The sequence below is a fragment of the Lates calcarifer genome, linkage group LG10 (genome assembly GCF_001640805.2).
Source record: "Lates calcarifer isolate ASB-BC8 linkage group LG10, TLL_Latcal_v3, whole genome shotgun sequence".
NCBI classification, from domain to species: domain Eukaryota; kingdom Metazoa; phylum Chordata; class Actinopteri; family Centropomidae; genus Lates; species Lates calcarifer.
The window spans coordinates 7,780,544-8,028,440 of record NC_066842.1 but is presented as its reverse complement, the minus strand read 5'-3'; the positions used below and the strand labels follow the sequence as shown (position 1 = coordinate 8,028,440).

The 247,897-nt window shown below is 40.8% G+C and overlaps 8 protein-coding genes across 17 annotated transcripts; 4 read left to right on the top strand and 4 right to left on the bottom strand.

The window, feature by feature from the left end:
* Window positions 1-28,945: 28,945 nt before the first annotated feature.
* On the top strand, window positions 28,946-35,609 carry irak4 (interleukin-1 receptor-associated kinase 4). 2 transcript variants are annotated; one of them, XM_018684604.2, is made up of 11 exons: window positions 28,947-29,310; window positions 29,464-29,609; window positions 29,875-30,030; window positions 30,681-30,841; window positions 30,919-30,983; window positions 31,790-31,904; window positions 31,991-32,100; window positions 32,379-32,565; window positions 33,103-33,165; window positions 33,463-33,627; window positions 35,162-35,609. In XM_018684604.2, exons 1-11 carry the CDS (start codon window positions 29,150-29,152, stop codon window positions 35,207-35,209), a joined length of 1,377 nt encoding a protein of 458 aa, XP_018540120.1. In that variant the 5' UTR covers window positions 28,947-29,149; the 3' UTR covers window positions 35,210-35,609. The 2 variants fall into 2 exon arrangements, with proteins under 2 accessions (XP_018540121.1, XP_018540120.1); XM_018684605.2 differs by lacking the exon at window positions 35,162-35,609 and having other exon boundaries at window positions 28,946-29,310; window positions 33,463-33,636.
* Window positions 35,610-35,611: 2 nt separating this feature from the next.
* On the bottom strand, window positions 35,612-43,704 carry LOC108888552 (twinfilin-1). The gene is made up of 9 exons (XM_018684606.2): window positions 43,568-43,704; window positions 42,141-42,221; window positions 41,795-41,973; window positions 40,736-40,831; window positions 40,414-40,518; window positions 38,272-38,397; window positions 37,563-37,713; window positions 37,323-37,444; window positions 35,612-36,860 (listed from the first exon to the last, which is right to left on the bottom strand). The coding sequence occupies exons 1-9, from the start codon at window positions 43,590-43,592 to the stop codon at window positions 36,693-36,695; spliced, it is 1,053 nt and encodes a 350-aa protein (XP_018540122.1). The 5' UTR covers window positions 43,593-43,704; the 3' UTR covers window positions 35,612-36,692.
* Window positions 43,705-45,062: 1,358 nt separating this feature from the next.
* tmem117 (transmembrane protein 117) lies at window positions 45,063-90,220 on the top strand. 6 transcript variants are annotated; one of them, XM_051073224.1, is made up of 10 exons: window positions 45,065-45,487; window positions 45,990-46,115; window positions 46,324-46,441; window positions 47,042-47,349; window positions 63,778-63,910; window positions 74,320-74,419; window positions 77,262-77,359; window positions 79,265-79,424; window positions 82,202-82,331; window positions 83,315-86,606. In XM_051073224.1, the coding sequence occupies exons 4-10, from the start codon at window positions 47,070-47,072 to the stop codon at window positions 83,974-83,976; spliced, it is 1,563 nt and encodes a 520-aa protein (XP_050929181.1). In that variant the 5' UTR covers window positions 45,065-45,487; window positions 45,990-46,115; window positions 46,324-46,441; window positions 47,042-47,069; the 3' UTR covers window positions 83,977-86,606. The 6 variants fall into 6 exon arrangements, 5 of the variants coding, with proteins under 5 accessions (XP_050929182.1, XP_050929181.1, XP_018540113.1 ...); XR_001961841.2 differs by lacking the exons at window positions 45,990-46,115; window positions 46,324-46,441; window positions 83,315-86,606 and adding exons at window positions 89,143-89,215; window positions 89,326-90,220; XM_018684597.2 differs by lacking the exon at window positions 46,324-46,441.
* A 1,215-nt stretch (window positions 90,221-91,435) lies between these two features.
* Window positions 91,436-166,032, bottom strand: nell2a (neural EGFL like 2a). 2 transcript variants are annotated; one of them, XM_018684607.2, is made up of 20 exons: window positions 165,619-166,031; window positions 165,249-165,377; window positions 156,016-156,166; window positions 154,484-154,657; window positions 152,707-152,803; window positions 149,884-149,956; window positions 149,002-149,084; window positions 148,466-148,594; window positions 145,722-145,824; window positions 143,118-143,209; window positions 141,471-141,576; window positions 140,385-140,513; window positions 125,725-125,850; window positions 116,251-116,373; window positions 114,836-114,931; window positions 102,365-102,505; window positions 100,917-101,110; window positions 97,556-97,732; window positions 94,142-94,366; window positions 91,436-92,250 (listed from the first exon to the last, which is right to left on the bottom strand). In XM_018684607.2, exons 1-20 carry the CDS (start codon window positions 165,668-165,670, stop codon window positions 92,209-92,211), a joined length of 2,442 nt encoding a protein of 813 aa, XP_018540123.1. In that variant the 5' UTR covers window positions 165,671-166,031; the 3' UTR covers window positions 91,436-92,208. The 2 variants fall into 2 exon arrangements, with proteins under 2 accessions (XP_018540123.1, XP_050929179.1); XM_051073222.1 differs by lacking the exons at window positions 114,836-114,931; window positions 116,251-116,373; window positions 125,725-125,850 and having other exon boundaries at window positions 165,619-166,032.
* A 6,755-nt stretch (window positions 166,033-172,787) lies between these two features.
* Window positions 172,788-177,429, top strand: dbx2 (developing brain homeobox 2). Its single transcript, XM_018684475.2, has 4 exons — window positions 172,788-173,207; window positions 174,382-174,465; window positions 176,371-176,555; window positions 176,714-177,429. Exons 1-4 carry the CDS (start codon window positions 172,940-172,942, stop codon window positions 176,903-176,905), a joined length of 729 nt encoding a protein of 242 aa, XP_018539991.1. The 5' UTR covers window positions 172,788-172,939; the 3' UTR covers window positions 176,906-177,429.
* A 378-nt stretch (window positions 177,430-177,807) lies between these two features.
* Window positions 177,808-181,755, bottom strand: szl (sizzled). Its single transcript, XM_051073257.1, is given in 7 exon segments — window positions 177,808-178,017; window positions 178,178-178,363; window positions 178,488-178,589; window positions 178,713-178,840; window positions 181,183-181,309; window positions 181,311-181,335; window positions 181,478-181,755. Coding segments are annotated over 7 exon segments (1,032 nt in total). The 5' UTR covers window positions 181,732-181,755.
* Window positions 181,756-185,095: 3,340 nt separating this feature from the next.
* Window positions 185,096-195,705, bottom strand: mov10l1 (Mov10 like RISC complex RNA helicase 1). Of its 3 annotated transcripts, none has more exons than XM_018684613.2 (27): window positions 195,606-195,705; window positions 194,995-195,093; window positions 194,676-194,863; window positions 194,191-194,350; window positions 193,780-193,892; window positions 193,378-193,562; window positions 193,010-193,147; window positions 192,477-192,791; window positions 192,041-192,238; window positions 191,642-191,756; window positions 191,252-191,429; window positions 191,103-191,173; window positions 190,908-190,999; window positions 190,716-190,771; window positions 190,266-190,354; window positions 190,108-190,186; window positions 189,839-190,020; window positions 189,483-189,629; window positions 189,097-189,218; window positions 188,903-189,002; window positions 188,494-188,640; window positions 188,219-188,392; window positions 187,852-188,001; window positions 187,562-187,669; window positions 186,128-186,268; window positions 185,928-186,019; window positions 185,096-185,344 (listed from the first exon to the last, which is right to left on the bottom strand). In XM_018684613.2, the coding sequence occupies exons 2-27, from the start codon at window positions 195,089-195,091 to the stop codon at window positions 185,329-185,331; spliced, it is 3,453 nt and encodes a 1,150-aa protein (XP_018540129.1). In that variant the 5' UTR covers window positions 195,092-195,093; window positions 195,606-195,705; the 3' UTR covers window positions 185,096-185,328. The 3 variants fall into 3 exon arrangements, with proteins under 3 accessions (XP_018540129.1, XP_018540128.1, XP_018540132.1); XM_018684612.2 differs by having other exon boundaries at window positions 195,380-195,687; XM_018684616.2 differs by having other exon boundaries at window positions 190,281-190,354; window positions 195,380-195,687.
* A 5,192-nt stretch (window positions 195,706-200,897) lies between these two features.
* nuak1b (NUAK family, SNF1-like kinase, 1b) lies at window positions 200,898-220,000 on the top strand. The gene is made up of 7 exons (XM_018684608.2): window positions 200,898-202,258; window positions 206,680-206,800; window positions 211,131-211,282; window positions 212,466-212,531; window positions 212,662-212,781; window positions 214,475-214,607; window positions 215,444-220,000. Exons 1-7 carry the CDS (start codon window positions 201,959-201,961, stop codon window positions 216,535-216,537), a joined length of 1,986 nt encoding a protein of 661 aa, XP_018540124.1. The 5' UTR covers window positions 200,898-201,958; the 3' UTR covers window positions 216,538-220,000.
* Window positions 220,001-247,897: the final 27,897 nt, after the last annotated feature.

The window sequence follows — 247,897 nt, the reverse complement described above, 5'->3', positions numbered from 1 at the left end:
ATAAATTTAACCCTAAAAAGAGCATTCAAGTTTTCTATTTATCTTAATATTTCTGCCTTTGTTAGGCCTGTATTGCACATGCTGTGTATTATTTTGGCTTTTATAAATATATCCACAGCAGCACGTAATTATAACTCGTGGGAAAATATTGGGCACTCAAGGCACAAAATAATTAGCACAGAGGACATCATGAGCCATTCTTCACTGTCATCTATTGGAGGAAGTGGACTTCCTTGGCCATGATGTGGTCAGCTTCTCGTTAATCATTTGGGCACGTAAAGTCTTACACAAAGTTGATGGACGTGTGAAAGGAGTCTTGTTTTTCATGTCCTTTGAAGACTAATGTCACAGCATTGTGAGTAATTAGACTCGGTGGGCTCACCGGAAACACTTTTGGATCCTGTAAGCTCTTTCTTTGACACAAAGCATCTAGTCTCCAAGTCATGGCTATTACTTTTTAAAAGTCGCTCTCTCTGTCTCTTTCTCTCACTCCTCTCTTTGTCTCTCTCTCGTTCTCTCTCTGAACTTAGTGGTTTCATGGACACATTTCAGCTAAAATCACAGTGTGGTCAGTGGTAGACTAACCCAGCATCGAAATTCATTGTGTTTTTGCTGAGTATCAGATATGGTCCTGTCGTCATTGTAAATATATTGGAGTTCACAGCCACAATATATGAGATGAACCTACACATGTTTTGTTTCTTTTAATATTGTATGCATTATTTTAGCTAATGGATTAATTCTTATATTGCAATATCAATGCATCTCAGAATTTCCTCGCCATGATTGATCTAGGTTTCTCTATCAGCAGTAAATATGTAAACATCTGCTATGATGAACCCTACTGAAGTCAACTTGCACTGAGGCAACAAAGAGAAAAATGCAAAGCACATCTGGAAACAGTTCAAACTAATGAAACAACAAGATTCACACGTTCCATTTTCTTACAGTTGACAACATAAATATAAACGGGTGGATAGAACCAATTGAAATGCACCATCAGCTCAGTGTTCGAGTCACGCTGCTTAAGCTGCATCTGAATTTCAGAGCTCCTGAGATGAAGTTATTGTTATTTTGAGCAAAATCTCTCCACTGTAAGTCATCTGATGCCTCCCTGATGTGTTATTCATTCAATCTCCGAGCCTCCTGTGATGCTATTCACTCTACTAAACGACTGTCACTATTCTTTCATCATTAAGACCCAAGAGTCAAAATGTTCAAAAAGAGTTGAATTTGACAAACAGCAAGCCGTTATGACAGAAAGCCATATTTGCATATGCTGTAGCTCATAGAAAGTAGTGTCAGCCATAAGTATTGTGTGTAAAAAAAAAAAAAAAAAAAAAAAAAGAGAGAGAGAGAGATAAAAATACTGTTCTAAAAATGCTTGTGGTATAAAATGAATGTCTAAAAATGGAGTATACAGTTTTCCAATGTTTGATCTGACCAATAAATCTCTAGTCATAGTCACAAATTATAATGATTCATCCTGGAGCTAGAAATGATTTTAAATATATGTTTTTTCTGTTTTAATGACAGTGAGGGTTAGGGCAAAAGAATTCTGAAAAGCTTAAGGTAAACTTTGTTAGGTGAAAATAACAATGAACCCCAGATGTTCAGCTTTGTTAGGATGTAACAACCACTGCAGGGAGATTACCTTCTGGATCATGTGCTGCTTGGCAACCATGTGCCAAGGCCTCTAGCTATCACTTTAACTTCACTTCACCCACCCAGCCACTAACTAGCTTTTATCACCTACAGCACATTTTTACATTAGCAAAATAACAGCACTGGATAGCTTATTTAGGGTAAGTGCAGCTACCCACATACTCATTAATGTTCCACAGATGCCACGGTTAATGGATGAAACATCCCCAATTTCTGCCAGATGTACAGAGTTAGGCCTCTGCACACGAGTCAGTTTCTGCCTCAGGCCTCTATACATTGCGGAAGCCTTAAATTTGGAGCGTGCTCCCGCTGGAAAACAACTGATCTGTCTTGATCATAGGGATTAATGATTGTAAAGAGCACTAATATTCATCAGTCCCCATTAAGCCAGTGACACCTCCATTTCTTATATGTTCCAAAACAAAACTGCAGCAGGAAGTAATGCCCTCAGCAGACCCTAATTGTGCACATATTGAGGTCATTGTTTCACAGATCAAATGACAATGTCTTAATAACAAAGTGCTTGTCAGGGGTTTGTTAGTTTCCATATGTTAACTGTCTCATTGTCTTAAATAAGCAATGATATTTGGGACTGGCCCTTTTCCTTGCTTGCACAGTTGACCCTGTGGGGTCAGGGGAAAGGGGAGGCTGAGATTTGGTGAATGGACAACTAATGACTGAGGACCTGGCTCTTTCCCAGTACTAAGTAGTATAACCTAAGTAATTAACATATAAACACAACAGGATTTTAAGACGCCTTGTGGCATTGATATAAGCACTTTTTTTATCCTGCTTCATCTTAAATTTGTATCCTACTTTTGTATTTTGAATTTTACATTAATTTTGCACCAAAGTGCCAATCATTCTAAATCTAAGCATTGGCTACATGTCTAGATGTAAGCAGATGTCTATTTTACCTGCTTGCACATGTTTTTAGATTAACGACAGGCTAAAGGAAAAGAGTTGTACTTAGAGAACACTCCAAATATGTGTACATGTGAAAAACATGGCTAAGGGTTCGTCCCCTAATGGGAGAAATCAATTGTGGTGAATCAGACATCAGTGGAACTCATGCATCAAGTATGGTAGATTTGATTTTATTATTTTTGACGGTTTGCTGTGCAACACATAAAAGATATAATGACATTTCTAGCCTTATTAATATTTTTTATTACACAAAATGGCTCATTTTTCTCAATTCCTCCCTCCTTTTTTGTTTGTATGCCTTGGTGCAATTAAGTATTTGTTAGATTCTTTATTTCCCTTCAAGTGTTCCCTTTTTCAATTTCCCCATATTCAATCAATCATTTACTCAATGCTTTGTTTTGACACTGATTTATGCCATCAAGCAATATCACCAACTGTTAATTACCCCATTATTTAAAATGATCTTAATTTGCTATTTTAATTCAGTCTGGGAGGTACACGTAAGGAAATATACAGCAAACATAATGACATTATACTAACATATCATGTTACACTGAATCAACATTAGGGAAATCAATACCAGAGATTCTTGCCAGATATGTTTGGAGCTAGCCAGGAATTACTGTACAAAGCACCGCTCAGTTATTCCTACTGTACACTCTTACTGAAGACAGCAGTGGAAGCTCTTCCACTGACATGTCAGGTGATTTATCATCCAGAGTTTAAGAACCCCACCCCCACCCCACCCCCTCTGTTTTACCCTAAACTTGAGCACAGCACGGGCCTGAGAGCTCAAACAGCTCCAGAACCATTCTCCCTCTCACGGTTCAATGGGTTTGAACTCCCCAGTCATAACAGTGATCTATACCTCCTGATATACATCAGGGCCTTGTCTTTACCAGTCACTCCCTGCAGTGTCGCAACCTCTGCTTTCTTTGACGCATATTTGCACATGTAAAAGGTCTCCTGTGCACTGATTGTAACATGACCACAGAGAATGGTTCCTCACAGGAGGCTTTACCTAAAACTGCAACACATCACAGCATACTGTTGTTCTTGTGTTTTGACAACAAGTTCATCATGACATTACACAGAGCGTATGAAAATATGCAATAGCACTTACATAGCAGGTACTGTGTCGCAACAAGACAAATATTTGTATTTAACTCTTAATGTTGCAATACAATCTGCATGGTGCATTGAGTTTAAATCATCTCAGGGTAAATGAAAAAGTCACTGGGGTGTAGTTAGCAGGTTACTGTGTCACTGAAGGAGTTACCATAACATACTGGCCACATCTCTCCATTTCTGTCCTACCTCTGCTCCCACCCTCCCCCTTTCCTGACCGTTCAGGTGGTTGTCATGGTGCAATGATCAAGGAGCTCGGCCACCTGAGACTTGTGTTGGCTTGCACCACAGATTAACACCCCCCACCCCCCCACCAACAAAAATAAAAAAAGAGGCTTCCGCCCCCCCATTGCCACAACGAACCTTCATAAGCCGCTGAATTCCAAGTGCCCTTTAAACACAGTGGTCTGTCAACTTCTTTCCTGCTCCCATTGAGTGAGGCATTGTCTGTCTTAGCCCCACAGACAGCTGTAAAACAATGTCAAAGCAGCACTCTCTCACCACTCTCCTGAGTACTGTCTCATTGGTGAATAATCATATTATGGAAAAAATAACAAATAAAGATTGACAGAAAACAAAAAGATTCCTGTTTGCTGAAAGAAATGAGACAATGAGGTTTTCAATTTTACATTGTGATGACTGTGGTAAAGACAGTTGTGTAAATACATGATGAGATCTTGCTGCTTTCAAAAATATAGCTCCTGTATTTTGACATCCTCTTTTCAAGACAGTGTCACTGTTTATTTTTGTACTGTTGAGGTCATTACATTATAGGAAGAAGCATTAAGGCCTAACGTTGACGGTAACAGCTGTTTACTTACTGATGTAGGAAAGCACACTTTCTATAACAGACGTGTAAAACTACACCACAGCTTTAATTGGAGTGCCAAATGTTCCGCAAAAAACCTGATCTCTGACTTTACAAATTTAAATGTATGATAGTTTTGTGTCTCTCAGCAGCTGTTCCAGAGTCATTTTTAATGACATAGAGTTACTTTGAAACTATTAATCAATTATTAGTCAGTTCTGTTTGTGTACCATGTGATTAAGTGTTCAGACCATGTCAGTGCCAGACATTTTTGTTCACATCAGTTAGTGTTTTCGACCATTTGAAAATATCTCATGACCACAGAGGTGTTAAATGGCCTCATTTTTGTTCTCTGTTAAGTTTCTTTTTGCAGCCCAGATTTTTACCATATGTGAGCTCTAACAGTCAGTAAATAGGTTTAACCTTGGAAGCATCAGCTTGATTCAAAGTATGCAGAACATTACAAACTCCCTCATCTGTAGTTTGTGACCACTAAGCTGATCCCCTCAACACTTGCTTGGCTCTGTTTTCCATACCGGGAACTGTATACACTTTCACAGCTAATAAGAACCGTAGGGATACAGAGACGAGAGGAAAAGCAGGGCTGCGTGCGTGTGTTTTGGGATAGGTGGAGGGTGTGTAAAGGAAAGGACTGGTGTCATAAAGACCAAATTTAATGCATCACATGATGGTATCAATTACTCTAAAATGGGGAGACAAATCATACAGTCAAGCGAAGTGAGATCATGTTTAATGCTGAAAATGAGGGGGGTGGTCATAAACTGTAATAAGACATCACACTCATAAATGTTACACAGAGTGGACGATGATCTAAACAGAAGCTATGCAAGCGTTTCACGCCCGGGAAGCATCTACCGTGACTGCACTCACAACATGACGCCCGCTACACAAGTCACGTGACCGTCTCTCAGTGATTGGGTTTCACCAAGAAGTGTATTCCCTTTCTGCAGTTGTCTGCAGGCAATCGTGCATCCATCCCTGCGACAGAATTAGTGGGTGCTGATTTCTCCTGACGTTTTTCACACATTCCTCACCAGTAAGCATTGATTTTTTTTCTGAAAATCTTCTGAAAAATGCATTTGTCATACACCTCATGAGGGCAGACTTCAGCTTTTCAGTTTGCTCAGTCCTTGGCATCAGGCCAGTTGATAAGAGGAAACATTATGACATCAACTGCCATCACTTATTGCATGACAGACATAGATCTGCCACCTGATATGTCTCCATACTGTGATTGGATGCCATATGACTCCTCAGCACTCATCATGTTTTACTCAAACTATGAGCAGAAGGCAAAATGCTGACCATTTCACTTTGCAGGGCTTTGCATTTTCTTGTGTCACATAGTGGACTGATCCGGCAGTGATAAGTGGCACAGGCTATGCCAGAGACAGCTGCCTAGTATTTGGGATATTAACAGCTGTGAACTTTAAGCGGGCAGTGACTCATGAGATTTGATGACAGTCCAGTATGGGGTCCTTGGATCTTTCTTCTGCTCCACTTATAGTGTACACACAACATCCTGGAGACGTAGCCATGTGTGGATGGCTCCGGTCCGAATTCTTTTTTGTGTTTGTGTTATTACTGACCACTGCTGGGAATTAGCACATGCTTACTTTTGTTTTTAAAAAACGAGTAGTGCAAGGGGTTAGAAATTGAAATTCGGCCACTAATCCCTGTAATACTTTGCAACATTTTGGAGGCTGACATGTTTGCTCAGGAGTTTGATGGAGGGTTAATATCAATTTTGCCCATCTTCATTCAGTGGACAGCCCAGTTGAGACATGTTAGCTTGGTGCAGGGGCTGCAGGTGTGGGCAGGCAATCAGTTTCTACTGAAGGAGAAGAAATGCTGTCTCTGTAACTCTAAAGTTGCTTTTATATGCTGTACCTTCTAACAGGCTTACTAAAATAAGCCAGGGGTAAGCCTCCAAGATGTGTCGAGTTGAGAATTCAGAGTTGTTTACAGACACCCTTGACAGACTGAGTAATATGTAATGAGTAATTAAGTGCTCCAGCTCTGTACTTTATGCACAGTAATGAGAGGTATAGATCTCCTCATCTCTTAGACAGATAGTAAATACAATAAGTATGGTTCCTGACATTTAGGTTACTCTTGCCTTGCCCTTCCACTTTTCTCTCTTTTTGTCTCTCAATCTAAAACGTACTAGTTCCCCCTCTCGCTCCGCCATCATCTCATTTCAGCTTCCATAGGTCAGGGTTAACAGGTGATGTTTGGATATCCTAGAGCTCAGGGGGAAATTACTTTACTCCATTTGCTTCTCACTTGATGGCTTCACGCCTCGAGATGACATCCATTCTGTTTATATACACAAAACACACACATACACACACAGACACACATTCTCACAGATCCTTAAATTTCCTGTTCCCCTGTCCTATTAGCACTCACATGAGGCTTGGCAGCAACTATGGCAAGGGTCAGTTTTCACACCAGCACCAGAAGAAAATTAAGTTTCCATATACAGTATGCAAACACGTTTTAATACAATCAGTCTTTGCATTTGTCCATAAAGTTTATAGAAATGTTAATAGAAATTAATAATTGATGGATTATTTTCATGGTTTTGGAAAGAAGAGGAGAAATTTGAGGATAAAGTAATAAATCCCAGAGGACCACAGGCAGGACAACTGCTGCACTATTTGTGTGTAGCAACCAAAATAACAGTGAGGTCACATGGGATGGTATGATAATATCACCAAATGAGAGCTTGGCCTGAGGGTTTTTTCTGCTTCCATCACAGATGCCCAGAAGATGAGCTTCCCTGGAGAAAATCTGTAACTACTTTAGTAGACTTGAGTAGTCACTTGGAACACTGGGGTTCATATAAACAGCTCAGGCTCATTTTAGTCCTGCATTACACCGAATTTTAAATTGATGATGATGATTGTTCAAAAGGCACTTCACTCTGGGTGTGGTAACCCTGTCTCTGTATAATTGTTAAATTCCAAAACCTAGTGTTCTTCACCTTTTTACAAACCTTTCTACAGTTGGTGTTTACTTTATCTGGCACTGTAAAATCTCATAACAAGTTATAAAAAAGTGTTGTTGGTTCAAGTGATCTGGTACAAACTACATAAGGGTATGCCTGTATATTACTGGGCTAAAGGTGTACTGGGCTATCATGACACCAGGGTGGTTCTGATTTACACATTCAACTTTTAAAAAAAAGGTGGCTTCTAAGAAATGTGAAAATAAGGTGTGAAACTTTCAGGTGACATGCACCAGTGATGTTAACAAAAAGTCTGAGGGGCAGGCGTTCAAATCAAAACAAATAGCTGCATAGTCACTACACTCCCCAAACAGCTGAATTGAATCACATGTTTTACAGTAAATTAAACGCTAGCTAAGCTTTATTAAAAAATAAAATAAAAAAAATAAAAAAATCTCTAAATGATGATCAGGATTGATAGAGGTCACCAGTTGTACATGAGGCATGGCAGATCGTTTGTAGGCTTTAACAGTGTCAGTCTGTCTAAAGCACGGCTCATCCTTTTACACACCCACTGAGCTCACTGCTATTCCACAATCTCACAAAGGAGTACTACTTTTCGCCTCATTTCATTCCCTTACAGCAGGATTAGGGCCTTGTCTCACACTCTCACTCACACACACACACACACACACACACACACACACACACCTTTTTTGTCTTCTGTCTCAGTGAAGACCAGAAGCCTCAAAGCAATAATAATATTGTAGGAAATACACTTTCACAATTTCACTTTGTTGATGATTTACATGTTTGGTTGTTTTAACCTTACAAAAAGTGAAAAAGTTTCAATTATTATTTTTATTTTACTTCTATTCCCATTCTCCTCCTCTTATTTTGGTTGCAAGTATATTTGGTCCCTACAAAGACAGACACACACACAAAACCACACTGTGTTCACTCTCTGCTCAAGCTGACTCTGTCAAAGGAAGGGTTTCAGTGTGCCAAGGCGTCCCTTGATGAAGACCTGGTTCCCCCCAGAGTGAAAGATGGCAGCTGTCACAGGGCTCAGGGAACGTTCAGCCACAGATAACCTGGCTTCAGAGATACTAGGATGTCTAAAATTAGTGTTGTCAGAATGCTCCACGATAAGAAAGCCTGAGGTTTCACACTGCACAATGGTTGTCACTTTGTTCCAAGTGCCACTCCTAGTCTGGTGAGTACAGTATCAGAGAGACAGAAATACAAAGCCAAAATGTGTATGGGTGTGTTTGTAGTGTTTCTAATAGCATGTATAAACCACGGTACAGTAATTGTGCACATGAGTGTGTGAACAAGCAGGGTCATTTATGAGGGTACGAGGGACCGTATAATACATAATTCAAAATTTTGCTCTCATACACAAGTCTTAAATCTTCACTCACACTCATAAACACAAGCAGAAGATTTGCAGTGGAAAAGACTTAACTAGATCACAAAGTATGTCTAGTGAAACTGAAATGGGAAGATTAGTGGGTTTATTAGATGGGGTGCCATTGCAAGATGCTGCACCATTATCAGAGAACATCAAGGGTTTTCTTTTACCACTATCTGTGCCACAACAACAGCAATCAGTTCTCTACAACCTTTTGAATCAGAGGCTCAAAAGGTCTTTTCTGCTTTTTGTTTCCTCATTTTAATACTAAGACTACCTGCAGCCAAGAGGAAGTGGGTCCAACAATAGGTAACTGGCTGTCCACTTTTACCTTATCTTGAGACATATGTAGACAACCAGTCTCCTTAGCTTATTTAATCATGTTATCTGTTTTTTGTGCTTGTGTGTTCTGTCTCTTTGTAGTACAGATGTATGTGATTTATATTTGGTGCAACAAAGTCAAATTTGACGCCAGGTTATTGTTTGAGGCTACTATCTTATATGCAACTTCAAAAGATCCTGTATCCACAAATCTAATCTTGATTAAATACCACCACAACGAAGACCTCCATTCTCTACGTATTCATTTAGAGTTAAAATTGTATCAAGTAGTCCCGTGATTTGATAACAGATATGATTTGGCAAAAACCAAACAGATATGAACCTGAAACTCATGCAAATGTGCAAGAGAAAGTAGATGCACAGTTTGGTAATAAGAACCATTTGTTCCTTTTATTGAACAAACTCTCCAGATTACAAATACCTAATCTAAAACAGATGCAAGGAATTGAAAATTTGATGTAAGATGCCATGCACATCGCTCATAACAGCCCATGATAGGATGCACTGTCCTGCAGTATGCATGAGCCATGACCTTCACCTTCACTCACAAGATAAGGTTCAGGACCTCTTTCCTCCCTACCACCTCCATCCACTCTCTGGCCAAAAGGTAAAAAGGTTTCAAATCCAAGTCTCTGTAAATCCTGTGGCATAAGTCCATGAAGCAGCCCAGGAAGGAGGGAGGATAGTGTTTGGAGGATTAGCCCCAGTCCAGGTGGTCTTCATTTAGACCCCTACCCCCATCAGGGGCCTGTGAGCTGCTGCAAGAGCTCAGCACGTGGTCATCACAGCTTCCACTTGGTTCTGTTATGATTGGCCATCCATCTACCTTGGCTCTGTGTTTTTGTTTTTTTTGTTTTTTTTTACTCTTCAGCAGTATCCACCTCAGCTCTGCAGCCCATAAAACACTGTTGAATCTCTATTAAGCATGATATGGTCTGCACTGGACTGGATCTCTCAACATGTTACCTCTGTTTTGCAGCTTTGGTATCAGGTTATTACTGAAAAATTGGAATGACATAGAAAAGCAAAGCAGCAATGGAGGCATAGATAGTACAGTGACTTTGCATTGAAACTGTCATGCTTGTATCTTTAGCTAGAGGTTAATGTAAACAGACCAAATAAGTAAAAAAGAACTATAAGAGCAATTAGGAAAAGGAAGAACATGACAACAATCATGATGACAGCTATGATAATGACGAGCTGAAAACTGAACAAAAGGATAAACTCAGGCCAAACTTATTCAAATACGCCTTCTACTATACATCTCCCCCAGCTCCTCAAATGGGTGTCTCAGGTATTGTCTAGTTGAGTTGCTAGTTAGAGTTTGAAGTTGTGTAAACAGGTCTAAATAGCAGGGAAGCTGCTGAAGATCTGAGAGAAACTCTGATCAAAGGCACCTTTGCATGCAGTCGGTGTCAGTGGTGTGCATTTGTGTGTGTGTATGTGTATGTGTGTGTGTATGTGTATGTGTATGTGTGTGTGTGTGTGTGTGTGTGTCCCACAATGAGATGACAGACACAGATCTGTCTGGTGTGGTTCCTTCAGAGAGGCCCTGTTGCATTTCGACAGCCTCTGTTTGCACAACACCAGCCATGGAAAGCACGCTCACCTGCACTCAGCCTCACACAACACCTCACGTGGGACTGTCCTGCTCGACTCAAATGTGTTTTAAAAAGCCAATCCACAGTTGACATTTTAAAGAAACACTAGAAACAAATCAATAGGGATGTTGAAGGTACAAATTACTCTGCTTCAGCTAACTGGACAAGTGGCATGTGAGTGATAGGACAAATTCTCAGGTAAAAGCTTTGTGAGTTAAAGACACCTTTATCCTTGACACCTCTTGGGCAAACAAAGAAAAAGAGAGAAAAGAAAGGGGAAGGGTGAAAGAGAGAAAAGCCAAGAGGGTTGAGTTCAAGACAGCTTCCCTGCTCAGCAAGAGCTGCCTTTGAAAATCCCTTTAACAAAAAGAAACGGGGCAAAGTAAATGTCTTTGCAGGAAGTCCAAACTCTGGAGCGTTTTTGCTGATTATTGTTCGAGGTGACATTGCATGAGAGCTCTTTTGGCTGGGCTGCTTCCATGCAGTCCAATCTTGAGGTAAAGGGACCACCCATTAGCCTTGTCTGAAGAAATGCCCATTCAGTCTCTGCGCCTATTCACAGACCTGCCTGTCTCTCTGGGTCTTGCTCCTGCTAGCTGGGGAGTAGTGGTGGTGGAGGGGGTGGGGTGGGGGCAGGAGTGGCAGGGTTCCTAAAAGCAGAGATGTGGGGAATGAAGTCTGGTTGCCGTGGGCTGCTGAAGAGGCAAGAGCAAGCCGGAGTCGAGGGGCTCTCCTGCTGAGGGAGAGCAGGGCTTTGATTCACCACTCAGCTCCACGGCCGTGTCCCAGAACAATCAACAGCTAAAACCCCAGGGGCCAGGCTTGGTGAGAGGAAAGGTTAGCAGTAGGGTGGGCACATGTTGTGCATGGTGGTGACAGTGACATTGACAATGATGGGGGGACAATGTGGCGGCAAGCAGCTGTGTGGGAGGTGACAGCGGGGTGAGGAGAGAGGTTGAGTTTTGAGGGGCTCTGCTAACAGACTTCTTGGACTGGAGTGTTGGAGTGAAAAGGGCAGGCTTCATTTGTGCAGTTAAGAACTGGGTAACCATAGAAAGTGTGTGTTGAAGTTCTGGAACATTTATAGGGTTTAAGTTGTGTTTGTGCGCTTTGGTATAATGACTGATGACAGACTGTTTTTTGAGAAAAGAGGTGTACCACTTGTCAATTAGAAGAGAATGTTTATGTCTGACTTGGTCATTGTCTGTCATATAAGTGGGGTTGAAGGGCAGCCTTGACAGAGCCCTCATGGCTCTACCAGATGGGATCGGGCCCACCTGAGTTCAGCCTCACGTGTCTGCTTCATATTACTGTTCCCAGCATCTGACAATGTGGCTCACATTATGGGAAGCTGCACAGCACTGTGGTGAGATCGGAAATTGATTCAGATAGTGTGCATTGAAGGGAATGACCTAATTACTTGGCAATTCATCAGATGCAGCAACCTCCCCGAGAGCTACTCACAAATAGACCCCCCGACTGTTTTGGTGCATTTTATTGGGTGTCCCCAAAAATTGAATTTCCTTTGACAGATAAGAGAGCTTTGAGAGGTTTCCTTCCCTTCAATGCCTTGCATGAAGCCAAATTACCCTGTAGGTTTGTATTACAGCCCATGCAGCTGAGAGTGCAGGGGGCCAAACCCCTCTGTCAGGTCCCAGGTCCTAGGGTAGGAAAGCAAATGTCAGCTTAAAAAGACATGTAGTGGAGTATGGATTTATACTGACTTCCACCTGCAACAGCAACTGTCCAGCTACAAGAAATCTTGGAAGCAGACAGTACACATAACTTTGGAACACTTCTATATAGACCATAATTGTGTCTGACGGATAATTCAACAGAGATTTTTGTTTTTCCTTTTCTGTAGATTTTCTCTCTGCATTGCTCCAGAGCTTTTTATATTCTGCCATATGTTGCACTACAAATACACAGGTAAAGTTTTCAGTACTTCAGTATTGTAGCTAATATTGATGAGATTTTTAAATATCCTTTGAAAAGGTTTTTCTTCACAGGAAGTGGACAGAATGTGGATAGACAGGATGACTAAGACTGTATGTAGGACTAACCAACAAGAGGGAACAAACCCCCATGGGCAGTGTTATCATTTGCAAGGAGATTAAATCACGTACTGTAACAGATGTACAGCTGGTGCACACTAATACACACACACACAACCTATACAATACATGTGTGGAATACAGTCACAAAGTTCATAAAGAAAACTATATATGGAAGTTTCAGGAGAGAAGATTGTACACAGCAAGTCAGAGATTTGAGAATGACTTCACTGAGCTACAGGGTCAGCAAGTGCGTGTGAAATTAAGTCCTGTGTGGCGTCTTCAACGCCACATGCCAACACAGCAGAAATACTTTGTTTTAAAATAGCCAGTCTCATCCCAAAAGAGACTCCCAGCTCAGAACACCTCCCTTCTCCTTGAGCTTGATGGGGCCCAGAGAAGGAGCCCCCAGAATACTGATAACTCCCCCCCACACACACCATTCACCAGCACTCTGGTTCATATTTTTGTGGAGGTCCATTGACTTTCTCCTTTTCAGTCTCCCTTTAATCCCTGGGTCTGTGTCCTCAGTGGCTCTCTACAGAGGGGCTATTATTCAGAGCCTTATTACTGCGCCCCTCGCGGCTTATCTCCTTCCTGGTGACAGTCTTTTCAAGCCTCTCCCTAATGACCTGGGGAAGCTCACATGCTCAACTTCCCAGGGCTGCAGGGCCCCGCTGATGTCAGAGGGGGTGGCCCCCAAGCAGGGGCTCCTGGTCCTGCCAAAGAAAAAGAGAGAGGCACGGAAAGGTCCCGCCACAACCACAGACGCATCACATTCAAACTTTCCACACATCCAGGACCTCCTTCGTCTCCTGGTGCAGGTGATAAACCCAAGCCCAGCATGCAGGAGGAGTCCTCCACGGGGCCAGGACTCAGAGGAACATGGCCTATTCTGATTAAAATGAGCTCATAAGCTCTGCTCCTCAAATATGGTGTCAGAGTCCAAATAGACTCTGACACCATATTTGTCACCTTTGTGATTTTGCTTTCTGTGATTACAGAATGAAATCAGAGCTTATTGTGCCACATCAGGGTGACAACAGCAAACTTCAAGTGAAATGAAAAAAGTCAAGTGATTCAGTTTCATTAGTTAAAAGATCCAAACCTCATGCTGATATTTGAAAGTGGTCAGCTGGCTGTATTACATTCTGTATTCTTAAGCCTTGATTAAAAGTCTGCTATGGCCAGCCATTCATCTTTGTCAAGACAAGCGAGGGGTTTGAACTGCATTTGTATGAGTGAAAGCTTTTCACTCTGTTAACATGGAATTTCTTGTCCCAGTAAATCAAAAGAATGGATCCCCAGATGGGACCTCTGTTTCCTTTCAATTATTCTAGATTGCCTCCAACTCCCTTCAATGTGTCCAAAACACTGCAATACAATGTACAGCAATATGATGCATAGAAGCTACTGAGGCATAGAAACCTCCAGCTGTTTGCAACTCAGCTTGCTCATTCACATGCAATTTCAAATCACATGGATGCTATAGGAGTCAGTGAGGAGGAATGAATTCTCTTTTAGGTGATTGCGAGTGAACACGATGTCCTACTGGTGCACCTTCTAATTATCTTCTCCATCTCCCTGCTAAACCCTGTGGAGTCTTTGCAGAGGTTTGAAAAGGACATGGCTGTCTATTACGCTTTCATCATCTGAGATTGGACCCCTAGGAAACAATAAGCTGACAACAATTCGGTCATCAGAGCAGGCGTGCCGTTGTCAGCTGTATACGGAGATCATGGGAAATGTGACCCAGGTGTCTTTCTGCTTCCTCACATGGTATGCAGGCCTGTCGCCCTGAGGCCTGGAGGAAACGACAGTCCTTAGTGTTTGTGTCTCTGAATCATAAACTACTTAAGACTTTGGGAAAACATGTTGAACTGGCCCAATTAAGAAAGTAATAGCTTTAGAGAAGCTATTTACAGCACAAAAGGCTAGAGACATGCAGGGTAAGCCCTGGGGGAGATAATGCAATCTTCTGCTTGGTTTTGTCTGTGTCCCTCTCCTTTTTCTCTTCCTTCCTACATCCCCATCTGGTTCTTCTTCAGAGCTTTAGAGAAGAAAATACTGGCTTTATAAACCTGGGTCCTATTTTTGTTGTTTAGGCCATCATTCTAACAAGTCAAACAAGGGAGAAACATGAGCAGTCAGATGATTTTCACACAAATTCCTGGGGTTTATTTGGTGGAGAGAATCATTTCTAACTTTCAGTTTTACCAACAAATAAAGTGGTTGTGATAATCTGACAAACTAAACTAACTGCTGACTAACCTATCTTCTGACAGCTCCTGTTTCTTGCCCCACTGGTCCTCATTTTAGTAATGGTGCCAGATTCCCAGAGTTCAGTGGTTTGACAGCAGCAGAGTGCAACATTATCATAACCGATAAAAATGATGGTAAAAACTATGAAAATACACTGCAGTCAATAATTCATCATTATCTAATTACGGGTTATGTGCTTGATGTACAGTATGTATAGGAGATTTATAAGCATATGCAAGTTGTGTTTGCTCCATCCAAAATCTAAAATGCCCACCTTCCTTCAAATTAAGCTATCCCTTCACCCACTGAAAGGTTCCTGTCAGCAGAACTTATGGAATCTGCAAAGCCTTTTGGAGCGGAGCCACTGATGCCCTTTAACCCTTTGCTTTGAGTATTAGTTGGTGCTTTTAGCCACACCTAAACCCACTTTTAATTACCCAAAAACACTGACCCCACCTGCCTCTGTCAACAAGGTTACTGAAGGGACAGAAGAATGCACAGGCGCAGTGGTGAAGTAATGCAGTGAAAGAGCAACCCACAATCAACAGAAAAAACGTCAACAAAGCATCTCTGCACTGGTGAAAAGAGAAGGATTACGCTCAGAGTGCCAAAAGGGCCATCAAATTTGGTAGAAATCCATTTAGCGGTGAAGTCATTGTAGCAGCTTCCTTTTAGAGTCTAAGTGTCCCATTTGTAAATGATATTACTTCAGCCTTACGCATCATAGATTGCATTTATGAGTCATACAATAAGGTGCAGAGTCAGTGATTTATTTTCCTGTACCATTTTCCAGCATTTACAATGACAGTTAAACAGTGTCATTAATACCCTACATATAATATCCTTTTACAGAGAAAATGTTCAAAGCTCTACCTTAAGTTCTACCTCATTTAAGCAAAAACAAATGTTGGGTGCGTGTTGAAGTGTATTTTTTACATGTATATTTTTCATGCTGTAATATGATTCTTCAACTTTTATTTACTCAAACATCTGCAGCATCTTGTTCTCACTTTATTTATAACTTGTTTTGTTGATACGAAAAACCAGATCTCTTTTCTATAAGCAGGCACAACATCGTAAAACTGACCATAAATGAAAGTTAGACACAGTATTGTGTTGTCCTAATCCTGACAAGTCAGTAGTATATCCTGAGATCAGACACACAGTCGTTCTGTCCCCTGGGACAGACTCAACTCTTGTGGTTATGGATCCTGACAACTAAGTTGAGCTAAAAAAGACCCAGGGACTGTGTTCCTTCACAGTAACAACTGGCATCAAAGGAAAGGGGGGAAAGGGGGCTCTGATAATAATGGAAAGTGTTTTGACATCCAGGTTTAAGTAATTATTGGATTTAGATAAGAGGGGAATTCCATCCAATGTGAGGTAAAACAAACAAAACAGGAGATTGCAAACTATTCCACCAACAGCAGAAGTCCCACTGTAGCCTCGGGCTGGGTGCAGCACACTCACATTACATCATGGATGTAATAACACATGGGACAATGGAAAAATGCAAGTTGGTACAGTGCTGTAGAGCCATGTAGCCTCTCTGCAGGGTCAGCATCAGGGCACCAGGATTTTACAGCACAGAGAGAAAACATTATATATATATATATATATATATATATATAATATATATATATATAATATATATATATAAAAAAAAAAAAAAAAAAAAATATATATATAATATATATATATATATATATATATATGAATGAATATGAATATATATATATATAGTTGCTCTGCTCCTGACACCAATCTGACAATCTGTGACTCAACTTGTTCCACATCCTCTTCGTCTGTGTGTTCTCTAATTAGAAATGTTACAGCAAAATGTAACATGTAATCATGGCTTGGAAGGCACTGGTCTTTTTTCCAGATGCAGGTGGAGACAAATACAAATTCTGTTAAAGCAAACTCTGGGTTTGAACATTGCAGATGCAGAGACTGCATAACGCAACTTAGCAAAAGCAAATATTGCAAATTGTGTGAATTAATCTCCTAACTCCATTTTGTGTTTAGCTTTGCCTTTAACCTTCCCATCATTCTTCTCAAGCCTTCCTTGAGAATTACCTGTATTTTGGATCATTCTGCAGCACACAATCTATGTTGTTACAAGCTGTACACATAACACATTATCACCTTTTTAAGTTGACATAGCAAATGTCTCAGCAAATGGTTAGCTATTTACAAATCAAGCAGACACAGAACAACATTAGAAGTCATTTGGAGTTTTGTTTCTGGCCACATGGCTAATGTAAGTCTGATATTCTCTCTGTTTTTAGTTCTTTTTGTTCTCCACCTCTGCCCTTCAGCAGCTAAATGCTCCACTCAGTTTACTAGCTAATCTGTAACTTTCTTTGTTTGCAGTATAAGAACTCTTTTGGTGAAAGAGCTTGCTACAGCTGGAAATGATGCTGATGAGAGCGGGAAGAGTGAATCATAACAACAAAGTCCTGAGTCATTAAAACCAAAACGCTGAGCTGCTCTATAGAGCTGAGGGGAACTGCAGTGGTTAGCTTTGATAATGTGTTATGTTTACAACTTGCTCCACCCAAGTATCTCAGTCATTTAATCCATTGTTACTCAAAAACATTGACTGATCAACTGTATTAGTTGCCTGTAACCTTCACCATAGGTTTTGCAGAATTGTTGTGTCTGGTGATGGGATCTGTTTTTTGTTTTGTTTTTTGTTAGTTTTTTTTTTTTTGTTTGTTTGTTTGTTTGTTTTGTTTGTTTTTTGGTTGAGGTCAGGATGACCAAATACAGATCAACAAGTACTGTATATGTCAAGCTGATAAGGGAATCTAAGACAACTCAAAGCAAAGAGTCATTCCTTCCACCTTTTTTGTCTAACATTATTTTCTGTCCTTTTCTGCTTACACTGTGCAGACTGCTTTTGTCTTTTACCAGTCACTAAACTATCCTCCAGCAATAGATCAGTATGTACCTCCAGTCTAGCACAGAGGGAGACAAAGTGCACTCCCTGCCCTTTGACCCAGTGCTTACCATCTTAAAAGGACATTAGAGGTAATAACACCTCTTCAGACATCAGAAGAAATCACTGCTCTGTTGCACAGGCATTATTCCTTACATACCAAGCAGCCCTCAAACTCATTCCCCTCCATCCCACCTACTGAAACACGCTGTAAGCAAATGCGCTAACACCCTCCATCACACTTAAAATATATGACCCATAAAAGGCCCAGTGAGTATCTCTCGCTCCATCAGTCAACTTTGGCATCTGTCTGAAACACCTCAATTTGTCTTTCTTATCCCCGAGGACTTGTGTTGTGGTTTTGTGTTTGTGGAGAGAATATAGCTTTACAACTGCCAGTAAGCATTCCCAGGTTTAGTGATGCACATCAATCATTTCAGATTTATGGTGTGAGGCTGTTGATGTATCCTGACATAGCTCCAGATTAGAGATACAATGTACACCCTACAACAGCATTACATTTTTTTCCCATTTGGACATTTGATAATCCGGTCCCCGTCAAACTTTGGATTTCACCACATTCACAAGCGCTGTGCATGGGAGTCTAATAAGAGCAATACCTGAAGAATATGAATTAAACAGGCTGTGGTGCAGTTTATCTGTTCAACTGTAAGGTGCAAAAGTTAGCATGTCTAGCTGACTAGCTCACTACCTACAGTAGTAATGCTAATGTAATGTTGCTTCTAAGGCCAAGGATTTATCATCAGCAACATGACATTATTTGTGTGGTTATAGGTTTGGTTCAAAAACCCATTCAGGTCTGGAGCAGCCACTAGGAGCCAGTTCTGGATGCTACTGATGCTGTATGTGGTAATGTTAGCGCTCTGCCTGCTCTTTTGAACTTCAGCAAAATCAGCCAAACTTATCAGAAGTTACTTTGCAACATTTAATTCAGCTCTCTCTCCTAATGCTTTTCTTTGACAGTGAAACACAGATAATAACATGAATCTAATGTTGTTGGTTATGAACATGTATGTTTTTCTTGTAAGTTAAGCATCTAAACAGGAATACATAAGAACAAAGTCTCACATACGTTTCCTTTTCAAGATCCACTACACTAATGGCAAACTAGCTCTACAGTGCAATGCAACAATCTTCTAGATCAATCATCAAACACTGTGGATGCTGACTTCTCTCCTGAAACCTGCTGTTATGTTAACCTCAGTCCATCAGCATTACATCATGTTTGTAGCCATGAATTGTATATTTAAGACCGTTTTATTCAGATTGGAGCTGGAGACAACATTTTTAGACAACTGAACATTAATTTGCAACCTAGCTACAGCTGATGAAATCTGCTGGTTGCAATTGCCAGCAAAACTGTAGGTCATTAGCTTGAAAGGAGAAGCCTACCTCTGCATGAAATCAGAGACCCCTTATTAAGAAAATTATTTCAACTGATAAATCTGCCACAGTTATCACTGTAAACTGCATACATGCAATGCTACATTGGAAAGCTTGCTGGGTGTAACAACTGTAGTTAAGGGAGGCAAAGCTTAGCGAGCAGTCAATTGTCCTGGTGGTCCAAGAGGTCTACATGAAACACAAACTTATCTGGAGCCCAATCTGACCCTCCCTCTCTCTCCTGCTCCTCGTCTAGTTCTGAGAGATGCAGGGAAAAGTACGTGACCAATGCATTACAGAGAGCAAACAGTGTTATCCAGCCTCCTTCAGACCTGGCGGCATGCGTCCCTGATAGCATCTGAACTCTATCAATGAGAGACGGGGTGTGGCACGGTGGATTCAAGGGTTTGGGATGTATATGTGAGTGTTTGTACATGTGTGTCTGTTTTGATGGGTGCGGGGCAGCTGGTGGTGGGATGTAGGGGGACCTGCTGGACAAACACTCAAGGTTATCTGTCAGGAATGGAATGGAAATGACCAGCCATAACCTTAGTTCAACTATACTTAGGAATTTTTGTGAATGGGACCAGTGACACTCTCTTAGAAGTCTGAGAGGAAGTGTTGAAACAAACTGCAAAACCCCATACTATAACAATGCTTTCAAGAATTTCCGGTGTATTGCTAGCATTTAGAATACAAGTACTACATTAATAGGCTTTTAGGGATTACAGGGGAATTTTGTATGTATTTATGCAAACACATCCACACATGCAAATGGCAGTAATGTACACAGCAGTTTATGGCAGAAAACTTTTTAAATCGTAAGATTTGTTGAAACTACTTTTAGCCTTGATTACCAAATTATTATCAATATATCCCACAAAAACAGGGCTATTATATACAGTATTGTCCAATCTGTGTGTATTGTTTGCAGATCAATCAGCTCTGGGCAGGATTTGCTTCTCAACTGGTGACTGTCATAATGATAATCTTAGGCCTGTAATCTGTGGAACTTAGTTTCCCAACAGTGCCACAGTCTGTACACGCAGCTCTCTCCGTGGACTCGGCCTGACACTCGTCTTCAGCAAGCACTTCTGCCTCCGCTTTTGATCTACTCTTCAATTACACCATGTAGCAATCATCTCCACATCCCACAGATGGTGATTGAAGTTAAAAGGATTCACACCGATAATTTGCCAACGCACTCTGCTATGTTAGGCAGCCACATTTCAGAAAGCTGAGTTTTAAGGGAGTTTACAATTTTGTTACTTTTGATCCTTTAATCTATAATTGTAGATATTTATTTTCCGGATAATTTCCATGCCCTACAGTAGTAACTGCAGTGGAACACATACAAGCAGAGCTACAGACAGCACTGTGTGTTTTGGCTTAAGAAGACACCCTCAGATTTACATGACAGCTAAGTACGCGGAAATGGGGCCCCTGTTCTGAACATCTACAAGCCTTCCTTTATGTGACAGGTTTTTCCAAAAGGTGCAAAGGTAAAGCATGAGTGACTTGAAGCCTATTGAAAAACTCAATTTCTTGAAGGTTTAACATACAGAAACATATACAACACACCACAGGATTAGCATCTTTATAGGTATTGCATAAGTATTATGAAATATGCGATTGTACCGGAGGTTTCCATGTCCTTCATGTTGATTTATGCCAACAGTTTATTTGGAGTTCAGATATTTCTTAAACAAAATTATCTGAAGCACCTTTATAAAAGTAAAAAAGTTGGTGAACATGAGTTAGCACCTCACCGTCAGAATTTTCATTACAAGTTTGACTTAGTGCCCAACTTGCTTAGCTTAACAAAGTTAAACTATTTGTGTATTGATAAAAATATTAGGAAGAATAGACTCCCTATATGTCATACAATGGAGGAAAGCATCAACATGAGAGCAGTGATTGCCATATCTCGCACACACATAACCATCCTGTCCACTGCTATGCTGTTTAATCCATACAAGTCTGTGGTGGATGTGCTCAATCCTCCATATCATCCAAAGCCACTATTATTCTGAGCTGTTCTTATTTATAGTCCACTAAACATTGCCACCAACAGTTTTCAATATGGATAAAGGATAAATCCATGGGATTAACATGACTCAGCATATTAGGTGTACTTATAAGAGCTTGAGAGGCGTTAACCCCAAGTGTGATCAATGCACAAAACAAAGAGGGTTTGGTTTTGGACACTGGGAGGGATGAATCGCATGATAAACACTGACAATCTCCACTATGATGAATAGAACCTCATTATTTAAGCCTCTAAGGAGTGATTATAAGATTTATGGGTTGACCACAGAGAGAACACAACCTTGGGCTGCTGAGGAGCTGTGACTTGGATAATAATATTTTCTTTTGTATAGCTATTACTTATTACAGTGGATTAAGCAAGTTTTAACAGCGAATGGAATTGAAAGGGAGCATACAGGGTAATTCCATGATCACCAACTGATTTAACTATCAAGAATAAGCCTGAAAATACTAAAAACAGGTTTGTCGCTCTGCAACAGGAATTCTGTTATTTTTATTTGTTTGTGCTGATGCCAAGTGGACAGTGCTTCAAAATGAAGTGATGTTCTTGGATGAATCATTTAAGTATTCCACATTGTATGTGTGTTGTATATTATTCTAGCCACTAAAGAGCACACAGGCAAACCTTACCAAAATTTACAGTGAATGTCAATGTATCAAGCCCTTTCCTTCTGTGCAACCTCAGCCATAAATGTGACCTGACAGGTTTTCAAGAAAAAGTGAGGAATAAATAATGTAGGGAATTGTTATATAGTTTGAGGAATAAGCCACCTGTGGCATTTTTTTTGTCATTTTTTGTGGGAGCTGAGCATATTCTCAAGGCCTCAAAGCTTGAGGTCTAGACCTGCTTTGAAGTTTCAGAGAAGCTTATTGTGAGAGATTGAAGCAACCACTCTAATCTGCCTTGGGTTATTTATCCAACTAAAGACAGGTATTTTCAAGAGTATTACAGGATGACAATACAAGGGAAAACCCTAGAAAAGAGAGATCAGAAAACCTTAAACAAATTAGGAATTTGTAAACCATTTAAAAAATCTGCTTTTGTATGTAGAGACCTCAGCAGATTAGTGTCCCAGCCCACCTGGGGTTAAAACCCTTTTCACATCTTTAAACATCTCAAAGAAAAGTTCCTCCTAAGTGTTTTGGCATTCCTCATGGAAACTTGGCATTGCACAAGTAAGAATGAAAGGAGACCAACTCAGATGTCAGTGACTTGACCCTTGACTTTTCACTGGCCATGGTCAGCCAATCAGAGTCTGTCAATGTCAAAGCAAAAGCCTATCATTTTTCCTCTAGAATTGAGAGATTAATTAACTAACAAGTCTGTTTTTTTTTCTTCCACTCATATGTGTATTGACAGTCCTACTTGCTGGTTAATGTCAGCAATTGCAACACATGTGTTGCTGGTCTTTTTGTGGCTGTGAAGCTATGGATTAGCACTGACGAGCGTTGGATTACAGGGTCCCTGCTGGTATGTCAAAGGGCTACGCTGGCTCCTTTCACCTCTGCCCTTAGTGGAGCATAGCATCAGTGGCAGGGGTTACCTACCATCAATGATTTGCCTCAAGAAGATCAGAAGGCCTTTTCAGCATTCAGGGTCACTATTGACCTGCAGCAGCCCCCCATTCCCATGAATTACGCCCCAGTTATATCTTGGCGAGCCCACACAAAAGGATCCCCAATAGAAATCTGAATCTGAACAATTGAGGTTATAGGCTCAACGAGAACCACTGTGCACTCTTGAGCTCTGACCACAGGGAAGTGAGGCATTGTGTACATACAATACAAAGTGGCAGCTCTTATTATAAAACAGATCCAAGTTTGTGGCAGGAAGACTGAAAATGTATGAAGGATGGAGACTACAAACATTTTAAATGAGACTATTGAAAGTAAACCAAAAATTAACTTGGTTTGACATTGCAATAAATCTTCATCCATATCTATTATTCATTACATCTTCCTTTTTGACTAATGACTAGGCAGGCAGCAAGCCAGGAAAGCTCTGCTGAATTCCAGACTAGAGGTTTGATACAATCCAGAAAGATTCATCTCAACTTTGAAATGGGAATATTGATGAAAAAGCAGAGGAACATAACAATAGATATAGTCGATGAGGATTTGCAACAATCTAATGCTAGCCACTTTAACACAAGCCCCCAGAAGATAGTGGGACCGTGGCCAGCATGTAGAAATTAGTACTTGGCATGGAAGAGACAATCATCTCCAATACCTCAGACCAACTATCCACTGATGTAACATGATAGATCCACATGACCAAACAATTTAACAAACGTTAATGTTAATGGAATCCCCAACTACTATAAAGAAAGTGAAGCACTTAAACTAAATCCAGACAATTCAAAGAACAAGCTGAAATAAACTTGGTTGTACCAGGTCTTCCTGAGAAAGGCTGAAAACATGCTCCCACCATGTTTGTAGAAACATGATAGAAGATTTTATTTTTGAGGAACTTGCAAACACATAGTTAAATGTTCATACAAGTGCAGCATGTACCTAAAGGTTTGTGTCCGTGTGTTTCTTGCTGTGTTAAATTCAGGTGTTTGCGTGCATGGCTTTACATTGCATGACTTGTGGCTTTTTGCCAGATATCCCAGCGTACACCAGGGTAACAAGTAGCCCTCAAGCAGTGGAGATGCCAGGGGAGGCTGTTTTTTTTTCCTCATGCTGGTGCGCTCGGCTGGACAGATCATTTTGGGATTGCAGCCAGAGATTTTTGAGGAAATATGAGAGGGCAACCTCCCGCAATCAGGCAGTGTTGGTGACCACTCGAGTGCAACGCAACAGTGAGCTGCCACTCAAGATGCCGCCAGATCATTCCTCAGAAGTAGGACGCTGATGAGCTGTGGATTTGTGTGTGTTTTCATGTGTGTGTATAAGTGTGTGTGTGTGTGTGTGTGTGTGTGTGTGTGTGTGTGTTTCCTCAGCCTAGGAAAAAGACATAGCAAACAAACAGCTGCTTAAGATATTTTCCTGGATGTGCTACAACACACAGAAAAGAAAAAAGGAGGCAATTAGAACTTACTGTTCATAAGTTTGAATTTTTAAACACTAAAATGACCTTAATTTCTGATTGGCCAGAGTCATATTGCCTCACATTATATGAGCCTCAGCCATTTCTAAGCTCTGCACAAAATTACATTTGTTTTCCAGGAATCTTAGCATTTAATTTTTATGTGATTTCATGTTTGAGCCATATCCAGTTTTCTGCATGCTTAAGCATGTGTTAATATTAACCACACTGGTCAATAATGAGTAGTTGTAGGCCACTACTGCCCTCTGTGTGTTACATTGATAACTACAGTGCCCTCTTGGAATCTCATTTGACCAAAATTAGCATTATTAAACTATGCTGCTGTGTGGTAGGGCTCTTAAGTGCAGCCATAAATGTTTTGATATCTTAACAATAAAACACATTCCAATATAAAAGCTAATAAAGTGCTGTGCGCTCCCAGGGGGTTTTCTTTTAAAACCTACATTAAACTGGCTCAGCAGTGTTCTAGAGAGGAGACACCCTGCAGTGAGCTTTCAATGTCCATCAGTGGCACACTGCTAAAGCCTTGTATGGACAGGCAATGGGCATACAGACATACATTGAACCTCCTCTATTCGACCCCGATGCTGTGCCCATACCCCCTGTTGCTCCTCTCTGTCTCCCTAAGCGGGTCCTCCCATTCATTTAGCTCATTTGAATTCCAACATGGGAGACCTTTGATGAGCTGGGTGAACTGTTACACTACATGACAAGACTGCTAATTAATCACAGCAACTGTACACATTGTCTCTGTGGTGTTGACTTGTAAACAAAAATATGACAGCTTTTTAATGTAATGAGTTGGATGCACCTGTGAGTGGCCAGTAATTACTCAAAGCAACGCATGCAGAAACACATCAGTAGGTGATTTTGCTTTGCCATCTCATTGTAGGTGTACATCTAATTACATAAGCATTAAGTGTTCAGCCTGAAAAGCAGTATGCACAGGCAAGAACACAAGAAAAGTCTTTGAGGATTCTGGGAATAGCTTAACAACTGTATTAAGTGTTGTTAAATGACCTGGATTTTTGAAAGACTGCCAGAAAAACAGGCTTAGCTGTGTGACACAAATGTAATGGTGATAGATGAGAGGCACAAACTGGGGCTAACAACTTCCCCATCTCATCTACTACCAGCTCTCGTCTCATCTGTCCTTGTTTACCATGAAGGTTTCTCGGACATCATATGACTTCCTCTGATCATTTCCTCCACCTGCAGAGTTTCTCCCTGGCGATTTAAGCCACTCTGGCACTTCTCCCGCCTCTGCCCTTGTTCCTAAACAGCAGGGGACCTCCGTCTCTGCTCTCCCTCGCAACTTTTGTCCCTCTTTTGCTTCTTCCCTCACTTGCCTGATCTTTCGTCCCCTCTCATATTTGTTATGTGCCCTCTCTTCTGTGTCTTCTGTTGGTGTTCCTGTTTTTCACTTTTCTGTTTTTCTCCCTCATCTTTCTAACTGTCACGCTCTCTCTTGCTCTCCTCTCCCTCCCTCTCTCCTTCACATCAGCTCACTCCATCTCCCAGCTCACCACAGGAGAGCCCAGAGTTTGGCCTTGCTCCCTGTCTGTGCGTGTGAACTGTGTGTGCGGTGTTGGGATCCAGCCACCAAGGTTAGAGGAGGCATTCAGGAGATGATTAAGCACTTCAAAAGGTGCACAGGTGTGAGGGCTATCCCACACCAGCAGATGCAGTGACACAACACACACACCCACACACACATTGCATTAATCTGAGAGCTTAGCAGCTTGTGGTTGCAGGTCCAAGTCAGACATGGAGCCCCTTTGAAGGACCCTCAGGCACCAGGCAACATTTTTACATCACAAATATAACACCTAAATGTTCATCACCCCGGGCAGTGCAGCACACACAGAAACACACACTGCACACATAGGTACAGATACACTCCACCACTTACTAAGCACACACAATCACTCTCGTGGAGTCACACAGATGCACACAAATGCATTCACACCTATAATTACTCAACTGATTTTACACACCCGTACTCAAATGCACCCACATACAGAAACACACACACACACATAAAAAACATGCTTCATAACAAACAACTGCTGACAAGTACCCATTAAGCTTATAAATTCAGGATTATGTGTTTGTGAAAGCTGCTAACAAACATCAGGATTAAAAAAGAATACACACTCTTGGCCACCACAATTGCAGTAATGGCTCTCATTATGCTGTTCCATACAAAATAACTTAATTGCAGTTTGTTTACACATGTGGCAGAGTCTTCTTTTCATGTACTTCAGACCATGTGCATGTGTTGTCAGAAGATATAAAAAAAGTCTATTAAAGAGAAAAATGTAGTCCCTCACAGTTTATGACTCACTAGAGCATCACAAACAAGCTGTTATTATGAAGAGTATCATGCTTGCTGTCATCCACCTAGCCTAAAAACATAATAAACAGGCCTGCATGGGACAGTGGAATTTTTGCAGCTTAGGTCATCTCATGTGTATCGTTTTCATGGGCGTGAACTGAAATGATGCTCAGCTGTGAAAAAAAACATAAAAGTTGCTTGTCATCATCAAAATTGAATGCGACATTAAAATAGTGTTTTCGCGTGTGTTCTGGGTAATATCTATTGCTGCTACATTACTGAGGTCCATGTGCTTTAGGTCAATGCTTCCACAAGCTTCATTCTTAAGAAAAAAAAAAAGATCACACATACCAATACTTTAAAAAATTTCTCATCAGTTTTTGGTTAAATTTTGAAATTCTGTTTCCCTCTATGAGTAGCCTCGCATAGTTTCAGATGACTCTGGGTAGTTTTAACTGAGCTGCGTTTAAGTACAGTCGCCAGTGGCTATAGAGTTCTTGTCTGCTTTTGTGTGTTTGATTGGTTTTAGACTTTGATTTTAGTTGCAATTTCCCTAAAATAAAATGATTTCTTATGCTTAGCTTCAAAGTATAATATTCTTCACATACACACACACACCTCACAACTCATCACCACACCCATCCAGAGAGACAGCCAGGCCCTGCAGTCCACATGGAACTGATCACAATTCAACAAACACAGTGTAAATAGCAACTAACACGCCATAAACAGATCAAATATTGCTAGCACACATAGAGAAAAAATGGGCACTTTAGAGCAAATGCTTCGATTTATTTTCCAGTTTACTGTTGGTGTTTGACACGGGTTTGGCTTGATGAGGTTGTTTGCTTCATGCAGCCTTAAAGTTTGAAAGAGGAGAACATGTTGAAGATGGCTTTTTTCTCTCTGATGTGTTTGGTACACTTTGCCAGTGTGGCCGGTGGTTTTAGCAGAACCAAATGACCTGCACAATGAGTTCAGTGTTCAGTGTTTTCCAGTTCTTACCTGCGCCAATCAGCCAGCAGTACCACTTATCAAATCCAAATCCATGGGGTGTGAAAATAGATCTGGTACTGCCAACAGAAAGAGAGTCTGTGTCAGAAATCACTTCCCTACTATAAGATGCATTATACCCCACCCCCATCATTACATCTTAATGTCAGAGTTCTAAGTTTGAAATTCATCCACTATATACCATAGTACCCCTCAAAAATTCCATCAGTGCAATGGAAAAAGTAGTGCAAATGGTACCTATAAAGCTTTCAATCCCACAATGTGATGCATTGCATTTTCTTGATGCAAAGAACTCTACAACTCCAAACTTCTACATCTGTCAGCAATGATGCAAAATGGCAAGATAAATGGGAGCAAATCCCTGGAGCTAGGTTGTCTTGTGATAAGCTCTCCCAGAAGAGGGGAGGCTGATAAGGCAGCATATTAATGCCCACAGTCTTTGTATGGGATGTTAACAAGTACACATAGGCACAGTGTTCACAAACTCTTGTCTATGTGCAGCCATAAAATTGTATATTGGGTCTTTTAAGACTCCTTTTACCATAAGGCTTGATTTGTGTAATAAAGCTGTCACAAAAACATTCAGATTGGGATTTAAAAATAAAATAAAAACATAAATATTTATCTGCTAATATGCATGGAAAATGGTATTAGTCACACTGATTCACAATGCTAAATACACTACTTTCTGACTGGTTTCAGAGGGTGAAATCTCCTTATTGTCCACAAGAGGGCGTCGCAATATTATGAACCTACACTAAACAACCACAGGCTCTTTGTGTCTCTTTCTGTTTCAGCTCATCAGTCTCTTAACTAAAAAAATCTTCTGAACGCACAGGCAGTGTGGTTAAACTGTGTCCTTGTCGACTTTCAAATGTCCCACAGTAGAGACGACTGAACATATTCTACTCTCTCTGCCTTTTATTTCGGCTTTGTAGGTGGAGACTTTTAGTGGGGCCGACCTGCTGTATTACGTTTGGGGAAGTTGCACAATTTCGGAAATACACATTTTTACTGGTGTGTAAGCAGAAATATCAGTTTGCCAGTGTTCCTTATTTACGGGTTTAGTCAGTGGAGGATTATAAACATCCGTAACCGGTTCTGTAAGTTGTACAACATGTCGGTAACTGTCAGATAAACTCCGTACCCGGGTTTTCAGTATTTTCTCGTACAATGAATAATTCAGTAACTTCCGCTACTTACATTCGCAACCTCAGTTACACTTTACGTCGCAGGCTGTCCGACTTTTTGGACCCTCAAGACAGGTGGAAAGATGTTGTTGTCTCGATACGGAAGCCGGGTGGAGAGCTGAGGTACTCTCAGCACCATATGAGGTGGGTTTTTATAGGGGTGCAGGGGTGACATGGCAGACAAGCTAATCTGTTAATTGATTTGTTGTTTCAAAGTAGGCCTAGAATGACCTAACATGTTATCTATCTATCTATCTATCTATCTATCTATCTATCTATCTATCTATCTATCTACAGGAGATTTGAAGGCCTTGTTGCACAGGGGAGAAGTCCCACAGAGGAGCTGCTGAATGACTGGGGGACCACTAACAGTACAGTGGGTGAACTGGTGGACATTTTGAGGAGTCACAAGTTACTGGCTGCTGCCAGTGTTCTGCTGCCTGGTATGATTTATAAGACCATTTTACAGTAATCATCTGTATATAAGCCCATACCGGTTATCCAGAGTCAGTGGTAACAATTATTTTCCTTTATGTTAGTGTGTTGTCTACATAAGCTACAATACACAAATGTTTTTATTTCAGTCACATGGAGTAGGTTTTTAAAAAAGGTTGTTTATTATGAAAAATCTCTTTCTCAAACAATAAAGACCATGCTTTGATTTGTGCACCAAATTGAATTATTTTAATGTCTTTTCTTTTAAACCAGTGCAAGAGGCCTCCTTAGCAGAGAGACAGCCAGCCTGTCCAGTTGTAGCAATAGAGAGTGCGCTTCCAACCAGGCCACTACAAGAGAGAGAGACACAGCTGCCACCTGTCAGCCCCACTCTGCAGCCACTGATTCTACAGGAGAGCAGTGAACCAGGTGGTTGCATTTCAAAACCACATTTCAGAATGATTTTGTGGTTTGTCTTGGCGCAATTGCTTGTAGAGAGGCTGACTTCTGTTTTTGCATACATGATGGTCTGTACATGAGAGAAGGTTGTGACACATACAGCATTAATGAACTGTTATAGTCAGTTGAAAACCTCAACTTCAGTTTTGATTTGACTTTATTTGCATGTTTTAATTGAAACATCTCATTCTCTTTGTGTAGGGAGGTTCCACAATATAAACTACTCAAAGCTGCAATACCACAGTGTAAAAATACTCCATTACAAGTAAAAGTCCTGTTTTCAAAATCCACATATTTTATTTTTATCAGTTTATTTGTTAGCGATAATGCAAATTACTGAACATCAGTGTAAACATGTCAGAGTGTAGCGAGAATGCTAAGTTACATCTGTAGTCCCTAGGCAGGTAACATAAATCAGTGTATGTTGCATATCACCATATTGCAAGTAGTGAGCCACTCCAATATTTACCTCCCTTTACTGACAGCACAGTTTCTCTAGATGTCAAGCAAAAAATGACACATCACGACATTGTGATTTTATATAATTGACCAGGAGGTGGCAGCAGCGGGGCCTTAGCCACAAGAGTTAGTGTGATAGTTTTCTGTATGTCCCTCATTAGGTTTCTCCAGCTTTCTGTACAATGAGCTGATGGAGATTACTGGCAACTTTGATAACCGTCCCATGTCAGATGGTGGTAGCAGACTGGGAGAGGGAGGCTTTGGCACTGTATACAAAGGTGTCCTGAATGACAAACCTGTTGCAGTGAAAAAGCTCAATCCAGTAAGTGAAAATATTTTATACAAAGATCGTGCCTTTGTAGATTTGTAAATCACAGTGCAAAATATTATCTCATTTAGATGGATGACATTTCATCGGACGAGCTGCAAGTTCAGTTCCATCAAGAAATCCAAACTCTAAAAGTGTAAGTTTCATCCTCTGTCTATATCTTTGTTAATCAGTTTGCTTTAAAGTGACTCACAGACACCTCATAAACATTTTATTAGCTAGAACACACAAGCTATTTCTGAAGCAGGCATCTTAATCATAGTAATGGAACTTGAGAGTGAAAGGAGTATTGGAAAAAACTGCCTATAGTGAGTCAGACATCAAAATACACCTGTCTTTTATTTACTGGTTACTGACGTCCAATTATTTTAATTGTTAGAATTATTTGTTTAAGATTTTGGAAAACACTGTTATCTGTCCTTTTAAAGCAAGACTATGTAGCTATATAGCTTTCACAATTCAGTACACTTAGGTCTGGTATGATCGGTAGCTCACACTGGCATGGTGATATTGCTGTTATTGATTTTGTGACTCTTTTCCACTTGCATTACTGTTACAAGAGGTTGCAGAATTTAGCATTATCCCATGTCACTTATAGCCAGTATTGGTCACAGTTCAGCAAAACTCCAGGGGGAAACAGCCAGCCTGGCTCTGTCTGAAGGTAACAAAACCCACCTAGTAGCACAGCTAAAGCTTGTTTTTGTAAGGATAAAACAAAAGAGGTATAGCATGCTAATTGGTGAGACTGGTAGGCAGACAGGTTATACCAGGCTAGCTGTTTCCTCTTGTTTCCAGAGAGTGGTATCAATCTGCTTATCAAACTCTCAGCAAGAAAGGCAAAAGGCAAATTTTCCAGAAGTTAGAGCTATTTCCTTAAGCCCAGAACTGTATGCTAGTATAATGATCCATATATTTGTAAGTGCAGGCCTGTTTGTTTCACAGGTTGAAGCATGAGAACTTGGTAGACATGGTTGGATTTTCCTGTGATGGACAGCACCCATGTTTGGTGTATGCCTTTATGGCCAATGGTTCTTTACTAGACCGTCTAGCCTGCTTGGTAAGTGCCATCTACACTGCAGACTCTACCTTCTACTACGTGAGCTTCCACATGGATAGCTGAGTTTATGCTTTTTGTCCTTTCAGGATGACAGTCCTCCACTATCCTGGCAGCGGAGATGTTTGATAGCTGAAGGGACAGCCAGAGGCTTGGAGTATCTGCACTGCAACCATCATGTCCACAGAGATGTTAAAAGGTAAATAAAGTGATGTCTTTCCTTATTATCAATGCCGTTTAAATGAAATTTTCTTAAAGGAATAGTATTTTGGTAAATACTCATTCACTTTCTTGCAGAAATTTAGGGAAGAAGATTAATATCACTCTCACAACTGTTAAATATGAAGTTACAGCTAGTTAGGCTAGTTAGCCTTACTTAACATAAAGACTGAAAACGGTTTTGTTGCTGTTCATTGTTTTTACAGTTCTGCCTCTGTACAGAGTACAATGCGTTAATTAAATCTTTTTTCCTGTTAGTGCAAATATCCTATTGGATGAAAATTTAGTGGCAAAAATCTCAGACTTTGGGCTGACGAGAGCATCGGCCAGACGGACATCAACAACCATGATGACGGAGAGGATTGTGGGTACACGTGCATACATGGCACCTGAGGCCCTCAGAGGAGAGATCACACCAAAATCTGATGTCTTCAGCTTTGGAGTAGTAGGCTTCCTGCAGACACGCACGCTCCCAGACACATGCGCACACACACAGATGGGGATATTATGTCAGTAAAAGAGAAACTGCAAGTGTAATGTAAAATATAAAACACAGTTCAGCACTTTATTTGAATCCAAGGTTCTCACAAACCACTGACACATACATAATTGCAGAACATAAACATTATGGTATACATTTCTTCCCATTTGTGAAAATAGAGCTCTGTTTTGTGTATCATCTGGCATTATGTCATACTGAAAATTCAGAATCAGTCCAAGGGCACAGCTGTACTATGTTAGTAGCTATAAATGTAAAACATATTATCCATTGTATGATATTGGTTGATTGGTTTATAGGATCATTACTGTATAAAACTGCCTGACCTTCCATGTAGTACAGTATATACAGCTAATATGTCTTATTGGAACAGCTGTGGAAACACTGCAGTGTCTGTGGAGGTACTTGGCACATGGTGAGGGTAACAAAGCTTTTCTGTCGTCCAGAGCCATGTGATTAACCCTGTCTCTCTGCCATCTACAGGTGTTGCTAGAAATATTGTCTGGACTCCCGCCAGCCAGTGAAAACCAGGAGCCACAGTTCTTGGTAAGCAGCACAAAAGAGGCTTTCACTGTGCAGGTATCAAGCAACAGTTTGCGATTACATCTTATTAAAGACTTTGCTTTTAATTAGTGAGGGAACATTATCAGTTAGTAGTCATTAATTAGTTTCATCTTTGCTGATCATATGCTGAGGAAAGTGCTGTCCAGATGGTAATACATAAATCCATTTTGCACTGTATAACCACATCATGTATCTAGTGCGACAAAAGCAATGATCCTAACTTGACAACCAAGCAGTACTTTCCCCGTAGTGTGATTTTTCCCTCCCTTGCTCCCCCAGATGGAGTTTGTGTATGATATAGATGATGAAGACGAGGACCTGACACTGGAGGAATTTCTTGACAAAAAGATGACAGACTGGGAGCTGAGCCAAGTGGAGACTGTCTATTCTTTGGCTTCTAACTGCCTCCACGACAGGAAAAACAGACGGCCAGTCATCAAAGAGGTACAATGAGGAAAGACACAGGCAGACATGAAGATGTATTGTTATAGCTACTTTGTTGGCATCTACACCACTTCTTCTATGTCACCTTGAGCATGATTCCATTAAGCAATTAATTTTTAAAGTCTCTCTTAATGATGTACTCAAATGCTGATGTATACACTGGTGTTATAATTTCTCCTGTGCATAGTGGCCATTAATCAACCCTTGTCTTGCATAAATCTAATGTAAGAGATGGGGGACAGAATCCAAAGTTCCCATTCAGAGCAAAAATTATTCTAAAATTCAGATTAAGCTACTATGAGGCTTCAGCACTAGACAATTTAAGTGGGTATGTTTTCTGTCATAGAGAGGAACAAGACTCCGTAAGAGGAATAATGGCATACATTTTCAAAACTCCCTTTTCTCAAAGGTGTTAAAGGTGTCACACTTGTTTAGTCACACAAAAAGTGAAGTCAGGTTTCTTGTTTGATTATCCATTTGATTTGATTATCCAAAAGTTACGCAAATTGTCAAATACAGCCCTCTAGTTCAGATATCAGAATAGTGTAGTGGGAGGGGGTTGCAAACGGACCATCTGACAAGCACTTTATCTGAGGCATATGCAGACTCTTTTACAGTCACTGATAACTGTCAGTGTAAGCACTGTATCAAAACAGACCTGAGAAGATATCAACCTACCCTTTCAGGGATTCAGCAGCTGCATTGCTGAGTTTCAGAGAATATCACAGTGGTGGCACTTAAGTCAAAATGAAACACTAATGAAATACTAATATGCCCTTTGAAGGGGTCAAGAAAAAGACATTTGACCCACAAAGATCAATAGAGTGACATATGATTGCTATATTTAATTCATACTAATACAAGTTCAGCTCTGACTAGACTCAATGTCTGTGGTGAAGGTCTTTGTACATTTTCAGGACATAAAAAATAGTCACAAGACAAATTTACAGCCATGAAACTCTTTGAGGCTGTACTTAGTCACAACCATGCTTTGAGCATTTTAACATGCTCACAATGACAATTCCAACATGCTGATGAACAGTTAGAATGTTTACCATCTTACGTTATTTAGCAACAGACACACAAAGCATCACTGAGGTTGATGGGAATGTTATTAGTCTTACAATTATAAACCAAGGTATTGGACAAATTACAATTTTGATCTGCTGTTTGTGGTAGAAGAAGAAATTATTAGAATGCACCCTCTGGGGACCATTTGTATCTGAACACATTTTTATGGTACTCCATCCAATAGTTGTTCACATTCAGCTCAGACCAAAGTAGTGAACTGAGCACCAGAGTGACATTGCCATCCATGTAGCCATACCTTTAGTGTGGCTAAAAAAAAGTCCACCCTTTTAATTTGTTATGGAACAAACAGTGGAACAGTGAATGACCTGAGACATGTGAATATTACATAGGTTTTACTGAAGCCTTAATTAGATTAAATGATGTAAGTTTTAAAAAGTAAGTCAAATGTTTTTGCTTGTAGACTGTGCATTTTTGTTATTAATACTAATATCTGCCTTAACAGGTAGCGTCTGAGCTGAAAGGGGTTGTCAAAAGCCTATCACTGGCGTAATGTTCCAGAGAAGACACAAGATATCTCCACCTGCTCCAATCAGTGCACTATGATTTAATACATTTCCTTTTCAACGGTTTGCATAAATGTCTGTTGCTTGTTGACTGTGAATGACAAAAAGTATTGTTTTGCATCAGTTTCTTTTTTTTATAATAATAAATGTTTTTACCGTATTTTGAATAATTTTTTTTATTTTTGATAAGCACCATGTAGCATGTTTTTAATTGTTAATGAAGCACTGCAGTATACAGTAATAGCATTACGCATTTTGTTAGTTATGTCATAAAGATTTGATGTCTTAACATCTTGAAAAAGATAAAAACAAATTTTCTTGCCAGTGTTTTGCATCATTTATTTATTGTAAAAAGAGTAAAAGGAATAAAATAAATGAAACAGAAAATGTGTGATTTAAATATTTTTATTTTTCCTCTTTTAAAAGAAAGATTTGTAAGAAAACAAGTAAGACCAAACATGATTTTTGTTTCTATTATAATGACACTGTATGAATATAAAGGGATTTTCCCTTCAAACATGAGGTGAGCTTAGTAGTTTGCCTAATATTAATCAGTAGACCAGTGGATGTGGCAACATTTTGATCAAGGTACTTAATAGAATTCCCTTTCCTATCTGGTTGCTTGGCTTCCCCTGTTGTATGGGAACCAGCAAAGTTTGAGTAGCTTCCTCTTAGTGAAATTTGAGATGTATTGATGGAATATTTCTGGAAGCCCCTGTTCTTTCCACTGTGATCCTCACCAACACTGACAATCACCAGAACAGACCAGACTGTTTCTTAATCATAGAGCATCACACAGCTACAATATGTACATTTACAGCACTTGCATAGAAAAATAAGTTTCTCAGCAGATGATTTTTTTTCATGTAAACCACAGTTATATCAAAAAAGAAGTAAATTTTCCAATATAAAATGCACTGTTATAATGAATTGACAGACACAGGTGGGATAATTCTATCTTTTCTGCTTTGGAGCACCTCATTGTGCAGACAGTAGGAGACAAATGGAGGACACATTAAACATGGAGACATTAATTGACACAGACTTAAGGAATGCAAGTTAAGAATTCAAGCATGTGAACTCAAAATGGGGGAATTTCATCATATTGGCGGAAGTTCACATTAGTCACACTAACATTTTTTAAGTCTCAGAGCTGGCAACGTTGTAAAAACCTCAAGTTTGATTTGTTTGGGCCTCTTTGAATCATTGTAAATTTATTTTCTTTGTGAATGTACTAACATACATAAATATGCTTCCATTTGGCAAGCTACAAATGGAAATTCTGAAGTGTGTCATTGCTCAGTTGTCCTTGGCGTGCATAGTTGGGTCTCTGGGTGAACTATGTGGGAATTTGAGGTTGTTGTCTTATTCTTTTAAACAAGCGTGTCAAATATGATTTCCCCCATCACAGGAATGTTCCACTGTGGAACGTGCTCAGGGTGGAGGTGGTGGTCAGGTGCTGAGGTCTGTTTAATCTTCCTCCTCTCCCTCTGCGGGTGGTCGGGTGATGCGGCGGCCACCCCTCTTCCCTGCAGGGCCTTTGGGCTTGGCGAAGGCCTGCTTGTGTGCATGCTGCTTGGGATGCACCTCCTCATACAGGAAATCACTGGTCAGTTCATCCCCATTATCAATCTCCAGCTGGGAAACAAAGCAGAAAATGAGCAGACTGAACCAGACTGGAAAACTGGCTTCAACTCACACTCTTAAAGGAATCTATCTACTTTTTTCGGCAATTATGGGTTATTTTTGCAACGATAGTCACACTTCCCTGACAATCAAATCTGATCCAACTAGGGTTGCAACAAACGATTATTTTAATTATGAATTCTGAATTATTTGTGGTTTTATTACTTTTCTAATTATCCAATTGTTGTAACTCTAGATCAAACCACACCCACACAGTTGAAAGTTTGAAGTGTTAACCTCTTAATAAATGATACCTAATGATTTTGACTTTAACTTTGATTGTTGCTTATATATAAAAAAAATTTGGAGACATAGTCAAGATTTAAATCCAGGTTTTCTAAAGTTTCTGATAAAGATTATCCAGATTCTTACATTATTAACCCTAATCTGTTACCATGATAAGAAGCTGCTTACCTTTTTTTCAATCTCAATCTGAAGCTTGTTTTCCACCATGTCCACCAAAGGATTTTTGCAACTGGAATACAGCATCCTCTCTCGGATGCTACACTTGTACCCGGGCATAGAATAAATGAAGACTGCAAAAGCAAAATGGACAATGTGAGGAACAGACACAAAATAACACTCAGGGCAACATTAGAAAAAACTGTAGGAGGTGTGTCAGCTGTTGATAATCATGTGTGAGAATCTATTCACCTGTGGACTCTAAGTAGTCGCCTTCATGGGAATGTTTGTACAGGAAGAAGTGGTAACGTGCAGAATCTTTTGGGATTCTCATTGGCAGGTCTTTCACCTCTGTTGGCTCAGTGTTGCACAACCGAATCAGCTCCTGTTCAGCATCTACTACCTGTTGACCAAGGAAATAAAAAAGTTACTCTCAAGGTCGGTGCTGTGCGCTTGTGATCACAAAGTCCATGCTTTGAATTCCAGACCAATTAGGGAAATCTGGGTGTGGACAGTGAAGAACAAACTATTTACCCTCCATGTCAAGTGCATCTGAGTAAAACATTTACTCAGTAGTTGCTGGTGTGCTACTCAGTAGTCAGCAGTAAACCTTCAGCGGATAAATAGAACAAGACATAACTGCTTTCTTGAAAAGCTTTTTAGGCAAGCAAACAAAAAGGGAACTGAGACAAGGCCACGAGAGTAACAATTATTCCTTTGTATTTTGTACTGCTCTGATCTTGTGACATGAACCCTTTGAATTTCAATGAGAAGAATTGAAACAAAGGCTTTTTTTGGGCAAAATGAGTCATTGTGTCAGTCTGTAAACAACTCCTGACCAAAAAATTATCCATGTCTCCAAATAATATAAGATAAAAGGCAGAGAATTTATTTGCCTATTCAAAGTATTGACCTGGCAAAGGTTACTTAGCCATTAATGATTTTCTTTTTTGGAACTCACCAGTTGCACATAGTTAATTTTCTTCTCTCTAAAACGTTCGAGTGCTGCAACAGCATCTTTGTGAATAGGGAAAGCCACTCCCTGCAGTGTCTGCTGCTTGGTGTCCACACTGATGTCCGTCTGCACCTGAACAACCACAAAACAGACACACATGCACACACCAGAAAAACATGAGGCACTTTAACTTTCCATTGTCCCTCTGTGGTCACTATTATACACCAAATTAAACAGAAACAGTTATGGTAATGAGGTCATTAATTAGGCTGATCAGTGCATTAAAAAGAACACATGGGTAATATTAATATGTATATATATAAAAAATGCACAATGGAGAAACATACTCCAACACCTAAATTAATTACTGAATCTATAAAGAGAACCAATGCTATACATTGCAGTTTGCATACTACACAGTTTCTAACATATTGTTGACTTATTATATTCACAAGACTATGTCTATATATACACACATGTCCAGATACTACTATGACCACATCATGTGGACTATTTTAAGTAATAGGAAGAACAAATGTTGCTCTATTCGGCTCTAGTCTTTAAATTCAGTCATATGAGGCGACAAACCAATGTTCTTTTGAAGCGTTAACAGGTTTCCACTGATGATTTTGGCATCGTAATGACTTGTGAAACAGGATAAATATACTTTTATTTTAGTCATCAGAAAGTAAAAAGGTTTACAAGTGCAACAGGCAGCTTGAATGCTGGAGCATGATGATTAGAGATGAGGTGCTTGTATCAGAAGTGACAAGGCGCCTCCACGAAAATCACAGAAAACTGGAAATGCTATGGGGATTACGCTGATGGATTGCATCTATTTTTAGAGGTCTGTTCTCACAAAATGAAATGCCGTGCGAACATGATTGAGCCTCCGATGTAGCTACCTCGCATACCAAAAAGGATTGCGGGTCTTTTATCCATCTGCTTAGTAAAAGGCAGGAAGTCTCCAAGGCATGGCAACGATAAACATTTCAAAGCCTCTTTTTCATCCAGGCTGTACAGATTAATGGTATATTATCTTCCTTTAACAGCTGGTCAAATGGGATGAGCACAAACTTCACTTCCCGTTTGCTCTGCTGCTTCTAATTGACCGTACTTTGGAGGGGGACTGCACTACTCAAAGCACTTCCATATATGGTAAGAAAGACAGTTCTTGTTTATGTGGCAGACTTGGGAGGGCAATAATTAGAACAGGTTGTTTCTCACAAAAGAAGATGAGTTCATTTGGGTTAGTTTATAGGAAAAGTCCACCCAAGTCTGAAAAGTGAAACTTCACATGCTGCTTTCTTTTTTTCTTGTGGAGTCTATCTGGCACAGCCCTAAAGCCCTTCACATCAGCAGTGTAAATACTGCCAGCGACATTAGCAGCATGCACTGGATATCACATTACAGTATTTCTCCATCTTATCACTGCAACCCACAAAGGCACAGCACAATGATTCAGCTCACCTGTGCTCTGTGCAGAATCACTGCCAAGTAGTCAAAGATACAGAGCCCTCTCATTTGCATGCAGCTCTGTCAACATGGAAATATAAGACCTGAGCACTCATAAAGAGCTCTTCTTTAACCACTTTGTTGCCTGGGCTGAGTAGGGGTTTACAACTGTAAACAAGACTTTTTATGGTGCTATGAGGGTGAGGTGTGCAGGCCTAATAGATTCATCCTTGCCAACATCCTGCTGTTCTAATGCATCAGCATCTTTGCACTGTGTTGATTCTGCCAGGCAAGCATATGCACACTTGCACTGCTGCTGACCTTGTGCTGTTTGGAAGGATGCATCACTGGCCTTCATTGATACTCCACACTGTTTCTGGTGGGATTTACAGCTCACACCCGGGAGATGTGATTAGGAGGAATACTGCTGTGAGCTGAGGTAAGCTTTTTTTTTCACCCAGTGAAGCCTCAATGTGTGAGGATGACGTAGTGTCATCCCTTTTCAGAACTGAAACAGAGAACAAGACTAATCCACACCCACTTTAAAGCACCTAGAGCCATACAACCTGTCAAGAGGAGGTGGTATCTATGTACACAAGCACTGTGAAGCATATTATTTCCTCTAAGATTATCACAAATGGAAATGACAACCAAGATATAACATCTCAGTTACTCGTATGTGTGTATTTTTACCTCGTTTAGTTTAATCTGTCTCAGTTCCTCCTCTGCTGCAGTGAGGGGAAGGGGAGCCGCCTGCGAGGTCAGATATTTCTTATATCCACTAAGATTCAAATCATCCTGGGGGCAAAAAAAATAAAATAAAATAAAGAATTACAATCAAACATCATACATCAACACAGACTGAGACACCCAACACATATCAGATACCATAAATTTATGAGACTGAAGCTTAACTTGTTAAAGTAAGACCTCTGAGGGTTCCGAGTGATGCTCAAGTGCATAAATGAGCTTTTCACATCATTTAAACTGTTGTTGTATGATCAATCTGACCAACCTTTGTGGTGCCGAAAATCTCATCCTTGATGTGCCCGCCTCCAAACTCTTTCTTCAGTGTGGCTCTTGTAGCAGCATATAACATTTTATGTCGCACCTGGTAAGAATATGAAGAAAATACATATTATTTAGGAAACTTGAAAAAAGCCTTGAGAGATATTTTTTATTGGCCTATAGTTTTTTTTTATTCATATTTTCTTTTTTTCTTTTTGCTTTGTTTTAAGTCTTTGTTACAGTTTCTTATAGAACGCATAAAGAGTAATTAGGATATGGAAAAAAAGGTATTCATGTTATATGCCTGTATATAACTACACTAGCAAAAGGCAATGTGTGCATCCTAGTCTAACAAACATATTGAATGCACGTTGAATTCACTGCGGCATGCAGTGGTTGTGAAATGATTTTGCAACTTCCAGACAAGCCTCGACCTGAAGCACTGCATTTTGAGCTGAAGGGCAGGAATGTTAAGCTCAGCTGTGTCTTTCACAAAGTGAATTTGAGCTCACTTCCACCATGCAGTTAGAGTGCCACAATATCCTGCATGGCATTTTATTTTGGCACTGGCCTCTCCTTGCAACATTCCTCTTTCCACTGCTAGAGAAACAACATTTGTGTGTCTTTTTGTCATGGCTATTTTAAATTGCTGTGACTCTACACTAGAAGTGGTTCATCTAGTTTCAGTGGAACCATTTGACAATGACTTAGGGTGACATTGTGCGAGTCAAGAACACATCAAACACAAAACACACATTTGCATAACAAAGTACAACACAATGTGATGTTCTTATATCACCTATAAGCACTAAGAGGGTGAATTTAAAGTCAGAGGCAAGGTAAGCACTATGTTATTTGGAAAAACCACAATTTCCCCATATTTAGATTTCAAGAGGTCAGGTAGGAAATAATGAAAGCACTGTTGCCAACACTTCAGCTTTTCAATAAGCATACAAAGAATTGCTGCCTTGATGTGGTAAACCCCACCCATCTGATACTCAAAGCAGAGGAGGGCAAAAACCATGTGGTATGGACAGCTATTCATTAAAGCCAGTAGTTTTCTTACAGTAGAGTGGTCTGGTGACCACGCCAGGAAGATCCACTCGTAGCCCTGATTGTTAGTGGAGTCCAGGCGGTACAGAATGTAGCAGGGCACGTCATCCTCGAGGAGTGGCAGCACTAAGGAATCATACTCCTGGTCCCATTTCTTTGATGCTTTCCTGCTGGAGCCCAGAGTCAGCTGCTCTGGAAAGCATATGTGTGCAACAAAAATTTCAGCAGTGCAGGGATTTGTTAGTCATGTTGACATTCTAATGTCAGCCTTAGCAGAAGCTTGGGTAGAGGTACGAGTTAAGAGTTTTCTTGGCTGTGGAAGCTGTAAACAAACTCTAGGACTCTGGGACACTACTTACCGTCCTCAATGACAATCTTTAAGACTCGATAATCATCTCCGCTCCTGGCATTGGCAAAGATATCCTTCACATCATTACCCGCTGAAAAAGGACAGAAAAGGGGTCAGTCTCTAGTTGGAACAGATGCTTACTTGACAACAATGTGGCCATTTTAAGCCCTGTGTTCTATGTTTCTACCTAAAAGCTACATGAATCTGTATAAACTGTGCAACAACGTGCTGTTAGGTGTTATACAAAGAACATACAATTACCTTCTCATGTAATAACAGATAACAGTCCATTATCAAGCATTCTGTATATTTTGCCTCTAAACAGACTGTGCTTGGTTCCTCTATCTTTGCAATAACAACAAATACTGAATTCACTGCAAAATACTATCTTTATTAATTAATTATGATGACCAGAAGACAAAACAAGTACACCTTGTTGACTTTCAGTGTTTTACTTAGGGAACATTCACTAGTGCAGATGTGACTTAAGGCTGACCACCTCTGACCCAAAACCCAAGCATAATGAAACTTGTCCCCAATTCCAATTCCAATTTGTCTGAACAATTTAGGCTGCAGTAAATCTGCAGTCCCCCATTCTAACAACCCTGCCAAAGCTGGGGAACAAGTCCAAGCAACAATTGTATCTAAGACTACAATATGATTGCTATTTTTTTTTTTTTTTTTAGATAAATCATGCAGGAAATTTGAACTACAAAGCACTTTCCTGTAACACGATCAGAAAAGGAAATGATTAGAAATCATAATAGATACGTACAACGTGTATAAATGGAAACAATTTATTTAGACCAGTGCTGAACGGTGGCATGTGATTAGTTCAGACATTTACAATTGCTGCAGCTCCATGTCTATTATTAACTCAGCTAAATTGCAACTGTACCTCAGGCTAAACAAAATTGTGAACACAGACAGAGAACAATTCAGCGGTGCTGCTACCATATATAACAGGGCGTCCCGCCCTACTGGAATCCATTTTTATAATAACACAGTGCAGGTAATGCCAGTGCTATTCTCATATTTATGGGAACACAAGCCGGTCTGCCAGGCCAGCAGTTTGTTTAAATGAAGGCGTCGCCCATCCATTCAGAAGGCTAAACTAAGGTTACAGGATTTAAGCTCCATGTAGAGCATAAAAGGCTTTCGTATTGTAAAACAGACAGAGCAGCCGTGATTTAGGCGGCCCGCAAACTGTCTAAATACTCAAAGATTATGTTCCCTGGTCCTAAAGTGCCCAACCAGGGCACCGCTGGTCATACACACCACGGTAGCTCAGGGCTAGCTAGGAGTGGCTAGCTAACTTGACGCTAGCTTCTCGTTGCTATGAATTGTTGCAGGTTTTTAAAAGCTCGTCCGGGAATCACACACTCGCACGACAAGACACATAAAGACAAACACATAGAGCAGAAAAAAAGCAACTACCTTGAATGCCCGTTTGATGTGACATTGTGGCTTTCGTTGGATAAAGGGTTGATGCAGCTGATCAGGCGAAACCAGGGCAGAGAAGCAGGAAGTGGACTACATCCTCAAGACCCGCCCCAATCCGTCGTCATCAACATCTAAAATCACATGACGCATTTTTAAAATTAAAAAAAAAAAAAATCATACATTTATATTGGCATTTTTAAATAGTCAAACACAAATGTGGTACGCGTGATGAAAGAAGAATCCATATTTTTATTTAAGTATATCAACCAAATACTGCATTACAGGTAAAAGTCCTGTAATGGGGTAAAAGCACAGAAGCATTATCAGCAAAATGTACCCTAAGTATCAAAAGTCAAGCACTCATGATGCAGCAGGGTTGGCTCATGTTCGAACATTATTTATAAACTTATCATTTGTTTGCATATATTATTATATTATATTATATTATATTATATTATATTATAATTCTGTAAAGGGTATTGTTTATTATTGCCTATATAATTAAAAATTCGTACTGGTATTTGTATGATTAATCACTAAACAAAATAAATATATAGATATTTGGCTGTTTATTGTATATTATAGTTTCCCGGCTGGAACAAGATTTACGCAGGTAAATCAATTATTTTTTATTTCTCCATTTTGATTTAGGTCTCTGATCAGTGATAACAGGGAAATTTCCGCCTCTCATGGCAGCAGATCCTGTTTGGCGTGAAATCTTGCAACATCTGGAAGCCACCGGGCTTCCTGTCTCTGCTCTGTCCCTCCTCCCCCTCCGTTAAATAAATAAATAAACGAATGAATAGATTTTATAGCAGCAAAATCATCCTGTCACTAGAGGGAATCTCAGCTCTGCGTCAAGCACGACAGAGTCAGATAGAGTCATACTGGAAACAACACGAGCCTGTCTTCAAAATAAGGGTATGTATCGTACCGGTTAAATACTGGAAGAAGTGCAGTGCTAAAACTAGAATATTAAAGCTTTTACAACACAGTTCATCTACTTCAAATAATAGATTATATGCTCATAATGTGCATTATACACCGAGCCCTCTCAGAGTTACATTGTAAGTTATGTACTTTGATCATGTAAGTTATGTATTTTGATAGATGCCAAAATGGATGTACTCTGACATTAGTATATTATATATAATGTGAGGAAGAAAAGCGCTCTCATCACTGATTTGATGATCAATTTACATAGTCAGTCTTAAATGGTGTGTTGCCCACTCATTTATAGAGAAATTTCAACATTTCACCAATAATATACAGGCATTGTACTTATTATACAGGAAACAGTATCAACCTATGAAAGGGAAACTGTGAAATTAACATCCCATTAAATTGTTTATATTAGATAATTAAAAAGCACATGTGATAATTTTTCATGTATTGGAGATCCACCCCTCGATTCACATCTTGGATATCTACTGACAGAAACAGTCTCCAGAGTCATCAAATTTTATTTTGAAAGGTGTGGGCGGAAGTTGCTTATTTGTACTGGGTCTACCTTGGCGCTGGTGAGTCAACGTGTTGGCCACATTGCGTTGCACTGATGTTATGCGTGCTGTGTGGACCCAGATATCTCCAACCACTCCACAGCAGCAGCAGCAGCAGCATCCCGTCAGCAGCCCAGAAACTGTACCGTCGGGCGGGAACCCGCTAACGAAGCACCGCCCGGCTGAGCTAGCCCGCCCGGCGCATGGACGGTCCAGCACAATGGCAGAGGATTTGGGGGTACCTCTGTCGTGTACCAACAACAGGTCGCATGGATAATCCCTCGACAACCCTACCGTATCATCTCGTGTTTGGGATGATTAGAGCGCCGCTGTCGGCTTGATGTGGCAGGAGAGCCGTGCGGGAGCGGGACTCGTCGTCCTGGCTGTCGAGTGAGAGGAAAACGGCGTGGAGCAGGTGCGTTGATGGTTTAATTTACCGCACGTGCACAAATAACAACGAGGTGCGGGGCAGGTGGGATTAGCACGAATTTCGGCCGTCCCGGATCTCACAAATATAAGTTGTGTAATCAGTAATTCCGGTCAAGCTTGTTGTGTTATCCTCGAGATACGAAGAGGTCTGCGATGTGACATTTGGCGTCATCACTGTTGTGACATTAGAGCGGATATGAGTGATCACACACTTATGCTCTTTAACGCGATAGTCCATTCAGAAATTGCCAGAACTGGCACGAATAGTGGAGTCATTCAGTGTATGTATTTCTTACAGCTCTTAGAGACTGTACAAAAAACAGAGTTCAGAGGATGCTCCATTAACAGGATGATGAAGATGATAATCATATCACAGATCTTGTCAATTCATCTTACTGCATTTCCAGCACTGTTTAAGCTAAAGCCCACAGACCATAGGTCATACTGTATACCCCAGGTTGATGAGTCCTTTCTGTGTCCTTTGGAAGTTCCCACTCCACACATGATAGGGACTCTCCTGCCACAGGCACTGACCTCAAACTGGGAGCAGATCCCCCGTCACATGGAGGAAGGCTGCCCAATGTTGATGGTTAATGTGGGTTAAACAGAAAAAGGTAATTCTTTATTTCATTTAATTAATTTTATTAAGTGATTTATCTTCTATTAGAGGAATCACTAGCTTAGCTTCACCCAATGTGGCAGATAATGACAAGACAAACATGATGCCAGTGAAATTTAATAGCCACATGGGTGTTCCACTGTGGCAGCTCTATTTCTGAAGCCATTACATCATTCCAAATTCCCCACTGTGGCGTATTTTAGGAAACGGTGTCAAAACACAGGGAACTGGTTTTGGAAGTTCAGTCCAACAAAGTCAGACCAGCCACAGGGGGCCACAGCGAGGGAGTCCACAGCCGAGTTCATGGGTGAATAACGATGGGTGGGTATAAAAATACAGAAGGGGTGGACTGTCGAGAAGTTACTCAAGCGCTGCTTAGCAGGTGAGCAAAGCATCAGTGTAACGCCGCCACAACTTTTTGTGGGGAGCACGGAGGAGGCAGGATGAGAGAGGATAAGCCTTTTTAAAAGCCAGCGCTTTACAGCTAAGTGCTTCAAGAGTTCTACCTTATCCAGGTATGACACCTACACCTCATCTTGTTTCACTGACTGATGAAGAATTTAAAGCTTGAACTTCTGTCTTTTGAAGAGCTGAGCTCAATGATCTGACCAGTTTTCTTGTTGCTGATTCTTTGCTGTGTTGGCATCACTAACCAGTCAGATCAGGACCCATGTGTCATGTTTGTATGACAGTCTTAGCATCAGTTGGTAAGTCTGTAGGTGTGTTATTGGCACTGCCGCTGAACTGTGTGAGTTGTCTGAATTTAGCATAATCCCAATCTGTACCAAACCTCAGTGATATTCCTAACACTAATCTGCGTCTGAGGGATGTTTCCACTTTAATCTGCCCAGCTCATCTGAGTGTAATGTAATCTGACTGAAAAAAGCACTCTCTCTCTCTCTCTCTCTCTCTGACTCCCAGGTGTAGTGTGGCTGGGGGGCTCAGCAGGATGGAAATAGATGCCCGTTTTCGCTACTATTTCCAGCATCCATGGTCGCGCCTCATCGTGGCCTACCTCGTCACCTTCTTTAACTTCCTCATTTTTGCTGAGGACCCTGTCTCTCACAGCCAGACAGAAGCTCACATGATCGTGGTGGGCAACTGCTTCTCCTTCCTGTTCAACAAGTATCCTGGCCTCGGATGGAACATCCTGAAAGTAATGTGCTGGATACTGGCCATTATCACTGGCCTGTTAGCCGGGAAGTTTATATTCCACCGCCAGCTCTTTGGTAAGTCATGCGCACAATAATGCAGTGGAATGTGCAGAGTAATGGCTCTGCTGAGGGGAGGGAACCTTCCTCCTGAGTTGTTTTTGTTGTGGCTGTTCATCAGTGAGAAGCACATTCTATACTCATACTCCACTTTTTGTGAATAGTAATGTACTGAAAGAGATTGTTATATCTCCGCAATCAGCTCTCATCTTTATATCAAAGTTCCTGCACTCATGCTTTCTTGTTAATTCTTCCCTGCCTTTATTCTCACTTATCAGATCTGGGTCAAACAGTGTTTGAAACTCTCTTCTGTTTTTATTATACTCTGCTTGAAGTAGGGCTGCAGTTAATGATCATTTCATTGTTGATTAATCTCCTGATTATTTTCTTGATTATTTCTTTGTCTACATGGATTTGTAAAAAAAATTGCACCACAGTTTCTTGAAGCCCAAGCTGGTATAATTGAATTGCTTGTTTTTTGACCAACACTTGAAAACCTACAAAAATCTATCACAAAAGAGAAAGCACTACAGAAACTGGGTGAATATTTAGCACTTTAATTAAGAATCACTTAAAAAAATTACCTTAACCTGACGTAATTGATTAAGCAGCTCATTGTTTCAGCTCTGTAGATTGATGAGGCTACTGCAGAGATAAGACAATTATAAAATATTAGTCAGTCAATACTGTACAGTAGAGATTTATTAACTTCAATGTGATGTTGCTTGTTTTAATTCTCATTAGCCTTGGGACAGTTAGTTGGAACAGGGCCACCATTAACTATATTAGCTCCACCTGTGCTTTTCCTGCTATGATGGGTCAGGATGTCTGCATTGAAACTGGCCTGTCGGGAGTGGTCATGGTGAAAACAGTGTGAGCCAATAACACTAATGATGACTAAGTTCAGTTTAAGGCATGCCAGAGACCAATATGCAAAATGCAATATTAGGATCCTGGTACACCTAAATGGAATAGAGCCATCATTCAATAATAACTGTGATTTTCCAGCCATGACTTATTGTTATTATATGACAAGTTGAGTATCTCTGAGGACCAGCATCCATCATGCTACATATTTTAGTCACAACTCATGTTGCTCACTTCCTTCACCTCCCACACCTTGTCGGTACATTTCCTCTTCTTTTTCACCCACTTACCATCTTTCTCACTTCTTCTAACAACATCAACCTTTTCTCTCTTGTCCCTCTCTTGCCAGCCTGACTCTTTCCATTTCACCCTCCTCTCATAAGGCTGTGACTCTAATCTCATCAGCTCTTCATTTGCAGTGCTTCCTATTCAGCTCACACATTTCATTTCCTACTCACTTCACAACTCTCTTAGTACTGGATATTATTGGCCACCCTGGCTTATCTTCTTGGCTTGAACCATTAATGACTATAATTGGAGGGCAGAGAGAGAGAGAGAGAGAGAGAGCGAGACAGGGTGGTTGGGAGTGGTGGTGGGGGTAGTACTCTGTGAGTGATCATGGTCTCTGAGCATAAATAGAAAGCTAAGAGTGCATGATAACATGATACCTTCTGGAAATAGAGAATCCTCACTAATAGGGGTAATGGAAAATAGCTTTGAGGACTGTGTTTTCCTATGTTTTCCTGTATATGTTGGACAGTTGGTGAATCTGATAATACTAGCTGTTCTGCCTTCTCAAGTTGCAATCATTCAATTGAATTACCATTTCCCTGCTTAGGATCTGTGACAAAGTTTCCCTTCTTTTTAGTCAGGACCCCACATGAGGTTACTTGATATCTTATACATACAGGATCCTTGGAGATTTCTTGCGCTGAGATAGAAAAGTTACTTTGATATGTTTAAAAAAAATAGTTTTGAAATACAGTATATCATTATTTTTATATACACAGTGTTGAGTTGCCCCCCACCCTCTTGAAAACAGAGTACAGAGGAGTGTCATATATTGAAATTTACAAGACTTAAATTGCTGGTGTCATGAAGATTTTGGGACCTTAAAAAACAGCCAGATGAGGTTTAGACATCAGTGAATATAAACTCTGCACTTTAAAAAACAAAAAGTTTTTCGTATTCTAGTATTACCTATTCTTGCATATAGTTTTGGTTTGGTTTGACATTTTGGGAAATGAATCTTCTTGCTGAGAGTTAGACGAGAAAATCGATATCACTCTCGAAGCTGTCGGTTCCATATAAAGCTAAAACCAGGGGTCAAGACTAGGGCTAACCACCTGGATGACTGAGAACCTTCACAGACATACTGTGCCAACATTGCAGGAATGCTTAGATTAGCCCTGCTTATGCTAAGATAAGCTAATTGCCTGCTGGTTCTAGCTTCAGATTTTTACAACCATGAGTTTTATCAATCTTCTCATCTAACTCTTGGTGAGATAACAGTGTCTGTGTCTAAATAGAATGCGTTCAGGCAGAGTATTAAGTGTAGAGCACTTGTGTTTGGGCAGCCTTCAGAGCCAAACAATTTTCATAGGGATTACTTCTTCCATAGAAAGTAGTTGCAACAAAATCTTTTCATTGTGAGGTCTTTGGACTATCCAAAATGACCAGGACTCTGGATGTTTCTGGAAAGACAGATTATTGTACAGAAATCTCAGAGGCCAATAACCTAAACTTGGGAAAATAAAACCACAGCTGTCTGCACAACAATTTAGCAGTAGGACTACATGAAATACCGTTGTTGTCTGCATCATTTTATTGTCCCACTTGGCACACACAGAACACACTTTTTCAGTCAATACTGTACACGCTGTAGTGCCTCCGTGTATTGCTGTCACTTACTCTCTCATTTGCATGAGTCATAATAGTAAAGTAGGTGCTTCATCACATGAACTTTAGTCAGCTCTCAGTGAGGTTTTACACTAAGGCCCAGTGTATCTGGATCAGGGTCTGTACACGTACATTGGCTTGAGGGTATAGAGGACAGAGAGAGTGCAGCTCATCCTGCAGCCAGGTACAACTAATGCACTTCAACAGGCCTCCAAACAGATGGTTTTTGTTTCTGTGTGTGTATGCATGTGTGTGTGTGTGTGTGTGTGTGTGTGTAAGGAAGGACAGATGAAGAGAATCTGTGAGAGCAGGAGAAAGAGAGGCTGATGTTGAGAGTTGGAGAGGCGAATTGTGTCCTGTTATGTAATCACAACCCAGGTAGGACACAAGAGCTGTGTTATAGAAACAGGCCCACTGTAAAATTTATCATCTATTATAGATCTGTCACACAGGCCCACATGTCCCACCTACTGCACATCATGTCTCTACTGAAGCCCTGCAGATCTTTATCCAGTGTCTCCTCTGCTCTCATGTAGGCAGGCAGTGGGAACACTTCTGGATACAGTTCATGCAAAGGCTTGAGTACCTGAAAAAAATACTTTGGAATCGCAGTCAGTGGTTGCTGAAAGAATTTTCTGGAGTCACATTTTGAGAAGTTGTTTTGTGATGCTATTTTACACATGTAATGCATTGCATAACTGGAATAATTTTCGAGATAATGCTGTTTGCAGTTATGCTTAACTTCATATGAATTTGTCACAAATCTGGAAACAGACATTGTTTTTGAAAGCTGACATATCCCCTGAATCATTTATGATGGCCCCAGAAAATCTAAATATTTTACAGTGGATTGCACCTCCTTCTCCTCCCTCTAGTGATTAGTGTTTTCTTTTTCCTGCATGTGCTACAATATGTGATTTATTCCCTCAGAAACCCACACAGATATAAATCCTGTTGATGCAGAATCTTTGCCATCCTTCTTTTCAGTTATGTTTTTCAGCATGTTGCCATTTAGAGTAGGCAGAGGTACACAGTATTGTTCTCTGTTTGCCTCTGTTGGAGGAAAACAGAGAAGATGAATAGCTTGTGACAGATTATGCGATTTAAGACTACATTTGAGGTTCAAGGAACAACCTATGCTACTTCATTCAGCCACTCAAGGCTATGTGTGCTCTCTAATCGTGTAGGCGGCAGCCAATGACTTCTGGTCATTCAGAGGGAGACTGGCTGTCATTATGCATTTGTATTAAATCTTGGGTCACACTGGGTTTGTGAGCTGTCTATTTCAGTTTGAGTGTGGTTTTGTTTGCGTTCATCCATGGATCAGATGAAGCTACCGTTTTTAATTTTAAGACAGAGACTCCTTTGGGATGATCATGGTCAAGGTCTTTGCAGTGGTTTGCAGCAATTTTTCACTTACAAAAGACTGACTAACCAAGAAATAGAAGAAAAATGTGTTTTACTCTGTTGCTTTTAGTGGATGTGTGTGGAAGTGTATTGGAATCATAATTGTTTTTACTCAGACAGCATCTAAATGTAAAAGGCCTTCGGCTTCTCATTTAATAAAGATAAGTAGACTCAATCATTAGATTTCATTTGACAGAGTCTGAAAGTGAGGCTGCAAGACTAGTCAATAATTCACAAGTAAAAACACAAGCTTGGTCTCACATGGATGTACACACAGGAACACACAAACAGCACACAGGCTTACAGACTAAAAATGGTCATGGATTTTGTGACAAATCATGAAAAAGTCATTGATTTAAGATGGCAGATGGTGATCTGTTCCATAGTTAGGGGGCAATGGCAGCAAAGGAAGCTTAGGTCTTGACAACACAACATCCATAAGTGCCATGTCTAACAAAATAAGACAGCTACATGCCAAATGATGTGGAGATCCACTGACCCTCAAGACATTCAAAATTTAACATTTTGGCAAACACGTTTATTCACTTTTTCTTTCTAATCCACACACACACAAAACAAAGTAAAAAAAAACAAAAAACAAAAAAATAACTTGTTCAGAAAGTGCCTCCATAAAACCACAACTTGTCTTAAAATTGCTGTTATATATGTATGAAACAAACAAGATATGAGATATCAGTCAGTGAGCTTAGGAGGGACAGATAGTCATTTAACTCTCAGCAAGAAAGTGAATATAAGTTTGCATCCCAACATGTTGAACTGTTCCTTTAAATGTTTTATTTGGGTGACTTTTTTTGTGACGAGCAGATGTTTCTTGTGTGTGTTGTGTGAAGTTATATAATATTTATAACAAATGCTTCTCACAACTAGTTATTCTTTCTGCAGTGATGCAGCATCAGAGCACCACAGCTTTATGTCATGGGCCTACTTTTGCAGTAAATGACTATGGCACTGCCCATCCCCATAACGGGAGAAGTGAAACTGCTTCTCATTTCTTTCTCATACTGTGTCAGTCCCTAGATTAGCATAATATATTCACCTATCTCTCTCCAAGGCTTTCTGGATTCTAAAAGGTAAACTGAAGGGTAATTCTAAGTCATATGGAACACCATCCTAACCGGATTAGACCCTGCTTTGCATGTTATTACTGACATTTACATTCAATCAAATGCTAACCACTTGTCTCCACCTGGATTAGTCATTCGAGGCTCCAGAATAGTGTGAACAGCACAGGAAAAGGTGTCGGTAATGTGAAAATGCATTTCACTGAGCTGTTAAAACCACCGGACGTTTTGCTGAGCTCTGTGTGTGTTAGAGAGTGGGAGGCATGTCATTGGTTGCTCTGTTCTTGCAGTGCCTGTCGTCCCCTTTCCCTGATCTTGATGATTGTAGCCTGCAGGATGCCATCTGGGTTCTGTCATATGTTATTACTGTGCCATGCAAAGGCTGAGATGGATTATGTACGGTACTCTGTGGCTGCGGGTCAAAGTGGAGTGTGTGTCTGTGTGTGTGTAGGAGTGGATGGGTGGGTGGCAGAACTGAGCCTCTCTGCATGCTTTGTGTGTGTGTGTGTGTGTGTGTGTGTGTGTGTGTGGTGTGTGTGTGTGTGTGTGTGTGTGTGAGTGTGACTGCGGGATATTTTATTGTTCATGTTTGTGTCTCAGAGAATGTGTTGCTGCTAAGGGGGATACTTAATGCATCTGCAACTATTCATACTTGTCCTGAAATGATTAGTCTTTTAATTTATTATCAGGAAACAAGGATCATGATAATGGATTTATTGTTTAAGTCATGTGTCAATTAAAAATGATCAGCATCTCTGTTTTATATCACTGTTGATTGAATATCAGTTCTGTATTGATATCTGTTTAAGCTTGGTCAGACAAGTTCAATTCAGTTCAGTTTTATTTGTATATCACCAAATTACAACATGCATTATCTCAAGGGACAGAGTAAACTGTGTAAGACTGAGACTTTACAATACAAAATCCATCCATCCTTTAGCTATACCACTTAACCTTTGGGGGGCTGGAGCCAATCCTTAAAATATTATCCTTAATATATTATAAAGAACATAAAAATTGTGTGATGTGAAGTGAATTGTAACAATTTTCTGACATCTTATATATTAACTGGCTAATTGATCAAAATCAAATTAATTGATTGTAACAATAATGATGACTTGGACCTGGTATATATATATATATTATATATATATATATATATATATATATGTGTGTGTGTGTGTGTGTGTGTGTGTGTACACACACATTTTATCATGGCCATGCTCTCTGGATCTGTCTCTGATTTATATATATATATATATATATATATATATATATATATATGAAAATCCTCCATCTATGTCTGAATACTGAATGTGTCTGGCATCTGTTCAAGGTAATCCACAAATAGCACCATGACCCCAGACAATCAATAAGGCTGATCTGCACTTATCTGCATAATTATCAGCCCATAACTATTCAAACTTCAGCAAACGTATGGTGCCCTGCAGAGATGTATGTTACACACCCTCCTTCACTTCAGGCTCGTCTCTATTAGCCAGCTGCCCTCTTGCTCTGTAAATAATGTATGATGACTGCTGTGGTGTGAGTGCACTGCTGTGCCCCTTCATCCTGAATTTATTGCACCTCTATTTTACAGTTTGAAGCGTTGCATCTCTCAAAAGTTGATGCCTTTGATGAATTTTAGTAGAGCGTGCATTCATGTGAGATTGTTAAACACTCATACCATATAATGGTTGTGTTTGTTTTCTGTCGCTATCTGCACCAACAGCAGCATTAAGTTAAGAATTAAATTACATAATTGTGGGAAAAAATTACATGTAATATGAAAGGTGTTGCAGAGGTTTATCATCTGCATTTCCCCTTAGTTCTGCAGAGCAGTTTAGCAATCTTTCAGCTCAGTGTTTAGTTTTACATCCCACTTAGTATACCCACTTGCATCAACACTTTTGTTGCAGCAGCATGCACCTACTTTCAGCTAAAAAGAAAAAACAAACTCTGGTAAACCCACTGTGCACTGCCTGCTTAGCATCATGCAGCAACTAGATTGTGAACATAATGGAGCACTTAGAAACACATATTTTTTCCATAGGATTTGGTGGAGACCAAAACTAAGTGTAAATGGGAGCGAATATTAGACTTGAATTCTTAAGATGGCAAGACACTAGAATCCAAATGATGGCAATTGTTGCTCCATGCCTGCTAGATGAATGAAAAGGCAAAGCTTTGCCAACATGGTTAACTATAGTGTTGTGTTTACATCTTCTTGTGCTGCCCCCAAGTGGCCAAATAATGCGAGTTGAAATTTGGCTCTTATCTTGAATTATGAGCCCCCAATTCAACAAAAAAAGGTACAAAATGAAAACACTGACATTTTCCTTCCCAAAAATAAATTGCAACATTCTGTAAATCTGCAGATAATTTTTCATTGTCACAAAGACATTATTAATGTAACTTGCTGGTGGAATGAACTTCGTGTCCATGCTCTTGCCGCAAAGGATAAAGCACCAAGGCATTTGCACAGCAGACAGGGAGACAAAGACATAGAGCAATAATGACGAGAGCTGGCAAACAAAGGAAACCAGCCAAAAAGAAATTGCATATTTACCTGAAATGTATGACTCCTTTGGTCTGGAGCCAAGCCATAAATAACAGAATAAAATGATCTAACAGGCTGCTTACTGGAACAGGTAGAGTGGTACAGTGGCCTAGTAGCCAGCTCTCTGTGTTGTGGCTCTACTTGCTGCAGTCTCCCTGCAGAGGGAGTTCTGTTGTCACTTCCCGCCCCTGATTTATTATCCGGACACTTAGTTACAGAGTAGTTCAGCCCTAGGGATGCTAATGGCTGTAGTCATGGCTATTCCCAAATCCCCCAACCCCTCAACCCTCCCACCCCTGTGATGCTGTGGCCCAGCAAATGCGTGATGAATGGGGATGCAAGTGCAAGATGCACATGCTAAGATCCAGATAGTGCTATAGCTCAGGCCCTCTGCTCTCTGGGTTTGTTTTTAGGGGGTAGGGTGTTCACTAGGGTCCCTAAGGAGGGCAGGATGTTTGTTCTGATGATGGAAATAAAAACAGGATATAGTAGAGGTGTGTGCTGAAACCTAAAACAGATGAAAGTACACACGGGAGAAGAATGGGGCTGCCCTTACAGTTTGCACATAATGTGTGCAAATTGATGTGTTGAATACAGAGAGCAGTGATCAGGATCAGGAGCCTGCGCTACCTATAGCTCAGGAATCAATATTAGTATGATATATCGCTTACTATGTGGCCAAACATGAGCCGTGTTTTGGGTTTTCAAGGCCTGGTGTTTACTCCATTCATTGTTAATTTCAATAACATTTTCCATCTACAGCGTCTGGTTCACTGGACTACAGTCAAAATATTTGAACAGGAAGCGATGGTGGGTGTTTTTACAGCTTTGTTTTGTTAAGACTACAGCAGGAGTTAATCCCACCAGCATTGCCAATAAATAATAGGACAATGTATTCATACACCTGTACTCTCTGTTATGATGCAGGCACAGAGGTAGTCTGAAATCACCTAAACTGCATACTGTATACAGAGGGGTGACAAATTAAAGGAAAACCCAACATTAAGTGTATTATGAAGGTGCTGGGCCATCATATTTCCTCATTCAAATAATTAGGTCCACTTAGGTTTGTTGACACATTCATTATGTTTCTGCACCCATTTATTAAGATTTTCACTTTAATTTGTCACCTGTTTATACGTGATTGAGCAAATCAATACATTTAGTAACATTTTTTGGAAGACAAATTATACGTGTTTTTAGAGCTGAAATGATCAGTTGATTCCACAATAAATTACGATAATCATCATTCATCAAGTCAAAATGACAAACTGTCACAGATGTCAGCTTCTTAAATGTGAGGATTTTATGCTTTCCTCTGTTTTATATCTTTGTAGAAGGAATTGTTTTGGTTTTGGACTGTCGGTCAGATAAAACAGGCAATTTAAATATGTTACCATGGGCTATGGGAAATTATAATGGATTTTTCACAATTGACATTATCATAACATCATTATTACCTACCCTACATGGTTTTTGACAGTATCAAAAGTGACCAGTGCATTGATTTTACTGTGCACCACTGTATATAGTAAAATAATCACTGAGACCACTGCTGATTTACATTATTGTTCAGCAACAGAAAGTTTTATGGCAGCACATCAATGAGTCAAATATTTTTTTAATAAAATGTCTTTGTGATGCAAAACATTCTCATGATGTGATGTGATTTTGCAGTGATCACAATTCATCAGCCACAATAGTTTCTTTTTTCATTACAGTTCCACAATAGTGCAGTTTTTACACAACACACTTTAGGCTGAGATAATTGTACCATTAACATCTGTCACTGGCACCTGTGTAACAGTGATCCAGCCAAGGCAAATTAAGATAACTAGCCAAAAAAGTCAATCACTCAATTACTCCAATCCTCCTGCTAGCTCTGCAACACATCCTCCTGTATCGGTCTCTTTTCAAGGCCAGCAACTTCCTCTGGAACTGATCACTAGCCACAATATAAAGCACTGGGTCCAAGCAGCTGCTTACACTGCACATGGCCTCAAAGAATTCATAGGAGGCATAGAGAACGTTGGTGTTAGATGGTGTGACCTGATTATGGATTCTCATGCATACCAGAGTGATGACCATGATGTGGTAGGGCACGAAGGAGACCACAAAGACCAGTATGGCGGCAGTGATGAGCCGCAGAGGCTTCCCCCCTGCCCGCTGAGCTCCTCTGTGCCTTCCACCCCTCGGCAGGCGTCTCAGAACGCGAACTGCCATGATGTAAAAAACCAGCATGAAGCTGAACGGTAACAGGAAGCCTAATATTGTTCTGATAATTGTGATTGTCCTGACGTAGATAAAAGGGCCCTGGATGTGGTCCATGCACACAGTAACATTTTCTGGCCGCTGAATTGCAAAAGTTACAAATAAATCAGGGATGCAGCTCAAGACGAGCACAACCCATGTGCCAACTGAGCACAGCTTGGCTTTACCCACATCCCACCACCGGAGAGAGCTGATAGGGTGCACTGTCCCAACGTAGCGATCAAAACTGATCAGAGTGAGGAAGAGGATACTGCCGTATATGTTGATGTTGAAGGAGATCTTCTTGAACTGGCAGAAGATCTGTATGTCTTCGAGGTACGGCCTCTGGAAGGTGAAGTAGAGGGTGAAAGGGAGGGTGAGAATCCAGGCTGAGTCACACAGTGCCAGGTTCAACAGGAAAACATTGCTGGTGCTCGTTGTTTTCCTGAAGCAACTGTAGTTGACTATAGCTGCGACATTTCCCAGGATCCCCACGGGAAGGGCAAAAGTGAAGAGAACCAGCAGAATATAGCAATACCACTGGCCATTGACAAACTGGCTGCAGAATACTGTTGACTGGTTCAGAAACTCCAGCAGCACCTCTGGGATTTGAAGAACAAGAATTAGTCAGCTTTGCTGGTGAAATATGACCAATATTGAAGTCCCTAGAGCAATGCTGTTAGCATGGCTAAAAACAAAGCAGGCGTCTAATGACTGTGTTACGACTTTCACGACTTTTAGGTCCTAGTATGGGTCAAGCTCCAAAAACGTTTTTCACAGCCAATAACAGAGCTAGATAGTGACATTCTTAGATCACACCAGACTGGCAAATGCTCATTTTCATTTTTTCAAACTCCACACCCTCAGTTTGTAATGCAAGCTAGCAGGTTAAAAAAAAAAAAAAGAAAGAAAAAGTGGTCTCTGAGATTACTAAGTAGTAGTAGTACGTGTTTTGAAATTGATCTTGACTGGAATAACTGGTGGAGTCTTTCAGACAATTCCTAACATTTGATTTGTGATTGTCAAACTCAAGATAGAGCTGGTTTAAAAGGAATAAAACAATACAGAACTGCTAGGTAAGTTGCCAGTCACAGAAAATTATATATGACTCATGAATAATTTTCTTTAAATTGAACTTCCTGGCACTTAATGCATTATCCTGCTGGGTAAGCAACAGATTAAAACAAGCATAAAGAAATCATTGCTCCATGACCCAGCTCTTTTTCCACATAAAAGCTGATATTCTGTGGGATTGACTGCTACTACTAATACTGTATAAGCAAAGTTTTTAAACTGTATTGTTCTTATAGAATCTACTCTCTGGAATTGAAGCTCTATGAAACACTGAAACACAGTGACATACTTACTTTTTTAGTATATTTCTTTTTTTTCCCTTCAAGATTTAATAACTTCAATATCCTAATGTAAGCCGTTGTCTGTTTTATTGACACTGCCAGTAAGTCTTACTCTCAGAGAGTACTTTAAGTAAGATGTGTTCACCCACTCTCTCTCTCTGAGGGCCCTTTATATTTACTGTAGCTGTCTCCATAGTCTCTGAGCGTCACTGGTGTGTCCAGGAAGTGAATGCTTGGCTGTCTACTGTGAACAATGAAACCTCGGGGACTGTTGATCTATTGCCTCAACCATTTCAGCTCCTGTTTGCACTTAATCAGAGATAATACATTCATTTTGCTCAGGTGAGCGGATCTTAACAATTTCCTTTGAGTACATTTCAACCTAGATCATGCCTTTCTGTCTACCAGTCAGTACCCACTGAAATGTAGAAGAGTTTTTACATCTTATTTTGTGATGATGAAGTTAAGTATGTGTGATTTAAAACTCAAGAATTTTTTTCATATAGCTACATTGTAAGAAATAATTTTAAGAAGTGTCAGAATACTATATAATGTAGATGGAAGTGACAGTATTACTACAACATTTGTGTCAGGAAATTGACGTAATTTAATCAAATAAAAGTTTATTCATTAACATATCATTAATTATTGAAAAGTTGAATAAACTTTATGTGGAATATTTTAACTGTTTGATCCTAAAAAATGGTAAAATCAAAGTATTTCAGGCTAAGACTGTACTTACCTCCTTTAGTCGTGTCAGACTCATTGAATTGCGGTATCATGATGAATGAGGACAGTGATCACATCTCCGGTTGCCGTCACTCCTCCTCCACCAGCTGTGTGCTTGTCATCTGTCAGGAGCTGCCAGTGTGCTGCCTTACCTGTGAGACTGGTGTGTGTGTGTGTGTGTGTGTGTGTGTGTGAGAGAGAGAGAGAGAGAGAGAGAGAGAGAGATACAGTGAACAGAGGTTTAAGTAAAACAACTGTTAAAACAAAGATACATATTTGATACATGCATATTTGCTGTGCCAGTGTGTGTGTATAACTGATGGTTTTATTTATGTTTGTGTTTCTGGCTCCAAGGCTCTCTGAATGTCCTCTAAGTGGATTACTACAATAAATCTGGTGACTTTATAACCTGAGCACTTCCCAGAATTACTGCATATGATCTCATTATCAGATAGAAACTGATAACCATAACGTCAGCAGTTTGAATCCTTTGATCGCCTGAGACAGCCTGGACAGGATGGGATTTTGAAAAACTTTGTTATTTCATAGGAATTACTGTGAATTTGAACACATAAAAGACACTTATCCCCTAGTTTCTTCAGCTGAGATGCGTGTTCCACTGTTTCCTTGTCTGTGTTGTCCTGCTTTATCATGCCACATACTGTATACAAGATGTTCTGTATGCATTTACCACAGCTCAGCTTTACTGGATTAGTGGTTTATTCAGTCATGTTGGAGAAAACAGTACAACCTTGTGGATCAATTTCAAGGTTGAAATGTAGTTTGGACGTCAGCCCTGGCTGCTTTTCTGTCACATTCCTAAAACTGCAAATGTCGTCTGAAAACATACAACAATACACCATTTGACAGTTTATACTGAAAATGATGGTGCAATGCTCAGTGTGTTCACAAGCTGAGTTCAGAAAAATACAGTAAGATTTCACAGATGAAAACGGTCGTGACAACATGCACTAAGTTCAGACACAGACTTGGCATTTTGATGTGATTCAATACAAAGGACATGAGAGGACAGACAGCTTTCCTGATGAGGCTTAAAATGGTGCAACCATTGGACACCTACTATATGTAGATTTAGAGCAAGGTGATCCCGAAAATGAATTTCTCTCCTCCTAAAAGCATGGAAAAAGGCACTGTGCATTGACTGTAAGGCTCCAGTGGTTATCTGCATATTTCTTATCAGTGCACGTGCCAGGCAGCTCTCTAGTACGTTTCAATGTATTACCACTAGATGGAGACACAGCTATATGTTTCATTTTCATTTGGAAACAACTTGAGGAGAGGTGGATATGATCTCATCTCAAACACGGTGTTATAAATAGCACTGGAGGAATGATACTGCAAATTACTGTAAATACTGTGGATTGGTATTCAAAATGTAATTGCACTCCTTAGTGTGATACACCACCTCAGTCCATGTGACGAGGTGTATTTGCAGTGTGGGTGAGCGAGAGTGAGAAAGAGATATAACAAGTGTCTTCACTCTGTGTGTGTTTTTTATTGCCTGTGTTTGTATAGGTGGCTGCCTTGTCCATGTGTGTTGTTGTTGTTGTCCCCTGCTGGGCTGAGCCTCTCAGCAGGCAGCGCTCATGAATCACTCCTTATCAGGGTCCTTTACTGTCGGGAGGTGCAGTGACTCAAGCGGCTTGGCTGAGTAGTCTTGAATCACCCCCTAGTTAAAAGCCGCCCATACAGGCTGAGAGAGGGCGGCCGTGCTTGCCGGCGCAGCATGCTGCTTTAAAAGTCAGATCTGCCGATACACACTGTGCACCTACATCTAAGCCAGGGCTCATTGGCACTGGAGGCAATTAAGTTCACCCATGCAAGTCAATTCAATTATGCATCTGTGATGAGCCCTGAAATACCACAGAGCAAGACGTATGGTGTGGCCTCACACGAGGCCACTTTACTTTAGCCTCAGCCTCCCAAAATTTTGAGGTTGGATATTGTTATCAAGGGAGTATTCAAGTTTTTATTCTCTTCTACAATAACTGCATAAACAAAGTTAGACTAATACTGCAGATCTGCCGTTAACTAAGATGCATTTTCTGTATGATATATTAAAGATGAAAGATAAACTTTATTAAATCCATGGGGGGGAATTTGTATCCTTGCAGCAGCAGCAGGATATAGATGAGGTTAGGTATCAGGCGTAGTTAGAGAGAAAAAAATATTTACATTTGTTGAACCTACAACAGGAGGTGCTTTAATTATAACCACACTTTAAATCTTCATCTCCATAGGAATCTCACCATCTTTGTTTTTATGCACACAGCAGAAAAAACTAAAAGTGAGCAAGCTGAGATTGAACAGCATGTAAAACTATTGGAGAGTAAACCAGCCAGGCTGTAATAGGAAAATAAATGGAGCATTCTGCTTTGCTATCTTTCCGACTGTGTGTGTGTGTCTGTATGTGTGTGCGGACATAAACACAATGAGCTCTCCGAGGAGCTGTAACTCAAAGGGACGCTGACTGAGCTGGAGGAGAGAAAAACAAAGAGTTGTTCCTGGGAAGATGGCCGCTTCTGGCACTGGATCACAGCTCACACAGACAAAGCAGAGGGAGAGCCTTGGAATGTGTGTGTGAGCAATATGTAAAGTAGTGGAAATAGGGGTGTATAGCCAAGCTTTTTCATAGAGGATCTCTTAATTAGAAGTCAATTGAGTAACCTTGAAGTGGTTGATGGTTGGGTTCACCATGTGAGGACCTCATCATGGAGTCTGTAAAAAAATGGCTGGATAATGTTTTTTGTGGCTCCAGAGGGAGCTTTGTCAAGACTGACGCTGGGAGTAGTGAATGAGCGAACAAGTGGGATGATTTTGGACAAATAGCCCAGGTGATGTCATAGTGATGTCATCAGGGTTATCTCACCTTGTGGCATCACAAACAAAGAGCTTGGAGATTTAAAGATGTGCATTTCCTGGGCAGGAACTGTCAAATAAGGAGATTCTTGACAGACTGCTACGACCTTTCAGACGAGGACCATGTGACTGATGCGGGTAGCCAAGCTTTTTCTACAGCTAGCGAGCTAATCTCATAGCATGTTTACTGCCAGCTGACCACTACTGTCTGTTATTTTACAGACCACACTGGCTGTTGATTTGAAAATGTTTTTTTTTTTTTATAGTATATGAAAGAATCATGCTATGGCCGCATTTCAGAGCGAGTAGATTTTTGAAAATGAGTTGTTTCCTGTTAACTACAAAAGCATTGAGGTGTGTCCTCTTTATTATCTGATATTTCTTTGGACAGTGTGAACTTTATCAAAATGCAACTTGAAATTTCTGAAGTTCCCCTTTTCATTTGATTTCGTATTCAAATCCTATTTGACCCAGGTCTGAATGATGGTGGTAGTAACAGACTCCCAAAAACATACAAAGTAGATTTCTTTTGTCACACAAGCTGTGTTGGAGGTACATCAAGGACTCTGACAGCTGTTGTGCAATTACATTATGCATACCTAATTGCATCACACGTGTTATTTTTTTAGATCACTACCCAGTACTTTACACTTCACTTATGTAATCCTTTTTCATCCTACTCTCAACAGCAAAAAAAAAATGCGCCTTTGAATTAAAGATATAAATATTTTTCTGTTTGCCATTAGGAACAGCCAAATAAAAATTGGTCTGTCAGAGGCACTAAAAGCACCAACTGCAGTGTTTTAAAGGTACAACAACAAGCTAACAGAGGTATAATAAACCTTGTTGTCTTCATGAGTTCTGCTGAGCGCTGCCACCAAAGGACAAGCTTGTGTGATTATGTATTCTGTGCAGAAGGCTGCGTATCCGAATCAATCTCATGCTCTGCCAGAGAGATATTTCTCCATAATTTGATTCCAAGCCAGAACTGTAAAAAAAAAAAAAGAAAAAGAAAAACACCACAGGTCACAAATGTTTGAATAATTTCTCTAATCATGCAGAACTCGCATCATGAAACACAAGCAAGCATCAATTGCTGACTGACAGCACATCCACCAGATGCATGAAATGATGTGTATGTGGACTATTTTCTGTTGAAACTGATGATGACATAGTGACTGTTTGAAATTGGTCAGGAAAAGACAATTACTTCAGGCTTGTGGAAGTGACACCTCAAAGTGGTCTTTAATCTTAATTTCATTGCCTAAAGGGCATGCATCTGCCAGAGTAGAACAATATTGATCTGTGTGACTAATTTATTTACTTTCATCTTCATTTTCATGGGCATACATGTTAGCAGGTTGACATGCTGTTTGAACCACCACTGACAGCAGTGTCCTTGTCATGCTCCCTTTAGGTCGATACCTGCGCCTGAAAATGTTCCGTGAGGATCATGGCTCCTGGATGACTATGTTCTTCAGCACCATCCTCTTCCTCTTCATCTTCTCACACATCTACAACCTTTTCCTGCTGATGGCTGGAAGCATGGAGTAAGCCATTCAATCTCTCTCTCTCTCTCTGTCTCTGCCCCTTTTCCTTCATTCTCTGCTTCCCATTTGTTACACACTGTACGCTCCCCTTTGGCTGGCGTGATTGATCTAAACGTCTTGCCTGAACAGAGACCCGATACCAGCCTGATTAATCAGCCCAGACTTTAAATCACAGGTAGGAGCTAGGCAAGGGGAGGGTGGTTAATCCTGAAAGATCACCTTCAGCAACCCACACTTATTCTCCCATGATCCTGACTTATTTTTTGACACCTCTCTGGCTGAAAACCAAGAGGCTTTTGCCACATCTCTCTCAGTTTGTGCCTCGGTTTTTGCTCCTGTTGCTCCAGCTTACCTGCTGAGAGACCACTGTGCACAGCAGAGCTTGACACCCACACATCAAGCCGATGACAGGAATCCGTTTATGCATTTGCAATGTGTCCGTCTAGAGGAAGGAAAACATGCCCTTGAAGCCAGCCAGCCAGAGACGAGGTCACAGCGAGGTGATTTACCATTTTGTTTGTTTGGGCTGTTAAAAAAAAAACCCAGTGTGGCAGGTGTCTATTCAGGTACAAGCTGTCAAGAGGGAGGCCAGGGCTGTAATGGGATCTGTCTATACAACGCTGCTTTCCCATATTAACAACAAGCGTCAACTATCCATAAGATGCAGGCAGATGAAGGCTATTAGCTAGCAGGCAAGGTGCTGTGTTTTTCTGTGGCCAGAGGGATGAGTTTGTATAATCAGCCCATCTGTCACTCTGGCCGACGCAGTGACACCGGCATCCATCTTGTCCGCTCTCTCTGGTTGGCCGAGAAAAAGGAAGCGCGCGGCTGAGCAGGGGGGCAGGTCCACCGAGACGATGAATGTTGCTTGCTCAGGGAAAAGTTACATTTGCAGTCACACTGAGTGCATCTGTCACAAAAAGGATTCCTTTTTACTGCCTCTCATTTCAGCTTTGAAATGTCAAGAAAAGGGGCCCCTTTTTCAGTCTGTCAGTATATTTTTGTCCTGTATGTTTCACAAGATGACATCCGGATAATAGAGAAAAATAATGACTTACTCGTTTTTTGAGATGTAACATATAATTTATATCCATCTAACATCTCCAAGTCACACTGTCACCATTCATATTAGCTGCATCAGTTGTCCAGATATAAAAAGTAGCAACCATAACAGCTTATTAAACAATTACACTGGCTGACACAACACTAAAACCCATCCATAATTAATTGCTTTGGATGTGTGTTGTGCACTGACATCAGTTACTTGACGCTGCAAAGCTCTTCTCACAAAGACAGATGGTGCTGTTGTAAAGCGAGTGAACCTGACCCTGCTAAGACACCTGGTCGTTTTCTGCACTCACAGACAACCTCCACCCCCACCCCCACCCCCACACACACACACACACTCCCTCCCCTCCCCTCCCTTCCCTTCCCGTCCCTCTTTCCCGCTTGTTTTCTTTCTGCTCCAGCAGTATGTCCACCAAGGACCCGGGCCCTGCCAAAAACCATTAGTGTTCACATCTCTGCTCAAGACCGACATGTAAGAGCAGTGTTCACACTCTGCCAGGATGCCCCTCAGAAGACGGGCTCCAGGGCTGCGATAGCATGAATGCAGCAGAGTGAGGGAAAAGGTGGCAGAGAGAGGGAGGGAGTGAATCGGGGGGGTGGGGTGGGGGGTTTGTGGGAGAAGTGCTACAGCCCTGATGATGCGGTGAAAGTTAAGTCTTTTGATCTATGTCCAAACTCTATTTGCATGCACCCCCACCCCACCAATCCCTCCTCCAACCATTCCCTCACCCCGCAGCGAGGCTGTTGTAGTTTTCTCTTTTGCCACAGCACAAAGGCAAAGTACAATATCCCTTTGTGGCTGCAGCTGGCCCTCTGTGAGAATGAATGGTGTTTTTCCTTTTCATTTGTACTGAGAGAACAAGCCACTGTGAGGTATTGTTACTGCCAAGGGTTTTTAAAGGGTAGGTATTTTGGCATGGGTTAGCTGGCTTTGACATCTAGCCATGATGGTGCACTGCGGGGGATGCTCTTCTGGTGGCTACACAGGGTGTCCCACACACACACGCACACACACACACCAAACACATATTGTTCACGTCTTACACTTTGCTTGAGCTAGCCGTTGGGACATGTATGTGTGTGTGTGTGTGTGTGTGTGTGTGTGTGTGTGTTTGTGTGTTTGTGTGTTTGTGGTAAGATTGGGGGGTTGGCGTCTGTCTCCCTGCTGTCTCCCCGACCTGATGCTGTATGCTGCCTGTGCCCTTCGCTCATTAATATGCTTTAATTTTCTTTGACCTTTCAGTCAGTCTTGAGCTTGATTTAATTAAAACTAGCGATACACCCACAAGGAAAGAAGATAAACTGCGCCATTAGAACAGTAAACAATCACTGATAAGAGAGTGTATATCTTTTTGAATGAGAAGCTTTTATTCATGTTTAGTCATGTCAATCAGTTCATCAGAGCCATTATCTCACTAGCTCAAAGAGATTTCCAGACTGTGTAATCTTACACATGTCCAACAGTGTGTTAGCCAATATTTAAGCAGCCACTTCTAGGTCAACAGCTATCAACCTGTTACCTGGCTTATGTCATATCAGGGGGGAAAAAAGCCCTGTCCATTGTGGCTCCCTGGGAGCTTTAATTCACACTTGTTACCAAACCCTCACATCTGGGCTATTTGCATTTTAATGTAACTGTCAGATTAAGAGGAGGCTGTTTGTGTGAAACCAGGGGAGTGTGACCGCCCAGGGAGTTTGACAGGCTTCATGAATGTTCTGTCACGCCGCACAATCCCATTCAGCCATCTTATGGCGCCATTACCAGCCGAAATCAGCCCCTAATTAGATGGTGTTATTTAATTAAGACGGCCCAATGCGTGGCGTACACATTAATCATGACTAATTTAGAGAAAGGGGGTGGTAAAGAATGTGAAGGTGGAGGGTAGGAGGAGAGGTAGGGAGTATGTGGGGAAACTAATGAGGAACTGCAGTAGGATAGGGACAGTGAAGCTGTAAAATGATGTCTGTACTTCTTCTGTTTGTTACTCAGTAGAGGAATAAATTGATAGATGTCAGGACGAGGGGGAAAAGTGGCAACAACTGAGCCATGAGTGCATGAAGCAGAGTGAAGGGGTGGCATTCAGTTGGTGGATATCTTTGATGAGGAGCAGGGAGGGGTGGATTTGGCATTTGACTACAGCGATACCCTGAGTGGGATTAGACCCCATCGTGTAAGGGTATTTGTCTTTGTTTTCCGTGATCCTTTGTGCTGCGTGCATGCTAGTCCCCCTCGTCTGTCTGTTTGCTTGTCTGGCACTAAGCTTGGGTAATACCATGAACAAGTGGATTTAAAAGGCTGAATAAATAGTATGTTGTGGTATGTAGATGCCTCCTGTTGCATGCAAGCACACATGGGACTTGCTGCTGCCTTCACTATAGCAGCATTTTCTAACAATGGCCTCTATGATCTGGACTTTGAAATGTATGACTAACAAGCTGTCTGTCAGTTTTAGATGTAGATATTCATGCTGCAAAGACAGTTAACTGATATTGGTAGGTAATTACAAAGGTGATTAAACTACATTAGTTCACAAGGCTTAATGGTAGTGGCCAATCCATTGCTGACCAATAGTTTCCAAGTCCACAAGTTGCATTAAGTTGAAAAGTGTGCATGCTGTTAATTAACTCTCTCTCTCACTGTTCTAAAGTCAAAAAAGCCCCAAAAAAATACTTTAAAAAAAAAACTTAACCATCTCTTTATGCCCGGCTGTTGAGAAGTCATATGGCTTTTAAAACATGTCTAAACCAACTGCGTTGATATACTATCAACATGTTTGGTTTAGCTTAAAGAACACAAGCTTAATGACTGTGGGGTCATTGATAATCATACGTGCCTTTTTGAGGACTTCTTTCTTATTAAGCTGAACAAGATCTCTGTGTTTTGCTAAGAATTTTAGAGCAGTAAAAGGGACCTTGTATTCGACTCTTGACCTTTTGATATAAACTGGCAAATAAATGAAAAAGTTAAAATGTGGCAATGAAAGATATGTAAAATGTCAGGATTCTCCAGTCTAGTTAAAAGGAGTTTTATGCCATAGAGAGTGGAAGCACTGCTGAGTCTTTTTCATAATGCCATCTGTATCTTCACCTAATCTCCATCAAAGATGGTGGAGTTGTTGTGGAGGATTGTCTAGGAACTGTCTGCTCAGGTGATACTGTTCAGCAAATACTGTTGATTTTGATTTGTGGACATCTACAATTTCCTGTAGCTCTGTCTCCAATTTTACTGACATTGTCATTTTGGACAGGAAATTGTAAACACCCAGGCATTCTTAAGAGATACATCATGATATTTTACCCATGATAAGTTCTCTATCAGAGCACATTTTCCTTTTTTCAAACAAGATTTTTAGGCATAGGACAGTAAGATTAGAGTTAATGACATCTGTCGATGAGAAATTAATTGGCAGATAAATCTACAGTGAAAATAATCATTAGCTGCATCCCTAAAATAACTATTCAGAATATGTATGTTTAAATATGGCAATTTGCTTGTCAGTTTTGACCCTAACAATATTTGAGGCACCACCATAATGCCTTTATGAAGACGCTGTCAGAAACAGTTACTACTGGACCTTGATGTTGAAACCTGTTGCTGTTTGTAAATCACAGTAAATGTCTTGCAGTTTAGATAAATTGGTCTATCTTTGCCTTTCTCACTCTGCCGCTCTCATACATACACACACCCACACCTACTTTCTGAGCATATCTCCTGCTGTCTTTCACACTCCTACACATGCACATTACGTTGGTACCTCAAAAATGACTCATTACGTATTTACCAAATGTTTAGTCAGTGCAAAGCTTTCCTTCTTAAAGTCATTTTCTCTTCTCTCAGAATATCTCAGAAACAGACTGGGTGCTATATGAAACAGTGAGGTCAGTCATTTCCTCTCTGATTTTATTATCTTGCTGTTTTCTGGGACAGAGGGGAGGAGCATCAGCAGTGGCTGCGGCCCTTCACATACGTCACTGTCACATAAAGAAGAACAGTTGTAAACAATAAACATCATAACCTTGACAGCGGCGTGTGTCCGGTGGGAATATACAACGTGCATATTTGTGTTATAGATGTGTATAAGTGTGTATGTATGTGTTGTTGTGTTGCAGCGGGACAGATGGATTGTCCACGCATGTGTGAGTTTTTGTGTGTAGTACCACACAGCTACACTCCATTCAGTCTTGTCATCTCTTCATTATGTTTCACCATAACAATTAATATCTCTGATAACATTTCAGTTCCATCATTTGAAAGCTTAACATTTTGCATGTCATGTTCCCTTGTTACACTAATTTATTGCTGGTCCATAGCCAATTTCTCGAGAAAAAAAAAAATCATAAAGCATGTTCTGACATTTCTAAATACCACAGGTATTGCAGAACAAGTAATTTCAAGGCAGATAACCAAAAACAATACAAATGATTATGTTTATGAAGCAGTTAGTCTTCTTACTAGTTGTCTAAAATGATCCTTTCATGTCTGCTGTGCGTGTGCGTGTGTGTGTATGTGTATGTGTATGTATCTATGTTATCTTATTATCTGTGTTGAGTGTTGAGTTACCTCAGTTGAGGATAAACTCAGTTTGGTTTCTCACTTTTCTGGACTCAGCTTTATTTATCTTTTTTTTTTTTTTTTTTAAATCTACCTTCCTTTTACCTGTTGGTAATGTTGGTATATTTTAACCATGAACACGCCTGTTTCCTAACATTAACCAAGTGGTTATTTTTATAACCATGACCTCGAAAATCCCCTAACCTTAACAAAGTACTAATTTTAATACAAACCATGATATTTCCCTAAACCCAACCAAACCTTAGAGTTGTCGCAATGGTTTTGAGCATCACTGGCAAATGATGTCATCCTCTCGGACAACATCACAATGTGTAATTCTAAAACCATGTATTTTGTAGTTTAATTTGGAGGACCTCTTGGGGATACTAGTGTTCATATAAAGTTCCTCAATGTTAAGGTACAAGAAGACCTGGTTTTGGACCATTTTGTCGTCATGGAAAGCTTATAGTGGAAAAGGATGGTCTGATACAGCGCTGTCTGGGATATTGCCTGACGGTATTCGCTCCCATTCCTGAGAGGAAGGGAATGATAAGGACTAAAAGGACTCAATCTCCAGCCAGTTTAATACAATACGTGGTCTGATTCTGTGCTGAGTGATGAATAGAGATTGAGGGTTTAAGTTGCTTTGGGAGATTGTATAGTGATAGTGAAGAGAGTGTGTGTATTGACAGCTTTATGCTTCCTGGTAACTATTGCTGCTCAGCATTGTACACTGTAAATACAATGCTGGGTACTGTAGTGCACAGAGAGGAGACAGGCAATGCATTTCAATGTGGAGCCGGCCAAGGTCGAAATTTAATGTTCTGAATGAGTCCAGCCTTTACGGGGCAGAAGAGGTCACTCAGTTGCTACGGTCACTAAATCATTGGCTGTTTGACAGAGAAAACAAGTTAATTAAACCCAGCATGAAAGCATATATGTCCAAATGGACAGTGAAAACATTAATAGAAATCAGGGTATTTGATGACTCAGAGCAGTGAAAGCTCTCAGCATGCTGTTTTATAACCTTAATTATCAGGACTCCCATAGGCCTTGAAAATACTTGAGTTGGGACTTTGATAAAAAATAAAATTAAACCATAAATCCTTTATTTTAAATTGGTGAATATATGGACCTATAGAAGTGCTTGGTTTATGGCAAAGTATGACATTGCAAAAATGTTTTGGGCACTATGCCTCACTGTGGATTGTTGATGAAATTACTTTTATAGGTTTAGATGTAATTAAAAATTCCTTACAGGGCCAGTCCATTACTAACAGGCCTCCAGTATTTCCACAAAAAAGGAGCAATCTGATGGATTTTTATTGTAATACATTTGTGTAGGGCTGCGTCATATAGGTGAAATCAATACCATAATTTTAGTAATGCTTGTCTGATATTAATATCATTATATGGCAAGTGTACTGTCTGTATAATCACATATACAGGTAAAAAATTAAATTGATGTTCAATGTATTGAACCTTGTGTTATTTTGGACTGTATTATATTCCAGACTCTACAAGAAGCAGTGATTGAAAGTCAGTAACTAATTATATTGGGGTTTCATTACAGTGTGCTTGGAATGATTTCTTTTTTTGTAAAATGAAAACATGACATGGTCATATCTTCAGTGCTGAAATAATTAATTGATATGATGGTCAACCAACAAAAAATGAATTGCAACAGTTTTGATAATAATAGTTTCAGGTTCTTATTAAGTGAAAATGGCAAGCGTTTGCTGGTTTCAGCTTTCAAATATGAGGATTTGCAGCTTTTCTCTGCTTTATATCATTGTAAATTAAATTAAAGCTTGCACAATGAGTTGATTATTCAATCAGTAAATTGTCAATTAAATGTTAATTAGTTTCGTAATTACTAAGTAACATTAGACATTTATCGGTTTCAGCTTCTTAAATGTGAGGATTTGATATTATATGATATGATAGTAAACTGTATATTTGAAGGCTTGGGATTGCTACTAAGACTTAATTCATCTGTAAACTAATTGCTAATGAAAATAATCTTGTTGCAGCTCTGTTATGAATATCTTTGGGTTTTGTACTGTTGGTCAGTACAAATGACATTATCTCGGGCCTTGGGGAATTGTCTGTTTTTTTTTTTTTTTGTTTTTTTTTTTACCACTTAAGTGTTAGCTCTGGCCTTACATTGCTGCACCTTATCAAAAAGCTGAGTGTAACCCTGTGCACTAGACCTCATCACTGAAGATTCTGCAGCCAAATGTGTCATCACAACTACTTCTACTGAAAAGTCATACACAATAATGATGAGCTTCAAGTCTATCACAACTTGATATAAAACAATATTCAACCTATACATAAGTGCCAAATAGCTGAACAGACAAAGAAAATCTCAAGCTTCATCCAAAAAAATACAGTGACAGAGATATCATTGTTCCAACCACAGCATGTAAATGAGCTTTCTTAAAGAATCAAAGCCAAGCGCCAAAGATGTCACCAAAGTCAAAGAACAATGATCTTGCAGATTATCACTTTAGTGCAATAGATAAAATGGCCTTTTTCACTGGTTAATGTCAAACCAGGGTAACGTCCAAACTCATAACTCTATAACTTTATACCCTCTGTAGCACAAAATTGTAATTTCTTGCATGTGATGGAACAAGACTTTGAAAGGCATTGAAATGTCCTTGAATATTATGTCTGAACAAGTGTGGGAAACCTGATAACATTCCACAGAGGGTCAAAGCTGGCTGAGCTGGCCGGCTGGCACCGACACTGCCACTGGCTCTGCGATTAAGCCACGGGAGCCATTTTGGGGCTGATTATTCATGGTGCTACTGTACTGATGTTCCACCACACTGAATTCTCTCATTAGGTCACCCGGCTCTAAAGGCCATTAAATTTTCAGTCAGCATGAATAAGTCAGGGAGTTCTGCCTCTGATCATGCAGTGCGAAGAGTCCCCAAACTCATCATAGGTACTCTGCATTACAAAAAAAAAAAAAGAGAGACAGGAAAAAACCTCTCTTCAGGAGCGCAGGGGTAACATTTGCTCAATTAAATATGTGAGAAGGGCAGGGGTTGGCAGCGGGGTAGTTTTTTTAGATTTAAAACCTAGCATGTGGTGCCAGACAGCATTTCCAGAAGTATCGATTAGAATTTCGCTGCGGGTAAATGACTCCCAATGGGATCTCCTTGGTAACTGGAGCAGTGCCAAGCCACTGAATGTCTAACTGACTTAATGCAGATATAAATCGCCATTCCAATCAAGGCCGTTTTATTTGCGGGCTTGAGTGGGGCAATACGTCACCTGCGGTCATGCACGTTTTCGTCAATAAAATCCTGTCAGATCTGTTAAATGCGTGCTGCATTGATATCATATGATTTATAATGTTTCCTTCCAGGAAAGAATATGTGTTTCACAATTGCAGTAAACAGGTAGTTGGAAACTGTTGGCATTTTGGGTCACTGGCTTGCCGCAATTAGCAGTAGTGTGTAAAAGTGATTGTTCTGTATCACCTGTGAGCATTTATTATGCTATTCAGGTCTGAGCATATAATGTGAAAAGGCATGAGCAATTAGCATTAATTAAAAATGAACACCTATAAAAGCTTCTACATTAACTAATAGCTTAAAAGGATTACCCCCAGCTGCTTTTCAACTGATTATTTAGACTTGTGTGACAACGGCTCATTTACAAAGTGAATATCACACCAAATGGAACTCATAATGCAATCAACTAAAAGATGAAATGAAAATGAAACATATATAGAGGAAATCAACTATGCATGAGCAAGGTTGTAAGCAAAATTTTCCAGAGTCCTCTGTGCAATAGAAAACATTTTTATTGGTGTTTGCTGGCGGGCAGAAAATGACCGGGTAAAACAAAGACGAATGAAGCCATTGACTTCAAATACGACCTCTTGAAAGCACAGCCAGAGCCCTATCCATCGCCATCTATTATATTCATGAGTGTGACCTGTGGGGGGTGAGAGGCGCCCACCTGCTCCACTCAGCCTCTAAGACACTGGCTGCCAGGAGATCAAACAGGCCTCCTCGCTCCCCTCTGTTCTCCTCCTCTCTCCCCGGCACAAGTCCCATATAGGCGGCGACTGACCCACTTTTCCTCCCTCCTTGTGCTATTACCTGGAGAAAATGGAGTGATGTGAGTGTGTTGGGTGGGTGGGTTTGTGGGAATGAACAAAAGCTTCTCATCTTCACTTACTGTACAGAGATGAAGGCGTAACTAGGACTCCAAAGAAAGCACATCATTTCTTATCAGATACTATTGCATGTGAGATTGTTTCTCTAATGGTGTGTCTCGGGCCTAGTCTATGTTTCGCTTCTGTGCTGCTGCAGTTGATGTTAAGTGAGATCACTCAGATCCACTGCATTAACACTGGGGATCTCACTGGGTTGGCAGTGTTGATTCGAAATCAACTAGACACAAGACAAATTTGCCAAACAAATGGATAATTTGCCAAACACTGCAGGACCAAATGAAAGAGGTGATACTGCATAAATTCCATTGCACTGGGTTAAATTGTTTACAATCCCTGGGGCTTTATTGAAGGTAGAGCCATCGCTCATTGTTTTCATAGGATTAGATTGATATTGATTTACTCTGACAGCAAGCATCATGATACTTAGCGGCAGTGACCATTTTCGCTTTCGCCCTCCACTGACTCTCCCTCTGTTGGGTCTTTTTGTTAGTCCTCTTGCCTCCTTCCTTTTCTGCCTGCCTTTACTGCCCTCATAACATACACTACATTTTTTATGTCCTTATCACTCTTGGTCTTCTTCCATTGCAGACCTCACATGGTGACAGAATACATGGGCATCAGGAATGAGAGTTTTATGAAGATTGCTGCAGTGGGGACGTGGATGGGAGACTTTGTCACTGCTTGGATGGTGAGATTCCAACTCTTATGTATCCTCAACATTAGAGAGGTTTGCATTTATGAAAGGAACAATTTATTTTTTTTATCTCTGAAGTCAAACATTCAAATTTTAATCCTGTATTATTAAAAACACTTAAGCATAAAATAATATTTTTAACCACGCTGGCAGCATGGTTTGGTAACTTAAAAATATTTATATTCCGGAAGATGAATCTAAGTGGTTTTAGTGATCCCCAACTTTTAATGTAATGCCAACAGGTCAAAATTAACACTCGATTTCATGACAAAAAATAGCTCTAAATATCCAGTGGCTGAAATGAATGCCCATCAAGATGGGCTAAACATTTGTATGATATACCAACATGCTAAACTATTTTTGATATTGATATAGAAACAAATTTATTTTTCAATACCTTACCACAAGAAACATAGCAATGTTGTTTTTTTTTTTTATTTCATAGACCTCAGCTGTGATTGAGTGCAGCTTATGCAGTGCATGCGTCAAACTGGATTTACTATAATTACTAGTGTCCAACTTGGAAACCGCATTAACTTAAACATCCAAATTATAGCCATAATAAACACAAATTTATCTATAAGATCCAATATGGTGTTTAGTTATATGGAAGTGCCTTAAAAAACGAACAGACATGGATGCCTCACATATTCCAAAGTCTGCTTTTCATTGTAATGAAACCAAAATGCGCAGAATTTAAGCATTACATGATCAGCTGCAGTCACACAGCCATCTTCAGTTGTCTGGTGAGATGATGTTTGCATATCATAAACATGTCATCTCAAGTGACGTGGAGGCGGCATCAGGCTGATGAAAGTAAAGCCAGTTCTGACAGCACAGAGCCAAGTCTGAGAGGCTAAATTGGAGATAACCATAAGATACACCCATTTGAATTAGTTAGTTTGCAGCAAACACATTTCTCTAACATCATTTGCTCAGGCCAAACGTCCAATTCTTTGCCAAGTGGTGGTAAAGACAAGAATAGCATTTATACACCCACAGTTTTCTTTTCTTGTGTGAAATAAGCCTTGCAGGACTGCAAGTGTGGCTACTATAAGCTGAGTTTTTAGATCACAAGTCTTAGTTTAAGAATTATATAAAAATCATATTTATGACCTCATAAAATCAAGGTACGCTGTGAAACCATTCTTCACGCACTCAACTAATTTCTAGGTCAGGTGTATCCCCTCAACCATTATAAGGCACACAGTTACAGCCCTCTAACCAATCCAGTTCAATCTGCTACCAAATCCTTAGAGAAACATGCAGCTGTGATCTAAGGAGGGTCAAAGGGAACAATGGATGCACAGGGACGGACGGAGTATATTGGAGGAGAAATCTACCTCTGTTCATTTGTCAACATAAAGAGAGGAGGAGAGCTCCAGTGGGAGTGGACTACCTGTGGTGGGAGGAGTGGGGCTCTGACACCGGCATGCACACAGCTGAGACAACTTGACAAGCCCCTCACCGGTCACATTAGTATTCTACAGTACATACTGCAGAGAAAGAGAGAGGGAGGAAGGAGAGACAGGAGGAGTAAGAAACAGAGGTGAAGGGGAAAGGGAAATGTAAAAGTCTGATCGAAAGGGAGACGGGGGAAGCAGCGAGTGAGAAGGTGAATCGGGGAGACGGTGACGTCTGTGTGTGTTTGGGAGAGAAAGTTAGGCCATGGCAAACTGCTGATTCCAGAAATTACTCACAAGGTTTTTTACATTCGATTAATTCAACAAGGCACTTTGAAGATGACCTCTGTGTCTCCTACGCACAGCAGATTTACGGTGTGTCTTCACCAGATGAGCGGACAGGAAATGTCTGTTTTTGTAATGCTGCAATGCCAGAAACATCTCATAGATTGCCTGATTCAGATTCTTTTTCCAATACAAACTATATCTGCAGTGAGGCGCTTTATTGACAAATTGACCTTGCCTCTGCAGCTGCTTTACCCAAAGAATATAGTAGGAATTTTTAGTCTCGTGCAAAAAAGAAAATATGTTCTCTGACACAACCGTATATACAAACATCTACTTTAAATGACAAGTTGACAATGTGAAAAGATAATCGTTAACTGCTATAGCAAGTGGAAAGACAGGCACAACCACAACATTAATGAAACACTTATTGATGGTAATTATTGATGGTAATCACAGTCTCATTAGTATATAATCACAGACTAAGTGTTTTTCAATAGAGGTTATTCAATATTTGAATTTAAATAGCTACATTGTGTTTATAACTGCATCATTTAGCATTATTTATTATTTAGTAATTTGTTAGCATATATGTATTTACAAATGTGTGTAATTAAAATGTATTGGTTAACCAGAAGGTGGATAATCAATACCTGTTGGTGAAAACTGTCAACTTAACACTGTATCTAAAAACTGTTAATGATTTGTTGTTTCACTTGCACTGACTACAGTGTATGTGACACTGCCAAACGTATGTGGACACCCAAATTTACACCCATATGCGATTATTGAACATCTCATTCTAAAACCTTTAGGGCATTAATTTCCTTTTATGGCAAGTTCCCTTCTTCTAGGAAGGCTTTGCACAAGATTTCAATTACTAGAGCATTTGTTAGGTCAGACACTGATGCTGGGAGGTGAGACCTGGCTCACGGTCAGCAATCCTGTTCATCCTAAAGGTGTTGGATAGGTTTCCTAGGTTGCCTTTGAACAGAGCCAGAGTAGCTGTTTTTCTTGTTGCTAAGCTAAGACAAACTGTCTTAGCTAGGAAGGCTTTGTCTAAGCTAAGACAAACTGTCTTAGCTTAGTTAATCTCTTCTATATTCAGCTGCCACAATTAATAGTTACATGCACTTTAATTTCTTCAGGTGACAGATATGATGCTCCAGGATCAGCACTATCCAGACTGGGGCAAAGCAGCCAGGAGATTTTGGAAACAAGGCAACAACAGGATTGTACTCTTCTGGTATGTCGTCTACTTATAATGAGATGAAATGTCTATGTGTCTACATGTACATGATAAGATCTTTACTCCCTGCCAGTTCAGTAAATGAATGATATATTCCTACGAAGCTCTGTAGATATGTGTGTGTGTGCATGCATATGTGTGTGTGTTACATGGGCTCTCCAGTTCGTTGCAGGGTTACACGCAGTCAATAGCCATGTTAATCTTCCCTCACTCAGTGTCAGCACCTTTAATTAGAAGAACAGGGTGAAAATCAATGGACACAGCAAGGTCACGGGGCAAACCGCAGCCCTGCCTTTTACTTTGCGTACCACAAGCTGTGACCCTTAAATAACTGCGAAACAAATGCTGCAAACCATGTCTGATATGCCCATTACTAGAAAGCCAAGTAGAATTGTTCCCTGTTTAGATGATTTACACCACCAGCATGCAGTCCCAGCGGTGTTTCATTCACTGAAGCCGCTCAGTGCTGTCAGTCAAATACAACATGCGAACGCCTTCTCCAGTGGTTCATTCTAGGGTCACAGGGAGAAGTAAAGGACACGTGAAGAAGACGGATATGGTTGAAAGAGTCCGACATCTGTTTGATATGTACACAGAGAGCTCAAGACATAGACATCTCAAACTTCAAAGACAGTTTGGCCGCGGTGTTTAACATTTCCTTTCCCAGAATTGATTCACCTGCGATTAGAATGCAGGCGGATGAATTGTTCTGTGACTTTTTCTGCAGCCCTTCATTTTATTGATGGATGCCCCGACTCACACTGTCACAATCAATGCTGGATTTGACGAGCTATCATTTGATATTCAGTGCTTGAAATATGATTGATAAATGTGTTGCTGGATATATTTTGTCAATACACACTGAAGGGTCGTTGCAATTAGTAAAGGACAGCACCAGAAGTGCTGAGCAAAAGAATTCAACTGTGGAATAATAAAAACCCACAAAATTTTTCTCCCTAACAGTCGAAATGGGATAAGAGCTGTCATGCACTATCTGCAATGCAGCCAGCCGATGTGTGGTGTGAGAATGCACACAACACCACAGTAATCACTGAGTGACATTGAGACAAAACACACAGTGGAGAATAATACTAGCCTTTGTCACTGCGCCTCTCTTAAGATGGCTGAGAAATTTTCCAGTAAACAGTGAATGCAGAATTACTGCAATGTGACACCAACGAAACGTGAAAGAATGCAGAAATGAAAAGACGCAGCAATCACTCAGTGCAGGTAAATGAAATATTTTGGCTCATGTTAAATATGTAAATACATGGAAATATGTGTGCAGTAGCGATTTCGAATTACATTGTTTTTGCATCCACAAACAGACACAGTGTTCCTCTGTGCACATTCATCTTCCTGGAAGCTTTATCTATAGCCATTTTTCAAATCCAGTTAAAATTGTTGTTCAATACATTATTGAGTCAATGAAAAAGAGAAACTGAATGGTGCTTGATTTATCTTTTCTTGTAATTGACATTGGTGGGTTGTTTGTCTTCCAAGATATACAATATTAAGTGTGCACCTCCTCTAGATGTTTTGAAATTGCAAATATGTTTTTTCAAGGTCTTATACTTTTTAATGCACATCATTCATAGATTTTTTTCCCCTTTCCTTCTCTTCTCCTTCCATTTCTTGTCTTTGATTCCCTCTCTCTTTCCTCTCTACTCCTCCCTTTTCCTATTTTCTCCTCTCCTTTTTTCTTTCCTTCTGTCCTTAATCTTTCTTTTCTCTTCTTTCCTCTCTGCTCCTCTCCTTCCTTTTCTATCCTTCCTTTTTGTCTTCTCCTCTCTTCACGTCATCTCTCTCCAACCTCTCCTTACTTTCCTTCCTTCCTTGTCTTGCTTCTTTATCCTCTAATCTCCTCTCCTCTCCTCTCCTCTCCTCTCTTCACTCTTGCAGGACCGTGCTCATCTCTCTTACGTCAGTGGTGGTTCTGGTCATCAGTACCGATTGGATCAGCTGGGACAACCTAAACCGTGGCTTCCTGCCCAGCGATGAGGTCTCCAGAGCCTTCCTGGCCTCCTTCATCTTGGTCTTCGACCTTCTCATTGTCATGCAGGTATACCGCTCCCCTGTGGCCAATTAAAAAAAAAAAAAGGGGGGGGGGGGGGCTGGGACGTCTCTTGGCTTATTCCCCTACCCATCTTGCCAGTTCCCTATCCACCCTCCCCCCACTATTCATCAATGGGACACTGCGGCACAGAGCAGCGAGAGGGGTGTTTGATCACTCTCAGCTGGCATGGACACAGACACATGCACACACACACACATTCACCAGCACATATAGAGATAGACAAACTGTTGTTTACTCCTTTATATCTCCTCTCTTTCAGCCCCTCCATCCCTCTTTCCCAGACCTCCGCCATGAACTCACTCTTTCCGCCCCTACTCCCCCGTAAGCCTAGTTTATTTTCTTTAATGATGACTCACAAGATTGGAGTTTTTCTCACTTTCTCCCCCCTTCTTTTTTCCCACCCAGTATCCTCCCTCCCACAGGAGAGTGTACATCAATAAAGCCTGTGTCAGTGGCTCATGAATATGTAAATGTGTTTGTCTGGGCAAAAAAACACATAACTGTGTATTGAGGAGATAAACAGTGGGAAAAGGCTATTTTTTTCTCTCTCCCTCTCTCCCTCTCTCCCTATCTCTCTCTCATGCCCGTTAGCCAGGAGCCAGAACTGAAGGCCAATCATGTATGTGGTTTGACTGCAAGCCTAATTCAACATGGCTGGGCTCCTCCAAATGCTTAATGAACATATTTCACAAGGCCTTGTTGGTGGGTATTAGAGGACACGTTGCAAGACTAATATTTGGTATCCCCTAAATATACGTTTCTCCTCTGTTGATTATGCTAATTACTAAGAGCCTGCAATTGCAAGGGAGAATATCTTCTAGTGTTACAAATACACCACTCCACAGAGACCTAGCAAAAATGCTATTGTAATTCCCATGGTAATATGTATTAGAACAACTGTTGCACAAGTGATTTCTAGACTTATTTATTGAAACAGTTCATTATTTTAAGGAGGGCTTCTGGCTGCTCTTGGCAGTAATTACTTTACACTGTGGTGTTTTTCTCATTCATTTACCCAATTACTGTGATTATACAGATATATAGAAACCGCTAAGCCTACAGTTTGCAAACCTTTCCTCACCAGAGATGCTGGTGTCTTGCTGAGACTGGCCTTTTCAGCTTCCCGACCGGATCACCTCCCGTTTCCAGCCTCAGACCTGATGTAACTTGAAGCCCTTATTTTGACATCTCCGTTTGACTCCCCGGGCCACTCTGGACCTGCGACGCTCTCTCCCTTTAACTCGGCGGTATATCATTCCCCACTCGCATGGATTTGTTTACGATGGGCCCTTCTCATTTTCTGCACAGTGTACAGCAAGCACATTTACTACAGTTATTTATGACTTGAGTTAGCTTGTGCCGTTACAGGGCCCATCCACTGGCGGCCATCACTGCGTTCCACCAGTCAATAAAAAATTCCTCCCGACAGCTTCATTCACCTCCATCTTGGAGCACAGGGTGCCATAGTTAATCCCTTACCTCCATGAGAAAAGATGGGTGTTGTTGTTCTCAAACTAATTAGTGCCCCAATTAATGACCTGTCTGGATTTGCTTCCAAGCTGGGTTTTACTTTTTTGTACTATTTCTCTACATTTTCCCAACTGAATGTCAGATTCTTGTGTCCTTTGTGTATATGCATATACACATTTTCATATGTAGATGATTCGCTGATACTCTGCCAGTTTACCCTTCCTATATATGTTACATTGTTGTTGGAGGGAGGTCCATGGCTTAAATGCCATGCCTGTTAGTGCTATAGCAACAGATACTGCAGCTATGTTAATTAATATCCAGGGGGCCATCACCAAGCTGTTATGCTGTTCAAAGATATTGGCATGGGAGACTCTGGATCACATGAGGATATAGGGAATGCAGACATGTGGTAATTTCATGCAGCAAGACGCTCTGTGCAAATAACGGGAACCGAGAGGAAATGTGGCTAATGTCAAAAAAACTGTAATTGTGTGTGTGCCTTTTTTCATGAAAGAATCATCTCCAGCATCAGATGCTACAAAGTTAGCCCATAACATTTTTATATCAATTACAAATCAAAAAATGATTTTGAACCTGAAACTGGAGATCTTTTTTTCCTCTATCCAGAGCAACATTCAATTTTTTTCCAGATACATTCAATGATTCAACTTAAAAATACATTTTCATAAAGCTAGGTTTTCTTAGCCCATTAAGATGTGCCAATACGTGGTTTACACAGGACAGGTATTTTGGGAAACTTGCTCTTTAAAAATTTCCTGCAACCTGTAAAAAATTCATTTTTTTCATTTATGAATCATGTCTGTTTTTGCATGTTTAAAGAATAGTGAATGCTTTTAGCTGAAAATCACTTGCCACCAAATATAACCACACACTAGCAAAAAGAGCTAAGTGACACCACAGGGCACGGGCAGCTTCTAAATGTCAGTTTGGGGTGCCTGTTGATGTGTTTTGACGTGTTAAAATCCCAGTGCACATTAGCACACTCCACAAGCCTGTAAACACACAGTGTAGTCTAGAGTCTACAGCGGCTGGCACCATGTTTGACCTCTAGTCGGTGTATGAAGAGACTCCACAGAGACTTTGTATCAGCTAATATGAGAGAGTTCAGTGAAGTGTTCGACATCCAATAAAGCATAATACATGGCTGACATTGGTCATGTCAGCATGTTTATTTAAATGTGTTCCGTTTTCTTCAGCTGAGGCTATAGTATCACAGCTACAAGCTAAATTTATGTGACCGTGTGTGTGTGTGTGTGTGTTTTTTCCAGGATTGGGAGTTCCCTCACTTCATGGGTGACCTGGATATGAATCTACCAGGAATGTCAACAACGCACGTGAAGGTCAAGCTTCCTGTCTGCAAGCGTATCTTTAAAGAGGAGTACCACATTCATATCACAGGTACAGCTGCTGCATACAAAGAACAGGGTCATCTCATTGTTTCACAAGGAGTACATCTAGGTTTCCCAAACAGTTCTAAACACCCATATTCAGAAACTGATTAAGTAGCAGAAATCAAAGTGTCCACGAGGGAGACGTAACTTTGGCCTATTTCTGCATTGAATTGTGAATACTGAACATGCTGTGGCTGCTCCAGTTTTCCAGTTTCCTCTGTTGGGAAACAGTCTGATGGTGAAACCACAGCAACCATTTATAATACATGTGCAGCTGATGTGGCACACAGGTGCTTCCCTGTCGCGCGAGACGCGCCTCTCATCATCTTTCACATCTCTGCCTCTTGATGTTCTCGGTGAGCCAGTATATTTCCCATTTAAAACCATCCTCCCGGTTTCTCCATTTTGTTCTGCCACGTGCACACGGCAACTCACAACCATCAAGAGAAGGCAGAACCAATGTTCCTGTGCTAAATGTTAAGCTGTTCAAACGCTCAGTGATTCGCGAAAGGTTGTTAACCCTAATGCATTGCATATCCATTAAGCATTATGGAAATGACTCCGGTGCGACGTGATTGGTTTAACTAAAAGCTTATTAACAACATATCTCGGGGAGAGGAAGGGAGCGGTGTCACGTATACCCAGGGAGACATCTGCCTGCTATCAGTCAACCTGGGGAGATGGCTGTCTCATGGTAATGTAGTGATCTCGTTAGAAGATACTGTAGAGGAAGTAGCACCTGCAAATGGATCTATCTGTCTCCATGCATGAGCTATATGCAAAGAAAGAGGGACCACTGATAAATGAATGTGACAGCATATCTGTCTGTCTGACTCTGCCCTCTAAATCTTGTTTGGAGTGTGCTTGCATTGTACATCAATCTGCCTGCCTGTTAAATTATCTGTACAGTGCATGCATGTTTATTCCTTGCTTGTTTGTCAAAAGATAGCCCAGTTTGTAATCTAATGCACGCCACATGTCTCGTTACAGGTAAGTGGTTCAACTACGGAATCATCTTCCTCGTGCTCATTTTGGACCTTAACATGTGGAAGAACCAGATCTTCTACAAGCCCTATGAATATGGTCAGTACGTAGGGCCAGGTGAAAAGATCTACACAGTGGAGGAACCAGAAACACTCAGGAACTTCAACCACAGTACGCTCACCTACGAGTGGCGCTCCACCAACATCAACCCCGGCACCAACCAGAGCTACGTGGAGCGAGATATGTTCCTACACAGCCGCTACATCGGAGCCAGCCTGGACGTCAAGTGCCTGGCCTTCATCCCAAGTCTGGCAGCGTTCGTCCTCTTCGGGTTCTTCATCTGGCTGTTTGGGCGATTTCAGGACAGCGAGACCTTCACTGAAAATCAAGACAAGACGTACGAGAGGATAAAGAGGAAGTCGCCATCGGAGTACAGCAAGGACATGGGCGTGACGCCAGAAGAAATGCACGTGACCATGAGCGATAGTTTAAAACGGTCAGGAACGCCCATGCTTCTCTCAGTGGACGGGCCACATTTTGGTGCAACGCCCTCCACAAACTCAACTATTTCCATGGAAACCCAAGAGACGCATCCGAGCATTGTGATAGACAACATAGTGCAGGAGGAACCAGCAGTCTCTTTCGATGTCCACAAACTCTCTCCGTGACCTTATGGACTTCTGAGACTTTAGAACTACAGACAGATTGAAAAGGAGAGCCCTGGAATGATGGTGTAGTTCATCAAGATGTTGAATTGTTGCTTTTCTTCGGATAAGACCAAGATGCAACAGAAAGATGTTCAACACATCTTGTCATGAGACTCTAAAGAAGGACAAAGTGATATTCACCAAACTAATGCAGTGGCTGTTGCAATTGTATTAATATATTTTTCTAAACCAACCTTTTTACAAGCCCCAAAAACAGCACCAATTCCAATAACTAACACATCTTTTAAAAAAGAATGCAAACACTTAATTGACATGGTGCTCGCTCCAATTTTGCATTTTCATAATTCAATTTTGTCACAGTAAACTATTTTGGTGCCTATATCAGAGGAGCATTTCTACAGTCGTGACTGTATCACACCAGTGTTACAGCTACAGTAGTGCCTTGATATTTCATATGTTGAGATACAGACAGAAACATATTCTGACAGTCTATACTACTATAGGCAACAAGATGGAAGATGTCCTGGTTATAGTCTGCTATGTTAATGTTTTATATATGCTTTCATATCATACTGTATGGACAATTATTACCTCATTTGATCGTCAGACTTAATCATTTTAATTTATTTTTGTGACGTCTTCTCTCACTCAATTTTAAATGTGTCATCCTTGTTGAAATGATATGATTATGAACATCAATATATGTTGATGACCTATTCATATCCCCTCAGCTGATATTAGTTGCAGAGATAATAAATGCAATCAGCAGAGATCAAATAGCAAACCAACGAGCCACCTCATGATTGCTTATGCGGCTGCTGCACCTAGACTGAATACCAACAGAGTCAGAAAGGTGGTTTTGCCCTTGGCATAAACATGCCATTGAAGTGCAGGGGAGGCTTCTGCTCCAAAGCTCAGGGCTTCTTTATGTCTAGATAAACCTTGAAAGTTTTAGAAGCACTTTTGCAGTCATGGTAAATGCATGAAAAATATTTATTTGAAACATTCTCCTACTGTAAAAAAATAAATAAATAAAAAAATCATTGGTTTCAAACACAACTGCAACCTGCAACATTTATCTTTACACTGGCTTTGAAAGTGTTTACTTCCTCTGGTATGCAGTTTCTTTAAAATATACATATTTTGGTCCAGAAAAATGTATCATTGAAATTATTATTACATTACTAACTTCTTTCATGTAAGTTTATCATGTATAAAGGAGTACTATTAGTGACCAAAGATGCAAAATAATACAGTATTTTCAACAAACTATGCTGCATAACAAAATATGCTAATTTAAAAGGGGTATACATATTCATGACAGTCAGAGTAGAATGATATTATGTGCTCTTGCATCACTCTGTGTTGTAATACACAGTAATGTACTATAATATCCTGGAAAATTATTTCCCTAAAAAGAGGAAACTACTAAAAATAACTGCATCCTTAGCTCCCTAACAACCCAATGCTGACAAAATCTTGTTCAGCATTTTCCACTTTCAGTGTAACCTGCTTTGTTGCTTACATTCTCCCACAAAAGATACAGTAGTGCTCCTCCACACAGGAATTTGGAGCCTGGAGTGTGCCACCAGAACAGTACTACAGACTTGTGCAGCACTTAATTTTAATTTTTAAAGAAATATTTTAAATCATTAAATTTAATTACATTCACACATTTATATACTCAATAATGAAGCTTAATTTAATTTAATTTTTCTGTTAATGATTCAATGTTCTTATTCTGTCTTTGAAAGATAAATTAGCTAAAAATGGAATTGCAACATTAATTGAGAAGAGGCTTTTAAATGTGATTTTTTGATATTGGAGTTGCTTATGTGTTGGCCAGTCATTTCCCATCTAACAATTAATTTGTTTGCTGCTCCACTATTTACGGTTTTCATTTAATGAACAATTTATTTTAATGTGTCTTCACATTTAGACACATCTCATCCCTGCATACACATGACATTGAGACACAAAAGGGAAACTGTAAATGTGTAAATATTGCTCTTTTTAGTTTATAAATCCACCATTAAAATTTAGCTTTTGTAATGTATTAATTTATTAATTGATCATTGTTAAACACTGTTACTCTATAATTATTCTGGCGGCACACTCCACACTCCATACGCTGATGCTTTGTGCGTGCGTGTATTTGGCTGTTTATGTACAATGTTGGGGGCAGAGGCATCCATCTGTGTATGTAAAGGATGTTTTATACTTAACTGTGCATGTTGTGTGTGTGTGTGTGTGTCTGTGTGCATGTGTGCACTGGAGGCTTGTGAAGTGTTTACTACACTTGTTTTAGACAAAGGCCATTCTGTGAAGAGGTCAGTTTATTTAGCATAATTGGTTTCCAGCTCTCAGTTCTGTAATTATCCTTTTATACATTACAGCTCTATGAAGACATTAGATATTAGTGTTTCACCAAAGGGCAGAACCTCTTTGGACTTGAAGGGCGTTCAGTATGTTTGTAATGTACTGTGTTTAGTTTAAAAGTGAGGCGTTTCCCCTTTGTCGCTCATGCTATTTTCATTGTGTTGCGAAATTGACACCTCCTTCAGTTCCTGTGTATTGTACTGAACATCTGTTAAACTTTGTCTTACCAATAAATTAATACATTTGTTATATACTCTGACTGGTTACTGATCTTGTTACGTAATTTGCAGCAAGAAAAGTTCCATTTTACGATTTTCCATATGCTTGGGAAATAGTTGCCAGGCAACAGCTAAGGTCAGGCTTTTTGCAGCTGCTGACCCAATTAATATGGGCGACATGAGAAATAATGATACTATCTTCACAAGGACACTTGAATATGTAGCCCTGCATACACATGACACCCAGCTCAGATTAGTATGAGTCCTGCTTGGGGCCTATCCACTGTTTGATTTATGCCAGTGGGAAACAATTTACATTTTTTATGTGTTTTGTTTTGTTGTTGGGTTAGTTTCCAGAACATGTGTATGTGTAAATGAGTTAGCCTATAGATTGGATCGAACAGGTCTGAGGAACAAAAACTGGATACAGACAGAATTGGTTTAAGGCAGTCTGGGGATGTTACTCCACCAAGAGGACACAAGATAAATCTGAGGGGCTGCAAGGTTATCAATGGGATAGGAAAAAAAGAAAAATCAGCTTTGCTACAGAAAATTATGGCTTTTTCAAATTTTTCTCAGTTTTTAGCCATAGCAGCAGTAGTAGTAGTGGTAAGAGGTAGGACGACCACGTCCATATAAATCAGCTGACAAAGATATATCCATGTCTCACAATTAGTTGAATTAAATGATCTGAAATTAGAAGAGGAAATTACTTTCTGGTAAAACTCCTCAGACCTCATTGCCAAATGCACTAGTAGATATTGGTTTGTCTTCAGAGGCTGAAACCCAAAAGATCAGGGGGGAATACATTGAGGAGAGAGTTATGAAAGATTTTTGATGGAGCAGCAGTTAAATTGACTAATTTGTGGCCATGATACCACAGGTCTAATCTCTACACTAGTCCATCATCAGTGCCCATGTATCCTGTGAAGTGTAATTGCATTCACAAAACTGAACCCTGCCTTTCTACTCGCTGTAAATTATCTTCAATAAGAGCATCAGCCAGGTGCTTTTAATGGTAAATATGAAAAAAAAAAACATGCTGTGTGAAAACCAAATAGCAGTTTGAACACCTGAGGTCTTACTGTTGCTTGTTGTTTGTCTGGGATCTCATTGACAGAGAGTATTAGCTGTTTGACTGAGGCCTCTCCTAAGTCTGCCATTGAGCTGAGAAATGAGATATTGATTTTTGGAGGACCATGCAGTAATTGAGAGAACACATCAAAACTGGAGTTTCAAAAATGTTTGTAGGGTGCTGGAGTCTGATGCCCATGTTGTGTTACCAGTGTATTGACTACTTCCTCAGCGCAGTGGATGCATTCACAATCGATTTAACTCTGCTTTTAATCAAATTTTTAAGATGCTTCTTTTTTCATGTCTTTGGGATCAAACTTTCTGGAGGCATTTTTGACACATTATTTACTATTTGTTCAGGAAAGACACAAGAACTGGATTTTTAAAAAATAAATAAATTAGCTGCTAGTGTTGTATCTACAGCTAAATATAAACCAGAAAAATCCCCCAGAGGAGGAAAGCCATAGCCACAGATCAACTGGAATCTCCTCTACTGTCTTTGAGCTATCCTTCAATTAGATCAGTGTATCATGTCCTGACATGGCCCATCACTCTGTGCTGACAGCTCTGTGACTCTGGGAGACCATGTGAAATTTATCAGTGCAGTCAGTCCCAGCCAGCTACTTGGTTTCCCCCCCTCGGTCCCTTCGCCGAGCCCGAGATGGTTTCTGTCCCCAGTGGCCACAAGGGAAACAGAATTCATCACTAATTCCCTCTTCAGATTTCTGATACCTTACAGAGGAACATGTGGGTCGGATAAATCTCTCAACACGTCCAACAACTCACTCGGAGGACTGAATTCCCAGACATGGGTTTGTGATAATGATGTCTGCTTCACTATTCCTCTGTGGGGGAAGGTCGTCCGTTTTTATTTTAATTATTTTGAGTCAAATCAAGTGAAGAATGTAACGGTGAAAATTTGGACTAACCGTTGCACTGCTGGAGTGATTTGCAGCAGCAAGGACTTGAACAGCCAGTGACACATGTGAGGAGGATAATCCACTGTTGATAAATCCAGCTACTTTTAGTGATTTAACCCTGCATTTCTTTCATTCTAGAGTTTCAGTGCAGCAGAATGAATCAGTTCCTGATGAATGATGGCTATCCTGATTATTTAAGTTTCAGCTGCTGCTACAGTTAAATCTGGGACACAGAGCTATAGACTTAAGAGAATTTGCATTTGTCTGGGTCTTTGTTTTCACACAGACAGGTACAACAAAGTCACTTCTCTTCTTGTTCTGGCTGAGGCGCAATATGTTTGTACATTGTGCGTCAATCTAGCACATGTTGCTGGAAACTGACAAATACAAGAAAATAGAGCTTACACCATAGTGATAAAATGTAAATATTCTATGTTAATGCTTTTAACTGCATACATCCATATATGTTTCCCATATTTACTGCAAAGATGGTAAATGCCAAGTCAAAACTTATGAATTCTTTTAAGAAATGGCATGCTCCTGCTCTCTCTTTAACAAATAATATCTCTCCACAGAGATCCTTTTAACGATGGAGTGACTTTTGCAGACCAATTAGAGGCCTTTGAAGAATAGAAGATCACTGAAAATGTAATGAAAAACTGTCACACAGTACAAAATATCACTTGCTAATGCATTTTATCAATTTAAACTCTCCACTAAAGTAAAACTGACTTTTCTCTGTTGCCTTGCTTCGCCAGCCACAATCACAATGATATGTGTGGTCATTAACAGTGGATATAGGACAGGCAGTGAAGTGGACTCCCCGTGGGTCCAAGCATCTGTTGCAGAAGGTTCAGCACTGCCATGGAAAATTGGACATTTAGGAGCCAGCTGGAGGACCAGTCTGCCCTGCTGTGCCACTGCTACTCAGGTGCCCACTGGCTTCATGCCACCACCAGCTAGAAGCCACTGGACCAAAGCAGGCCAGATGGTGCCCTTGCCAACCTACGAGCAGCCGCTGCGAACTGCCCACTGTCCACTGCCCATGTCCCCTGTCCTATCATTCAACTCAGGGATGAGTTTGGAGTCATGATAACCTGAGGTAAAAAGTTTTTTGGGGGGAGAGAGGTGCAGAAAAAGCTCCAGTGAGCGGAGGGCTCATTGGAATATAAATGGGCCCTTAATACGCCACGTGTTTGTTAATGTAAGCAGCTGCAAGGTAGAGTCAGGGAATCAGTTGGTAGCAGATAGACCGCTCCACAGGGAAATAAAGCCATCTCCAGGCTGAACTCATTTGTCTGTGGTTCTGAACTGATAGATAATTATATTAGGAGCTTTAAGTGCTCTTCTGCGATACAAGTATTACTACCATCTCCAGAGGCGCAGGACAAAGTAGGGAGGAGAGGAATCTGTGTGCTACAACTGGGAGAGTCATCGCTCTGCATCCAAATATGTGGATTTTGAAGAGTATTCAACACAAGGGGCCACATTTGAAATCCAAATCATGGTACAACACTACAAGTATTGGATCAAAGATTTTACTGACTTTATATTACCCAAGTTAGTGTTGATAGTGATAGTGGGAGGCAAAATCTCTAAGCTCAGCACATTCTACCAAAAGCTGATAATAAAATTGTATTAAAAAAAAAAAAAGTGTTATGTACACAGTAATGTAAGTAAGTAAAGTGAAAGTGTGTTTTTTTAATTCATTTGCGCCAAGGATCCAACAGTGGTAGAAGAGAGATTCAGATCTGTTAAATAAAGGTAGCAATACCACAGAAAGTTCTGCACTTAAAATGTCACTTAAGTAAAAATACATTGAAAATATCAGCAAAATATACTTAAAGCATACAATGCAGCAAATTACCTCTAAATTGTAGCTACTTTATACAATTTTGTATTAAGTAGCTTGAAATGGAATATTATAGTGAAGTACAAGTACCTCAGATTTGGACTTACATGCGGTAATTGAGTAAATCTCCTGTTGTGGAGATTTAGCTGACTCAGTTTGCTCAGTTGTCATTGAGTTGTAATGTGTGTTAAAATGTCAGGTTTTTGTACCCGTGTGTGTGTGTGCACGCACGCACGCACGCGCGTGTATGTGGTTTTTGTATAGCCTTTGCAGCACGGGTCCATTCACAGTGCTGAGATCACTTTCTTGTTCACATCAGCTTTAAAGCTGAGTTTGAAAATTAATTCTCGACCCTGGCAACAGCAGTTGACAAAATATTCTCACCTTAAGGTCCATTTAATAGCTGTTCTGGAGCCTCATGAGCAGATGGGAGTTACCTTGGTTGTTACGTGAGTTGCTTTTCAATTTTATGACAACTAGGCAAAATGCATCTGCAGATGAAGATCATGTGATATGACTGAGAGCTCCAGAACATCTACTCTAGTAAATGGACCTTGAGTTAAGATTATTTTATCAAATGCTGTTAGATGTCTCATCAGTGATGACTATATCACTCAGATAAAACATATACATGCACCCTTTATAAAGAGTTTATTAAAGGTTAATGAATAATTCACCAATGCTTTATAAATCAATTATAAGACATTAATAAGAGCCATTTGACTAATTGGACTAAGTGATAATTTGTTTCTGGAAAAGTGCTGAAAATTTCATTTATTAACAACTTATTGGGCATTTATTAATTGATTATTAACACTATAGCATCATTATTACCTAACAGAAAGACTAAACACTGACCAGGATTTTTTTTTTAACAACTAATTAACTCTTCATGAAGGGTAAGTGGCACCATGAGCCTTTACAAATATCCATACGTGGCTAATTAACTTAGTGTTTAGTCTTTAAATAAGATGAATAGAAATAAATTAGAATCATGCATAAGCCAAAGACAAGAATTAAATGTAAATGGAAATACTTTATTTCACTATTACACAATAACAAGCTCGGAAAGGAAAATTACAAAAAAGAGAAATGGAACGAAATGCTACAAAGCACCACATAATATAGACGACTCATAAATGTGGCAACGAAACCTTATGCTAACTGCCTGTACTCTATCTAAGGTATCATCATCATCATCATCGAGATCAATTTAGAAATCAGCAAAAATGTTTGGACATCAAGCACAGTCATGCCAGTAATAGTAATATCTTACAGATTCATGTAGCAATGATTCAGAGTGGGGAATGGTGATCCTTAAAGGTTCACTCTAAGTAGTGAGACAGAAAAAAGAGAGTGGGTTTGAGGAAACTGTAGTCCATCATCTGTTTGGTATGATATAGGTTTGCATTTGGTATAAAGAGGAGTTGAGGAGGCAGACATGGGTCACAAAGTATTTGCAAAACACTTTTAATACTTTTAATGAGGTACCAGATGGGTGGAGTTCACCGTGTAGAATATAATATCAGAGCTAGAAATCAGCAGAAAGTACCTGAAGGTTAATTTTGTACAATTATCTGTATCTGACAATGTGACATTATATGAATTATCCTGATTAGTAACCCCCATCCATCTGGTTTAGCAGGCTAAATCAAATCCTAACAATGCAAACACTATTTGACCCATGCCTGTGAGGAGAACAGTGAAGTGACATAGGGGTGGTGTTACTTTTTTTTTTTTTTTTTTTACAATGGAGAACACTGTACAGGTGCCTTCAGATCTGCCAGGACTAAAGGCACATGGGATCCACTGAGCAACAGATGTGTCCGTTCTGGAAAGGAGAGTAAAGAGAAGACAAAGAAACATGTGAGTGAATTATTGTCACACTTCAACCTTGGGCAAACCCTTTTTGAATCTCAGCAGATAATATTTTAAGGTGGCGGTGGAGCTGCAGCATTCCTGCAGAATTCCTCTGGGCATCATTTCGGCACCAACTGATCCATTGATATTCTACTGAGAATACAAATGTGAATGGTCACAGCGTCAAGCCACTTTAAACTTAGGGGACTGATAAACTCCCTAGATTCCCAAAGGTTTGCAGGGACAGCACTGTATGTGCTAAATCACCAAAATGACCAAATCAGAGTGCTATAAAACAGACTGTACTGAATTAAGCACTGTTCAAAAACAGTAAGTTTGTGAATTGAATTCAGTGTAAATCTTTGTAAGACTATGAATATTTATCAGTTTGTCCATTAGGAATGGCTGCTATCTCTTGTCTAAGATGTGGACATTGTTGCCAAGCAAGTAGGGGAGAATATTTTATTGTTATTTTTGCAGGTACTACCTGTGCAAACATGTCTGCTTGTTTAACAGTGCAGAAGAGAACAGACTGTGATTCCCTGCTGTAGCTGAACCACAGGCCAGGAGATGAGAGGCTAACAGATGTTTTCTCAGAGTAGGTTTCTCTTGGTCTGAGGTTTTGGTTCATTTTTATTTAAAGGAATAATTCAACATTCTGGGAAATATGCTCATTGCTTTCTGGGTGAGAATGAGATGAGAAGATCGATGCCACCTTCATTCCTAAAATATGGATTTATGAGGATTTGACTTTCGATCCTTATGAGATGTAGTGAATTTTAAAGTCCAACACCAAATGCAAACACTCAAAGTCTTGAAGAAATAGCAGTCAGATGTCTGGCTGTTGGAGGCCTGCTTGGTAGTTCTGAGGATCTGGGCTCAATTCTTACTAGGCTCAATGAATTTTGATGTCTGACACCCAAAGCAAAGATTGAAAAGCATTTCAAGAGAAGCTCCCAATGTGAAGGGAATTTCATTCGTTGCTGTAAGGTCATGGCCAGTGCGTAGTTTGGTTCAAATTCTGTCCGTTTTCAGTATCTGAAGGAAATGTGTATCTTCTTACACTTCAATTTTTGGATTGATACAATGAGAGATGTGATTACTAGTTAAGAGGTGCTCTGGTTACATTTGGGAAGCACCAAGCTAGTGTTTCTGATATTTATGCTAAGCTAAGCCAGATGGCTGTAGCTTCATATTTAGCAGAAAGATATGTGAGTAGCAACAAGAAAGCATTAAGCATATTTCCCAAAATGTCAAACTACTGCTTTCAAAAAGAGCAGTGAGTAAATGTAAATGGGACACAATTCGTGTTAATAGCACACATGGACATTTGAAAGTGAATCGTTCTCAAATGGAACATCAGATTTTATTTGTTTTCCTCTCTGCTCTCTATAATGGTCTTGAACAAAAAACAGAAGCTGTTACATTCTTAGTATGAAAATTAGATTTTCTATCTCAAGGCATTCATTATCATGTGGAATCATGTGTGTTAGTTCACTAAACATGTTAGGGGTTACTCATTTCATTAAGCTCCCTTTATGTTTTGCCCCCTTCAACATATCACTACGCCTATAAATTTGGTTAAATTTGTCTTTTACATGTGCATGTTTGTGTGCAGGACAGAATCAGCACAGCTGCATCAACACCTCCAGACATATTTACCACCATGTGTAATAAATACAGTCATGAGGTGTTAAAGATGCACAAACTGCATCCACAATGCAAACTCTGGACCACAGTGTACTTTTTTTTCTGATAAGCACTGAGGGTTCTCAATTTCCAAACCATTTTTCTTCGCTGCCACTGAACTAGGCAAACTGTAATTTGCTGTCTCAAGGCTGCTGGCAGAGCTGGCGCCTTACCTTGCACTGGCACAGGGTGCACTCGGTGCCGTGTTTAATCCAGGAGGAGCCACTGAAGCGTGAGATGTTGTGCTCGTCCGTGCACGTCTTGGTGATGTCGTTGCGGATGGTGTCGGCCTGGCAGGGGTCGGTGACGCAGCGGGGACAGCACTCGCCCTCAGGCACCACGGTAAACTCGCAGTCCACGGGCGGGCACGGCAGAGGCCAGCAGTCCACCTGCCCCTGCTGTGAAGGTGGAGAGAGAGAGGGAGAGAGAGAATTTGACATGGACGAACAGACAGCAATAGAGAAAAGGAAAGAAAGTTACAAATATTCTCTGCTAACGCACTATTGCATTTTCCATACCTAAAGAAGTTACTCAAGCAAATACACATATTTCTCCTGACGCTGTGTATTTGCATGCTAGAGGGAGCGTCTCCACTTGATGAAAAAAAAAAAGTTGTTAAGGTACCTAGAAAATATAGATGAGCAGAGCAATCTTCCAACACACTCAGCAATTTTTTTTCAGACTGTAGAGGTAAATGCTCCAGCATTTTAATTGACTTGTTCTAGTCCCCCTCTCTTATTGTTGTTCCTATATTACTTTAAACTTTCAGCGCAGAAAGCCTTATTGGATTTCTCCTGCTGCCATTTTCTATTGGCCCGAGAAAACAGGTCTCATATATATATATATATATATATATATATATATATATATATATATATATTTTTTTTTTTTTTTTTTGCCAACTTTACACATTCTACCTACTGTAAGCTATATCATTCTGGCCTGACCCACTTCTGCTTACACTCATCAGTGAGCATTTCTGCCTTACACCTTATTGGGAAATGAAATATGAGCCCAGGCTGTATATGTTTAAACACACAAGGATATACAAAAGGCATACAAACACATAAAGTAACAAGAGGCTTGGTGCAAGTGGCCCGACGGGGATATTTAATATCACTGAAAATCGTCTGGCTCAGCATTTCAGAAATGTTGTTGTAAATTAGCCTGGCTATAAAGCGCAGGGCAGCGCTAATGCCCAATCCCTGCCTACATGTAGTGTGTAAACATTTGAAGTGGGAAATCCCCCCGAGTGGCACTCTTTGCCTGTAGCCAGAGGGAGGGATTGAATGCAGCCTCAGGTATCTGTCCCACACTGCGATAAGGGACACAGTCGTCTTTGTCTGTTTATGCAGATGTGCCCTATGATCACGAAGGAGGGAGAGATTTGCTATACAATCAGCTTTTATTTGCCTTGCAAACAGAACAGTGTGGCGTGTAAACTTGATCAAAGTAAAACTGAGGCCAATCTTTCATTTCTTTGTGATATTTCAGAAGGTTATTATTTAAATCTGGATTTGCATTCAGTGTCCATGGTACTTATCTCAATGCAATTTAATCTCTCTGCCTTTACATGGACAGATGTAAGGATTCACCATGCATAAGACTGAATGTTACAATATGCCTCCAGGATATTAAAAACTACTGACATTTATCTTTGCCCAGGAATTAGCCTGCAACAATCATGCTCCTTCTTTTATGTGCCTCGACCTAAAGTACAACCTATGGCTAAGGAACTCGACGCTTCTTTGATCCTCTGGCAATTTAACAAAATAAATCATCAAATCACAAGTGGCCCATGCGTGCGCAGTCTGCAAAGGCCACATTCTTGATTTCAAATGACTGCACGGCTCTAGCAGAGAGGGATTCACATCTCAGTCTTGGGAGAATGTTTTGCCCATCTGCCTGCTGTCACTGTGTATTTTAAGGGCCCCTGCTGAGCCTGGACAGCCATGGCTCTGCTAAGTGTAACAGCACTCAAGGTTCATTTCACGTCCCTGTCACGCCACTGGAGCCCCTGTAACGGTATCGTGCAGCAGAATTCTCCACTCGCCCTTTCAAGTGCTGCTCTTTACGCTCAGTGGCTGGTGGTCCCTTGCTTTGCGTGTATGTCTCCGTGCATCTTTAATTGAGGGGACGTATGAAAGGATCAGTATATGGTGCTGTGGTGACAGGTGTGACTACATTCTCAAACATGAGTATATGTGTGTGTACATGTGTATATTATGTACATAGCCATGTTTGTACATTGTATATGGGCGTGTGTGTGTGTGCTCTGCTGCTGCAACAGGCGCGCCCGCATTCTCAAATGTGTTTGTGTCTGCTTGTGTCAACATATATAAGTGCCTACAGTGAGCAGAGCCTTGGCGAGAGTGAAGCCGAGCGAACCCATTTTCAGCCGACTGTGCTTCCCCGCTGCCTCTCAGCTGAGCAGTGATTTTCAAGCTCTTCTATAATGGCTCGCTGTAAGAAATCCAAAAAGCAGCCCTCAGGTCCGGGCATCAGGACAGCATTACAATGGCGGGAGGGGAGGAAGCAAATGGCATTGCTGTTGCTACTCAGACCATAAATCTGTCAGAGTGGAAGCCAACTTATATTAGCTACAAGTATGACTGATCTTTAAAAGCTACAAAGAATGGGGAAAAAAGAAAAAGAAGTTGTAAAGTGCCTGTCTGAGATCCACAGTGAAGATGATTTGTGAGTCACTGAACAGACGGAGTGACGCTGGTGCATGTGTGCGTTACAGCTGCACGTGGGTGAGACAAGACAGTGGGGTAGAATGTAAAGGATGACATTTAATATGCATATAGCTGTATGGTGAGAGGGGCACCACAGGTATAAGGACGTATTGTTTTTGTCGAGTTGATAGGGCAACAGTTATGAAATGTTTGCCTGGTGATCTAACAGCAGCACTGTGTAAACCTTGAAAAAGGTCGACAAAGTAGAAGATGTGGACACAAATAAAACAGTGTATATGTCACAGTGTTATTTTGTTAAGTCTGAGAAATAGGATTGTATGTAGGACACTCGAAGCACAGAAACACACATGCAGCAAATGCTCATCAATCACAAAGCGTGCACTCTTTGTACAACCTTCTCAAAGCACACACAGATGATACACACTGTTACACCCTCCCTCTCTTGAAATACACATTCTCTCCTGTTCTCTTAACCTTGGAAGTATCCTTCAATAAAATGTATAATTCCATCACAGCAGACAACAGTCCTTTGAATTCTTTAAAATCTCACTAATCACTCACTCCCTTTCTTTTGCCACAAGATGAAAACCAATCTTCATTTTCTTCTCTCTGCAGCCTTCCTATTCACCTCTTAATCACTTCTCTCTAACCACAAAACTAACTTCTCTCCTTGACTCTTTTTTACAGAGCACATCTCTTATTCGTGAGCATTTCCATGGAGACTGGCATATTTGTTACATTTCTTGTGTGGGCTCTGCACCACCGGCAGTGAATGCTTATGTTGTTTTCACTCTCGCCGTAAAATGGCTCTGGATAAAGGCACTGACTAAATTCCCGCGATGTAAATTTCAGAAACACGTCGGGGTTAATGTATATGTCTCTACTCACCAGGCACTGGCACTGCTGGCAGTTCTCCACCCATGTGTCCCCGCTGCCATAGGTGAGCAGGCCATTCTGGTGCAGACACTGGCTGCTCAGTCGGGGGTCGCACTCGGGACAGCAGAACAGGTCAGCGTTGGGGTTGTCGCAGTCGCAGACCATCCTGCGGCACATGACTTGGCCAGCCTGAACGGAGAGCACAAGCACACGTATCACATGTGCAAAATTAAACATTGAGCATAAGCACACACGTACATGCATGCACAGACAAGGCCATTTGTTTAATGGGATCATTAAACATGTATGTTATGTCATAAATGTTGCAATAAAGGGTATGTAGCACATCCCTAGCAACTGTTTTGAAGCTGTGTTTTATGTTTATTTCAATCTCAGGTCATACTATAAGCCATGGCAAGATATATTTTCTGAATACTGATGCACAGCAATTCCTCAGGAGTTCCTGTTCATCAGTGTGGTGTTTGAAGTAGAGCTACTTTGCCGTCTTGTTGTCTCAGTGATTTAAAGTACCTTCCACATATGAGAACTGCTGTGGGTCTGAATTCAACTCATTACCTCTGTCACATATTTCTCTCCTTCTCACATCTGGTGTTGCCACTTTTATGAGTAACTCTCTGAGCCATGAAGGAAATAAATGTAGTAATGTTTATTTCAGACACAGTATTGTGCAGACACATGAAAACAATTAATCAGCAACTATTTTGTCTGATAAGAGTTTAAGTCATTTTTAAAAGTAATAATATCCCACAGTCTTTGGTTCCACCTTCTGAAATGCAATTCTTGGTCCTCTATGATATTAAACCTACATATCTTAGGGTTTTGGGGGCATAGTCAGACAAAACAAGTCATTTGCATATATCAGTTTGGACCTTGAGAAATTGTGATGAGCAGTCCTTACCTTTTTTCTGTCATTTTTTAAAGAAAATAATTGACAAATTAGTTGATAATCAAAATACTGTGGATCCTAGAATATATGCAGTTGGCAAAAAATTAAAATAGGAACACACTCTACTTATTGCCTTTATATCAATTCTTCTTTAGGCTGCTACTATTCACAAACAGGAAGAGTAAGTCCTCACACTTTGTCTCTGATATTTAGGGTTCTGCATTTCTCAGCATGTGTTTATCAAGTGTCTAGTATCAGTGATTATATTGACCCCAAACTGCATGACCTAAAATAGAGCAGTCTCTATTAAAATAAATACTTATGAAAACAAATATTTACAAAATGCATGACAACTAAACATTTTCCCTTCATTGCCACCTCATTTATGATTCAGGGCCAATTCAATGCAAATGAACCGCAACGATACCTAGAGTTTCTGTAAATTGATTTTTCCTCCACCAATTAATCAAAAAGTATTTTAATTTTTGAAAATAGCAACCCCACTGACAAATGCACTGATGCGGTAAACCCCACCCATCTGGTGCTCCAAGCAGACTGAAACAATGAACTATTTGCATATTGCATGACCTCAGTCTGGACACCACCCAGTCTTTGTATTCTCTGTGATGTTTGACCTTGGTTTCCCCCGTCACTTAGCTACAGCTCTCCATCTAATATCCAGCTGTGTCCGCCCACCTCCAAAACAATAACATGTTTACTCCCCTGCTCCTTCAACCGCTCAATATGACTAATTTTGACAGGCAGCTCTTCAATCTCTCAAATCAATTAATATGACTCATTTAATTAGGGAGCCATTTCTGCCCTGGTCCTTTGTAATCAAATGAATAATTTGCCGCTTGATCATTCACTACCGACACTAATCCACTATAATCACCTTCCACTACTGCCAGACACTTGGCATTAGGTTGAGTGAAACGCTGAAATGCAAAGTATGACTGGTCCATGACCTGATAATCATGAAGAAAAAATGTGTTAGGGATGATAGAATGAGTTTTCCGGATCAACTGTTCCCAGATGCCTTGTCACTTTGGTGTCAGAAATCGATCACAACAACAACATCAAAAGCCTGAGTCACTCTGGTGAACCTTTAAAAATCACAACATATAGCTCATGCACTTGAATTAAATTGCTTGCCACTATGGCATCGCTGTTACTGTCAACTGCAGTGTCAAATTAGAATTTTTTTGTACCAGTGTTTCCATCTGCATTGTGTCTTTTCATGTCATTCTTATCCTACACATCTGATTCCTGCAAAATGGATGAGGGGTGCAAACATGATCAGTCCTTCATTTTGAATAGAATTAGATTAAATTTGTGTGAACTACTTGTCCCTATTTTATGTTTATTATGTTTATTGTTCACTCATACCATGCCATACCAGTGGATTTTAAGACCCCAGTCATGCCAGAAATGGCAGAGCAAAATACCATCATGTTTAATTGCTATTACAGGCAGAAGCAGAAGTTAGCTCAGTAGCTACATTACTAGCAGAAAGCTAGCTTGCTGATGATATATTTAAAATTAAAATCAAAGACTAGCAAGCCTGATGAATTACATGTCTGCTTGAAATAAAATATTCAACTTAACATATTATCAACTTTGCCAAAAGTTTATATGGTGAACTTGTTAAAAAACAGAATCGTATAGTCTTTACTGTCACTGTTTCAAAACAATGAAATACTATGTTGCCTATTTACAGATTGAAATAACACACAGCAACATTAGCAGTTATGTTAATTAGGAGTTATGTTTCTGGCTATCGATTCACTCCTGTCAGCTCTGTTTTAGCTCTGCTAAATGCAAAATTTTGGATTTTGGACTCCACTTTGTGAATACCCCTTTAATGGTCAACTAGGTGCCAATTTATAAATCAAATCTGACCTTGAAAATGCTCCACAACAATTTACTTAACTGCACTAAGTAAATCCACTGAATTCCTTGATTTTGGTTTAATACATTATCCACTACACTACTGTGCCTCAGTATTTTCAAAATATCAGCGACTGGCTGAAGAGGAGCTGTATATTAACAGGACACAACAAGGTAACGTTTGCTGCTGATTGGCCCTGTGAGTGATGGCATCATTCATAGGAAACGAACAGGTTTACAATTGCTTTGTTGTTCTTTGTTTAGACACTTGGAAAGCAGAGAGAGAACAAACAAAAGAGAAAAAAAGAAATCCTAGAATAGTTGGGCACACATGCAGCAACACAGAAAGAAGGAACATCATTGCTCAACTATCTATGGCATTGAGCACATTTTCTCTGTTCCTATCTGCCTCTCTGCCTGTTTTTCTCATCATATTCATCTTTTCCATTTGTCTGTCTCTGTCTGTTTCAGCTAACTCATCTCCCTCTTCTTTGTTACTCTCCATCTATCTTTGTATTTCTCTCTCAGCTTTCTTTCGCTTCATGTTCTCTGTGTCCATCTCGCTCTGTTTCTTACCTGACAGGAGCACACGGAGCACCTATCGCTGTCCAGCACCCAGATCTGCCCACTGTGCTTGACCTTGTTGTCATGGATACAGTCACCGGTGCAGTTGTGCCCGTGGGGGCACCGGCAGTCATAGCCTCCCTCCAGGTTGAAGCACACCGTGTCGTTGGCACAGGTGTTCCTCCCCGTCTTGCATTCATTAATGTCTGCAGAGAGTGCAAAAAAGATGACATCATACATATGCTAGGTACAGATAACACAGTTTATGCATGACTTGTCGATTTTTATTACAAGCACAGTTATGTTACTTTAGTAACACAGAGACAAGGTAAAACAGCCTGTCCTGTCGCAATATGGTTACAAATTCAACATGCATCAATGAGTTGACATGTATTTTTCTTCCTTAAACAAAACTCTGACCTGCTCTCAGCACCTGTAAGTGGCTCAGCACAACAGTGTCAGCACTTCAAATGCAACTGTAAAATGTAGCAATACAACATTTTCCAGATCTTGGGGAAAACACAAAGAATACAATTGTAAAGTAACCCAGAAACCCACTTTTGGTCAAATTATAACTTTGCTTTGTGAAACGCAGGCAGGTTCGGTTTTTTGAGAGGGCTTTTAATGTGCTTCTTTTCCCTGCCTCTCCCAACTCAAACTGACAGCCAAGATGGGGTCAACGAGTGGAGCATAGCTAGCACTATTGTTACAGGCAATGCTTCGATGTTACTGTAGATTGAGGGTTTCCATTTTGACAGCTGACACTTCTGACAAGCTGTATCAGAGAGAATGTTCCAGAAAATGAACAGGCAGCAAAAAGAAAACTGACATTTTGGGAGAAAAACACACTGATAATGACATACCTATCCAATCATACCATTACTTACACAAGAGTAACAGAACATCTTAAAAAACAGTGGTGAGGATAGGTTCTGTTGGTGGGAAACTTGCATATTTCAACAAAGTTCAGCTTAATTAAAAACACTGTTTTCAGTGTTTGCTTCTGTAACTTTAATCTCTCAATTCTCAAACCAGAAATCAAAGACAGGACCCTGAAAGCTGTGATGAGACTGAGATATAAAATTAAGAGCCATTCAGTGGAAAATTAATGGGGCGTTTTCCATTAATGGGGCATTGTGGAGCCGTAAGATGCAGAAAATGTCATATTCTTGCAATACTAGTAGGTATGAGGTATGAGGTATAAGTGTATTAAGTTGTTGAGCAGATCTTAGATCCAAGTGGCATCACAACTTCAAAAATCCAAAGATGGATTTAAAAAAGTACACCCGTATACAATTAAAAATGTAATTTAATTGACATGCATGAGGTGAACTAACCTCGGAAAAAAACCAAAAAACTCATGAAATGTCTCTTGTTTTCATTTCATGATATCATACAAAAACTTTTCTTCACCACATTTTACATGTTTGTGTAGGTGGGAGCAAAGGTGGGCTACTCACCTACACATGATTCCCCATTGGCAGAAAATAAACCGTTGTCATGGTAGCCATCACGGCACTCACAGTGGTACCAGCCGGGCAAGTTGACACAAGTGGATTTACTATCACACTCAACAAAGCCATCTGCACACTCATCAATATCTGAAGAGAAGAGAAGAGAAGAGAAGAGAAGAGAAGAGAAGAGAAGAGAAGAGAAGAGAAGAAGAAAACCATATACAATCAGTATCATGTTGGTTTCAAAATATGCTCTTTACAGTGGATGGGCTATTGAGCTCTTTTCTTGCCTGGTAGGCATTTTCAACATTGACTGATTCATAATTGATAAAACAACGTGTCTAGCATTTGAGTGAATCTAGTCCATAGGCTTTATTGATCACGCATAGTTGCATAGCCACAGAAGGACATCTGTATCCATAAAAGATAGCAGGGAATGAATGAATCTAATACAACAAGCTCATACTTAGAAGCCAGAGATGTAACAGGCTTGTATTTTGAAATGTCAGTAAAAATCCTATACAGTCTAATCCTCCAACACATGTAGGCAAACAAATACATTCAGAGGTGTGTGAACATTTTTATTAAATTTTGCTTGGACATAAGGAGTTTCTATGAGGTGACATGCGAAAAAGCTTAGCAAAGGGCTCTGACACATCTTTTACCACAGTCTGTGGGTGGTTGTCAATAGATGGGAGCTGATGTTTGTTTTCACAGAGCTCCACTTAGAAGTATCCTTGACTCTGCTTCCTTCTCCAGCTCTTGTCTTTAACACAAGACTTAGATTACATGCCCCGACTTTCTCCCCTCTGTATTTTATTGTTTCCTTCCCCTGTCATTGTCTATTCATCTCTTTTTATCTGTGTTTCCTTGTTTCCCCTCCGTTTTCAACAGGCCAACGTTCAGGCCTTTTATTTCAACAAGCAACCTTACAACTTTCCTACAAACATCAACCAAGAATGATCCAATATCATTTTTGTGCTCAGAGAAACAGATCACTCTGATATTTCATCTTATATTTAATTAAACTAAGGGCCAGGCCCACACAAGAGAGGAAATAAAGCCTGTTATTATACAGTAGGACTAAATATGTTAAGCCCAGACATGTACCGTGATTAAATGTGTCTGCATAGCCAGTGATGGCTTTTTTATGATTGTGCATGATGCATGATGCTCTGCTCTCATTATGAAAATGGCAGTGTGCCGTGTCTGACCTTCTCTACAACTGCCTGCAACAGTATCCCCCACAGAGCGACAGGCAGACGGGCTCATGGTCCCCCACCGCCCAGGCAGTAATGGGATTAAGATCTATTGGCTAATGAGCCCTCAGCCTTTTAATAGAATTTCTGCAGCAGATTAACCGTTGATCAAATGTCCCACAGATTATGGCCTTATCTATTTAAAAATTACCCGCATTTGTCTGAGTCAGCTGCAGGTTTGCTAAAAAAAAGAAAAAAACTATGGCATATTCATTTTTGTCTGTTTTCAATACTGGTCAGGTTAAAAAAGCTCTCTCTTTTAGTGTGGCAGACTTTAAGGCTAAAGCTCTCATTTCACTAATTACATTAGTTTGGTGAGAGCAGAGCACCTCATTTTCCCCCTTTAGGACAGCGAAGCTGGGCTAAAAGGACACTGCTTAAAAATCATGAGTCTACAGCAAATGCTATAACTAGCCCATCTTTGAAAATTAATATATATTCTCCCCACTCTGAAGAGAAATATCCAATGCTCTTTGTTGCCTGTGAATTCCAGAGTGATAAAAGCACAGAGAGCTTTTAAAAGGGGAAAAGCTGCATGAGGTGTCTTGCCAGTATATGAAAAAAAAAAAAAAGCTGAATTAGATTGAATCACCCTCTCCTCCCCAATAAGACTGTATGAAATTGTTAAGTACAACTTAGCAGTCAGATACTATTTATAACAGAAACTGATGGCGAAGTAAGTCTAAAAATATGCAAATGGGTTATTTTAAGCCAGTTTCATTCAGCTGTTTTAAAAGCTCGCCTGTCTGCCTATAACAACAGAGGGTTACACCCTCAACAAAAGATTTGTCGTTTTCTCTTTTATCTGAGCCAAACCTGTCAGCTGCAATTATGGCACGACGCTTCTCAGCCTGCTGTCAAATCAACTTTTAAAGTGCTGCTGTGTTTTAGGACTGTGAAAACTCACTGCTGTCGCAACTTGGACACGACAAGATTGAATGTGTGAGGTACAGGAAGAGATACGGCATGTTCGCAAAAGTCTCCCCTTCTCTTTTATCATCGTGCGTAAATGATAATGGAAGATCATTGTAATTAAATCATCATCAGTGACAATCAGACAAGGGCGCTGCTTGAAAGCTCTGTCTCTACTGAATCATGAGGCTTTTGCTTTTGTTGAATCATAGATGTGGATGGTGCAGTATTTTCTCTTGTTAAAATCATGTCATGTTTTTCTTCTCTCCACTCTGAGGGAAAAAAAAGACTACACAAACAAAATAAAAAACATCTTCATGTCTCTTTCTCCTGGAGAGGTCAAGGCCACAGAACAACAGTTATTTTGGAGTTACCTCTCTGACTGAAAGACATGGTAACTGACAGAGAAATACCTACGCAAAGAGAGGAGGATGAGGATGGGCTAGATGAGGAGGAGAAAAGGGATAATAGGAAAGAGGAGGAGGTAGTGGAGGAGGAGAAAGAGAGACGATGGGACAGACTGCAGTTATCCTTCTCGTTATCCTGAGTGGCAGCCTGGAAACAAGGGCTCTATTAAGGCAGCTCACCGTGGACAAAGTAAGGAACAAGCGGATGGTCTTTCCACTGCACCCTCCCGGGCTTGTTATGCCTCTCTGCCATGAACACCCCCTCTTTTCTTACTTCATCCTCTGCCTTCACCTTACTGCGTGTCCCTTTTTCACCTCACCTGTCTATCTGTGTCTCAAAGCTGAGGCAAAAACAGAGGTGCCCTCATCCCTACAGTTTGCTCTCTCTTTGAGCAGAAAAAGGCAGAGTTTAGAATTTAGCCCACCCTGCCCTCTTCTTCTTGATCCCTCCCTTTCATTGTCCCTGCTCCCTCCAATCTCTTCACAGTGTCCTCGCTGCCTATTCTGATCCTGGACAGGTACAGTTCTGTGCTTTGACCCCTTCCTTCTTTCCTTCCTTCCTCCACTGACACTTCCCTCCCCCCTTGTCTTTTCTCTTCTTTGACTGACAGATAGCCCCGGGGGTTGGGATACAGTTCTGCTACGTTGCATCACTCAGTGCAGAACCAGCTACTGCTGCCACATGTACATTCACCCATACAGTAACTTAATTCAAACTGATTTCCATTTCCACAGAGGTTTACCTGATAATCCTGATAGGCTCTGGGAAGATATTATTCAGAAACATCTCGGAATCTCAACTGAACCTTTCCTCCTGCTCCTAAGTCTGCTGCCATTTGACAATAAGTGGATTTTGAAATGAGCTGAATGTGTCATGTCAGATCACATTTGCGATGACGGCTGCAGAACCTTTAAGTCGATAATAGTGTATACAAAGCTTTTATCGGCACGTACACGGCACAGCAATAAGGTAAGAAATGGATTGCGGATCCCTGCTCTTTTATGTACAGTAAAGTGTAATTGAGTGATTGTCACTGGTCCTCAGTCTTCATTAAGAGAAAGAGCGAAATCAATCAATCATCACAAAACCCGAGGCAAATTGAGTTACACACTGGGTTCCTGAAGATGAAACAGACACTGAAACGCAAATCCATATCTGCAAGCACTTGAGTGGGAGAGTGGATGAGTAATCATGGCAAATTGGAAACAAGCCTTGTGAACAATTGGTAGCTGTGAGCGCATACAGAATGCAATCACTCTGTATCACTTACCTATAGTTGTGAAATTCCACCACCCTTTAAAATACAAGAGGAATCAAAATTTGTCAGTTGTTCTTTGAAGTCAAAACAGTAAATTTCAGAATTACTGTTTTATTTTTGAAATTAAGAAAAAAGGGTTTCTGTAGCTGTATCAGAAATGCTGCTTTTGCCTCTGAGTGGGAGGATGGATGCAAGTGTTTACCTGACAGCTGAGCCAACAGGGGAACTGAGACACATAATAAACAAAGTTGTGTTGGTAACTGCTACCTTGTAGATACCTTGTAACTTAAAGGCCAAGGGGTTGTTTTAGCAGTGGCATTTATAGCTTCAGTAATCATTATTTTTACATCAACAATTAGGAAATTACTACATCATAATTAGTGACCACCATATAAAAGTAGTTGCTTATTGTGACGAACTGACAGGGAATGATCACTTAACTCAGCTCTACAAAGCATTTTAGCTCAATGTCTTGTCCACTAGAAACATGAAAAATGAATGCTACCATTGCACAGTGTCTGACAGATGTGTAAATAGACAACTGTTTGCTGAAGGGGCTAATGTGATTTCTTGTCAGGAGCAGGTGGTGGTGATGGTCACTTACCAAGAACTTCAGCCATTGTTGTGTTTACAACAGGTTAGAATATCACCTATGAGCAGCATTTTTTTAAGGGCAGACTGGACACTACAGTGAGCTATCAGAGAGTAATGAGACAGGCCAACAGGGCTGGGGCTAGCTGGTTAGCATGCTAACCTTAGAAGAAGAAAAGAAGTGATAAAACTAAGTAGAAGCAAAACAAGACTTAACATTGGTGTCGTTTTTCACAGCTGGTGACAGCTCTTGGCAAGTAAAGGAAGGAAGTTTGATGCTGAACACACAACATCTCTTCTAGACTGCTAGGTAAATAGCTGTTAACGCTAATGTTGGCTGTGTAGCTATTATAAAACTTACAAATAGTTCCTTAAACATGTTTCCTATATAAACTTTATGAGGTGACAACATGTCAAAGTTGTGTCTACAGCTTGTTGAGCTGGCCCCAAGTGGCCAAAAAATGTCTTAATACACGTTTAATTCTAGGTATTGAACCATTTAGCATCTAAATTGACTGAACCTCACACTTGCTGTTGAGTTTTTAAGGTATTCAGTGTGCTACAGCTAATTAGCTAATTAGCTAGGGCAAACTGCAGGTAGTTGATTGGTAGCTCATTCAGCAAGCCAAGGTGCAACACAAGATATATGTCCAAGACTGTGGATAAGAAGGAGACATTAGCTAGAAAGCTAATGTGGGTTACAGTCCAAAGTCTCTGTGGCTCTTTTTGTGTAGCGGGCTGCTGTCTGGCCGATAGCCCGTGTCACTGTCAGTCAATAATAGAGCCAGGACAGTTAACGCTTTATATTGTTTTATGTACTTTATGTTTATAAGCAAAGCATTTACCCCCTAGGCAGAGAAACAGTGGCACCCTGAGTGGTATATGCAGACAGTTCCATCATCACTTTTGTATACTGATGTTCCCTTAAAATAGAGCACAGGACATAAAAAGCAGCTCTGTATGCTGCAGCAGAGAAAAACATTCAGTTTAATTTCCATTGGCCTTTAAAGCAATGTAGCTGTCCAGTGCCCAGTGCAGTTCGCTGCACTGCAGCAGCTATAACAGCAAGCTATCCCTGGGAGATGTGTCATTTAGGTAGAAGCAGCAGGTTGTGCTCAGCTAAACGACAGTTCCGGCCATTAGCAGAGCCTAATTAAGACACACTAATTATGGGTGATGGAGTGAGTGCTTTGTAAGGCCGTCTCTAAATAAATAATGAATACATAATCATTGTGCTTAAACAAGCTGCTTGAGCTTAAACAGTCACAGCCCCCCAGGCCTTGTGGGTAAATCGTGGCGCAAAGGAGGGAGAAAGGGAGAGCTGCAGTGATGCATCATGGGAGCTGTCAAGGGGTGAAAAAATTAATATGGTTTTAAATATTCACTACCTGTGTCTGAGTTTTGGGCGGGAGGTGCCCAGGGGAGATTTCAACTACGATGAGATTGTGATGTTTTTTTTTTTCTTGCCTACTATTGTATAAGACACATTTGCCATTTAAAATGACACAGGAGCAGAGTATCAACAACTGATAGCAACTCTTCTGTCCAGTGCAACTGAACCTGGATGTACTTGTTTTTAGTGCTGTAGCCCTGTTAATTTACCTTTTCATATGTGCCTGAACAGCTGCATTTCTTTCCATTTTCTATTCATCTTCTTGCTTGTGTGACTCTGGCTGTCTGTTTATTGGTCTATCCATAGTTTAGTCTGTCTTTCAGCTCTCTGAGCTTTTGTCTGTCTGGTGTGTCTTTCTGTCTTAAACTGACAAGCTTCCTGGAGCTCGACATCAATGTAAATGAGGTCTGAGGGAACAAATTGTTTGTCTGGCCCCATTCTGCTCTCTGTCCTAGTCAATATGCCAGCGTGGCCTCAGGGCTTCACACTCCTTCTCTCACTGCCTTCAAAGTTTTCTCATGAACTCACTGGCCATCCACTTGTCTCCTCCCATCCTCCTCCTCCTATTGCTATTTTTCCCCTTCCATTTTTATACCTCATTATAAATCACTACCTTTTAGCTTCCTTGTTTTTACCCCCCCCTTCTCCTCTCATCTGCTATTACCCAGTAATTAAAAATCCTATCCTCTCTTCACTTCTCAACTGTCTTTGTCCATATATGTTCTTTCCTTCACTTCTCTTCCTTCTTCTCTACCCAAAAGGGCATAAAAGCTCATTGAATATTTCATAGCTGAAAAAAACAATAACAAATCTCTGATGAAGGCACCATTTCGCTCACATAAACAGAACATTCTCCTCTGTTGATCACATCTCTTTATGAGAGTATCACTTCAGAAGATGCAGTATGCTGGTAAATGATCGCGACTTGAGAAAATGAGAGTTTTGCCTACCAATAAAACATCAATTTACAGTGTAGGTGTAATGCACCAGGGCTCCCGAATGGTGCTCTTGAACATAACCCTCCAGGAGTGTGTAGGAGTCACAAATCTAAATTGCATCATTAACACCAAACATAAAAATCTTTTATCTCTTTCTCCTTGTCCATAAAGAACATTGTTGCTTCTAAACTAGCCTCCCTATGATTCAGCGCCTTTGATTAAAAGTGCTTGTGAGGACTTCAGACTGCAGATGAATTGAAAGATGAAAGGGAGAGGTGTCTATCCTCAACATCTGATCAAATGCTCGTCCCCCTTCAGCAGCCCACAGCATGCTTTGAGAAGCTAGCAAGAGGCCAGCCAAGGACGGCACAGAGATGGCCATTAGTCAAATAACTGACAGCATGGTGACAGAAAATTTTAAATAGTGGCCAGGAATCCTAATAAGCTTATAGGACTTGAGAGGAGAAGATAATGAGCTGAAAATAAAGGAAATACAAAGGCTACCTCCCCATTCATCTCATAGGAACGGTTCAGCAATACAGTCAATAAACATGCTTCTGAGACCTGAACAGGGGAGAGGATGTTCACAGATGTTATGCCCAATTATTTCATGCAGGGACTATCAGCTGGTAAAAAATCTTTACAGTTCCAGGCCCTGTTCCTTAAAAGCATATTAAAGCTAAAATGATCAGCCCTTGTTATGAATCTTCTTACATATATATCTCTATATATCACTCTTATACGTGTAGATTACAAGCTTCTCCTGCCCACTCATCTTAAGAAGACTGAACGATGTCAGATGGAACTGCAACACTGGTAATTTACAGTTTATGAGTTTGTTCATTACATTTAAGCATTTAGTCTTTTATTGAGACCACTGTGATATTTCCTGTGTATTAAGTGTGTTATGCAACATGAGTGAGGCTATTTAAATGCAAACAATAAAAAAAAAAAAAAATAGACCTATAGACTAAGATAAGAGTAGGAGAAAAATAATTTCTTTAACCTTCTTTTTAGGAAATATTCAGAAAATGTTCATGACAATATCTGCCAATTTTCACTGCATTCTCTTATTCAACAGTTACGCAAAGGCACCCAGAGCAATGATATGCAACCTTCACAAGGAGGGCTGTACTTTGATGGACAGATGTGTAAACTGCCTTGAAGGGAAGGGGTTTTTGCTCCTAAGCTTACACCTTCACTATTGTATTAATCTTATCTTGCTGAAGTGATCTTTTGTTTTCTGCTTTGGAATCCTCCTTTTCTTTTATTCTCGTGCATTGCTCACCTATGTTTTTTGCTGTTTTTTTTAATTAACCTTACAATCTGAAGCTCAATTTAGGCTTAAGCACAGCATGTAGCAGCTAATTTGTTTGCAGAACACCAAATTTACTTTATTACACCCCCATCCAGTGACATTTACCACATAAAATGCTGCAAGCTGGAAGCTCTGACTGTTGACTTTAAGTAGGTGACAGTTACATTTTGCACCCAATCATTATAAGTTCTCTATTGCGTAATTTTTCTGCGTATTTATTGTATCCTTGGTATCTATTATGGTTTATGAAAAGACAGCCAAAGTTAAAAAGCTGTCTGTTTGTATTTGTGCTGTGCTGTTTTTAAACATGCAGGGAAAAAAGTTATCAGGTATCCATAGAAATGCTCTAATAGTTCTAACCTCTGTTATGTTTGGAATCAAGGCCGAGACAATTCATTTTGGTTCTGTATATGGGCAACCTTGCTTCTCTGCACTTTGGAAATGTTACTTGTAATAAAATATTGTGCAGCATAGACCTGAATGAAATGAAAAAGAAAATGGAGTCATAGTCAAACAGTACAGCAGCTGCATCTTATATTTTTGTACTATAAGAGGACACAATGTTCAGCGTGTCAATTTTACCACATCAGAGAACATCAATCACAGAAAATAGTGACCTCCCCATTTGTTTAAGTGAGCTTAAGTTTTGTGGCAGACTTCTATCTGGTATTCAAGCACCGTAGGTTAAAAAACAAAACATCACAGGCTTTAACAAGCATTTAGTGTTAACTCCTAAACACCCTGATAGCCATTGTTGCACATTTTTATTCTCAATGTCTCCAAGCCAGGGCAGAAAATGGACGACCATTTCACTGAAAAATAAACGTAATATTCAAGCATTTGCCCATCTCTCACCCGAGCCATATAAGGAGTAGTGCTGGCCTAGGGCTACAATGCGGTATGTTCAGGGCACACATTACATGGCTGGCCCTGCGTACATTTATATCCATGACTGGAGTGTATGTACCCTGCCACAGCTGTATCCTGCATAATTCATGATGTGTCAGAGTTCTCCACTAGCTGGTGTCTGTCTGTCAGCACTGCATGTCCCCTGTCCCTCCCCATCCATTCCCCCTGAATGGTAATGACAAGTCAGCAAGCGCACACACAGACAGTCACAAAAAGTCCATAACACAGACAGAGTCATAGACACACAGAAACAGACAATACATCACCACCCACCCACATACTTGTACTGGTACAATTACACACAGTGAGATATATTATACACATGCACACCTCAACACACTGAAAAACAATAATTCAAAATGGGGCATCAGGTTGAGAATCTGCAAACTGTTGGCGTCTTCTGTTACGTAAATGTGTGTGTGCATGCTCAGAGGTGTGCATGTGTATCTGCACTGCCTTGAAGAGCTCCTGTTCGGTGTCTTATGACAGGCCGTCAGTCTGCCGCTGCAGCAGCAGAAGTGGTGGAATCCCTGGGGAGGCCTCTAAAAGCTCACAGGGTTCTGGGGGTGGGGAGCCCAGACTTAGTGAAAGCTTTTCCATGTTCATCCACCCAGCTCTGCTTCTCCTCCTCCTTGCAGCACCGACTCAACCGGCCTCATTCCGCATCCAAATGCAGAGAAAACTCAGTAACCCCTACCCTCTAACCACTCATGTCTTTCCTTGCATTTCCCATTCCATCACCGCATCTGTCAGCTTTTCCCAACATTTCTGTGTCTTCCTTTCCACTTCACCTCCTTTCACCCCCTCCTCCCAGTTGTTACCTCTCTTCTCTCTCCCCTCAAATTTTGAATCTGTCATTCTCCCAGTACATCTCCATCTCTTCTCCCCAAACTATTGTTCTCACTCCCCCTTTCCCATTCTAGCCCCCCCGGCTAGAGAAGCATATCCAACAGTACATTAACCTCCATACATCTTTGTGAGCTTCTCCAGTAGACACATCCCTCACTGGGAGCTCCTGTCACACTGAAGCAACTGTAAGAAGCCCCCCCACCCCACTGCCCCTGAATGACTGGTGATGTCTCTAAACAGTGCCAGAGGCTTTAGCCCTGTAGCAAGGGGCCCTGACGGTGGTCCTCGACTATAAAACCACGAGGAATAAAAAAAAGCACGTGGATGGTAGCTGTCACAGAGCTGACTCGGACGAGATTGGGAGGAATTGTGGGAGAGGAGAGAGAGATAGACGTGCACACAGGAGCAGCAGCTGCGGTTACAAACATCTTGTCGCCTGAGGCATGAGGAGCGTGCAAGAGTTTGGGCGTGCACGCGAGCGCCTGGTTGTGTTTGCGTCCCCAAACCTTGAATTCTAATCACAGACTCAATGAAGAACAGCATGCCTAAAAACAGACTTGATCCCAGAGCCACCAATCATTCATCCTCTGATTCCCCTCATGGTGTAATTAAGACAGAGACGACTTTATTTATGAAGGAAATTATTTGCAAATTAACAGCCACATCATAAAGGTTCAGTTAATCCAAACCAAAACAAAACTGATTTTTTACCACATCTAGTGGTATCCACCAGTGCTGACAGTTTTGGTTTCATTTGTTCAAGTACAAGATATCTGCCTCTATCTCAATACAATGGAGGTAGGTGGATTTTTTTTCTGTGGTGCATACAGCATAGAAAAATTACATTCAAAGGAATATTTTGGTAAATACGCTTATTGAAGATTGATGGCACTGTCTGTTAATATGAATCTATAGCCAGGAGACAGCTTACTTGGCATATAGACTGGAAGATTAAAACAACATCAGCACCTCTAAATCTCACCAATTAACACATTATATGTATCTTGTTTGTTTGTTGTTTGTTGGATAGCAGTACCATTTTAATTTCATGCTTCTTCTTTTTAATCCATGATGTGATTTATCTGATGAAAAGTTTGTGGAAAAAACCTAATCCACAATTGAGACATGTTTCCAGCAAAACAAATTTATTTGCTTTTGAGACAAGGTGAAAAGAATCACCTTGGACAAAACTTTGGTACATAGTTGGTACTCCTTTGATGGACTGTTCTGTAACTGTTTTTGAGGCGCAGAGCGCTCACAAAAGAGAGTATTGTGAGAGAGGAAGACAGAAAAAAGAAGGCAGGGATCTAAAACACTACAGAGGGTAATGAAATGTGTGATTGCCTGGATAGTGCCATTATTAAGGAACGGGGTCCTCAGAACCTTTTCTGCCGCAAAATGAGGAGGAGGATAAGTCATTATGGTTTAGATGTGTTAACACATTCTCTGTAGCTCTTTCTCTCTTTCTCTCTCTCTCTCTCTCTCTCTCTCACACACACACACACAGACACACACACAGTTTCTCTCCTTCCTCAGCATCTCAGAGCAGTGCCATGAGGAAATTCATTTACTTTAAGACGGGCAGTAAAAAGGACGCCTCGTAAAAAAGGTCCTTTATGTGCAATCAATACCTGAACCAATGAGCAAGCAGAGGGCTCAGTTTGCTTCACTCAAACACAAGCGCACAAACTGAGAGAACTGTCATGACTTGACTTTCTATTAGCTTGGCTGCTTGTCTCCTGAAGGACACTCCAGGAAGGGTTGAAATGGGTTATGAGAAGGGTGTTGCTGTTATAGATTAGACATACGGTGCAGCTAGCACAACCCCCAGGATTATAGTCTTTCTTGGTTACCTTAAATCACCAGCACTGTAGGGTGTAAACATGCTGAATAGGATCCAAAGCCCTGAGTCTTATCACACTGTTGTGTCTGACATATTTCCATGCATGAGAGCAAGTAGTGATATGGCCTTTGCTATAAACACAGGCTGACTTACTCTTAATACTCGGTTAAGCTATCATGCCCTATCGGATATTGTGCATCAGGAGTTTGTGCAGTTGTAATTTGGATGTGGCATGGAGCTTATGAGGAGGAATGCCACACTGATTAATATGGGCTGTGATATGGGGTAATTCCCATACTGCTGCAACTGCAGTTCAAAACCTCCATCGGGCTATTGGAAGAAGTACAAGCTCATTATTCACCATGGAGCAGAGACCCACACAATCTGACGCACCCACGGACAAACACACACACACACAGCCACAGCCACAAGCACATTCAAACAAATACACACACGCAAATTGAATGCAGCAGAATGTGAGAAATGAAAACATCTCAGCATTTACAGATCAGCTGTTTTGCCAAGGTCAGAGCAAAGACAAGTCCACAAAGTAAGAAAAACCACTGCCTTTTTAAACAAGAGCCCAGATACGCCAAGATAACTAAAGGAACAACTTTGATCTCGCCTCCTCTTTCCTTTTGTCCTTTTCCTGTTGGATCTGAAGAACGTAAAACACCCCCTCACTTTACACCACCTCTTCTTCCTGCTTCTCGTCCCTTCTGTAACATTCAGTCAGAAGTGCTCCTTGAGCTATTTTTGTGGAGAGAAACGTGGGAGTGGAACTAAAATGAACTCTTACCTGTCTCGCATCTCTTCCCAGTAAATCCTTGCTGGCAAACACAGTTGTTAGGCGAGACGCAGGTTCCCCCATTCTGGCACAATCCGTCACACATAGCTAGAGGTAGACCAGAAGAGAAGAGGCATTTCTCACTAAGATTAACGAGCATTAACTATGTAATTAGACCAGCAGCAGCATATGTATTTGCATACAGAATAAGAGCTAATTTGGTGATGTGATTCATTACAGGCTCGCACAAAATTATTTCACATGATTAATGCATCTCACCAAGGTTAATTCAAAAATGTTCATTATCCACAGTCGGACTGTTAGTTAATGTATCCACAAAACATAGAGAAGTCATTGAAGTTGACAGTATGCAATGGAAATAAATGTAATAGAACAAAGAATAATGAGTATTAAAAACAAAAGAGGACCAATCCAGAGAGGGGAGAACCAAGCAGTGTTACAGTGTTAAAGGGGTACTCCAACAATTCAGAATTGCACTTCTGTAAATTAAGGGGTAGGGGGGTAATTGAAAATATTTCTTAGTTCTGGCCCTAGTTAATTTATCTGACTTTAGAAAGCTCCTGCACAGAAGACATAATAAAACTGTTTTCACAGGATGTGTAGTCCTCCCCAATGAGTAAACTTTATGTTGAGTATTTCTTTATGTGTAAAACCAGTGCAGTCCCCTTTAAACAGATCTCTAATCAAGGGACTGAGTAACCAGCTAAGGTCAAGTTAATTTTCTAGGCAGAGCATAGATTACAAATAGAACAGGAAACATAGAGAAGCACCCATTAAACTCAGGTCACAGAATGCTTGTAAGGCTTAGAGGGAGTATAACCACAACACAGTTTACATGATGGTGATAAGGAGTCAGGAACCTTCAAACCTCAAACATAAATATCAGATTGATGATTTGACTTTGGAGCAGTCTTGTGAATATGCCAGAACAAAAAAGAGTTTTAACTTGGACATTTTGCATGGATATCCCTGGATTAGTGAGGTAAAATCTTTATTTTGTATGACTTATTTATGTTTTATTTTTCAAAACAGATTACAGTGTAATATTCATGAGGCTCTGCACAAATTGTTCCCAGTGCAGGAGAGAAGGTGGTCTGTTGATGTTTGGTACAAAACCTAAATAAGGAACACCTTGTCTCATGAATAACAACTGCAAGTCCTTCTGGGTGGATGATTCTAAATAACTTGAGCTGTGAGTTTTTAGGGAGGGAAACTTTTTTGTGGAAGAATTTGTTTGTAGAACCTGAGATGGAAAACAAAGTTCTTTGTCTGTAATGTAATGTAAGGAGATAGTTCATATCTGACAAATGTTTCACCAGTGCAATGGTATTTTTGGTTGTCTAGTAAGTCCATATGGGCTGGGCACTCGACAGAATAAACAGCAAAAGTAACACAGCAGTGCTTACCTTTGCAGACTGTCCCATTACCAGTGTAGCCGGGCTTACAGGAGCAGCTGTGGCCTCCAACCATGTTGAAGCACAAGGCATTCTCATCGCAGTTGTGGAGTCCGCTGAGGCACTCATCATGCTCTGATGAACCAGACAACACAACAACTCTTTAATCATATATGCATCTGCATTATATAGCTTTCTGTACACAAGTGGAGAAAAAGCAGCAGCAACAGTTCACACATCATCCTCGCATCTGCAAACCACTACTACTATCAAGGAAGTAACACTTGATTAAGGAAAACGGAATGTTTATTTTCCATAAAAATATGAAGAATGATCACTGCCAGCTGGTAATTTGTTTCACTTTCCTGAAATAAGATTTTAGAATCAGTCTGGAATTAAATGACTTGATAGCTAGACAGCTGTGAATCTAGTAATAAGACATCAGCAACAAACAGCCGACTGGAGGACAAGCCATTTCTCTATCTCCCATCATGATCTGTCATTAAAAAGACATTTTGCTGTAATTTGTTGTCTTTGTTTGGCACAAAATGAAGGGTGGGGCAGTCTCAATGATGAATCAGAGCTTTATAACAGGTGAAAATAAACTCCTTAATTTGCACTTATGTTAATATGTTAATGAGGTGCCATAATGTGTTGTATTTAGCATTTATGAGCCACTGGCCTTTAGTGTCAAGTGTTGTAAATTGGCTCAATTGGCCATTAAGTAGCAAAAGAAATGCTTTCTGTAAGTTTCACACATGCATTAACAATGTCCCTTGAGAAGCAGGACTCCTGAGCTCTCATTGCTGCTGCTGTGGAGTTAGTGATATGGTGTGTTATGAATCACTGACAAGCCTGACTAATGGGCCACGGCCCATGACGATGTACTGTATCCAACTGGCAAACAAATCTCTTCCCTTCTATGTGGAGAAACTCAGGACAGGACGAGGAGACTGAGGTGGGAAAATACAACGCAATAAAAGTCTGGAGGATATGCTACTACACAAATCAAACAGTCCACGCACAAATATTGCAATGACACCACATGAAAAAATACCGCAAACTCAGTGCTGAGTACAGCAGGAAACAAGTTAAAATGCTGTAGTAAATATTAGGAAGTGTGATATAGTTTTTACACATACAGTAAAATTAATCTTTAGTGACAGAGAAACAGGAGTTATTAAAGAAAATTAAAGAAAATAACAATATCATTTTGGTGGTGCACATAAAATAGCACTATAAATTCACTATACCAGCTACTATCAACAATAAGTCCCTTTAGGTACATTAAAGGATTATAATGCAGGGCGTGAAACTCAAATCTAATCAAAATTAATGCTCTGGAGCATTTTCAAAAATAATCGCCATAATATGGCCCACACATAAATATAATTAACAGCTGATAAGGAATTTCAAACTTGATCATTATTTCTAACACAGAAGAAAACAGAGCTTATTAATAGGCCTCTTTAGAAATTAAAAGCTGTAAATGAGCTGATTTGAAGCTGCAGAGAAGTTAATGTCACACCCAGTGTTTCTACTTCATATTTTATTGTGAAGAAGCTGTGAGCTCAGATAAATGTGATATGAACTGTCTGGAGACTGCAGGATTTCGCTTTACTGATCCGAAATAACTTGATCTTTAGCTGTCATGATGGAGCATGATATCAGTGGTTTATAGTCTGCGTTACACCAGACACCACAGCTAACTCTTTTTAAGTAATCCCCCCACTTTTAGTCCCAACTTCACTGTTGTGTGTCAAACTTGCAGAGCAACTTTTGCATACTGATGAATGTTTACCCTTTCATACTAGAGGCCATCAGACTGTGCTGACTTACTGAACCCTTCTGGCCTTATCCTCTGGGGCCTCCACCATGTTTGTTTACACACTTCTTTTGTTTTCAGCTTTAATCCCTGCTGCAACTGAGATACTCTACCTGCAAAAGCAATTGAAAATATCATCTGATGCTGGCTTAAGACTTCAAATAAACAGTTAAAGAATTCTAGAGCATTTAAGCCCTCTCCCCTTTGCTTTATGAACAGACACTTTATTGCATGCCCTTCATCTGCCCCTGAACACAAAGGCAGATCTTTATCCCTCTGAGACACACGAAAGAAGAATGCTTATCGCATTTTTAAAATCGGATTTTGGAGATCCACATAAATATTGCTTTCTGATAAGCACTTGCTTACGGAGCACATCAGTGTGCAGTGTGGAAAACTTTCTGGACTTATTTTAACTTTCTGAAATGTTCTCTTTACTTCACAGCTCTGTATACAGTCATGCCCCAAACAGATGCAAAATAGCAACCGATCATGAAAAGTCCATCTCTTGGCAAGAGAGTTATGTTAACTACGGTATTTAAAAAAAAACATTTAACAATTTAGCCAGACAACCTTTTTCATTTGGTATTATCGTGTATTTAATGTGTATGGAGAAATTTTAGAGGTCACATAGTCAGCTGAATCCCTGTCAAAAAGGTTAAGACTCTCAGAAAACACAAATAAAAAGACATTAGTGCTAATCTGGGGGCAACAGTTTGGACTTTTTATTGTTATTTTTGTGAATTGTTGGGCTATACTATGCCTGGTGGGAAATGGGAATAAATTCATGTCTCTCAGCTGTTTCCTCTGGCACATTTTGTTCAGACATTAAGCAGAACTCCAGTGTTCCTCACCAACAGAGGTACAATTTTTTTGTGTGTGGTACCTACTTATAGGTATTTTTCCCACAACTTGGAGCATTTTAAATGCATGCAATTCTGAAAGACAGTGAGATCTGAGAAGTGAATAATGGCACCTGAAGAGTGAGAGGATCAGAAATCTGAATGCTTGTTGCAGGGGACCTGAGCCGCATCATCCATTTTCCTGCCATCATCCAATCCATTATATCTCCTGAACAGACCATAGGCTCATCCAAATTGAAAGTGACATTGTGATGAGCTCCTCCATCGAGGGTATGATGTATGTGTGCGTGTGTGTGAGTGTGAGAGATGGATTGAAGGGCACTTAGGAGGGCCCGCCGCTCTGCTCTCATTGCTGCATCACACACACACGCACGCGCACGCACACACACACACACTCACCTGCTGTTGGGCAAAATTAAAGTTGGCTCATAGGCATATAAAAACAGTAAAAGGAACAGAGGAGAGAGAATGGGGTGTTTTTTTTCTCTCCCCCAAGGTCACATCTGCCAGAATTGGGTACAGCCAGCCGTCAGTCTGAATGGACAGCAGAGCCACCAGGTGCTTTGTGTGTATGTGTTTGGTGTGTGTGCATGCAGAGTGTGTATTATCACCATGACCCTTGAGTTTAGTATTGGTTACTTGTAATTCTGGTTATTTAGGCATTTAGGCTTATTACACTCCCGCACTTAGTGTAAGTGACTCTAAATTTAATCACCAACTAAATCACCAACTAAATCCCTAAAATGTTTGTGTGAGTACGTGTGTGTACGTGTATATGTGTGTGTGTGCATGCGTGTATGTTAGCACGAGAGAGGTATTTCCTCGCTGACTGCCGCTGCTCGGGCTGCAGACAGATAAACAATCAATTATGTACAGGCTGTCACCAGGGATCTCTCTCTGGCTGGCCATTTCTCCTCCTGCTCCACTCCCTCCACTTTCTGCCAAAACAACACCAGCCTCAGCGAGGCCTGACACCAGGCTGCTTTCCTCAAAATATCTTAGCCCTGACTCTTAACTTCACTATCTCTTATGATACGTATGTATGTGTGTGGGGGGGGGGGGGGGCACTCTTTTGCCTCCCCTGTGACTCTGTGTTTGTCTGCTAGGATGCCAAAGAGCATAGAAAAAGTAAAACCACAAGAGAAAATAGTAACACATGAAATTCTGATTATCTGGAGGAGTGTTCTCCTCTGTTTAGTTAAAGCCTTTATGGCTAGTTTCATTAGACTTTGACATCTGCTTTATACTGCAGTTACATTTCCTCAAGGCATCAAAAGCACATTCTTTAGCATGTTAACACAGACAAATTATTAACACTTTAAATTAAATTCATCCAATTTAATTTCTGTATGCAACAGACAAGAATAACAGCGTCTAAGCATCTATGCAGAGTTTGACTTTGTGAGCCAAAATTTGGATTTCATAGGAAAATTTGCTGCATTACTTTACTGGAGAAATGAAAATGTTCTTCCAGCACAAACACAAGGGCAACAGTAGAAGAGTAAGTGGAAAATATCTCTCAACTTATTTTAAGGAAAGAAGACCCTCTGTCTAAATCCTTTTTGTGACATAAAGCACCTATGGTGTTTTTGAGTGGTTTACACAGAATGTATTTTGGGGATAAACGCTGAATGTAAAAAGAACTTTTACAAGAAAACTCCATTGTGCGCTGCTGACAATGCCAAATACATAGCACCATTAGCTTTACCATAATCAACAATTAAAAACTTTTAAGTCCAAGTACCTACATGCAATTCCACTATTTAAGTAGAATTCTTCGATGTTGTAGAAAAAGAGGCAAAAACTCAGGTTTGTCCAAATCCCCCTCAGCTACCAGACCCTTTGAGTCGCCAGAGTGAAAGTCATCTTTTCTGATCTCTGTTGTTGACAAACCCCCTGCTCCACCTCTGGCCCCTGTCCATCCCTTCTCTCCCCTCTCCGCCCGGCACTCCTTCCATTCCTCTGCCTCAGGGGTGCGGGTCTGGTTATCACAGGATTAGAACAAGGACACACACCCTGCATACACACACTCGGGCGCAAGTGCACGCATGCACATGCTCACCTAGCATACACGCACACCTCAGGACAGCCTTCTTTAATAACATTCAAAGGGAGAGCACAACCAATCTGCTACCTTTCATGGATTAGCTGCTAATCTCACAGAGCGAGGAGCACCTCGGGCACTTTGGGGAAAAAACGAAGAGTAGAGGGGAAGAAAGAGGAGGAATCTTGACCTTCAAGATCAAGGATAAAGTGCAGTCAAAGAAAGGGGCAAAAGAAAGTTGGGAATGTTTCTTTTGCTAAAGGCTCCACTGGATACTGAGCCTGGGCTGCGTCAGGACATGTGGTTGTACATATTTCATTTAAACTAGTACACAAAGTCCACATGTTCCAGTCTACCACCAGCTGGGATCTGAACCTGCGACCTCCCCCTCTGCAGGTGGTCATGATGTAAAATACGGACTTCTGTCTGAGCTTGCTGACCCCCTGACAGGCTGGGTAGAAATATAACCAGGGCTCCATGCTGTTTCGCCCAGACTTAAATCTGCGGATCAGTCCTTTAATCCACTCTTCTGCACATAAACACTGAGCCATGAAATAAACTACAGTCAACTTAATCCTCTTTACCAGGCAGACTGGTTCACATACAACACTAGTAATATGTGTGGAAATATGGCTATCAATACCGGGACACTGTTTCTGCTGAGGTTGCGATTTGTTAATTGGTGAAAGCCATTGAGGATGATAGAGACACTCGTATATCATGTGAATGTACAATGTCAATAGGTACTGAAGGGGGTGGTTTAATGTTTCCTTCCACAGCTGTAATACTTCTTCTGAGGGCAACTTAGAGGAATCAGTACTCCCTCTGGACTCTTTTCAAACACAAGCAGATGTTCAATTGCTATTAATAAGCCGTAGATTCCTGCAGCTAGTACGTTAGCATCTTTCCATTTTTATTGTCAATTACTGCCACCAGGACTGCAGAGGTGACACTGAACTCAGCACATCAACACGTAGAGGGAGAAGCACCCTGTTGTGTCCTCCAGCATTCAAAGAAAGAATGTTTTTGTTGATACCCAATTTTGGCCATAATTCATCTTTCTCAGATTGACTAAAAGGTGAGATGTGTCCATAGTAGTGATTGTGTTCAGTACCAAGCTGATAGTCCAATAACTCAGTGGGGAGATTATGACAGTAATTTGACTGAAGCAGGGAAAAAGTCATTACATCAGGCCTCTGCATAAGCCTCGGTTTAATCACACAAATTGACTTTTATAAGGAGACGCATAGCTGTGTATTCCACTACAGTGACTTGAAGGCATTTTAATAGGAAACTACATAAAATATAGTGACACAATTTAATCCACTGGGTTTGGGGGGTATTAATCTTCATTGTGAATCTGGGGAATGAGCACACAGTGGAAGAAAGACAAATGAGTAAAACAATAAAACTTGCCCTGCAGCTCAGAAGATTAGAGAAAACACAGTGACTGAAATCACATAAGGTACAATGGTTGTCTAAGGGTAATATAGAGAAGGACTGAGTAAGCAAGGAGTTTTCTTTCTCTAAATAAATCACATGAGCACAAGAAAAGAGATGAATGTGCATTTGTTACTCCCTCAAAAACTACTTTTCAATCTCAATTCTGACTTGTTATGCCTTTCAGGAGCCTGTTCATAAAAAACACAGTTGCAAATCCTTAACTTTGCTCTATTATTTCCTGATTTCCATTGACAAGGGAAAAGAGGAACGCTACAGGGGGCCTAGACGGAGCAGGAAATGGGAGTTGTCACCAGGTGTTCGCTGTGTTGCAGAGTCTTACGACTTTAATTCAAACTCCAATGGCACTGCAGGAAGGCTGCAGGCCTAAATCCTGCGGCGTACGGCACAGGCGGCAGCCAGCCCCTTCACTCTGCTGCCGCTGAGTTAGTTTGCATTGGTGCAAATTGCTTTTTTAATTACAGACACAGAGGAAATGCAGCACGGTGCCTCCTCGTCAGAGATGATGCACATAGGGAGCTACTTAGCATCGTGTTTCACAAGCTGCAAACAACTGGTGAGGAATAAGGCGGATCTGCCGCTATCACTTTGGAATGACATTGTGTTATTTTAGATGAAGGACACAGACATTTCATTATGGAGGGATTACTGACTCAGATTTTTCTTATGTGTTTTGCCCTATGTATGGTCCTGCATTGGGCAGTATAACAAAGCCGTAATTCAAATAGACACAGGTGGGCTTAACAAGAGTGCTTACAAAGTCTCTCTGTGTTTCTGCAGAGTTCTTTACTCCTACTAAGTCTAAAACACAGATAGATCCTGACATCTACATTTATATCATTAGTTTATGTTTTGTTTCCGCTATTAAATTCCTGTGAAAAAAATATTTTTGTTTACATCCATCAGTCACATCAGTTGGTATGAATATAAATAGTAGTTTAAAATTTAAAGACTCCCTTAAGCTTTGACTGTGAGAGAACCAAGAAATCCAACACACAGTCAATGTTCAGCAGGTAGAATTCATGCCTACATGAATTTTGCCAGATGAAGGTCTTAGGACTGAAATGTAAATAAGGTGAGCACAAGGGATTATCAGAGAGAAAGATTTCTTTGATCCAACACACCTTTCAATAAGACTTTCTAGTGAGCAAGAACTTTGTAGAATATGATTGCCTGAAGGTTAAAAATCCTTAGTATTAGATTCAGAACCTGAAAAATCATGAATTGTATGATTTTCAACTGTCATTTCTGAAAAAGGCATAAAATAGCCAAGACAATTATTTTAAAACTATATATGTCATCATTTGTTTCATGTTAGACTTTAAGCAGCCTTTTATTGACTTCATGGAGAAAACGAGATACAGTTCACCCACAACAGCTCTTTGCATCTTTGTTGATTGTTCTGACTCTTGACCTGAAAGCTGAAGTTTCCTCTGAAGGAGTGTTCATCTTTCCCATCTATCCAATTTCAAGTCAAAAAACAACAATGATGTGGTGTATTTAGAGAACTCAACCAATAGCTGTTATGCCTATTATGGGAAGCGGGCTATCTCTATCTGAAAGACTGCCATATGATTGGTTAGCTTTGTTTTTCCTATTGACAGTAAATCAAAGTAACTCACGTTCTTATCAACACAATGTTTCTCTTATAGTGTTAGCCCAACCCTTTGTAAGATAAATGTTGTATTTACACTTTGTTGTGGAAAAATGCACAGCTGTCTTTTAAAAAGCATCGATAAAACATTACACCTGAATTTGATGTGTTTTTGCATCAATCATGATGATGTAACAACAGTCTATGTCTCTCATATGTATTAAATTTTGTCTCATCTACTGACAAACTATTGTGGAAGAAGCTGTTACCAACATCTAGGGCTACAGCCACAATCACCTGAACACAGACAGAGAACAAAGACTGTGAATCATCCACGCAATCTTTTCAGATTGATTTGGTTTGCTTTTGAAATTGACTTTGGTTTCAACTTTGATCAGGAACAAATGGGTCTGCCGCCTCCACTCACAGTGGTTTCTCAGGTTCTCAGCGACTTTCTTTCTCCTTATCACACACGCACGCGCAAAGTGCATTCGCACACCAGACGAAGACTGTCCACATTCACACACACACACACACACACACACACACACAAACAAAGAGAGCCCACAGACACTTTGACACTTCCAAAGAGGCCTGAAGTTAATCTATGTTTTTTTGGGTTCAAAGTGAAGTTGTCAAAGGATAAAAGTCTTCACACCAACTGTGGGAATTGCTTTTAAATAGCTGAGAGTCGCAAATATGTCAAATAACAAACAAATAACTTGTCTCACAATATAATAGAGTTAAGAGATTTATATTAACACTTTTATACAATAAGTATGTGCGATTATGGAGTTTGACAGAAGTTTTAACAAAGCCGGGAGATAGATATACTTTGTAATCTACACAAAGCAAAGGCAATCCAAAATTGATTCAACACTTCTCTCAGTGTTCAAACCTTTCTCTGCTGCTAGCTTTGCTGAATCGTAAGGCTGGTATGGATTTGAGTGTGGGTGGTTTATTTTAATGTGGTGCTAGTAATCAGAGCAAAACCAATAGGAGCAAATCAAACTCTGACGTTTGTCTCCACACATATTAAATGAACAGGCCGTGCATAATTGCAGGGTGACACATTCACAGACAAGTGTGTCTAACCAGGCACCGTCTGGAATATGACGCACCAAAAAAAAAGCGGAGAGGAGGTGTAGCACATGGCTTTGGCTTACAGCGTGTTTTACAGGTGTAACTATGCGTAACTGTCGTGACGTGGTTTTCAATTACTCTGCTTCCTTATTCTGTCTCACACCACTCCGACACTGACAACTCACAATATTTATATCTGAATGTCTGGCTGCCTTTTCCTTTCTCTGTCTCCGGAAGTCTGTGCGTCTCTTGGCTGCAGAATTTATCATCACAAAATCAAATATCGTCCTCCAGTGTGTGACTAAAGATGCAAATTAAATCATTTCTAACTGGCAATAACTTACTGTAGTTGTATAAAATGCTCCTCTTTAAAAGCCCCTGTAGTAGACACCTGCAGTGAGGATATATCCTCCTATTGAATCTCCTTATAGCAATATGCCTCTCCTCATCTCACACCATACGAGAAAATGTAATCCTTATTTGTACTTCTGCAAGTCTGTTAGCAACCTATACACAAAATGGTTGCTCTGGAAGCTGAAGTGCACAGGGCCTTCTATACCTTCAGAGCCTTCTCCACTTGATTCCAACCTGTCAAAAGGCCAGCAGAGGAGCTCACCTGTGCAGGAATAGTCATCGATCCTGATGTAGCCCGTATGGCAGATGCACATGAAGGAGCCGGGGGTGTTAACGCACATGGTGTTCTCCCTGCAGTAGTGCTTCCCTTCAGCGCACTCATCAATATCTGAAGAGAAAGGAGCAAGAGAGAAGGAGAGAGGGGGAAGAACAAAGCTGGGTTAGATGTGGATTGCTGTCATATAGTATTCTGTCAAGTGACATCAAAATTATCTGCAAATCAATCTGTAAAAGCACATTTTAAAAATTATTTTCTGGTGATTTTTGAAATCCATCTTATTAAGTGGTCAATACACAGTCATTCAAGTCACAGATATCGATAGTCCTTCATATAAAAATTACAGAAATATTTGTTGGTGCAGATCAAACTAAATCTTATCATTTTTAATCAATATTCTGCATGGACAGCTCAAGCCTCAGACCTCAAATTCAACCCTCATGATCAATTCAGAATTGCTGTTTATTTCTCAAACCCCTTTAGCTGAGTAACGTTCAACAGCTCCATCAGTTTTCCTTCTTGAAATGAGCTGTAAATTAATATTTAATGTGGGAGATTTTGTTTCTGATGTGTGTTTTTTTTTTTTACATCATCTACAGCATCTCTGAGTATGTGTCTGTGAAAAGTACATCCCATGGTATACTGTATGACGCTTCCTAGTTTCAATGGAGAGAGAAGTGGGAGTCCAGAGTTGCTGTGGCAGAAAAGTTTGGACTGACTTTGAATGTGGGTCTGAATAAATTTAGGAGACTGCCACTGCTGACTTTGTTTATAACAATTTTCTCTTCATCTCAAGAAATACAGAAATGTTTGAAAGGGTGCAATGGGCAGGGAGAAAGAGAAGAAAGGAGAGGCTGGTGTTAAATTTATGTATGAAAAAGAGCTAGAATTTGTTTAGACTATTGTGATACGTGGTCATATGTGTTATTGCACATATTTGTCAGTGTTATCAGCTCACCTTTCTCATTTTACAAATAAATAACCTGACCGCACCGTCTCGTTGTCTTGTCTCGTTCTATAAAGTTTGTGTCAGGCTTCCTGAATTCATCAAAAATGTTAGAGAGGGCCATAATTGACTTTGGTTGTCATTAATTTCTAATTATGGATGAGACAACATGAATATGTAGTCACTGCTGATTTCTTTGGGAAAAAGATCCATCTTTGTCTGAATGATTTTCACAACAAGTCCTCCAAACTGAGCGACAAAATACGCTGTTTGTCCATGACCTCTGGAATGACAAATTTCTGATCTCATGGCAGGATGACTCCATTTTTTTTCTGTGCCCTCCAAAACCATTACAAGTTGAAAAATAAATCTGTTTTATGATTTAACACACCATGGTTAAGGTTTGGTGAGGTTTAGTTACAGGTCACTAGAACATATGCTATTCTAGGGCACTTGCTTAAATGCCTGGTGCTGTTGTTCTTCTTGGGGGGACAGGCTCGATTTTTTATCAGTAAGGAAGCGTCTTTACAGCACTGTTATAGTGGCATCCCCAGTATTATGCTGTGGCCTATTTTGTGCAACCCCCCCCCCCCACAGTTTCTGGGAACCACCTTATACAGACGCTACAGAAGGTTCCTACAGGCTCCCGTTCAGCCACTGGGAAAGGGCTATTTGTCTTCATCAATGGGAGACAGAGGTCGAAACGCAGAAGGTCTATGAGAGGTGGGCACTGAAGCACTTAAGGTTGCACCACTCGATTTTCAATCTATTTAAAGTAAAGCACTCCACATTGTGGCTTAGCTGCTTTTCTGCAGACTACTACTGGCCATTCAGTTAATCTCTGTGCTTTGAGCATATTTTAAATTTTAGATGCTGTCAACAGATACTGAAGGGTAAGAAGTATGCAAGTTTACGGAGTTCACTTAAAAGGCCTTGAACACAAACACAACACTAAACTAATAGTACAAATAACAATGATAAAGGAGTGTGTTGTCCTATCTTAACAGGTGCAAGAGCAGAGTGAAGGAGATGCCAACTAAGCACAACCTATGAATATCCATACAGTACGATCAGGCAAAATAAGTGAAAACACCTGTGTGGATATACCATGGGTGTCTAAGTCCTTTAACTGACCTCTGTGTTCATATGCAGTATTTCTCATATTAAACCACCACACCAATGGTAAACAAACATGAGTTTCTTACATTGGAATAAAACCTGTTTCTGTCTTGAAGACAGGAAAATGATTTTACAATGGAGATATCTTTTATTCCCATACTCCATGCTTTATCTTAAAACCACCTGATGCAGTTTATCATTGTGCTTTGCGCTCCGTTACAGGAGATAAATATCATACTCATCACTGTGAACTATATGAAAAAGCGGGCTGGTCCACCCTGGCAAGGAGCAAGAAGAAAACCACATTCCTTCATTTCCATTCATGAATATCTCTTTCAAATGCTGCCACGGAAAATAACTTCTCTTCTCAAATTTAAAACCACTGCTCACCAGACCAGATCTCAGGCCTGTTTAACTCCGGTTACCCCTCAGGTAAATACTGAACTTAGGAAGACTGCTTTCCACCATATAAATGAAAGGATCTGCAGATGATTTTAAAACTTGAATGTCTCACCTCAATGGCAGATTTTAAACTTTTATGTTTTAATCTTTTAAAAATCTATTTGGCAATGTCTTTGATCTGTCTCTGATTCTGTATGTGCTTTTATTATATCTGGCTATGTTTGTTCTTCTCTCTGCTGTGCTCAGGTCTCATGTGCAGTGAGATTGATCTCAATGAGATTAGCTGATTAAATGATGTTATGCATAAACCTACACAGGTGACTGAAGTCCTTTGTGGCCAAATGGTTAGAGGGCCTGTTCTGGTTTTTTATTCTTTAATCTCCCTGCGTGGGATCAATTAAGTTCATTTTATCTTCATCTTTATCATTCTAACTTGCACTTTTGAGTTTAGTGACATGTAATTCCCGGCATAGCTCCACACAACTTCAACCTGTGCACAGGTCCAATCAGCCAAAATAACTTAAAACACCTGTGTGGGTCTGCAGAGCCACTAGACACTGGCTGTGTAATGTTAAATAGTTAGTAGCGCCAGACCTACTAAGAATTAACAACCAGCTGGATTATGCACACTTTTAGCTTTATTTTCAGCTATTCTGCCAACACAGACTGTAAAAGGCTGAGTCTTACTGTTCCCCCCATATAAAATATAACCCAGCCATTTCCAGCAAACAAACCTGGATAAGCAGAGTGTACCCTAACTGCCTACCATAAAACACCAGAAAGGTGAAGGAGTGACTGAGATACTGGAGTCTTCTGAAATTCAGGAACTGGTGAACCAAACAAGAACTAAAAACTGAACAACTGAATATTCATCTGACTCCAGTGGGATGCTCACATAGCCTGATAATTAGACGAACTGCTATTTCGTTTCACTTCATTCATTCTTTTCTTGTTGTGCTCTAACCAATCAGTAGATAGAAACGTATCTCTCCCACCAATGTTATTTTCTGTTGCCATGGAAGCTGCAATAGAAGTTCCTTAGCAAATAACATTTTTCACATTGATCAAAGAAATACGTTGATTTAAGAGTTATTATTTGTGTAAGCTGACTACCAACCTGTGCAGCTGCTATTCTGTTTTTCATAACTGAAGCTAAACAGCTAGCTAGCTATGTAGGAAGGTGACATCCCAATTCTCAATCCCCAAGGTTTGAGTTGAAATGTGGGTAGTGACGCAGCTGTCTGGAACCAGGCTAATGTTACTGTTGCTCAGTTCCGTTGGATGTGTGCTGTAAGTAGGTATTTTTTGCTAACATGTTAGCATAACAACTTGATACTTGAACACGCAGCATATCAGGGCTGTGTTGCTGTGCGTTGTTTTGGAGGCTTTCTGTGCCCTTGTAATTAAAACTTGGTTGGTGCAGCTTTAAGAGTATAATTTATTAGATTGTCCTTTGTTTTTCCTTCTCACTCTCATGATTCCATATTTGGATCCATATTAGCTGTTGCCTTAGCAACAGCTATTCCTGGGGTCTAACTGCATGCCAAACCATCAGACAGAAGATGCACAACACTGCCAGGGTAAACAAAATAATCTTGATAATGTGATGCAACCAAACGCAATTCGATGCAAATCCAAGTCGAACAGAACAAACCCGGTCGTGTTACATGCTCCAGGGTCTTGTTCCTGTTGATAGTACAGGTCAAACATAGGCACTTTTTGAGAGACAAGCTACAGAGTCCTTGACATTATCAATCTATTATTCATTCACTGTATTCAGTGTCTGTGAGAGCACAAGAGGACATTCACCCCGAACATGTTCCGTGCCAGATGCTTTTGCGAAGAGCACTTGAAATTGAATTTCAATAGATATGCATTGGCATTCACTCAGCTCACATGTCCTTGGGTAGAGCACCACCCACCACCCCGCAAACTAAGAGCTTCTTCCTTTCACACTTTCATCAATACTTGCTGCCTCCAGCTATTCAAAAGCTTCACGGATAAATGAAGCAGGCAGACAATTGCCAACCACCTATGAAAGTACATGTGTCCTTCACCAAATGAATGGAGGCTAATTAAACTATTTGACTGGTTTTGAGAGAGAGAAAAACAGAAGACCGGGTAGGAAGAAAATGGGAAGTAAAAGGAAGGGCAGATAGCAGTGCAGGTAAAATGAAGAAGTGAATTAGAGACAAAGGCAGAGTCACGACAAGCTATACTGTAGTTCCAGACAGAAACGGGGAGATGAGACAGGTGGGTAGAGGTTGAATGACTGAGATAGTGAAGTGAGAATGACACAGAGGGAGGACAGAGGGAGGTGGAGAGAAAGGGGCAGGTAAAGTAGTGGATTAAAAAGAAAGATATAGAATGAGAGAGAGTCAGTTTGAAGTTAAAAAAAAAGGTGAAGGTTAAAAGCGTGGAGTGTGTGTGTGAGAGTGAACAATTTAGCAGCAGGAAAAGAGATTTAGATGGCAGGTGAACAGAAGTGGAGAGAAAGCAGCAAAAGGTATTAACTGTCACTAAGAGACAGAAAGTAAGAGAGAAAATTCATTCTGTCCACAGTTGTGATGGTAACCTTGAGCGGAGGTCTTAGGTGACAGCTTTCCGGCTTTCTGATTGGCCGTACGTGGCGCTGCTTTGATTTAGAGCCTATTAACTGTAAGACACCATCCATCCCGCCCTCGGTGACAGCAGTTACGTTCGCTAAAACAATATGTTAGGAGGTGAGATGATGAGGGGCAGCACACGCACGTGCACCATCTCCATCTCCATTAACGCACTCCATTTTCTTGATTGGCCTGTCACACGGACACACGTGATGCAGCAAGCAAAGAAGGCTGGCCAAGAGTCAGCAGCAGCTTTTACCGCTGAATGGAGTGCTCGAGGTCAATCTGTTGCCACACCACGATGGATGGCTAGAAAACTGCTGTGTTTTTTTTTCCCACCTTTATGTATTCCTGCATGACTACAAAATCAATCATAGTCATACCTGAGGAGGGCGTGGAATATTTGTATTATTTGGACAAATAAAACATCCTTGTTATGCATGTGGGGGTGGGGGGGTTAGTTCCCACTGTCAGACAAAAATCACAGCAAGACAAAACTTCTCTTAGAGTTGTGTGAAATTAGAACTCCATAACTGTAATTTGTAAATATCCAGCTGTGTATTCTAATATATACAATAGCTGTTTATATATTTTGCTAAAAGCTAAAAATGTGAACCTGCTCTTGGCACTAAAAGGAAAAGTCAGAGTTGTTTCAGTTTAGGCCAAAGTGGTGGACCAACTGTCACCTCTAGAGGCTTGCCACTAGAATAGTTAAAAATCACTCAAAGGCTCAAATTCTAATTCATCTTAGAGTACTGAGAGTAACCTAGGAACATGTTTCACTTTGTCAGGAAGGCCTATGAAAGAAAACCTTAATGAAAGATTGTACTACTACTACTTACAGAAGCTAGTAGAACAGCAGAAAGCCCAGAAGTGGGATAAGGACTTCGGTTCTCTACAGACTACTGCTATTTACTCTGATGTAGACCAGTCTGTGTACCGTAACCTAGTATAAATATCTGTGCATTCAAATACACAGCGATACTACACATGCTATCCCCAAGTGCCATTATATCGTTAGAGGTCATAACTGTTCTGACATTTTTCATATCCCCATTATTGTTCATCCAAGTCATACCACAACTATGTAAATAGGGAATAACAGCTTATCCCTCTCCGATTGTATAGCACATATTTTCTAACAGGGAGCGTCCTCGCTATCTGTGTTTCATACCGCAGTACACCAAGGTCTGGCAGTAGGGAGATAACACTGCCATTGCCTTTGGATGTCCCACAAAGACACCCAAATCTGTGCCATTCCACCAGCGGCCTCTCTCTTTATCTCTCTTTCTTTCTGTCTTTTTCCTCATCTATCCATCCCTTTCCCCAACCAGCTCACTCACTCAAGCAGATGGTTTTCAATAAATGGCAGAGGGAACGAGCCTTGCCATAACATTGTCTGATATTCCTCAGTAGCCGGTTCCCTCACGGCCAGATATATAGCAGTCAGAGGGAAGAGCAGAGAGACAAAGAGCTGTCCCTGCTGGCCAAACAGTGTCCCACTCAGCAAATAATCTCCACTGTTGGCCTTGGTTCCTCATGGGTGGAGAAATGTGTTGGAGGATGTTACGGGATGCCTCTTCTGGTTTACAGGAGTGTCATTAGATCAAATATTGAGTTATAGCTGGTGTTTGGCATGTGTGGTAAATAATTCTTTGGTTCAGAGGAATTTAAATCGATGTACCAGCTGCTGTGTGATGAATTTTTATGTAATCATCAAGTCTCATCAAGGAAATTAGTTTTTGTTTTTTGAAAAATAAAACAATCTTGGATAAAACTGGTGTTGCATTACTTTGAACCCACTTTTTTTTTCGAATAAGCTTCTTTCCCAAAATGTCAAATTATTCCTTTAATATTCATTCATTCATTCATCATATATTGTTATTTATCTCGTTTGTTATCTAAAAAGGTTTTTATTAGGATTCCAACACAGATAGATTAGTTGTTGCATAAGCTGATTAGTCATCCAAGTTACCAGAGCGAAATGTGATGTCTTCGAATTGCTTATTTTGTTCACTGCTCGGGTACAGACTTTCCTTTTCTTGTATTTGCCAAAGGCCTGAGTATTTAGGACTGTTAACACACAGTGATACTGTAAACTGTATTGTAGGGAGTATCTGGGAAAGATGGTTCCACAAGCTAAATTACTCTAAATACTCTCCACTTTCTTTCATTCAGAGGAAAAGTGCTGTAAATGACAATAGAGTGGGGTGTTTTTTTAATCAGATCACTTCATTATTGTTGCAGTCTTTTGGCGCAGTCATTATTATCATATCTGCTTTAAAGGAAATCACAATGAGAAAAGGGGCAGGCAAAGTGAATTTCTTTGAAGCAAAGCAGAGCAGCTCACAGTTTCTTCTCCGAGCCATTACCTAAACATGAACCACAGATACACTTTCGATAAGAGAAAACTCTTTTTGTCATTGTCTTTTCAGCTTACCAAATTGGACAATCACTCCTAAATAAACAGGCTCAGAAAAACCCAAAACAAATATGCAAAACGTCACTGCCAATTTGGGTGAGAGCAGGAGCCAATTAAGATGACTGAGTGGAAAAAATCCCATTAGGAGGCAACAAGAGTGAAAATCTACATTCTGAGAGCACAGTCATTGTCTAAATACCAGACACTCACACTGTGATCAATCACTGTAAACACTTAGAGGCCTGCTACCTGACTTAGAACAATGAACGTCAAATAAGAAAAAGGTGAAGAGGAGTGTGTGTATGTTAGTCTGCTTGTGGAATTGCAAGGTGGGTGAACGTGTGTTACTGTTATTTCTTGTCAATGTATGCACACGACCCCTGCATATTCAACACATGACAACTTGACAATTTCCACATGAGGATAAATTTCCATCCCAACTCATGAATCCTTGAATGAATCCATGCAAGCATCTACCAGGCCTGCATAGATTACTGCATCAAGTGTGTGTGGGTGTCTATATGTCACATTAAACTTAACACATTTCGATTCGGCATGAGTTAAATGATGCCCACTGCGTCTTATAGACAAAACTGCCTTGTTTACGTGTAGTAAGCGTGAATGGGGTTTTGCTCTCCATCACGGCTCTCATTAATCTCGGAAAGATTTTCCACCACGTGTAAATCGATGGAGCATCATCATCCATCACTCTTCACTCTGTGACCAAGTGCAGCCTGTAGGCCAGAGGTCTAAACAATAAGTAACAAGGAGCAGGAATGGCTATGAGAGATCCGTGAAAGGCTGACAGAGAATGAAATGCGTGTATTGTGGGTTGAATGGAGGGAAACTGCATTTGAAGATACTTGATGTTTCATCTCTCATACAAGAGGCTTCTTTGTTTGCAGAATAGAATTAAATAGAATTAAATCTAGAACAATGACTCAGCTGCAGTTATTAATTTACCTATAAATCCATGCATTTACTTAACGCAGCTATTACTGGGTGATATACAAGAAAATCGCTAAAGCCTAAACATAATACCAATATACCATATTGGATTTATTACTACTGATGAATTAAGCATCATTTTAATGTTACAGCTGGGTCAACTGCAGCTAACTAACTACTTTACATACTGTTGATTAGTTTAATCTATAGCCATGCATCACATTTTATAAGATGTTTTGAATATCATATGTTTTCAATGTAAAAACTCAATCTGTAAATAAATAAAATACTAACTGTACAGTGACGTAGACTAGTAAAGGACAAAATATTTCTCTCTGTAACATAGTGGAGTTTTATCAGCACCATAAATGGAGACACTCCACCTGAGCATAAAGCAGTCAATGAATTAAGTGTGATCTCATCTGGAAAAGGAGCTGAGAGGAAACTTCTCCCATGTGGCATTTGAAGGATATTGGTTGAGCAGTGCTGAGATACTGTTATTTACACTAGAGGGGACTGTCTAGATGATGGTGGGATTGTCTGTTTTGGGTGACATTTCAGTAGGGTCGCAGAGGTGAGGTGTGTGTAAACAAACACACAGCCAGGCAGAGTGTGTGTATCTTTGTCCGTGTGTATATGTGTGTGTGAGTGTGTGTATGTATGTGTGATTCATCTGTGTGTATGTGGGTCAAGACCCTAGCAGGTGGGGAGCCCAGAGGCTCGGGGCTCATCCCGACAGTGATTGGGTTTTGGAGCAGGCCGTGCTCTTCAGTCAGTGCCAATTAGCCTGCTGCTACCTTGTGACATTCAAAAGACAGCAGCGGCAATAGGACTGGTCTGTGTTCACACATGATAGGCTTACACACAGACACACACAGTCATGCATTATAGGTGATCAAACCTCATTCTGTGTTCAAACAGATTTTACTTTTTTCAGTTAGTTATATTACATACATTAAGAGATCTACATTAACTATGTTAATGAGTGAGAAATCTAGTCATGATACTTGAAGACTATTCATATCTATAGCCCACCCACACAGGTGTTTTCACTTATGTGAACAAACTGAGCTTGACATCCTCCTCATTCGCCTGCTATAGTTTTGTAGCACCAATCAGGGCGGAGCAAATGACATTGTTATTATTCTTATTGGTCCATAGAGTTTTGTGACATCACATAATTTCCAGCATAGTTCCACTTTGCTTCGAGCTGATAAGCACTCTAATCAACACGATTGAAAACACCTGTGTAGGTGTGCATGGCCTTTAACAATGGTTTTGTCTTGCTCTTGCTCTTGCTCTGCTCATTAATGTCTGACAAGTCTGTTTCAGTTGTCTTTTTTCATCGTTCAGTCTCACCTGTATCAGTAAGGTTACAAATGTCTTTGCACTGAGTTTGCTTTAAAATGTTGTTTCTGGAAATAGATGTGGATTTTAAGGATAAGGCTGGTGATATTCAGTATTTTTTTTATTCTCAAAAAAATAAATAAATCAACAACAATGAACTGCTCCTACTAACAAGTCAGCAGTCAGCTGTGCAGCCTGATAGCCTGATGTGACTATTTCTTCTACAACCCAGAGCTCCATTGTTGTCCTATTAATCTATCTATCAACAACACATCAGTGAACCACATTGTTGCATGGGGTGACACGTTCTTTCATTATGATGAATACAGGCATTGTAGTTTATATTAAGTCAGCCCCACATACACTGTCCTGCTGCTACTGTAAACAGTCACTAGCGTACCAAATGTGTAATAATCAGCAGGTGAAAAAAGTACAATTTAATCCACTAAATGCTTGCTAAAAACTACAGTTTTGAGATATTACTTTTCCTTTTCTAAAATGTAAACTACATTAAAGATTTGCATCATCAATAGGAACAAATTCAGACTCAGGGCTGAGTGCCACAGACAGGTCAATACGTCTGAGAGAACTGAGAGACAGACTAACGCATTGTACATTTTGGTCTTTGCTGACAACAAAAAAGTAAAGAATATCACAACCTTTATCCTTTTATGATGCTTAGTTTTCACTCTACCTATGTTGTATGGGGTGGAGGAAGATATGTCACACAGATATGACAAAACCATCTATCTGCATGGCTAGAAGAGGTAAATGAGAAAATGTTTATTTCTAATTTGGGTGAACCATCGCTTTAATGTTTATATTGTTATCTAACTACCTATCTAACATCTATGAATTTGTCTTAATGTGGTTCATATATCATAATCAATCCAATAATGTGCTGTGTCCCTGATTAATACAGTGAGTTAGTACGCTCTCTAGAATAGGCTGTACATAAAAATAAAATCCTGTTGCATACTTTGTCCCTTTCTATTTCGTCCATTTTACAGAATATCATTTTGTATTTCACATTTCCCATATCGATGCTCCAAAAAAAAAAAACACACCCTAGCAGTCCCTCTTTTTGAGCAATCCTGACGGAGACTTTCTAAAGTAGGGCATTTCAAAACGAGACAACAATGGGAGATGTCTTTCTGCCTGCAGTCCTCTCCAATGCTGAGATGAATAATGGTATTATCTCAACACGTTGAACTATACTGATTGTTCAATTTAGAGACAATCACACAGTCTGTCACTTCTCCACTGCTCGCCCCTCTGTCTAATTCTGCCCTAAACACACGCATGCATGTAGCAAAATAGGCCTTCAGCCCGACTGCGCTGTGAGGATTGGATGGAGAGAAAAAACTGGGCTCTTTTTCTGCTGGAGAACTCAGTGCTCAAACACACACACACACACATAGATATGCACCTGCACACATACACACACATTCTTACACAAAGGCAGGGATAGTATCCCCCTGAGTTTTCCCTACTGCTGCTTCTATGAAAAATTTACACAGAAGTGATCTCATCGGCTATTTTGAGCCCATCTCTGACCTAGGAATGTTTTAAAGAGCTAGTATCCGTCTCTGCTTTTTGTGATGTTTGTCTTTACGTTTGACAAGACCCAAAAAATGTTGTGTGTGTGTGTCTAAGTGTCTACATAAAAACCTACATTCCAGCTTGTGCCTCTATGTCTTTCTGTTTTATGATCTCCCTGCTGTGTTCAGTACACAAAATTTCCTCTAATTTGGACTTCAGATCTCATCTCACAGGCACCACTGTGTTGAAACTCATCTAGAATCAAAAGCAGGCGATTTCACTCATCACGATTTCACTCATCTTTCTGTACATCTCCTTGCAGCCACAAAATGGTGTATCTATTATATGAACACAAACATTCTCTCATCCATCCGTAGGATCCTCAGTGTTTTGGCAAGACGGTTCTTTTATTTTATTTTCCACACAGGGCACACACACACAAAATCATATATTGTAAGTGAGTTACAGATACACACAGAAAATCAATTGCTTTTGAGAGAACTCCATCAGCAAATTGAGTCAATTTCAGGTTTCTCTGTGCAGTCTCTGATGCAAACACTCACCACAAACACTGCCATCCAATTTCATAGCAAGAGTCAGGCTGCTCTTGAGATGAATAGTCTGGGTCTGAAGTGTTGATGTTGGAGGCACAAGTCTGTATGCTTGTAGTACTTTCACACTGGCAATGGGATGGGCTGTTCTATCCTTATTTCTACAACAACAAACTGCTGAGAGTGTCTAGGCAGCTTGAATATTACACATGTGATGACAATGAAACAAAAAACAACCAAGCTGCAAAAGAGATAAGAATATTTTCTGGCTGTTTTTTATGTTCATGTGTGAGTGGAACGGAAATCTAGCCTTGACACAAGCCCAATTAAGAGTCAAACATTTCCCATAATTTTTTTATCTTCCTCTTTGACACTTGAATTAAACAGATTTTCAAAGAATTAGTATTGTCCGTCCACCCTCAGGAAACTGGTGGTCAAAGTATACCTAAAAACAGTGGTGGAGAAGCACTCAAATTGCTTAAACATCCATTAATTTATTTTTTCTTCTGGCCACTTGGGGGCAATGCAACAAGATGTCTATGTGACACTGATATAAAACCACTTTAAAAGGTTGTTATTTCAGCAACACATCCAGTAGACGCAGAGCAACATTAGTATTAATTTGGAGTCTGTGTTTGTCACCTTCTGGTAAATGTTAGTCCAATATTCATTTTTCTTTTAGCCCCTGTTTTGGTCTCCACCATTTCCCATAGAAAACACCTGTCTCCTTAGCAGCTAAATGCTGCACTATGTTCACAAGCTGGTTAACTTTGTCTGTCTGCTGTTTGTTGATGGACAGATAGCTTATCAGAGATTTTCCCCTGAGAAAAGCTGCATGCTGTGGCTGTAATGGGGTTAATGAGAGCATCGGGAGTAAACATAAATGATAATTATTATCATTACTATTGTGCTTATTATTATATAACATTCTATATAAGAATTAGATAAATAATTAAAATGCAAAGTAATTACTACATCCATCAAATGTATGTTACTGAACTTGAACAATCTGCAATGTGGTGGAATGTGAGTAGAAAGCAGCATCAACCAGAAATATTTAAGTACAAGTACCTTGTAGTTTAGTACTGTGCCTGAGTAAATGTTAATCACTTTCTAACAGTGCCTGAATTATGTTTTCAAAGAGATCATGGTTACACACTGTTATTGTCCATTTGATCACAACCTACAACCCACAGCATCACTTCCCATTAATTTAATACAGATAGCATCTTTAATTATGCAGATTCCCTGAGACTAATTACCTGGACAACTACTCAGATCTGTAAATTAATGTGAGATCTGTGGATGTTGTGAACTACTACGCTTTCATTTAGCAACCCGATTACAGTAACAAAAAGCTCTGTGGCTCGATTGACACTTTAGCCTCATCTTGATGAAGGTGACAGAAAATATATTACAGGGAGTGTGTGGACTGCAGATAAAAAAAATAGGCCAAGGTGTGTACTCACAAACACATGCTCTAAGACTGCGCACACACACAATGACAAGGGAAGATCAAGAAGGCCATACATTGACAGGGCATCTGTCAAGGTCATATGCAGAGGAATCTGAATAACTTTGATGCCATGTTTGCTCATTAATACCAGAGATGCACAGGGGTAGCAGTTATGACAAGATGTTTACTACAGATTCTAGTACAGGATAGCATTGGAGATGATAAGGTCATATTTTTTTAATGATGCATCTGGTAAAATTCAGCCAAGATGTGAGATGAGGAATTCAACTGAAGCACCATTAGCTTAGTGAGTGAACGTTTGAACTCAGAGATCGCTTCACCATCAACATAAAACAACCTGCTCAGTGAGCTATAGAGCATGTTTTTTGATTGTGTATTGTGGGACATTCAAAAGGCAATCAAGTAAAACATTATCTGTTTTTGTAAGAGAGCAGTGCTGATATAATCAATTGCATTGTATTCTACAAAACTGCAACATGGTTGGAGACATGTGAGCCTTAGCATGCAGTCAGTACTGAATGACCTCGATGATGATGGATGGCATGACTTTAATCGCTGGCACAGCAGAATGACACTGAATAAATTCAAACATAAAGACCCACAGCATGTTTTTATATCACAAATTAATCAACCGACTGAGAGGAGAAACATTAGTCTCTCAAAATGCATTCTGAAAAGCACTTATTATGTGTTGTGGACCCAAATAATGAGAGGATTACAGTCTCCCTTCACAAAAGGATTATGCAATAAAAGCATGAATCCAACAAAGTGCTGTCATGGTTATTTAGCAAATGTCTACATTATTTTGCAATTCGTGGAGTATGTATTTCCATTTTTTAACATATATTTTTTGTTTAAAAGTCAATCAAACTAACGAATAACAGCATAAATATTCAATTAAAACTCATTCACTTCCCTAACCTCCATATTCTCACATCTCACCATGTCATTTCGATGTCAAACATGTTTTTCTAGTTGTCTGCTGACTGCAACACAGAAAGTATGCTATCTGTGTGCTCATTTCATGAAACTGAGTCAGATCAGGCTGAGACCAAAAAGTCAGAGCACCCCGACAACTGTAAATTCTTCCTCTCACTAAAATAAATAAATAAATAGATAAATAACTGAATTAAGACTACTATATCCTCCCATAAGCAAAGAGCAGGTTGCTCTCATGACCCATTTGATGCAGCCCAGGCACAAAAACCAACTACATATCTACTTCTTGGAGGGCAAATAAACTTCAGCTAAAAGTCAGGGTTTGTTATTCAGAGCCATGCCTTACCTTCACAGTAGGCATTATCGTCTCGAAGTGGGCGGAAGCCATCCTTACAAACACAGCAGTCTCCTGCCTCCAGATTCACACAGTCGGAGTGCTCCACGCAGCCGTGGCCCTCTGAGCAGAAGTCATGACCTGCAGGAGGCACAGAGAGGGAAAGGTTGAGACCCAGAGGACAGAGGAGGAGAGGAGTGATGGAAGCATACAGGGGTAGTGGAAAGGTTATGTCATAGCACCACAACCTTTCTTACAATATTATTACTACGGTTTCTTCCTCAGACAAATTAAGGCAAAATAACAGTCATCTACTCACTGTCACATAATCATCAAGTGAACATATTCTGATATTGGAGATATGTGTGAGGTGCAAGTACAAATAACTACAAATGAGTAAACAAAATTCAAAAGAAAATTATTGTAATTTTGTAAGTTTGAGCCCATTTCTTACAAATCACACATACTTTGTATTACTGCCATGTTTAGATTGATTTTCTACTTTACAGGCAGCTATTGACTTTGATTCTTGCCTGCACAATAACAAAAACCAGCAAAACGAACTTGCAGAGTAAAATCTGTTTGCGATGGTAATCCATCAAAGTGAACATAATGCTGCTTTGAGCACAGACTGATTTGAAAAGTCCAACTGGTTGATGTGTTCAGTGATTTATCATGCAATCAAAAATAGAGAGCAAACAACAAGAGCATAAAGATACTATGAAGGGTTTTGTGTGAATTTGGTCATTTCTTGCCTTTAAAAGCAGCTGTTTGAATGCCAGTTTCCAATCAAAGAAATGCTTAAAAAACAACACAACTGCAAGTTGATTTTCGTAACGGCTGCCCAGAGGGTGGGAAGTCAATATGAGAACAAGTGATTTTGAAAAACTATTATCAATAATGACATCTCTGACTACCTTTGCCAGTTTCTAATTCTCACTGTATGTGCCTTTTTATTTTGCCTTGCATCTGTCTGTCTATCTACATACACATACAAATCTGGGAAAATAACAACTTAATAATAATGTGACACCGTTTAAAAAAATGTTAGATAGGATGGTGGTAATACAGTAGCACAGGATGATGTTTTCTTCATACCTCTGCAGACTTTACAGCATCTGTCGCTCAAGGTGATCTGCTCCGACTCTGGACAGTTGAGCTCAGGACAAGGCTCACTGGGGACCACTCGGTGCATAGTCCTGTCCTGTGATGAGTAGAGACAAAATCCTTATGAGTTACTCTTTAGGTCCACTCTGCCTCTCCCCTCTTTCATTTGCTAAGGGCTTGGATGTAATTATAAAGGTAATTATTCATCTATTGTGTTTCCTGTCTCACTCTCCCACTGTCCTTCCCCCTGTGTGTTCATTAGAAACCAATTACTCATTGGTCAATAGTGGTTTTTTCTACTACTTGTGGAAGGGGAAAAATGCTTTCTTCTTCTTTCCTCCTGTTCTCCACAATGATTTACATTGTGATTCACGATGCATCTTTATTATACAAACAGTGAATCAATCTTCTGGATTATCCCTGCATGTGTGTTTAGTCAGAGTGTAAAACCTGATTAGGGGGTTCCTTTCCCCAGCATGCCTTTGGCAGGTCTCTCTAATGATCTCATCCGTGTCCCTCTGACTGATGCTAATTTCGAGTCATTAACACCAGACACAGTTGGACAAAAACAATAGACCTCCTCCATCTATTTGTAGAGCACAAATATTTTACTTGAGGATAATCTTAAACTAGTCTGTTCACCAGACATGTCCACGAGGTGACATGACCTCTACTCATTAGAGGTCATGTTTGCATAAAATCATGGAACAAACTTCACCCTAAAAGTCCCCAAACAACTTTCCAAACAAGCCTTACCGTCGACTTCTTACCACCCACCACCCAAAACCTGCGCCCACCCCCTGCAGCCAGCAGGCAGACAGAAGATCAGAGGCGTGACAAGCAGCTGTCAGGGGAAGCCTACAGGAGTCTGCAGCAGTGGGCTGACTGACAGAACTCCCCGTCCCCATTTCTTTGATCTGCCTGGGACTGCCAGTCAGTAAACTGGGACTACAGATGGGCCAGGTGTGGGCTAGCAAGCCAGACAGCTGTCTGAAACTGCAGATTCTAATGGAGCTTTGCAGAATTCATGGAGGAGCTGGTTGATATGATAGAGTTGGGTGATTAAAAACTTCAAATCACTTTTCTGTGATTGATTGGGCCTGCCTGGCATAATGTCATCAAGTGAGTTACTCTCAAAAGTGAGCGACCCACCCATCTGGTGTGCCAGGCAGGCAAAAGCAAATACTCTGAATAATTGGGAAATGAATATGATTTGGGACCACCGTGGTGTCTGATGATTGGTACTGAAGAATGGCTGTGGTATCTTGTGATTGACAAGTGCAGTGCTCTGGTCCCCAAATGTAATTTAATTAGTCAGATTCAGCCAGTTTCTTTAGATTACAAAGAAAATGATGACAAGCAAGATCAATGAAATTCAGCTGAAGTGGACAACCTCGCATTGTTGGCTCACTGGGGCTTGATTTATCCACTCAGGGTGGGCTAAGGTAGATGTGGAATGACTATTTAGTGAGCTGTCACACACTGCAACATGGAAATTAATAGAGCTGAAGTGCTTGGTTACATGGGTTATAGTGGTGTCTCTTTCTGGAGAGGAGTTTGATTTTAAAAAATCCTTTTGAATAAATATGTGTGAGTGTGTTTTAACTCCGTGTGTGCGCATGTGTTGACATGACTTACCCTGCATTCAAACAGCAGGCACCTGCCAGAGGAGTCTCGCACAGCCTTCTGATCCCCCTCCACCAGCTCTCTTCCACCAAACAGGCAGACAGCTGGTAGCAGACACAGAAACATTGAAAACCATATTTCTTCAGCATCTTATTCAGGATAATAATCTGTATTTCTGTGTTCTTTAATGATTGTGACTTATCTTCAATGCATTACCCCTAAATGCATGACTGTGAGTATGTCCAAAAACACGTTGCTCTAACACATTTAAGATTTGTAAGACATTGTGTCAACAGCTATACCAGTATTAACTAGTTGTTTTTTTGTTTTGTTTTTTCAATAAATTACAACTTTGTGATAACTTATTATAATGGACATAGCAGAGAAAATGTTTCCTTTTCTGATGTTATGAAAAAACACTAGCAAAATAATCAATCAATTGTTCAGTCCAAACCATTGTCTTGGGCAATAAAATGATAATGATAATTATTGAAATATAAAATTATGTGTGAGGATATAAATGTCCTGACTAGAAATATAACAGATGGCTAATAAATGTTCAATATAATTAATTCCCCTGCTTAGATAGTGAGCACAGAAATGAATCACCAACTGCCAATCACTTTGCAGGAATACCATACCAACACATGTCAAAAAGTAATGGCCAATGCCTCATGTGAAGTCGTGACTCCAAATGTACGCAATTGACAAACAATCAGAACCAAAGAAAAGCAAGCAAATAACTTGATTTGTGATGCAATTAATCATTTACCTAATTTTGCTCAAATTATTTGTAGGTCAACTTATCATTACATATATTTTAATCCCACTGCCCTTCGGACATAAACACTGGCAGAACACCAGGGGTCTTATATAACAGAGTTGTTTTATGATATAATCTCTGTATTATTTTCAGTGTTTTAAAGCTTTTTTAAAGTCCTCAGGTAAATTGAGTCAAACCAAACCAAGCATATCAAACCCAATTAAGCAGCGCTACTGAGAAAGCGATGAAATAATTAACATGTAACAAGAGCAAGCAGAGACCCCATTTCATATAATTGTAGGGGGTGGAGTGCAAAAATAATCACATGGGCAGAAAGTGTGTCTTTGTTGAGCAGTTGGGGTCAGACAGATTCAGAGTGATATGAGGAAGGGAAATGATTGACACCGCAGGTCGGGCCCTATCACAAAGCAGTGCACCATGAAAGCGAAGGACTTCTGAAACAGCCATTTGACATTCTACTTGACAGACCGTCAAAAAAAAAAAAAAAAAACAGACTCAGAACTCCTCCCTGCAAGGCCTTGTGCTGCAAGATAAGGCTTTAATTTGGAGAGCGAATCATGTCTTTGTAGTGGGGAAACTTGCGGCACTCTTTTCTCCAAAGCCGAAGCATGCGTAATTAGCTGTGTGTTTGTCTACCTCGTTGAGATAAGTGAGCACGGGGGTGTTGAGTTTAAGGGGATTACCTGCTATGTGTTTATATTTGTGTAACGCAGCGGCAGATTCCGAATCATACTTTAAACCCCTGTGTTGCAGCCCTGACCCTTGGGTCAGTGGAAATGATGCCGACGCAAGCTGATTAGAATCCAAGACTAATGGTTTCTAACTGATAGAGAGTTAAATCTCCTCTATTATTTGCGCTGCAAAGGAAGCAGGAGCAACGGCAGCAGTGTGTGGGAGTGCGTGGTGAGAAAGTTCCCAAGTGATGTCAGCTTGCACAAGATGTGGAGTTAAATCTGCAAAGGAATACTATACATACATAAAGTCTGCTACATTTATCATTCATATAGTGTGTAACCTTCTGTAAGCCACAGGTGCAAACATCAGCTTTTAAAACACTCTTATTAACACAGAACTAAGATAATAAATTCCCCTACTTAATGCACATGCTAGACTTTGTTCTGAACATTGACAGACAACTCTGCATTTTAAAAGCAAATACATCGCATCTCATTTGGGTTAATATCAGAAGAATGTTGGGGTGAGAAAAGCCAATATCCTCTGAAATCCATTTTTATTGAGAGGGGAATTGAGAGAATATGAGATGCAGAGAGCTGCGGTGAGGAGGCTAATAAGAGTCCATTGCTGGAAAAAAAAAACAGACCCTCTGTGTAGATGTGTGATGAAACAGCATAATTCATCCAGCAAGAACATATCAGTGCTCACAACTTTAAAATGGACATTTAAGAAGACACTATCGCAGTGAGCATGTGCATCATTTCAGGCATTTAACATTTCTTTCTTCACTTTTCTCACAGCCATGTCTACCATAAATAGGAACTACTTTACATCGCATGCAGCAATCACAGATTTACTGGCTCACGTCTGTGTGACTGGTGGCCATCTGTGTTTTGAAGCCAGCTAGTGAATAATTGATTGGTCCATGTATATGCAAAAGGATGGACACATCTCAAGAGGCATGTTAGGAGGTAGCTTAGCAACACAGCAGGGCCCTGGTCAATTGTTAGGCAGCCCTTGTGGAGGCGTGATGTGAGCTCTAAATCTGGTGGTGGTGGTGGAGGTTGTTTAGCTGTGGTGTGTTTGTGTTTGTGCGCAATTGTGTCCATGATTGTATGAGTGTAGGAGGGTGACGGGGTTAAGGGTACTCCACTCACGCTGGCACTCCTTGCAGCAGGCACCCTTTACGTAGGCAGGCACTGTGCCCGCCGGGCACTGAGGGGGAGGGCAGGAGATGGCCTCACATTGCACCGTGCCATTCTGGTGGAGAGAGAGAAACAGGAAGTTGTTTAAAGATTGGCTACTACAAGCCAACTGATACTGGATTTCTCAGGCATCTACTGGTATCTAGAATTTAGAGAGACATTTTACAGTTGAAAAATGAACTTGTCAGTACCTTTTTGATTGACAAACCCTGTAATGGAGACACTGTATTTTTTGGCATTTCTGCACTGTAATATCTTTACTGGCTAACATATGCACTAATACTGATATATCTGTGATAAAATCAGCCAGTGACCAGTATATCCAGCAACTGTATACACACACACACACACACACACACACAATTATGTTTTGAGTAGTAAACCTCTATCTATTATTCATCCTCACAGATAGAATAAAACTTTTGCCAACTGTCAAAATTTAAAAAAATAAAAGTCAGACCAAGAGATGTGAGAAAAAGACCAAGAAAAAGCTGTAAAGAATGACAGGAGTACAGGGTATTCATCAGAGATGTTTGTATGTACAAGAACACTACATGTGGAATACAAAAGTTAGATGTTTAGTATAAAAGCAGACTGGTAAAGACATGGCCAATGATTTTGAAAGATCATGATCCCTGCTCATTTTTTTCAAACTGCAGACACAGGGAGGGATCAGTGTTTGAGCAGAACAATTCAACAGTGAGTTATAGCCTTCATAGCAATTTGACATATTTTCTTTCCAACTGTTCTCAATTTTGAGTGGTCATTGTCCCTTTGCCATTTTTGTTGTCCTCAAAAAGTTGCTCAGGAAAATGTTTTTGTGAGTCCTTGACATATGTAGGGGGTGAAATTGAAATTGGTGATATACAGTAGTGTATTGTCTTTTAAGTGATCACCTCTCAGCTACTAACTGGACAATAAGTTCACACAGTTTACTTAAGAGATATATTCATACCATTACTGACTCCTGCCTCAGCTTGCAAACCAAAGTGCACCTCTTTTGTGGAGAAGTTTATTCTTGAGCAGACCAAGATTATATAAAAATGTGCAAGAGAGCTAATATGAAAACTTTCACTTTTTAAGATTGTTAGAAATTGTCAATGGTACAAATGTATATGTCAAAGTTCACCAAAACTGAACTCTGTTAAAAATGAATTGATTCCAGTCAGAATTTTTTCATTATAAATGCTGGTGTGACAAGGCCAAACATAAACATAACATAATTAGAAACATTTACTGTCTGCTTATCCACCACTCCTTATTGCATTTTTTAAATATGCTAAAAGGGAGGATTCTGGCAGAAATCAAGGGTGTGCTAATTCTTAAAATGACAGAAGCCATTGTTGTAAATCTACTCATAACCTACCAGTGGATTTCAACAGTAACGCCAATATGTAATATGTCTAAATGCTATCTCCTTTTCACCAGCTGTGTCTGTAATTAACATTGCTTCCACGGATGAAAGCTCTGTGACAGGAACATCTATGAACCTGATCCACATAATTGATAACATCTTAATGCATGACCTTTGAATTTCAAAGGTCATAGCTAATTGCCACACATAAGGTAAGGAACATATCCCATCTAATTCCATAATTGCATCCCAGGAATGGCAACACACCGTTCCCAGCGAATGGAGCGATTTCATAGGATGAGTGGGCAGAACAAATCCCTGATGATAATTATCATCTGTCAAGAGCAATTAGGTGCGGTGCACTGAGAGATATGTGATTTCCTATTTTTTGCATGTTGAGTAGTGGTGCACGAAGGCATCTCATTGGCTGGTAGGAGGACTTCAGTAGAAGTGAATGATTTTCATGTTCCAAAGCTGAGTAGACTGACAGGGGGTGAAATCTGTTTGCTGATGTGGTACAAGCCCCAGATCTCCAATCGCTTCTAATTCTCTTTTTGGCAATTATTCACACTTTATGCAGCACAAAGTAGACCCTTGAGATAGAGAGAGAATCGAGCATTACTAAGCACTGTTGTTGATGTGTCTAATCCTGAATACTGTGGAGGTTTCAATACAGTATCTTTTCTCGGGTAACTGGGGCAACCCTCCTCAAATGCAAGGAAATAATGAGAATACAAGCTGTCGACAATGGGGCCCCTGCACTCTGCACCTCTATTCTACCCAAACACACACCCACACACCCCCACCTTCGCACACTTGATGAACAGGGGAGCAAAACAAAAAGCCAAGACTTACAATGGGAGCAGTGAACGTGTGTGTGTAAACAGTCACATACACACCTACTGCGGCGAGCACACAAATACAACACAAAGCCATACAGACATGATAAAAAATGCATTTCCTCTTTCTCTAACATACACATGCACACACGCACAGAGATCTGTACGCACACATATACACACACTTGCATTTTCCTGCACACTCACACACAGACGCACACATATCCATCTATTTATTTTATGACACATTCACATGCCTGTAGACATACAATCACACACATACATCATGACAAGCACATAAGTTGAGATTCAGAGTGTTCATGCACGCACACACACACACACACACACACACACACACACACACACACACACACACACACACTCTTAATTAAAATTGAATGCCCTCCCTTGCTCCTTATTACTTTAACATACACACCCATGTATCATGTGTACACACACATAAACACACACACAGAGACATGCACCCTTGTGTGAAGCCCCACCGTGCATGTGCAGTTCCTGCAGCCATCTGTCCAGCCCTCGTCCTCCCTGTAGACGACCCCCTTGACGCTGCAGGTTCTCTCACAATAGCAGCCATCCAGCCCATTCATCTTCTCCTCCGCCCTGGACAGCTGCTCACACCCCCCCCAAAAAAAAACAAAAGGCAAGAAGGAGGGAAGATGAGACTGAGACTCGTTGTGTCTATATTCACATGTAGAAAGCAGAGCTTCAAAAGCAAACCAGTGGCAGCAGAAAAGTAAGTCATTAGTCACCATTAACACCTTTTCCACACACTGTCTTGGTATCAGAACAGAAAAGACTTCAACAATAGCTAATGTCTAACATTAATATGCCCCTGACTGCCTGTTGCAATGAATGTTAATGACAGAAGGACACTGAGAAGTGGATATATTACACTACAACACAATTCTGTGGCACAAATTTGAAATGGTAATAGTGTTTTTTTTTTTTTTTAAAGATGATGCTCAAATTGTGGAGTAAATGTCAAAGTAGGACAGAGTGTATCATACTACATTACCTTGCTGGATGTTTTTGCCAGGATGTCCTGCAGTTCCATGATTTTCTGCACAAGTCCATGGAAATCATTGCAGGTTGGGCATGCTAAGATACAAGAGACAATAAATTCTAATTTAGTACACATAATTCAGTTAGCTGACATCATGATAATCAACAATAATTGCCAATTAAGACAGTAATAACAAACCGATGGAAACATTATTTTTTTCAAGACAGTATTATATAACCAATTATTTAAGAATACATTTTGATTTTTAAAATCAATTTAGAATATTAAATGAAAATGGCATAGAAATGAGCACCACCTACAATAGCTAATCATCACTGTGTTTGCAAGTAACTGAATTGCAAAAATAGTGCAGCATCAAAACGTTTTCCAACTCAAGAGTCTCAAAGATTATCACTTTAAGTCATGCTAAACAGAGATGTAAATTAATTAATTTTGGTATGTAAATTATTTACTTACTATAAGTGTGAGGTGGGCTCCTCCTACAGCCACAGATTATATTTACACAGATCAAATAAAACTTGTACACTGATGTTAACATTCATAAGAGTTTGTTTTGGACCTTCACTTGTATAATTCAAATGTGAAGTAATTTTGTCAAAGTCAAGTGGCAAGTGGGAATTCCCCCTTTCACTGATTTATCGACCATTTGCAAAACTTTTTACTATCCAAAGTTTTATTGAGGGACAAATTGTTTCTCAATTGCTAGCCTGTTTAAAAGCTGTTTTACCCCAGTGAGTGCGGAGCCTTTCTGAGAATTTAAATAAGAAACAAATCAGTGCAATCAAGTGCCCAGCAAAATAAGTGCCAGAGGTAATCTAAATTAAACACTCAGGCAAACACTTCTCAATGTGTTAAGTATAAGACCGTACTCACTTCTGTTTAGATCTGGACACTGTGAGATGTAACCTTGTGGCATCACCAGGATCTCCACGTCCTGCATCACTCCCTGCACACACAGACACATGAGCAACAAACTTTTTGGTCGGGGCAAATAACACCTTATAGAGAGCAGACAGGCAATAAAAATTAGATGAAGCATGTTAATCTGTAGTAAGTGGATAAGGACCCAGAGGGGCGAAGGTGTCTAAGCGTGCTTATAGTACATTTTCCACATGAGATAACCCAAGCATACACAGGACATGCAAATGCAAAGCCAAGAGCCCCATTGATGACAACCTTGGGAACTGCTGCAATCATAAAACTGAATGCAGTGAATTAGCAGTCAATCTGTGAGCCAGTGCAAATTTATTTTTCAAAGTAGGGGAGTGTGAGACAGAGAAGTTAGTTGTGAGGTAACGCATGGGTTGCCTGAATCATCTCATAACTGGACACCAACGGGAAGTTGAGTGAACCAGTGATGTGGGTGTTTTAGTAGGTAGATGGATTTTTTTTCCCTTCAATCTTCTCTGATAAGCATAAACAGGAGATACAGATTCAATTTGATTCCCAATTGGTAGCTTTTCATCCTGTGTCCAAACCCCAAATACATACACACGCACACACGTATACACATGGATACTCTGTCACCATGGTAACTCGGCCCATTTCATTCCTTGAGTGCATTTATTTCCCTTACAGAAGTGGAGCAGCGCAACTTAGGAGAAATTGTTTTTTAAATTGTCTTGCCACTTCAATTTACAGGCCATAAATTTAAAATCCTGCGGAAATGATGTGCTGATTTTTTACGGCAACGCGCTGAAATGGAAGCAGATAGGAGTTGCGTCCACCAGACTTGTAACGAAACCATAAAACTATACATTTATCCGCAGCCACCGTACATTCTTCCCATCATGCGTCTACAGTAAACTTTATCTATACTGTAATTATTACTGTGCCATTACTATCTATGCTTTTTTAAGCGAAAGCAGTTAAGGTCACAGTGAGACAGCTAGAGCATCTTTATCTTTAGTAATGACACGTGTTTCAGAGTGAAATAGAATATATGAGTGCGGTTTAGCTACATAAAGAATTTAAATCAAATAATTTAGGTGTGATTGGATCACTCAAAAGTGGCAATAGCGTAGCAACAATGGCATGATGCTGAGCTGAATAGAGATGGGCAGCTGTAAAGCATCTAATTTATGAATCAGACCCCAGTTACATACATACCAGCTGACAACAGAAAACCCACTTTTTATCATATCCTAAGATCCACTAGCAAGTGTATTGTGTAGATTTATATAATCTGTGAGGTTAGTTAGTTGCCCCCAGTCACATTTGACTGTATAAATGTATGTATATAGATCCCTGTGTTTAGGTTGAATTATCCAAAAAATAGATAACCGAACAATTAACAGAGGGATACAGGATTAGAAACTGAAAAATGTATTGTTTATTCCACTGTCTTTAAGCAAAGCCCGTGCTGTAACGCAGCACTATCTAAACAGCCAGTTGCCAGACTTTGCTTTGCACCTTCTGGCAAGTGGAAAAAAAAGACAGACACACTTCAAATTTTCCAAACTGAGAATAACTTGAGAATTAAATCTGATTTGTGAGTTTCAGTGGCTGCTATTTGTTGTTGCATTTGGAAATGCCTGAATTAAGAATAAATTGTTTCCAGCATTTTAAGTTAGGATGTACAATTTCTACATTACCATACAAATCAACTACAAATTACATATCACTGATGAAATTAAAAAATTGTGTCACTTGATAAGTTAGATACAGTAGATTTAGCTATCATGCTGTGTGTAGACTATAAACAAGATATTTACTGAATTGTGAAGCACAGGTGCAGATACGCTCATTCTGATTTAAGTCTTTACTCTTACTGCTACAGCTTTTTCTTGTGTTCAGCTGACACCCACGTACAAATACAGACTGACCGTTTCTGTGTGTGTGAGTGAGTGTGTACTAATGAAGCAGTGTGTTTGAAAAAGGAGACGTGCCCTCCTAGCAACTAATCAAGGCTTCACAGAGTGGTGGGGAGAGATGCTGCTACGTGACAAGATTAGTGGGTGACCTCCAAGGCTTCTTTCATCTACCAATTAACACAGAGGAAATTCAAGAGCCAGGACACAATGTGTAAAGCATTAAAAGCCACACACACACAGGTACACACACACACACACAAACACACACACACACACACACACACACACACACACACACACCATCAAACACAGAGCCTGACACTGGCAGACTGATTAAAATAGTTATAGTTGCTGGTAAGCTGACATTTTGGCCCAGCATGTCTCCCCAGGTGGGAAATTTTGGAGTGCGGCCCAGTCTAGGAAAGGCGATATATGTCGCCCTGTCTGATAAAAAATACTATGGACTAAGCTTAATGAGCATAGTCCAGAGGCTATTTAATGATTTCTCCCAAATCAGCGTTGTGGGGGTTGCTGAGATAATTGCTCTGGGCTTAGCTGCAGAGTAAGGGAAAGGAAGCAAACAATGACAAAAAAAACGTCAATTCCTACGATAGGCACAGAGACCCACAAATTAAAATGGTAAGCCTTGAGAAATGCATGCAATTAAATGCAACAGCTATAATAAATAAAACCAAACAAGCCAAACAAAGAGGCAGAAGATACAGTAAGAACTGAGATTGAGTACAGGGCAAAAAGCTGAAGCAACAGCTGAGATGAATGACTTGTTCTTGCCATTGTGAATCATTTGTCACTTACTAATATCACAGATCAGGAAGTGCATCTACATTCATATTCTGAGGAAAATCTGTGCGGCAGTGCTAACCTTGAAGAAGCCATGAGCAGCATTTCTCTGTCCGAGCCAGAAGGCAGCATCCTCAGGTATGTCCATGTAGGGGGCTTCCACCACCCGCTCATAGATCCTGCAAAACACACACAGAGTAGTTCATGTTTTGATTTATTTTTTTAATGTCTCACCATTTTTTGACCATTTTAGAATGACCTCGCTCCTCAAACACACACACACACACACACACTACAGGCCTTGCCCTGTTAAATCCTTCTGTTAACTCTTTCCCTGTGGAGGGTATAGATAGCCACATGCTTTCTGCGCTACACATGGTGTCACCGTCTGTTTCTTTTATTGTGCCAAGGAAGATCCTCACACATAAACAGTAACACCTCTTTCATTACAGCAGATGCATGTATAATGCGGGTCTACACAAGGTGCATTTGACCCACGTCGCCGTCAGCAGAGGCCGCAGTCTACAGTGTAGCCCCATACACTTCACTAAACTAAACAACAGCAATACAGTCAATTACACTGAGTAATTACCAAATTAAGTTTCTGTCTCAGCTTTGTCTTTCAGTCCACGCAAATGCTCTCTCTCTCGCCCACATGTGTGCACTTGCTATTTCTCGCTTTTTTTTCTCAGTGTCTCTCTCTCTCTCTCTCTCTCTCCCCCTCACTCTCTCTCTGCTTTTGGGGAGTTAGTTAGATGATGTTTAAACTGCAATATAAAATTATTTTTCCATTCCTCATAGAGGGGCCAGTTGACCAAAGCTGCTTCAAACCCTCATTAAACTCTGACTGAGAGGAGGCTAGTGAAGGAGAGCTCAGCTGACACATGTTGACCCACTCTGACAGACGGCCAACTAAACATTTCTAAAAGGGGTCTAAGACATTTTGAGCAACTGTATAAATCTAACTTCTAAAGACTGTTGTACCAATTATAAGTGACAGAACAGCAGTGTTGCATTCAAGTGCCCCTTGATGGTTGTATAGTGTTTCTTTTCCATCTACAACTTGTTGATAGATTCAGGTAGGGATAGGTTGATGAAAAGACATGCTATGTGATAGCCACATTTCAAATGATAACTTAAAGGAGGAATGCACCAATCTAATACCATTGCTCTCTATTTCTGAAATTTCTCACTCAGTCACTCATCTCTCGCAGCATGACTCGTTGGAATCATTTTTATGCAAGGTAACATAAGGAGAGGTATTGCTGTGGCACCAAAACTGAGTTGGTGGGCAGCCATGACTAAATGAATGTAACAGTGGAAACACTGAATTTCATTATGATATTGACAAAGAAAATGAACTTAATATAGACTGGTCATGTCATGGCTGATACCAATCCGGTGTATTGGAGTGGTACATCACTGAAAAACTTTCATTTCTGGAAACAAAGGAGGAAATCATATCTGTTTTCTCAGTTTTCATCACCAGTATTCTCCCAAAGTGCAACACGTAGCATTAAAAGAGTACTTCACAGATTAATCTGCAGCAGAACTAGAGGTATGCTCTTTTTTTATTCCACACATTCTTTTTCCTTGACAAAACCTGGCACCAACTTTACCCGCAATTCATCTTGAGCACAGACAATTTGGCCAGAGATTTAGGTGTGTTATGCTAGTGGTGCATAATGTAGCTTCGAGCCATTAGCTTGAGATAAGAAGTAGCCACAGAGGTCTGGCAATCCCTCTTCTTTCTAACTCCACACCCCCACACTGTTTTTATTTTCAAACTTTCAAACATCTTAAGAGTTTCACTTTAACTTCATTGTCACATCTACTACATAGAAATTCTATCATCTTACCTGTTGCAGTCAACATGTAGTATGACATGAGAGGCACTGACAGCCACAGAGACCTTGTGCCACTGGTCATCAGCCAGGCTGTAAGGGAACACCTCAGTGTGGGCCTGCTGGCCTTTGGTACGGTAGTGAAGACGCACCTCGCTGCGCTGGCCACTGCTCTCCAGCTCAAGGAACCTGCAAAATAAAAGTACCAGCAACACTGCTTCTAGTAACAGCCACACAATGGCAGTGTCTTTGAGAATTTGCATTCCCTGCATTGTAGAGTATGACTCTGTATGTTGCATTAAAGTCTCATTACTGGAAGCGAATTCTTATTTCTGTTCGCACAAAAACCTGCATGCATCACCAAAGTGTCTAAACTCGGGGCTTCTCTCAGCACAGCACTGAGAGATAAACACGTCACTCATTTCCAAGCAGTGCACTCACATCTCCCCAGATTTGCAACACCATTTAGAATTTAATCACATCAGTAGTCAAGCATAATGGTACTATATGGGTGTTAAGTGCAACATCAGCAACACCTAACAATGGCCCACATGTAGAGGTTCAACTCTTTACATTGGAGTGTTAGTATTCTAGGAGAATCCTCTTCTCCACACCACTGAGATTCACCCAGCATAGTGACACTAATGGAAAGAGCTGCCGATACACACTCATCACCTCTGCCTTTAAAGACAGACTTATTTAAACTAGAGTGATTTGCTGGAAATTATTAAAAAGAAAATACACATTCATGCAAGTGAAGCAATGGAACTGATTTATCTGCAAACCACATCTAATAGATTTACTCTCCCCCAGCCATGCATGCACATTCATCCCAGCTCCATAGATGCACTCGCTGACACTTCTGACGCTGAAATAGTCTTTGCCATGTTTCCAAATGAAACCATGCAGCACTGCTTTGTTGCAAATGAATGGCTGGGAAAGCTAATCAGCGACGGGGAAAGTCATTAACATCCCTGTGAGCTCTCTTCTCAGGACTGACTTTAATGTACAAACTGTTCAATCAACGCATTATGTGGAATTCAGATTGCTGTTCTGATCATCCAACGGCTCAGCTATCACAAACTAATGGAAAACATTAGCATGCTAACTGCCGATGGTGTGTCATTAGTTTTCGATCCACGATTACAGACTCAATGTTTGGATCGTTGATGGACTGTGAATAATAACGTTGGCATACAGGGTGATTTGCTTTGTTTACTCGACTGGCGTGTGAAGGATCTAAATGCTCATCAAATACAAATATTCAGGTTTCAGTCATCATATTACAGATTGCTGACATGACAAAACAGAGACTGGTACTAAATTTAGAAAACAACTTTAATTATGGTTTGTTAGTGTGGCTTTATAAACAGCTTTACTGTACTATATGTGATATTTTAGAATGCAAAAATATGCATCTCAAATTGAATTCTCAAAATATATGTTTCTAAAAAAGGTTTGTAAATGTATTTTTAAATATTCTATATATGCAAGAATATTCTAGTAAATAGTTATATTTTAAATAAATGGTACGGATACCCTCATACCTGTGCTCAGAATGATGGATGGAGAGGATGACCCCAGAGTTGAGGTGATCCTGTTTGAGGGTCACCAGCACAGTAAACTCATTCTTGCCTCTCAGCTTCTGCACCATTTGCTCTGAGACCTCAACAGGAGCCTTCACTTCCCTGGAGGACCCTGAAGGAAGACAAAAATATCAGATATTATTTAAACCCTTAAAAGCCACTTCCTTGTGGAGATTGTCTTTTAACTGTTATAACATTATGAAAATAAAAATAGAACTAACAATGTCACAGTCTTTAATATGTATGTTTCAGTAATCTTACAAAGACTTTTGCTGAATATATTGATGACATGACATTCCCACCAAAAAGCTTGAGCTGCATATGAAAGCAATATTTATGACACATTACAGTGGATTAACATTGTGTATTTTGCTCCATGCCAAAAAATACAGCCGCTGTGTTAAATAATGTATATGGATATGAAAAAAATACATTTCTTTATCAAAATCTAGACATTTTTCTTAACCTTAATTATTTCCTTTATTCAAACAACAGTGGTCGGGAATGAAAACACTGATGAGATGAAGGCAGCTATATTACCCTTAATTACATACAACAATTTAACTGAGTGATGTTAAAATGCACTGTAGCTCAAATGATACGCACTACACATTTTAGGAATACAAGTCATTAAACAGGGAAATCTGCTGTACAAAACTACAGAACATTCGGTTGGGATTTCACAGGCCATAAGCTTTAAATATTTGATGTACATTCACTCTCTGGACGAATTTGAATTCATAAATGAAAAATTAACGCTAAACCCACTAAACACACTTACTAGTATGAAAACTTTTAATGACAGTGTTTCATGTTCCATATAAAATGTTTCATAGTTCAAGTGAATATTTGGTATATTGATGTATTTTATAGCTCTTAAAACTCTCACTTCAGAGATCTGCAAGTCAAACACTCCATTCTGAAAAATAGTTGATAATTTTGCTGTAAAACCTGTTTTGGTTTATGTTACCTCAAGACTTCTTAAAATAATGATGAGGATGTTTGTCAAATTAGGGCATTGGGAAACTAGCCAGCAGTCTTTGAAGCTTAAGTGCTTTCAACATGAGGTCATTCACCCTAAAATAAAACTTGAAGTCATCCACTTGCTAACATTATTAGATACCAACCCAAAAATCAGATCAATGGATCAAACACTTTCTTCTCAGCTTGGTGTAGGACTAGAGATATGAGTCTGAGGATTTGGGGAGAAGAAGTGAAAGGCTAATGGTGCTGGAGTGCGTGGATGGGAGGGCATTTTCTGTGTAGTTAGCTCGTAAGCTCCTGTTCCCACCAGTGTGCCCCCTTCCTCCTCTCTTCTAACTCTACACAGACATCTATGCTACTTTAATGGAAGCATCAATAAATGATGACGTTTCTCAGAAGCAATCACATCAAAGAGTTCACTTCCAGCTATGGGATGCATGCAAGATGCCCTGGCACACTTAAGCGCTCCAGGAAGCTAGCATGGTGGCTTTTCCTCAGTGTATTAACATTACTTCCAGCTGGTGGGAGTAGCCAATTAACACAATGTAACATGAAACAGCAAGTAACGCCATGATGAAGACTGGCTGTGCTCATTGCTTATATACGATACAATGACAGCATGCGGAAAACAGGAACACTGTTTTCATACTTCTCTTCTTAAACTTTCAGTGTGCACTTACCGCACTAACATTAGCCTGTGCCTGATGTAGGCTTTTAAGCCCATCAGGGACATATTTTGAGTCATTTCTGTCTAAACAAAAATGCTCACTGGATTTGTTGTCCACCAGAGGAGATGCACGGGGCACCGTTTCATGCATTTTGCATTGCCAGCGGAGTATCATTCCAGTGTCATTGGTTGAGGTGGGACAGATGGTCCAATGACTGCAACAGGAGCTTTGCCTTGCAGTAATCTGCTGCCATCAACAGATCCCATTTAATACCAAATCCAAATGACCAGTGCTGACAATAATCTCAGAAATTATTGAAAATGATTTTTCAGTTAGTCATCGTCCACAAGCAAAGATGAGCTCAAGCCAAACAGGATTTACAATGTCTACAACAATATGCGTTGGTCGGTCTATTGCCATGCCATGTGTTGAACAGAGAGCACACTGACATTTCAATCATGGGCAAAATGAGCGCAGTGGGAGCAGGTGTCAGGGCGGGGTCCACACTGAGAGAAGGTTGATGAGGCAGGGGGGGATGGTGAGGATTGAGGAACCGCTACCACTGGGCTGCTCCACAGCTTGGCAGCCATGAGCCTTTGATCTATGAGTGAATGAACTCTCATCACCAGTCTTTATACTTTGAGGGGAAAGGGCTGCCTCAAATGGGACTGTGGGGGATTGGAGGGCAGAGGCATCTTCTCATTTGGATGGACAGATGAGATAAGTCAATAGAGCTGCCCATATGAAAAGCGCAATGATCTCAACACTCTTAACGGGCACTCAAACCAAAATTAAGACAGCTATAGCAGGAACATTTCTGCATTCCTAAAAACATACATGAAAGAGTGGTAGATTTGTTTGTGCTGTGATAAGAGGGCCAGCTTTCCTCCCTGCCAAATCAATGTGGCCCTGCTGAGGGGGCCTTGGGTCGATTATCTATTGGCAGGCGGCTGGATGGGGTAGCCACCTGCTCCTAACGACCACTCTGATGTGAGGTACTGACACAAAATAGCTCGAAAATGATGATCTAGCGCATAAAATTCCAATCAGCACATTTTTCAGTGTATTAACATAGCTCTTATCATCTATCCCAGTTGTTTACAGGATGTAAGGATGGGACGATTTTAAGAAAGTGTGTTTCTGAGACATAAAAAGTTTTATCAGCTGACTAGAGATCTCCAAAAGCCTCAGGCTCAACAGCATCCCTAGGAAGCGCAGCTTTGGGCTACAGCCTAATCTTATCTCCTGGGTACATTGTGCTTTAATGGTTACACTCAGGCCCCGATTTCCATCCCTCAGCTTCACTTCTAATCTTAAACTGTCTAATGTGGTCTTATTTTGTCCGACCCTCAGTACATACACAGCTGCAACCCCCCCCCCCCCCACACACACACACACACACCCATCCCTGCATTCTCATGGAAGTATACTGGCAGCGCTGCACCAGCCACTTGCTCACACATTTAGCATTTAGAACAGGTGCCCTGCAGCAAAGCTTGAGAGTCCAGATACGTCCCACTTTGACACAATCCTGTTCTCACACACTGCTTTCACCTCTACCTGTATTTACAGAATGGGGGTTTTTGTACTGGAAAGAGTTAGTCTCCCCTCTCTTCGAGCAAAAAGAACATAATTCTGAAGTATATTTTTATGTTCATTACATGTTTGGCTTCTAATTTGATTATTTCCCAGAGGAAACTGTGACTAAAAGCAGTATTACTGATATTAGATAAGAGGATCATAGCCACTTTTGTATGTGAATAATGAGGACTTTCATTCTTTGGTCTCAAGTGGATTGCCAGAACAAAATAACACCTCCTACATCTTAGCAAAAACTCTTCAACAACATTTTGCGAATAAGCCATCTTTCCACCAGTTAAGAGTGAGCGAGCCATGAGATGCAGGAAACACAAATAACCAAGAGGGGTCAGAATAAACACTATGATCCAATCAGCAGAGGAAAGAATACAATATTACAATAAACCAAGTAAAAACATTTTTTATTGCATAATGTTTTCTGTTTGAAAAATGACAGAGCATATTTCAAACAACACATTTTATCTGCTGGCCTGAGCAGAGACGAATATGTGTGGGAGGGTTAGGCAGGAGAATATCTCTCCAGAGGGATTAGAGTAATGATAAACTCTCCACCGGCAGCAAACTCCAAACCTTTCATTACTGTCAACGCACACGCATGCGTTTTGTGAACACATGCACATACGCAAACAGGTGTAGACGGCAACATGTACAAACACACACAGACACTATAACACAGACATTTTGGCTAGCCTACAGCTCCACACGAACACTGAGTCAATACAAAGAGAGAGACGGCCGCAGAGATATGCAGAAACATGGGCTACCACAGAGATGAATGCATACACACACACTCACACACACTGATACACAGGCCAACCCCCCCAAAAGCTGGTCATTACAGCTCCTGAATATTCCACCGCGCTCAGTCAATCTGCATTCGGTGCCCCATCTCCCCCCACTGTGTCTCCACTCTCCTGGAACAAATACTAAACTGAGCCAAGGGCACCTCCAGGACTGCTTTGGCCAGCAATTTCTCCCCAATTCTCAGATCGCCTCCTCAGTGACCGCCTGTCTGACATTCACACATACACAGAGCTAATGACAGCCTTCCAGCCACCCAACTGTATAACTGCCCTGGGGGGGATAGAAATATCTCTCTCTCTCCATGGTCACCAGCGCTCCTGTGTGGAACGTAGGATCAGGCTCGCCTCAGAAGGCAGCAAGCAAAACAGACTGACCACAGGGAGTTGGGGGATAATGTCAGGCAACAGTTTGGAAAAGGTTGGGTAACTTTTTAGGCAATGCAACAGTGCACAGCAAAAACTACAGTATGTATCAATATATTTAGACATAAAATATGGGTGGACTGGATTATCTAGTGCTAAATAATTTAGGTAGAGGTCACCTGCCTGGTCTTGATTCAACATTTTATCTTTCTTTGGATTATTGTTAAAACACAAAAAAAGAATCCATAGTAAGGACACACAGAAATACTCCTAATAGTCTTATTCTTCTAAAACAACTGAAAAGATCTGTTATGCTGTACTATTATTTCAACATGTACCTCAACAAAAAATTGAAACAAGAGAATGAGGCAGATTGTTAAAGAATATTACCACAAAAAAGCCCATTTGTTTCAAAACAATGAGCCTTCACACTCATTACAGCCTCCTGGCTCGCTTCATATTTTTTTAAAGTGTATTCTAAAACAGTACTTGCATGCCTTTATGTGCACTGAAACACTTATTGGTCACTGTAATGAAGCAATTTTAATCTAAATATTGGAGGACAAAATCTGCAGAGCAAAAATTCTACTGTTCAGCTTAAACTAATTAATGTGAGGCCTCTGCAGTCGGAGTTAGACAAATCAGTTGGGTATTGTCTAAACTTACAGTCTTTTTAATACCAAATTCCCACTTTGTGTTACTATCCCTCTGCTGCAGTTCAGCAAGGAAACACTTTCTATAGAAGCACAAAGAGGGAATTTCATACTAAGAAGACTAACTCTGGAAGAAACCCCAACTGATTTGTCTGACTGCAGGAGCATCACATTAGCTTCAGCTAAACTTTGGAGTGCATTTTTACGAGGACGAGGACTGTGGATTTTGTTCCCTATCTATTATGTTGAAATCACTTTAGGAAGGGAGCTCTTTATAGCCAGGATGGAAAGGTGGAACCAATAATGCTTTTAACGCACATTTGGGCATGTCAGTATTGTTTTCAGATTATAAATGCGAGCCTATTCTTTAGGTTCCTGACCATCAGTGTGCAAAATGTGCAATCCTAAACCAAGCTGAGCTGAAGGAAAAATAGTTTTGAGCACATTTAACTCAAAATTGTAGTCTGTCATTGCTTATATCTAAAAAGTTTTTTTGTTGTGGACAACAAAAACACATTTTAATTGAAAACCTTTGTTGCACGCTGGTGGTTTGGGCTCATCCAGGCAAGGAGTAGTAGCACCAATGAGTGATTCGGATCATTAGGACTAAAGGTCAGGACATCATTTTTAAATTTCTCTCTTGCAAATCACCCAGTTTTATGGAGGTGCAATACTAAATGACTGCCTAGTTTAAAGCTACACCTTTGAGCTAGTTTAAAGAAATCAAGCATTGTTTGTCCATTTTAATCCTTTAGCAGAATTATCATCTACTGTTTTTACTGTAAGTATGTACTTATTTGCATGATACTAGCACCTTTCTCTATATTGGACAACATTGTGATTCTTTGTTATTAGGAGAGATCTGCGGTGCATCATGCAACAGGAACGATGAACACACTGCAATACAACGTTGGGCAGTGGCTCTTATCCAAATCACCTTACGGTATGAAGAGAGCATAGAAGTTTAGAGTGAGTGTTAGACTAACCTCTTTTGTCAGTGTTAATCACCTTATTGATCCTTCTAGACAAATTTCCATTTTGGTTTTTTCCTTTAAGTGTTGGGTTGGCTACAGAATAGCACCCTCTGAACCTGCTCGAATTCAATTCAGCAGAGAGTACAGAAGCTGCCCTCCTATACAACAAGCTTGAATCTGGGCTCTACAGTTGAAAGACTAAGCTGCCCTTCCACCCATTGCATTACATCTTTATACAGTATAGCGCAGCTCTCCTGTGTATTATAGTTACAAGCAGCTGGAGAGTGTAGCTCCTGCACTGGAAACACACAATTGCCATTCCTATTCAAACACTTGTATCTACACCACACACATCAATGCAGGATAACTCACATTCACACAGCCCCTCTGTCTTCCTTTCTCCTTTTCACACATGCACAAGAAAACATACACACAAAGCTTTGCTGTATTATACATGAGTCTCTTCCATCCTGTTACACTTGAGTGTCGCTGCAGTCAGGGTCATAATCACCGCAACATGCAGAGAAACACCTCACTGGCAGTGTTCAAATAGTCTGAGCAAGAACATGCTTCTGAGACAGACAGGATTCACACACAAACAAACACACAAACACACACACACACACACACACACACACAGAGATACAATTACAGAGGAGTCTTGTGCTGCCGCTGAAAGTATGCTTCTAGCAATTGTGTTGTTTGCACTTTGAATGAGTTTGGTCCATACGCTTGTAGCCAGAGAGGGAGAGAGTGTGGGTGTATGTGTGTTGGGGGAAGGGAGTGCTTCTGGGTGTGGCCCCTGTGCTTATTTATACAGAGACAGACAGATATCTATATGTCTCGATATTAAAAAGTGTGGGGGGAAGTGCTAATGACGTGAGGATTTTGCGGCGTGGCTGAGCATCACCTGGCACCAGGACACAAGAGGGAGCGTTGCCTGGAGGCGTTTCTTCCTCTCTGTTACACCCATCCCTTAGGTCCACCTCTCCTAATGCCACGCAACATAGCACTGACAGCTACCTTCAAGAGCATCAGCAGGGGTGCGCTAAACAGCAACCCCTCCTCTGCTCGCTACTCTCCTCGTTCTTTCTCAGACAAAAACAACATACTTTAGCAGATATAGGGAATAGCAATGTGCACACCACAATTGCTTATCCACACACATGCACATATACACATTCCTATAGTGTGAATTACACTCTCCCCTGGCTCCCTCTCTTTCAGCTCTCAGCAGCTACCCCTCCTCCTGCCTCCATCCAGCACCCAGAGATAACAGCCTTCCCTTCGGGCAGGCAGGAAAGCAGGCAGGCAGCGGAGGGGACAGCCATGGATATGTTCTGCCTGCTATCTAATGAGCGTCGGAATGTCACCGTGGGCCTGTCTGCTGGTCCCAGCCAGCCAAGCATCCATACATGTGGAATCAACGCAGTCTATCAAACAGCTGGCAGACAGCTCTGCTCCCTACTTCTCCCTCTCTCTCTCATTTTCTCTCTATCTCAGCTTCTTTCCCTCACTCTCTCTGCATCTCTACAGTACTGTATGTGCCTCTCCCTGTCTATTTCTGACCACAAACAAGCAGAGGCCCAGGTCTGCTCTGCCGGTACGCCTCTCCCTGCCTCCCCCTCACCCACCATCATTGACTTAACATAGACATCCCAAATGAAGGATGGAGGCGAGCACTGCCATAAATAACACGCCGCCTGCTCCGCCTGGGTAACTGAATGTACTTAGCAAAGGTAATGCAGAGAAATAACAGAGAGTAATAACGGAGAGGTGCCAGTCGCGGAACCGTCATGTTGTTTTTTTATTTCATGACGAAAGCTGTGGGAGCATCTTTCTCTAACTGTTTTTGTTGCTCTCATTCTCTCTCCCTCTCTCTTTTTCCAACTCTTCCTTGTGGTCTCTCTCACTACCTGCCTGGGTAAAGCACTTCTGAGTGTTGTCTACACGAAGGACATCAAATGGCCTGCATTCACAGAGATGCTGGAGTTGCTGCTCCATGCAGAAGAGCTGCTGTCTCAGCGGCTGTGCAAGGGGAGATTAGAAGATATCAGCGAGGAGGGAAAAGCAGAGAAATGTCGACAAATGATTGCGGTGTTTCTCTGTCCCAAAACAACATTGTCACTTTGGTGCCTTATGTGATCCGTGTTGAGATCCTCCTTGTGAAGATTTGAATGCTGCCACATCTTTGGTTTTGCCACTGATCCGGGAGCCAAAAGCAATTTCCTCTGTCGCTACTTTTGGCTGGGTTATGATAGACATCTCCATCCCAGTGATGGGACTGTTAACAGTCTCATTTGGATTGTAATGAGTGTCTGACATCAAGTGACAAAGATCTAACACTGGCAAAACAGTGCATATAAAAGTCAAGCACGACCGCAGCTTTGACAACTCCATTTTGCACACTGCCATTTGCTAAATGCCATAGATAACATATTTAGCCTACTCACTGCCTTACGACTGACAACATGGACATCTGACTCATTCTTCTACCCATTCATATTTTGGGTATAGACACTACTCAAACTGCTTACACACTCTAGCGGATCACCAATGGGTATATTCTAGCAGGGGGGCCCATTCACCCTCCAGACTCACATCATACATCTCCGTGAACATGGGGTTTTGTCCCTGCCTAATCTGATTATGCTCAGTCTTTCTATGATTCTTTGCGGGATTCACCCATCTCTCCCCCTCTGCTCGCCCCACTCACCCCACTTTTTCAAGAGGACCTAACACTGCCTATTGTTCAGGCAGGTGGCAGTCTGAGGGCCCCCGAGCTGTCCCGTAACAGAGAAAAACTGAAAATCCACTGTATGTTGTCCCTGACAGTCCCTCATGCAGTTGTGCTGTGGACAGTAAGAACCACATACACGCATATGGGCTACAGTATTATCAGATGATCTGACATTTCCAGAAAAAGCTCTACATCTGGCATCTCACTAGAGGAACAGATCTGTGGATTGCTGGACTGCTCCCCGTTAGTCTTGCAAGTTGTTAAAATATTAAAAGCACAGCAATGTTTGTGTGACAGTGTCAGTTTTCATTAAAAACAGTTTGGTCCACATTGTCCACATCACCTTATCTGGAGACATTTTTATCTTCCATTAATGAACAAAAATACAAGGAGTGTGTGTGTTACTGTACCTTGGAAGTGGAAAGCTCTAGACTCGCTGTGGAAGCCCTGGACCTGAGTAACTCCATCAAAGCCTTCTCCAAGCGTTAGTTCATCAAACACGCTGATGCGCAGGGCAGGGTCAACCCCAAAACCTACAACTAATTTGCAAACACAAAAACATTGTTGTCATTGTTATTAGCAAGACAAGGACACCTGTGATGCTATTAAAAAATACTGTAATATGCATCCTGATTAATCAAGTATGTCTGGATTGACATCTAGGTTTCTCAAAGACAATTTGTGCAAAACAACACATACATTTAATAATGTATCTCATCTTACAGGCTACATGTTGCAAGAGATGATTACTGTATAATCACTGACAGCCCTGTGTCCTACCTGAGGAGGCGCAAAATATGCTGAGAACCAGAAATAGCTGTAATAATCCCATGGTGAATGTATTTAAAAAAAATTAGTCCATGTTTTGTCCACTTCCGAGAGACAGTATTGTTCAATCACATGCGAATGATGTTATCGCCCTCGCAGAGAAGGCTATTTACCAATCCCAAATGTTAAGCGGAGGCATCATCACAACTTTAGATGCCCAATGATGCAAAAAAAAGCAAATCCGGTGAGAAGGAAAAAAATGCAATAATGTACAAATTATTCCATGTAGCGCAAGGTCTGCTCCATCAGCACCATCCGCGGCACAGGTGGGTAACAGAGAGGATGCACAAAGCGAGCTGCCGTTGCCTCACCAGCTCAACAGACGCTCCCACAGCAGCGTGAATGAGAGCTGCGGCCGCTGAAGGAGGGGGGGCAGGAAAACCTGTCGAGGAGTGAGAGAGGAAGACGGAACGAGGTACAATGAAGCCCCCTTGTGGCCAGAGACGGCAAAAGCCTTGATGGAACCAAAATGAGCCTCTGGTATTGATTGCAACCACGCCTATTGCCAAGTAAAGAAAACGTCCACAGTGCAAATTAATGCCAGATAGGAAAAATAGTCATTTTAGCATGGGTCAGGTTAATTATAGATTACCCAGAATTCCCCGGGAAATAATGATGCAATTTGGAAAAATTGTAGGTAAAATAGTGAGTTGATTCATTCCAATTAAATGTTCAGTTAATGTAGCTTAGTCAGTGCAGAGCAGGTCAGGTCAGCAGAACATTTGTCTACAGGTAAGCACATCATTTAACATAAATGAACATTAAAGTTTCCAATTAGGCTAAAATAGCCTCCCTCTGGACATCAACAAATGCTTTTAGACTGAACTTATTAAAGTAACAGACAACTATTCCTGTAATTAGGGAGCAAAATCTACCTAAAATAGCTAAATGTTCTGTGGGCAAACAGCAATAGGTTAGTGTAATTAAATATTTCCCTCTCACTTATAACTAGTTTAGATATTACTAGTCTTTACTACCTTAAACTTTAAAAAAAATATATTTGATTTAGTAAATCACTAGTCTTTAACTAGCTAGTTGTAAAACATAGGAAGGATTTTACACACAAGTCTAGAGATAGCTGTGTGGACTGTTGGTGCAATCCAATACCAACATTTGTATTTTTCTCAAATTTAAAATAAAGTTGTGTGGGTTTGGACACAGTTTCTAATGTTGATGAATGAGGTTTAAAGCACAGGCATTAAAAAAGAAGATAAATATTCATATTCTTTTTTTTCTATCACACTTCTTATTCTCGTGATACTATATGGCTGCCATAAAAAGTCAGCAGACATAAGATGGTTTAAAAACACTAAACCAACAGCATCTGGAATTGCTGTCTCTACAGTCCTGAAGATGTTCCAGCACTCATCCAAGAGGTTTCATCTGTTCTACTGACAGGTGGTGAGTCACCCAACATTTAACATCTCTGGTGGGTTTGCATTGATGTTACATGAGGTCACAGAAGTAGTCAGGGTCATATGGATATCATGGGAGTCTAGAGTCTCACAAATTAAAGAGTAAATTTGTGTGAAACTGTCTGGAAAGGGATGCTAGAACAGCATCATGAGCAGCTGATAAAAAAGCCCCCTCTTTTCTGTTCAGGAATGGTTGTTCCAGTTTGATGTAGATGGCCTCCTTTACTCCTCTTTCAAACCATCTGTTTTCTCTGTCCTCATAGAGGCCAACAGAGAAAATACCAACTGTCTCAAAGCATTAAGCTGTTATGACACATTTAAGTGTTGTAAATGCTTTAATTGTTCTACGATCAGAGTTATGACCTCCTGTAAGTATACAGTTTCATTTCTTCAATTATTCAAGTCATCCAGTAAAGTTGAAGTTTGGCTTTTCGGTAGGTGGTATGGAAATGAAAATGGAGTGCTTGGCTGCCTGTGTGACTCAGCTTTGTTAATGCCTTTTTATAGAGCACAGATGCTTTGTGCTTTGAATATTTGTTTATTCATCTTGCATCCTCTTCATCCATGGGAGCAATTACCATTTTGAAACATAACCGTTTTATCAGCAGCCATGCTATACTAGTGATGATTTTTTTGAGGATGATAAAGTTACATTTTCCCTGAATCCTAATAAATTTCCTGCCATATGGACATGAATCCAAGCCTTTTCATAGAGGCTTGTTCTGAGGCGATCCCAAGTCCACAGCAAACTCCAGCCAATCGCAGGATCGCAGGGAAAGTCTTTTGTTGTTTGTGTTGGTCTGCTGCAGTAGGCTGACACGTGAAGGCCAGCAGATTTGATTATAGGGACAGTTCCAGATCCTGTGTGGTGCACAGCTCTTCGCTGAGCACCCCAGATTAACACCAACATATTTGTCATATCAATCTGCCGCCCCTTAAATACAGTTTTCACTGATGCCAAAACATGTTTTGTTTTGATTATGATTCATGCAAAATGGATATATTCTGACAAATAGGCTCCAATTCAGATAGCTTGTTCATAGGTCCACAGCGTGCAGCTAATGGGTGGCTATTGTCAATAAAACAAAGGCAGGCAATGGCTCTCCATGCAGTGGCAGTGTCACATCTGCTGTGTGAGAGGGCCTCTAACCCTCTATTCATTATTAATAATACTAGATTTCTTCTGGGTCCAGACACAGGAAATGTAATTACTTTGTATTGCCCACAAGTTGTCATTTCCTAAAGTGCCATCAGGAAAATAAGAGTCATTAAAGCCAGCCAAGAATGAAAAGTAATAAATGCACACACATGCTGTACATGTGCACACACACCATTTACAGTATATATAGTCACTGATACACACACACACACCGAATCTCTCAGGGCAAGGACAGAGGGACAGTGGAAGTCCTTTGGTTCATCTCAAAAAGATCCAGATGGGTGATGCATTACAAATCTCTCAGGGGCTTATTCACTTAACTGCACCATACAGACACACTAATGCCATAGACAAAATGGAATAGCTTACAGTAGCCGTGCCAGGATTTGAATGAGCTGCAGTATTTAAAAAAAAACAAAACTCCCTATTGTTCCCACAGGGATCTCCTGGGATTCGTTGCATAATTCCATGTTATATTGACCTTGTCTGTCTCTCCGTTCTGACATTCATGAGTCATATTAAAAACGGTAAGCGCTAACGGTCCATTACATCCATCTTCTTTTCATATTCATTAACATTCACTTTGACAGCATATGATTAATTTAAATATGAATAAAATTATGACTTAAGTGAATCTGACAACAAAAAGTTTTCACATTAGAATACATTTTGATTCATTTTGAATGATGCCATTGTAAAGCCTATAGTTATAATGCTCCTAGTCTGATAGGGGGAGTCTCAAGAAAACAAAATTGCAATAAATAAATAAATGATTAGTTTGAGAAAGTGACAATCAATCAATAGAAACAACTGCAAGATTGCAAGATGCATTCCCATACCTCTCCGGGAAGTACTTAAAATAAGTGATTGACTTTTTTTAAAAAATCGAGTTTTAGAATAAGAAAAAATGTAGAACAAAGGTTACATTTAAAAGTATCCGTCATCCACCACATTAATCCACTGAAATACAGATAATTCTCATTCTTTCAGCGCCATCTTGAGTTCATGGCACTGAATTGCAACCACAGTATCAGAGTCTAGCAGTACTGAGGTCAGACAGACAGTGTCACCCTTGGACCATCCCAGGGCTAAATATGTGACGACCTGAGGTACAGCAACACAAAGATGCTATAAGGACAAGGTAGAGTGTAAAAAAACTTAAATGCAAAGAAAGGAGAAAATACTGTGCACTCCAGAACCTCCCTCAAAGGATAATTGAAGACCTGGTGATTGGTTGGGCCAAGATCTGGTTTATCTCTATCCTGATGGTAATGACACCTGTTTTGGGTTTTTTAGTAGTTTACTAGTACAGTGGTGTTATCTGTTTGTAATACAGGAATAAAACACTGGAACTGTGTGCATACCACAGAGTGTAGCTGCTTCTGAAAAGTTCTTTGGGCAATAATAAATGTAATAATATAGACTACCCATCATATATGTTTCACGTGTTGCAACAGAAAGTGAAAGGAGAAAGTGATTATAATGACTTAATTATAATGATAATATAATGATAATAACTTGTGTCTATGAATGTGAAAAGGGTGAGTCACTTAATGTTACTGGGTTTTGTGGGTCTTTTATGAGATTATTGGTAATTGATAAAACCAAATAGTAATGGAGCAATAAGTAGCAGCTTTAACAAAGTACATACTGTGTTGTCTTTATTGAGATATATTTTGTTAAATGTCTGTCCACTCACTCTATTATAACTCTGTCATTTGAATGTATCTTTTTTTTTTTTTAACGAAGAGCAAGAGCAATTCCGGAACTTAATATTGAATCTCCTTTGGATTCTATTAATTGCTTCCATTTTTCTTAAGGTAATGATGAGTTTGACTTTAACATGCCCCAGTGGCCATATGCTAAGTTACTTTTTTCTTAACTATCGCACAACCCCCCCGGCTAGGACTGAGCAGGCTTACATCACTGATTTGCAAAAGCTCAATTTTCCTAGTGAACAGTAAAAAGAGCAAGCTGGCATTTTAACATTTAGCTCCTCTGAAGGCCATTTTGGAAAGTTTCCATTTTTGAGGTTGAGGGGCTGAAACAAAGATTAAAAAAGGTGTATTTTTAAAAATAACCAGCTTAATATGGACGTAGTCTTAATCGAAACATGGTTGTACGTATGTTGATCTTTTATAGACTGTCCATGCAGAGGAGTTGCTCCACACAGCCACTCCCATTCCCCCAGGATCCCATTGTGAATGTGTGCAGTGAGCTGGCTCATTGGGCCCTCATGGTGAATGGCCCACAGCCATTCACTCAGCATACAGAAGCTCATTAGAACTCTATAGACACACAATTGTGAGGCTCACATTAGAAACTTCCTCCTCTGGGGCACAGACACGGCACACAAAGTGCCAGTTTGCTGCTAAGCTAAGCGCATTGTCTTCCTGATTCATAGAGCCTGGCCCTCTATTCACGATATTAAGTTCGAGTGGTGGAATATCAATTGCGTGTGCAATGGGCCGGTATCTTTTTAAGAGCTTTAGTGGGGTTAAAAAAGAGAGAAAAGGGATCTCAGCCGGCCTGCAGAGTGCTAGCTTTCAACAGGGCCATTGTGAAGATTCTGAATGAAGGGACCCCTGTTTTTTCCCTCCATTTCTAAAAAGAGATGGACATCAAATAAATTCACATGAACTTGCTTCAGGGTGTTTCCAAGACCAACCGTTTAAGAATAGCTTAATTATACCTCCCTCTCCTGGAGAGCTCTATTGGAATCTGGCTAATTACAAAGTGGTGAATCTTAATGATGATACGCTCTTAGCGATGCCTTTTACAAAGTGCACACAGTCGCGTAAGATTTGTTCTACCTAAAATGTCAATGAACACAGAGAAATATATGATTTTAACAAGAACACAGAAGGTTCCTAAAGAATGTTGTTAGTTTTGAGGTGCACGTAATAACTTTTAAACTTGCCACAGATTCTCATTTGTAGCTCAGAGGCTAATTGAAGGGAAGAGAAAGAGTGACTGTATGAATAAACCAAACAAATATCATCCATTGTTATCACATTAAACATACCTTGAGCACAACCAGGACTTTTTCAGAGTATAAACAAATACAGTTGACAGTAGCAGTGGAGAGTGGTCTGGGGTTCCCTCCTGTTTTCTATGTGTGTCATATAAACAAATGACTCCACCAAACAAAAAGCCTTGGGGGACTACCACAATCACTGGTCTATGTGGAGCATGTTAACACACACTCACTACACAAAAGTAGATGGTGCACACAGACTTGCTAACACTCATCATGTGACAGAGCGCTGTGCCTTCTCCACCAGTCTGAGGAATAAAACCTCAAATTTGATTACAAGCAACCTTTGGCTCCCTGGCCATCACACAATAGGCTGAGCTGTCTGGGCCAATTTCCATGCTCAGCATGAGGTATCTACACGCGCAGACTGCAGCTCCCTGCCACCCCCCCACACCCCCCGACCAGTCCGGATATGCCTGTTTACTGTGCCTAAACTCCGGGTCTGTCGCCCCTCTTGTTGGACTTTCTATTATGATCTTGAGGATCATTAGTTGCAGTGTGAAAGGTTACACAAGCCTCTCATTGGACATGTTTGTACCAAAACATCACTACATGCATATGTGTGTGTGTGTGTGTTGGTGTGAACATTTTTATTGTACAGTTGCAACCTTCAAATATGCAGCATATGGCCACACTGCACTGAAGACTGGAACTAAATAAATAATTAGGAATCAGGATGTGTTAGTGCTTACCCAGTACTGAATCTTGCCAGGACTTAAACATCTCTGTAAATGTGAAATAAAAGTTTTAATCTAGTGGTAAATATATGAACCCAAAAGTTACCAAAATTGAACAAGGAATAGTTAGGAAGGTTGAATTTATTCCTTACATAAATCTTGTAAATGTCATGGAGATTTCCAGCATATAATAATGCTGATTTTAAAATAGTAAAATCAGAGTGTTACATGTAACTATTACTACAATTCTTAGTATGCAATTGCATACAACTTAAGAAACCAAAATCATTTCCCAAGGCAGTGTAAAGTGACATTAGGCGGTGCTATTTTTTAAATGAAAAAATGATCAGTTTTTTTTTTTTCATTAGATTCTAGATTCTCACACTGTTACTGTGATCTTTGAGGAGAAAATGTCGCATCTTAAAATTGTATTATATTATTTTGCCAACCCTTATTTACTCACACTAATGTTTGTCTGTTTTTGGATCATTTTGCCATTAAAACCCTCACAGAACAATGTTTCTGAAATGAAACAGAAAAAAAACACATTGCAAATGAACTGCTGTGGGGTTTGTATGAGGCACAATGGAGCGCTGAGGGAGTGTGGAGAACAGAGAAAACTATTTACTACTAGAGAAGACTGTTTGGTGCATGTTAAACTTTGGCCAGCAGTTCATTGTCTCTGGTGTCTATCATTTAATAGGCTAGTTGACATAATGAATGAGCCAGACCCACCTTCTGCCACTCCAGAAAGGACCCCAGCCTTATCTGAATTGAGAAGCACATTAGAGCCTCTCAGCCAATCACGGTACAGCCCTGTAGCAAAGTGTAGGCCCAAAAGAGGAAGAGCAGAGAACTTTTGTTTTCTTCAGAGTTTAATGAAGTTGGCCTGGTCACTCAAGAAGGGATTAAAGGAGAATTTAGTGTCACTGAGCTGTGACTGCTGAAGAGGGAACTCAAGCGTTCAGGTCACTGTGTGAACAGGATGGTCTCAGTTCAGAGCTGCAGCAGGAGGAATATGGCTGGTTCTCCTCCTGCTTTACCAGGCTTCGGGAGCTCGGGAAAGAGTTTTCTCATTGACAATCTGCTTCAGGCATCTTCAGCCCATTCAGAAGGAACAACGGGTACACACCTAAGACATGCAGCATGTGAACATCCGAGGAGAAGCTGGGGCCTTGAGCAGGGAGCCTACCAAAGTCAGGCCCAGAGTCCACAGCAGGTGAAAGACTTGGGACCACTTCTGCCACACTCGGGTAAACAGATTTTTTTTATATACAAGCAGAGTTTTTAAACAAAATCTAATATATTTGGATTATGTCAAGGGTTTTGAATGTGTTAAAGCTACAAGGTCACAATGCTATACTTTATTTCTAACTAAACTGTTATATTGTATTTCTTCTTTCATAACTGGATAAATATTGTCAAGTTTGACAAGTTTCAAACATTTTTAGGCTGGACATCATTCATGGGTCTTAAGTTAAAGTTTGTTAGATTATATGCATCTTTGAGGAATGTTGTAAGAGATGTCATAATTAAGCATGACATGAGTCACTGATACACTGCCATTAATGATTATTTTAAAATTTGTAGCAAAGATTATTTAATCCCCAGTAACTTTTAAACTGTGTAATTTTCCTGTTTTGAGATCTCTGAATTTTCCACCACATACTGTTGTAAACTAACATAGTAAAGAAAAACTCAAAGTCCTCTTTTACATCATAAATTATTAAAAATGCAAGTATAATATAAAATAAATACAAAAATAAGCATAAATACTTTCAAATGTTAATGAAGTTTGATATAAGAGGTTTAAGTGCTTGGCACTGAAGTAAAGATTTTGTGATTGTCTTTTTTAAGTATTGGGTAAAGTGTCATAAATTGTAACAAAATTTTATTTGAAATATAAAAACAAAAAATCTATAACTAGTTAAAATTAACATTCTAATTCACAAATTGATCCAATAATCTCTTGGTCAGAAATAACAATGACTGCACATATTTTGCCATCTTAAGGAAAAGGAAATTGAACTTTTTCAATTAAAGTACTAAAAACAAACAAACTTAATATGCGAACTGTCTAATCACAAAGTGTTCATTGCTATTGCCAAAGTATTATCTAAGCAATTAATTTTCAGACTGGATTAGTAAATTTCTTTCCATCTCTAGGTAGTTTTCAAGCAAAATTTAGCAATTAAATTAATTTAATTATCAAATTTAAAAGTTCAAGGTTCAGTCTGTACATCACCTAAAGCTTAGCACTACTGTTTTCTTTTTATCTATCCTCTTACAGCTGTTAAAATTATGCAAGGTAGGATTCAAAATGCCCTCCGAAATTGGCAGTGATCCAGGTATATTTCCTTGAGGATCATACATGTCACACTTGGCTATCACATGACCACATATGACTGTCCCTATCTTTCTTTGCAGGTGTGCCGAGCAGTGTTTTCTTGCGGAGCCCGCAGTATCTGCTGGCATGCTGCGGTGGGTCCAGCCCCCCTCCTGTCTTCTCCAGTGAGTGTTTTATGCCTCATCAGCAATGCCTCAGCTACTCTCTAAGCATTAGCAGCAGGGTCTCCCATGCTCTCCACAGCTAATTACTGATGCAATGCCAAAGAGCTAATTCTCCGCTCAACTCTGCACAGCTCTATTCATAACCATTCACGGCTGTTCAGGATGGGAAGAGGGGTAGGTTGCAAGGCTTTTAAGAGTCCCTGGGGCCCCCTTTTTTGTACTTGCAAATACAGACTTTTACTAGCGCAAATATGCAGAGCTAATAAACATCTTGTCTTCTGTCATATTAAGATTATAATTACCAGGTGCGGATTGTTACTGCTGCGTAAGGCAGATTGTTTCAAAGCTTAGTACTCCCTCAGCACAGTAATAAGTTTGGTCGTGAATCTCAGCAGTTTCAAGTTTAATTTTCAAGCTGCAGGAAATTTGAAAACATCCAGGAAAGCTGTAATTGCATCTGAAATGTTTAATTTTCCATTGAATTGTACTCTAAATGTTTCATAGGATACAACTGAAGGCTTGTGTAGAGTACTACCATTTTATTGTTCTCTGGTAGCATTAATTAAGACTAGCAGCTGTCTTATTTTGGCATTGTCCTGGAGGAACTGGAAGTTATTAGTTGCTGCATCATATGATGCCTATCAAGAGTTGTGGAAAATGGCACAAATCAGAAAGTCCTCATCTCACAGGTCCCTTGAGTCCTCTTAGTAGGTTGACACTTTCCCACAGTGCCCAGCAACACAACAATGCCAAGTCTGGCCGTGACCAATTGGCACATTCACTCCACCATCCACACGCGACCTCACTGCAATTTTTCACTGCAGCAATGAACTCCGCCAAGCACAAAAAACTTGCCCATTTCTCTGTAGAAGAGGGCTGGGCCAGGAACATCCCCCGGCCATTGTGTGGCTAAAGAGCTTGGTTCGCCGACCCCCCTCCTTTCTCCTGTCCTTCAACTCTCATTCCTGCCCATTGGAGACCTCTTGACTAGGACATAAAGCATTCAATAAGAGTGACTTTTATAGACTTATTCGAGCTCATCTTCACATACAAACTGGCTTCATACCTGCAAGTGAAAAGATTTAGTGTTGGGCCACTGAGCCATCGAGTAATGGCATTTCCACTGAACGGCTCTATTGTTGGTGTCCCACAGGGCTCTATAGTTGGCCCACTAGGATAGACACACACGTTGCCCAGGAATGACCTGGTAATCAGCTATTTAAGTGAAAGCTATTGAGTCCCAATAGAGAAGTGAGAAGCATGTCCAAACCTCTTATATGCTCCCTAGAGGTGGTCTATGTGCAGATTTGTCGTACAGATTAAAAAGGCAACGTTGAATGGATTGGATAAATTGTTCCACTTGACTTTTGTTGTGTGTGCACCTGTGAGTGAAGCAGCGTGGGATTGCTCCTCACAGGTCACCAAATCTCTTTTTTCTCAGTTGAAATGGCTTTCTACTCTCTTTAGTCACCCCCAGTTTGTTAATTTGGGCAAACAGAAAGAGAGGAATTGAAAGTGAGTGATAAAGTGAGTGTGACAAGGCATCATCATGGTTTGAAAAGGCAGGAAATGTGGTAATGATGGTAAAATGTACAGATTGATTGTGTACAGAGTCAGACTTTGTACCTTTATGTTAAATTATCTACAAAATGATCCATAAATTAGCTGTCTGATGTTATTCCCCACACCTCTATATTACCTAGGTTGCTATTTGTTCCCTCTCTATTCACTGTCATGTGAGGCTATACTTTATTTTCTGATTGTAACAACCTACACATGGGGGAGATAGACATATCCACCACTGACAAAAAATTAATGACCTATACAAAAAGCAAGATGTTAGCATTGCAGTATAAGTCAACACACTAACGATATTATTTTTTTGATTTCCCATTTATCTTTCAGAGGGAGCAAATATTCGAATGTGGTCTGCTGATATAAGCCCAAAATCCCGCAGAGGGATCCTTAGGAGGGCTGTGTTCTCCGAAGAACAACGGAAAGAGCTAGAGAAAACTTTTCGGAGACAGAAGTACATCAGCAAGACAGACCGGAACAAACTGGCAGCTGATCTCAGTCTAAAGGAGTCACAGGTAATTGAATGTGAATTACCTAAACATCTGCCTTATGTGTAAGATATCATATACCAAAAAAACAACTATATACTATATACAACTATATATAAAACATATATATATGTTTTATATATGTGTGGACAACACAAAACTGAACTAAAATGCCTCTGCTTTAGGTGAAGATCTGGTTCCAGAATCGCAGAATGAAATGGAGAAACTGTAAGGAGAAGGAGGTACATAATACTCGCTCACCGATGGATGAGCTCATGGCCCAAGGTCTTGCTCAGGAAGAGGAAGAACCATCACAGAATCACACTAATGCAAAAACAGAGAGATCACTGCCACAGAAGAGTGTCAGGGACACATGAGGGGCTATAATGAGTGGAAAGTAAACCAGGGACTTTCTCACCTCCACAAAAGCCTCAAAAAAGGCCACAGTACTGGGGGGGTTGTTTAAAAATATATGGATGGAATACTGTCTGTGAAAACTAACACTGATAATATTAACTTTTCAGTCAATGCATGTAACTCTTTTGATGCATCATAAATATAATTAGGTTCAACTGCTTGGTCAATCCTCTTATTGTGTTTCACTGGCTTCAGTAAGCAGGTTCATGGTCATTACACTGACAAGTCTTTCTAGGAAAGATTCCCACTCTCCGATTGTAATTGCAATCAGTTAAAGGCAAAAATGAGTCATTCATTTACTGCATTTACAAATCAGACTTTCTTTCCGATATTACGTGTTTTGGTAAGCTTTACACTAACACTGCTATTCTCATAATCCAGATTGTTTTTGAAGTCCAGTTTCTTTTGGTATATTTTGTATATATTTTTTCACGATCTTGAATGCATAGATCAGCTGTAAATAAAGTGTTTCAGTGAATCAAGATTTCCACATTGCTTATTCTTGCTGTGTTGGGCTGTCTGAAGCAAAACCCTTACATGTTATTTAACACTCTACTATACACCATCTACTGTTCCTGCAAATATGTAGAGTTGGCACTCCCCATTAATAAGATGATGACCAAAAATGATAATAATGGTTTACTTAATTTTTATTTTTTGACCTTTTAATGTTCAGAAGCAATATTGTTTAATTACCTATCACTATAATACTACAAGAGGCACATAATCCTCTACAGTAAATGCACACAAGGGATGTAAGCACATACAGTAAGAGCATAATATGCAGTTAAAAGCAAATGAGAAACAAAGACTGTTTTCTGGTTCAAAATTTGACTACTACATTACACTGCTTTGCTCACTATTAACAGTCCAGTCCAGGAAGGGTGGTGCATTTCAGGATGCGGAGATAATTTTTGACTTTGTTGGAGTCCCTGCGGAAGCAGTAGAGCAGGTCATGATGGTCCATTGAGTTGAGTTCTCCTCGTTTATAGAAGGAAATAGCAGAAGAGGGTACCAAACCCTCAGGAGAGATGTAACCCACAGTGTTACCAAGCACTCCCAATAGCTTCATCTGAGGTGGACAATAGAAAAATGAACAACACATAATTAATTATGTAAAGCATGTTGACACATACAGTATGTCACAGAAATAAAAATCTAAAAACACTTCACAAACACTGAAAATTTGCTGTGATTCTAATTTATAATTCTATTTTATATTTCTTCCTTACTTTGTCAGCCATTTTTGACACTCCATCCCTCAGCTCATGCACCATATCACTGATCTCCAGTGCCTTGTTGGAGCTGTAGTGGTTGAAGTCTTGATTCTGATCCTGAGACATGCTCCGGTAGAGTTGTGACAGGGGGTCACCCCAGGCCCCCAGCAGCCTCAGAATCACCTCTGTCAGCTGTTCTCGCTGCGCATGAGAATAACTTTAATTCCAGGCACAGAAAAATTGTCTTGATATTATCTTTGACAAGGTGCAGAGACATGACTGCTGTGCATGCATTTGCCACAAATTAACAATATGAACCACTCACTCCCAGTCTTTGTGCATTCTCTTTGTCGTCTGGTGTTAGTATGCCATATGTGTGGCATTTCCGTTTACCTATTAGGTTCTTGCTGGGAAGGAAATATTGCTCCTGCACAGAAAGAAACACATATCACAACTCAACAACTCAAACAAGAATGATTGATGATGAACGAATGGGGCCTGACGGTGATGGATGGTGATGTCAGTATCGGAGTTGAAAAAAAGAACTCACAAACTCAGAATGGAGATCACTGGAGATGCCATGCATTCTTGAAGACTGTTGTATGACCCTGTCGAAGAGATCTGCCAGGGAAGGGACATGGCATCCAGCCTGTCCATAGGCACAGATTGGGGCAGTGCCTACCCTCATAAAAAGCTCCAAGTACATCAGTGTAAGGACAGCAAACCAAACTGAGAAAAAATAATAAGAATTTAGGCCACCAAAAAATTATAACATTACTTTAAAATAACATTTTGTATTTGATGTTGTGTCTTGCCAACTTACCTTTTTTCATGTTTCCCCTCTTGGGCTAGAGCACCAAATGATGAGTAGAGCTCTTTTGCTGTCAGAGTTACTCTTGCGGAGGTTAACTCACACAATGATGACGTTACTGATGAAATAAATTGCTTTCTAGAGGACATCGTGATTTTTTTTTTTTTTTAACGGAATACGCACATCATATGCTTCGCTTAGTTATCTGCTCAGCCAAGAGCAGAAAAAAACAATCCAGGCGGAAAAGATCCTACACACTATAGATTGGCTCAGGCACTTTGTGAATTTACAGTAATGAACATTACTTTACAGTAATAAAAACTTTTATTTTGATTCTGTTTTATTTTGCTTCTTTTCAGTGTATTCAGAAGTAAAATTAGACAAAGCAGATGCAGGCTGTGTAACTGTCCTTATACAACCTTAGGATGATTTAAGTTACCCTTATTACAGTTCCACGTATTTCTCTTGGTTTAGCAGTACAGTCAAAAGTGTGATGAATAACATTATTATGACCCTATATGGAGTAATGCCTCTATGACTTCACTGCTACTCAGTGCTACTCATCTGTCCCCAGGGGAAGGACATGTCCCATGAAACAAACTCATAGAGATAATTAACGTCCAATAAGGAATCTTAAAAGCATTCAGCATTTATTTTAAAGTACAGGACAGCTCATTATGTGTACGGAGTACATCATGAAAATGAACAGTATTGTGAAAAAAGTATTGAATAAGCCCATTGTTCAACAACCACAACTAAAACTGTTTAGCCTGGTAATGACAAGGCTATTCAAATGTAAAGTAAGTGATTTATCTTCTCATTAGTGCTACATAGTACGATCAATACCATATGCATCTATTGTGAATACAGTCATGAGTCATTCTCAACAGCTTCACAGTTTATCCAGAGCCACTTTACACATTATGGAATGACCAGTTTGCAAACACAATGCAAGCGCAATAGAAAACCAGTGCTCTGGTTCTCCTTTAGTGTGCCACCTTGTGGTGAAATGAATGAGCTGCATGAATTTCATTGCGCGTTTGCCACAGGACTCTAAATGGTTAAGCAATATGGTGAACAAAATTGTTTTATCACAAATACCCAACAAGTATCTTTTATAGGGCAAATATTTTATTGTCATCTTTTTCCATGGCATACACATAAAAAAGATGTCATAAATACACCAATAGCTTTAAAGAAAATAGATTCTACAATCAATTTACATTTATCAATACTATGTACAGGTTTGAGTGCATTCTATTACTGTGTGCTATAAGAGCAGAGAAGAGACAGTGAGCTACTGAAGGTAGCAAAGGGTGTTGATGTTCAGCTGAGTCCAGCTCTGTTCCAATATCCATTCAGCTGACTTCACAAATTTTCACACCCAATGCCAAGAAACTCACCATCTCAAAATTCCTCGATTTTGTCTTCAATCATGTGAGGGTTAGGTGTAGAATCATATAAGAAATTCTACACTTTCCAACACTGATTCAGAGCTCTTGTTTTAATATCAAAGTATCAGTCCATTCAACATCTATGGTGCTTCCACTTGCGAGTCGCCACTGCAATGTTTATGTCTTTTTTGTGCCAGGGAAAGAGACGAGTGAGCGCAAGAGTACCGTCAGGCTGCACAGAACCAGTCAGCACATAAAGCTGAGAACGGCCGGGGCGCACAAGGACATTGGCACATCGAAGGTTGATGAGGAGCCATTGCTGGAGTAGGTGCTGGGTGTCATAGGGCAGCAGAGGTCCCTGATGGATAAACTCAACCCTGCCCTCCACCTCAAACTCTGGCTCTCCCATGGGTAGGCGACGACGATGAAGTTTGGCAGTTACAGCTGTGGAGAAGAGAACCAAATTAATCACCTGGGTTGGAGAATTAAATACAATTTAGTGACAGCTCTACAAACATCATTACAAAAATTTCTGAAAGAATTCAGAAACTTACCAAAGTCATGCTGGCAAAAAGCATCCAGTACTGTTTTCATTGCAGGGGCCTCCTCCACTGAAGGACAGCGTTGGCAAGCAGGTTTGGGCAACTCTGTGATAAAAAAGTAAATATAATTTAATATAATTTTAGGGCATGTGCAGTAATTATAGGCAACCCAAAAGAGCAAGCACATGTCTATTTTGCCAAAGGAAAAGCAAGGAGATAAGGAACATAGCATTGTAATAATTAGTCTGTGGTCCTTACCTTTGGCAAAGTGACTAAATTTTGCATGAGGAGAAAGGCACATGTCCTCTTCAGCAGGGAAGCGGTCACAGTCAAGAGCCTCAGGCCATGGGTGACCCTGGCAGGCAAGCACTGGGGCACAGCTGTCCCTCACTGCCACACACTAGACTACGGCAGGGCTGGATAAATCTGAAGGAAAGAATAAGAAAATGTCAAGCAACAAACTTTAAATTCATGTAATAATGATGATATGAATGCTTTACAAATGTATGGACTTGTATGTATTTCAGAGATAAACATAGTAAAAACAATAAATGTAAAATGTCCTTACGTGTCAAGACAGACAGGAGCAATGAGTGAGCAGAGGAAGGCCTGGGCTTGAGGGTGGCAGCCTGTCTGCAACAAGGGCCTCCAGTCCTCTGAACGAGGCACCACCTCGCCTTCCAGGTTGCTGTGGCCCAAGAAGTTGGGCAGTCGCATCTCTGAGTATCCTACATCTTTGCAGACCTTCATCTGGTTGGGAATGGCGACGCAACGAGTGGACTGACCCATGTCAAATGTCATTGAAGGAGATGCCATAGCCATGAGAGCCACAGTGAAGAATACAGCCATACTGACGAGTTCGCAATATCGAGAGAATCCACGAGATAGAAAAATGAGCTTTAAGTGAGGTTGCCTGTTGTCACAAGACTCCTCTGTCCCTGAATGGCTTAATAACTGCTGCTGCTGCCTGCTTTATATACAGCAAGGTCAGCCAGCCCCATCAGTCTGTAAGTCTGTTATCAACTACCTATCAAAGACACAGAGACGATGTGTTTGGAGACAACGGCTTGTTTTGTGATGACTGCAGACAGAGAGGGGGGCATTAAGCAGATGGAGGGTGTGTGTGTGTGTGTGTGGGGTGGTGGTGGTGGTGGGGGCAATGGGCAATCACAGCCCAGCTTTCACTGAGTCACAGAGGGTTGAATCTGCTTCATTAGCATTTATAGTCTAGGAGGTAGGAAAAATAATGTGGACACCTCATGCAAAAGTTAAAAACTATAACTCTTGGTGTTTAAAGTGACAATATGTGGCTGACAAGTAATGCTACTTGGCATGCAATATTTGCAGCGTTTGCAACAGTGACACATTTACCTGAAAAAGGAATGATGTGCTAGTTATTTTTTTCCACTCCCTACATCATAAAAAAATAAATAAGTACTTCTTTTCCACTGGCTGATATGTTAAACACAACCAAATCCATCTCTAAAAGTTCCTTTAGAGAGAAATCTGAGGTTTTTGCAGACAGACAGGCAGTCTCCCTCATATTGCTGGTCTCTTTCATGTGTTCCTGCTTCCTAATTGGAGGGTTTTCTTGGCAGAGCCTCCAGTTCTCATTAGCAAAGTGGTGTCTCTTCTGCTCACCTGGCTTTGATCTGCCAATAACACAAACTCAGATCCACGTGCAAAATGCTATTAGCCCTCCTCTTTTGCTCATCTCTTCAATGCAACAGTAGCAAAGAAATTTCTGCATCTGCTACTGTACACAGGTCTCATAGAAAATGCCAACATCTGTCTTATACAGTTTAAAATGAGTATATGCAATTTAAGCATGATGTTTTCCTAAGAACATAAAGACATTTAATGAGGATCTGTCCTGTGAACTGAAAAATCTCTATTTTGATGCAGCAGATATAAGTATTTTATGTGCTTTATTTGGATGTTATCTAATACTATACATAACCAGAGCAACATGCAACACCTATACATTCAGTCCTGACATGCCAACATCCCATTCAAGAGATCAGAGATCTTGTCCTAAGATGCAGACCAGGGGCAGAGACAAGTGCTAATTTGTCTTGTTCTCTCTGTCTCGTGTATTTAGGCCTCTTAATCCAACAACCCAGCTACATTACAGCATCATCGTATTTGTTTGGATGTCGTCTGTCTCCAGATTAAGATGTATATCTGGGGTTGATGCCTCTGGGCCTTTCCCCTCATGAATCAGAGGTCTCTATCCCACCCAGCCTGTCATGGTCATTGTGGCTTCAGACATGCCATAGTAAAGGTCTATTCTGATTGGCCCTACTCCCACTTCTGTGACTGTATACCAGCCCTGTCTGCTGCCAGAGCCCTCCATCATCCCCAGCTTAGCCAATTTTTACAGCCTGATCTGATGAGTGGAGGCTGGTTCCAGTTCGGGTAGACGAGTACAGCCCATAAGAGGGGACTAACTGGGCAATTAGAGTCACAGACCAATTTGGGAGAACAATAGGTCCACACATTTAACAAGCTCCCCCTGCCAGGAGCCCAGCAGGGGTCTGTTGTTGGGCCTAATGGCTGCCCTGTAGACACTGTGTCTGTCTTGGTAATGTGTTGCCTGCCCCTGCCTCCAGTTAATGAGAAGGTGAGTACGAGCTGAATAGATGGGCACCTGTCTGTCAAACAGACCTCCAGCAGACGCTCTAGCCAAAATAATACTTGGCTAGTAAAAGGTAGATGAAAATCTTTTTTTTTAAAAGCCCAAACAAAGTCAACAATCTATCTTAGAAGGTATCTTAATTCAGGTATTGGCATCTTTGCTATTGCACAACATCCTGCTCCAATTCACATACACGTGGACAAACGCACCAACATTAAAATTACAACATTGTCAGTCTGTCTTTGCACCACAAAAATAACACATTAACCTTCATAGTTTTTATTTCATTTCAGAAAGAGGTCCCTCTGGCTGTAGGATTGAGGCATATTTTGAGGTAACTGCAGATAAAATAACTAGTCTTACTATATTCTATGTGTGATGACTGGTATGTATAAGTTTACTAATAAGAAATTTTTTTAGGCATAGTTACTCTTACAGGGAAAATCCATTCTAAAACACAAGTTATTTCTACAATATTGCAGAGCTCAGTTTTAAATTGTGAATTTAAAAAAGTCTCTTCTTAACCTGACCAGCAGAGAAGCAAGACTGTTTAGAAACAAATCTTATCTCCATAAAATGTTGAAACAAACAACTCATCACTAACAGCACACTATGGAAGGAATGTGAGGGCTATTTCTGGTTCAAAATAATGAATTTTTAAAGGGATATCTCAAATATTCTGAGAGCAGAGTCAGTCACAACAGTACTACTTTAAAATGTATCATCTGAAGACCTTAAAATTTGTGCTCCAGTATCCAACTAGGAAACATGTCAGTTTCTAGATTAAGTTATTGTACAAAATAATTTCTGTGGCCCACACTTAATGGCATGTAAATTCAATTTGGGTTGTTTGTCCTTCTACAGTACAGTATCCACTGGCAGAATGGGACAGCAGAACAAACACCTGAGACATACATCAAAGACAAAAGTGTGATTGGGAAGGGGGGGCTGGGTGTCTGAGCTGGGCTCCCTTGCAGCACAGCAAACTCAGATAAAAGCTGTCTCCTCCCTGCACGTAAGAGACTCATTAACTTAAGAGATTGAACCCCCATTTGCCTCTTTTTTTTTGCCCCCCCCCCCCTCCTCCTCCTCCTCCTCCTCCCCCCTCTCCATCCTGCTGGGCTCCAGTAGGACTGACAGTCCTTGTGCAGACTGTCAGTAGCACTCAATTGTCACATCCAGTCTCCGGGCCTTATGGGCAGACGCTGCCACGCCGAGGTGTGCAGACAACTGGCCCCTGGTAACTGCAGACATCTGTAGATCGACTCAGTATGCTAAACCAGGGTAATGCACTCAACATATAAAAAGTTTAAGTGTCGTCTTGTATCTAATTTCTATTTCTCAACGAAGAGCCCACTCTAAAGCACCGGAAATTCTGCTGTTAAAAATCAGGCCAATGCCAATCAAATCATTTTACAAGCATTATTGTGCAGTCTTGGCAAATGACCACAGTGGAACTGCTATGACGCAGTTAACAATAATTTACCAATAATCTGTGACTGCTTAATTGGAAAATCTTACGCACAGTCAAGCACATCATCTTAATAATCAAAGGACAGAGAACTAATTCTGCAGTGTACACGAGCATCATCTTTATTTCTATCCTGGGGAGGAACTCCGTTTGGCTTTCTCAGGAACAAGAAATTTCTCACTTCACTTTGCAAAGAGTCAACAGAGAGACAAGCTGAGGAAATGTGAAGGGAAAAAAACTTAAAAGAGTCAAGGTTGATGGAGCTGCGGCACAACATCCATGATAACATCATCTTCTAACACATGCTCCTTTACTCCTCTGAAACTCTGTGGAAGAAAAAAAGAGGTGGGTTACTGTCAAAAACTGATTGAGGCTGTTAATATTCTTGGTTGTTAATTTTTAGTTCCTTGTGCATTTTCAGTCACATTAAGTCTGCTCCAAATTACTTGGATTACATGTCCTGTATAGCCTTATATCATACACTTCGTAGCAGCTGTAACTCTTACACCGGTAAAATCTACTGCAATTCAATACAACAGCTCTGCTATAAATTCCTTGACAAGGACTATAAAGTTCAATTTTTTATGACATTGTCAGAAATGTGCAAGTCAAATATCATTAAAGATGGTGTTGTACTTTACACTTATTGAGAGGTGTTTATAATGTTTTAAATATATCTGAATCTAAGGCAGCCCAGTAAAACACCACCATTACCTTTGACCTTAATGCTGAGACATATAACAACTGACAGTGTCAAAAAAAACAGGAATCAGGCATCATAAAAGGAAACTTTATGGAGGAACAGTTGTTTTGGATTGCATTAGATTGTACAGGTGTACCAAATAAAGTGACCACTAGATGTAAATATCCATTATGAATAAAGACCATATGGCTGATCAGTTTACATACATCTGAGAGTCTCTTAAGGAGGGAGGGGGGTCACAGCCTAGATATGCCCCATTGATGAAACAGTACTGCAGTAGAGCCCTGAAGCATGAATCCTGGAAAGAAATTAAAACATTAGGTAGGCAGGATGTATTGTATAACACACTTGAATCAATAAAAACATACTTTATAAGAGCTAGGATCAAAAGTGTTTTGTCACTTACCCTGATGAGAATGTGAGGGTTTCCAACAATGACGAGCAGGGCTTTTGGACGAGTGATGGCCACGTTGAAGCGTTTGGGGTTGGCTAAAAAGCCGAGCGCACTCTGCAAATCACCACTCTGTACCAATTCATTAGAGCGCACCTATATTATGAGAGAGTGAATAAAGGGAATAAACTATGGGAAGGTTATAATTGATGTTTGTGCTCCATGGACTCTCTCTTAATTTGAAATGGATGATAAGGGATATTGTAAAGTCTTTATTGTAACAAAAGTGTTACATTGAAGTTTTTATTTCTTTATTGCAACCCTAATGTGTAATTTTATGTTACTGCATTATAAAATGCATTTATTTTAACTGAAGACATTCAAAATGCTACTGTATTGTTGGTTTACCTCACAAATTCTAATCACTGATGACCATAATGTCAAGGTTCTCTTTATATATATATATATATATATATATATATATATATATATATATATATATATATATATATATATAACACACACACACACACACACACACACACAGACTCCTATGTAAAAGTGCCAGATTTTGATGTGATGCAAAGTGTGCTACTTTTTACAGTCTTCTCTGCCAAGAAGAGAATGGAGAGAAGAGAGAATAAAGAATAAGATAAGATAATCCTTTATTAGTCCCACAATGGGGAAATTCTCAAAAACTAGCAGTGGTCCATATAGTTCAGGCATCTCAGCAGCTAACCTCAAACCTAAGACATTAATTACCATTCAGCGTACAAATAAAGACTGTTATGATAAATAGGAGCTGTTTTGTTACTAAGTTAATATCCGTTTTTCATAAATACATCATTTAGAAATGATCCCCTTTTTAATCTTCTTTTAAATGCCTGGATGAAATTTTAATGCATGTGAACATCCTGCTCACATATCATTTGACTGTGAGTGGGAAAAAACACAGCAATGATTGCTATCTTGCCTGCCTTTACCCTCACAGTCAACAGACCCCAGCAGACCCAAGCCCTATTTAGCATTTTTTACAAGATTTGAAGAGGAGTATTGGCATATGCTAAATCAAATCAACACAGTGAAACATCACAACACTTTGGGATTTGCTAGAGGACAACTGAAGTCATTCCTCAAACTCTACACAGGCTGGATGAATTGACAGACAAAATGCAAGCTGTGAATAAGGAAAATGAATGAAAATAAAAAGTGAAAAAAATTGCAGTTACAAACATACCTATAACTGATATTAGTACAAAAATGTCTGGACATAGCCAGAAAAATTTAATTCAGATGGAATTTTGATACACATCACCACTAATGTGTTGTACAGAACCTGCACTTGATTAAAGTTGATTCCATCCAAATCAGTAATGGACCTCTAATTTAGAAGAAAGCATATTCTGATGTTTGTCACCTCAGAATGACCTAAATTCTGTTTTTGCCTACCGTAGATATGATGATGACCAGGAACTCTTGTCCTTGAAACTCCTCCACAGAGCCAACTTTGATGTCAGACAGGCCAACTTTACCCAGCAGCACTCGAATCTTCTCACACTGTAGAGTGATATAAAACAAGGACATTTCAGGGTCTACACAGACCACTGAGAAGCAGAAAAGCCATTTAAGCTGCACTGGAGCTGAATTCGAAATTGTAATGAATTTGTCTTTTTTTTGTTTGTTTTTGCTTTAAATAAAAAAGATGAAGATTCACTCCCAACTATTCTGTGCAGTCTTACTTGTTTCTTGTAGGGGGCTATGATGCCAATCTCAGAGGAATCCACAGGGTTGTAGAGCTTCTTGGCCAGCTGGCAGCAGTAGAGCATCACCTGCACAGCCTCTGCTGGGTTGAACCATGATGGGTTGTTACCTTCCCTCATTTCTGTGCCCTACAGCAGAGCAAAATTACTGCAGGAGCTCAATATCCCAGTAACCTGAATTAACATTATAATCCTAACAAATATTAGATGTGATTAGAGTGTATAGATGCAACTATTAAACTGGTAACTCAGTGTAGAGGCATACTCAATCTATGAGAAAGAATAGGCTATTCTACAGTAGATTAGACTTGCAAAAGTGCAGATATATTTCTGTAGTCTTCATTACCCGGACACCATGAAAGAGGAGAGGGAAGCCTTTTTTGGGCAGGTTTTTCCACTGGCAGAGGGAGTCCACTATGGCCGTGGGGGCCTTAAAACACAGTTCCCCCTGGTAAAAGAGCTTGGAAGGCAGCATGAGCAAGGCTTCATGAGAACGGTAGTTGTAGATCAGCTTAGTCACCTGTAGTAATAAAAAAGCAGGTTCCTTATGCATACAGTGCATACAGGTGTTCTCCAAGACACAATTATCACACAATAGATTTTTGAATGCAGTGCACAAACCAGCTTAGGGTTGTATCCCCAGTCCTGTCTGGAGTACAGAGGGTTTGCCATCAGCCTCTCCAACAAAGACAACCCCAGGCCAAAGGCAGCAGCCAGTTTGGACTTCACTACTGGGCCCAACTGGCATGGGTCACCAGCCAACACTATCTAAGCAGGCAAGGGCACATATAAAAGTTATTCTTAATAAAGAAAGCTCAAACATGTCATCAGTGATCAGTAAGGTTCATTGTTTTCTGTTTTAATCAAGCTTTTTGCTAAAATCATCCACAATTTTTTTAAGAGGAGTTGCTTAAAAGTCATGTGTAATCCAAATATGATATCAACTGTGCTGTACTGTACACAAGACAAAAGGCACTGGATACTGGACTTTAAGGTCTGAATATAGTCAGTGTGCATAATTTGTACTGACCTGTCCATCTCTCTCTGATACAAGGCTCACAGGGATCAGGGACTCTGGCTCAGTGGCCTGGCCAGCTTCATCCAAAAACACATGGGTAAAATGTCCCACCCTGAGTAAAAACAAAATCACAGTTAATAAACTGAGTCTAAAAATGGGAGAAAATTTTAATCTTTATCCACTACCCACTGCAGCCCAGTCCTTACGGTAGCCCTATATTGTGGAACATGCCAGCACTGGAGCAGGTGCTGACCACGATCCTGTGAAAAGAGGCGTGACGGATGTCCTCTCCTGACCTCGAGTACTGTCTCAGCACTTCTGGGATTGACTAAGGAGAAACACAGTCACAATTTTAGATGACAAAGCAAAGTACTAAAGGTAGATGCATGCAGAGCATGTTACCACAACCTCATCTATTATTTAAAAAGGATTACTGACAACTGTACCGCCCAACCAGCTGGCAATGGCATCTGCACAGACCTTACTGCACACCACAACGTGCATATTTTCCCTTTGATTATACATAATGTGACCCACGTTCCTGTATACTGTAAAATGCAGTGAATTTTGTTTCCAAGCTACTGATCAGTACCTCGCCCTGCCTACAAGATGCGTTGACGCGGGCCAAACTTGCGGCATGCAGGAAGCCACTGTCATGCAGGCGGAGGCAGATGAGATCAGCGGCACTGTTGGAGGGAGTACATACGAGTACCCGACTACTGGGAAGAAAGTGGTAAACCTGGAGGTTGAAAGACTTTATGAGTCACTCAAGCAGGGGACCAGAATAGGAAGAAAGCTGGACAGGCACACATATTTTCAGACTGGTTTTTGGATTTATCAACTTGGCCATTATTATTAATATACACATTATCACCAAATTCAGAGTTTTTTTCTAAATCACATGGTTAGAAGCTAGGAGTATATTCTTTAGTGCTTGTCTGTATGCACCTGTAGTATGGCCTCTATGAGGGTGACTGTCTTTCCAGTGCCTGGAGGTCCAAACAACACATAAGGAGTCGGCCGGCACTCTCCTGCCAGGATCCTCTTCACTGCCTCTCTCTGAGGTGGGTTCAGGTTGGGGTTAAAGAAGTGCCCTTTGCCAGGGATGGGTTTGGATGTCAGTGTACCATCTACAGGCAAATACACATTTGTTATTGATGTTTGCAGTGTTATCGGATATGTAAGGCCAAAGCTGAAATAAACAGAAAATCAAGTACCTGTACTTTTAGTCTGTGTGGCCTTTGACTTCATGTCGATGGAAATGTTTGAAACCTTTCCATTTTCCATGGCTGCACCCTGGTTTTCAGATGCAGTTACACTTAATCAAAAACTAAACTAACCAGACATTAAAGTCTTTTATTATTCTTTCTTTCACCTCATTGTCCTCTACCGTTTTGTTTTGGCCATCTATCCATTCTCCTGTCCACTGTGGGGTCTGAGGAGTCACTCTAGAGGGGAAGAGAACTGCACAACAATGACAAAATTACAACAGTTTAGAGAGGTAAGATATAAACAGCACCCTCTGGAGCCAGTTTTGTGTCACTGTCAATGAGAGTCCTCTCATTAAAGGATGGTTTATCACATTGTTTTGCTGCTGAAATAAAGAGCACCAGATGTACACTTCATTCTTAAGAGTTTAAGCTCTAATAGAATTAGCTGATTATCAACAAATACACAATATTTATAAGGAATGGACTATATTAAACACATTGTTTTTTATTAACTTTTATATAATTTCAGAATTGACTCATTTGATTATCTGTATACTGTTCTGTATACACATGCTGTAAAGACTTGAAGCAATTCAAATAAAGCTTCAGCTTACTCTCGCCAAACTGTTTCGCCTGGTCAAGTGCACAGTGACACCGCCTCATCGTTGTTCTGAAAATGCAAGCAGTCAAAATATTGAAATTACTAACAAATTAAATTAGATCAACAATGACACATTATGGCTGGTTGAAATATAAAAGCACTATTGAAACAATTTAAGATGATATTAAGATTTGATTTTTCTCACCTGTTGAAAGAGAACTCCACATCAAGTGGCTCTCCGAGGTAGCTACGCTGAAACTCTGAGTTCACTCTCAAACTCACATCCTCATCATTGATCTGTGTCAAAACAGAGAATCAGATTAAATCTTAATGCAAGAACCATTTATGTTTGATTAGGCAGAACATAGAAGATGCTTCAAAGTATTAAATATATCTGTACCTCTGTGACATAACTAACATATTCCATTATCACACCGTCACACCGTGGTTTCTTCAACACTATTCTGTCACCTGTAGAGAAAGCTTGTCAAGACTTCTATTAAGATGAATGTCTGCAATAACGAGGACAGATATCTGAGGCCACCTCACCTATATTGAGACTGGGTCTGCCCTCAGCTAACCCAAGGACCTCTAAGTGCAGGTAAACAGCTCCCTTTCTGAGAAGGGCACCATTTATTGTGAATTCTCTCAGTTCCCTCTCTGCATGAAGCTCTTCCAGCCAGAGAAGGGCTGAGAAGCGTGAATGCATGTTGGACGGTGACAGCACCTAGGCAAACAGACACAGTAGGAGAAGGGAAATGTAATATTTCAATTTCCTGGAGGAAATTTTGATTTGTCTCTTTCCCTCCCTAAGGATGAGGTAAAACACAGAACAGGAGCCCTCAAAACCAAGTTTGTGCCAACCTATATCCTCTAAATAGACCCAGAGCTTTACTCCTTTGTTATGATGTAAGCTAATCTGATCATGAGCATGCTCACCTCTCCTAGGCAAGGCTGAACCACCAACACATCGCTCTGTGCCTCCACACAATCTTTTAGAGCCTGGGGCACTGGGTAGTTCGGTAGAAAGTTTGGTAGCCGCCGCTTAGTTAGCCTGGAGGTGGAAAAGGTAGCGTAAAAGAAGAGGTGATAACAGCCTGCGTTTCAGAGACACACACAAGTCAATCAAACTAAAAAAAAATATTATCTCATTTTTTAAAATACTGACAAATGCAAAGAAACACCTGGCATGCAAAAAGAGAATATTAATTTAAACTATAATTCACATATGTAAAAAAAAACACACAGGGTCTGTAACAAATTTGGCTGACAAGTAAACAACACATTTCAAGCTCAGTGCTCTTCCTCAGGTATCAATGGAATCAGCTGATTTGATACCTTGGTTGCTCTTTTGGAGCAGAGACAGTGATCACGTGAGTAGATATTACTGGGACCGGACAGGCATCACAGGGAGTGTAGGGCACAGAGGGCTGCAGCAGATTCTCCTCCTCACTGCCCACTGTGACATCCAGGCGCCTCCCAATGGTGAAAGAAGAGAAGTGCAGCAACAGCAGCTCGGCACAGCTTCCCAGGCTCCTGAGCAAATTTCCCACACATAGAATTCAGCTGTTCAGACAACATACTAACAAGTGCCTCACAGAGACACTTGACACCTCAGTAGGTAGAACTCATTTTATATGGCAAGACAGCAGGCCCCAACAGAAATGATGCCAGAAACTTCAAATTCTACATTCATCTTTTTGATCGATTACGCCTACAACTGCCTCTGTTATTTATACTACTGCCACTACAAGAATTTTGTAAAGTAACTTACTTTGCTTGGCAGGCTACAACAACAGACAGTCTCTCTCCTGGTGGAATATCCAGCTCTGTTTCCTCCCTCCTTACACCAGGGGAATGGATATTCTCCTTCAGCACTTCACCGTTTTCTCTGTCTATCTCTTTTGCATTGCAGACTTGTTTTTCAGAAGAGTCAAGAGTAGACCCAGACTCTGAGCTATTTTCTTGCAAAGGCTGTTTCTGTGTCAGTGGTGCAGACCTTTTGACAGTAACCAGGCTGAACTGTTCTTCTGAATCCCAGCCAGCAAAGTCACAGTATTTCAACATGTGGGTCTCTGAACCTTTATTTCTGTTATGACAGAAAGATGAAGGTTATGCATTACAGTATGTTGTGCTAAATTGCTCTGTAAAAGATATTCATTATCCCACTAATTTCTCTCTGCTATACATCTTTCTTCCAAAAGATGTACAGCACCACAAGTTTTAATGAAAGTTGCCAAGATTAAACAAACACTCTTAATTTTACACACAGAATGTGAATATTTTCTTGCTTCTTTGTTCACTCACTGTATCCAGAGCACCAGTTCTCGTCTCTCCCCAATCATTACATCCCCAAACTGTCCATAGTCTGTTACATCCAGCTCTCCTTTGTTTTCCAAGATGCTCTGGAGATCAGTCTCTGGGAGAGGTGTAGAAGAAGTCACACTGCAACAAGAATAATTTTAAAAAGCCATCAAATTACTAATCTGTATCACCCACATCAAAATTTGAGCAAACATAGAAAACTGAACACCATTTGAAGACATCACACTAGGAATCCGTCACAGGCATTTTTTTCACTTTCAGACATTTCATAAACCAAAGGATTAATTAAAAGAAAAAGTTTAGTATTTGTAGTCCTATAAAGATACAAGTCCAAACACCATGGCCAATACCTCTGACAGGGTGCCATGCAAAGGGCCCTCCAGCTGTAGAAAGATTGACTGCTTTCCACCATTACCAGGTTGACCAGGTGCCCTGGCAAAGGCTGGTAGTGGGCAGGCAGCAGCAGAGAGCTGAGGCTGAAGAACACACTGTCCTCCACCACTCCAATATTACCATACACACTGGTCACACACACCTGGGGGCAGGGGATCATTCAAAGGAGGTGAAAGGAATGAAATAAGTCTTCAGATTTATAACTCGGTTTTAATCTTGTTCATTTGGATCAGCACAACATGAAGTAGCACTGAAGTATTAACACTTCATCAAAATCAATCCCCTTTACAATTGAAGCAATAAAAAGCACTAAAGTCTAATGAGTAGGTATAGCCTAAAACTTTTAATGATGCAATTACCTGGTCTAGGCGACAATACCGTAAAGGGGCCACAGAATGCGCCTGGGTGGTCCACTGGGTGGGATTGATAAAATATTTTGCTTGGACCCAGTCACCTTTCATTGGCTCATAACCTAAGAGAAAGGACAGAAAATACACTAAGTGTGCCAGCGGGCAAGGAAGTTAACATCAGCCTTCAGCCAAGTGGTTGTAAATTTTGGTGTGGCTGTGAGTTTGTCTAATCCACTCTCAGTCCGTGAGCTAACCAAACATCAACTGTAAAAATATAGGTGGCTCTTAAATCAGACAAAAAATGCTGTCTGGGTCTCAATGGCTACTGTGGTTGTATGCAACAGAGTAAGTTTATGCAAAGCTTCATGGGGGTCAAGAGGCTCATGATTTTAGTGTGTGAAGTACAGTGAATAGGGGTACCTTCCCAAAGACTGTAGCGTGGGAAGTATGTGGTCTGGTTTATGTAGCCGCCATTTCCATCAAATGATGTGACTGTGCCAATGAGAGGCCGCAGCTGCATAGTGTCAGCTTCTAGGGAGGTTCTTCCTCCATCCTCCCAAGCGTCTGCACTCTTCTCCACCTAAATGACAGGATTAAATGGTCTGTGTCTGACAAGGCTCACTATGAATACATTTTTTTTTCTTACTGAAACACTGTATGTAGTGGGAACAATGAATAAGCACTAGGTTAAATTCACATAGGGCTCAGTCAACTCTTGCTACAGTCAACTCTGAACAAGACAGCAAAAGAGGTACATCACCATTAGGATTCTGGCACTTGATAAACAGGGTTCATATATAAGAAATTTATCACAGTAAAAAAAAACACAACTTAAGAGACACATTGTGAACATAACTCCTATGTTGTTTGCAAGTTAATGCTTTAACTAAGAACAGGTTACTTACCCTTAAAGCTTTCCATCCCCCTTGGACACTATCTCTTACTGCTAAGCAGTTCACCAGGTCCCCTTCTTTCAGTGGCATCCCGCCCAACACCTCTCCGCTGGTGAAGTAGACTGTATCGTCTATCATGCCATAGTCTAGGCACAGCTGGGTCACCACACTGCCCCGCAGGTGGCGAATATCCTCCATGGCTGACCACAAAAAGAAATATGGCCCAAAACGGCATGGCATCAAATCTGTGTGTTGGTACTGCCATGGTTTAGACATGGCCTTAATCTAGTGAACTTCACCTGGATAAACTTCGTAGAAAAATTACATTTACCTGTTGTACCGGAGAAAGCACCGTTTCTATCCACCTCTACAGTCCTCCACAACGGAGATATCAGTTTTGACAACATAGACCGCACGGCAGTAAGCATTTCTGTGAAGTGATAAAACCGCTAAAGGATAAAACCGTTTTTAAATCATGGCAACTCATTTATCTCAGATGCTATTATTAGCCGCATATTGGCTAGTGGTTATACCGTGCAGGCTAACACGTCCAGACCAAACATAAAAAGCTATAATTTAATGTATAGAAACTAATTTCTCCACTTAACCAAGTTCGCAAAACAGTTGGTTTGAAGCCACTGACGCATTAGCTGGAAAAAGATGCCATTTTACCGGTGTATTTTACACATTCAAAGCTAATGTTAGCTAAAAGTTACCTTAGCTGTAGCGCAAAGGGCGGCGTGTAGATGCGAGTAATTAAAATATTATTTAACTAACAAAGGACAGGTGAAGCTGTTTTAAAATCACCGTTCTCAACACAAAATATTAAACCACAATAGAGACGTTATAGGGACTTTAACTACAGTTCACGTGTTGGGGATCGAGCCCTTTTTGCACTTTCAGCTCCGGAACATGAAGCGCTTCGCGGGCACACGTACGTACGCGGGAGCGCCAGGGCATGGTTGTGACGAAGAGCAGTGTTACGCGAAATTCGGCGAACCTACCAAACGTTTACTATGTCACCCATAATGCACCGCCAAACCAACTAAGCCAAACCATTTAGCACTGTAGGGGGGTTGAGTAAGGTAAATGTACCTCAAAATTTAAAATGTGATGTGAAAGTTTATAAAATTGTATGTTTTAGTGGTCAATTCTTATAAAGGTTGTAGTCGAAGGCCTAAAAGTATTAGTCAGAGAGTAATAATGACAAAGTCACCCTAAAGAAGATCAAACCCAATGGTGTTTTCCAAGACATGAAAAGTAGGCAATAACGTCACTGAGGTGCTATCACATTTTTTAAAATGCTGATTAACTCTAAATACCTTATTCACATTCTAATAATGACTGTTGGTAACAGTCACTCTTTTTGTTCATGTCAAGTTTCTTGAAATATTGATCAGATAAAAATCAATAAACAATTTTGAGTCATTTTCTCATTTGCCATACTCAGCTGTTTGTTCTAACTAATGCAGTTTGACCATAATACATCCATGATTTTGACATTCTATTCTGCAAGATGAAGTAAACCATACATGCATATTTGAAGGTTGTTACCAAATTTCCAACTGTGCTGTAGATTAATAGACTCCATGCTGTAAAAAAATATCCATACATAGGATCCACTGTGAATTTTATTTCTTAATGCAATGCAGTATGACATTAATCTGAAACTACAGCTATGGCCTGCATTTTAGTCACATTCAAGCATTAAGATACCATCTGTTCACTCACCAACTGCCTCATTCACCTCTCTCCTCTTGCAAATGGATTATTTCTTGGCACCTAATGCATCTTTCCATGAGGTAGAAGCAGGTGGAACACTGTTTTGATCAAGTGTGCTCTTTTTCAGTAACAAGCTGCATGCTCTAAAAAAAATACACTGTCCTCTGTTGCCTTACTAAATTAATGACAAACTGAACTGATGAGTCACCAGTCTGCTGACGTGATCTGATGACAAAGTGTGAAATGCTTCCTTGTCATTATCCTCCTGTCTTTTATGTACACTGTCAAAGTGAGCAACATAAATCTCTTAATGTCACTCAGTATTGTTTCAGTGTAAGATCAAACCTTGGCTTAGAAAGACAGACCTTTCAGATGTGATAGTATTGCTGCCAAGTTTGATCTCCCCAGCCTTCACTCTGTTATATATTAGAACCATATGTCACTTTAGATTCTCACTGTGTGCCTACCAGGGTTGTCAAATATGTGGAAGTTGTTTCTGAGTGACTAATACTAATACCAATGGTACAAGAGATTCTGAAAATCCACTGGTAAATCATTTCAGTGATCGCAACATTAGAACACTTTGAAATTTATGTCAAGCAGTGCTGCCAAGGGAGCAACATATATCACAGACTATAAACTTTTCATATTGTCTTTCTCCTGGCTGTTTTACTATAGATGTTAAGAGCTGTTATAACTTATGTCTTCTAAGACCTGTGTATATAAACATTATGTGTCCCTATATTAACTTTCATAGCTTACTATAACTGAACACAATGATATGTAAGTATACAGTTTCAGTATATCTCTGTCAATATATATATGGCTTTCACAGTGTGACTCTCACCCTCTGTGATATCTGTTAGTGCCTGTTAAAATGTTCTGTATGCTTTATGGACCCTACCTGTTGACTACAAATCACTTATTTTATATTACAGCCAACCATTTCTCAAATTGAGTCATATATTTTCTAAGATGTTTGAATTAACTTTTACAGTCCTCCAGGCAGGGAGGTAGCCAGGATTAAAAAAATGAGTCCAAATTGGCTCTGTACATCCTTAGAAATTTTTGACTACCCACCAAAAAATATTTGGAAAAATTCCTGAGTATTTAAAATTATTTATATTCATTAATTAATTTAACCTTTCACTTGTATATTTTATATATGTTATCTCCCCACACTATGATAGAAATGTGTCTCTATACTACCAGATTAAGACACATCAGAGTCAGCCTTACAACATTCAGTAGCTGTTCTGGAGTTTCCCATCATATCATACAGTCTTCCTCAGTATATGGAGTTTCTACAGTTGTTGTGGAATTGCAGATGTGAAGATCCTTCTGACCCCTTAAAGGATTTCTCGTCCCTGTTGGCTTAGCAGTTAAGATTGCGTGTTCTTTCTTGAACTAGAAAACAGCAGCAGACAAAGCAAACTAATCACAAAGTCAGTTTAGTAGCTTTTCTAGAGCCTTTTTATCATATCACATGATCAAGCCAAGTTATTAAACTGGTATTGTTATTTTTGCAACAAGTTGACTTCACACTGCCACACTGCCGCTTTAAAAGACCTAAATTCCACAGTATTTAATTACTTTGGAAAGTGCTCAGCAGTCAAGAGAGACATTTATGATTTGTAGTTAATGGACATGCAAAAAGTAGTAAAACATGCAAAAACTGTGATATGGACTATATGGTAGAGCCATTATGTTGATTTACAGCTGTTGCTAAAAGGCCTTTTTATGTAGTTGGTTTAAAATTGTGTGCCTTAAGAGACTGTGGCAAGTGATAGGACATTAACATTGAGGGTTTATATAAGAACCATTTAAACATTTTCCACAGGTGCTGTCCAGAATTGTTTCGTGGGCATGTGGCATATTTGTATTTTTAGCTGTTACAGTGCTGCATGAAAACAGTTTACAGTCAAACCCATTTTTGATCTTGTCATATATCTGAGGAGGCTGATAATGTTTTGTTAGTCACTGCCAGGACTAAAACCATTTGGTTGTGTAAATTCTGTGTCCCTGCTGACATTGAAATGACCCTACTTTCACCACAAGAGGGCAGTAGTGACACTTTCTGTACACTTGACAACTACAGTTTTTGCTACAGAGTGCAAATGAGGCCAAGGGAGGAATCAGATCAGATACTAATCTCACAGTCTGTGTTGCTATAACTGGACTCTCTGCTTACCCTGTTTAATGGCAACAAATGCCATGAATGTTCAGAAATTAAGCCAGCTATTGTGAGGACCATAGGGAAAAACAGGTTCCCGGCATAATCAGATAGCGTTTGACAGAGGCCTAAACTTCCCATTTGTAATTAGCAGCTAAAATACACAAGCTTCAGTAAGTTAAGAATCTGACTGTTAGACAGGAGTTTGGCTGCAACAGGTTGTTTCCTCAGGGTGTACTTAGGTATTTAAAGAAGAAGTGGCTCCCTGCCTATATGACTAAGAATAAACACGTCAACTTAAAAATGTCAATCATACTAAACTGATTTAATAAACATACATTTGCAAGTTGACAACATCTATTAAAAATGTTCTGAGCAGCCAAAACATCTCTACATATTTACTCTATTTAACCTTTATTCCTGTTTTCCCCCGCAAAATCATATCAGTCCAGCATTTTTATATAAAGTAAAAGTATATTACTCTATCAGAATGTTTTCTCTAAACTGGACATTTTTCTTTGGTTAATGAGCCGTCAAACACATTGTGTGTGTTCAGGTAACACACACTTATTTATACACATATATACGAATAGTGTAGGCCACATGAAAAAGTTGAATTCATTAGGTAATCCCTTCTGAGATTCATCTCCTTTCCCTTTCAGTATGGAAACCAGATGCAAATAGGAATTCATTTGGCATGATGGATGTATATAAAACACAGGGGAAGTGTAGGAACATTGCAATAGCAAACAGAGCCAATGTTTTTTTGGTGTCTGGTATTCATCATATTGGAATGAATGCACAACGTTGTACTATCTAATATTACATATCCCAAATGCCTTATATAATGTATATTTTGACGTATTCTATACCTTTGTTTCACAGTGCTTTGATTTTTCTTCAGTTGAAACTGACAGAACTGCAGATAAACTTTCTTGAAACTATAACACGGCAGCTGTGAGACAGCTTGAGACAGGAGGTGAGGAGTGAGGAGGTTTTTTTTTTCTGAAGATCAGTTTGCTGTAACTGTGCCTGTAACAATCCAGTTAGTGCTATCATGATAATTGTGAAATCCTATATACTCAACTAGACCATTCAGAGAGCACACACTGTACCTCCACAAGGGTCGCACAGTCCTTCTGCTATTTTGATAATAAAAATATTAAAACCATGGACATGCACCAAACATAAGTTGTTTCATTTTGTGTTACATAACTATATGTTAAGTATATCATTATATAAGGGATTTATTATGTTCAAAACTCTTTATCGATGCTGTAAGCATCCCACTATTGTTTTTTATTTTCAATTCTCTGTTATGATGTATCATTGTATTTTATGTGGAGCACTGAATACCAGAGATAACAGATAACCACCTTTACCTATAGCAAACCATCTGTGGTGGATTTGTGTCTACATATTTGGGACTGAGCAAGTAGTGTTGGTATTTTTTTGTCTATCAGTGCAGATGACATCTACTAAACACCTGTAATGTATTTAAGTAGTGCTTTGACATTTTGGAAAATGCAATAAATTTCTGGTTGCCTGGCCACCTCACCATGATGACAAGAGCCCAGGCCCAAGAAATAGTCAGGGACATCTTTTTTACACTTTAGTTGTAATACACACTAAACAGCAAACAATCTATAATGTGTTAATTAGTGAGCTTTAGAGGTGCTGGTAGGCTGATGTTGTTACCTTCTGTCACAGGGAGGGTTGCTGTCTCCTCCTGTTTCCACTCTAAGCTAATTGGCCCACAGCTGTAGCTTAATATTCAGTGGTATTGATCTCATCTCTAAGTGTATTTTCTAAAGCCCCTTCTAAACAGAGATTGCGCTAAATTGGTTTTAAGAAGACCCTTGATTGCATTGCCTTTGCTTGTTTACACTGAAACAAACAAAGCTGGCATAATGCAGCCCCAGTGTATGCTTTTAGATAACATGTCGGTTCTGGTATCAGAGGCGTGACGTGTAACACACAAGCTGAGTTGTTCGAGGCCTGTACCACCTTGGAGGCTCTCCCTTTTACGCAGACGTCGATTCAGTTCTGGGTCTACCTTCACTGCCAGCTCAGAGGTGGAATAACAATGCCACCCATTCCATGCTTGTACCTTTTACAGAACAGCAAAGAGGAATAATTATGCATCTTTACCAGCCAGCTTGAACAGGCTGTGTGAAAGGGGCTTTAAATGTTAGACTATTCCTTTAAGGATATGCATGTGCCTCTTGGAGGTTCAAAATAGAGTTCTTCAGAGAGATGGGGATAAGACATTGAAGGGGGGGGGTCACCTCTTGCGCACATGATTCCTGGCTACGCCCCTGAATTCAGCGGCAGTCGTACTGTATCAGAGATGAGAGAGGGGAAGACAGCACAAAGAGGGAAGGGAAGAGAGAAGACAGGGAAAAGAGGAGGTCTGCGTAAACCCCGCCTCCGATCTCGGATCCCCTCGCATTCCTTATTCACAGCCTCTCACGTTTAGGATAGAGAGAGAAAGGGGAGAAACAAGAAGGACACACGAAGAAGAAGGAGAAAGAAGACGAAGAAGAAGAAGAGGGAAGGGGAGCTGCAAAACGACCATGGCAATATCCAAAACGTCTCAGCTTGAGATAGTGTACGATCACAGCGCACCTCTACCACCGTCGACCACGGCACGGAGCATGCAGTCGCACAATAGACAGAGTCCAGATGAATGAGGAGATATTTACCTGGGCCGTGGACAAAATGAGGGTCATCTTCATCCAAAACGCCGGTTTCGTCGCAGCTTTCTCGCCTTTTAGATGTGAGTCGGTGATGTTGGCAGCGTTTAGGATGACAGATAATGTGAACGAGCCAGAATTAACCACAGCCAGATCATGCCAGTCAGTTGAGGAGTGAGGATATCAGACCAATTTATTTAGGCATTTTTCTTTTATTGGAATAGAGCTTGCACATACATTATAGCCAGTATATCATTTTTAAATCGAAAGCGTATTCAGCTTCCGGCATGCAGCCTGCTGTCGAAACCTGAATACATATTTTTATTACAATATTGCCTCTAGAATTATTTTTAATCCAGTGATACAGGACTATGTATCAGGTTATTATAGACCGATAATGTCCTTTTAGACTTTTTGTGTTTAATCCATTAGTAGATTGATTATATAGCGATAAAAACATGAATAGGTAGGAGGAGAAATCTTTTGTTCACTTTGATCAAAGCCAATTGATCAACCAAGACAATCTGGAAATGTTAGTTTCCACGTTATAATATGACTAGCAAGCTACGCGTTATTCCTTGTAATTTATTTATTTATTATTACTATTATTAGGCCTATAAGTATTATATTATCAATTTGTTTTAAGTAGGTATAGTTTGAAATATTTAACAGTGGGAAGGTTGTTAAAACACCTCCCTAGTGAGATGGAAACCGCTTATTTATCGCCCCACCGGGGGGCAACGCGTCCCGAGGCTCAGAAAGGCCAAACCTCAGCGGGCAAACCGGCGGGGGGTGACCTCTCCCGTCCACCTCCATCTCCACCACTACCTGCCGGCAGCTCTCCCGAAGAGATCCCGGCAAGCAGTGATGGACGAAGAAACTCGGGCGTCAAGAAGCACCATCACAAGCATAACCTGAAACACCGCTACGAGCTACTGGAGACGCTGGGAAGAGGCACCTACGGCAAAGTCAAGAAGGCCATCGAGCGGCACTCTGGCAGAGAGGTGAGCCACCTAAGAGACGCTCTAAGCAGCTGTAAACATCTGTCACGATGCTTTTAGTGGGTCCTGGCGCTTCTAATGTATGCATGCTTTTGCAAGGGCCCTTTAAGTTGCCAGTGCAAACAACACTGGTCCCAAAATAAGCGCTTTGTTGCTCTCAGAGGCGTGTGCACGTCCTGCCCCCGCTGGGAATTCCCCCCCGTGCTCAAAAAGGCCCATGGGGCCAGGGAGTTGTGGCTGCGCACGCCTCGTCCTAAGCGGGGCCACACGACCGGATGCTGGAGTGCAAATCCGGCTACTGACTGACTGATGCGACTTCAGTGACCCCAGTGAGCGTCATGAAAAACAGCTAACAGTCCCCCAGAGATACTACTAGGGGCCCACTCACATATTTTTTGTTCAGTATTTATTTAAGTGTTTTAGATCTAGAGTTTGTCCTTTCGGTTCTGTTGTGTTTGACTGTGTGGGAGTGAGTGTGTGAGCATGGGTCATCCAACCACTTTCTGTTTCTTTATGAAAAAAGTTATTGGCTGACTTTGCCACAGTAAACCCACCATCTGCTGTTATGTCCTCGTAGATCTGCACATCACTCCAAAATTTTTCCACGTGTGGCAAAATTTGACCCCCTGTGCCCAACCTGGCAGGACATGAAGAACTTTCCATGTGCAGGGAATGCCAGGGGTGGGGGCGGGGTGATGGGGACTTAGTATAGGTCAACAATGTCCCCTAGTGGTTTCATTGCTCCTTGGCAAACACATGCTTGATAGGGGGACCATAAACCCTCCAGTAGTGCTTGCTCTCTCTTGGCCTGTCCCACTTGGCACCTTGTCCTTTCTTCAGTATGTTTTTCTATTCATTACTGCCATGGCAGCAACTCTAATGTGAAGCGTTTTACTTTCACTATCATTGTATAATTGCACAATGTATGTGGGCTGGACAAGTCAAAGTGTCCATTCTCCTATTGTCTGCAGTACTTCTCTGAGCATAGCATTCAGATTTAGAATGAGAGGTCAGTAAAGTATAGGACTTCCTTAGATCACAGTGTTTTATGTGGGAGTTTGTATATCTTAGGGAAGTCCTTGGAGGAGCAGCGCCTCCGCATACAGAGTACCAACAGAGCATGACTGCCAGTCACCTCACAGGCCACGTGTGTCTGGCACTGCATTGCTAGAGTTTACTTGACCCCTGACCCAGAGGAAGTCCCTTGTGTCCATATGGCAGATGCGACAGCATGGTGAGGCTGTTATGCAATCAACTCAGCTCCCTGTACCATTTCCTGGTTCGTTCCACAAACCAAATGAGAGGAGCAGGGATGCTGTAGCTCGGTGAGGACGTAGACTGAGGGAATTTTGTGCGCACATGTAGAATAAACTGAAGGCACTTGAGGAAGATTGATTAGATGTGGGCACATTCAGTGTGTCAGTGAAAGTGGAACTGAGTGACTGTCTGCTTTAATCTGCAAAGCCATATGTTGCACTGCTTGGCAGCCCAGTGGAAACCCTAACATCACATGAAGTGCAATTGATCATAGAGATCACAGTGGGGATATGTGACACGTGCTCGGACCCATGTGTTTGTGCATGCCTCCAGAAGATGTGTTTGTATACTTGTGAGAGAGACAGAAAGAGACTGTGTGTGTCTTAATGTGTTAATTGCCATCTAGATGACTATAGTGAAAAGGTTGTGGTGACAGGCAGGCCTAAAATGGGCAGTGACACATGAAAGGCCATCCACAGCAGGAAATGAAATTGGAGGGGAAGGTTAATATCCTGTATGGGGGATCCATCACAGACAGGAGGGGGTGGGCAGTTCGCACACAGAGGAGGGAAGCCCAACACCATAACAAGAGAGGGACGGCCTCATTTAAAGGGGTTAGAGAGTCATATTAATATGAGCTTAAAGAACCAGATTACATCACTCCTCAACAATGGATTCACTGGAGAGGTACGCGAGAGGCAAAAACATTGACATTCCTCTGCTATTTGTGGTGCTGTTGATGAGGTATTATGATTCCTGGCTGTGTTTGAGAATATAGTTCTCTGGAAAAGTCCCCCCCCCCTTAACTCTGACTCAGGCACACACACACAGTCAACACAACAGATGATCATGATCTTTAGAAAACGCAGGGACGGGCGAGCTTGTGATGAATACTTCATCTATTTTAATGGCCTGAGAAAGTGCAGGAAGATGTCAGGCTCCACTGAAGCGAAACATGGACTTTCACTTCAAACAAGCTCTGTTGCGAACGTGGGTGGAGGGGGGTGGGGGGAGCAAACGAGGCCGGCCCCCCATACCTGGCAGGGGCCGGCGTGGGCAGCAGTGCAGTGCCTGTTTACCGTGAGTGACAGTAATAGGGATCCACTTAAGGACAAGCGTAGCTGTGTCAGCCAGCCCGGGCCAGCTGGCAAGTGGCTGATCTGCAGTCCTGTTTAATGATCCACATCAGGGTCAGGGCAGGGGAACATGAGGAGATACACAAGAGATACCTGGCTTTGTCTCAAGCCCAATGTGGGAGAGCTGGCTCAGTCAATGAGTTAGCATACAGTGTGGAATTAGGATCATGGCTGTTAAAGATTGATTACTACCCTTTCTGGAGAAAAGACCAATTTTGGCTTTAGCCAGCAGTCATACAGAAACATTTCACTTCCCATTTGTGTGAAACCTTTCTAGGTCATTTCTCAATTGTTGTCCAAAATTAATGAATTCCTACATTAAATCCAGGATGACTTTCATTCTACCTCACTGCTAAACACCAAAAATGTTACTCACATTTTGGGGAAAACATCAGTGTTAAGACACAAACAATTTTTACCAATTATGAACACAGCAAGTGGACCCCCCTGGACCCTGGCTTGTTTATTATGGTATCATTTCTTTAAATTCTATGTAATCAAGCCACACTGTGGAAGGGAGCTATTCCGGTTTGGGGTTATTTTTATTGATGTACACGGTAATTAGCTTGGCACTCGCTACTGCCTGTGGTTTCTGCTGCATGGAATAAAGCTGGGCTCCTCAGAAAACACAGCTTAGCTAGGAGAGGACAAAAGTTTAAACTAACAGAATTTAGACCGAACAGACTCTATACAGCCCGGATCAAAGCAAACCCAGGATTCAATCCAGAATGTTTAGGCTACAATTATAGTGACATGTGCTAGACTGTGTACTCCCGAAAGGTTTATTTGGAGAAGGCCGCTAACCTCTCATTTAAGGAGTGCATAGGCTAGAGGTTTGAATGCATCCAGTTGCGGTTGATTCTTACCCTGGTGGCATTGCCATGGCAGTGAAAGATTGTCAAATCAAGTGTATTTGTTGAATCTCCTGTAGCAGACCAACCGTTGGCAAGGCAAGCAGACTGAATCATTTCCTCAACCCCTGCTCACTCTCCTCATTTCTCCATAAAACTCCCAGCAGGCCAGATTTCTATTTGAAAAGTAGGCCATTAGCTGTTCTTAATCAGAATGACTAAAAATAAGAGAGCAGTTAGTGATTTAATGTTCTCTGAAGGACTTTTTGACAGTGGAGGAAACACAGGCTGATATCTGATTTATGGAGGAGCACTCTGACCTCGAGGCCTCCCTGTCTTCCTCCAGACATCACAAACATTTAACACATCGCTTTCCTCTTTTTCATGACATCAACACATCATGACATCATGGTTCACACTTGACACTTGACACTGGTAAACATTTTACCTGTTCAACATGCTGACATTTGAACAGGTACATGCAGAATCTTGTTTTCTAACTTCAGCTGCACCCAGGAAGACCGTTGCTAAGAAAACCCCCATGTTTCACCATGTACATCTGCCTCCTGATCTCTCTGTTAGAGGAGGGCTGGGGGCTCGGATCATAGGTCCCAGCCCAAACACTGACTAATGCCTGGTTAAATGTAGGCTCTTGCCCTGAAAAACTACAAAGCAGGCCTCCATTACAGCACAGTGTGTCAGGCTGTTTTTCTCTCCTTTATTTTGCTTCATACAGAAAGGAGGCTGAGTAAATTACATAGTGTGAGACTAAGATGATACCTCTACTTGCTTGACTCATCAGGCTGTTATGTCAGCAGGGCTTAGTGATAAGGTCAAAGGTTGCTACACAAGCCCTATAGGACCCCTGAGAGGGGAGGTAAATGAGTACACAGAGTTTATTAGAGAAAGGGACAAAGCAATAGGCTACATACTGAGCTGGCCCACATGTCTGTACTGTCACAGACAGACATCACATGGTGTGCAGTATGTACATTTTAAAGTTCACTGATAAGATAATGAACGGGAAATGAACTGTTTTTTTTTTTTTCATTTAACTTCCTTATGTTTATGTAACCAGTATAAGTGAAACAAGGAAAATGTGTTTTAAGCTGTTACACATGATACACCTAAGCTATCAAATACTTTGAAATCTAATCAAAGTGTCTCCTTATGTTTCCAGGTGGCTATCAAGTCCATTCGGAAGGAGAAGATCAAGGATGAGCAGGACATGGTTCACATTCGCCGAGAGATTGAGATCATGTCATCCCTCCGCCACCCACACATCATCTCTATATATGAAGGTGAGGGTTCTCCTGCGTGTCTGTCATTACACGCGCACACACATGACAAATCACACACATTTGTTTAACTGGAACACGCATAAACAAAAACACACATGTCCAAAATTCACCTCCTCCCACAGCTCATTCAGCACTCGTGGCTAAGCTGCAGGATTGTCATGTTATGACATGCAGATGTCATAATAAGACCTGGACTACAGCTCTGGGATGTTATTCATCTTCTCTCCTCTGTCTGGCCGCCTGGGCCAGTAAAAGTCTGGATGGCTTTGAATGCATGTGTGTGTGTGCGCACGTGTGTGTTGAAAGTTTGTGTGTATAAGAGGGGTGGTATTCTAAGGGATTGCCTCTCCCACATCTAAGAGGTCTCATCCCTTGTCTTCTCTGGTCTTGATCTCAGGGCCAGACATCTGCTGATACTTAGAGACAACTGCAGCTGGGAACCAGACTGTACTTGTGCATGTGTGTGTGTCTGAATATGTGCGAGTCTGTGTGTGTGTGTGTGTGTGTGTGTATGTGTGTATATAGCAAGGGAGACACTGGATTGACCCCAGTCACCCAGGCCTGCACCCTATCTGACTTTGGTCCAGTGCTATGCGGAGGGAGGAAAGGCCTTAAGCTCTCCCTGGAGCAACGTCAACATATATCTACCCCAGGAAGCAACTCTCTAAATATCAAAGCCAGGCTTAAACAGCACATATATTCACTCTTTGGGACTTTTTTTTTAATATGAGCCCTTTTGAATGACCTTAACCTTACTGGAAGAAAACATAGATTAGAATTAATGGTGAGCGTAAAGGCTGAACAATTCCCACTGTACTCTTTCAACATATCGCTTGCAATTAATCATGTCTCATAATGTAGTCTGGGCCTATGTGCAGGCAATTAAAGTCACAAGGCGCTGTAGTGTGAGTTGGTTTTCATATGATTTGTGACTTGTGACTATTTTTATGCCTATGTCAACAAAGCAACACTTTCTATGCCCTTTTCAGGATAGCTGCCCCAGCACAATGGCAACCGGTTGTGTGCCACTGCCCAAACAGGCTTACCCACTGTCCTTTGTTCAGTTTCAAAGTCCCCAGGTCGTTATCAGCAATGTGAATATGTGACAAACATCGCTATTTGTCATGGGAACGTGCCAGTAGTCAGCTGGAGGGCTGAAGTGCAGCCGGGTTTAATGCGTTTTTGTAGGGAGAATGATTAAAAGAACACTCAGTTTTATAAACTCTGAGGAGCCTGTATGGTGTTCCTATGTGTGCTGCCTTCCCTTTATAAGGCAGCATACTCCGCCAACATACTCAACCAGACTCATTGCTCTCACTCTTTGGTGTTTCTCCTCAAACCCAGCGTTTACTGTTGTGGCCTGGCCTCCACCCAGCCTCACTTTAGAGACATATAGGAGGCCCAGAGATTTGTGTATCCGGCAACACCCTCTTCAACAGCCCCTGCTAACTGCCTTGTGTGAAGCAAAGCTGAACCAGATGTGTGTGTGAAGATTGATTTTTACCACTCCCTCACATTCTGCATCCATCAGCATGCTGTGAGGGGCATTTAAAAGCGGATTTTGCTCTTCGCTCCTCAGGCATAACTATGTACTCTAGTGCTCCCCTTTTAAAAGAAATAGTCAACCCCGAAGAATGCTGTGAGTGCACAAATTGATACATCCCAGTAAAATGTTACTAGCATGCCCATGTTTGTAGAGATGGATGATTTAGTAGAACTAAGCCTGACAAGGCAGAGACAAGCTAAAGGGATAGTTTGACGTCTTTTTTGAGAGTTTAATGACAAGACTGATACCACTCTCTTATCTTCACAGTAAATATGACAAGAGCAGCTGATTAGCTCAGCTGAACCATTTTTTGGAGTCTGATACATGACACTGCAATACCAGAACTTGTTTTTATTGTTTTTCTTTATTTTTTGTACAGATTAAACAAACAATATATAACATAATAAGTGAGCTTTAATGGCACTGTAAGATTTAGTTACTTTGGGAAAGAACCAGGCTAGCTGTTCCTCTGTATCCAGACTTTATGCTAAGATAAGCTAACTGGTTGCTGGCTGTATCTTCATATTTACTAAACAGATATCAGACTGTTACTAATCTTTTCATCTAATTCTTAATTAATAAACATAGTGTGTTTACCAAAGAGGTGAACTATTCCTTTAGGAGTAAAAAGGGAAAGGGGGAGGACATATTACATTAGTACATTCAGCCTTCTGTGATTGAAAAGCCACAGCTTTTATTGCATTTATTATACTTCATTCTCTAAAGGTGACATACACTTAGATAGTACCTAAAGGTCTCAAGATCTTTTGTTATGGAACCTTAAGTCATGTGAATAAGATTAGTTCTGGGGGGGAAATATTACTTAAGCATTGAAATACATAAAACCCAAAAAGTATATAGGTATAAATGTTTGTCTGTTTATTGTCTGTGTCGGTGGTATTCCAAGACTCTTCTGTATCACACTTATACACTTGTAACAGCAGTCTATCATCACTGCAGTCAATAGGACAATAGGTGCTAATTAGTTAGATGTGAGGGCCTGACCTGTGAACAAAGCCCAGTGAGTGACAGCAAGGCTGTAGTGGTGGCTAGTGTACCCAACGGGCTGTAACAAACCCAAGTTATGTAAGCCAGGTAATTACTTCAACACCAGGGGTCAGAGGTAAATGGGAGGGCAAGCTGAGAGTTGGCTCTCCAAGCACAACCTCACCACAGATCACTGCGAATGTCACCCCAGGTCACCACTCTGTCCACCAATCAGGAGCTGGATCAAGGCTGCTCTCCCAGGTGCTTGGCTTACATCCTGTCTGTTACTTCCCCAAGCAGCCAGACAGTCACAATCAGGGAGCATTACCATCACTCAGCAACTGTGTGTTTTTGTAGAGGATTATATCTTTAAAAGGACCCTGGTAAGAGGGAGGAGGAGGTGGGGTGGTGAAGAAAGTGGTGTGACAAACTATGAAGGTGCTCACTCAAGGGTGCAGAAAGCAGAGGCCCTCACCCCCGGTGACCCTGCTGTGTGGGAAAATCAACCCACACAATGCGGAGCAACATGGCTGACTGTGTTGTTGTCATCTCCTCAGTATTCCCTTGGTCTTTTTCTCTCTCCTTCTCTCTCTGCCTAACCATTTTCATTCCCTTCATGCCAAGGCGCTGGGAGAGAAGTAAGTTGCCAAGCTGAAATTATACACCAGAAGGCTAAATACTGACACAGAATGATATGTTTGGTGAGCTGCACTTGGACAGTAATTCGGTACAGTAATAAAACTGTAATAACATTGCTTTCCCCAGTCACCAGATGTGTAACAAGTCACCATTTTAACTCAAGTGATACTGTTAGACACAAAAATATATATCAATCATGTTGTTGTAAATTATCTTATCCTTATTTATTATTGATTTGTTTTGAACATGTAAAGTCAATGTCTGTCAGGCGTGAAAGCTAGCTTGAATTTTTAAAAAAGAGCACCTACTTTTCACAGTAGATGCAATGTATTGTCACTACTTTAATGAGCAAACATGATCAAGATGGAAGAACAAGATGGACAAGAAAATGACTTGGTTTCTGTTATCATTCGCCCACAGATATACATGAGACATCTTCATGTTATTTTAAGTAATCTTAAAATAACATGAAGATGTTGTTAGCTGTGTTGAGTCAAGTATTACTAATAAGTAATGGGTTGTTCTTCCTGATTAATAATCAGCCCAGTCCTGCTGCCAAAAGGGGAAGTTCCACTGTAAACTGCCACAATAAACTGTTGTTGTAATTTATGCGATAAGTTTCCCATCAGGCGGACATTCAGTATGGCGGTTAGGAATGTGGGAGTCGTGTTGTGAAATGTGGTGACATGATGCGAAGTTAAAATGGGATGTGTTGAGGGCTTCTCTTGACGCTGTGGTGGCTCCTCGGTGACGCTAACTCTTTCTCTCCTAGTCCTGGTTCCTGTGTTATCATTGTGTTCACTGGTCTCCACTCGCTCTGGTCTCTGAGGAGTGGGCTTGATTGAGTTAACAGCCCCTCCCAGCAATGTTGCGAAGGAGCCAGACACATGAGGTGGGGTTTGGGTGATGTAACCCTGGGAGAAGTGTAGAGATGTAATGTGCTCCTCTGGAATTTGGATTCCTGTTCCAAAACTAAAGGGGGATGAACTGCTTTACTTTGTATTTTACATAACAATGTCCATTCGTGATTTTAACATGACAGAATGAACCTCGAATGACTTTAAAAGTAGTCCTCCCACCTCTCCTGCTGGTAATACAGATGTATTTTCCTGAAAGTAAATATTAATGGACTCCAATTGTTTTCTTATCATTTCTCAGTGTTTGAGAACAAGGACAAGATTGTGATTGTGATGGAGTACGCCAGCAAGGGCGAGCTGTATGACTACATCAGCGAGCGCCGGCGCCTGAGCGAGCGAGAGACGCGACACTTCTTCAGACAGATAGTCTCCGCCGTGCACCACTGCCACAAGGTGAGAAAACCCATACCATACTATACATAGCGAAAAACATGCACATTCATTTTCTGGTCACTTTAAATCTCTCTTTGCCTCTCTCGCTCACATCCAGACTTTGTTTTCCAGGCTTATTGTAACATTAACCATGCACCTCCACAGTCAGCCATATAGCCAGTTAATCTGCAAGGCCTACACAGTATGCTTTTCTTGGCACACCAGTGTTAGGGAGTCATCTGTTTCTGAGTGAAGATGGAACGCAGGCCAGTTTAATTCAGGCTCTGATGTGCACCACAGTGCGCCAAACAAGTCTTAATTCTGGCCTCATCTGTTGACACACTGATGGATGTCCCAAGATACCCCTGAGGCTTTTCCCCAGAGATTTAGCTCCAGCCACACCCATGTCAACCCCTGTTCCACACCTCACTAACTCCCATCAAAACCCCAAGGTCCCAGGGCTTGTTTGGATGGGCTCCCCTCTTGTCATACTCTTCCCAGCTGGAGATAGAGATTAAGTCATGCTCCTCAGATAGGAGAGTCCCAGACAGCCATGAATGATGAATCATCACTACCATGCACAACCTCCCGCCGGGTGGGGTGGTGTGAGTCACTGACACAACAAGCAAGCAACCATTTCTTCATTGTATCCACCAATCAGGGTCATGTGAACATGAGCTCTCTGCCAGGCAATAACCAATGGGAGATGCCATGCGGAGCGCAACCCTGGTGGTGGTGGTGGTGGTGGTGGTGTGTGTGTGTGTGTGTGTGTGTGTGTGGGGAGGTGAAGTCACTCCTCCACATCTGAGCTGGGTTCTGTCTGTCTGCATACCACATGCCTGGGTTTTTTTTAAAAAAAACCCCAGGCATTAACACCATAGTTGTTTTTTAATCCAAAGATGTTGTGAGAACATCATTCATAGGGGTGGTAATTACAGGCTCATGTTTATGTGACACATGTGAGTCGATTTAAAAAAAGAAAATCACAGCAGATGTCAGCATAAAGACCCCAGAAGGGACAAGACCAATTAAAGAGAACTAGACCAACAGGCTGCCTTGATTTCCCCCGAGAACCGCAAGCTAGCTTTGTCAGAGTAAATCATCTATTACTACAAAGGACTGTTTAATACTTGGATCCATCTCTCATGAATAATACATTGATAGATACATCAATCATTACTGTGTTTTTCTCTTTGTCTTCCAGAATGGAGTGGTGCACAGGGATCTGAAACTGGAAAATGTGCTACTGGATGAAAACTGTAATATTAAGGTGAGCTTACCCCTTGATCTGTGATGCGTTACCTATTGGACTATAATACCTTACCTCGAATGATCTTTGTATGAGGGATTAACAGTCTTGTGGCTAGTGTAAAACTCACACGTAACCCCTGTTTCCACAGATTGCTGACTTCGGGTTGTCAAACCTCTACCACAAGGACAAGCTGCTGCAAACCTTCTGTGGCAGCCCACTCTACGCCTCACCAGAGATTGTCAATGGGAGACCATACCGTGGCCCAGAGGTGAGGCCCACTGAACCAAACAATGACCGTGACCAAAACCCCAGCTGTCTGTGTGTGAACTTAATTTCTACAACATGATTTTCATCATCATCGCTACTTGAATTTGATGTAAACCCCCTGTATCTCTCACTTTATATAACTTTCACCATTGTTATCTCACTTGTGATTATCATCATCACATAGGCCGTACACAAAATGGTGCGTAGGCTTTATTTTCTGCTTCTTTGATGGGATTACTGTTAGTTTCCAGTCAAGGGGAGGTCTCTCTTGCAACTCCACAGTGGGTCAGCTCAGATACTGTCTGCATCCCTCCCCAGTCCTCCCCTTCATACAGTGTCTGGTTCCTTTGAAGTGAACAACTGGAGGATAATTTTTGCTTGCTGTCTTTTCAGCTTAATGGGATAGAAATGAGTTCCACAGCCTCAAAAAGGCGCTCATGGTCAAAGTTGAATAGTTTTGGTGAAAGAAAGAGTGAAAATGTCTCCCCAAAGCCACTTATCTGGCAATTCCAGAGTCATTCCAAAGGGCGTTGTCGCTGAAATTGCATCAGTTTCATAAAACAAAGCAGTGGAGGGGGAAAAAAGTTGCATTTTTAGATATTCAAGTCCAACCGTTCAATTTAGCGTAATTCACTATAATTTACTCGAGAGTGCTAAAAACTACAGCAGTCCGATTGCAATCGAAATTACAGAACCCCAGTTGGGGTGAGGCCACAAATTACAGCAAACACAGGCAACGAAAATAGAACACAACAATAGTGCGTGCCCTGTCTCGCCCTCGGGAATGGACCAATGGCAACAGGAGAGTGAAACATTCTTGATGTGGGTTTGATGAGAGTTAGAGGAAGTACACCAGCTCCTTAACTGGTCCTATCTGATTTCCTCTTCCTAGTGTGTCTCAAAGCTTCAGCCACCGCCATCAGAAGCACATTCCTTATGGCTTCTCATCCTCCCCTAACCACAGTCAACACACACACATTTCCCTCTCTGCCACACACTCTCTCACACACACACTGAGACAGGTCATCTGGTGATCAGTGAATGGCGGTGTATCTCCAGTGAGTCTTCAGAGGTTCAGGGTATCACGACTCTGCCATCTCTGCTGGACTCATTACCCCCTTCCACTCCCACCACTCATGCCCCAGACACAAGGTCTTATGTAACTGCCTACTTAGAAAGCCACATTGCATTAGGTTGGTGGTCGGAAAGTGCTTGCTTCTGCCTGACAGAGCAGGAGAGAATTGGGGGGGGGGTTATCTTTGTGGAAGCAAGCCATCTCCCACCAGAGCACTGACATTTGTCATTATTTCTATGAAAGACCCTGGAGAAGCACCGCAGCATCAAAGGCCCTTAAACAGAGATTGTCTTGCGTGATGTTAGTGAGACAAAGTGACTGGAGTGCTTATTAATGTCAAAGTAAAGTCAAGAACATAACTCATAACTCTGCTCTGATGTTGAGTAGAGCTGAGGTCATTTCACAACATTCATCATTCATTTTAATGTAATTAATCACAAATCAAAATAAGCCTGGGAAGACTGTATTTTCATTACGTAACTCCAGATCTAATACACCTCAACCTCAACTTTCTGTATTACTGGCTTGCTGCCCATAGTTTATACATGTCATGAATCAGGCAGTGTGTGCGCATATGACTGAATGAACAAGCTTGTAACCAGGTTTTCTTTTTCACCAGGTGGACAGCTGGGCTCTGGGGGTACTGTTGTATACCCTGGTCTACGGGACCATGCCATTCGATGGGGGAGACCACAAGAACCTCATTCGCCAGATTAGCAACGGCGAGTACAAAGAGCCCACTCAGTCCTCAGGTACTGCACAAACTTTTGCCTCTGTTTGCATTTCTCCCAGGGTTTTTTCCATGATATGAAAACACACCTGCCCTTTATAAAACAATATCATAAACTATACTTGGCAAATCTACTTCAGCTGGAATTCCAGAAAATACTCGAAAGCCTTTGAGTTGTTGGTCCATAAACTGTTGAATGGAATATGGATCAGAGTGCTCGTGCACATATAGTAGAATCTGCACAATCCAGTACATAAAATACTCAATGCCCTTTCTGTCCAGACAGTATAAAGAAACTCTAATATCAGCAAAGCTAAAAACCTACTACTTTTCTTTTAAACACACGTTAATTCTTTTTTGATTAATCATGTGTCTAACTGCTAAAACACTAGATTACTAGGAGACTGTACAGTATAAAGTGGAATGCAGGACCGACATATAAAGATCATTTTCTATTAAGAACAGACCAATTGGAAAATAATTTTGTTTTCAAGCTATTATTATTCAGTTCTGAATGTTGCTAAACCGCCAGAGACACCCAGATGGTGTGAATTTAGTCATTCAGTCTGTCATGTGTTGTGATACTAAACTGAGGATGCATTGTTGTGGTTTACACTGAGCAATGAAAAATAATTATGAAAAACATTTAATGATTAATACTTTTAGTAAGGGTGTAAAAACACCACAGCCTCTAAATTGAATAATTATGAATAATTATGAATAATTACTCACATCCCACCTTTCATTTTGGTACTATGTAATAGCATACAGTACACTGTTATCAAATACACAGGATTTTGAAGTGGTGTGTGTAGTATGAGACAGCTTATAGATGGGTCCTGCTCTGTTTCCTGTTAGATGCCCGTGGACTGATCCGCTGGATGTTGATGGTGAACCCTGAGCGCCGGGCCACAGTGGAGGACATAGCCAATCACTGGTGGGTAAACTGGGGCTGGAAGAACAGTGTGTGTGACTGCGAGACCCAACGTGACCACGGAGGCTCGCCTATGCTGGCCCGCTTCATCGACTGGCAGAACCGCACTGAGCCACGTGGTTCTGGAGCCAAAGCTGCAGCCATGCCCCAGCTGCTGCGCCAGAGGCCCAAAAAGTCCAAGAAGGAAAATCTTGAGGCAGGACAGACCCACTGTGGAGTGGAGGACAAGCCAGGTCTGAAGAGACCCAAGGGGATCCTGAAGACCAGGGTCACAGAGGAGCAGCAGTCTGCAAGTCTGGAAGAAGTGGAATTGGGCCAGGCCGCACTGCCTCAACAAGCTGAAGGGGGAGAGGAGGCCTCAAGTCCAGATCGAGAAGAAGAGGAGCCGACTCTGGGAGGAGGCTCGCCAGCCAAGATGGTGCCCTCTCTACCCAAGAAAGGCATCTTGAAGAACAATCAACAGCGGGAATCAGGGTACTACTCCTCCCCAGAACGCAGTGAGTCCTCTGAGCTTTTAGGTGGTGCCAGTATGTCTCTACTAGCCACCTCCCCGCCCAAGAGAGCAATGGGAAGAAAAGGCATCTTGAAGCGAAACGGCAAGTACTCCACCTACAGCGGGCCTCCCTCAGCAGCAGCAGTGGCCGGGGTTCTTGGTGAGCCTCCTCCATCAACTGACTCTGGTCTGTCCCGCAGTCAGAGTCGGCCCTCCAGCATAGTCGGGGAGGACAGCTCGGTCCTGTCCCTCTCGCCCAGCTCCCTGAGCGGGGCCGAGTGGCATCCCTCCACCCCTCACCTCCGCCCAAACATCAGGGCCTGCGTCTCTGCTGAAAACCTGCTGCAGCTCGCCAACTTCAAGGGCTTCCAGGCAGCCCCGCCGCTCCAGGGACCCAAGTTCAGTCGCGGCCCCAAAACGAAAGGCTCCCCGGGGGACAATGGCAGCTTCTCCTTGCTGGGGGACCTGGAGGACATGACTCAGGTGTACCAGCAAGCTCTGGACATCAGCAGCAACCTCACCTAACAGATGGGTGGCAGAGAGAGAAGAGGCAGAGGGAATTAAACCTGACTGTGTGTGAGTATGTGTGTGCACAGATGTATATGGGTGGCATTAACGACCAGTGTGTTACTGGGATACACCTTTTTGGAAGTTGTGGCTTTTCAAACGGGACTGAAATCTTGATGGAAATGATAAATATATATCTACGCACACACCTCCACACACAGATGTACACACTTAGGTGCACTTCTCCGGCCAGAGGAAATTCAGTTAGGGTTTTGTGAACAGGAGAGAAGAAGGAGCTGGCACGAGAGAATGCCACCCAGTCTGCTTTCTTGACCCGCCCATAGACTTTGCTGTGTTCAACATGTTTACATATTCAGCAAGAAGGCAAGTTAGAATCACAAACGCAGCAACCAGAAACTGGTTGGCTCTCCTTGTACACCACCCATTTTGAGTTTGAGTTTACAAAAGCACCTTAAAACTCACACAGAGCACATGCTTTTGTGATCTTTACTTCCTTTAAAAAAAGAAACAAACCAGGGTCTTGTTCCAAAAATAACTGACATTGCTGATTATTTATTAATATTTTTCGTAGCTTTTAGTTTTAAGTGCAAAACTGGTGGGCGCTGGCTGTTACTGGAAGAGTCCAAAGCTCCTTGTCTCCAACTCTTTGTGTGGAACTGACATATATAATTATGTTGCTCAGTGATGAGAAACATATATATACTCAGCATATATAACTACGTCTGCGCATGTAAAACACGCAGGCAATTATACCTTCATAAAAGCGTATGTCCTATATATGTGTATGATACTAGGGAATATGTAGGAAGTGCCTTTTTTGATTCATAATAAAAAATTATGTATGTCATTTCCTTAAAGTGGAGGGAAAAGCCAGGCCAACCTGTCACCAGTTGTGCTTTTAAAAAAAAAAAAAAAAAAAAAATTTGATGTGAATGTGGAGAGACCCAGGGCCTTTAGCAGCACAGCTGACTAGCTTTACTTGTTGTGGGGTTCAAAGGTCAGCCTGAGACAGTTGAGATCAAACAGTCTGGCCATCTTCTCCCACCATTCGTTCCACAAGCAGAATCACATACAGATATGCCAACATCTACAGGCAGCCTCGCAAAGACCTCCTCTGTGTTCTTTGTCAGTGTTTAAGCCCACAGTTTGGCTTGTCAGCAGTTTAGGTGGCTTGGTTGAACACAGATTTGCTGGCAGCACCAGAAGTCTGGAGGGACTCACCTAGTGGGACATTTAGTGAAGGGAGATGGCGCAGACACCATCTCACAGTCCTGGAATGTGCCTGGCTCTTTTAACCTTGTTGTTTCACATTTACGGGGCTACCTGATAAAATAAGCTCCTTGGTGAGAGATTGTTTTGTTTTTGTTTTTTTTAAACCTAAGACAAGTAAGGTGTTTTCCATTGTCAAACTGGTTAATATTTTACCCAAAGCTCTTCAAAAGAGCTTAGTAAGGGGGTTTGTTTTAGCCTGCTGATGACACAGCAAATTCCTCAGACAAAGGCTGAAGACGTGTTGGTGCTAGAGATCCCTATCAGCCCCAGCCCGACTCAGCACAGGTGGGATCTGCGGTCCGCGCTGAACCCTCCAGCTGTGTACACTAGTTCATTATTCCAACCGAGCACAATTAGCCAGCTATTGTTTTCATTTGTGAGTAAGAGAGAGGCAGCGCATAGAGATTTATAGCTAGAGGGAGAAGAAAAGTGTGAAAAGAAGAGTGTGATACATGTAACAGTGCTGAGGTTAGAGAGGACTTTCCTGTAAAAACCTGGAAAGGTCAAGGAGTTAGATTCAGTTTTTTTGGAAGGAATTGTAATGTAGATTAGTGAAAGTAAAGAAAGTGAGTAGAAAGAGTAGATGGAAAGTTTTTCTTTTATACCAAAGATGTGATGAAGCTTTGACATGAGTCATGGATGGATAAGCTGCAATGGATAGGCTGCAGAATAATAAGAGCCCTTTAGATTTTTCTTTGACGTGGGAATCCCCATTGGTGAATGAAATCATCCCCACACTGGCTTTAGTTCACGTTTGTTTTATTTTTTTTTTTTCTTCCTCTTTTGGGCTTTTTATTTGTGATGCTGGAGGCTGTTGATACAGCTTGTCTTGAGGGTCAGTGTGTGACTTTATGGCCTTAAAGAGTGTGTTACACTTTTCAACAGCAGCGAAAAAGTAGGGAAACGGTCACTGACATCATCCAAAATATCAAATGATGTGGATGGAAAACCATGCAGTAGATGACCCCCGAGGAAAAAGATCACATGTTGAATGTTTTCAGTGGTCCGCTCGTGTGAAGGAAAGGTCCTGGGTATTGATTCAGATGAAAGACCCGTTGCGTATTATATTGCATTTTATTGCCTTTTGTATTGCATTTTATTGTCAACTGGATTTACAGTGAGAAAATTATACTATGTTAGTATTTTGTTTTATTATGCTTCTGTTTTTGATTTTCCAAAATATAAGAAACTTTATATTGCTTTATGTTATGGCAGATAATACTTCCTTCCTCGAAGTATTCAAATTTCTCTCCAAAAACAAACAAACCTGATCTGAAATTGGTGTAATTTCCTCCCCTGTTCTCCTGTAGGTTAGAGAGGCCCAGTAACAACCTCTCAATGGCAAAAAAACAACTTTTACAAATTAAAATATGAATTGGAATAGGGCAAACTGCAAGCATATGTACTAATGTATTAACAGCTGACCCTATGAAAATTGAATTCCAACCTCCACTAAAGCATGGGAGATCCAAAAAGTTCAAACTGCTGGAATAACACCAGGAGAAAAAGGAAATAAAGCAATGGAAAGAATCTGATGATGAAACTTTAACTCTGCCAAACTGGAAATAACTGGTGCATATCTGTTAGTTAGCAGAAAGTCTAATCATAGGAAAACTTGACTGGATATTGTTATGACAATAATAATAAATTAGTATTATTATGTTATTTAAGTATTATTTTCGTTATGGCTCATTACTATGGATGGCTTTTGCCACAGTTTTTGGTTTTATTTTTAATTTTTTTTTGTCTGTTGGTGATCCTGGACTGCCAAGGTGGATTAAGTTGTGTGCCTTTGGTATCTTTTATGACCTTTTTTTTTCTTTATTTTTTTTTCTTTTTGATAATGAAAATTATTATCAATGTGTTTTTATACTTGTATTTATTGGTGATCAAGCCATTTAATTTGTTGTCAAGAGTGCTCCATGTTCATGCTTTGGCCTGCTTTGAACAGTGTGTAGTGTTCAGAACATACTGCACACAAAAAATATCATGTATGTTCTTTCAAAATAGAGTGGTATCATCTCATCATGAAGGCAGTGGTCAAGTGTGTATTTTTAATATTAACAAATCAATAAGAGTCCCACAAATCTTGTAAAATGTCTTAATACATCAATTTTGGGTGTATTTCTACTCAACGCAATGCCTCTGTAGTACTGTATCAACTCAAATAAATGGATCTTGAAAGTTACATGTGCTTGTTTTGTTGTTTTGTGTTGGCCTTTTGCTCTACAGCTTTATAAGTTTAGGTAAGTTGAGTAACATTAAACTTTAAATAGGACATTCCCTTAAAGTGGGCAAGGAAAAAACTCTAGTAAATACAGGCATAAATGAGTCTCAGGGGGAATCACTACTGAAGTATATGACATTCACATCAAACACCCCATCCCACACAAAAAATAGGCCACTAGGTCAAGATTTCTGTCTCTCACAGACTACTAGCTACTTTCCTTTTCATTTATTTCCATCATAACTCCCAGTGGTCGTTTAAAACTTGGAAAATGCTCACATTATGAACCCATTATTTGGAGATGTTATTTCTGGTTTGATCCAGTGGTTGAATTGGATAAACAAACAGTCCCAGAGCTTGGGACAGAACTACTACTACTTTATCCACTGCTTCTTACAGTAGGACACTTGTAAAACAAACTGTAATTGGAGAGATGTTCTCATTTCCTTTCCGTTTTTAAAAATGTGTGACCCAAAAACCTACATGGATGCATAAAGGAGGCCAGAAGTGCTGATCCAGATTGCAATGGTGTCCTGTTTTCATTCTTTACTCTGATATAATTAATTTCAGTAATTCATGGGGGCAAAAAGTTGGGGTCAAAATGCCACACTGGAAAGAGTAAAGGTCACTGTGACTCAGTTTAAAAGGATCTGTAAAAACCTTATGGTCTAGCCAGCCTGTGCAAAACAGGACTACCAGTGAGAAAGATCCAGTTATGGGCACTGAAATTAGCCAGTTTTTCCACATAGCCTCAGCTGCTGCAGTTAAAGTTAAATTAACCCGATGGATGTAAAAGTGATACTCCACCCAACATCTATTTTTTAAGCATTAAAAAGTCATTCCCTGTGGGCTTGAGAGGTGACTTTGAAATAGTATTGTTCCTCAGAGATCACAGTGGTTCTGGACAGCTTGAATTCATGGTTACAATGAATTCCAATAGTAACCGGTTTTTACAGTGGAAACACGAATCAAAACATCCACAGAAAGATTTCAAATCATTTCTGCAGAATTATCCACTTCTCCACTGTCCATCCATATGCCCGGTATGTTCCAGACAATATCATATTTCTGCCAAAATGTGGTTAAAGGCACAACTTTTATTTCATTCTTCACACACAACTCTGTCAAGCTCATTAGTGGTCACACACACTGGTTTGCAAACATTAAAGGCGCTCTCCCACTCCCGCTCTGACATTGCACAGGAGAATTGGTCCTTTCGAGGTTTTGTTATGCTTATCAAGGAAGTTTTTTATTGAGTGGTGGGCCAGTAAACTACAGTACAGATGTGAAATGTAGTAATTAGCCGAACAAACGAGCCAGATTCAGGAAATCAGGCCAGCCAGTGACTGATCCAGGACGAAGCTATGGAAGAGCAAGTGACAGGTGGTAAATGTATGCAAACTAATGCACATGCCTACTTCTAATGTGTGAGGACTGAAAGGGATTCAGTACATTTAGCCATTCTCTGGCAAAGAATATAATGATTTAAACAAACTGAACCAACATACTTGATAACAACAAGACAACCTTCTTGCACTTCTGATTCTTTCCTCTCTTTTCCTCTCAGAGAATCATATTGGATAAGACCTGCCTCCTTGGTGATTAGCAACCAATCAATAGGACAAATGTCAGCCATGTGACTGTGACACTGAGGAAGTTGTAATACTTTTTCCACCATGAATACTGGTCACTTTTGAAGGCCATTGCACCCAACAGAATTCAACTGACCTCAGTCACTCCATGAAGGACAAAACTACAAACTTTTTGGAGCCAAATCTTAAATCTAAAGAATACAAGTGCTTTCATACTCAGAAGAAAAGAATCTGTGTTCGCATTGGGATCCTCATGAACATAGACAGACTCTGTTTTTCTGGGAATAGGCTCAGGGTGGTTGATTGACAGCCAGTCCCAATAAAGGAAACTACAGTGCTGGGCGATCCCAATCAAGAGTGGACTGCCAAACACATGATGGACAACTTCAGACCCTAATGAGACGATACATGCCAAAACCAACAGGTAAGTAGTGGCTCACCTGACTACAGCTGGAAATAAAGCAAATATAAAACAAATCCTCAGGGCAGTTATGTGACAAAAGTGTTGATATTGCATCTTCAGTGCATAGTATTGTTTTTTTGGACCCAGCACACCTGCTGGTAATTACTTAAAAAAGTAGACTATAACAGTCTACTCTGTTCTCTGGAGAAAAGCAATTTTTTTGTCATTAGAAAACTGACAGAGTCAAACAAACAGCAGCAGACAACATGGAGCAGAGAACACAGTTCATGTCTGGCTCAGGGAAGAAACAAGAGTGTCTGTTTTTAGGACTTGGAGAGTCAATTGATTGTCGAGGGAGAACATTGCTGCTGCTGGGTTAATTTGATCCACATTTTGCAAGGGGGAGTGGGTGGGTGGCTGGAAGCTCTGCAGTCTTCTGGGGCTTTGGTACTGATGAGTAGGACAGCACCCCCAGCTCGTGCTGGCCAGACACAGGCTGTAGGCCTTGGAGGAAGACACCATCAAATACTTCTAAAGTATGGTGCAGAGTAGGATTTAGGTTTCCTCAATCACACATTGAAACTGTTATACCAAGTCTAAAATTGGCCTTTGTAAGCTAGTCTGAGCTATAAAAGCAGCATTTAAGCCTCCTATTTATAAATCCCTCCTACATCAATATTCATTTTTGTCACACTGACACTGAACTACAGAAAATTACATCAATCATCGTCTAAAGCCATTATTTCTTTTGGGAAGTTTTCTCAAAAGGAGCAAGATAATTATCCTTGGAACAACCACAGGTCTCTTTTTGTTTTAATGCAAATTCCACTTGTCTAAGTCAAAGGCAATGTAATACCACAAGCTGAGGGTGAACAATAAAAGAGCAATTATGCAACAATTTAAGTGCAGTAATTAATTGTCAGTCATATGCAAAAGGCAATACAGATGGCGCTATGGAGAAAAAATGAAAAATTCTTTTGAGACTTTGATGGCTGAACTCCTGACACTGATATGATCTGAGTTTCAAAGGGATTTTTTTTATGTCTTCAGAACAATTTCTCTTTCACTTTTTGACCCTTAAATAAAGTCCAGCTGCTAGACCCTCTGAACTATTCCCTCCTTCACCCCCCCACCCCCACCCCAAATCTGCAGAAGGTGAGCCTGTTTGCCCCTGGAGGTGGAGGCTGGGGGTTTATTGATGGAGACGGCATACCCTAGCTTCACATTCAAAAAATGCCAAACCACCCAAGACCCCTCCCCAAGTACCCTTTCTGGTCCTTTAGCGTGACCCCGACTCTATGCCTTGCAGATATGGAAGTCTGCATAATGTTGGAGGATATAAGCTATTCTCTACTTTAGCTTGAAGCGCAGACTTGAAAAGAGGCCTCTCCCTTTGCAGCTCACTTGAGCTGCATTGGATAAAAACCGTCACACGCAGAGGGATTTGGGACATGAAAGTTGAAGAATTTACATGCGCTTCAAATCAGTTTACAACTCCTTTTGTCTCCAGAAAAAAAAGGTTTCATATGAAGAAAGAGGGGGGATATTCTGCAAACTGAGCAAAAAGCGGCAGAGGATTTGGTGAAGTTAGTGCTGCCTTGGCACGTCTGGCTGCTGTTGCAGGCAAGATGTTCCACAGTGAAGGTTTAGGGTGGCTGTTGTAAACCGAGCTGCCCGTTCATTGCAGGAAAAATAAACAGAGGGCCGGGCCTGAAGAAAGTCCTGAGTACAGTGGAGTGTGTGTTCCCTTGGTTAGCTGACACATTGTTTTAGAAATAACAGTCTGAGAGGCCGCTCTCCATGCTTTTGCACATTCACATACACGCAAATGCATGAGCACTCTGGCATGTGCACATTTTTATACGTTCTCTTTCATTCTTTCGCCGTCTCTCGGAAAGCACTCACACGGGTTCCCAACTCACATCCCTGCAGGACTCCTTTTCCTCTGTGCCGCTGTGATAACATTGTGACTGGACATGGAATGGAATAAACCACCCTCCTTTCCTGCTCAGCTTCCACTCCTCTATCATTCATCCTCCTATCCAGCGGCCCCCTCCACACACACCCAGCTCTCCATCCCTCTCCTGTCCAGATGACTATTTTTAGCAATAGCACTGCTATTCTGGAATTTGTTGCTGACTGGCTGCTGCTGGGTGTCTGGGCGGCGATCACTTCTGGAATGTCTGGCCCACTCTCAAACCACTCCAGTCCCAGTGCAGGGCGGACGGCTCAGGTCTCTGATTACAACTTTTAGTCCGTTGTAGCTGTGGCCGTAGCTCACTCTTCCCCCAGCAGAAACACAAAGCTGGAGTGGACCTGGGTGTACCTATAGCACTAAGGTACTTTTATGTATGACTGACCTTTGTATGTGTTCATCTATGTGTGCTTTTGTTAGTTGTATTAATTATCCAGTAGGGAAAAAATCAGTTCAAACAATGACTTTATGGGGACTCTTTAACAAAAAGAATGGTTAACACAAGGTAAACCTTAAGGGTTTTTGTGCAGATTAAACAAACAAGACGTGAACTTGGTGGATTTTCCAACCTCTGGACTGAACCAGGCTAGCTGTTTCCAGTGTTTGTGCTAAGCTAGGCAAACTAGCCTTTGGCTACAGATTTATGTTTTTCAGACAGGCATGAGAATGGTATCAACCTTCTTCACCAGAGCTTGCAGACAGAAAACAAATAAGTGCATTTCCCAAGATGCTTAACTATTCCATTTAGCTACAGGTGAGGGTTGGGGTTAGGTATGTTGTGGTTATTGTTAAAATTTGGTTAAGACTCCAGGAAATGAATGAAAGTCAAAGCAATGCCGCCTTGCTTGCATGTTTTGGTGTGTTTTGGTGTGTGTGTGTGCTTGTGTGTGTGGTCCATGAAAAGAAAATAAGCAGCACTAATGGGAAGTTTTTCCTGTCTTGGATCAGGCTTTAGGGGTTTCAAAGCAAAATTGTTTGCAGTGGAGGGAACGCTGTCCAAGCCCACCTGTTGTTCATGATTGCAGAGATCCGCTTGAGCTGGGCCTTGTCGAGAGGCATACTGCAGTATGCCACTCAAGAACATCAATGGACCAGGCAGGCGCATTCATTCCACAAGATTACCCAAGCAGACACGATGCACTACAATGCAATATGTACGTTATAGGCATACCTGAACTGCTAAGCAATGGGAGAGATGCAGTCGGCAGTGCTCCTCACGTTTCTTTATCTATCACCCAAACATTCAGAGATGACAGAGCTATTTACAATACTGCTGCTTGTCATTCCAGAAAATCATTGCTCTGTAGATGTTTTCCCCCAGGCCACAATCTGAATCCGCAGGGTGTATTTTACATACATCTCCATCATATTTAATGAGATAAACCCTTCCCTTCCAAATGGCAATGAGAGTTCATCCGGTGAGGGAGTGGTTTCCCCCAGGCCAAGTGATTAAGGCACGAACAGGAGGGTGTAAAAATAACACGATGGGACACAGCCAAGTCTTTTAAAACACGCATTCATGCACCCTCTGCTTCTTCAGAAGCTGAGAAGAGGAAATGTTTCTATGGCATGTAACCCTTTCATTGTGAACCAGTGAACTCTGCATCCTGCCGATCCTCGAGCTACTGATAAGAATTCCCATCACAAAACATCTTGTTCTTGTTAGCATTAGGATGTACACAAGCAAGTATGAAAAGTGAACAGTCAGCAGTGTGAGCATGGATGCAGCTAATTGGTCTTGGCTCCCAATAAGGGGATGTGGGTTTAGTTCTAGTATGGTGGGGCCGAGTCTAGGCCGTGGAGAGGGAAGAGTAGAGACTGGGAGGAAGCCCGTCAGACGCCGTGGCCGAGCCATCCGACTAACCAGCCAGTCAGGTAATTAAAACAGTCCTCAGTCTCTCTGTATGAAAGCTGTGTCTATCCAGAGTGTGAAAGTCCGAGGAGAGGGCTGGGAATCTTTCTTGGCTAAAGCTCAGGGATGTGCGGCCTGGCTGATCCAGGACCCGATCTCACGGCCGCAGGGTTTTAGCACTGCTGGTTTTAGCTCATCCTTCAATTTGGTTTTTGTTTCAGAGACTTTTTCTTTTACCAACCCCCCTCCACCCCCCACCCCAGTCCAGTTCACTCATAGCTTTAAGTAGAAATACAGCAGAAAGAGCTGGATGGATGGATGTATCCCCCAGCTGGCTTACATTCCTCTGGTTTCCACTTGTGTCTGCTTCTCCTTTTTTATGGGTCAGTGTTTCTGTGATTAAAGTTTCTTTTCCTTTTTCTTCTCTCTCTGCTTTTCCTCTCTTTCCATTCATAGCTATTTTCCTCTCAGCCTTCTTTGCATGTCCGTTTTTTTTCACATGAATTTAAATAGTCCCCAAAAATTGACCAGGGAAACTCCCATCCAGTTTTGTCCTACAGCCAGTTCACCACCAGAACTTCAAAAGAACTCCTTTGTTTTATCCTGTAAATATATTAATGTCAAAGTTCAGTTCAGAAATTATTGTGCTGGATTTGTAGATGTGTTGAAACAGCTTGAAGTAAACACTATGCTGTCTGTGCTCAGTGTACAGTTGTACACGTTGCACATGTTGTAACATCACTATCAGGCTTTCTCACGGTTTACCACCCTTTAACAATGTCTCCACACATGGCCTTATCATCTGTGCCAACTGACTGGCCATCCTCAAACTGACATTACAGTGATTGATATGAGCATGGGTGTGGACTCCTTGTCCTGCTTCCTTTTTCCTCCGTTCCTCTCCAGAAGCGACTGTTTCACACGGAGGGGGGTTTGATGAGATTTTGGTTGTTCAGAGCAGTGACAAAACAAAAAATACCACATCATATCCAGGTATGTGCATTTGCATGCCTGTTAATAAATCTGGATCCAACATGTTTCCTTGCAGCACAGAGACTGGCAAATACACACTCATCTTAGGAATTTCAACCTAAAATAAGATTTCAGTTCATCATTACTTAATTTGATTTTTCATTTTTTCCACATCCTGTCAATTCATCCTGTTAGGGAGTAATCAAATTTGCCTAGTCTCGTGTTTCTGCAAATTGTTTGGAAAAGTACACCAGGTCCATTATGACAACCTGCTCAGTACAACTACTGTGCATATGACTTCATATCATCGGGAACAATTTGTTTATCTGACCCCTTTTGAACCTGTGCCACATTCAGATAACTTGGTAGTAAAACCCTGTAACCCCACCCCACCCCCACCTTTGCCCACATTAATCCCTGTCAGGGTGGTCCATCTACTGTTGTCTCTCTTTAAAAGGAAGAGGGAAAAAAAACTTCCCAGGAGTATGTGGGGCCTGACATTTGCTATCCCATTACAGCCCACCTAAGACACTGCTGCGCACATAAAACAACGTGAGACACAAGGTAATGAAGTGCTAACCACTGAGGTAATCGCTCTCAGTGCAGTGACCCTTTCCCCTTCCTTTCTCATCCTTCCACCCTTGGTTCTTCTTTTCCATCCCTCCCTCCTCATGTGCATTTTACAATAGTATGTCACTGACAAGAGATTCCATCAGATAAATGAAAATGTGTTTTTGTCCCAAACATGCTTGTGGGAATGGAGACAACTATGAAGAGGTTTTGTGGTTCTTCTTCATGATGAGGGGATTAAAAGCAGCCTCAGGGGGGGTGAAGACACGCTTCTTGGATTGATTTAAGAAAAGAGGAACAACCCAAACAGATATCAAGGTCTGCATTGCCTGCCAAGACCAGGGGTGGGGAAGTTCTTTTGGGAAGGGTTGAGTTACAAATAAAAGCAACCGCTCTGTGACTACAGGTGAGTCCTGTTTGATACTCACTTAGGGTGACATTTGGATGGGAGCACTGTGCATTTTCTCCCAGGCAGAGATACAAATCTCCTTTTGGCAGCTGCAGTTTGTTGGGGTAGGGGTTGGCTGTTGGGGTGTCTTGTCTTAACATGGTGGATGGGCTGATGAGTCGTTCCTGAAAGATTCCCATTATGAGTGATGGCCATCTGGGCCATTTCTCAGTATGTGTCCTTTATTCTTTTTTCCCCTCCTCCCTTTTTTCTTCCTCCTAAATAGCAGTGAAATGTTGAAGGAAAACAAATGAAAAGATAGCGCTTTGAAAATGGATCTGTCCCAGCAGCCCTCCAGCACCACCTCCTCCCCCTCAATTCTGACCCCCTCCTCCCTCCGCTTGTGCAGGCTTGACGAAAGAATATACCTCTCTTCGTCTCACGCAACGGGGGGCAGGGTAGGGTTGGGGTAAAATTAAAAGAAAAAAAATTGTGAGGGAGGAGAAAGGAATGGTGGGGATGAGAGAGGAGGAGAGAGTGATGTTATAGGAAGATCCATTTGAGGAGGCTGAAGATAAAAAATGTTGAGTGGCTAGAGAAGTTTTATTTAAGGGGAAAGAAAAGGAGGAGGGAGAGGTTTCTTTGCTTAGAACAGATGAATAATATTAGGGGGTTTAAAATGGCTGAAGAGCTGTGCAAAGAGCTCAAGGGCAGAGGAGCATTTAGGGGCATGGCTGACAAAACCAGAAAATGGAAGATGCGGAAAAGGAGTGGTGGTCAAAAAGGAGAAAAGAAAGAGAAGCAGAGGGGGTTTCATTTAAAAGGTTTGATCTAGAAAAACAAAAAGGTACAAAAAGGTAATAACGGACTACCATTGGGAATATGCAGATGGAAATAATAATTGAGCTTTTGTTACTTGGTGGAGGAAGAACAAGAATAATGCAACATCTGACATAGCATCACCATATTAAGTTATTATAAGTGTATTTCCTAAACACAATTTATTCCTTTAAGCCCAATAATCATTCTGTAGTTTTTCACTCTCCTGAGAAAAAACAAGTTGCTCTGTAATTTGTTTTACATTTGAACTTCATCACCAGCTTGTCATCCCCTTTGTCTGTTTGCTGTTTGGTGCTGGGCAATTATAGCGTACACTAAGTCTTTCTTTTTTTGCTGAAAACAGCTGCTTGCTGCTGCTGGAAAAGGGGAATTTTTAGGGCATAAAACCAAGACAATGAGCTAAAGGGGCCTAAAAGAACTCTGTAGAGCAGGAAACTGTATAGTTGGCTGTTAGTCATTACGGGTCACACCTTTCACAGTACACAGCATAAAATTGATGAAAATATGTTTTTCACATGTATTTTTGCATGTCACTGTTCAGAATTCAACTCTTACCATCCATAACAAAACAGTTATTCTGTGATTAGCCTGGAGCTGCCATAACTTGCTCCTCTGACCACTGAAGCCGTTTACACCGAGACATTCAGTACCTGACAACTTCAAAGACAGTAACACACACACCTCCCACAAATCTCCTTCTCAAAACACAAATCTTTCACACGCTAATGACACACTATAGCAGTGAGCAATCCACTGAGCAGGGTGGGAAAGATTAGTGAACTGACAGACATTTCTAGCAGATGATGTCAACGCACTATCACAAAATATGCTCAATATGATGTTACGAACCAAAATATGAACCCCTTGGACAATGTGAGAGCTGATATGTTTGGATGAGGGTGGTCCCCAACTGGCTGACCTGGGGGTCAGCATCATAACTCCTGAGGTAGAAATTCCTCAGGCTCGGTCCAAGGAGAACCCAACAAAGGTAAGAGGTAGACCAGGATGCCTTTGTTGGCAGACTCTGGAAGCAATACTGGCCAAATGACTGGTTCACGGGCCTGCTGACCACAAGGGCACATTCCAGACATTCTACCCTCAGACAGTGACGTCCTGGTGAGTTTACGGAGGACAGATGTCCTCTTCACAACCTGTGTGGCGGGGGGTGGGGGGTGGGGGTGGCAGAGACTGAGCAGAGAATCTTTTGATATCATTGTTCTTTTCCCACTTCCAGACTTGCTGTGGTCTGAACTCTGGTGAATCACTCTGTATGAGTCCCTGTGAAGCTCATCCATCTAAAAGCAGCCAGAAGTTTATTTAGACTCTGATGTTGGCCCAGGAAAAATAACTTTAGACCCTGCAGGCCTTGCAGCTTGTAGTTCCAAGGTCAGGTCATCTGAACTATGGAACAGAGCTCAAGCCATCATGTCAGAAAAAAAGCCATCCTGCTGTAGTGTCCTTGAGCAACAAGAATCAGAGCAAGGCCTCTTCTAGCCAAATTACATAAATATAGATCTACATTTTGTCATTACCTCCAGATACTTTTGGAATATAGCCATGCAGACAGTTTGGTTTTATTTGCCTAAGTTTTGAAATATCATTCTCTGACATTTCTGCTTCCACCTAAAACAATGTAAGAGAATGGAAATTCATTTGAAATGGTTTCAGCAGCAATGCCACAGATCCTATGTCTTTCCAGAAACGTGTCCCAGTTATTCAGAGTAGTGAGAACAATTGTCTCTGGAAAAAGAGGTAGCTGTTGAAATTTTTAAAGCTGCACAAAACGATATTTTTATGTGAACATCTGGTCAAATGACTACATGTAGTGTGAGGGTAGCCACTTGGAGTGTTGAGCCCACGGGGAATTACTTATCGAAGGTTTTAGCGTCTTTCAGCTCATTGTTTTCATTTTACTACTACTGCCCATAGCTTTACTGTTTGCAGCTTCAAATGAATGCTAATGTTTGTCCACTGTAAGTGTAAATAGGCAGCTGTTTGTTTAACACAACAACTTCATTAAGTAATCAAAGTCTGTGTTGTGGTTACAATTTATTGTGCTGCCCCCATGTGGTCAAAAAGGCACATACTGCTTTAAGTACCATTTTTAAAATGCATTAATTAATCAATAATAACTTCCTAATGAAACGTACTAGTGTTTTTTAAAATACTGAAAGTACATGAAACAACGTTATCAAAGCTACAGCCATTACTGGCAGATTAACTTGCCACCGTTGCTCTCGTGACCCTTCCCTTGCAGGCTGCAGAGGTCTCTTAAGAGTCTCCCCTGTGAGCTCCATAGGTGAAATTAAATTAACCTCTACTGTATTGGGGTGAAGGCAGAAATCCTAGAGACAGTTAAAAACTTTTTTTTGTCATTTTGATGGAGACTTAAAAAAAAAAAAAATCAATAAATGAAAGTAGTGGTAGTAGCAGTAAAATAGCAATACTAGTGGGTTGGATGAAAAATTTCAGCTTTTATCTTCTCATTACCAAGCAATCAGTGTGTATCACTGCAAATCTGCCAAGTCAATTACCTGCCCTTCTCTTCAAACTTAAATTTGTCCCAAAGGGTCAGCACTCACATAACTTTGATTGAGTTCCACCAGGTGCACATACAGTATTTAGACATGGTATTTTCCTTCATCTGATTCACATCCTGAAATGGCTGTTTTATCTGGAATTTTCTCTGAATAAAGCAGCTGCACAAACAGGAAAAGCAATTTGTGTGCATGCGATGCTAAGTGCCAAGGCTTCCTCCGACACATTTGACTCTCAGCGAAATGTCAGCGACAGTTTAGAGTTCCATTCCTGATCCAGTTTCCCTCCTGCAGAGAGAAGACTTTCATTATGGAGCTTGCTATAGAAAGACGATCTCACTCCAATTAACCTCTGTCTTCTGTGGATGGAGATAGAAGCTTTGTGCAGCATGTGTGATGAAACACAAGCCTCATATCCCCAGTGTAAACACAGCAATTATTGGAGGGATTTTTGCACAGAGCCTTCTGCAATGACAGACTACAAAGGGTTCTGTCTCAGTGGTGGTGTGTTTGACTTCCTTTCCCGCACACATGATTTGTCTTTCAGTCAGGCACGACCATGGGTGGAGCAGCTACTTCCTGCGCAAAAGGCAGAAAAGACTGAAGGGGTTAAAAGGGAGCCCACTGACCCACATAAACAAGCACTCTCATTCATGGCCTCTGTTACTCCCTCATTGCTAAAGCCTGACTCACAAACGTTCAAACACCACTGAAGTGCCCCCCCCATCACCACTACCACACTTTTCTCCTTCTCCCACATAATTCACCCACTCTAGAAAAGCTCTCTCTCGTATCCTCCCCTCAGTTTGAAAGTCACCATTCACACCCTATTCACTTCATACAGAATCATACTGTACATACAGCGTACGTGAGCAGTGACACATACTGTATACTCACACGCACACATACACCGATACACTCAGTCTTTCCTACACAGACACACACCCTGGGAGAGGGAGAGGAGGTCAACATAACTCTTCTCTCAAGAATGCAGAAGAAGTTTATGTTGCCATTGGAAAGGGAGAGAGGCATCTTGTGTGAGCTCAGATGAGCAATTATCCTTTTCAACACACAGACAAAAAAAAGAGGGCCCTTTTTCTGGGAACGTGCCTCCCACCAATATTTCTCCTAGCAGCCGCAGGAGTACAGCAACATTTGCACTAAATGGGCAAACGTCGATCTGTCACTCGGTAGGAATGTGTTATTTTTACCGTGACTATTTTTACCTCCACTTATTTCCATGGCGCCAAGTAATAACATTTTGTTTGGACACATAAAAGTGGAACCAGAAAAGGTTCTTGAGGTATTGGTTTTCAGATGTTATTGCACTTTGCATGCAAGTTACATAGGCCTTTATATATGGTGGATATTACATTTTGAATTATGAGCATTGGTGCTCACTTGGTTTATGGTCCCATCTTACTAAGATGTGGTGACATAACATAAAGTCATGCCATTATAAACACAGAGTAAATGAGATATTATAGGCCATCCAGATAGAACAAAACACCACTAATACAGGCATCTGTCTCTGTTAATTAATGATAGTAACCTATCTCTGTTTGAAGAGGTTCACACAGCTTTATAGCTGTGGGTTTTGGGGGTTGTGTAAAGCAAGCTTCTGCACTGTAACCAATTACTCTCATAGCGACTTTTATGAAGAGTCGAAATAAACATTCAGGGCTGTAATCTTAAATAGGACCAAACCCTTTACTCCCATATACAGCCAAATATGTGTATGTGCATGGATGTTTGCAAATGCAACACACACAAGCTTGTAAGACACATACAAACACACGCAGTCTGGCACCAGCAACCGATCCTTCCTCTCCTTTCGCTGATAGACAGTGTTTACAACTGAATTCTCACAGTCGATCACTGATGCTGTCCCGGGCCAACATTTTAACAGCCGGTCTGTTTATGTGGCCCTCATCTGTAGCAGGGTGGCAGGTTTTCCTTTACGATCACTGTTTACATCTCCTAATCTATCTCCTCTCTCTCTCCCTCTGTGTCTTTGTGTTTATCCTGTCCTCTACACACTCTTCCTTCCCTCCGCCAAAGATTAATTGAATTGTTTTCTGGCATCTCCACTCGCAATGTGAATAAATGAGAGGCATGTGAGTGTTTACAGTTCATTTCTCGAGTTGGCAACTCAAACAGACTTTGTGTTTTGCCTTGCCTCTGCAATCCCTAGAAAGAAAATAAGGGTGCAGGAATGAAAGATTAGAAGCTACAAATAGGTTTCTTCATAAGAAAAAAAGTCCTTACTTACACGTCAGAGAGGGTTTTGTCAGCTGTTTGAATCGGAAGTTGAGGATAACATGAGGATATGGATATAAAAAGAAGTATAAGTGAAAAGAAACTTTGAATCAAGGCATCATCAGTCTGTTTAGGCAACAGCTTAATGTGAAATATAGGCTTCTGTGTTGTGATAAACCTGTATCCTTTTCAAGACTACAACCTGACACAGCCTTCTTTTATAAAATGTTCCTAAAATCTTGGAATACACATCATCTAAGACTTTATCCCCACAAGATATTTTCTCAAAAATGTTCCAAAAATCCTGGGGAAACTCATACAGCATTTTTATAAATGAGGCCCATGATCCTGGACACTGATAGTTACTTTCTGTTTGGCTTGTCAAAAATGCATTGCCTTTTTGCCTCCTTTCCCTTCTCAACCTCCCTCTCCTTCCCTCTGACCGTGTTTTTAGGATGGTTGGCAGACAGAGCTTAGTGTAGAAAGAGACAAAACCCCTCCAGACAGGATGGGAGCCCTTATTTACTTTACAGATAAGGATTGTGGGTAGTGGAGGGAGCGAGGCGTGCTGGCATGTTGGCTTGTTTTCGGGAAGTTTCTGGGATGTCTATGATAAGAACACAATTCGGGAGGGGAGGCTGTTTCCAAACAATTAAAGACTACATAAAACCCAGTATTATATGTTGGTGGTTTCTTGTCTGACATACATCTCTGTCAGATGAACTCAGGCAGCCTACGTCCTTGTTGACGCCACCTGTCATGTGTCAAATGTGCTTTGAATTGATTTTAAACTGGACATCATTAGTTGTATAAAACCATGTATACAACCATTTTCATACAATTAAATAATCAAGACTTTGGTCAGCTTGGTTATGTTTGCATTTGTACTACTGAGTAGCAAAGTTTGTTACTTCAGCTAACCACCTTGCAATTATCTTTAGCTCACTATTTAAACTGTTTATCTATGCTTTAACGATTTATTCATCAGCTATTTCACGTTTACCCTTATCTTACTATTTAACTTGTTGTCCATTATTCTTCCACTGTTTATTCATCAGTTTTAGCTAACTACTTCGACTGCTTATCTATATCTTGACTAATATTAACTGTTTATACTTTTAGCTTCTTTTTTTTTTTTTAGCAATTTAAAGCTAGCTATTTATTTACGCATTATGTTTAGCCAGCTAACTATTTCAGCTAACAGTATATTCATTGCCTTAAGCAAATTAGTTTCACCATTTGTTCATTACTTTTAGCTAATTCAACCATTTGTCTAGTAGCTAACTATTTCAACCATTTACTCATTAATTTTTGCAAACAGTTGGAATTGAAACAGGTTGAACTGTTTAGATACTCATTTGCTACTATTGTTTTCTTTCACTCTTAAGTGCAACGTAGTGTTAAAGTGATACAGCTGACATAAAAGGATATTTTTTCTAAGTACCTAAGTACTATTTTTCATTAATATGTTGATCTATCTCCTTCAATATGCCTGGTTGGGAATCACTGTTCTGTTGAACCAGAATTTGTATTTAAACATCTCACTGTACAAGCATACTGTATGCTGATAAAAGCAGACACAGACACGTCAGCTTCTGAGTACTGTACACATAAAACAGCCCTTTAATCTTTGCAGAGGGGAGAGCAGGAATGCATATTTATTGGTGTGGCGTGTCTATGCCAGTCGAGCAAGACCCAGCTCAAGTGTTAAGTGTGTTGAGTGAGAATTACAGCCGTGTCTGATCATTATAATTATAAAGTTCAGGGTAGCTTGCACTCTATTCATCATCACTTGGAGGTAGCTCATATCTTTCACACTCTGAGTAATTTGGCTGATAAATGGGGTTGGTTGAGCTGGACACAGTAAAGGTCCAACAAAAGTGCTGAATTTTTTCAGAGCTGAATATCTATCTTTTTTGTGTGTGCACAGTTGTACTTTTACCCAAGACTGTGTGTGATGTGATGAGGCATGACTGAGGGACCATCTCCAAATCACAGCCTTTGAACACTATCAAAGCAACTGAGCTGTTGATCACGAGTGTGAGTTGACCCCCCCTTTTATTTTTAATACTCATGCTCACATGTGATGTGCACTGGAGCATGCATGTGTTTGAGGTCCTCAAATGAGCCAAATTGCTATCTCCTCCCCTTCCCATCATTCCCACTCATATTTACTCTTCCCGCTTCGGTTGCTGTTGCATCCTTTGTAGACATATCCATCAACACAATGCACGCAAAGCCTAGATACCTCAATGGAACTGGGATGAAAACAAGGCCTTTAAGCATTCCCAAACATCCTGCTCAAGTCCAATGATGTTCATTCCTCCAATCTGTGATTCGTCTGCTTGCTGACAGACAAGATGAGCGAGATAGATGAAGACACCTGTGAAGAGAGGAGCTGTCAAAAAGCATGGCATGACTATCTTACACAGCAAGTTGGTTATCAAGACCGAAATTACGGTTCACTTTCTCTGAACAGCATGAAATGATGAAGATGCTTTCTTGTATGTGTGTGTGAGTGTGTGTAGATGGAATAGATAAATAAGGAGAGATGGAGAAGGAGAGGGAGTGAGTGAAAGGTTTTGCCTATGCTCACTTTCATCGTGAAAAAAATGAGTTTCTATTTCATAACAGGACTGCTGTGCCCTCGTACAGCGTAAAGAACCCAGTCGGACAGCAGTATTTCATTAACATCAAAGATGTGAGTCAGGTGCACTGCAGTTTCAACTTGTGTTGTACAACAAATCAGCAATTAGTACATTCTTGTGCTTTGGCATCATCATCATCCTCATCCTCTCTGGTTTAATTTAACTTACGTAAGAGTTTCCCTCTTACCGCAGCATGCCTGCTTTGTTTGGATGCTTTAGCAATGATTATGTGGGTGAAACTGACCTTGTGAATGTTTATACCCTGTAGTGTTTACATGTTTACGAGTGTGTGTTTACGAGATAGCGACTGTGATCACTCACTGGACTAAAGATAGATGAAGGCAGTAGTTTATTTATATGTTTATTTTTTTTTTTTTTCATATGCCTTTCCTAAAGGCATTGACACACGTTGTAACTTTTTGGGCAATGTAACTAGCAACTATATTTGGGGCTAGCTCAGCTTTTAAAGGTGCAATAGTTGATATTTTACTGACTCTTTGCACAATTTCACAGATATATCAGCAGGGGTCTGTAAGTGTTGCTGATCAGTACCAGTCATTTATTTTTATCTCAATGGTTGCACAGATTTCAAGCTTTCTAAACTGTGTATTTGCTGAAGAAACAAGGTTCAGGCAATAATAATCCTCCATACACTTTCCTCACAGCATACATATTGGCTTGTCAATGTAGGGAAAGCACAGGTGTAACCAATAACATTAATGATGACTGCATTCCATGTAGGTGTGCCAGTAGGCCAGCCAGTGAGCCAGCATGCACAGTGTCAGAGCCCTGGCACTCAAATAGTTGAACAGAATGCTGCCATAATTGTGATTAGTCACACCTGTGTCCACTGTGAGAAACATTTGCCAGGTGACACTGGACAGTTAAGCTAATCTACCTAACATTAGTGACTATATCATTGTTTGACTTGCTGACATCTAACTAGCTTTACTTATGTGGCAGCAAGTCACTTTGTGCTTGATAGAGATGTGAATTAATGTAAACTAAGTAAGCTCAGTATATATATATATATTGAATATTGTGCTGATGATGCTTCAGCTCATTTCATTTCCATGTCACTTACATAAATGCTTGTAAAGTTGGGTGCTGTGGAGGAGGACAAACATTTGCTAGAAATGTTGTCTATAATTACCAATGATTACTAAGTCTCAAAAGATGATATTTTATTTTGTACATGTAAGTTATCTTGATTGAGACCCAATATGAATTTTGTGTGCCCAAGATGATAATTTGTATCTTGTATGCATGACATCTTTGCCAAGATATTTGATCCTTTATCCTAAAAATATGTTGTAAAGGTTACTTTTCATTGTATTTGTAGTTTTACGACACTGCCAACAACGGCAATGAAAAGGAACTGGTCTGACCCAATGTTTGGAGAAAAATCTGTCAATCTTGTTACCCAGATTCAAACTAATTTGTGGGTAGACATCCACTTTGCTGAAGTTCCCTTGTGTAGCCCTGTTCTGTGACTATAGAGGCCCATCAAGATTCCCATTGGCTAACTATTGCCTTGTTCTCCTTTAAGTCTTTGTTTCTATAACTAACTCCAACTGACAGCAACTGACCTAAGCAGCCAACATCATGCTAATGATTAAAAGAAATTGAAAAGTAGAAACCTGCATGAAGTAGGTAGGTGGGCCATGTGCAAAATGTTTCTCAATTACGTCTCACCATTACTGAACCACATCATTTCAAACAGTGCTGCGAGCTGGTTTCAAATGTTGCCTCTCTAGCATTGGCAGGAAATTGGAAACAGCCAAAAAATAATATTTTTCCGGCATTAAGGATGATGGATTACAATTTATCTCAAACAATGGGTCTCTAAATCCTTTATCCTGTGAAAACTGGCTTAAATATACCCTTTAATCGATTTGATGAAAGATTAACTACCTTGCATGAGTTCATGCTGTTGAGCTCTGTCTCTACAATTATCATGTGTTCAAATGAAGTCAGTTCATTATTGAAGGCAGATGTTCATTTAGCTGACACTGCTAATTGCCACTCTCCTCCTGTGTATGTGTGTGTGAGAGTAAATGAATGTGTATATGTGTGTGTGTGTGTGTGTACTCAAAACACACAGCAGGCAAAAATCTCAAAGACAGCCAGAAGTGATCCAATCTGACTCCAGGCCATCTGTCTCTGCCAGAAGAAATGATAGAGGGAGCAGTGATAAATTATTTCTCTGCTTGTGATCTTCGGGGCAGCATTCTTCCTTTTCCACAAGCATATGTGACCCCTGTCTTCCTTTTTTTAATATACTGCCTTCCTCCAGACACACGTTTTATCTTCTTCCAAACGTACCAGCTCCTCACCCGTGTTTTCCTGTGGTTGGGCCTGCGTGTTGTGTCGTGTGGCCATGTTTCAGATGTATCCCCAAGGCCTCCATAACCAGCAGATGGGTATAACGGGGTCCATGAGCATTTTGAGCTCCATAACTAAGATCATGTGATGATGTGACACCCAAGGGACGACAAAGGGAAAGACTGATCTCATCCCCTTTCCGTATAAGTCACCTCCCTTGTTTAGGCTGTGTAAATCTGGAAAAAAAGAAAAAAAAACAGATGCTGAAGCAATTTAAAGTGGAGTTTGTGAGGAATTAGGGATGGGAATTCTCTGTGGTGGCTGCACCCTTAAGCCAGACCCACACTGGTCTCACATTGCCAGACCTGTCTCCAAACTGCAATTGCCCTGTGCCAGTGCAGGAGAAAGGGCTGGCAGAACCCACCATCAGTGGTATTGAAAGTGGAAATAAAATGGGGTTTCATTCAGCTAATTTGCATAACCAGTCTGTAGTCTTAGACTAAAATTATTACATTTTTCACATAGAAAGGAGAGGTTTTTTCCGCAGAGTCAAAATAGAGCAGGACTACAACAGATGCAATTTAATACCACTGCCAGATGTCACATCACCATTTTATCTACAACCCTACAATTTTATTTGATGTTAATTTCTTATTTCGTGGAATATAATTTATGTTTCTGCACTGGCAGCACCAACTAGGTTTCCATAACACAAGTGAAGGTTAGCAGTTAAACCTTCCACACTAACAATGGTGACAAAACCTGGCCACCAACAACACTGTAATTAAATCATTTCATGTAATAATCTGAAATTAAGAGTGTTGTCATTTTTCTAAGGGTGATTCATATACACGATGTGTATATAAAATCGTAACGGTGCACAAGTTTCTGATCACCTGTGTGTAGGTGTGTCCTCTGTCATCTCAGCCCCTTATTTCTGTACCAACAGAGGAAATTCAGAAACCTGGATCAGGCGTTTATGTCAAGACCCCATGAGCGGAGCTGGGGGATTTTGGTGTAGTGGCCACATTGGATAATTTAATAACAATTTTGGGGATTGTCATGTGACATGCTCTGGCCGAAAACCAGGTTTACATTTGCCACATGTAAGTGTTATACTTATCAGAAACAGGAAACTAGTGTGCATGTACAGTTTACCATTAAACAGTTTCTGGCCACAGTAACTACAAAAACAAGCTCACTGACACCTAACCTTATTATTTCTAGTATGTAACAAGTGCTGTTTTAGGATTGACCTATTCTAAATTGGCATTATATCAGGTTTTGTGCAGCATGACAAATCATACAGAAATGCTAACTTTTTGCTCTAAAACATCAGTGTGGGCAAACCATTGTGCTATTCATTATAGTAATTTAACATTTCATGTTGATCACACCTCCATAATTTTAAAAGTAAGTGTTGTGTAGGACAACTCATGCTATGAAAATGTGTTAAACAATACGTTGATGACATGTTTTATTACCTGAACAGCATAAATTGCACTCAAACCTGAGTGAAAAAAATTCATATTACAACATTATTTTTAATCAGCAACAGTTTTAACCTCTAAGAAATGTGTCAGTTAAGCAAATAAAAGTAGTGCATAGCTGGCACATGTACGACAGCTCCCTCAGCAATTGCGCTGTCTTTCATTTTCCAGCTTTAACTCCTCCACCTCCAGCCCTCAGTGTCCTTGAAGGCCTCGCTTATCCTCCCCTCCTTGATTTGGCTACCACCCATGTACCCACATGAGGTCATTCAATCTTTGATGTGAAGATGTTTGGCACTGCCACTCATGAAAAGGAGCTGTACTGTCTTTGATCACAGTTTTAATGCAAGTGATGGATCAGAGTTTATGTGGTAGCTGTCTGCCGCCATCCTCCTCTAGCTCCCTCACAGCTGGTCCTCTGCTTCCCCTGCGGCTTCCTCCTTAACTCTGACACCTGTGTTTGGCTCCTTTGACAGGTAAATCATGACAACGACCTTGCAAAGCATTCACTGAACTACTCAATCTACTGTACTCTGCCTAGCCCACATACCCTCGATCTATGTCTTTCGCCACCAGCCTATGATGGCCAGACCCAACGATCATACCAGTGATGAAATGGTCTGTCCCCGCATACAAGCATCATGACTGGGAAAACTAATTAGACCAGGGAAGATGGGGGTGCAAGTAGGGGAGGGTTAGGCATGGGCATGTATGACTTTACAGGCAGCCAGAAAAGTTATGTTTAGATAGGGGGAACAGAAAAACATACATGTGCATTGACAAGTGGACTTTCACGTGCCATAATGTTGTGTTAATAGGTAAAACAAGCAGCTCTGTGTATGAAAAAGCTACATCACTAAGTGAGGCACCTTTAGCAGCTGTGAATTTAAACATAAATACACACAACATGCCACATATAAACACACAGGGACACACAAACCACATGTCGGCACAAGCAACAAGTGATAGAGCACTGCGCAGGGCTGCGGGCAGATAGGTGACTCACTCACACACACAACTCACGTGTCACATTCTGGTTTTAGGGTCAGGTCACCTGAACACCTGTGCACATGGTACCAGCTCTTTCCACTTTATCATCCCCAATGGTCAACTCCTACCATTAGCATTTGACTTAACGGCTGTTAAACACACACACAAGATGCCTTTCTATGGAGACAAAAACAGCAAGGAGGTGAGCAAGTCCATGTTCTCCGTTGAAGATGGGATGTGAGGGGCTCTATGCGTGCAAAGCCTCCATTCATCATTGTCAGTAGCCTTGTGTTGTCTTGCCAACCCCCAAAAAGCTTGGGGATGAACCACTGACTCCTGTAAAAGGGGTTTCCACTTAGCCATGGCTCAATAAAAAAAGGGCCACTGCACTTAGTGTGCTGTTAATTACTCCACTTCAAGTGAAGCAAAACCCCCGTTAAGTTAACATAATGGACTCTGTCACCACTTCCTCTGGGTAAATGATGGGGTTGTTGTCAGCGCAAGACTTTTAGATACATATCTAAGGATTATTTAGAACTAGGTCTCATGAAACAGCAAATTGTTTTTAGAATTATCCTCTTCCTCTTCTCCAAGTTTGTATTTGTTGTTTGCTTGTTAACCTTTCATTTTTATCTTGCCAAGAAATATATGTATATATGTTAATATAGATATATTGCTGCATGCCTGTTGAAAAATATGGATGGCACAGATTGGTGTCTTTATCCCACTGCAGAAGTAATTTGAATCAAATTTCAAGCAGGGTTTAAAAACTTGGGAACCGGAAACGGCATGATGAGAGTCTTCAGCCACACTAGTAGTTCTGTGAGGCTGTCCAATGGATCTATTAAAGACAGAGCACACCTTCGCAGGTTTTTTCACTTTGGCTAATTAGACCTCTGCTCAGGTTGAAGTTGGGCGGAGAAACACTTGAATTACGGGAGCTCACCAAACTACATGAACCAATAAGAATGATAAAAGTGTGACCTTCCAACTTTGTCAGGTAAAACAAAACTAATAGGAGAGTTAGAGAGAGAGAGAGGTCAGTCAAGTCTGCAGGTCTACACACAGTCCTCAGAAGAGCTAATCAGCCTGCAAGTGAAAACACCTGTTTGGGTGGACCGTAGGCTTTAAAGCAAGCTGAATACAGCACAACTGGCCAGTCTTAATGCCAGCTTACCCCAGTGGCACACTGTGTTTCTGCAGCAATAAAATCCCATACCATCTAACAAACATTTGCCATTATGAAAAAAGGAAGGATACCTCAAACCACAAACAAGTTGAGTTACTCTAACACTCTTTGTAATATGAATTTTTAGGCCATGAAGGTTTTTAATTAGCAAAGCTAATAACAATTTAAACATGACATTTAGCTGGTAAACCATGCTTATCATCTTATGTAAGTTTGTTAGAACAATATTTGTTAATTAGCACTGCAGGTATTTGGTCTTAAACTTAAGTATTGGAAAATGTTTGGCGATGGTGCTAGATGAGAAATCTGGGGAACTGCTGTCTGGGAATGTTTGTGCCAATGAATCTAGTAGTTGTCAAGATATTTCAGTCTGGACCAAAGTGGGACTGACTATTACTGCTATCCCTAGATCCCCAACACCACCATGGCTAAAAAAAGATATATCCGAGTGGAAAAGGACTGACCCATCTCTGTGTTTTAGAGGTCATGTAAGCATACAAACAAAAACTTGTCTCCAGGGTGGAAGTGTGCGTGAGGCTGAGAATATCTGGCCTAGTTTTGAACTAGCCTTCTCTAAATTAGCACTCTTCTCTCAAGGGCAGCTGGCCTCAATGCTCGTTGGTCTTTTTAGAGACAAATGTGTGCGTGTTTGTGCATGTGTGTATATGAGTGTGTGTTTGCACCCCTGTGGTTTTCCACATGACTTTGAAACAGATATTATTGGTCTAGTGAGGATGCAAGCAAATGAAGACTTTGCCTCTTTTCAGTTTGAATGTAAAGTGATGGCTAGCAAGCCAGTACTGGAGAAAAATGCTAGAGTCAAATTCAATTACCTTAAGTGGACCAGAGTCAAAATGAGTGGGTCTGTTTCAAATTGGGCCCGTTTTCAACTCACAAAACACCCATTTTACCTCACTAAATGTAATATGAGCTCAGAGGCAGTGCCACTGAGATTAAGACTTTTACAGACAAAGGAGGCTATCAACAGTTAATGTTTATAACTCAGCACTGCAGTGTCACCGTAGATGCCAAATTATCACCAACTGTCAATGCCTTACTTTGCGGGGATCAGGATTTCCTGCGATTGCTTTCGTACTGGATAGTCGCCGGAGTAACGTTTCACTTTGAACTCCAGGGAAATGCACTGATCATTGTCCTGCAGTGACAGAAGCTTCTGGAAATCTTCTTTTTCAGCTTCAGCCTTTCTTTCAATAGCCATTACAGAAAAATATTACCTGTAGGAAGCAGAGGAAGCCCAGACAGCCATGTGTCAAACAGCCCAGCCCAAGCTAATATCCGTTCACTATTCATCTGCCCACTTCAACTGAGAGATTCATCATTCTCCTGCATGCAAACATGGTACATCTGAACTGTATCTCACGTGAAACCATTTCTTTGATTTCATTTGTTCAATCTTTTAGGGAATCACTTGCACTTCTTATCAATGAAGATCTTATCTTTAAGGAGAGTGAATGCAGGAGAGAGAAAGAGAGGTAAATTACATAATGAGATCAAGGGCCAGAGTGTTTGTGTGACCCAGTTTGACGAGCAGTAAGCAGACGTGATCCGAGAACCATTATGCATTCTGACAGGTCCAAATGAATGGGCCATTTCTCTAATGTGGAACAGGGATGGGGGGCCTCGGATACTTCAAATGTTTCAAATTCAGCAAAACAGTGACCTCCCTCCAGAGAGCTGCGAAAATAAATCCCCAGTCACACACTCCAACCACAGGAAAAGAGAAAAATGGGCCCTGTCTACACAGCCCACTCGCTCGCTTTCTCACCAGCACGTGAGGCAAAGTGGAAAAGTATGTGGCGCTCTGCTCACATTATGTTGCATGTTTTCTTATGTGTTTCGTGTTTTTGTGTGTATGGGAGTGTGTTGTATGTATAAAATATACTGGAGATGCCCATTTTTGGTGCGTACTATACGTGAGTCTTGAGTGTGAGTGTGTGCTAACGGATCCACTGAAAGACCACTTATAATACTTGTGTGTGTGTGTGAATTGTGCAGAATGTCTGTTTTCTCCATTTTCTATTCCCCTCTTGCCTCTTGTTCTCTGTATCGTCTCCCACTGTCAGTCTGCCCACTAGGCCAGTGTCTCTGGACCTCAGCCATGAAGAGGCCACTTTCTGGCTCCAGTGGTGTGTGCTGAAAAATCCCTACTTGAACTCAGCAGACCCTCCAGCTTCATGAGAATCCTGCTTCTGGCTAAAGAGTTACAGCTCGGAATCGTTATACGCTGACTGGTAGAGGTGTAACACTGTATGTTACACTACAAAATAGTGGTCATATGCATTATGCACCACATATTAACTAAATTTTATCAGTTCTGCCTCCATAACTCATACTACTCATTCTTGTTTGCAAACATTAATAGGACACAGTTAAATTGCATCTATTACCACCGTGAACCTTCAGAAATCTAAACTGCAGCCTGAAAATGCTTGAAATTTGTAGTTTGTAATCTCACAAATGTCCTTGTTTTACTCCAGAACTCCAAAATCAGTCTGTACAAAGATGTTTAAATTGGGGTTTGTGGCAAATGGAGGTATTTCGAGAACGTGAACTTGTTACCAAGTTCAGACATTTGCTCTTTATGAGAACGTCTAATCCATTTTTACTCTTCAGTTTAGTTTTATACAGACAAATGTCTGTTTGTAAAAGAGCTGATTTGGTTTTTCCATTTGAAAGATTGTATTATTCAGTTCCTGAATGTGTATATCATGTGTATAATTTTTTTTAAAGTGCATGGGAACTGGGTGAAATGAAGAGTAACATTTTCACATTTTGCACTAAACTAAAAGAACACCTCTCTTAAAAAGTAATAACATTTTTATTTCTGCACTTTTCACACTTAAGGAGGAAAATATAGGAATAAGTTTGTTTTCAGTCCAGTTTTGTTAAAAAAAAATATTTTGAGTGTATCAAGCCTTAAATCTTGAATTGTGTACCCGAACAATTACTTGTGTGAGTGTATAGCTACATTTACATGACAAAATCAGAACATAAATATTGTTTTTACAACAGAAAACTGTGACAATTGTGGCTCCATATCTCTTGTACTATGCACATATGGCTGCAAACAGGACGCATAAATGTAGCTGTAAAACAGCAGCAGGCACAGCAGACCTTCTCCGGAACAATAAAGGTTAAAAAAGTTCAACCCCATAACTCTCTTTGTCTTCCAGAATTCTGCTCGCAGGTCATGCTTCTTAGCCCATGTCACTCAGTCTGCGAGCATGCCTGCAGAGAGAAGGAAACCATAAAACCATGAAGTGCTTCTTTTCCTTCCCTCCGACACATTTCTCGTTTGTCTGGGCTTTCTTAGCACACTGAGCAGGCAGTGGGCGGCGGCGGCAGCAGCAGCAGCAGGAGGAGGCTGATGGAGAGGGCCACCTGAACAAACCCAGTGTGGAACCAGGCAGCCGGGCCCAGTCAGATTTATGACCCTCCACCCTTCTTTTCCCACACAGAGGCCCCTCTCTGGAGGTTCTGGATGTATTGGACCCTGTCTGTTACCTTTTGTCACCTCTGCTTACCTCTCCTTCCGCTCCCTCTCCTGTCCCACTTTCCCATTTCTCGTTTTTTTGGATGTCCATCTATCTTTTCCCATCCTCTATTTCCCTATCTTGGTATCTCTTTCTGTCTTTCTCCCCCTCCTTTTCACCCAGACATCCTGGCCAGCTGTTCATCCAGACAGGGTGTCTACAGCTGTCTGTGCGAAGCTGAGTTGCAGCTCCAGAGGTAGGGTCACATAGCCTGCAGCGTGGAGCTCTTTCCCAACACCTCTGTCTCCTCTGTTCGCAGCATCCGTGACCTGAGCTTGACCTTGACACCACAACTACATGTTTTCTCCAAAACCACCCACATACACTGCGTTGAGGTAATGTAGAGAAGTAACACTGCAGAAAATGCCCTCTATGTAATGTTGTAGACAGGAGCACGAGCCATACTAAAAAGCATTTTGCAAATGAAAGCATTCTAAAATTGGAATAGCTTTGAGGGAGTAGCATTTACAGACAGCGTAAACACACATGAAATGAAAACATGCTCTCAGCGTTTCTCCCTTCTTCTCCACCCAGTAACAGTGAAGCCTTGGCATAGGTTCACATTGCCCGGAGTAAAAATAACTACTGACTACAGACATTAAGTAAATGGGTGAAAATTTTCCCTAGACAAGGGTAAACTCCGTTACAACACCCCCACGAGACAAGGGGTAGTAAAACCAAATGAAGTGTGCTGCAAATTAGCCCTCCTTTGCTGGCAGGTATTTGCAATAATTAATCCAGGACTTTGCACGCTTCTGCTGTTGTATTCTGCTTGCTTGGCCAGGTCAATCTCAGATGATAGACTTGAATAACTCTCATTTATTTTATTTCCTGAAGAGAAAAAAAAAATCACTGTACCTTCATGCATATTTGGTTTTTGGAACTGTGCTTGTAAGTTATTTGCCATTATTTTAGAGGAAAATGTCTCCTGAAAAGTTTACATAACTGCATTTCTGTTATTTTTTCGAGTTCCAGGGGTATTGTCAGATAGGTCAAAAGCAACATTCTCTCCTTTCAACAAAGGAAGAGTTTGATTATTGGAGGCCAGCAGCTTAAAACACTTGAAGCAACATCATGCTAAACTGCAAGTGAACTCAAACATATTTTAGCCTCTGTTTTGCCACACAGTGTTGACCAAATGTTATGATTTTCCAAATCTTGGGTAGCATGGTTTATTACTTTATGGGGGGCCTCCAGTGTTTCTTGGTTGGTTGTTACAGTAAACTGTGTTGCATCCTTGCTGCACGGTAGAGAGACCTGAGACCGTCGGAGATGGACGTGTTTACTCTGCAGTTAATCACCATGTCTGATGCGGCCTCTCTGGACGTGTGAGGGGGGAAATGCCGGCTAAATGCAGTCACCACGACCTAATGAGGTGGTTTAGCTGCAGCAGTGCGCCTTCAGCCATACTCTGTAATTCAGAGGCACCGACTCCACAGTTCCCCTGGCCAGCCTGCGTCACAAGTGCGTTCGTCCGTATTCGCCATGTCGCCACAACCCCGTGAAACATGTTGAACGGCTGCTTAGGAGACCGGGGTCCAATGGGCCGTCAATCAATTTGGAGTGTGTGGTTTGAAAATGGGGGAGAACGGGGAGGAACGTGGATTGGCTGGGAGAAAAAGGAATTACAGCTTGACCGATTTTCGTGGGGCAAGCGTCAGACTTCCCATATGAAAGGCAAAATGAGTGTAAAATCTGTTGCATACACACAACTACTGTATATTTCTTTTACATACAGAAGGCACTGCAGAGGGCCTTTCTCCTCCTCTCTGTCCTCGTGGCACAGCAGTGCTGTTCTTGGAAGCGCCTGGTGCTGTAGCTCCACTCCTCACTAATGGTTAAACAGCATGCCCATGCCATGCTCACTAATGACAGGCTAGGCTTATTCCACTGAAGTGGCGCTTTTCAGAGTCAACGGTGCACAGAGAGCATAGCAAGCACCTCCAAAGCAGCTGAGGTGCTATGAGGACACTGTCTACATGCACAAGAATGCACACATGTATTAACAAACACTCAGATGGGCTCAAACGTAGCTGTGCAGCAGAGAGTGTCTGCTTACGCATGTTTTTGTGATGACTGATGATGTGGACTGAAACACACACACAAAGCTTAGATTTTTGTTTGCAGCATTTATCTTCCAAAGATCTCAAAGATCTCTCTTTCTAATACCACTCTCAGGAGGTATCAACTTCCAGCTTGGAATCAGTTTCTGGTCATCATAACGTATCCTCCGAAGTCCTTGCATTCTCATTTTGAGAGCTTGATTACTTTGCT

Coding starts and splice junctions, on each gene's coding strand:
- nell2a (XM_018684607.2), bottom strand. CDS start 165,670: ATGGGATTATTACAGCTATTTCTGGTTCTCAGCATATTTTGCGCCTCC. Junction 145,825..148,465: donor GCAGGAACTGCACATGCACG/GTGGGGCTTCAC, acceptor TCTCTCCACCAG/AATGGCACGGTGCAATGTGA. Junction 143,210..145,721: donor CTGCTGCAAGGAGTGCCAGC/GTGAGTGGAGTA, acceptor GTCTGCTACCAG/CTGTCTGCCTGTTTGGTGGA.
- irak4 (XM_018684604.2), top strand. CDS start 29,150: ATGAATAATTCAGTAACTTCCGCTACTTACATTCGCAACCTCAGTTAC. Junction 29,610..29,874: donor TGCCAGTGTTCTGCTGCCTG/GTATGATTTATA, acceptor CTTTTAAACCAG/TGCAAGAGGCCTCCTTAGCA. Junction 30,984..31,789: donor GAAATCCAAACTCTAAAAGT/GTAAGTTTCATC, acceptor TTTGTTTCACAG/GTTGAAGCATGAGAACTTGG.
- LOC108888552 (XM_018684606.2), bottom strand. CDS start 43,592: ATGTCACATCAAACGGGCATTCAAG. Junction 40,832..41,794: donor GGTCACCAGACCACTCTACT/GTAAGAAAACTA, acceptor TATTCTTACCAG/GTGCGACATAAAATGTTATA. Junction 40,519..40,735: donor AGATTTTCGGCACCACAAAG/GTTGGTCAGATT, acceptor TTTTGCCCCCAG/GATGATTTGAATCTTAGTGG.
- mov10l1 (XM_018684613.2), bottom strand. CDS start 195,091: ATGCTTACTGCCGTGCGGTCTATGTTGTCAAAACTGATATCTCCGTTG. Junction 189,630..189,838: donor TCATAGAGGCCATACTACAG/GTGCATACAGAC, acceptor TTCAACCTCCAG/GTTTACCACTTTCTTCCCAG. Junction 186,020..186,127: donor ACCCTCACATTCTCATCAGG/GTAAGTGACAAA, acceptor ATTTCTTTCCAG/GATTCATGCTTCAGGGCTCT.
- tmem117 (XM_018684597.2), top strand. CDS start 47,070: ATGGAAATAGATGCCCGTTTTCGCTACTATTTCCAGCATCCATGGTCG. Junction 63,911..74,319: donor CTGATGGCTGGAAGCATGGA/GTAAGCCATTCA, acceptor CTTCCATTGCAG/ACCTCACATGGTGACAGAAT. Junction 82,332..83,314: donor GTACCACATTCATATCACAG/GTACAGCTGCTG, acceptor GTCTCGTTACAG/GTAAGTGGTTCAACTACGGA.
- dbx2 (XM_018684475.2), top strand. CDS start 172,940: ATGGTCTCAGTTCAGAGCTGCAGCAGGAGGAATATGGCTGGTTCTCCT. Junction 174,466..176,370: donor CCCCCCTCCTGTCTTCTCCA/GTGAGTGTTTTA, acceptor TTTATCTTTCAG/AGGGAGCAAATATTCGAATG. Junction 176,556..176,713: donor TCAGTCTAAAGGAGTCACAG/GTAATTGAATGT, acceptor CCTCTGCTTTAG/GTGAAGATCTGGTTCCAGAA.
- nuak1b (XM_018684608.2), top strand. CDS start 201,959: ATGGAAACCGCTTATTTATCGCCCCACCGGGGGGCAACGCGTCCCGAG. Junction 202,259..206,679: donor AGCGGCACTCTGGCAGAGAG/GTGAGCCACCTA, acceptor TTATGTTTCCAG/GTGGCTATCAAGTCCATTCG. Junction 214,608..215,443: donor AGAGCCCACTCAGTCCTCAG/GTACTGCACAAA, acceptor GTTTCCTGTTAG/ATGCCCGTGGACTGATCCGC.